Genomic DNA, 288,358 nt, shown 5'->3' on the forward strand with positions numbered 1-288,358 from the left:
TAAATGAAGGAAGCTTTGCTACCACACAAAAGTTTTCACTAAGGTTATCAAGAAACATCTTGACTCTAACCATATATTTTTTCCCTCAAAATTTGCCACCTGTATGAGTGATGTAGTTGTATTAATGGGGTTTTAGTTCAGGCAGTTTTCAAAGATTTTTCCAAAATACTTGTGCTGGTTTTAGCTGGGATAGAGTTAATTTTCTTCACAGTAGCTAGTATGGGGCTATGTTTTGGATTTGTGCGGGAAACAGTGTTGATAATAGAAAGATGTTTTCATTGTTGTTGAACAGTGCTTACAGATTCAAGGCATTTTCTGCTTCTCGCACCATCCTGCCAACAAGATGGCTGGGGGTGCACAAGAAGTTGGGAGGAGACACAGACAGGACAGCTGACCCCAATTGACCAAAGGGATATTCCATACTATATGACGTCATGTTCAGCATATAAGGGGCTTGGGGAAGAGGAAGATGGGGGCAGTGGCCTTTGGAGTGATGGCATTTGTCTTCCCAAGTAACTGTTACACATGATGGAGCCCTGCTTTCCTGGAGATGGCTGAACACCTGTCTGCCCATGGGAAGTGGTGAATGAATTCCTTGTTTTGCTTTGCTTGCACGTGCGGCTTTTGCTTTACCTGTTAAACTGTCTTACCTCAACCCATGAGTTTTCTCACATTTACCCTTCTGATTCTCTCCCCCATTCTGCCAGGGGGGAGTGAGCGAGCGGCTGTGTGGTGCTTAGTTGCCGGCTGGGGCTAAACCACGACAGTTGGTCCATCTGGACTGCCTTTTAAATTAGTGGAAAAAAACAGGTAACTCTAAAGGGTAATTTATCTTAAATGTCTAAAATAAGTTAGATGAATTACCCCATGGGGTATCTTTGATGTGACTTCAGATGCCTGAAATGAATCTTATCTAGGGTGTCCAAAACCATGTCCTATCCAAACAGCAAACTGTATTATCTCCTATATTTATGTGAATTTCACATATATTAAGGCTTAACATGGATGCAATTATTACAAAATGTACTGGAGTATAAGCATGCAAACACTGAAAAGTATTAGCCCCATTCCTCTCTTCTCGCTGACCTGCAGGATTGACTGCTAGGGGAGGGATGCAATATGCAGAGAAAGGGGATACACTATGATAAATCTCAGTTTAGGCACATTTTGGCTTTCATACATCATTGCACGTGTGTACGTATCTCTTTCCGCCACAGCGAAATGGCTTTCTGTAGCCTGTCTTCCACCTGACAGTACTTCATTATTCATAAATAAGTCATAGAATCATAGAATGGTTTGGGTTGGAAGGGACCTCAAAGATCATCTAGGTCCAACCCCCCCTGCCATGGGCAGGGACACCCTCCACTAGACAAGGTAGCCCAAAGCCTCATCCAACCTGGCCTTAAACACTTCCAGGAATGGGGCCTCCACAACCTCTCTGGGCAACCTGTTCCAGTACCTCACCACCCTCACAGTAAAGAATTTGTTTCTAACATCTAATCTAAATCGACCCTCCTTCAGCTTAAACCCATTACCCCTTGTCCTGTCACTACATGGCCTTGTAAACAGTCCCTCTCCATCTTTCCTGTAGGCTCCCTTCAGGTACTGGTAAGCTGCAATTAAGTCTCCCCGGAGCCTTCTTTCCTCCAGGCTGAACAATCCCAACTCTCTCAGCCTGTCCTCATAGGAGAGGTGCTCCAGCCCTCCGATCAGCTTCGTGGCCCTCCTCTGGACTCGGTCCAACAGCTCCATGTCTCTCCTGTACTGGGGCCCCCAGAGCTGGATGCAGTACTCCAGGTGGGGTCTCACAAGAGCAGAGTAGAGGGGCAGGATCACCTCCCTCGACCTGCTGGTCACGCCTCTTTTGATGCAGCCCAGCACACGGTTGGCTTTCTGGGCTGCAAGCACACGCTGCCGGCTCATGTTCAGCTTCTCATCAATCAATACCCCCAAGTCCTTCTCCTCAGGGCTGCTTTCAATCCATTCCTCGCCCAGCCTATAGTCGTGCTTGGGACTGCCCTGACCCACGTGCAGGACCTTGCACTTGGCCTTGTTGAACTTCATGCGGTTCGCACGGGCCCACCTCTCCAGCCTCTCAAGGTCCCTCTGGAGGGCATCCCTTCCCTCCAGGGTGTCGACCCCACCACACAGCTTGGTGTCGTCAGCAAACTTGCTGAGGGTGCACTCGATCCCACTGTCCATGTCGCCGACAAAGATGTTGAACAGTGCTGGTCCCAGGACCGACCCCTGAGGAACGCCACTCATCACTGTTCTCCACTTGGACATTGAGCCGTTGACCACAACTCTTTGAGTGCAACCATCCAGCCAATTCCTTATCCACCGCCTGGTCCATCCATTGAATCCATGTCTCTCCAATTTAGAGACAAGGATGTCGTGCAGGACAGTGTCAAATGCCTTGCACAAGTCCAGGTAGATGATGTCAGTTGCCCTTCCCTTGTCCACCAATGCTGTCACCCCATCATAGAAGGCCACCAAATCGTGTGAGGCACGATTTGTCCTTAGTGAAGCCATGTTGGCTGTCACCAGTCACCTCCTTATTTTCCATGTGCCTGAGCATAGTCTCCAGGAGGGTCTGCTCCATAATCTTGCCAGGCACGGAGGGGAGACTGACCGGCCTGTAGTTCCCTGGGTCTTCCTTTTTACCCTTCTTAAAAATGGAGGTTATGTTCCCCCTCTTCCAGTCAGGGGGAACTTCACCAGACTGCCACGACCTCTCAAATATGATGGAGAGCGGCCTGGCCACTTCATCCGCCAGTTCCCTCAAGACCCGCGGATGCATCTCATAAGGTCCCATGGACTTGTGCACCTTCAGGTTCCTTAGATATTCTCGAACCTGATCTTCTCCTACAGTGGGCGGTTCTGCATTCTCCCAGTCCCTGCCTTCTGTGACCTGGGCAGTGTGGCAGCTCAAGCACTAGCCAGTGAAGACTGAGGCAAAGAAGTCGTTGAGTACCTCAGCCTTCTCCATATCCTGGGTAACCAGGTCACCTGTTTCATTCCGGAGGGGACCCACATTTTCCCTCGTCCTCCTCTTATCACTGACATACCTATAGAAGCTTTTCTTGTTGTCCTTGACATCCCTGGCCAGGCTAATTTCTATCAGGGCTTTGGCTTTCCTAACCTGATCCCTGGCTACTCAGACAGTTTCTCTGTATTCCTCCCAGGCTACCTGCCCTTGCTTCCACCCTCTAAAGGCTTCCTTTTTTGTGTTTGACTTTGCCCAGGAGCTCCTTGTTCCTCCACAGGGGCCTCCAGGTTGTTTTGCCTGACTTCCTCTTTGTTGGGATGCATCGCTCCTGAGCTTGGAGGAGGTGACCCTTGAATATTAGCCAGCTGTCTTGGGCCCTCTGTCGTGGTTTTACCCCAGCCGGCAGCTGAGTACCACGCAGCCGCTCGTTCACTCCCCCCATCGGGATGGGAAAGAGAATTGGAAGAGTTAAAGTGAGAAAACTCGTGGGTTGAGATAAAGACAGTTTAATAGGGAAAGCAAAAGCCGCGTGCACAAGCAAAGCAAAGCAAAGCAAGGAATTCATTCACCACTTCCCATGGGCAGGCAGGTGTTCAGCCATCTCCAGGAAAGCAGGGCTCTATCACGCGTAACGGTTACTTGGCAAGACAAATGCCATTGCTCCGAACGCCGCCGCCCCCCCTCTCTCTTCCCCCAAGCTCCTTATAAACTGAGCATGACGTCATATAGTATGGAATATCCCTTTGGTCAGTTTGGGTCACCTGTCCTGTCTGTGTCTCCTCCCAACTTCTTGTGCACCCCCAGCCATCCCGCTGGCAGGGCAGTGCAAGAAGCAGAAAAGGCCTTGGCCCCGTGTAAACACTGCTCAACAATAAGTCCATAGAACAAAAACGTATCTATATTATCAATGCTGTCTCCAGCACAAATCCAAAACGTATCCCCACACTAGCTACTATGAAGAAAAATCAATCCTCTTAGCTGAAACTAGGATACCCTTCTTCCTTCCAGGGCTTTGTCCCATGGTATTCTACCAAGCAGGTCCCTGAAGAGGCCAAATTCTGCCCTCCTGAAGTCCAGGGTAGTGAGCTTGCTGAGTGCTCTCCTCGCTGCCCTGAGGATCTTGAACTCCACCATTTCACGGTCACTGCAGCCAAGGCCACCCTTGAGCTTCACAACCCCTACCAGCCCCTCCTTGTTGGTGAGAATAAAGTCCAGTATGGCACCTCTCCTCGTGGGCTCCAGTCAGGCAACCCTTCAGGGATTACTTATGTTTTGCTGTGTGGTGGGTTGATCCTGGCCAGCAACTAAACACCCACCAGCTACTCATTCCTGCAGCAGGATGGGGGTGTAAAAGTCAGTTCTTGGCTGGCCGAGGAAAGAGGCAAGGATGCTTAGCATAGAATTACCAAGGGCATTTATTCTTTTATATTTAAGCTATGTACATAGCATTGCCCTAGCCTAATGCATGGGGAACCATGATACAGAGGAAAGCAGTGTTTATACATGCTACAATACAGTTGTGTAGACCAATCAAATTACACATGGTAAGGGTTGGTCTAATCAGTTACTATTGTTTGCGTAATCAGTATGTACTTTTCCCATGTGGGATCAGTACATGCTTGTCCCATGCAGGTGGTACAGACCTATGGTCAGTGGTATGTTAATCCTCATTGTTCTAAACTGATGTCCCATGCAGGTGTGGGGGGGTTTATCCTGGATTCTGGTCAATATCAGTTCTGGCTGTGGTTGTATGCCTGGTTCCATTGAAAGGTTAATCTTCTATTGTTTTGTCATTGGTATGGGGTGTTCTCAGCTAGGAAGAGCTGGCTTAGGTTGCATCTTCTGGTCATATCAACCCTGAGGTAAAAGCTCATAATCCCAGGTGGTATTCATTCTTCTAAGCATGTTGTATTGCAGTTAGCATCTTGTCTTCTAATTCTCTCCCCTGGGAAAGACAATCACTCACAACCTCCCACAGGCAGGCTGATGCCCAGCCAATCTCTGACAGCTACCTTAGGATACACTACCATCACCTCCCTCCCTCCCTCCCTCCCTCCTCCCCCCCCCATTGTTTTGTTGCTGTTGTGGTTCACTTGTTTGATTGGGTTTTTTTAGTTGAGCTTGAGGTTATTGGCATGGAATATCCCTTTGGCCAATTCAGGTGAGCTGTCACAGTCATGCCCCCTCCTAACCTCTTGCCCACCCCCAGCCCACTCACTGGGGCAGGGGAGCAGGGTGAGTAAAGTGAGAAACAGAAAGCTTTGATGCTGTGCAAGAACTATTCGGTAACAGCCAAAACACTGTGTGTTATCAATGCTGTTTTAGCCACAAATCCAAAACACAGCACCATACAGACTGCTATTAAGAAAGTTAACTCCATCCCAGCCAGACTCAGTACATACTGTTCCTACCAGCACAGCCCATGTACCTTCAGGTCTGTCCCTGTGAGAAAAGGAGCTCGCCACACAGCGCCTGCTCCAGTCCAAAGCCACAGCCAGGAGTCGCGAAAACAACTAGTAGCGGGTGGCGGATAGCAGATAACAGCCACCCTACCATACCCTTCACCCCACCTCCGCTGCAACGTAGCTCTCGCAGCTGGTGTGTGCTAACAGAAAGGAGCAGTGTTAAGGCCCTCGCGCATGCGTGCCTCCGCTGCAGAAGCTGGGGTTCCCTCGGTTGCGCCTGCGTGCGCATCGTGGGCAAGATGGTGCTGGTGGGGACAGCGTTTCGAGGAAGTGAGTGAGGGATGTGTTTGGGGCGTTGGGCTTGCTGGTCGTGGTGTGCTTGAGGGGTGTTATTGTCGAGTAGGGGTTGAGTTCACGTGGAAGCTGGTGTAGTGGTCGGGGTTGCCTGGAGCCTGCTGGAGGGATGAGGAGCTGGGGAGGCGGGTCAGGGACCTGCCCTCGCCGATGAGGAAGTGGCTGTTGGGCTTCCGCTCCTCGTGCGCGCCCGGGCCCTCAAGCTGCTACTTTACGCTGTTCTGAGGGGCGCCGTCTTTGGCTTTGTGGGTTCGTGGCGGTGGGAGGAGTCGGGGAATCGTGGTGGCTGCGCTGCTGCTGGGTGGGGAGAGTGCCTGTCGGTGGAAGAGCTGACCCCTGATGGACACTGCTCGCTTCCCCGGGCAGCAGTTCTTTCCTTCTCCCGGGCAATGCCCGCCAGTGGCAGCTCCTCCTCCTCCTCCCCCCTCCCCCCCCCCGTTTCGGCCGGCTGTCGCTTTGGACTTATACTGTGACTGTTCTTCCTGGGTGCGCTGGCTGACAGCGCAGTATTTCTTCGCTAAATGGCCCCTTCAGAAAGTGGGTTAGTGAGCTAGTCTCCGCGGTAGCAGTCTTGGGGATGCTGAACTGCGAGGCAGGGCGGAGGAAGGATGGATGAACCAGGCATCAGTCTGGCAAAGACTTGTGTGTGCTATTTCTTGAAGCTACTTGCTTCTGTCCCTTGCCTTCTGTTTTTCTGCGGTCTGACTAGATTGTCACTCATTTGGGATAGGGCTGTCTCCTGTTGGCACTGCCCCTCATGCAATAGGAGTCTGATTTTTGTAGGTGTTAAATAATAAAGCTGTTGCTAGCTTTTTAGCTGTAAAATGTGAGTTGACTTTGCTTTTATACTTTAAAATTGGACCAAAAGTTTGCAGATATTTGATAGCTAAGATACTGCTGGAATAGAGGCAATATTAGTAAGGCACACAAGCTAGCTTCTTTCTTCTGTGAAAAGATATTTATATTTAAAGTCCTTGTCCTGCAAAACCTTTCTGTAACTGTTAGATTAGTCTTTGACTTAAAAGCTCTCTATTAGTAGGGGTTATTTCTTCTGTTATGTTTTCTCTCTAATCTCTGTGAATCTGTACAGGTGTGTCTGACTACACTCTCAGTTTCTGAAGTTGTTCTTGTCTCAAGTGCCATTTATAGCTTCAGAAGTGATTGAATGTAAAAAAAAATTCAGAATTTTATAAAAGTAATTTTCATTGTGGAGCTACAGGGGAAGGGAGGAGTGAAGATGCAAGTGTACTAAACTACATAACTGACTTGTTCTCCTGCCCCTAATAATAATTATGACCTCTATGATAGTAGTGGCTTGTAAAACTGGGAAGACAGGTCTATTGGTAGAACTGTGACAAAAACTTTTAACTTTCCTAAAAATTTCTGCAGAAATTTTGATTTCATGTATTGGCTCTACCAACTACTACTAATCAACAAGAGAAGACTTCTGTGTACTAGTGGAAAAGCATATATTTGAAAGCTTTGCTTCAGGAGGTTATGTCTGAATTGATATCACTACTAGAAATAATGCTTTGGTAAGTTAGAACTACTGAAAGGGTTGATTAAGATTGTCACTAATTGAAATTATAAAGAAACAGAACTTTTTCTCCTGTTGTCTTCAGATGCTGTAATCTTATTTTTAAACTGTTTGACAAGAATTGTACGTCAAATGGTTTAATCCGATCCTAAGCACTCAAGAAATATTAGTCTTGTTAAAGTGAATGTCATGAAGTTGTAATGCTTCAGCTTCAACTTCCTTGTTATGATGAAGGCTATTTATAGAATATTTCTGCTCAATGCAAAGGACTTTGCAATTACAAGTATTTACTCTCCTTGGATGTTTTAGGTTCCAAAATATAAATGGGTTACTTGGTAAAAAGTATTTATACTTAGTGGTACAGTGGGGGAGGGGGGGAAATGAACTAAACTCAGGAAATCCAAATGGTGGCATAGATGATGAATTTCTTTTTTTTTTTTTTTTTCCTAAACAGTGCAGTAGCAAACACTATGGAGCATAAGAATGTGTCTTAGCAAATGTAATGAAATATATGCTCGTGTATGTGAAGTTTTGATACCTAGATATGTTACACAATGCTTGTTAAGTAACTAAGATAAAGTTTCTTTAGAATATCGAACTAATGCCCTCAAGGATGTGCTGTGCTACCATGTGCACAAAACTTTAGATACTGTTTTGGTCAGTACTAGTACTAAACTAATAGCTGTTAGTCCAAGTGAACACCTGTATCTTACACTTGCAGTACCTTGTGGATACTTTCAAAAGATTTTTTTTTTTTTTACATACATATACACACATATGCGTGTATATACTTTTTTTTTTTACTGTTGTAAAAACTTTTCGATTACTTCTAGAGCCTTCTTATATCTACTTAATCTTTTGGGTGAGGGAGTTGTGTCCTTCCATGATCATATCAATACTAAATAAAACTTTTTTTTTTTTTTTTTAAAATCCTATAATGATCAAGAGGGGAAAAACTAGATCTGGCTAACTTTATTTTGGCTAGCCTCTGAAAATTCTTCGAGTAAAACCAAAATAGTTTGGATTGTTTTACTAGTTAACTTGTCCTGTTTGTTTCAGGCAGCTCAGTAACAATAGAATTATTCATGCAGGTTGTATACATGTCTTTTGAAATACTTTATGGTAGCAAGCTTTTATGAAGTATCATGATTGGCATGCAAGAGCATACAAATGGTTTAGTACAGTGTGCAAGTTACTATTTTTCACCATTATGCTATAGAATTTTTCATAGCATTATATGGTAGAAATTAATGAATTCCAGGAAACGCTTTCACCCCATCTGAAACTGAGGTCTCACCGTTCTCCTTTGAGCTGTCTCAATTTAATTTGGACAATAGAAAGCAATGTCTCTCTTCTGTTTCAAGCTAGAAATACACTGTGAAAACACGGTAGTAGCTTGTATGACAATGACTGAATGAGTAATGAATGAACAGACTGAAATTAGATAGCTAACCAACTTGGCAAGTAAAACACATCACTAATCTCATTTTAATGAGGATATCAGTATTTTGGTTGGTAAAATAAAATCCTGTGATGTACCTGAATTTAGCTTTTAATGAAGTCTCTATTGTAGGTTTAAAAAAAGCAATCTGACCTTACTAAATGAACGTAGGAGTTCTCAGCTTGGAAATGGCAATCCAGTAGTTGTAACTGATCTTTAAATGGATCTTCTAGTAGTTTGCTGTTTTAATTCATATTATCTTCATTTATTACCAATAATAGGAAAGCAAAAGCACTGTATAAACTTAGCTTTGACCCCTGATTCACATACTCAACTTCTAGTGTTTTGCTATTTAATACCCCACACTACTGTGTTGGTTGGTTTTTTTTTTTGTTTGTCCTAATTAATTTGGGTTGTGATTATAAATACCAGATTGCTAAAATAGTGTTAAAAACCTGTGAGAGTGACTTCAACAGCAACTGATGCTGTGCTCTTGTAGAATTCTATTTTAATTGTTGGATAATAATAATTCAGTTTTAGTTGAAAGCTTGCACCAGGTGTAGCTGGAGGATGAAGCTACTAGGCAATAAACATTCACTCAGTGTCAGAGACTTATAATGAGTGGGGGTGCTATTTTCTGTTAAAGCTTGTGGGAGAGGTAGGCAGTTGGAAAATCTTAAGAACAGTACTTGTTTTGTCTTATCTGCATGTGGTACTATAATAGTACCTCTGATACTATTTGCTGTACATAGTCACAAGGCTAGTCTATGCTAATTTGACTTTACAGTCAAAGATTAATAGGGTTCCATGAGTATGTTTGTCTTCATTAGAGGATGATTGTTTTAATTATTGCTAGTGGAAGTAAAAAATTTCAAAAGTATGAACACTTTGAGACTAGAGATAATTTATTTTTGCCTTTGTCATGTGAATTTTCAGAAGGTGAGGAGTATAATTCAGTATATAAGAACATCTTTTTGAACTGGTTAATGTAGTTGTATTAGAGCATGAATAGTTTGACTCTTATTGAAACGGTAAGCTTAAACGCTAAAGTTTGAAGCTAAATAGTATTTTGAAGTATTGTTCATAAGTGTAATGCTATTTTCTTAGGGATGCATTTTAATCTCAAACTGATAGAACTATTAATCTCTAATAGAAGAATAGACCTTACTTAGGTGGACTTGATAATTCAGCTTAAAAAATATTTAGGTTTATGTGAAATAGGACAACAGTGCTTTTGTTAATGCTGTGAGGTTGTTGGTTTTTTTTCTTAAGATATGATCTCTTTATTCTTATCCTGTAGTAGAATGCCAGCACAATAAAACATCACTCAAGGCTTAGTTCACAAGATTAAATTGTGTGAAAGTTGCACACTTTCTGGAAAACAGAGATCAATAAAATCTTTATTTGTGCAGTTAATGCTATGAGTGTTGTTTCCTTCAAATAGATTCTGAAAGGCACTGAGTTTCACAAAACTGAATTTGGCTGTTAGTAGATTGGCCTTTTTGTAGTAACTGGTGTGTGGGGCAAACTGGAAGGAAACTAGAAATTCTCATTGTTGTATGACAGGAATGCAAAGAAATCATGAAAGCATAAATTATGAGTTAACTATCCCTTTATTAATGGCAAAGATTCTCTGGGTCACAAAAGCTTTTTTTCTCTCCAAAATCTCTGCTGTGGTGATCACACATAGTTGATGCCCTTTAAGTGGAAGAACAGCAGTTCAGTCTGTTTAAACTAAGCAATGTTTTTCTTGGTCATTTATATAAATAAAATTATACATGAGAGCTTGGTGTGTTTGTATAGAAATTTAGTACCTTGCACGTGTTTTCATCACCTCTCCCCTTTAAGCCATGTTGGTCATATAAAGAGTTTTATGACTTCATCATGTTTGGCTTCTATTTCTTGAAGAGTTTTCAGCTATTTTTGTTATACTGTAAATTAAATTGATCAATAATAAGCATTTCCTTCAAGTGTGTTGTTGTGTTTGTCCCCGTCCCCCCGTCCATCCCCCCCCCCCCCCCCCCCCCCCGATTTGTTTTGTTACAGACTCTACTGGAGTTTGCATTTGTATTGCAAACTTACTGTTTAGGTAGTGGGATGACTTTTATCAAATAATTTTATTTGAATGCCTGAGTAAGTGTGTCAGGATGGGACTTCAATCTAATAGCTGTAAATGGATTCATCTTCCGTGTCTTGGTTTGTCTCTTCATTTATGAGTTTCTCTTTTTGTTAAACAGGAGTGTGTTTATCAACTGATTTTTGGGAATATGGGAAGATAAGTATTAGAGCAAATAACCAGAAAGCCTCAGTCCGCAACATATTTAAGTAAACAAGAACTGAGGTTCAAGCATGGTGGTGAAAATCAAAAGTACTGTAATATTAAACATATCCCTATAGTTTTAGTAGAAACCTGTTTGGTCACAGACTTCATATTCTGGTATATATACCTGAACAGGTCTCAACCCATATTGCTACTTCTGTTATCTTTGGAGAAATAGTAACCTTGAGTTATAGGAACAAATTGTTGCTATGTGACAACTATTACTAGGAGTCTGCATATCTTAGTAGTTTTATGTAAAATGGCTTTGTATTGTAATTATTTCCACAAAACTATAGGGTATTAATAAAAACAAGGAAATATGGCACATAGTGAGTAGAGATTTTTGTGTCAAAGAGGGTTTCTTGTTTGTGGTTTTTATGAGGCTTTTCATAACTAGTCCTCATAATAAATTTGCAGCCTCCTCTCTTTAGGAGAACTGATAGTTTTCTTCTCTATAATAATTATAATTATGGTTCTTTGTTAAAAGTAGCTGTTATTACACTGTGGGTATGAAGCTCTTGCTCACAATGTCTTATCTTGCAGTTGTTATCTGCTCTCAGAGAACAGATTGATTTATCAACCTTGTGCTGTTTGATATGAACGATGTTACCTTTCATGCTAGTTGTGCTTGGATTTGAAGGAGAATATAAGGAAAGCTGTTGATGGCTAAAGGAGTAGTTATATACTGTATGTAATTAACAGAAACAGAGGAGTGTGCTGCAGAACAAGATATATTGAAAAGTTGAGGGGAGTGAATATCTGTGACTTATATCAGTGATTTCTTGGTTTTGGGGGTTTTAGTTATTCCTTCTTCAAGGTAGACACACAGGCCAAACTTACTACTGCTCCTTTACAAACTGTATGAGTATATGCTATTATAAGAGGACTATATATTGAAATGACTGTTCACATATGCAAGTTCTGTGTTGCAGAATTGGATAATCTTTTTCTATGGATGTTCTGTACTTTTTATATATGTATAAACTACTTGCATATTAAATGCAAATTCTAGGAAGTCCTTATTGTGTAGTTAACGCTAATATACCTTTCTTTGTTTGGACATGTGAGAGCGTATGAATGGTGTCTTGGGAAATAAATTTACTGTGTTGATCCCCACTTAGTTGCCTTGGAACTCAGTAGTTCAGACAAGACTCATAGTTCTTAACTTTTAAAAGAAATTTTATTTGGACATAATAACAGTACTGTCCTGGACTGCAGTAACTTCCTTATTCTAGGGATGAAGCTTTCTGAGGGCTATGGTATAAGAATTTGAACAGGTTATGTTCACGTTGCACAAGAATCAATCACGTGACTTATCCTGATAAATACTTGAATGATTAAAGTTTCCTCAAATAATGTGGAATAACAGCTTTTATTTGAATGATAACTGCTGTTAGACTGCTTGAAATACAAAAATGGTTTTTGCATTTAAGAATGCATCTAGAATAAAAAAAGCCATATTTCTGATTTATTAAGTAATGCAGTTATTCCTTGCTGACTTGAACCATCTGAAAAGAGAATATTAGAAAGCATATTTTTTAACTGTAGCAGTGTTAATTGGCACTTCTATCAGCAACAGTTACCTCGATTGCTTTGTGTATGTATAACATCCCTTGGAATAGGGTAAGACTTAGTCAACTGTGAAACAAGACGTACCTTCTGAAAATGGAGCAAAATAGTTTGATCAAACAAGTTAAACATCTTATGTTTAGCATGTACAGTATCTGAATAAAAACAGAGTTAATCAGTGGCTCCTTCTTGGAGACTGGTCATAGCAGGGGTCTCTTAAAGGATTTAAATTCTGATATGAGTCTTGCACAGAATTTCCCCTTTGCCTCAAGTTGCTAACATCTCAATATAATACTGTAGATGTTTATTTGTCTTGGTTTATGCTAATAAGAATAAATATATCTTCTGTAGTTTTCAAAACCCCATATCAATATCAGATGTATTTTGAAAAAACAAGAAATGTTTAATTTGCAAAATTTTTTGGTCCTCACCTTGGTGTTGATGGCTGCAAAGGTGTAGTGGAAGTCACAAATTTGAATCACTAGCAGTTATAAACTATTCAGTAAAATTTCATAGAATCATTTAGGTTGGAAAAGACCTTAAGATCATAGTCCAACCGTTAACCTAACACTACCCAGTTCATCACTTAATCATGTCTCTAAGCGCCACGTCTGCACATCTAAATACCTCCAGGGATGGTGACTCAAACACTTCCCTGGGCAGCCTGTCCCAATGCTTGACCACTCTTTTGGTGAAGAATTTTTTCCTAATATCCAATCTAAACCTCCCCTGGTGCAACTTGAGGCCATTTCCTCTCATCCTATCACTTGTTACTTGGGAGAAGACTGACACCTCACTACAACCTCCTTTCAGGTAGTTGTAGAGAGCAATAAGGTCTCCCCTCAGCTGCCTCTTCTCTAGACTAAACAGCCCCAGTTCCTTCAGCTGCTCCTCATAAAACTTGTGCTCAAGACCCTTCACAGATGGCATGCGGTTAGCATGCAATTTTCCTGATAAAAGATGTATTAATCATTAAATGTAGCGAATAATGACATATTTTTGGATTAACTTTTGTTTTAGAAGTGTTCTTGCTTCCTTAAGCTTATTTCTTTACTGTGAAATGGTTCCTTGGATGATCTGGGTCTCATTCCATTGGACCCAGTATAGACCCCTGGGGTACACCACTAATTACTGGCCTCCAACTAGACTTTATGCCACTGACTGCCACTCTCTGGGCCCAGCCATTCAGTCAGTTTTGAACCCACCTGCTCATCCAGCCCATACATCAGCAACCTGTCTATAAGAATGTTATGGGAGACAGTGTCAAACACCTTACATGTGTCAAGGTAGATGATACTGCTCTCTCTTGATCTACCAAGTCAGTCATCTCATCATAGAAGCTTGTGAATCCTTGGAGACTATTCCCAATTACCTTCTTGTCCTTCATGTGCCTGGAAATGTTTCCCAGGATTAGCTGCTCGATTACCTTCCCAGGGATTGAGGTAAGGCTGACTGGACTGTAGTTTCCCAGGTCCTCCTTGAAGATAGGAGGGACACTTGTTTTCCTCCAGTCTTTGGGCGTTTCTCCCAATTGCCATGATTGAGCAAAGATTATCCAGAGTGGCCTTGCAATGACATCAGCCAGCTCCCCCAGCACTTGTGGGTGCATCCCATCAGGGCCCATGGACTGGACTATGGACTAATTGGACTACATCCAATTTTCTTAAGTATTCACTGACCTGATCCTCTTCCACCAAGGGTACATCTTCCTTGCTCCATACTTTCCCCTGGTCTCTGGGACCTGGGATTTCTGAAGGCCAGTCTTGCTAGTAAAGACTGAGGGAAAGAAGGCATTTAGTACCTCAGCCTTTTCCATGTCCTGTGTAACCAGGTGGCCCATCTCATTCAGCAGTGGGCCCACACTTTCCCTAGCCTTCCTTTTGTCACCTATGTACTTACAGGAGTCCTTCTTGTTGCTCTTGATGCCCCTCATCAGATTCAACTTCAAGTGGGCTTTGGCTTTCTTAGCTGTCTCTCTGCATGCTCAGAGGTGGCAAGGTTTTGGTAGTGTGGGGGGATGGCAGGTACGGCCTCTGCAAGAAGAAATCACGGGCTGCCCCTGTGCCAGACAGAGCTAGAACAGACCCACTGCTGGCCAAAACTCAGCCAATCAACGAAGCTGATGGCACCTCTGTGCTAACCTATTTAACAGAGGATAAAAAACATTGCACAGCAGTTGTGAGAAAAGTGTGTAAAACAAAAATAATCTTGCAGACACTAAGGTCAGTAAAAAATGCTGGGAGGAAGAGATATCAACAATGCAGCCCATGGAAGACTCCAGCCAGAGCATGTGGATATGCCCTGAAAGAAGCTACAGCCAATGGGAGGGATTCCATGCTGGAGCAGAGGAAAGGTGAGGAGGAAGGAGCAGCAGAGAGGAACTGTTATGAACTGACCACAATCCCCATTTCCCCCCTGTGCTGCTTGGGGTGGTGGGGACAGGGAGGAATTGGAGTCATCAGGAATGAAGCTGAGCCTGGGAAGGAGGAGGTAGGTGGGAGGAAGGTGTTCTTAGTTTTTGTCTTTGTTTCTCACTGTCCTACTCAAATGTAACTTATTGGCAATTAAAAATAATCTTCCCAAAGTCAAGTCTGTTTTGTCCGTGATGATAATTGGTAAGTGATCTTCCTGTCTTTATCTCGACCCACAAGCTCTTCCATCTTATTTTCTCCTTTCATCCTGTTGAGGGGGAATGAGAGTGCAGCTGGGTTGAGGGTATAGCAGCCAGCCAAGGTCAACTCATCACATCCTCCCACGTTCCCTGTTCCTGCTTCTATCTTCTGTATACTTCCTTTTCATGTTTGAGTTTTGCCAGAAGCTCCTTGTTCATCCATGCAGGCCTCCTGGCATTTTTGCCTAACTCTGTATTCATTGGGATGGAACACTCTTGAGCTTGGAGGAGGTGATCCTTGAATATTAACCAGCTTTCTTGGGCCCCCTATTCCCTTCAGGGCCTTATCCCACGGGACTCTTCCAAGCAAATCCTTGGAGAGACCAAAGTCTGCTCTCCTCAAGTCCAGGGTTGTGAGCTTGCTTTTCACCCTCCTCCCTGCCCTTAGGATCCTGAACTCCACCATCTCGTGGTCAGTGCACCCAAGGCTGCCTTTGACCTTCACATTCCCAACAAGCCCCTCATTGCTGGTGAGCGAGGTCCAGCATAGCAACTCTCCTCACTGGCTCCTCTATCACTTGGAGGAGGAAGCTGTCATCAATGCACTCCAGGAACCTCCTGGATTGCTTATGCCCTGCTGTGTTTTCCCTCCAGCAGATAGCAGGGTGGTTGAAGTCCCCCATGAGGACCAGGGCTTGTGAATGTGAGGCTGTTCCTATCTGTCTGTAGAGGGCTTCATCCATTTGTTCTTCCTGAGAAGGTAGCCCATAGCAGACACCCACTATAATGTCACCCATATTGGTCTGCTCTTTAATCCTTACCAATAAGCTCTCAAGTGGCTCCTCATCCATCCCTAGGCAAAGCTTGATGCATACCAGCTGTTGTCTCACAAAGGACAACTCCTCTTCCTCATCTTCCCATCCTGTCCTTCCTAAAAAGCTTGTATCCCTTCATTGCAGCACTCCAGTCATGGTAGTAGACCACTAAGCATCCGTGAGGGTGCTTTGTCTTACTGGGAGTACCAGTCCATTCTCCAGGAGTGCTGTCCTGTACTGGCTTATATCTACTAGCACAGAAGACAACTAATAATTAGAAAGCGTGTTTATAGGTTTACCAAAAGGATGAATAGGTCTTTACTTTGCTAGAGGTTTTGAATGAGTGGATAGACAAATGCATGAATCTGTGGAGTCAAATAAACAGAGAGCTGACTTTCAAGTTAAGTTTATCTTATCACTGGACTCTTTCAGTGTGTAGACAAATAACAGCTTTCTTGCTCATATCTTGTACAAAAATTTGGAAAACTTTTTTTTAAAAGTCCACCCTTTTTGTGGCCTTGTTTCTTACTTTGCCATAATATTATAGGGAGATGGAACAAAACATAAAGGAAGCTGGAAATGTAACATGCAGCTGGTTAGGAGGGAAAGAGAACAAGGTATGGCTGGATGTGGTGGGTTGACCCTGGCTGAGGGCCAGGTGCCCACCAGAGCCACTCTATCACTCCCCTCCTTCTCTAGACAGGGGAGAAAAGGTGCAATGAAAAGCTTATGGGTCGAGATAAGGACAGGGAGAGATCACTCACTAATTATCGTCACGAGCAAAACAGACTGAACTGAGAGAGGGAATTCATCTAATTTATTACCAAGCAAAACAGAGTAGAGGAATGAGAAATAAAATCAAATCTTAAAACACCTCCCCCCACCCCTCCCATCTTCCCAGGCTCAACTTCACTCCTGGCTTCAACCTCCTCCCCCCTCAGCGGCACAGGGGGACAGGGCATGGGGGTTATGGTCAGTTCATCATGCGGTGTTTCTGCCACTTCTTCATCCTCAGGGGGAGGACTCCTCTTAATTGTTCCCCTGCTCCAGCATAGAGTCCCTCTCACAGGAGACAGTCCTTCACAACCTTCTCCAACCTGAGTCTCTCCCATGGGCTACAGTCCTTCACGAACTGCTCCAGCGTGGGTCTCTCCCACGGGGTACAGACCTTCAGGAGCAAACTGCTCCAGCGTGGGGTCCCCCACGGGGTCACAAGTCCTGCCAGCAAACCTGCTCTGGCATGGGCTCCTCTCTCCACGGATCCACAGGTCCTGCCAGGAGCTTGCTCCAGCGCGGGCTTCCCACGGGGTCACAGCCTCCTTCAGGTGTCTCCACCTGCTCTGGCATGGGGTCCTCCACAGGCTGCAGGTGGAATCTCTACACCCCCTCATCCTTCCTCCATGGGCTGCAGGGGGACAGCCTGCTTCACCATGGTCTTCACCAGGGGCTGCAGGGGGATCTCTGCTCTGGCGCCTGGAGCACCTCCTCCCCCTCCTTCTGCACTGACCTTGGTGTCTGCAGATGTTCTTACATCTTCTCACTCCTCTCTCTGGCTGCAAAAGCTCTCTCTAACTGTTTTTCTCTTTCTTAAATATGTTATCACAGAGGCGCTGATTGGCTTGGCCTTGGCCAGTGGCAGGTCTGTCTTGGAGCCGGCTGGCATTGGCCCTGTCAGACACAGGGGAAGCTTCTAGCAGCTTCTCACAGAAGCCACCCCTGTAGCCCCCCGCTACCAAAACCTTGCCACGCAAACCCAACGCACTGGATTAAGAAGTGGTAATTGATACAACACATACAGTAAACTACTTCCGTGCCTGAAAAGAGCTGCAGTAGAGGAAACAAAGCAGTATAAGGCTACTGTGCTGCTCTTAATTAGAGGATGAGGAAGCTATGTAATGTAATACAAAGTTAGTGTCAGAGGGGGTTCATTATATAGTTGAGATAGATCTAGTACGGTGTTATGGACCAATTTGCAATTAGCTATATGATTTCTGAAAACAGTAAAAGAGCAATAGGAGTTTGTATAGCAATCCAGTAAACTTCACCATCCATTTACCCATTATTCTAACTGATGCGAGGAGGAAAGTAATCCTTTTTGAATATTCATTTAAGTGGCAGCAAGATAACTGCATGGTGAAAAAAATTAAAGTGAAGAAAGAGCGGGAGATGCCCCAGAGTATAGTACTTGCAGACAAAGCTGTAAACAGGGTGCATTACATAATAATGGATTTAAAGAGCAATGATAGCATTCTGTGAATCTGACTTGTATATGAAATAACTAAACACCATACATTTCTCTGCTTTTCTCATTCAGATCATTACAGGACTTTTCTGTAACTAATTGACCCTGTGAAAGACAAATCTTTTCATTGTTTATGGAAAGATCTGAAATTTAGAAACTTGTAGCGTTCTGAAAGAAAAAAAATATGGAAATTTAGTATATTAGTGTCCTGGTTCTGGCTAGGATAGAGTTAATTTCACAAGGAGCCAGGATGGGTGACCCAAGCTGGCCGGGGGCTATTCCATACCATGTGACATCATGCTCACCATAAAAGGGGGCTAGTGGGGCAGGGGCGGGCTCGGTGTGGCTTCGGGATGGGCTGAGCATCAGTCAGTCCTGGGATCGGTCAATTGTTCTCTGTTATCACCCATTGTGAATATCTGTTATCAGGACTGTTGTTGATTGTTTCCCTCTCCCTTGCTGTCCCAGTAAACTGCCCTTATCCCAACCCACAAGGTGTTGCCTTTGTTTTTCCCATTCTCTTCCCCATCCTGCCGGGGGAGGGGTGAGCAAGCAGCCGTGTGGTGCTCAGCTGCCAGCTGGGCCTAAACCATGTCATTAGTATAATGGAAAAATCTTAAAAGAAAAATTTCATTTCTGATTCTCGATTCCCAGTATGGAATTTTTTGATTTATTTCTGTAGGACTAGTATCTAAGACAAGTTGTATGCCTGTTTTCTGGATGATGCTTTCAAAAACAGTAGCAGTGTTCCCTTTCTCTATTCTCTCTCCATCTTCATGACAGAGGTGATGCTTTAGTTTCTTGATCCTCAGGAAACCTCTTTTTCTGACAGCCTTTTTAATGCTGGTAGTTAGAGATCATCCGTATGGAGAAATAATATGCAATGTTTTTTAGAGAATCCTGACTCACAAAGTAGGAATACAGCATTACATAGTCAAAACACTGACATGAATGCTGATGATAGGTTATGAGTATAACTGTGCGTATATGATCCTAGGCACAAGGATAAGGCTCAGAGGGAACAACAAGCAGTCTGTGTGTGGTGGTGAGAGATGAAAGAAACTTTACTTCACAACTTCCAAGGAAATGAGAAGCAAGAGAAGATGTTTAACAACTTATTTTTAAAATAAAGTTGAAGAAAGGAGAGGAGGTGATCTTTCAGTTGTAGCAACAGGTAAAATATGTTACCAAGTTTTGTAGGAAGATGAAATTTGCATCTAGGTAAAATAAATATGAAAATTTTTTTTTCTGTTAATAAAATTTGTTAATGCAGCTTTTTTCCAAGATGCAGCTTGATGTAAATAAATGTGTAAAACTTGCATTTTTGTATTAGTAAAAAAAGTTCTGAAGACAAATATCTTAAGTTGTCAATACTACACCTCACATTTGTGAATAATACCAAGCATAGTGCCTGGCAACAGAGACTTTAACACATTATCCAACCCACTAACTGTGCCTAGAGTCTGAGTGAGTTAGTACTGTGCATATGTGATGACTAGTTATGAAATCATAGAACCATAGAATATCCTGAGTTGGAAGGTCCCTATAAGTATCATTGAGTCCAACTCCTGGCTCCACACAGGACCAGCCAAATCAGAGCATGTGACTGAGAGCATTATCCAGATGCTTCTTGAACTCAGTCAAGCTCGGTGCTGTGACCACTTCCCTGGGGGAGCCTGTTCCAGTGCCCGACCACCCTCTCGGTGAAGAACCTTTTCCTGATATCCAACCTAAACCTCCCCCATCGCAGCTTTGTTCTGTTCCCTCAGGTTCTATCACTGGTCACCAGAGGGAGGAGATCAGCACCTGCCCCTTTGCTCCCCCTCGTGAGGAAGTTGTAGGCCACGATGAGGTCTCCCCTCAGTCTCCTCTTCTGTAGGCTGAACAATCCAAGGGACTTCAGCCTCTCCTCATACGTCTTCCCCTCTAGACCCTTCACCATCTTTGTTGCCCTCCTCTGGACACTCTCCAATAGTTTTATGTCCTTTTTGTACTGTGGCGCCCAAAACTGCACGCAGTACTCGAGGTGAGGCCGCACCAGCGCAGTGTAGAGTGGGACAATCACTTCCCTAGACCGGCTAGCAATGCCGTGCTTGATGCACCCCAGGATACGGTTGGCCTTCCTGGCAGCCTGGGCACACTGTTGACTCATGTTCAACTTGCTGTTGACCAAGACCCCCAAATATCAATTTCTTTAAGTATATAAAGTGGGGAAGGCCTCTGGGGAGAAGGGTAATACTGCAGAAGACACGTGAAACTGTCCCATTTACGATCAAGCTATCAAAAAACCACCATATCTTACATTTCCTGTTGTAAGACTTCTGATTTTTATGAAGTAAATGTTTGTGGGATGTCCTTTGTTCTTCTAAAACACGTGGACAATCTGCTGAGAGCTTCTGTTTAACAGTGTTTTGTAGATGAGGGAGACAAGTGTCCTGGTTTTGGCAGGGGATAGAGTTAATTTTCTTCCTAGTAGTGGGTATAGTGCTGTGTTTTGGTTTTAGGGTGAGAATAATGTTGACAACACACTGATGGTTTTAGTTGTTGCTAGGCAATGTTTACACTGTCAAGGACTTTTCAGCTGCTTATATTGCCCTGCCAGCAAGGAGGCTGGGGGTGCACAAGCAGCTGGGAGGGGACCTGGCCCGGACAGCTGATCCAAACTGGCCAAAGGGATATTCCATACCATGAGCAATTGTGCTGTGCATCACTTATTTTGTATATTCTATTATTATCTTCCTTTTCTGTCAAATTAAACTGTCTTTATCTCAACCCATGAGTTTTACCTCCCCCCCCCCCCCCCCCCCCCCCCCCCGTTCTCTCCCCCATCCCACTGGGTGGGGCAGAAGTGAGCAAAGCCTGTGTGGTTTTCAGCTGCTGGCCGGGTTAAACCATGACAAGAAATATGGGAGTAAAAAAACCCGACAACAAGCAGGGTTATGCCTTAATTTTATTTGATCTCAAACTGGATTTTTATAAATACAGTAAGAGGTTGGGAAATATTTAGTGCCTGAATTACACGAAGTATATGAAAAAATTGTAAATTCCTCTTCTGGAGCAGAATTCTCATTTAGCTGTTTGAGAACACTGCTGGGCAGACTTACAGGGATCTGGTCCAAAATAATGCAAATAATTGGATTGCGTATATTGAAACTGAGCTGATGATTTTTAGATCATGAAATTGTATCTCTGGGAATTGATAGCTTACATGCAAATATTTAGTTATTTTAATAGTCTTCAAAGCTTTTGAATAATACACAGTAGATATTCCTAGATCTGTCTTGGGTTTTGGTAATGGTATCTTTCAAAGAATGAAAAGCCAGCTCATTTCTGCCACATGGTTTTATTTTCAGTTAGTTATTTTCTAAGTCTAAAACAAGACTTTCTTCTCTGAAATTGCTTTCCCCCCCCCTCACTGGAGTCTGACCTTTTTTAATCTAATGTAGTTTCATTGATATCAGTATCATTAGCAGATGCCAATATTTTGCATAGAAAGGTTTTGAAAGAAGTAAATAGAATATATATCACAATACCATTGACCTGTTTGGCTACATGTCAGTGTGTTAACACCTCTGGAATATACAGTATAGGAAAGGTAATCTCTTAACATACTGTATGTTAAACTGAATTGCAATTAAAATTGGATTTTGCTTTAGAGGCAAGTGCATATGACAGACAAAACATAAGGTGTTGTTATGCAAACACAAAAAGGAAGCCTACAGAGGGTGGAAGCAAGGGCAGGTAGCCTGGGAGGAATACAGAGAAACTGTCTGAGCAGCCAGGGATCAGGTTAGGAAACCCAAAGCCCTGATAGAAATTAGCCTGGCCAGGGATGTCAAGGACAACAAGAAAAGCTTCTATAGGTATGTCAGTGATAAGAGGAGGACAAGGGAAAATGTGGGTCCCCTCCGGAATGAAACGGGTGACCTGGTTACCCAGGATATGGAGAAGGCTGAGGTACTCAACGACTTCTTTGCCTCAGTCTTCACTGGCTAGTGCTTGAGCTGCCACACTGCCCAGGTCACAGAAGGCAGGGACTGGGAGAATGCAGAACCGCCCACTGTAGGAGAAGATCAGGTTCGAGAATATCTAAGGAACCTGAAGGTGCACAAGTCCATGGGACCTTATGAGATGCATCCGCGGGTCTTGAGGGAACTGGCGGATGAAGTGGCCAGGCCGCTCTCCATCATATTTGAGAAGTCCTGGCAGTCTGTTGAAGTTCCCCCTGACTGGAAGAGGGGGAACATAACCTCCATTTTTAAGAAGGGGAAAAAGGAAGACCCAGGGAACTACAGGCCGGTCAGTCTCCCCTCCGTGCCTGGCAAGATTATGGAGCAGACCCTCCTGGAGACTATGCTCAGTCACATGGAAAATAAGGAGGTGACTGGTGACAGCCAACATGGCTTCACTAAGGACAAATCGTGCCTCACACGATTTGGTGGCCTTCTATGATGGGGTGACAGCATTGGTGGACAAGGGAAGGGCAACTGACATCATCTACCTGGACTTGTGCAAGGCATTTGACACTGTCCTGCACGACATCCTTGTCTCTAAATTGGAGAGACATGGATTCGATGGATGGACCACTCGGTGGATAAGGAATTGGCTGGATGGTCGCACTCAAAGAGTTGTGGTCAACGGCTCAATGTCCAAGTGGAGAACAGTGATGAGTGGTGTTCCTCAGGGGTCAGTACTGGGACCAGCACTGTTCAACATCTTTGTCGGCGACATGAACAGTGGGATCAAGTGCACCCTCAGCAAGTTTGCTGACGACACCAAGCTGTGTGGTGTGGTCGACACCCTGGAGGGAAGGGATGCCCTCCAGAGGGACCTTGAGAGGCTGGAGAGGTGGGCCCGTGCGAACCGCATGAAGTTCAACAAGGCCAAGTGCAAGGTCCTGCACGTGGGTTGGCACAATGGCAAGCACGACTATAGGCTGGGCGAGGAATGGATTGAAAGCAGCCCTGAGGAGAAGGACTTGGGGGTATTGATTGATGAGAAGCTGAACATGAGCCGGCAGCGTGTGCTTGCAGCCCAGAAAGCCAACCGTGTGCTGGGCTGCATCAAAAGAGGCGTGACCAGCAGGTCGAGGGAGGTGATCCTGCCCCTCTACTCCGCTCTCGTGAGACCCCACCTGGAGTACTGCATCCAGCTCTGGGGGCCCCAGTACAGGAGAGACATGGAGCTGTTGGAGCGAGTCCAGAGGAGGGCCACGAAGCTGATCAGAGGGCTGGAGCACCTCTCCTATGAGGACAGGCTGAGAGATTTAGGGTTGTTCAGCCTGGAGAAAAGGTGGCTCCGGGGAGATCTAATTGCGGCTTTCCAGTACCTGAAGGGGGCCTACAGGAAAGATGGTGAGGGACTGTTTATGAGGGAGTGTAGTGACAGGACAAGGGGTAATGGGTTTAAGCTGAAGGAGGGTCGATTTAGATTAGATGTTAGGAAGAAATTCTTTACTGTGAGGGTGGTGAGGCACTGGAACAGGTTGCCCAGAGAGGTTGTGGAGGCCCCCTCCCTGGAAGTGTTTAAGACCAGGTTGGATGAGGCTTTGGGCAACGTGGTCTAGTGGAGGGTGTCCCTGCCCATGGCAGGGGGGGTTGGACCTAGATGATCTTTGAGGTCCCTTCCAACCCAAACCATTCTATGATTCTGTGTTTTATAGACATAACAGAATGGGCATTACTATGAGCAAGGAAGAGAAACCTTTCTGCTTCCCACTCAGCTGTCGTATTATCAGAATATATGAGAGAATCTGTGTTGCTGCTTTTGCTCTGCTTGTTCTGTGAATAAATGCAGAACTTAAGGTTATAAAATTGTTAATCTACCATCTTCCATCAGCACTGAATTTACTTAAATCTGTGCTAGCTTTTGAGTAGCAGGTTCATAAAGCTATAGGTCAGGATTAACAGGAATCTTTTCACAGACTATGAACTATAGTTTATAGCTCTTCATAGTTTCAGGAAATACAGTATAACGTGTGTAAAATGAATGGAATATATTAGGAAACCTTTGATATTCCCATTTTGAATTCTAGAAGGGTATATGAGAAATACTTAAATGTGCACTTTAGTTTTAGAGGGTATCAGTTTCTCTGTCATTTAGTATGTCTTTGCACACTTAAAGTCATTCTAGACTCTCTTGCACTTCTAAGTTATGAACATGATTTAAAACCATCACTTGACTAACCTCATTGGGGTATAAGCCACAGTTCATATTATAGCAACTTGCCAACTAGTTAACATGAGTTATTTGAGGTATGTTAACTTGATTTTAAAATAGAGCTGTGCAGGAACAACTGGAAGTACTTTGTCTCTCTTTTTTGAGGGCAGGAATGGTAGCATACATCAAAGTGAGATGGCTTTAGGTCTAATGCAAAATTAGGTTCTAAACTATAACTGTTAGGAGTAATGTGATAGTTCGTTACAGCTGAAGGATTATTAACTCACTAATACAGTCTCTGTATATTTGAGTTTAAAATGAAACAGGGGATCAAAAATTAGGAGGCTGTCAAATATTCCTCTAATTAATGGAAGCTTTGTAAGAAAAAAAAATGTATCAGGAGACACTTTTCTTTTTCCTCATCCTAGAGAGCCACTCTGTGAATACTGGCCCAGTTAACTTTGTTTATGGTTTACCATAACAGCTTATGTGATGGGAGTTCTATAGTTAGCTATAGTGATGAAATCAAATAGGACTTAGTGTGATATCCTGTTGAAGGTAGCAGACAACGTAGTCTAACATTATCTTCTCATTCTTGAAGACCTTTGAAAGTTTAACTAGCAAAGAGCATCTTGAGAGTGAACTACTGTCTTCTGTAACTCTGGTAAAATGAGGCATGAAAAAACAGCTGAAATGGAAGTAGTAATATTTAAATTTCTGTGGTACAGTTGCTTACATTTCCTATACGAGCCTGTAGTGCCTTTCATTTCACTTGGTTCCAACCATGAGGTATTATGAGCCTACTAGTTTCATATGAATCAAATGATTATAGGAAGAATGAAATTTCCTCTAGCATCTTAATATATTTTTAATGAGTGTGGTGGGTTGACCCTAGCTGGAGGCCAGGTACCCATCAAAGCCACTCTATCACTCCTCCTCCTCAACTGGAAAGGAGAGAGAAAATATAATGAAAGGCTCATGGGTCAAGATAAGGACAGGGAGAGATTGTTCACCAATTACCATCATGGGCAAAACAGACTCAACTTAGAAAAAATTAATCTAATTTATTACCAAGCAAAACAGAGTAGAGGAATGAGAAATAAAACCAAGTCTTAAAACACCTTCCCCCCACCCCTCTCTTCTTCCCAGGCTCAATTTTACTTCTCAATTCTCTACCTACTCCCCCCAAGTGGCACAGGGGAATGGGAGTTGCAGTCAGCTCATCACATGTCTCTGCTGCTCCTTCCTCCTCAGAGGGAGGACTCCTCACACTCTTCTTCTTCTCCAGCATAGAGTCCCTCTCATGGGAGACGGTCCTCCATGAACTTCTCCAGCGTGAGTCCTTCCCATGGGCTACAGGCCTTCACAAACTGCTCCAGCATGGGTCACTTCCATGGGGTGCAGACCTTCAGGAACAGACTGCTCCAGCATGGGTCCCCCATGGGGTCACAAGTCCTGCCAGCAAACCTGCTCCAGTATGGGCTCCTCTCTCCACAGGTTGTGCCAGGAGCTTGTTCCAGCGCAGGCTTCCTACAGGGTCACAGCCTCCTTCAGGTGCCTCCACCTGCTTTGGTGTAGGCACAAGCTGCAGGTGGATATTTGCTCTACCATCAACCTCTCTGGGCTGCAGGGGGACAACCTGCCTCACCGTGGTCTTCTTGATGGGCTGCAGGGGAATCTCTGCTCTGGCGCCTAGAGCTCCTCCTCCTCCTCCTTCTTCACTGACCTTGGTATCTGCAAAGTTTCTCACATCTTCTCACTCCTCTCTCTGGCTGCAATAGCTGCTGCTCCTTTTTTTTTTTTCCATAAGTTTGTTATCACAGATGTGCTATCACAGAGGTGTTGATTGACTTGGCCTTGGTCAATGGCAGGTCTATCTTGGAGCTGGGTGGCATCGGCTCTGTCGGACATAGGGGAAGCTTCTAGCAACTTCTCACAGAAGCCACCTATATTGGGTTTGCTTGGCAAGGTTTTGGTAGCAGGGGGGGCTACAGGGGTGGCTTCTGTGAGGATGAACAGGAGTGAGAAAGCTTGTGGATCAAGATAAAGACAGGGAGATTGCTTACCAATTACTGCTAAAACAGACTCAAATTAAAGAAAAATAATTTATTGCCAATTAAAATAGGTATTCATTTGGGTAGTGAGAAACAAGGTGACAAACATTAAAACAAGACCTTTCTTCCCCCCCCAACTTCACTCTACTCCAGACTCCTCTAATCCCCCTCCCAGTGGTGCAGGGGTGTGGGGAATGGGTGTGGGTGTGTGTTTACAGTCAGTGCATAACAATTTCTCTCTGCTGCTCCTTCGTTCTCTCTTTTCCCCTGCTCTGGCATGGATTCTCCACAGGCAGCAGTTCCTTCAGGAATATCCATCTGCTTCAGCATAGGTTCTCCATGGGCTGCAGGGAATATCTGCTCTGCCCTGGAGCTCTTCCTCCTCCTTTCTCTGGCCTTGGTGTTCCCTCTGTTTCTAACTCTTTTTATTTCCTTTCTCCTCTCTGGTGTTTTCTACCCTTTTTAAAGTATGTTTTCACAGAGGTGCTACCAGCTTCACTGATTGGCTCAGCTTTGGCTGTTCTAGTACATGTAGAACCTTCTTTTTATATACCCAAATATTATCAGTGCTGTGTCCTTTTATTGAAAGGAGAAATAGAATGATAATCTTCACAACCTGAGTGATGCAGATACTTGTTAGATTTTCTACAAGGAGAATTTAAATGTCTTACCCATGACTATAGAGTAAGTATTAATGCTGAAATACAGAATTGGAGATACTTTTGCATTTATGATAACATCTGGCCTGCCCTCTCACTGTTTCAAAACCTATTCAAAAGTTGGAATATGAGCGTACGTTGTCACTTAACATAACAGGGACAGGCAGGTTCTTCTAGGGATTATTAGTTTATTGTTACACAAAATTTATAGCAATTAGCATAGCTTTCAGTTAAACAGAATTTCTAGTAATCAGTGTAGCTTTTTTACTATCTAGAGTTTTTAGTTACCTAGACTTTTAAGTCACCAGATTGGGTCAAATCCTTAATAATTACCATGTGATACAGTAATCATAATCTAGATTCAGACTTTACCTAAAAGAACATGAGTCACTCAATCCTTGGAGGAAGATGACAATAGTGGAGGCATCCCTGACCACTGGAGGATCATGGATTTTGCCATCCAGTAGCAGTTCTGGTCTGAGTCCCACTTAGGACTTGCAGCTGCTTGATTTTATAGTCAATATCTCATGTGCTGTTACGCTTCCCTGTTCCATATCGGGTGGTACCACATCCTGACAACAATGCTTGATGGGCAAATAGTCTTGTCCTAATGCTGACTGGGTTTATCTGTTTTATAACTGGGGTCATTGCATCCTGGTGACAACCACAGTGTTGAAAAGGAGAAGAGAGAAGGGGGTGATTTTCTAAGCCTTAGAAAATGGCATTGGTTATAGGAACCATGCTACCAGGGCTCAGGAGCAGGGGGTACCAGTCACATGTGCATTAACAGAAATCATATTCTATATTCTGTAATGTGTGCATAGTAGGTGTATTCAGACTGGCAACAGATTTTAGATGGCTTAAGTAGTTAGTGGTGTGTCCTTTCCATAGCATTGTAATATTGGCTGAGATTAACACAGCCTTGTTATTCTGGAATGAAAGTGTCTTTGCACAGTTATTCAGATGCAACCAGTGCTTTAACTTGTCTAGCCTCGTTTGCATTAACTTTCAGGTAGAGGTATATACCCTTGGGTCCTGCTTTTCACTGTTGGTGGCTGAGTGGTGTGGGTTTACTTTTTTTTTTTTTTTTTTTTTTTTTGCACCTTAACGCTGTGGATGAATCCACGTTAAAGAGGAATGCGGTAGCCACTCAGGGGAAGAAGCGCCCCCCTCCCCCGTGACAGTGCTGTCCAGTCTGCATGGCTGCTCGTTAGCCCCTCTGAAGCATTTAATGTCGGCGACGCGTGCTGTGTTTGGCAGGGCTGCTCCCGATGCCGAGAACAGTATCTCGCCATCATTTCAGCAAGTGCTAAATGCGGCGAAACGTACGTTTTCAGGAAGTGGCTCTCGCCGGAGCCCTCCCGCCTAGGGCGACAGCCCGAAGTACGCAACTGTTTTCCGGCGGGGGCGGGGGGGAAGAAGGACGGGACGGACGACAATCTCCGGGGCGCACCGCCCCATTGGCTGTGCGGCGGCGCCGGGCGCACGTGACTGGGGGTGGTGTGGTGTGTGTGTGTGTCGCGGCACTAGCGGAGCCTCTGGGCGCGGGTGGGGCCGTCGGTAGCGGGATTGAAGCACAAGCGGTTGCGGAGATGGGGTGAGTGCGCGAGGCGGCGCAGGGCCGACGGATCTTGGTGGCCTTGCTGCGGGGGGGAACCGAGGGCGGCTCCCTGCGGTGCTCAACCGCGCTGTGACGGAGGCAGCGACGCCGGAAAGGGAGAAAAAAACCCGCTGTTGTGGTTAAAATGGTGGTGGTGGGGGAAGCTTGTTGACATAAAAAGGGGAGGGAGGGAACCGTATCTAAGGAAAGGAGCATCAGATAACGAAGAATGGAAGGGATATATGGCGAGCATGGCTGAGGTCGTTTTGCCCCCTCCCGCTGCCACAGCGGCAGCTGCCGGTGAGGGTCACAAAGCCTCTACTTCTGTGTCCTGGCGTGGCTGTGCCGCTCTGCAGCGATGGGGACAAGGGGAGGCAGGTATTTCAGGATGCGCAACCCTTGCCTGTGGGGTTGGAACAGTTCTCTGACTTTAAAAAAAAATATTTAACATTGCAAAGATATGTTTAGATCTGTGATTTAACCTGAATGCTCTGGGAAATGTTAATGGGTGAATCCTTTCTCTTTGTCAGATATGCAGCTTTTATTCTAGTAGTTAGGTCATTGCCGTCAAAATACACCATGGTTTTGGAAAAACAAGATTTTTGGAAGACATAGTGCTGAATTATTTGATTGTATTTACTTTTTGAGTCAAAGCTTAAGATCTTTTCTGTTGACTTAGGTGTAGGACTTTGACTATGAACTGTAGGGAGCATTTTTCATTTGATAGTTTTCTTTAATGGATCAGCAACATTCAGTTTAGACTGGTTTAGATAGTCATGGAATCATAGAATCATAGAATGGTTTGGGCTGGAAGGGACCTTAAAGATCATCTAGTTCCAACCCCCCTGCCATGGGCAGGGACACCCTCCACTAGACAAGGTAGCCCAAAGCCTCATCCAACCTGGCCTTAAACACTTCCAGGAATGGGGCCTCCACAACCTCTCTGGGCAACCTGTTCCAGTGCCTCACCACCCTCACAGTAAAGAATTTCTTTCTAACATCTAATCTAAATCGACCCTCCTTCAGCTTAAACCCATTGCCCCTTGTCCTGTCACTACATGGCCTTGTAAACAGTCCCTCACCATCTTTCCTGTAGGCCCCCTTCAGGTACTGGAAAGCCGCAATTAGATCTCCCCGGAGCCTTCTTTTCTCCAGGCTGAACAATCCCAAATCTCTCAGCCTGTCCTCACAGGAGAGGTGCTCCAGCCCTCTGATCAGCTTCGTGGCCCTCCTCTGGACTCGGTCCAACAGCTCCATGTCTCTCCTGTACTGGGGCCCCCAGAGCTGGATGCAGTACTCCAGGTGGGGTCTCACAAGAGCGGAGTAGAGGGGCAGGATCAACTCCCTCAACCTGCTGGTCACACCTCTTTTGATGCAGCCCAGGACACGGTTGGCTTTCTGGGCTGCAAGCGCACACTGCCGGCTCATGTTGAGCTTCTCATCAATCAATACCCCCAAGTCCTTCTCCTCAGGGCTGCTTTCAAGCCATTCCTCGCCCAGCCTATAGTTATGCTTGAAATTGTGCCGACCCACATGCAGGACCTTGCACTTGGCATTGTTGAACTTCATGTGGTTTGCACGGGCCCACCTCTCCAGGGTGTCGACCACACCACACAGCTTGGTGTCGTTGGCAAACTTGCTGAGGGTGCACTCGATCCCACCGTCCATGTTGCCGACAAAGATGTTGAACAGTGCCAGTCCCAGTACCGACCCCTGAGGAACACCACTCATCACCGTTCTCCACTTGGACATTGAGCCATTGACCACAACTCTTTGAGTGTGACCATCCAAATAATTCCTTATCCACCGAGTGGTCCATCCATCGAATTCATGTCTCTCCAATTTAGAGACAAGGATGTCGTGCGGGACAGTGTCAAATGCCTTGCACAAGTCCAGGTAGATGATGTCAGTTGCCCTTCCCTTGTCCACCAATGCTGTCACCCCATCATAGAAGGTGTCATGGTTTTACCCCAGCTGGCAGCTGAGCACCACGCAGCCGCTCGTTCACTCCCCCCCATCGGGATGGGGGAGAGAATTGGAAAAGTAAAAGTGAGAAAACTCGTGGGTTGAGATAAAGACAATTTAATAGGTAAAGCAAAAGCCGCGCACAAGCAAAGCAAAACAAGGAATTCATTCACCACTTCCCATGGGCAGGCAGGTGTTCAGCCATCTCCAGGAAAGCAGGGCTCTGTCACGCGTAACGGTTACTTGGGAAGACAAACGCCATCACTCCGAACGCCGCTGCCCCCCCTCTCTCTTCCCCCAAGCTCCTTATAAACTGAGCATGACGTCATATAGTATGGAATATCCCTTTGGTCAGTTTGGGTCACCTGTCCTGTCTGTGTCTCCTCCCACCTTCTTGTGCACCCCCAGCCATCCCGCTGGCAGGGCAGTGCAAGAAGCAGAAAAGGCCTTGGTCGCGTGTAAACACTGCTCAACAATAAGTCCATAGAACAAAAACATCTCTATATTATCAATGCTGTCTCCACCACAAATCCAAAACATATCCCCACACTAGCTACTATGAAGAAAATTAACCCTCTCAGCTGAAACCAGGACAATATCCACCCCTTAGTCCATACTATTTACGTCATGCTCAGGTCCCACACTATTCAATACATCCTCATTAACCACTACCACCTTTCTCATCCCTTAACAGTATATTAATATCATTCCCTTAGTCTGTGGACTACCCTCTTAAAATGTCAATAAATGTCCACAAAATGTCCATTAGGTTCACTTGGTCCACAACCTTGGGCTCCATCCACCATGGTGGTCACTCGGGACAGGAGAGGTGGTTGACATGTGGAGTTACTGGGCACCAAAACCAGCTCAGGTCAGGTCCACTGCTGCACTTGCACTGCTTCCTGTAAGGTTTGTCCTCCATTGGTTCAGGTGTTTCCTGCTATAGTAATTCCTGTAACATGCAACTCAAATCATGGGTTACAACAATTTAAAGGTATTTCCATTACAATCTCCACCCCTGGTCCCTTCGAGTCAGACCATCAGATTTAACATTGCAATGAACTCCTCCCCTTGCCCCTGCTCCGGCTTGGAGTTATCCTCAGACTGCAGTCCCTTAGGGGAGTACCTGCTCCAAGTGGAGCCTTATCCATGAGCCACAGTCTCCTCAGGGGTACACCTGCTGTGGCATAGACTTATCCACAGCCACAGTCACTTCGAGGTGCACCTGTTCCAGCACGGCCTTCTCCATGGGCCACAATGCCTTCATAGATATACTTGCTCCAGTGTGGCCTTTACCCACAGTCACAGTTGCTTCAGTCCTCTCAGAAATAAACCTGCCCTATCGTGGGCTCGTCCATGGCCACACACTTTGAAATGTTCCAGCATGACCCCATGCACAGCCACTGATGCTTCAAGGTGTACCTGCTGCAGCATGGACTTATCCTTGCCACAGATGCTCCGAGGTGTACCTTCTCCAGCGTGGACTTATCCTTGGCCCACAATCCTTCCAGAGGTATACCTGCTGCGGCACAGACACAACCACAGCCCCAGACACTTCGAGATATACCTGCTGCGGCACAGATACAACCACGGCCACAGACACTTTGGGGTGTCCTGCTCCGACGTGGAATCATCCACAGGTCACAGTCCCTTCGACTCGCGTGCACACAGGAGTTCCAGCCTGTCCAGTACAGCAGCACAAAACCAGCAGTGATGCCCTGGCCATCTGCCAGGCCAGGCTCATCGCCACTGCTGTTATCAAAATGTTCCCAGGCACAGCACAGTAAGATGATAAGCAGTACGGCAGTACAGCAAGCAGCGAAAGCACAAAGCAGCCACTCACAAGCACTAGACTCTAATAGATAGTAAGGCAAGCAAGCCCCATGGCAAGCACAGGAGCCTGCCAATTAATAGCTCAACAGCTAATACTAAATAGCTAATAGCAGCTATAAATCCAATCTAGCACATTCCAATCAAATCTGGCATTATCTCGAACCCTTCGTGCCCCACACTGGGCGCCAAAAAGGATTGTCATGGTTTTACCCCAGCTGGCAGCTGAGCACCACGCAGCCGCTCGTTCACTCCCTCCCCATCGGGATGGGGGAGAGAATTAGAAAAGTTAAAGTGAGAAAACTCGTGGGTTGAGATAAAGACAGTTTAATAGGGAAAGCAAAAGCCACATGCACAAGCAAAGCAAAGCAAGGAATTCATTCACCACTTCCCATGGGCAGGCAGGTGTTCAGCCATCTCCAGGAAAGCAGGGCTCTATCACGCGTAACAGTTACTTGGGAAGACAAATGCCATCGCTCCGAACGCCGCTGCCCCCCCCCCGTCTCTTCCCCCAAGCTCCTTATAAACTGAGCATGATGTCATATGGTATGGAATATCCCTTTGGTCAGTTTGGGTCACCTGTCCTGTCTGTGTCTCCTCCCAACTTCTTGTGCACCCCCAGCCATCCCGCTGGCAGGGCAGTGCAAGAAGCAGAAAAGGCCTTGGCCCCATGTAAGCACTACTCAACAATAAGTCCATAGAACAAAAACATCTCTATATTATCAATGCTGTTTCCAGCACAAATCCAAAACATATCCCCACACTAGCTACTATGAAGAAAATCAATCCTCTCAGCTGAAACCAGGACAGAAGGCCACCAAATTTGTCAGGCACGATTTGCCCTTAGGGAAGCTGTGTTGGCTGTCACCAGTCACCTCCTTATTTTCCATGTGCCTGAGCATAGTCTCCAGGAGGGTCTGCTCCATAATCTTGCCAGGCACGGAGGGGAGACTGACCGGCCTGTAGTTCCCTGGGTCTTCCTTTTTACCCTTCTTAAAAATGGGGGTTATGTTCCCCCTCTTCCAGTCAGGGGGAACTTCAACAGACTGCCAGGACTTCTCGAATATGATGGCGAGTGGCCTGGCCACTTCATCCGCCAGTTCCCTCAAGACCCGCGGATGCATCTCATCAGGTCCCATGGACTTGTGCACCTTCAGGTTCCTTAGATATTCTCGAACCTGATCTTCTCCTACAGTGGGCGGTTCTGCATTCTCCCAGTCCCTGCCTTCTGTGACCTGGGCAGTGTGGCGGCTCAAGCACTAGCCAGTGAGGACTGAGGCAAAGAAGTCGTTGAGTACCTCAGCCTTCTCCATATCCTGGGTAACCAGGTCGCCCGTTTCATTCTGGAGGGGACCCACATTTTCCCTTGTCCTCCTCTTATCACTGACATACCTATAGAAGCTTTTCTTGTTGTCCTTGACATCCCTTGCCAGACTAATTTCTATCAGGGCTTTAGCTTTCCTAACCTGATCCCTGGCTGCTGTCATATGTTTAAAGATGACTTTTAAAGTTGTAGCAGGAAATGTACAACTTTTTAGTTTGTATGGAAGTTTTTTTATTAAATTGCTGTGAATATATGAATAATACAATATAGATTAATTCCAACTTAAAGCTTTTTCCTTCCTCTGTTGTTTGTTCTGTTGAAAGTGAACCTTAATATTTTTATACTTTATTTTTACTATTTAGTTCACTTTTTTGTTATTTCTCATGCACTTAATTTCTGGATATTTTATCAAAATTACAGTTCTTTGAAAATACACAAATATATGCACTGAAACTAGTTTCCTGGAACCAGACTTCTGCATTTTTAAGGAGACTCCAAGAAACTGGTAAAACATTTTTTTTCCTCCTCCTTTTCTGTTAAATGCAATGATGCCCAAAAAAGGTTTGACAAAGACAGCTCTAACTTACTGAGTTTGCAACGAAGTCCTTGTTACTAAAACAAGCTCGTGAACAACCAAAGAACAGTTTTCAGTGATGGCTGTTTTCTACTCCTTCCCACATCTCTCTGAGTGATGACCTGGGCACACTTAATACAAAATGAATGAGAATAGGAACTGAAGGTATGAGATTGGTAACATTGCTGTTCCATTCACGGACACTCTTATTCCATAGTGTTTTCTTAATTCTGTTTAACTATACTCAAAGCCTTAGAGCCCTTTTAGTGTCCTCATTATGTATGTGTATGTGCCCACATAGCCCAGATGAGGGAAACAAACAAACAAAATAACCTCCCTTCTACTGAGCAGGCATTTTTGTGTTTGGTCTTCGATGCATATAGGGATAGGAAGATTAAATAGGTTCACAACAAAAGCCATTTTAGTAAGGCTTAGGCATGCCACCAGGTGGAAATATTGTGATTTTTCAGTGTGATACTGGAAAAGGCATGAATATTTTTGTGCTCTATCTGGAAAGAGTCAGGATAACGGGCTTTTATGACCTGAGGAGGATGGAGTATTTTTCAGTGAGTATACAAGGAGAGTATTAAAACCTGTAGAAGGATAAGTATTTTTAAATTAGCAGGCTTGGAAAACTTGCCCCAAACTGAACTGGATAAGACAGTCTCTGTCCCACTGATACTTTGATAAATTCTTAAATGTCAAAAAAGATTTGGAAGACTGCTGATATTTTGCCAGATTTGAAAAAGGACAAGCAGAAGGATATCTATAAATCATTTAACCTGAAGTCAAGTTTCAGACAGAAGAGTGGAGAAGCTGATAAAAGATTCGGGCAACAGAGAAATTGAATTAATGCAAATCAGCATGGTTTGACATATTAAAAAATTATGGTGAAATAAACCTTAATTGATTTTCTTGATGTTTTAAGTGTATTGATAAAAGTAACTATATAAAAATTGTATATTTATGGCTGAAATTAATGGGTGGAGCTGGCTTACCTTAGAACAGCTGTGTAGGTTTTTGCCCCTCTCTGTCAGCCCTGCTTGTCTTTTGGAAATACTTGTATAATAGCTGTTGAACCATTGTGGTTAATGGCCCATCATATATATTAAGTTAAACACATGCTTATTTCAGATTACATTAGTAGTTGGGCAGTAATTTGCAGTGGTTCAGTAGCTGCTATGTGAGCAGCTGAGCCCTTCTCTCTTCCCTGAGTGGGAACCTTGCAGAGATGGGTAGGGCAGGCACTGTTCCAGCCATCCCAGCATTAGCAGTAATCTCTTGCAAGTCAGAATCCTTTGACTTAGTACTTCAAAAATGTTTTGAAAGGTGTTAAAAAGATTAATAAGAAACTAATTTGAAAATGTCAAAAATATGCTTTAATGACAGTATGTTCTACCACTGAATAAGTTTAGTTTTTTTCCTGAATGCAGTGTGATATGCCCTTGAAGAAACAATTCCCCATTAGTCACCTGGGAGTGAATTACAAAAAACTAACAGAATAGTAAAGAGTAATGAGGATGAGATATTTGGCTTAGTACAGGATAGTTGGGTAAAATTTGTGACTGTAGAAAGGAATCAGAGTTGATAGTCCTTTCTGACAGTACTAAATTATAATCTAGATGTTAATGAACTGTAGGCACAATGATCATAATTTGTTATCTTAAGAATAGTAACTACATTGTGAAAAAATCTTTGGTCATTAGCACAACTGCTTACCAATAGCAGTAGTGGTAGAATGTTAAATTCTGTTTCCTTATTAGTCAGACATCTGTTTTATTGTTCTTTCAACAAAGTTCATAATCAAAAATCAGTGTAATGAACTGGAGCCCCAGTTGACTTCAGTATTGTTTGGATTGGGCCTTACTGGAGAAAATAGTTTTGTTTTTTTCCACTGATTTTTTTGTTCTCTGAAGTAGCTATACAACTTATTCAGTAACAAAACAAAAAAATCAACCTCAGTTACCACGTGTGACTGAATAATTATTCAGTTGAAGATTTTTAAAGTTGAAACAAATAGGTTGTAGTGAAAATATTGTCTATATGTATAGACAGTGCTACTACTCTGTATTGTTGAGGAAAAAGACATGTTACGGTTTTATGTTATTCTTTAACCTCTGATCTGAAAAGGCTAATTTGTTCTACAAGAAGTTGTTTAGTAGTAGCATTTATGACTACAAACAAACACCTAGTAATGGAAGCTGAAATATTTCCATAAGAATATTTAATTAATATATCATAAATCGTTGAGCTTGGGGTTCTTAAGCAGAACCTTTTCAGGCTATGTTGAGTATACTGTTTATTGATTTCAAGTAAAAAAGAACACCGATCAATATAAAATTTTAAGTGTTCAGAGAATAGTGGTGGTTTTGCCTATCTCTATGGGGATTTCAGACTAAAAAGAGCACATCTAAATTCCTGTTTCCTGCGCGGTTATAACTAATAACATTTTCTTAAGATTTAGACATGCCTTTTTCTACATTAACAGTACATTTGCATAAATTTAGGCTGCTGATTAATTTTGGTTTTAGTGTCTGAGTTATATCTAACTTGAAATTCTGCTTTGATATATCTATGCAAACTGCTGATTCAGTACAGCATAGTGAAATTTCTTGTCATAATTTCATTTTACTTTGATAAGAGATGACTTCTCCATCTACTAAGAATGAGAAAATGGGTTAGGGAACTAGGAGACCTAGATTTTAAGTGTTTCTTTTATTGATGGAGTTAAAGCCTGAAGTTCCTACATCCTCAGATTTATTTCTCAGAGTAAATCTACCACTAGGGATATTTCCATTCTTCCATTTGAATCTGGACCACTCTGCAGAAAGAAACTCAGATTTAGAGTGCAAAAGGGAGTGTGTTGGTTTTGCGTGGCAAGGTTTTGGTAGCGGGGGGGCTACAGGGGTGGCTTCTGTGAGAAGCTGCTAGAAGCTTCCCCTGTGTCTGATAGAGCCAATGCCAGCCGGCTCCAAGACGGACCCGCCGCTGGCCAAGGCCAAGCCAATCAGCGCCTCTGTGATAACATATTTAAGAAAGACAAAAACAGTTAGAGAGCGCTTTTGCAGCCAGAGAGAGGAGTGAGAAGATGTAAGAACATCTGCAGACACCAAGGTCAGTGAAGAAGGAGGGGGAGGAGGTGCTCCAGGCGCCGGAGCAAGATTCCCCTGCAGCCCATGGTGAAGACCATGGTGAAGCAGGCTGTCCCCCTGCAGCCCATGGAGGGAGGATGAGGGGGTGTAGAGATTCCACCTGCAGCCCCTGGAGGACCCTACGCTGGAGCAGGTGGAGGCACCTGAAGGAGCCTGTGGCCCCGTGGGAAGCCCGCGCTGGAGCAAGCTCCTGGCAGGACCTGTGGATCCGTGGAGAGAGGACCCCACGCCAGAGCAGGTTTGCTGACAGGACTTGTGACCCCGTGGGGGACCCACGCTGGAGCAGTTTGCACCCGAAGGTCTGCACCCCGTGGAGGAGACTCACGTTGGAGAAGGCCGTGAAGGACTGTCTCCCGTGAGAGGGACCCCACGCTGGAGCGGGGGAACAATGAGTCCTCCCCCTGAGGATGAAGAAGCGGCAGGAACACCGCGTGATGAACTGACCGTAACCCCCACTCCCCGTCCCCCTGTGCCGCTGAGGGGGGCGCGGAGGTTGAAGCCGGGAGTGAAGTTGAGCCCGGGAAGATGGGAGGGGTGGGGGGAGGTGTTTTAAGATTTGGTTTTATTTCTCATTCCTCTACTCTGTTTTGCTTAGTAATAAATAAGATGAATTCCCTCTCTAAGTTCGGTCTGTTTTGCTCGTGATGATAATTAGAGAATGATCTCTCCCTGTCCTTATCTCGACCCGTAAGTTTTTTTTTCATTGTACCTTTTCTCCCCTGTCTAATGAAAGAGGGGAGTGATAGAGCAGCTCTGGTGGGCACCTGGCCCTCAGCCAGGGTCAACCCACCACAGGGAGCTTGACTCTCAATCGTAATAGTGAACTTAGTGAAGGTGGGTTGTGTTCTGTGTGTTGTGTATTTCCCTTTGGGTTGGATAAAGTATGAAATTGCTATTAGAACAAACAATTCTTCCTCTCTCCTTTCCCCTTGACTCCCCAGTATAGTGACTTCATACCTGGAGTGAAGAGTCGTATTTATTCTTGATTAAACTTATTTTGGCATCGTGGATCTTGAATATGTTTCTATTTATGTGTCTGTGGTGGGTTGACCCTGGCTGAGGGCCAGGTGCCCACCAGAGCCGCTCTATCACTCCCCTCTTTCATTAGACAGGGGAGAAAAGGTATAATGAAAAAAAAACTTACGGGTCGAGATAAGGACAGGGAGAGATCATTCTCTAATTATCATCACGAGCAAAACAGACCGAACTTAGAGAGGGAATTCATCTAATTTATTACTAAGCAAAACAGAGTAGAGGAATGAGAAATAAAACCAAATCTTAAAACACCTCCCCCCACCCCTCCCATCTTCCCGGGCTCAACTTCACTCCCGGCTTCAACCTCCGCCCCCCCTCAGCAGCACAGGGGGACGGGGAGTGGGGGTTACGGTCAGTTCATCACACGGTGTTTCTGCCGCTTCTTCATCCTCAGGGGGAGGACTCATTGTTCCCCTGCTCCAGCGTGGGGTCCCTCTCACGGGAGACAGTCCTTCACGGCCTTCTCCAACGTGAGTCTCCTCCACGGGGTGCAGACCTTCGGGTGCAAACTGCTCCAGCGTGGGTCCCCCACGGGGTCACAAGTCCTGTCAGCAAACCTGCTCTGGCGTGGGGTCCTCTCTCCACGGATCCACAGGTCCTGCCAGGAGCTTGCTCCAGCGCGGGCTTCCCACGGGGCCACAGCCTCCTTCAGGTGTCTCCACCTGCTCTGGTGTGGGGTCCTCCACGGGCTGCAGGTGGAATCGCTACACCCCCTCATCCTCCCTCCATGGGCTGCAGGGGGACAGCCTGCTTCACCATGGTCTTCACCATGGGCTGCAGGGGAATCTTGCTCCGGCACGTGGAGCACCTCCTCCCCCTCCTTCTTCACTGACCTTGGTGTCTGCAGATGTTCTTACATCTTCTCACTCCTCTCTCTGGCTGCAAAAGCGCTCTCTAACTGTTTTTGTCTTTCTTAAATATGTTATCACAGAGGCGCTGATTGGCTTGGCCTTGGCCAGCGGCGGGTCCGTCTTGGAGCCGGCTGGCATTGGCTCTATCAGACACAGGGGAAGCTTCTAGCAGCTTCTCACAGAAGCCACCCCTGTAGCCCCCCCGCTACCAAAACCTTGCCACGCAAAACCAACACAGTGTCCTAGTTTCAGCTGAGAGGGTTAATTTTCTTCATAGTAGCTAGTATGGGGCTATGTTTTGGATTTGTGCTGGAAACAGTGTTGATAATATAGACATTTGTGGTTCGTTGACCCTGGCTGGGGGCCAGGTGCCCACCAGAGCTGCTCTATCACTCCCTTCCTTCTCTAGACAGGGGAGAAAAAGTATAACGAAAAGCTTATGAGTCGAGATAAGGACAGGGAGAGATCACTCACTAATTATCGTCACGAGCAAAACAGACTGAACTTAGAGAAGAAATTCATCTAATTTATTACTAAGCAAAACAGAGTAGAGGAATGAGAAATAAAATAAAATTTTAAAACACCTCCCCCCACCCCTCCCTTCTTCCCAGGCTCAACTTCACTCCCGGCTTCAACCTCCTCCCCCCTCAGCAGCACAGGGGGATGGGGAATGGGGGTTACGGTCAGTTGATCACGCGGTGTTTCTGCTGCTCCTTCATCCTCAGGGGGAGGACTCCTCGCATTGTTCCCCTGCTCCAGCATGGAGTCCCTCTCACGGGAGACAGTCCTTCATGACCTTCTCCAACGTGAGTCCTTCCCACAGGGTGCAGACCTTCAGGAACAGACTGTTCCAGGATGGGTCCCCCACAAGGTCACAAGTCCTGCCAGCAAACCTGCTCTGGCATGGGCTCCTCTCTCCATGGGTCCTGCCAGGAGCTTGCTCCAGCACAGGCTTCCCACAGGGCCACAGCCTCCTTCAGGTGTCTCCACCTGCTCTGGTGTGGGGTCCTCCACAGGCTGCAGATGGAATCTCTACACCCCCTCATCCTCCCTCCATGGGCTGCAGGGGGACAGCCTGCTTCACCATGGTCTTCACCATGGGCTGCAGGGGGATCTCTGCTCCAGCACCTGGAGCCCCTCCTCCCCCTCCTTCTGCACTGACCTTGGTGTCTGCAGAGTTTCTTACATCTTCTCCCTCCTCTCTCTGGCTGCAAAAGCTCTCTCTAACTGTTTTTCTCTTTCTTAAATGTGTTATCACAGAGGTGCTGATTGGCTTGGCCTTGGCCAGTGGCGGGTCTGTCTTGGAGCCGGCTGGCATTGGCTCTATCAGACACAGGGGAAGCTTCTAGCAGCTTCTCACAGAAGCCACCCCTGTAGCCTCCCCCGCTACCAAAACCTTGTCATGCAAACCCAACACACCATTATATGTGATGGAGCCCTGCTTTCCTGTAGATGGCTGAACACCTGCCTACTGATGGGAAATGGTATTTGTTATTTGAAAGCATTTAATAGTGTTTCAGCTAAGAGAATTTTGGTGGATTTTATTTGGAACTCATTTCTTTAAAGGAAAAAGCCCCACTTTATTGTTGGGTATGTAGTAAGTAAAACTTTTTTCTTTGTCAAATAGCCTTAAAGTTGGTTTTGTAGGGAGTTGACAACCACTTCATTTAAGATGCATTACTTGCCCCCCTTCAGTAACTGGATCCTTAGTCATTTAATATAAGTATGTTTAAGCTTATTTTTCATATAAAAGAGTTATCCAATTGCTATTCTTCTACTGTAGCTCCTCCCTTCATTCATTTTTCTACATTTTCTTCTTTTGTGTTTATACATCTTGTTAATGTGGCTAATTATTTTAATTTTGAAATGCATGAGTGAGCATTTCTCAGTTGACGGAAGGATAAAAGTATCAGGTTCTTCATTTTATCTGACCTTTCATACTGTTGCGGTTTAACCCTGGTAGGCAGCTAAGCCCCACACAGTGGGATGGGGGAGAGAATTGTAAGTTGCAACAGTGTGAAAACTCGTGGGTTGAGATAAAGACAGTTTAATAGGTAAAGCAAAAGCTGCATGTGCAAGCAAAGCAAAACAAGGAATTCATTCACTACTTCATATTGGCAGGCAGATGTTTAGACATTTCCAGGAAAGCAGGGCTTCTTCATCTGAATGACCCCCCCCCTTACTCCTCCTTTCCCCCAGCTTTTATTGCTGAGCATGACATCATATGGTAGGGAATATCCCTTTGGTCAGTTGGGGTCAGCTGTCCTGGCTGTGTCCCCTTCCAACTTCTTGTGCACCCCCAGCCATCCTGCCGGTGGGGTGGTGTGAGAAGCAGAAAAGGCCTTGACTCTCTGTGTAAACACTGCTCGACAAGAACAAAAACATGTCTATATAATGAAAAAATCTCTATATTATCAACACTGTTTCCAGCACAAATCCAAAATATAGCCCCATACTAGCTACTATGAAGAAAATTAACTCTATCATCCCAGACAAAACCAGCACATTCTCCACCCCTTATTCCATACCATTTACGTCATGCTCAGGTCCCACACAATCCAATACATCCTCATTAAACACCACCACCCTTCTCATCCCTTGATATAATATAATATGCTGATATCATTCCCTTAGTCTGTGGGCCACCTTTTTAAAATGTCCACAAAATGCCCATTGAGTTCACTCAGCCTATAACCTTGGGCTCCATCTGCCATGATGGTCACTCGGGACAGGAGAGGTGGTGTGATGCATGGAGTTACTGGGCACCAAAACCAGCTCAGGTTGAGTCACTGCTGCACTTGCGCTGCTTCCTGTAAGGCTTGTCCTCCATTGGTTCAGGTGTTTCCTGCTATAGTAATTCCTATAACATGCAACTCAAATCATGGGTTACAACAATTTAAAGGTATTTCCATTACAGTCTCCACCCCTGGTCCCTTCGAGTCAGACCATCAGATTTAACATTGCAATGAACACCTCCCCTTGCCCCTGCTCCGGCTTGGACTTATCCACAGACTGCAGTCCCTTAGGGGAGTACCTGCTCCAAGTGGAGCCTTATCCACGAGCCACAGTCTCTCCAGGGGTACACCTGCTGCAGCATAGACTTATCCACAGCCACAGTCGCTTCGAGGTGTACCTGTTCCAGCATGGCCTTCTCCATGGGCCACAATGCCTTCATAGATATACTTGCTCCAGCGTGGCCTTGCCCACAGTCACTTCAGTCCTCTCAGAAGTAAACCTGCCCTATCGTGGGCTCATCCATGGCCACACACTTTGAAATGTTCCAGCATGACCCCATGCACAGCCACTGATGCTTCAAGGTGTATCTGCTGCAGCGTGGACTTATGCTTGGCTCACAATCCTTCCAGAGGTATACCTGCTGCAGCACAGACACAACCACGGCCACAGATGCTTCGAGATATACCTGCTGCAGCACAGATACAACCACGGCCACAGACGCTTTGAGGTGTCCCGCTCCCACATGGACTCATCCACAGGTCACAGCCCCTTCAACTTGAGTTCACACAGGAGTTCCAGCCTGTCCAGTACAGCAGCACAGAAACAGCAGTGATGCCCTGGCCATCTGCCAGCCCAGGCACATCACCATTGCTGTTATCAAAATGTTCCCAGGCACAGCACAGTAAGATGATAAGCAGTACGGCAGTACAGCAAGCAGCGAAAGCAAAAAGCAGCCACTCACGAGCACTAGACTCTAATAGATAGTAAGGCAAGCAAGCCCCATGGCAAGCACAGGAGCCTGCCAATTAATAGCTCAACAGCTAATACTAAATAGCTAATAGCAGCTATAAATCCAATCTAGCACATTCCAATCAAATCTGTCATTATCTAAAACCCTCCAAGCCCCATGTTGGGTGCCAAAAAAGGACTGTCGTGGTTTTACCCCAGCTGGCAGCTGAGCACCACGCAGCCGCTCGCTCACTTCCCACCATCAGGATGGGGGATAGAATTGGAAGAGCTGAACTCATGGGTTGAGATAAAGACAGTTTAATAGGGAAAGCAAAAGCCACGTGCACAAGTAAAGCAAAGCAAGGAATTCATTCACCACTTCCCATGGGCAGGCAGGTGTTCAGCCATCTCCAGGAAAGCAGGGCTCCATCACACATAATGGTTACTTGGGAAGACAAACGCCATCACTCCGAATGCCGCCGCCCCTCCTCTTCCCCAAGCCCCTTACATGTTGAGCATGACATCATATGGTATGGAATATCCCTTTGGTCAGTTGGGGTCACCTGTCCTGGCTGTGTCCCCTCCCAACTTCTTGTACACCCCCAGCCATCCCACTGGCAGGGCAGTGTGAGAAGCAGAAAAGGCCTTGACTCTGTGTAAGCACTGCTCAACAACAGCAGGTCTATATAACAAAAACATCTCTATATGATCAACACTGTTTCCAGCACAAATCCAAAACATAGCCCCATACTAGCTACTATGAAGAAAATTAACCTCAGCTGAAACCAGGACAGTTGACTTGCATGTAAATTATGGCACACAGCGGCTTCTGTCAATTAGATGTAAATGAACATGTGAGATACTCGAGTTAATTTCTAACACGTCAGGTGCAACAACTGAAAAATTAAGTTTATTATTTATGCAATGTAGTCATAGAGCCTCATATAAACTAACAGATTCTATCAGTATTACAATATAATGTCATTTTATAGCACTTAAAAGTGAAAAACTTTTGAAGTTATCCACCTTTGCTTGGGCAGGATTGGCCATGTAGTATATGTTCTGAAAAAAAATGTGAACTATAGTTGTTGGTTTTATTAATTAGAATGGCAAACTAGTACTTATCAAATGAATGCATGCATGAAATGGACCACATACAATTTGCATTTCTGGATATTTTTTTTTGTTACAGCTCTGACAGCTGTCTGCCTTTTAGATGGAACTGCCTGATTATACAAAGTACAGAATCCATGGAATAGAATATTTTGGATTGTCTTCATTTTTCTATAAGTAAGGTCTACTGCCTAGTATGACCACATTAGGAAAAAGAAATTTATTAAGGTGTGGTGTCATGTATGCCCCCCTCCCCCTTTTTTACTGTCATTGAAGTCACAATTCCACAAATGGCAGATTTCTTTATTGGCCCTTCTTTAATGATGAGATATGTTTAGGACATGAAGTTTTGTTGCTTGAAAATGAAATAAACTTTCCATATCAAATGCAGTGAAGCTTTTGTTAGTGTTCCTATCTTTAATAATATATATTCTTGTTTATATTTTCATTGAGTATAAATTTTGAAAGATAAAAAAATTTTCAAAATTTATCTTGGAGAACTAATTCCAACCTCTTTGGATAATTTTACCTATTTTTTAATTAGCTTGATCTATTGGGTTTGCATGGCTAGGTTTTAGCAGGGGGGCTACAGGGGTGGCTTCTGTGAGAAGCTGCTAGAAGCTTCCCTTATGCCCAGTAGGAGACAGCTAGCATTGGCTCAAGATGGACCTGCCACTGGTCAAGGCTGAGCCAATCAGCAATGGTGGTAGTGCCTTTGTGATAACATATTTAAGAAGGAGGGGGGAAACCTGCATACCTCTAGCTAGAGAGAGGAGTGAGAATATGTGAGAGAAACAACTTTGCAGACACCAAGGTCAGTGAAGAAGGAGGGGAAGGAGGTGCTCCAGGCACCAGAGCAGAGATTCCCCTGTAGTCTATGATGAAGACCATGGTGAAACAGGTTGTCCCCCTTGCAGCCCATGGAGGTTAATGGTGGAGCAGATATCTACCTGCAGCCCATGGAGGACCCCACACCAGAGCAGGTGGATGCACCTGAAAGAGGCTGTGACCCCGTGGTAAGTGTGTTTTGGAGTGTGCTCTTGGCAAGACCTGTGGAGAAAGAGGAGGCAACACTGGAGCAGGTTTGCTGGCAGGAGCTGTGATCCCATGGGGGACCTATGCTGGAGTCGTTTGTGAAGAACTGCAGCCTGTGGGAAGGACTCATGTTGGAGAAGTTTGTGGAGGACTGTCTCCTGTGAGAGGGACCTCACGCTGGAGCAGAGGAAGAGTGTGAGGAGTCTTCCTCTGTGGAAGAAGGAGCGGCAGAGACAATGTGTGATGAACTGACCGTAACCCCAGTGCCCTGTCCTACTGCCCTGCTTGGGGTGAGGAGGTAGAGAACTTGGGCGTGAAGTTGAGCCCAGGAAGAAGAGAGGATTGGGGGGGAGGTGTTTTTAAGATTTGGTTTTATTTCTCATTATCCTACTCTGATTTGATTGGTAATAAATTAAACTAATTTCCCCAAGTTGAGTCTGTTCTACCTGTGACAGTAATTGGTGAGTGATCTCTCCCTGTCTTTATCTCTACCCGTGAGCCTTTTGTTAAATTTTCTCTCCCTTGTCCAGCTGCGGAAGAGGAGTGATAGAGTAGCTTTTGTGGGCACCTGGTGTCTAGCCAGAGTCAACCCACCACATTTGATAATTCAGTTAAGAATTGTCTGGAAGAGCAAAGCTGATTACACAAGCATTTGCTTGACCTTGTAATTACAAAAGTTAAAGACTTAGTGAGGGGGTACACCAATTACTCTTCTGTTAGCATAATTTTCAAGATAGCTTGCAAACTGTATTTGCAGTATGTTCTATAATAAAATAAAGTATGAGCTTTTAGATGTTTGATATTTCCAAAGTACTACAGTAGCAATGGCAAAGGAATGTTGTCCTGTAAGCTTTTTATATTTTTCTCTTTTGTGTTACAGGTGCCATATTTACTTAGGAAATTATTGCTGTGAAATTGGCAGGGTAACTTGTACATGTAAGAAATGCTATGCTTCCTGTTACTCTGCTGAATGATTTATTTTCAAATAAGAAATTGATAGCTTCACATGTAAAGAGCTTCAAATGTGGTTACTCGGATGTTAATTATGTTATTTGTTTATTGAATAACTTTGGGTTTTGGATTTGGAAAACAGGAAACAATTTGAATTTTATCATTTAAGTTAGCGTGTGTGCTTCTTGTTTCTTTGTAATGGCTGAATAATTGTGGTAATGTTTTAGGACTGTGTGACAATATTACCCAAAATAAAGATTGCTGAAAATGCATGTATGACTTATTAACACATTTACTATAATATTTTATGATTTATATACTGTATCTTTCCTACTCTTCATCTTTGTATTTATAATATAGGGTATCTTGATATCAAGAATGTCCTTTCATCTGTTTCTTTAGCTGTGCAGTATTTCCACTTCTTGTGTTAGAAATATAGAGGTATTTATTTTAGTCTTTATGCCTTGGAGTTTTTTGCAAGAGACTTGTTTACTATTACATTTGATGCTTTGTTTCTGTTAATTTCTCAGTATTTACTGTTCTTTTACATATTTTCATTAGTTTGTGTTATTCTAAGGAATGCTGAGCATCTGTGTCTATATTTCACTTCCTAGAATATGTGGGCAGTCAACATCTTTTACATATGGTTGACAGTGCTTGTTGACTACTCAAAAATGTTTAAATATGATTTATTATCTCCTTAGTTTCTTATTGTTATAGTTAAAGTACTTAAAAGTAAGGATGCTTTTGTATAATGGTATGATTTCTCATTGTGTATTCTGGCTTCCCCTAATACCTAAAGGAATTGTTATCATCTTTCATTTGCTGGATCGTATATTAAATGGAAGCCTATTGAAGAAAAAAAAAAAGCACCATTGAACTGATGTTAGTTCTAGGCATTAATAGTTTGGTTTAATGGATTTAAATGAACTGCTTAGGAAGTTGAATGGTAAATGGGAAAGATTGAGATGTAATTTTATGTTTAGATATGTTTTTTTTCTAAAATGTTTAAATCTAGTATCTTCTCTTATTTTTCCAGGGCTGAGGGTAGCCCAGGATGGCTGCAGCTTCATATGACCAGTTGTTAAAGCAAGTTGAGGCATTAAAGATGGAGAACTCCAACCTTCGACAAGAGCTAGAGGACAACTCAAATCACCTAACAAAGCTGGAAACTGAGGCATCCAATATGAAGGTATTGTAACTTATATGTCTGTGTGTATCACCATTTCTGTTATTGCCTTTTGGTTTTAAATATATCTGAGTGCTTTAATGGACTGGTAGTTGCTCAGGAAACTTTATGCACTTTTAGATTCTTACAGAAATCCCTTTCCAGGCTGTGTAAGGGAAAACTATTAATCAAATCTACTTGACTATGAAAACTGTTTTTTGAAATTTGAAAACTAAACTGACATTTCAAAACAGTTTTTAGACATACCTTTCCATTTTCATATCTTCTTTTCTGGTCTGTCATGATAAGCCCTACCATTTTACCACTGTTGACTTCCTGCTGGGATGTACCAATCTGTTGACATAGTTCATTGCAAAGCAGGCATTGCTTAGCTTTTGAAAACAGCAGAGGGACTGGAGACTTTGTGTTTTAAGGTAAGTTTAAAAAAACATTAGTTTTATTACAATATTTACTTAACATCCCCAAAAGAAAAGCTCATTTTAAAATAATACTGCAAGTCTCCAGTCTTTCCCAAGGCCTAAATTTATACTTACTAATTTTACCCAAATGTGTCTGTTCAGTGTTTATTGGCTAGGTGTAGGCTTTCGGAGCCACCTATTCAAGAGGAAGCATTAAGCTCAGATGGAATTTATCTTCCTACTTTTTGGTATCTCTGCATATGCTACTGTACAGTGTAAGCATACTCTAAACATTAAACAACATTTGTATGCCTGTCTCCCTTGCTTTACTGTGTTCATATGGTAGATTTATTGTTACTGTCTTTATTTTGAGTAGATATTTCATATTTTCTTTTTCTGAAATGCTTTCCTGGCCCTGATGAATGTATCCTAAAAAACCTCCACCAAAATCAGTATGTTTTTCTTCATTTGCGGTGGAGGGGTGTTGCGTGAAAGGGTACAAGTCTGATGTGTGGCTGAGGGAGGCCCTCCCGTTGAGTCACAAGGTTCAGAAAGGACCCCCTTGCTTTCTAAACTCCTTCTCAGAGAGGAGCCTAGGTGCGGCTAGGTCCAGTCTTAGTCCCAGACTTGGTCAACGGTTTATGTCTAAAGGGTTATGTGTGTAGCCACTTATCAGAGTCAACGTTTGCCTGTCAGAGCCCCACTAAGGACTTTCACTGAAACAGTTTCGCAAAGTTGAAAAGAAAAATAGGTAATTTATTGAAGCGACAGATATAAAAGTTCGGAATTGCCGTTGATAAATGCACTAACTGCAACAATTTTGAGCTCAAGTTAATAGTTCAGCGCTTTTGTTAATGATAGTCTTCCTGGGGTAACATCCAAAATAATCGGAGGCGCAAGTCTTACCAAAGAGGCGTCCCTGCTTGGGGAGGAGAGAGGTCCAGGCCCATTGACCCGTCCGGATAGTTGGAGTTCTTGTCCTCAGAAAAAAGGATTCTAAATGCCAGATTTATACTTTTGGCGAGGTGGGACTAAGTCAGGTCTTGTGTGCTGATTGGCCCTCAACAAGGCTTGTTGTGCAGTTGATCGGGGCTGGCGGGGGGAAGTGGCAGAGAACAAAGGCGTTCAGTATAGAGGTGCGGTGGTCTGTTTAGTTTTACCAAAGTAACGTCAAGCTGTGAAGGCTCCCCCTCACCCCAGGCGTCACTTAGTTGATTAAGGAACAGACCCGTCAGGCGCCGCATCTTGTTAAGATGAACAAATTGCTCATCTCCTGCCCCTGTTCAGGTCCAGTGCTTATCAGTGCAAGATAAGCAAGTTGCTCAATCCCTGCTCTCGCCCAAGCTGGACTCCCCCAGGGCCCCTTCTGCTGGGTCATAATGGCCCTGTATTCGGCACCAACAAACCTGGACAAGTCCAGCATCCCACAAGGGGGGAGAGGATTGTTTAGATTAATTTGATTTCTCTTTTTTTAATCCCTATTCTAACAAAAAGGGAGTTGGTAGTGTGGGAGACGAGCTCTGGTTCTCTGATGTATTTATAGCAACATTGTCTTTCTTATACTTATATTCTTATATATATTTATTTTGTTTTGTGGGCTAGGGTAGAAACATCTCACAGTGATTCTTTGGACTGTTGATATGTTTACTTTTATCTCCTTTTCTGCCTTATTTCCATCCACAACTAATTAAATAATATACATGGGAAGGGCATTTTTGAAGACGATATTGAATATTTTTAAAGAAAGAGATTTTTGTGAGCAGTAGTGTTAAAAATGTTGTGCAAGTGTGCCTCATTTTAATAGTTTTTTCCATCTCAGAAATGTAAGATAATCATACTAGAATTAAAAGCTTAACATGAACTCTTCTTTTAGATTATAAACTACTACTGACCTATAGAAGAATAATGTCTGAACACTTCATGTTTAAAACTAAATCTCATATTTAAAAGTGAAAACTGTCCATTTGCAGACCAGAAAAAAATGTTGGGGTAAATGAAGATGGATGCAATATCAGGGGTGCCAAAATTATTAATAAAACAATGTCCATTTTGTTTTTTCACTTGTGTTTTCTTGGGGATTGACTGTTCAAACAAAAGAAATCCCTCAGAATAGTATGACAAACTTGGGAAATGCAGCTGTTATTATTAGCTTACTGTAAGATGAAATACTTTGGAAAAAATGTTCTCTTTAAATAAACAGATATGCTATTTTATAGTCAGTGCAACAATGATGCTGACCAATAAATATAGGAGAATTATTAAAGTCTCTAGATGTGTAGGTAATGAGAGTAACTTCATGAAACACAGACTATGGACAAATTTAGGAAAAAGATGGAGATAGCAATTTTATTTTTGTTCAAAACCTGTAAAATTCAAAGAAATGATAAACTGGTCCAGTGCTAGTTATATCTAATTTCTCTCTATAAATGTAGAACTCCTGTCAGAAAAAAACCCTCAGTTTTAATATATATATTGCAAATGAACACTCTTCTGCTTAGTTTGTATAATTGACAACTATTTTTTTCTGTCAGAGTGTATGTTTCTTTACGTAATATATTAATATGAATTAGCTTTTTTCACATGTAAGATCTTGGTGGGAATAAGTACATGTAATTTACCTTCAGGTATTCAAGAAGCAGCAAAAGAATAACTTATGTCATGCTTGATTTCCACATTCACTCTTGTCTCTGCTTGGATTTTACAGTAAAATGAGTAATGTGTTGTCTTGTAAGAAAACAATCTTTACTGTACACAGTGTTCTGTGATTAAAAAGCTTTCCCTTTCACCTTTTATATAATACATGTAAAATTATATTTTGTATAATATTTTCCAACTCATTTAATTGCCTCTATATTGTGTCCACATGTATCAATAATAAAATAGGAAGAATGTCACTTGAACTGATTCTGATTTCTTAAATTATTTGAGAAGCATTCTAACATATGTCCTATAGGGAATAAAATAATGCAAGTACAAGTTGCATTTTCTGCTTCCTACAGAAGAGGTTTATGCATTTAACTCTTTCTGTTCCTTCTTTTTTCTCTGCTATAAGAGCAAAGATAAACCTTATATTTAGCTCTTTTATGCTGAAGTATGCTTGAATAACTCTCAAAGTATTGACCAGTTTATTTCTATGATTATATTTTTTACAGTGTATCCTAAGCCTCACTAATTTATTTTTTTTAGTGTAGTTTTCAAGAAGACATGTTAAAAGTGCCTTATCACTATTGCTCTTTGGACAATTTTAAACTAATGTTTTGGAGAACACTCCTGGAGAAAATACTTTTTTATTTTTTCTTTTCTGCCAGCTACAAACCAACTTTTTCAATTTTTTCATTATTTTAAATATGAATCATTATCCAGTGATAAATAAAACCAGTTGAGATTAAGTACTTTTGTTATCCCATTGTGTTAGATAACAACAAAAATATTTTATGCAGCTATATAAATTCCTCCTGGAAATTTAGGAAAGTCAAACTTTACCAGGAAAAGGTTGTCAGGTTTTTCACCATCACTGATGAATACACTTTTTGAAGAAAAAAAATACATAAATTTATGACTAATAAAACAGTCATTGAATAAAAGTCAGTAGTTGAGATGAAAGAATCTGGGGAGGGACTGTTTATCAGGGAGTGTAGTGATAGGACAAGGGGTAATGGGTTTAAGCTGAAGGAGGGTCGATTTAGACTAGATGTTAGAAAGAAATTCTTTACTGTGAGGGTGGTGAGGCACTGGAACAGGTTGCCCAGAGAGGTTGTGGGGGCCCCCTCCCTGGAAGTGTTTAAGGCCAGGTTGGATGGGGCTTTGGGCAAGGTGGTCTAGTGGAGGGTGTCCCTGTCCATGGCAGGGGGGTTGGAACTAGATGGGCTTTAAGGTCCCTTCCAACCCAAATCATTCTATGACTCTATTATATCTCTGCAGTGATTCAGCTTTGCTGGTCATGTTAATTCAGTTAAAAAGCAAAAAAAAAAATTTCAGATACTTATCTGTGGTGGGTCTGGCTGCCAAACCCCCACCCAGCTGTGCTCTCACTCCCTCTCCTCAGCAAGATGGAGGGAGGAAATAAGATGGAAAAAAAGCTCATGGGTTGAGATACTGACAGGTAAAACAGACTAAACTTTGGGAAAATTACTTTTTTTGCCATTTAATAATAGAGTAGGCTGGTGAGAAACAAAGACTAAAAGGGTTTTGCCCCCACCCCTTTTTTCCCAGACTCAACTTCATTCCTTTATTCCCACCTCCTTTATCCCCACTTGCAGCATATGGCTGTGGTCAGTTCATAATAGTTCTTCTCTGCTGCTCCTTCCTCCTCATGCTTTCCCCTGCTCCAGCGTGGGCCCTATCGGCTGCAGCTTCTCTCAGGGCATATCCACCTACTCTGGCTGGGGTCCTCCACTAGCTGCAGGGGAATCTCTGCTCTGGTACCTGGAGTGCCTCCTCTCCCTCTTTTTTCACTGACCTTGGTCTCTGCAGGATTGTTTCTTACAGTTTTGTTTGGGTTTTTTTTCCTCCTTCTCCCCCCACCTTCCTCACTCCTCTCTTGCATGCTACCACACCAGTTTTTTACCCTTTCTTAAATATGTTTTCACAGAGGCACTACCAGCATTGCTGATTAGTCTAGTTTTGGGCAGTGATGGGTTTGTTGCAGAGCTGTCTGGAACTGGTTCTGTCCCTGGTGTCCTCTCACAGCAGCCCCCCTGCTACCAAACCCTTGCCATGTAAACCTAATACATTATCACAAAGTAGCATTTTAATTTCAAACTCAAAGAGGAAAGGAAGATAGATTTTAATATAACATACAGGTGTGGAGGTTTTTGTGGCAGCTTTTTAAAAGTAAATCTTATTTTGTGCAATTTTGAAGCTGATTTGCACTTTGCAATTTCTTCATTTGATAAGGTAAATTCAGCATGAACTGGCTAATTGTCTAGTTTATTTCTTCTTTAGAATACTTGAGATTGCAAAATTTAAATATGGATTTTTTTTAAAGACAAGATTGGTCATCTGTAGTCTTAAATACACAGTCTAAAACCTCCTATTTCAGTGTTTATTTAACTGATCATTGTATTAATGTTTTCAGTAGTGTTTTCAATTTGTCATATTAAAGGTTCATTTTAGTCCATAAAATATGTCAAAATATGTGAGTTGTCTCTTTCTAGTCAAAACACTTTGGGAACCAGTGAAGTAACTTGTGTATTTAGCTTTTTACTCTTTCAGATGCAATTTGTTATTGTCTTGTACAGGATGAATAGATGGAGAATATCAACAAAAAAGATGCAAAACCAGCAAATACTTTAAATACACACTGAAATGAAAGCAATGTTTAAACTTTTGTAGTAGGGAAATCACGAGCTGCTTGTTTGTATTTTTATAGTTATTTGGTTTTTAGAGTGGGTTTTTTTTTTTAGCAATTCATTGCCCTCATAGAGGTTTTAGTTTTCATAATTTTCTGTAGGATGTGGGGTTTTCTTGGTTTGTGGGGTTTTTTTGATGTTTGGGGTTTTTTTTTAATTTCCTTTATCCAGGAATGGTTTATTTTTGGTGTGGATAATGTTTGTGGGGTTTTTTCTGCTAATTAGATGGTAGAGTAATAAATCTTGTGATGCTTTGTTATCTTGGATTGGAATGGATTTTGACTAAATACAAAAACAAATGCTAAGTTTCTCTGAAGATTGTGAATACGTTTGTGCAATCTTAAGCAAAGATAAGATAATGTGGTTGGAAAAGAAATTAAGGTGGTAGAATATAATCTCCTAGATTTATTGCAGTGTTGCATATGTTTCCTGTGGTTGATTAATTAGTAATTAAATTAGTAGTATTAGAGGTAAAAAGTGTGTTAAAGATGATGTTATGGTGCCTTTCATCTTGTTTCTGTCATGCTGGATTTGTGAGAATGAGAAACCTTATTTCTTATTAGAACTGAGTCTGATTTTTATCATAAATTGTAATTAAATTTTATTTTCTATGCAAATATAACTTCCTATAATATCTTTTTATGACTGTTTAAGGGGATGAACATACAAATTATAACAGGAATAACAGGTTGACTAGCAATTTAGCAACTTAACAGAGTAGCTTCATTGTTTCATTAAAAAGAAAATCTTAAAAATTGTAATACTTCTAGTTTATGAATATTTTAGCATAAGTTTGTTTATGAAACCAAAAATTTATATTCAGAACGTTTCAGGAACAAACTGACTTGCAATGTTTATATACTCTGTCATACTTTTTGGACATGAGATCTTTCTTAGCCTTGTATGAAAGTAGGAGTTAATGGTCTATTTGCCTGTCGTGGTTTAACCCCAGCCGGTGACTAAGCACCACACAGCTGCTCACTCACTCCCCCTGCAGTCGGATGGGGGAGAGAAGGGTAAAAGTGAGAAAACTCGTGGGTTGAGGTACAGTTTAATAGGTAAAACAAAAGCCACGTGCACAAGCAAAGTAAAACAAGGAATTCATTCACCACTTCCATGGGCAGGCAGGTGTTCAGCCATCTCCAGGAAAGCAGGGCTCTATCACACATAATGGTTACTTGGGAAGACAAATGCCATCACTCCGAACGCCGCTGCCCCTCCTCTTCCCCAAGCCCCTTATATGCTGAGCATGACATCATATGGTATGGAATATCCCTTTGGTCAGTTGGGGTCAGCTGTCCCAGCTGTGTCCCCTCCCACCTTCTTGTGCACCCCCAGCCATCCCGCTGGCAGGGCAGTGCAAGAAGCAGAAAAGGCCTTGACTCTGTGTAAGCACTGCTCAACAAGAACAAAAACATCTCTATAATATCAACACTGTTTTAAGCACAAATCCAAAACATAGCCCCATACTAGCTACTATGAAGAAAATTAACTCTGTCCCAGCCAAAACCAGAATATTGCCTTAAGAGAACAGTTGAACACTGATCCTTTATACCAGGTTTTTGCAGTGGCTGAATTGCATTCTTTTTTTAGAATTTTACTGTTGTAGATACATAAGGTTTCAGATACTATTGGTACCCTTTATTCTTCTTGCCCAAACTTTAAAGTTTACTTTAACATGACTGCAGAGAAGAGTCTCTCTTTCAAAACTTGTGACTCCTTTTATCCAATATATCCTTGATTAGGTAGGCAGGTGATCAGATTTTTTTATCTCACATTCCCCATTTTATCGCCAATCTCCTGCTTAGCCTGTTCAGTGGTTAAAAAACCCTGCTTTATTCTGATCAGCTGTCTGTTTCTCTGATCGTCATGGTCCTCACAATGTACAGAAAAATGATGGGAGATATTTTTGTATCTGGTACAAAACTTAGTTCATTATGTCATGATAAAATACAGCATATAATAATCTATGTGCATGCAAATCAGAATTTGAAGCCTAACATTTTCAGAGAACCCTGATACATGACAAAATTCATAAGCTATATATATATGCGTATATATGCAGTGTATATTTATATATGAGATTCCTCAAGTAGATGATAGATGCGTGCATTTAAAGGAGACTTTAAGGTACCAGAAACTTGAATAGTTTGCTGGGGCTACTTACTGTGTCAAACAGGACTTTCCAATTTGTTTCCAAAGGAAGAGTGTTTTTAGCTTTGTCTTGCCTTTTCCCTTTTATCTTTGGAGATAAGATTTGTAGTTGACATTACACACAGTAGAATGTTTCAGCAAGGCATACAGAAATAATGTTGGGTTTTTTTTGAAGAATGATGTTAAGATGTTGTAATATGAAAATAAAGCATTCAAGACACAAAAGAAATATTTGTTAAATTAGATATTTTTGATCTGGAATTGCTATTATTGAATAGGCTACAGGTACTAAGCAAACTGTGGTGTAACTGAAATGTTTGTATTTGAATCTTGAATTTAGTATGCTAGGTATTTCTGTGTGCGTTCTGTTACACATTAGAATATTAGTGTTGTTTCAAAACTGTTACTGGAAATCTGATTTGCAGGTGATCCGAGGTATCTAATATAACTTTTGCTAAGAAATCAAGTCAGATATAGCACAGTGGATTATAGTTTCTTGATGGACCAAAAAACAATATTGTAAAATCTCTACAGTAATTGCAAACTCTGAGCTTAGGGATATTTCCGTACTATAGAGGGAATATGTCTGTGGCCCTGTCTCAAATTTAAGTGTTAACAATAGAAATTTTATAATAAAGGGATAAAATATAGTGAAATGTCAGAAATAATATTCATCAAAGTGTTCTAAAGTAACTAGAGTATGAAATTGCTGGTTTTTTTAATTGTAATGTATAACCTGTTCCACCATCTTCTCTTCAGCAATTGGGAAAATCTAGGTATGACCCCTGTGGCTTTAAGAAAAAGCAGATTACAGCCTAAGAAAGATAATTCCTTTACTGGAGTAATCATGAGATTTGGATAATGAAAATCATAGTCACCCAGATGATTTCCTTTATGTCAACAGTCTCCTCAATTTTTCAGCCAGTCACATCTTGTTTGTGGATCATTAAGTTCCTCTGAGATAGGCTCCCTCCTTGCAGCAATTCAAGCAAATATGACTTGTTAGCCAATGCTTCTTTTCTATATAATCCCTACTATTTCAATTTATTGCTTGAGAGATGAGAAATCTTCTAACTCTTTGGTACCCCCATTCCTGAACTTCTCTGACAAGTTTTCACTTGCTTCCTTATATATTTTCCTTTGTTACCTGTTAAGGATAATATACTGTCAAAATATATAATTTAAACTGAATAAAGTTTAGCATTCACTTTCTTATTTTTCCCATTTCACCAAACAGATGTCTACATTACCCAATTTATGCATATGTAATTTTTCTGCAGGAACTTTTACATATTTAAGTTCTTCTGGTTAAAACAACCACTTGTACTTGTCAGACAATGGTAAAGCTCTAAACCAGAACACATAGCCTAATAATGGCATTGTTATCTAAACAGTGTTTCTATGGAAAAGAAATAATGGAGAGTTTTAAGTATTGACTAAAAATAAAAAAGCATATGCAGTTGAAAAAAAAAAGTGGAAAATTTAAAAAATAAAAGTTAAAAACCTCAGTTAATGAATTGTAGCAGAGAAAACTGAGAAGTGTTATCTGGTATGCTGATGTTTAGTACTTTACATTTATCTGAGTTGACAGGTCTTTCAGAAGCTTGAAATACTCCAAAGACCACTCTATATATCAACATTGCCCTTTTAGGCTTTTAAGCTAAGACTGCTGTCTGCAAATGCTATCTGACCTTGTCAGATAATGTAGGAGCCCTTCAGGTTATTTGTTTGTCTGACAGGGCATATGTTACATATAGAGATGGTTGGGTCCTATGGCTAATGAGAATGCCCTTGAACGTACTTAAAGGCACATGCACAGCTGAGATTTTCTGAGTAGTGATTTTTATCATACTAGACTTGATCCTAAAGGCTGTCTGTTTCAACAGGTAGTGTGCAGTGTGGTGGGTTGACCATGGCTAGTTGCCAGATGCCCACCCAGCTGCTCTTTCACTCTCCTTCCTCAATAAGACAGGGGAATAAAATAGAATGAAAAAGCTTGTGAGTCAAGATCGCTTACCAGTTACTGTCATGGGTAAAACAAATTTGACTTGGGAAAATTAATTCATTGCCAATTAAGAATAGATAGAGTAGGCTGGTGAGTGTATTTGGTTTACATGGCAAGGTTTGGGGGGGGGGACTACAAGGGTGGCTTCTGTGAGAAGATGCCAGAAGCTTCTGCCATGTCTGACAGAGCCAGTTCCAGCCAGCTCCAAGATGGACCCACTGCTGGCCAAAGCCGAACTAGTCGGTGATGGTGGTAGTGCCTCTGTGATACCGTATTTAAGAAGGGGGAAAAAACTCCTCTGCAACAGCAGCTGGGAGAGGAGTGAGAATATGTGAGAGAAACAACTTTGCAGACACCAAGGTCAGTGAAGAAGGAGGGGGAGGAGGTGCTCCAGGTGCTGGAGCAGAGATTCCCTTGCAGCCTGTGGTGAAGACCATGGTGAAGCAGGTTGTTCCCATAGAGGTCCGCAGTGGAACAGATATCTACCCTGCAGCCTGTTGGAAGGACCCAAGTTGGAGAAGTTCATGAAGGACTATCCTGTGGGTAGTGGAACCCCATGCTGGAGCAGGGGAAAAGTGTGAGGAGGAAGGAGCAGCAGAGGCAATGCGTAATGGACTGACTGCAACCCCTGTCCCCCTGCACTACTTGGGGAGAGGAGGTAGAGAAATCGTGAGTGAAGTTGAGTCTGGAAAGAAGGGAGGGTAGGGAGAAGGTGTTTTAAGATTTGGTTTTTATTTCTCATCATCCTACTCTGATTTAGATTGGCAATAAATTAAATTAATTTCCCCAAGTCGAGTGTGTTTTGCCCATGACAGTAATTGCTGAGTGATCTCTCCCTGTCCTTGTCTCGACCCACAAGCTCTTTGTTCTATTTTTCTCCCCCTGTCTAGTTTAGGAGGGGGAGTGATAGAGTGGCTTGGTGGGCACCTGGCAGCCAGCCAAGGTGAATCCGCCACAGTGAGAAACTAAAACACCTTTCACCCACCCCAGCCTTTTTCGCAGGCTTAGGTTCATTCCCAACTCCTCTATTTCCCCCTCCCAATGGTGCAGGGGGAATGGGAAATGGGAGGTTGCAGTCAGTTCATAGCAGTTCTCTGCTGCTCCTTCCTCCTCATGCTTTTCCCTTGCTCCAGCATGGGTCTTCCCCATGGGCTGCAGTCCTTCAGGATAAACCTGCTCCAGTGTGGGCCCTCCATGGTCTGTAGTTCCTATCAGGAGAGCCTCCTCTAGTGTGGTTCCTTCTCATGGGCTGCAGTTTCCTTCAGGGAATATCCATCCACCTGTTCTGACATGGGGTTCTCCATGGGCTTTAGTGTGGATATCTGTTCTGGTGTGGTTCTCTCCACAGGCTGCAGGGACAATCTCTGCTCCAGTGCCTAGAGCACCTCCTTCACTGAATTTGGTGTTCTCAGGATTGTTTCTCACTTTATTTTTTTTCCCCACTTTTCATGCTCACACACTGCCTGTGCAGCATTTTACCCTTTATTAAATAGGTTTTTCACAGAGGTGCCACCAACTTCACTGGTTGGCTCAGCTTTGACCAGTGGAGCTGGCTGGAATCACCCTTGTCCAGCCCCTGATCTGTTCTCACAGAAGCTACCCCTGCAGCCTTCCTCTGCTACCAAAACCTTGCTATGTAAACCCGATATGTTCTGTTGTGCAGCTGGTTGTAGATGAACAGATCTGTAGTTGAGTTATGTTGAGGACCCAGTATCCATATTATGTGTTTTGGAGAGGTTTACTTTTGATCTAGCTCCAGCCTGGTCCCATGGAGTGAATGCCCATTAATGGTCTGAGCGTAATTGTTCACTTAGTTTGATCTGAAAGGAGTTTAGTTTACACTCTGAAATAATTCAGTAATCTGAACCAAAGTACAGTTAGTGGGGGCAGTTGAGACTGGCTTCAAACCAAACTGATCCAAACTAAGACACTAATGTAGGCATACCCTTGCAGTACTCTGAGTCAGGCAACATCTAAGTCAGGAAACTTGACCTCAGCTTAACCTTCAGAATTATTTCTGCAAAACAGTGTAGATGTAGTTAATGTATCTGTACTCCAGTTTTCTTCTTCCTGGAGTACTAGCATGAAATTAAATAATGGGTGATTACAGAGTGACTGTGCAACTAGCGTTTGATTCTAGTGCTTGGAGATCATATTTTCAGAACCCTCTGGACTTCTTTACTCAAAGTCCTTTTACCTCTGTTTTGTACTTTTTACCTCTGTTTTGTACTTTTTTGCGCTTTGAGTACAGAAAGGCGCAATATTATATCTGTTAAAAATGAAGAATATCTTGATTTTGTGTAGATGCTGGTCTTCTCTTCAAGCAGAGCAAAATGCATATAAAGTGTATCTTCTGTACAAGTTGCAAAAATTAATAACATTGATAATAAGGCATGCTAGTTTCCTAAAAGAGCAAAACAGTGTTGTGGAGGTTTTTATAATTATCTAAAACTTGTTAGATTTAAGGTCTGAACAGATGATGTGTAAATCTAGGTGTAGAGTCTGTGTATGACAAGTATGGAGTATCATTACTTAGAATTTTTTCTTGACTACTGCTAAAAATATTTTTTCTATAATATGAAAAATCATATTTTAGATTATAATAAGGTCTCTTTGCCTTGTGGCCAATCTTTTCAATTTATTCTTGCTATTGATGTATCTGTTGTTATGATATGGAAAAGACATTCACTATAACTTGCATTTAGTTTTCCACCTCAGTTTAGGCTACTGAGCATTAGGACCTGGGGGCTTACAGGCCTCTTTTAATCTAGTATTCATTATTTACTATGAATCTTTTTATGCGTTAGAAGTATTTTCCTTTAGCTGTATAATTTGATCATATGTAGTTTTGATAGCATGCAGGGATATTCTTAGCTTTGAAGCTTTGGCTGCATGGAGGAGTCCTAAATCTTTGCCTCATAGGCATTATGGTAGTAGTAGTAAACAGAATAATATGACTCCATGAAGGAGCCCTAAATCTTTTCCTCATAGGTATGATAGTAGCAGTGAGAAAAATATGACTCTCTGGTGGCTTACAGTGGTGATAAGGCCTCACAGGAAGAAAAAAAAACAACAAACAAAACAAACCCAAAAACCTACAACAAAAAAAACCCCTAGACAGTGTTTCTTCTGATATCTTTGAGGTTCAAAAAATGTACTATTCAAGACTTTAGTAACTTTTAGGTATGTATCCAAATTTTATATTTACAAGACTAACTTTAGAAACACAGATTGAAAAATGTGACTGTACTTTGTGCTTCCATTTTTCCATCTGTAAATTAGAGATAAGTGATATTCACTTTGAGAAGAACTAAATAAGCTGATAAATTGTATTATCAGAGAAGATGAATTATTCAGTATAGACTTTACATTGTGACAGTGTTTGGGGAAGTATTATAGAATATATTTGATGGAAATTAGTTATGACACGATCACTGCTCACATTAAATATAGTTTACATCAGTGTCACAGTAGCTGTTGCATAAATGTGTACTTGAGGGCAGGATAAGATGTATTTACCTTGGCTTATTATTGTAAAGATTTCTTAATTATGTTTAATTTCTTATAGGAGGTGCTGAAACAGCTACAAGGAAATATTGAAGATGAGACAATGGCATCTTCTGGACAAATTGACTTAATGGAACGACTTAAAGGTAAATTTAGAATTATGCTTTAAGTAGGTTCATTTGTTTCTTAGTTGTTGTTGCTTTAGGATAAAATTTTCCAATTCAGCTGCATCTTCTTTCCAGTACTAACTTTGGAAATTAGGCATAATCTCAGTGTCTGTTATTATTTGCCAATTATTTTAAGACACATTTTCAAAAAAGAATGTGTTCTTATGTTGCTTTTGTGCTTTTGATACTGTTACCCCAAGGCTTCATATGAATTGCATTTGATATATCTTACACTTTATTCACTTCTTCATGAAAAAACTGGTTTTAATTGTTTAAATTAGTGGTGGATTAGTTCCACCAATTTTCTGAACTCGTTTACATGCCCTGCCCTTTTCCTGTCACATTACTAGAACTGTATCTGTCATGCTGAAAATTGATGCTCCCTTCCCTAGAGCATGTGGTAGAACGTGTACCTATCCCGTTATGTGGGATGTGCAGAACAAGCCCAGATCAGTGACTCTCTGCATACATCTGTTATCCCTATCACAGAACCGGAAATATTGTAGAGGATGTCTACATTTAGGCCCCTATAGTGGAAACACTTATCATTTACATGATGGCAGAGCATCTGTGGGATCCCTGAGAAAGAGACTATTAGGAAGCGGGACACGAGCAATTCATATGACATTTATGTCACACTCTGCCTGTTTTTTTAAGACAGACAGACATACTGGTGTCATGATACTGTTCTGGTTGGCAGGATTGTAGTCTGTTTCCATCAAAAAAGTCATAGATTTGTTCATGAAGTATGAAATTAAGATAGAAATTATCTTTTAGATTTGTGCTGCTCAATTTCAGCTCTGAAAATGTTTGCTCTTTATTACCCAGAACTGAACTTGGAAAGTAGTGACTTCCATGGAGTGAAATTAAAGCCAAAGGTGTCTATGTGTTCATATGGGAGCTGGGAAGGGTCTGTGTCAAGCCCTCCAGGAGAGTGCAGTCCTGTTCCCATAGGATCATTTCCAAGAAGAGAATTTATGAATGGAAGCAGAGAAAGCACTGGTTATTTAGAAGAGCTAGAAAGAGAGAGGTAAAGTTCTTCATTTATTCATTCAGTATGCATTGACTTCTAATTTTAACATGAAAATTTACTAACATATATGATATTTAACTATCATGCATATGATTTTGATCAGTGGTGTACTTATCCTACCAGGGAAGGAAACCAGGAATATGCATTAGATTTAAATACACAAAACCATCAGAAATCCTAAACCACATAATATAGTTTCTGCATATATGTATTTAATTGTTACTGTTTGTTTGCTGAAGGTTATTTTATTTTGATTAGCAGATTTTCAGCACCTTAAATATATTTTTTGGAGGTGGGGGGTGGAGCATCCCAAACACCTCCATATCGCCTCGCCACTGTTGATAAGTGCTGAAACTGTAGCAATGTGATGGTGCAGTCTTTCTCTTTTTTGCAAATGGTTATAGTTACTGTAGGTGGTTGATTGGTTACTTAATATTAGGAGTAGTTTACCTAGTGATTCTTTTCTCTAATAAAAATGACTGCTAAACAAAAGTATCTTGAACATGTCATCCCCATATGATGTTTTGACTGTTGGCAAAACCATAGACAAGTTTTTTTTTTTTCTTGGAAGGTAATATGAAGAACATACATCTAGGGCATATTGCAAAGTTGTCCCACAGTATCAATCAATTGTGAAGGAAACGCAAAGTAAAAGACATGCAGCTGTTTCCATTGAAGGCTGCTTTATATCCTAAAATGAATCTGACTGAAATTCCAGATGTTTTCAGAGGCCTCTCTGTAAGACAAGGGTTTCTAAAGATTTGGGCATTGAAAGCTACTTGTTGGATGGGATGTGTGGTGGGTTGAACTTGGCTGGCCACCAGGTGCCCACCCAGCCACTCTCTCACTCCCCTTCCTCAACAGGACAGGGGGAGAAAATACGATGAAAAAGCTCATGGGTCAAGATCAGGACAGGGAGATCACTCACCCATTATAGTCATGGGCAAACAGGACTTGACTTGGGGAAAATCAATTTATTTTACTGCTAATTAATAACAGAGTAGGATAGTGACAAATAAAAACAAATCTAAAAACACCTTCCCCCCACCCCTCCCTTCTTCCCAGGCTCAACTTCACTCCCGACTTCTCTATCTCTTCCCCCCACTTGGAGTGGCGCAGGGGGATAGGGAATGAGAGTGGTGATCAGATCATAACACTTCATCTCTGCTGCTCCTTCTTCCTCATTCTGTTCCCCTCCTCCAGCATGGGGTCCCTCCCATGGGACACAGTCCTTCATGAACTTCTCCAATGTGGGTCCATTCCATGGGCTGCAGTTCTTCATGAACTGCTCCAGCATGGGTCCTTTTCCAAGGGATACAGTCCTTCAGGAACAGACTGCTCCAGCGTGGGTTCCCTGCAGGCTCACAGGTCCTGCCAGAAAACCTGCTTCTACATGGGTTCCTTTCCACAGGCTGCAGTTCACAGGCTGTGTGTGAATTTGGTAAATTCACTAGATGTTTAGCTTGGCCAAAATGATCTTCTGAAGGGGGGGGGAGAAGAAAAGAATTCAGTTACCAGAACAAATGATGAAATTGTCTGCATATTTCTCTGTTGCTCATCTCCCTTCTAGTGTTTAAAGGGGGGAGGAGGGTGTATGTGTTTAGGTTACCAGTTTAGAATAGAATTCCTATTAGATGCACCCTGCTTTCTCTCTGGCTAGTTCCAGATGTACTTGGTTTTATTGAATTACTAAAGCACGTACCTAAAAAATTTTAATAGTATCTTCTGTAAAAACAGCTACCATATCCTAAAAATTTGCTGTCTCAATAATTATTTTTTTATGCAGACAATTCTGTTTCATTTTCCTATTTTATGTATTGCTTGCTTGAAAGAGAATTGTACCTGTTTTGCCTCTGATGTTGAGCAAAAGCCACTGTTTGAAATATCAGTAGCTTTGAGAGTAATTTTCAGGAATTGTATCAATTAGTCTTTACAGTATGAAATTGTATGAACTTTCTTAAGATATATAGTTTACATTGTATACTGCATAGTCGTGGTTAAGTCAGCATGACTAAAGGACCCCAGCTCATTAAGGGCTGTTGTCATCTCCTTGCACCCCAAAGAATAAAGGATATCCCTGAACTACTGAGATAATGCCAGCATCCTAGCCCTTCTAACACCTCTGTAAAGCCCTCCCATTATCTGGCATCATAGATAAGTTACTGTAGCAAGACCAACTCCAGGGAAATCTAGATCAAGAAAGAAGCAGGTGGGTGATGACGGCATAGAATTATAGTTGCTTTGCAAAACAGTAGTATATGTGTGTTAAGTAGCGATTGGTCAAATCATGTTGTATCTGAATGCTTGAACGGTATAAGAACCCTGTGTAAAACTTCATTTGGTGTGCCCCAATTTGAATGGGACATCGCAGGCACATGAATAAAAGAATTACTCCTGTAATTCTATACTTTGCATCCTAGCCTCTCTCCTCAGTCGACACAGGCCAGTTGTGAAATTTTCATGACACTGTGCAGAATGCCTGTATGTACAGAAATCAGGCAACCGGGGTATGTGTTAGAGGTTTGGGAAGTTGAGGGCAAAACCAGGGACTCTCACAAACATTCCCTGAGGAGAATCTATTAGCATTTCATTCAGTCTGACTAATTTGTCCCAATAACAGGGTTACAGCCCTTGACTTAGGGAATTCCTGCCCAGACCCATCCTTGTGACTGAGGAACTCAAGTTACCCTGTAATTCTGCTATAGTACCTGCAACAGTAGGGTAATTGTTGTTTGTTTCTTTTCAGTGATTTTTGATTGTAAACCCATCTGGTATAATAGCTGTCCAAGTAAATTACTTAATGTGTGGTCTTCACATTCTTTATTTAAAAACCAAGCAAACAAAACAAAACAACTCCACAGTTCTGTTTCAACATAACTGTTGAATCAAATCTCAAAAGTTATGTTACTCTGTGTTTAAAAACATTCAACACTTAGGTTTGCATAGTTTTTCTTAGATGTGTATAGTTTTTCAGTCTTTTGCAACTAAAGTGAGGGAGAACCACTTGACAACTGAATTGGTAGTTGGAAAGGAACGATGGTTTTCCTTAACCTCTTTCATAGGTAATTTAGATGTCACTAAGAATGTGATTCAATAGAACAGACAATGCCAGTTACTTCTTTATATGTCTGAATTTTTACAAGTATTCTTTTTTTTTTTCCTTTCCAAGACATATCAAATCCTGTCAGTTTTATTCCCAGTTCTGTTCATGTGTCCTTGTCCACCCCTCAATCACGAGCCCATCTAGATGTCATATCTCTTCCTTGGTGACCTGAGGTGTCATGGGCTCACCGAGCTATAAATAATTCACCCTTATGTTGCCAGTCCAAATCCACCTGAGCCACTTCAATCTTGGCAGCCTGATCCACCTGCTGGGTGTTCTGATGTTCCTCAGTGGCCCTACTTGTAAGTAAATGGGCATCTACGTGACATACTTTTAAAACCAGCTTCTCTAACCGGGCAGCAATATCTTGCCAGAGTGGGGCAGCCCAGATGGGTTTGCCTCTGCCGTTACCAGTTGCTCCGCTTCCACTGCTGTAACCACCCCCACAGGGCATTGGCCACCATCCATGAGCCAGCGTAGAGGTACAGCATTGGCCACTTTTCTCTTTCAGCAATATCTAAAGCCAGCTGGATGGCTTTCACCTCTGCAAACTGGCTCGATTCACCTTCTCCTTCAGCAGCTTCTGCAACTCGTCACGTAGGACTCCATACAGCGGCCTTCTACCCTGGATGTTTTCCCACGATGCGACAGGACCCATCAGTGAAGAGGGCATATGGTTTCTCATCTTCTGTTAGTTTATTATATGGTGGGGCTTCTTCAGCAAGTGTCACCTCCTCCTCTGGTGACATTCCGAAATCTCTGTCTTCTGGCCAGTCTGTGATCACTTCCAGAATTCCTGGACGATTGGGGTTTCCTATTCGAGCCTGTTGTGTGATCAGTGCAACCCACTTACTCCATGTGGCATCAGTTGCATGGTGTGTAGAAGGGGCCCTCTCTTTGAACATCCAGCCCAGCACTGGCAGTCAGGGTGCCAAGAGGAGCTGTGCTTCAGTGCCAATCACCTCTGAAGCAGCTCGAACCCCTTCATAGGCTGCCAATATCTCCTTTTCCATTGGAGTGTAGCGGGCCTCAGATCCTCTGTATCCCCGACTCCAAAACCCCAGGGGTCGACCTCGAGGCTCCCCTGGTGCTTTCTGCCAGAGACTCCAGGTAGGGCCATTCTCCCTGGCTGCGGTGTACAGCACCTTTTTTACATCTGGTCCTGCCTGGACTGGCCCAAGAGCTACAGCATGAACTATTTCTTGTTTAATTTGTTCAAAACCTTGTCGTTGCTCAGGGCCTCATTTGAAATCATTCTTCTTCCGGGTTACGTGGTAGAGAGGGCTTACAATGAGACTGTAATTTGGAATATGCATTCTCCAGAAACCCACAACACCTAAGAAGGCCTGTGTCTCCTTTTTGTTGGTTGGTGGGGACATGGCTGCTATTTTGTTGATCTCATCCATTGGGATCTGATGACACCTGTCTTGCCATTTTATTCCTAAAAACTGGATCCTCTGTGCAGGTCCCTTGACCTTACTTTCTTTTATGGCAAAACCTGTTTTTAGAAGGATTTGGATTATTTTCTTCCCTTTCTCAGAGACGACTTCTGCTGTGTTTCCCCATTTGATGACATCATCAATGTATTGCAGGTGCTCCAGAGCTCCACCCTTTTCCAGTGCAGTCTGGATCAGTCCATGGCAGATGGTGGGGCTGTGTTTCCACCCCTGGGGCAGTCGATTCCAGGTGTACTGGATGCCCCTCCAAGTGAAGGCAAACTGTGGCCTGCACTCTGCTGTCAAATGGATTAAGAAAAATGCCCGAGGTACAGAAGTGACAGCAATGCTGATTACACAGACCAAATCATTCTCATGGCCAAAAATTATTATTAATAGAATATACAAAACAAGTGATAGACAGCATAGTTTCTCACTACCCAAAGCTGATGCTCAGCTAGTTCCCGAGCTGCCCTGCCTCCTGGCCCATTCCCTAGTTATATATGGGACATGACATCATGTGTTATGGAATATCCCTTTGGTCAGTTTGGGTCAGCTGTCCTGGCTGTGTCCCCTCCCAGCTTCTTGGGGGCCCCCTGCCTTCTTGTTGGCAGGCCAGGATGAGAAGCTGAAAAGTCCTTGACTGCTTGGCAACAACTAAAAACATCAGTGTGTTATCAACATGATTCTCATCCTAAATCCAAAACACAGGACTATGCCAGCTGCTAGGAAGAAAATTAACTCTATCCCTGCCAAACCAGGACAGTCCTTGAAAAAAAATTAGGGCTATTAGTTTAGCAGTAACTAATATAAATTATATCCTGGAAATTTTAATTTTCCATTTGAACAATGTTCAGGTTGCTTGCTTTGGGTATGGAATAGTAACCTTAAGTCATTACAACTAATTTGAAATATTTTAAAAACAGGAACTAATATATTTTAAAATATGCATTTTTAAATTCTTTATCCTACATAAAGTTCCTTCATATGAAAGCATGTTTTTTTCCAAATCATGATTGAGATGCATTAAGAAGTAGTCAAGGGTAATTTTTATATCTGTTGTATGTTGGTTTTGTTCTTTAATATATTTACAGTAATTATCCATGACTTGTTTGTGTGTTTTACAAAGGTTCTTATGGCTCATGCTCAGAAAGACTACAACCTGAGTTTAGAGGGAGAAGGATGTAGAAGTTAAGGGATGGGAAATAATACTGGGCAAACTTGTATGCAGCTTTCTGTCCTCTAGGTTAGTGATTGATTTCAGTCTTAAGCATTATCAGTCCAGCTTTGTTTATGAATGCTATGCTTATTTAAGTTTTTAAGTACCTCTATCTTTATAGTGGCTGTAAACTAATAGGATTTTAGCATTTGCTTTTATGTTAATGAGCAATATGAAAATATCAGAAGGAAGAAGAGTGCTTGCAGAAAGCACTTACAAGAAACTAAAACTTTTATTTAAAGAAAAAAAAAAGCTTGCCTGTATACCCCTACTAGCAGGATTTGGGCTTTAAAATTTTAAAATGTATTTTTAAAAAGTGTAATAACAATAAACAATATGTAACTATATTGATAAGTTATGCAACTATATAAATATTTTTTATAAAGGATCAATAAAATAGTATGTAAAACTTTTAATATTTTTTCATAGTTTGCATATAAATGTCTTCAATTCCTTATAGTGGTATTCTGATATCTTTATAATTCTAAATGGGTTAAGCAACTGTAAATGTATCCTGTATATAACATATGACAGAAAAATACTCTTTGAAAGTGTTTTTAATAATCATGGTTTTGTGTGCTTTAACACTGTTTTGTCATGGATGACAGAGTGAGGAGGCACTACAAAGGCAGAAAAGATAACTGAATTTAGTAATGGGATTCTGAGGTGTATACACTTTTGCAATATTCAAGCCTTTTCTTAAATAGCAGTTGTAGTTTGCTGCATTGTATAAAGCATATTGTCATAAAGAAGCAGGATGCAAGTTAGCATGTGACTAGTAACTGCTTAGATTTCACAAAACGCATCTCAGCTATAGATTTCAAACTGGTTTTCTAAAGTGACTTGCTTAGCACAGCATAATTTCAGAGTTTGATTAGCTAGGGACAGGGAACAGAACTGACCTTCTCAACTTATTGATAGAGTTGTCTTCATCAAACATCATTTCTTATTTCACCTTTTATATAGGTATCAATGCTTATTGCTGTAACTGTATTTGATAATGAAGACTTACTAGTGAGCCATTTTTGGCTTTTGTTTTTGATAGATCTCTGTTGCTTGCGGAGCTTGAGAAGGAAGAGAAAGAAAAGGACTGGTATTATGCTCAGCTTCAGGACCTTACTAAAAGGATTGATAGTATCCCCCTTACTGAAAATGTAAGTTACTACAGCATGCTCATTTATGTATCTGGTGCTATGATGTCTGTTTAGATGTTGTGTATATTTAATGAATTTAGGGACATTCTCTACTATTGTTTTCATTTAAAGCATTTTTTGTTCACTATGCAGAGTTAATTCAGACTAAATAATGTATTTTTTCCTTTGCAATTCCCTGGTTTTCAGATGTTATTTTATCTGTTAAAATTCATACTCATCAGTATCAATGTCAGTGTTAGAGAGGAGCAATGAAAAGTTATGACAAATAAGTTATATGTCAGTAGGTTTCTTTAACTGTATCTCCCAAAGGCCTTTTTTTCTGTCAGTTTTGTTATTTTATCATAGAATCATAGAATAGTTTGGGTTGACAGGGACCTCAAAGATCATCTAGGTCCAACACTCCTGCTGCAGACAGGGACACCTTCCACTAGACCACATTGCCTAAAACCTCATTCAACCTGGTCTTAAACGCTTCCAGGGATGGGGCCTCCACAACCTCTCTGGGCAACCTGTTCCAGTGCCTCACCACCCTCACAGTAAAGAATTTCTTCCTAATATCTAATCTAAATCGACCCTCCTTCAGCTTAAACCCATTACCCCTTGTCCTGTCACTACACTCCCTGATAAACAGTCCCTCACCATCTTTCCTGTAGGCCCCCTTCAGAAACTGGAAGGCCGCAATAAGGTCTCCCCGGAGCCGCCTTTTCTCCAGGCTGAACAATCCCAACTCTCTCAGCCTGTCCTCATAGGAGAGGTGCTCCAGCCCTCCGATCAGCTTTAGTGGCCCTCCTCTGGACTCGCTCCAACAGCTCCGTGTCTCTCTCCTGTACTGGGGCCCCCAGAGCTGGATGCAGTACTCCCCACTCCAGGTGGGGTCTCACAAGAGTGGAGTAGAGGGGCAGGATCAACTCCCTCGACCTGCTGGTCATACTTCTTTTGATGCAGCCCAGCACACGGTTGGCTTTCTGGGCTGCAAGCGCACACTGCCGGCTCATGTTGAGCTTCTCATCAATCAATACCCCCAAGTCCTTCTCCTCGGGGCTGCTTTCAATCCATGCCTCGCCCAGCCTATAGTCGTGCTTGGGACTGCCCTGACCCACGTGCAGGACCTTGCACTTGGCCTTGTTGAACTTCATATGTGGAATGGATTCCTTTATGTTTGAGAGAAATATTAGCCTAAGAGACCATTTACACAGGAGCTCTTAATTCAGAACAGTGAGTCAAGTGGTGCTATAGCCTTTGCAGATATTAATGCCCCTGCAAACTTCTGTCTTGGTATCTCCAAAGTGTCGTCAAGTCACTCTTTTCTGGGATAATGAAGATCTCTAATATCCCAGATAATACAGGTTTTCCTGCTGTCAGACCTCAGCAGCTTGGGTATATTTGCAGTGCATTCTTTAGTGCATACACTTATGGGAAGACTTGGTTGCCCATCTTTACAGAGCCATATCCGTTCAGGAATCAGTTTAAGCTGTATTTATGCAGTATGGTCAGAACTAGTCAGCTTCCTGGAAGTAGAAATAGAATATGGAAACACTTTAGTGACTGGGGTGAAACAACTAGACTTCAGCAAATCTAATATTAAGTCACAGCCAAGTTAATCAGAAAACCAGGGACAAGGGGAGAAAGAAGGAGAAAGGACCTTGAGAAAATGTAATCCATTTCCCAAAGGCATTGTCAGTTATATCTGTGTCACTCTAAATGTGTCATAGGTTTTAAGATGAATTTTCCTCAACTTCATAGGTAATCAATTGTTAACTTAACTCTTCATCTTATTAGAATGTTTTACTTAACATCTACACCAAATTGCTTTTGTGGCAATTTATGTCCATCACTACTTATTCCATTCACCATGGAAGGATAGATCCCATTCTTTCTTAGCAGTGTTTTACATATTTGTAGACTGTTATCTCTTGTTGGCTTTCTGAATTGACCTTGGTGAAGTCTTCTGGGAGACCTGCTGTTGGTGACTTGTTTATATGCAAACTGAAAAATTGTCAGAAAACAGTGAAGAGTTGACTTGTAGCAATAATGAAAAAATACATCAGCCATAATTGAATTTTCTAAGAATAAATAAAACTTTTAAACTTTATCATAGTTTCCTCAAAGTTTCACATTTCTGTCTCTCAGTTCATCTCATGTTTTATCTCATGCTTTGAAATGTACAACCTTCTCATTTCTGTGCATCTGCCAGAATACAGTTGGGCACTAGGATTGTGCTTCAAGCTTTACCTTTCTTTTCATATGTCTGTAGCTGAAGGCTTCCTTCTGACCTTCTTTTAAGACCCTTTTCCAGAAAAAAAAGGATAATGAATTCTGCCTTCATAAGATCTCTGCATATTATTGGTGGAACAGAATGACTAATGTATACTGGCTTTGATTTTTCCTTTTTCCATACCAGGAGAACCTCTAGAACAAAGAAGCAAAGGTGATTTCTGTCTTCTGTTAGTGACCATCAATAATGTGGTTTTATGGTAATGCCAAAAGGTCTGCCGTATCCCTGTAATACATAGCACTGTTTTAAGACAGATGGTGAAATACAGTAGTGTATTCAGTTTATATGTGGCAAGGTTTTTGGGAGGGGGACACTGAAGGGGTGGTTTCTGCGAGAAGACACCAGACGCTGCCCCCATGTCGGACAGAGCCAGTTCCAGCCAGCTCTAAGACAGACCCACCGCTGGCCAAAGCTGAACCAGTCAGCAAAACTGGTGGTGCCTCTGTGATAACATATTTAAGAAAGGGTAAAAACTGCTATGCAACAGCAACTGGGAGAGAGAGGAGTGAGAATATGTGAGAGAAACAACTATGCAGACACCAAGGTCAGCGACACTGGTTGAGAGAGTCCCTTGGGAGACAGTCCTGAAGGGCAAAGGAGTCCAGGAAGGCTGGGCATTCTTCAAGAAGGAAGCCTTAAAGGCACAGGAGCAGGCCATCCCCACGTGCCATAAGACGAACCGGCAGGGAAGACGACCGGCCTGACTGACCAGGGAGCTTTGGCTGGGACTCAGGGGAAAAAAGGAGAGTCTACCACTCTTGGAAGAAGGGGCAGGCAACTCAAGAAGAATACAGGGATCTTGTTGGGTCATGCAGAGATAAAATTAGAAAGGCAAAAGCCCAGCTAGAACTCAATCTGGCCACTGTTGTAAGGAATAACAAAAAATGTTTTTACAAATAAATTAACAATAAGAGGGCCAAGGGGAATCTCCATCCTTTATTGGATGCAGAGGGGAACATGGCCACCAAGGATGGGGAAAAGGCTGAGGTACTTAATGCCTTCTTTGCCTCAGTCTTTAATAGACAGACCAGCTGCCCCCAGGGCATTCAGCCCCCTGAGCTGGAAGACAGGGACAGAGAGCAGAATAAACCTCCCATAATCCAGGAGGAAGCAGTTAAGGACCTGCTATGCCACCTAGACACTCACAAGTCTATGGGGCCGGATAGGATCCACCTGAGAGTACTGAGGGAGCTGGCAGAGGAGCTTGCCAAGCCACTCTCCATCATTTATCAACAGTCCTGGTTAACAGGGGAGGTCCCAGATGACTGGAGGCTTGCCAATGTGACGCCCATCTACAAGAAGGGCTGGAAGGAGGATCCAGGGAACTACAGGCCTGTCAGCCTGACCTCAGTACTGGGGAAGATTATGGAGCCATTCATCTCGAGTGTGCTCACCAGGCATGTGCAGGACAACCAGGGGATCAGGCCCAGCCAGCACGGGTTCATGAAAGGCAGGTCCTGCTTGACCAACCCGATCTCCTTCTATGACCAGGTGACGCGCCTAGTGGATGAGGGAAAGGCTGTGGATGTTATCTACCTGGACTTCAGTAAAGCCTTTGACACAGTCTCCCACAGCATTCTCCTAGAGAAGCTGGCGGCTCATGGCTTAGACAGGTGCACTCTGCTGGGTAAAAAACTGGCTGGAAGGCCGAGCCCAGAGAGTAGCATTGAACGGAGTTAAATCCAGTTGGCGGCCAGTCACAAGCGGTGTTCCCCAGGGCTCAGTCTTGGGGCCAGTCTTGTTTAATATCTTTATCAATGATCTGGATGAGGGGATTGAGTGCGCCCTCAGCAAGTTTGCAGATGACACTAAGGTGGGAGGGAGTGTCGATCTGCTTGAGGGTAGGAAGGCTCTGGGACCTGGACAGGCTGGATCGATGGGCCAAGGCCAACTGTATGAGGTTTATCAAGGCCAAGTGCCAGGTCTTGCACTTGGGTCACAACAACCCCAGGCAATGCTACAGGCTTGGGGAAGAGTGGCTGGAAAGCTGCCTGGCAGAAAAGGACCTGGGGGTGTTGGTTGACAGCTTTCTGAATGTGAGCCAGCAGTGTGCCCAGGTGGCCAAGGTGGCCAACAGCATCCTGGCTTGTATTAGAAATAGTGTGGCCAGCAGGAGTAGGGATGTGATCATCCCCCTGTACTTGGCACTGGTGAGGCCGCACCTCGAGTACTGTGTTCAGATTTGGGCCCCTCACTACAAGAAGGACATTGAGGTGCTGCAGCGTGTCCAGAGAAGGGCAACGAAGCTGGTGAAGGGTCTAGAGAACAGGTCTTATGAGGAGCGGCTGAGGGAACTGGGGTTGTTTGGCCTGGAGAAAAGGAGGCTGGGGGGAGACCTTATTGCTCTCTACAACTACCTGAAAGGAGGATGTAGCGAGGTGGGTGTTGGTCTCTTCTCCCAAGTAACTAGCGAAAGGACAAGAGGAAATGGTCTCAAGTTGCATCAGGGGAGGTTTAGATTGCATATTAGGAGAAATTTCTTCACCAAAAGAGTGGTCAGGCATTGGAACAGGCTGCCCAGAGAGGTGGTGGAGTCACCATCCCTGGAGGTGTTCAAAAAACGTGTAGACATGGCACTTTGGGACATGGTTTAGTAGACATGGTAGTGTTGGGTCGACGGTTGGACTTGATGATCTTAGAGGTCTTAACCTTAAAGATTCTATGATTCTATGAAGAAGGAGGGGGAGGAGGTGCTCCAGGTGCTGGAACAGAGATTCCCCTGCAGCCTGTGGAGAAGACCATGGTGACACAGGTTGCCCACCTGCAGGAGCAGGTATACTGGCAGGAACTGTGGTCCATGGGAGACCCATGCTGGAGCAGTCCATTCCTGATGGACTGTACCCCATAGAAAGGACCCATGCTGGAGCAGTTCTTGAAGAACTGCAGCCCATGAGAAGGACCCATGTTGGAGAAGTTCCTGAAGGACTGTATCCTGTGGGTGGGACCCCACACTGGAGCAGGGGAAGAGTGTGAGGAGGAAGGAGCAGCAGAGACAAAGCATTATGAACTGACTGCAACCCCCATTCCCCCTACACTGCTTAGGGGGAGGAGGTAGAGAAGCCAGGAGTGAAGTTGAATCTGGGAAGAAGGGAGGGGTGGGGGAAGGTGTTTTTAGATCTGTTCTTATTTTCTCACTATCCTACTCTGTTATTAATTGGCAATAAATTAGATTTCCCCAAGTTGAGTCTGTTTTGCCTGTGATGGTAATTGGTAAGTAATCTCCCTGTCCTTATTTCAACCCATGAGCTTTTCATCATATTTTCTTCTCTTTTCCTGTTGAGAAGGGGGAGTGATAGAGCAGCTTGGTGGGCACCTGGCAACTAGTCAGGGTCAACCCACCACAAGTAGTTAGGTGCTTTGTAAAACTTCATGAAAGATTTAAAATTTTATCAGTCATCTTATACTTGTGTATAATTGTTCCTAATACTGAAGAATGACTATCCCTTCTAGTTTTGCTTTTCATACATTCATGCAGTCATTGGTTTTGGTTTGTGGTCTATTTTGTTACTAGTCTCTTTTTGCTGGAGAGTAGACTAGAGAAAAGTCTTCATGAAATTAATTACAGCTGCCATATTTGCTCATCACCTCCCTTTTTTCAAAGAGTTCATGTTGTTCTCTTCCAGAAAGACAGTTCTCTCTGATATTTAAATTATGTATCTTCTAATCTTCCATGGCATTAATTTCATTTTATGTTCCACTCCCACATAGCTATATATTTGAAACCACTGACCTGACAAGAAATTAAATAAATTCATATTGATCTAGCAAGAACAGTTAGAGTGAAAGATAATCATGTGTATCAAAAGATTGTATCAACTAATTCACTTTTTGAGCAAACATGTTTACTGGACCTGTTAATATTTTCTGCCTTGCTGGAAATTTTCAAAACTTGTCTTGACTTGGGCCTGGATAACCTAATCTAAGGCCCTGCTTTCAACACAAGGTGGGACCAGGTGATCTCCAGAAGTCCTGTCAGTCTAGACTGTTCTATGTTTCTACAGTCTTTTAAAATAAAGCTTGAGGGAGTTGAACATAAATCATTTTTCTTGCTAATTTTTAGTATTTTCCCTTAGTTGCAAAGACCTGGGTTTTTTTTTAAAAAAAAAATTGAAATTATAAACTGCCTTTACTGATGCCTTGAAAAATATATTGGTTGGAGTACCTTTCCTTAAGCAATGTTGTAGGTCATGAATTCAACAGCTATTGTAAAAAAACCAACAGGTTAGTTAAAAAATGTTAATGAATTATATTGTCCCAATGTTTATATATTGCTTTTAGTTATTTGACAAGACTTGCAGGTAGCCTATTGGTTTATCAATATTATGTCTTCTTGCTTTTAACAATGTAGTAATATTTTAAGGGTCTATTTTCATGTTTTGTTTATGAAGTTTGGTGTGGAAATGTAATTGTTTTGCTTTTGTTCAGAGAAATACATAGTTTATATCAACCTTATTTAAAATGCCTTCTTTGTACTTCAATTTCAGTTCTCCTTGCAAACAGATATGACCAGAAGGCAGTTAGAGTATGAGGCAAGGCAAATCAGAGCTGCAATGGAAGAACAACTAGGTACTTGTCAGGACATGGAGAAGAGAGCACAGGTATAGTTTTTCTTTCATTAGTAGAAGGAATTGGAAAAGATTTTCCTGTGTTTTCATTAAGTTATTGGTGGTTTATATCTTTAAACTGTGTGTAAACCCAGTGAATACCTTAGAACATTTGCCTAGCCTTTTAAATACAAAAATAAGAATTGAAAGTTGGAGAGGGACTTTGAAAACTGGAGAGGGACTTTTTACAAGGGCATAGATAGAACAAGGGGTAATGGCTTTAAGCTGAAGGAGAGTAGATTTAGTTTAGATATTAGGAAGAAATTCTTTACTGTGAGGGTGGTGAGGAACAGGTTGCCCAGAGAGGTTGTGGAGGCCCCATCCCTGGAAGTGTTTAAGGCCAGGTTGGATGGGGCTTTGAGCAACTTGGTCTAGTGGAGGGTGTCCCTGCCCGCAGCAGGGGGGTTGGAACTAGATGGGCTTTAAGGTCCCTTCCAACCCAAACCATTCTATGATTCTATGAAACATAGAAAATGCCTACTCAGCAAAAAGGACCTTTCTCTGCCTCTTTAAAGAAAGCTTGTGAGTAGGTGGGAGCAGTAGACAATGTCTTGAAAATAAAGTAATTTTTGATCATTTGGTTGTAATTTATTTCAATTTTAGCTTTGAACAAATGTGTAATTGCAACTGCTTTATTTTGTTTGTCATGTTGGTATTGAAGTTTGTGCTTTTAAGTGTAGAGTAAATTCCAGTTGCTGTTGTTAAGTTTCCTTGACCAGAAAGCATGTATCAAGGAATAATCTTTGAAAATGAGATATGCATCCTCTAATTGTAGAGCTCACTCTATGAGGTATGTACATTAAGGCCATGTAAGGATCTATATTGACATATTCAGACAGACCAAAGTTCACTCTTCCTTTTTTAAGCTGCTTGGATAACTGGCTCTGATCTGGAAGCCGTATGGCTATGTTCTAGAGGTTTATCAGCTATGGTGCTGCCCTGTACTAATACAGCTGTGCTACTTGTGTGCAACCAGCTCCAAATGAAGGCAGAACAGACTCAGAATTGTCTGTGTATGTCTGGTTAGCACTGTTGTAAAAGAAAATAATACTGAATCAACATTAGAACTTCTTAGGAAGATATCCTCTCATTAAAAGCTGGCCAAACTTTAAGTGCACTCAGAGAATAACTCAAGTATTTCTAAGATTTAACTGTAGTTATATCACTATGAAAATAATTAAGTTGTCCCTAAATGTGTACTTCCCTACACATTCTGTTTTAATTCTGAGGGGGACACTGCCAAGAGGATGTTGATTTTTTTTTATGGTTTTCTGAATTAATGTTTGCACATGGGTTTATCACAACTATTTTATTCCCTATACATATGTATAAAACCTATATACTTATGGAAATTAGTGTCTATTAGGATTATATAAAGGTTATAAAATAGGAAATAACTAATCTGCATTGGTTTTATTATACTAAGGACAGGTGTTAAAACTGTGTAGAAGTTAATTGTTGTATAAATACATAAAAGCAAATTCCAGATTATTCCACTGTAATGTTCAAATGTGAAAACTGAACTTTTCATATTTGGCAAGTATAGTGAACTTGCTAGCTTTTCAACTTTCATTTTGCTCTATATTTTTGTTCCTCCATGATTGTGATACAGAATACAATGCCAAATGTAAGTTGGAGGAAGAGAAAAGTTGAGCTTTATAAAGACTGGCATTTCAGACTATTCTGTATTAATAGTCCCCAAATACTTATTCTGTGAGAGAGCTGATAACCTGCTGCTGGCCAAGAAATTCATGTACTAACTGCCCTTTCTCCTGGACCGTAAATTAATAGTAAAATAATAGCCTTCTCCCTCTCTCATCTGTCATCATTGGGACTTGCTTCCTTTAACCTCCTTTTTCTGAAACACTGTGTACATTAGTTAGCTCACAGCAACTTATTATTTATGCATTATCCTTTATGAAGTTTGTATACAAACTAATGCCCAACAGTTATTAAAAAAGATGCATTAGTAGTGTTAGCAATTTATTTTAGCTTATCCCTTTAAACTTCACATGGTAGTTCTTGTTTGAAAAAAGAAAAAGACGTAGTTAATCACATTTTATTTTGACTATTAAAATGTTGTGGTCCAGTACTTATAAGCAGAAATAAAATTTCATTTCTGCAAATGTGGTGAGTTGACCTCAGCCAGCTGCCAAATGCCCACCCAGCCTCTCATTAACTTCCCTCTCCCACAGGATGGGAACAAAATAGAAGGAAGTTGAAAAGAACAAAATAATGACAGTTTAACAGGGGAAGCAAAAGCTGCATGTGCAAGCAAAGCAAAAAGAAGAATTCATTCACTATTTCCCATCAGTAGGCAGATATCCAGCCACTTCCTGAAAAGCAGAGCCTTAGCACACATAATGGTTGCTTGGGAAAACAAATGCCATAAGCATGAATGTCTCCCCCTTTCTTCTCTTTTCCCTGAACTTTTATTGCTGAGCACAATGTCTCATGGTATGGAATATCCCTTTGGTCGGTTTTGAGTCAGCTGTCCTGGCTGTGTTCCCTCCCAATCTCTTGTCCACCCTCAGCCTACTCTGTTGGGGGACGGAAGAGAGAGAAAGCCTTGATGCTGTGCAAGCACTGTTCAGTAGTAGTCAAAACATTGGTGTGTTAACACTGCTTTAGCCACAAATACAAAGCACAGCACCATAGGGGCTGCTATGAAGAAAGTTAACTCCATCCCAGCCAGATCCAGTACAGTAAAATCTAAAAAAAAATAAAAGACAAATTCTAATTCCAAGACTTGAAATCATGTTCACATAGAATGTATTTTTCCTTCATGCCAGAACAAAAGTTATGTCATTAGGTTTAGAGTTTCTTAAAATATCTCTCTCAAAAAAAAGATCATTCTTTTATGAATTTATTCCAAGAGCTTTTAAAATTGGTGTCCCATCCCACTCAGTGGGTAAATGCTCTGCATAGGCGGGGGTCTGTCATCACTGAGCAGGCGCAGTATATGCTCAGGAATGTTCCAGAAATGAGTCAGTGGGTTGTGGGGGTCTTGGGGGTCTCACTGTCGTCCCCCCCTTCAGGGTTGACTGAGTGATGGCCTTTCACAGGCACGCATGCACAGGACACAGATGGTCTTTTGTCTACGTGTTTCAGGAATAGGGGAAGGGGCTCGCAGGACAGTATCCTGCCTCTGCAGGTTCTGTTCTTGGCTGAGATGGATGTCTGCGACATTCCCTTAACATTCCCTCAACATTCCCTCGTTATCAGTTTATCCCTGCTTGGGTCAAGATGGATGTTTGCAACATTCACTTGTTATCAGGGCCTTACAATTGGCTAAAACAGCAGACCACTAAAGGTTTCAGAAAACTTGCATTGTGGTGTGGGTTGACACCGACTAGCAACTGAGCACCTACCAGCTGCTTGCTGATTCCCCACACACAGTGAGATGGAGAAGAGAATTGGAAGAGCAGAAGCAAGAAAAACTTGTGGGTCAAGATAAAGACAGTTTAAGTGAAGGGAAAAAAAAAAGAAAAAGGGAAAAAAGCAAATGATGCAAAGGCAATCACTCACGACCTCCCACAAGCAGACTGATGCCCAGCCATTCTCCCAGCAACAGCTACTGTGAAAAGACTACCCCCTACCCACCCCCAAGCTTTATTGCTGAGTATGATGTTATATGGCATGGAATATCTCTTTGGTAATTGAGGTCAGCTGTTCAGGCTGTGTCCCTTCTCAATCTCTTGCCTACCCCCCAGCTACTCACTGGGGAGGGGTAGAGTGAAAAAGAGAAGGCCTTGATGCTGCGCAAGCACTGTTCAGGAATAGCTTAAACACTGGTGTGTTATCAACACTGTTTTGGTCACAAATCTAAAACACAGCACCATATGGGCTGCTGGGAAAAAAAGTAACTCCATCCCAGGCACACTTGGTACAGTTCAGATGGGATCACTGCTGCACTTGATCCTGATGAGGATCATTCTCCATTGATTTGGGTGGCTCCTGCTGGAGCATCGTACAGCAATGGCATATCATTCAACTCACATCATGGCTAATTTCCCCCGAGGTTAAATCTCCTTGAAGGTACATACCAGATTTCCCCATCTTGATGTATTACCCACCAAGTACACCCAGGTCCTTGTGTGAAAGCAACTCTATGAATGGGTTTGCCTTTCCCCAAGGAAGGAATAACCCACACTGTCTTTACAAACCAGTTCCCTATGCACACTACGGAGACCTTATCTCTTTCCACAGTATGCAGGGTTTGTTTTTGGGTGGGCCCAGGATGGTGAGCAGATCTTCTAGTGTTAACTAGCCAAGTGGCTTCTGCTAGTGTTACCGCTCAAATGGCAATAAAAACTTTCCAAACAGAAATGCAGTTTAGAGAGCCAACGTTGGTTTATTCAGTGCTGGGTGCATGGGGGATCTCTCCTCCTAACATGCACACTTAGCCTTCAATCTCTTATACATTTATACCCTTAGGTTACAAAATTACACTTACATCACTACAAAATTACATTTACATCACATAGTTACCTTATTGTGATTGGTAAAAAGTTTTCTCGCTTTGATTTAAAGCTATATACTTAGAGAAATTCAAAGAGCATGCCCAGTGAGGGGTGGTTGTAAAAGAAATCTACCAGACGTGAGTTACCCTAGGTTTGCTTTATTGCAGCGCTGGATGCACGGGGGAAACAGCTCCACCAGATGTGCATGCCAGGTGATCACCAACACACAGGTTATACAGAATCAAAATATACATATTCATTATTTTTCTAAGAAGAGGCAGTCCTATGATAATAATTTCTTGGAATCCATTTCCATATTCTCCTCCCCATCACGCATGCTCAGTGATTTGAGTCGGTGGTCTTTAAGGGGTCTCTGGTGGTCGTCAGTGGTTGCACACCCATGTCCGCTGGATGACCCTCTTCTTGCAGGCATGCGCAGTATCCTCGCTGTGGATGCACCTGTCCATAACAACTTCATAAGATTAATATTCCCGGGCCTATTGTCCGGTTGGGTAGGGACTGTACATGGAACATAGCAGCATTGTACATCGCCATGGTCAGTTAGCTTCATTACCTATTACCTTGGTTAGAAACCCCTTTCCCACGATTATAGGCTTTGAAACAGTTCTAGGCCTTAAGCAGCTTTCTAGTTAACATAAGTTTTCTTATAGCTAAGCTTCTATATTTTCTACAGTGGTCATACCTCAAAGGTGGATAGCTTTTAGAACGGAGGTGTGTTTTGGTATTATAATTAGATTATAATGAACAAAGTTCAGTCAAAGGACATGATTTGGACAGAAAATAAAATATTACTTGCATCCACTGCCAACTATATGCTTTATCTATTCTGTCGTTCACATCAGGTTAGGACTATACAATGGACATAATTAGCAGCCACAAATTGGTTAGCAACATCAAACAAAACACAATCACCCAACCATCGCCATACTGTTCTGCTCAGAATGTTCCCTTCCCATCACCATGATTAATCATTCAGTTACACTAGGGTTGGCATGGCATCACCTGAGGGTGGCAATGCTAATGGGAACACTTACACAGCACGGAGGGCTCAGGAGCGTATCTGAAATGCTTGTACACCAATGCACACAGTATATGAAACAAACAAGATGATCTGGAAGCATTGGCCAGTTCCCAGATCTATGATATCACTGAGACTTGGTGGAATGAGTCCCAGTCTCCAATTCTGGCAATCTGGTCTACCTGCTCATTCTTTTGATATTCTTAGGTGGCGCAGCTATTGGGCATGTGAGTATCTTCATGACATACCTTTAGAGCAATGTTTTCTACCTGGGCAGCAATGTCTTGCCACAATGCAGCAGCCCAGATAGATTTATCTCTGTGCTGCCTGTTGGTCGTCTTCCACTTCTGTAGCCAAACCCATAGGGCATTTCCCACCATCCATGAGTCAGTATAGAGATAGAGTGCTGGCCACTTTTCCTGTTTGGGAAATATCTAGGGCCAGCTGGATGGCTTTCACTTCTGCAAACTGACTTGACTTCCCTTCTCCTTCGACAATTTCTGAGGCTTGTTGCATGAGACTCCACAGAGCAGCATTCCACCTGCGATTCTTTAGGGAGATCTCCTAATTAGCACGCTCATTATTCACAAAGGGGTGTACATTTTAGTATTAAAATCAATACAGGTGAGTTGAGGATACACTATATCTTGATACTCTCTCAAGGCTAGATATATTTTATATACACGTACAATAGGGAAAGAATACTTTGAAGGGTCCTGTTCTAAATCCTTGGTCCATTGAGAGATCCTATCCTGGTTACTGTAGTTTCAGAACATACTGTTAAGGATACTCGAGGTGGCGTATACTTTGCACAGTCTTAACCCTTATTTTTCCTACATCAGATCCCCCCTTTGAGACTTATGGACATATTTTACATGTCCCATATGTCTCACCCTATATCTTTCCAAAAAGTTTGTTGTCCAATTCTTTTTGATCAATTTGCTTGGAGAATGAGTTGTCTTCCAATTTTGTCATCACAATTTGTTGGAGTTTTCTAGTTCTTAATATAGTCTTACCTAAATCCGTACATATTGGCAGGCAGTGGATCATACAACAACTTAACAGTAATATAATCAGTATGAGTATAGCCATCAAGAATAGTTGTTTTAGCCAATTCAGATTAGGTAACCAAGACGTTAACCACGAAAAATCCAGTCCTTCTCGTTCCTTAAAATTTGAGGCCAAATCTTTTCATTTTTGTATATCTTTTTCTATTATTTGTGAATTATCTGTGAAATTGAAACAACACATTCCTTTAAACTCCTCACATCCATGATTGTGTCTTAAGAGCAGATAATCGATGGCAGCTCTGTTTTCTAATGTAGCTTCTCTATTCTGTGCTATATCTTTGCCCAAAACTGCTAGAGCCTGGGAAGTATAGTTTGGTTTTGATCAATGCACAGGCAATTTTCTTTATTGTATGATAGTTCATGGCTACTCCTATTCCCAGTGTTGAGACTGCTGCAGCTATCGTTTCACTTGGGCTCCAAAGAGTTACTTGTGAGTCACAATTTGAGGGCAAAGTTTGAGCTTGTCTTTTCTGTCTTTTCTCTATATTTTCTTACTAGGAAGCCAGGCTTATCAGTCTTCCTATAGAACATTGTCCTCCAGTCACGTTAGCAGGGATATATGTGTAAGCTCTCTTCCCACAAAGGAGGAACCATCCTAAGGGGAGTATAGTATGGATCAAAGTGTAGCTTGCTAGCTCAGTTCTACTACACTTCAAAGGAGGTTCAAAGCAAGATAAATTTTCACATTTTGTAGGCACAATTTATGAACCATATGCAGCTTTCTGCAGAGAGCATACCTCTCACTTCTACTCTAAGCATTCCCTTATCATGTATTTTTGTAAGTTTCCTTCAACTATACATGCTGCTATAGGTTACATTAATGTCAAAGGATTTCAGCATTGTATAGCTTTTCAAAAGACAGGGAGGTGTTGGTATTCCTAGCAAACAGGAGGTAAAGACCTCTTCAACAGAAACCCCACCCGCTAAGCAAAAGGAAGTGGTATTTATAATGTTCTTAGCTAAATTTTCCCAAATATTCTCTGATTGATCCCATTTCTGGAAAAACATAGTTGATCCTGCAACTTGGAAAGAGAACAAGAATATGTATCCTCTCATTTTACAAAACAATTGCACGACAGTACAGTTTTTAATGGTCCCTCCGGGATGACACTCCACTCATCTTCAGATTCTGGCAGAGGGGCTGGTTTGACTCGTGTGTAGTGGGCCCAAGAACTGATTCCTTCCACTTTTATGCTGGTATAGGTGGTCAACAGGAATATGTAAGGTCCTTTCCACTTCTCCCTCAGCGGCTCATCTTTCCAGATTCGAATAGAAACCAAGTCTCCAGGTTGAAAGTTGTGTACTGGCGTATCCAGGGGCAAAGGAGATTGAGATACCTGTGTAAAGATGATAAAACACGCGAAAGAGACAGCAAATAATTCCTTAACATTCCTTCTCCTTTGACATGCATTTGGTCACTTTGAGTTTCTATACTTTTAACTGGACATGGTTTCCCATATAATATTTCAAAAGGACTCACTCCTTCCCTTACTCGCAGGGTGATTCTAACTCTCATCAAGGCAATTGGTAAAACATCTATTCACTTGAGCTGGGTTTCCTGACACAACTTTGAGATCTGCCTCTTAAGGGTCTGGTTCATTTTTTCCACCTTTCCACTAGACTGTGGTCTCCAGGGAGTGTGTAAATCCCATTTAAATTGAAGAAACTGTGACACTCCCTGGACTACTTCTGAAATAAAATGAGGCCCATTATCTGAAGATAGCCCCTCAGGAATTCCAAAATCTAGGGATTATTTCCTTTAATAGTGCTTTAACAACCTCTCTGGCCTGATTGGTGTGGCAAGGGAAAGCTTCTGGCCATCCTGAAAAGGTATCTACCAAAGTAGATATTTATATTGTCTATACTTTGGCAACTGAGAGAAATCTATTTGCCAGTGCTTCCTGGGGGTTATTCGCACAACAAGTTCAGCATCTTCTTACTATTGCATCTGCATTTTTCTGCATTTTTGGTCCTATGGCATGTCTTTTAACACTGCTTATCATAGCATCAGCTCCTATGTGAGTTTTCTTCATGTAGCTTCTTAAGGAGGGTTTCCATCATTTTGGGTGCAGTCAGAACCTGCTGATTTGGAGTTATCCACCATCCTTCTGCATTCTTTGAACAGTTTAACATTTCTGCCAACCAGTCTTCCTTCTCGGAGTACTGGGGAGGTTTTAAGTCGATTTCTCTACCAGGTATCAGGGCTCTGATTACATGGTCATGTAAAGCAGCAGCAGCAGCTACAGCTCGAAGGCATGCAGGCCATCCTTTTCTTACTTCATTGAGTTGTTTTGAAAAGTAAGCCACTGGTCTCTTCCAGCTTCCACGTCTTTGGGTCATTACTCCTAAGGCCACATGCTGTCTTTCGTGGACATATAATTGGAAAGCATTTGTCATGTCGGGTAGGCCTAAAACCAGAGCTTCCATTAGTTTCTTTTTTATCTCCTCAAAGCTCCTTTGGCACTCTGGAGTCCATTCCAATAGTTCTCCTGGTCCTTTAATAGCATTGTATAGCGATTTAGCTATCAGTCCAAAATTTGGGATCCAAATGCAACAAAACCCAGCCATTCCCAGGAACCCTCTTAGTTGTCTTTTAGTTTTTGGCACTGCAATTCGGCATATAGCCTCTTTTCTTTCTATTCCCAGCTCCCTTTGTCCTTTTGATATCTCAAAGCCCAGATATCAAACTTTTTCTTTTGCTATCTGAGCCTTTTTCTGGGAGACTCTGTATCCTGCCAATCCCAGATAATTTAGCAGACTAACTGTTGCCTCCAGACAGTTTTTTTCAGTGTTGGCTCCTATTAATATGTCATCTATGTATTGCAACAGAGTCACATTATTATTATCACTTTGCCATTGTTCCAGCTCTCTCGCCAATACGTTACCAAACAGGGTAGGGCTGTTTTTGAATCCTTGGGGGAGTACAGTCCAACACAGCTGCTCTTTTCTTCCCATTGTGGGATTCTCCCATTCAAAGGCAAAGATTGTTTGGCTTTGTTCATCCACTGGGATACAAAAGAAAGCATCTTTTAAGTCCAAAACAGTACAATAAGCATTTTTTTCAGGTACCGAGGCTAGCAGAGTGTAAGGGTTTGGTACAGTAGGATGTATGTCCATGGTTATTTATCACTCTTAAATCTTGTACCAATCTATATCCTAGAGAGCGAGGCGTCCTTACTGGTAAAATTGGAGTATTAAATTCAGACTGACATTCTCTAAGAAATCCATATTGCATGAAAGTATTTATCAAGGGTTCTAATCCTTTGTGTGCTTCCAATCGAATAGGGTATTGATTTACCCTCACCGGGCTTACCCCAGGTTTGAGTTGTATTTTAATTGGGATCACGTTTTTTGCTTTACCTAGTTTCATCGAGGCCCACACCAAAGGAATTATCATGTTTAATACCATGTTTGGGATGCTGTCTTCAGGTTCTTCCAAGGTCTTATCCATTAGTAAGCAGATTCGAGCCTTCCATGCTGTTTCTTGAGGGATGTGCAACTGTACAGAGTTCTCAGAGAAGGTTACTCAAGCATTTAATTTACATAGTAAATCTCATCCTAACAGCAGAAGGGGGACATTCTGGCATGTATAGAAACTCATGAGTCAATTTAGTATCTCCAATCGTATGTTCCGTAGGTTGTAAGAATGGCTGCAAAGTTCTCTTTCCCCTTGTCCCAACAACTGGTATTGTGGTTTTACTTAAAGATCCCTTACAGCTAGTCACTACTGAGTGGGTAGCTCAGATTTATTTATCAAAAAATCTATAATCTCATTCCCCAGCTTTACTGGAACCAGAGGATCTGCTGGGGATGCCTTAATGTCTTCCCCCCGTCCCCTTCATTTGGTTTCTGAATCTTCCAGCATCATAACATTAATTTCCTCTGACCTATTCTTTCCTTCCCTGTCGGGACATTCATTTCTCCAATGTCCTTCCTGTCTGCAAATGGCACATTGATTTAGGCCCAGAGGAGGGCCCCTTCGAGCTCCTGCACCTCTACCTCATTCTCCACGACCACCCCTTTCTCCACAATCTCCTCTTCCCTTTCTTCTCGGCCCACCTTTTCTATCTACTATTGCTGTTCCTCTTTTTTTCCCTTCTCTTCTTCTCTGTTGTTATATACTTTATAAGCAATCTCAATTAACTGAGAAATAGACATTCCCCCTGCTCCATCTACTTTCTGCAACTTTTTCCTTATATCCTGCGATGACTGACCTATGAACAACATATTGAATATTTTCTGATTTACCTCTTCCTAATCCACATTTCTTCTGAGTATTAGGATCCCTATACAAAGTCATAAAGGCATCAACATAAGGCATTTCATCCCATTTCCCCAGTCAGTGACAAAACAACATCAATTGTAATAGTGTATTAAACTGTAAAGAGCCATTTTCTGGCCACTATTTACCGTCATCTAGCTTGTAATTTGGCCCCTGTTGATTACAATAGCTTTTCATTTTATCTTTAGTCATTGGATCACCCCCAAATTTATTCTAATTTTTCAGGATGCATCCTAGAGATACAGGGAGGGATCGTGGATTGGCTTGTTCCCATAACTCGTACCTCTGGTGCACGCTTGGCTCTGACTTTATTTCCTCACTTTGTCAGCAAAGGTAACTTTTACCCCTGTTAACAAGCATCTACGTGTGACTTTATTCCGCAGAAAATAATTAAATACTCTCCAAACCAGGAGTTGGCCCCCCTTTCACCCTTGCACAAATATCTTTCTTGGACATTGCACCTTTGAGTTGCTCACTGTCCCAGCACCTGAGGGGACCCGGAGGAGTCCCCGATCAAATTGGTTGGTGCACACTTGCAGTCCTGTCTGATCCTTTCTCTGCCAGCAGGGTAGGCAAGATGATCCGGGCAAGGCCTTATGGCTGTCCCATCTGGGTTTCCAAAAATGTTGTCCCAAACCTGGGTTCTTCACTCGGTGTGCAAAAAGCCAATCACACACAGAGTCAAGATATTTGTTTATTTGAATTCTGGCCAGAATAGGGTGCCAGGCATCTAACACCAGCTGGCACACCGAGTACATCAAGTGTGCCTTTTTTATAATAACAAGATGTAGCTGATTGGTGTTCTTACACTTCCTTAACCACCTTTCACCCGCCTTCACCATACATATGCATTTTACTTCATGTTTCAAACATTTGGGAAGGTCTTCTAATTAGCATGCTCATTATTCACAAAGGGGTGTACATTTTGGTATTAAAATCAATACAGGTGAGTTGAGGATACACTATTTCTTGATACTCTTCCAAGACTAGATATATTTTATATACACGTACAATAGGGAAAGAATACTTTGAAGGGTCCTATTGTTCTAAATCCTTGGTCCATTGAGAGATCCTATCCTGGTTACTGTAGTTTCAGAACATACTGTTAAGGATACTTGAGGTGGCGTATACTTTGCACAGTCTTAACCCTTATTTTTCCTACATCACAATAGCTTCCCACAATACGACAGGATTTGTCAGTAAACAGAACATATTGCCTTTCATTTTCTGGTAATGTATTACACAGTGGGGCCTCTTGGGCACAAGTCATCTCCTCAGGTGATGCTCTGAAATCTCTGCCTTCTGGCCAGTTGTCGTGAACGAGATTTTGTTACATGTCTTTGGTTTAGCAGCAATTTAGGATTTATTAATATTTTGAGATAGAACACAATATTAGCTTGTATAATTATTAACATTTACATTATTAAAATTTCCCTTTTCGTGAGTTTCATGATCACACCAGTTCATGATCTCTTCCAGGATTCCTGGGTGTTTAGGATTACCCATTCAAGCCCATAGGGTGATCAATGCCACCAGCTTACTCCAGGTAGTTTCGGTCACATGCTGTGTAGAGGGGACTCTTCCTTTGAACATCCAGTGTAGCATAGGCAGTCATGGTGCCAAGAGGATCTGTACTTCTGTACTGACTACTAATGAAGTGGCCTGATAAAGAGCTTGTACCCTTCCATCCCAACACTCCAGTCATAGGAGCCATCCCACCATGTCTCCATCATGCCAATAAGATCATAGCCCTGCAGGCGTGCACACATCTCCAACTCCTCTTGTTTATTCCCCATGCTACGTGCATTTGCATAGAGGTATTTCAGTTGGGCCCCTGATGAGGCTGACTGACTGCCTGGAGTGGTTGGAATTCCTTTGATGTACTTTACCAGTGTTTCCCTGTTGTTTACTATTACCTCAGGAGCCCCTGGCTCATTTCTGCTAGACAAGTGTGCTGCAGTGTGTCCAGCACATCTCCGAGCAACAGGCTGAGGGCTCTCGCTAGCACCCTGTCCCTCCAACCTTGGCATGTTATCCCACAGCTTGTTGCAGGTAAGCCTGATATTATCCCCCTCCTCCTTCGAGCCTAGTTTAAAGCTCTGTCAATGAGTCTTGCTAGCTCCTGGGCAAAGACTCTTTTTCCCCTTTGAGAAAGGTGAGTCCCATCTAACTTCAGCAAGCCTGGTGCTGTGTAGGCCATCCCATTGTCAAAAACCCCAAAATTGTGGCAGTGACACCAGGCACAGAGCCATATATTAATGGACTGTGTCCATCTGTTCCTCCCAGTGTTGCTGTCCGCAACTGGAAGGAGGGAGAAAAAAGTAACTTGTGCTCCAGATTCCCTCAGTAACTGTCCCAAGACCCTGAAGTCTCTTTTGATGGCTTTTGCACTATGCATTGCAGCTTCGTCCCCACCCACATGGAAGAGCAGTAATGGGTAATAGTCTGAGGGCTGTACCGGACTAGGAAGTTTCCTAGTGATGTCCTTAACCCAGGCCCCAGGGAGGCAACAGACTTCCCTCAGAGGAGGGTCTTTCCAGCATATCAGACCTCTGTACGCCTCAGAAGGGAGTCCCCTACAACTATAACATGCCTTTTCTTCCTCATGGAGGTGGTCACGATACAGGGTGTGGGCCTCTCTGGCCTTGGCGATACCTCTGGCGTAGATGGACTGTCATCCATGTCATCCATTGACTGGCCTTCCACATCCAGAGCCTCATATCTGTTGTACAGAGGCACCTGGGAGGGTGAGGTGGGCAAGGAGGAGGATCGCCTGCCCCCCCGAGTGTGGACTTTCTTCCATTCACTCCTTCTTTTTAAGCTACTGCCTTCATCCTGTCAGGGGGCAGATACAGGGTCCCCTTCATCTTGGGTTTTGTCTAGTGTCTGTTTCTGTCTCAGGGAAGGCAGAGCATGGCTCCACCAGTCTATCTCCTTCTCAGCCTCCCTGATGCTCCTTAACCTTTCCACTTCCTCTCGTAGCTCTGCCACCAGGCTGAGCAGATCGTCCACCTGGTCACACTTCACACAGCCATTCTCACTACTGCCATCCATTCCCAGTGACAGGCTCTGGCACTCCCTGCAGCCTGAGACCTGGGTGGCTGCATGTTTTTATGGGAGCTCTGTCTGGGTTGCCACATCCATTCTGGTGAGTGCAGAGGTCAGAGCTTTCCGCCAGGTGGATAACATGGCTAAGCTCCTTCCGAGGGGGTGATGACCACCCATGGAACTCACCTCTTGAGCTGGTAGGGTGACTAGACCCTCCCTGAGCGCACTCCCGCGTGAACTGCCATGCAAACTGCTGTGCCACGCCCTGGCTGATGTGCCACACTCTGTTCCCCTGCTCTGTTTGCAGCTATCTGGGTTGCTAGCACTCCCTAGGCTGCTTTTTATAGGCGTGGGGGTGGGTGCCGTTGCTCTGGCAACGCCCAGGCCTCATCAGCGGGTCCTGTGAGAATTGTCTAGAGGTCGACATCAAGACTTTCTGGGTGCTTTCTGCCAGAGTCTCCAGGTGAGGCCATGCTCCCCGGCTGCAGTGTAGAGCACATTTCTCACATCTGGTCCTGTCCAGACTGTCCCAAGGGCTACTGCACAAGCCATCTCCTGCTTGATCTATTTGAAGGCCTGTTGCTGCTTGGGGCCCCAGTCAAAAGTTATTCTTTTGGGTCACTCAGAGAGGGCTCACAAGCTGACTGCATTCTCCAGAATTCCACGAGGCCTAGGAAAGCATGAGTTTCTTTTTTATTAGCTGGTGGAGATATGGCTGTTATCTTATTGATCACATCCACTAGGATGTGATGATGCCCATCTTACTGTTTTATTCCCAAGAAGTGGATCTCTTGTGCAGGTCCTTTGACCTTACTTTTTTATATGGAAAAAACAGCTTTCAAAAGGATCGGGATTATTCTTTTTTTCCTTCTCAGACACTTCTTCTTTGTTGCCCCCCACAATGATATTATCGATATATTGCAGATGTGCAGGACCATCACTCTGTTCCAGTGCACCTTGGATTAGTCCATGACAAAGGGTAGGACTATGCTTCCACCCCTGGGAAAGTCAATTCCAGGTGTATTGGACACCACATGAAAGCAAACTGTGGCCTGCACTCTACTGACAAAGGAACTGAGAAAAATGCATTGGCATTATCATCTGTAGCATACCACTTGGCTTCCTTTGACTCCAGTTCGTATTGGAGCTCTACCATGTCCGGTACAGCAGCACTCGGTGGTGGCATGACTTCATCCAGGCCACAATACTCCACCCTCCATCAGACTTTCCTACTGGCCATATGGGACTATTAAAGAGTGAGCAAGTCTTGCTGATCACTCCTTGGCTCTCCAACTGATGAATAAACTTATGGATGGGAGCCAGAGGGTCTTGGTTTGTGCTATATTGCTGCCAGTGCACCATCATGGTAGCAATCAGCACCTGCTTTTCTTCAATCCCCAGCAACCCCACAATGGAGGGATCTTCCAAGATGCCAGGTAAGGTAGAAAGCTGTTTAATCTTTGTATCCATGGTGGCTACACCAAAGGTCCACTGGTACCCCTTTAGGTGCTTGAAGTACCTTCTCCTGAGGTAGCCTATGCCAAGGATACACGGGGCTCCTGGGCCAGTCACAATAGGGTGCTTTTGCCACTTGTCCCCTGTTAAGCTCACCTCGGCCTCCACACAGATGTGGTGGGTTGACCTTGGCTGGCCACTAGGTGCCTACCAAGTCGCTCTGTCACTCCCCCTCCTCATCTAGACAGGGAGAAAATACGACAAAAGGCTCATGGGTCGAGATGAGGACAGGGAGATCACTCAGCAATTACTGTCATGGACAAAACAGACTCATCTTGGGGAAATTAATTTAATTTATTGCCAATCAAAATCAGTGTAGGATAATGAAAAATAAGAACAGATCTAAAAACACCTTCCCCTCACACTTCTCTTCTTCCTGCACTCAACTTCATACCTGACTTCTCTACCTCCTCCCTCCGAGAGGCACAGGGGGATGGGGAATAGGGGTTGCAGTTAGTTCATCACACATCATCTCTGTCGCTCCTTCCTCCTCACACTCTTCCCCTGCTTCAGTGTGGGGTCCCATCCATGGGAGACAGTCCTTCATGAACTGCTCCAACACAGGTCCTTTCCACAGGGTCTAGTCATTCACGAATAGACTGTTCCAACATTGGTCCCCCGAGAGGCCACAGTTCCTGCCAGAAAAACTGCTCCAGTGTGGGCTCCTCTCCACAGAGGCCACAGTTCCTGCCAGGAACCTGCTCCAGCACAGGCTCTCCATGGGGTCATAGCTTCCCTCAGGGTACATCCACCTGCTCCAGTGTGGAGTCCTTCATGAGTTGCAGGGTGGATATCTGCTCCACCATGGACCTCCGTGGGCTGCAGGGGGACAACCTTTGTCGCTATGGTCTTCTACATGGGCTGCAGGGGAATCTTTGCTCTGCGCCTCGAGCACCTCCTCCCCCTCCTTCTTCACTGACCTTGGTGTATGTAGAATTGTTTCTCTCTCACACATTCTCACTCCTCTCTCCCAACTGCTGTTGCGCAGCATGTTTTACCCTACCTTAAATGATATCACAAAGGCACCAACAGCTTCACTGACTGGTTCAGCTTTGGCCAGTGGCAGGTCCGTCTTGGAGCTGTTATGGAATTGGCTCCATCCAACATGGGCGAAGCTTCTGGCATCTTCTCACAGAAGCCACCCCTGTAGCCTCCCCCGACTACCAAAACCTTGCCACACAAAACCAATACAAGACAACTGTTGGGATCATCCTGTCACTCCAGAAATCCAGATGAGTTCCGTACCCTTATACCCTGGTGGCATTAGGATATACTGTGCACCAGTGTCCACCAAAGACTTGTACTCATTTGGGTCTGATGTGCCAGGCCATTGAATCCATATAGTGGAGTAAACCCAGTTCTCCCTTTCCGCTTCCTGGCCAGAGTCAGGGCCTCTCTATTCCTGGTCAGAGCATTCCTTACCACACTCTAACTGCAAAGCAGAAGTCCATTCATCAGGAGCAGAAGTAGGATCAGCCTTTCTACTCTGTCTGTGGAATTGCTCAATATCAACCTGAACAATCATCTTCCTGGATGGACTTTTTTTGGATGCTGTTTTTTCTCACAATTCACGTGCACAAGCTTCTAGGTTTGAGGTAGGTGCACCGTCCCAATTCCTCATGTCCTCCCTGTGGTCACGCAGATAGAACCACAGGGTGGCCCACAGTTCCCTTTCCCTTGAGCAGAAAAAGGCTGGTTCCATATGGCTGAGACACCACCCTGTAGGGACAAGGAGGAAGACATTCACTTTGAATTGCTGGACCTGTCGGGACAGTTGTTACATAGCTGAGATGCAAGCCCATAGTGTCGGGGAGGATGAGACTTTATCTTTAAATTGCCAGAGCTAGCAGGCCAGTTTATCCACAGTCAGTGCCTCATCAATGTCTGTCCACTTCCTGGGAAACAGGGCTTCAGTAAGCATAGCGGTTGCTGTGGAAGACAAATGTCGTCAATAACGAATGCCCCCACTTCCTCCTCCTTTCTCTTAGCTTCTTATTGCTGAGCAGACATCATATGGTATGGAATATCCCTTTGGTCAGTTTGGGTCAGCTGTCCTGGCTGTGTCCCCTCCCAAGACCTTGCCCACCCCAAACCTACTAGTGAAGGGGGAGAAATGTCGGAGAGACAGCCTTGATGTGTGCTGGCACTGCTCAGTAGTAGCCAAAACCCTGGTGTGTTATCAACACCTTGCTAGCTACCACTACACAGCACAGCACTATGAGGGCTGCTGTGGGGAAAATTAACTCTGTCTCAGCCAGACCCAATATAGCTGTCAATATCTCTTTTTCAGTGGGAGTTTACTGGGCCTCGAATCTTCTGTATCCCCGACTCCAAAACCCCAGGAATTGACCTCAAGTCTCCCCTGGTGCTTTCTGCCAGAGACTCCATGTCGGGCCATTCTCCCTGGCTGCGGTGTAGAGCACAATTTTTACATCTGGTCCTTCCTGGACTGGCCCAAGGGCTACTGCATTAACTATTTCCTGTTTAATTTGTTCAAAGGCCTGTCGTTGCTCAGGGCCCCATTTGAAATAATTTTTCTTCTGGGTCACCTGATAGAGAGGCCTTTCAATGAGACTGTAATTTGGAATATGCATCCTCCAGAAACCCACAACACCTAAGAAAGCTTGTGTTTCCTTTTTTTTGGTCAGTGGAGACATAGCTGTTATTTTGTTGATCACATCCATTGGGATCTGACGCCGCCCATCATGCCACCTTATACCTAAAAGTTGGATTTCCTGCGCAGGCCCCTTCGCCTTACTTCGTTTTATGGCAAAGCCAGCCTGCAGCAGGATTTGGATTATTTTCTTCCCTTTCTCAGAAACTTCCTCTGCTGCTGTGCTGCCCCATACAATGATGTCAACAATGTATTGCAGGTGCTCCAGAGCTCCACCCTTTTCCAGTGCAGTCTGGATCAGTCCATGGCAAATGGTGGGGCTGTGTTTCCACCCCTGGGGCAGTCGATTCCAGGTGTACTGGACACCCCTCCAAGTGAAGGCAAACTGTGGCCTGCACTCTGCTGTCAAATGGATTGAAACACATTCGCGATATGAATTGTGGCATACCACTTGGCTGCCTTTGACTCCAGTTCATATTGAAGTTCTAGCATGTCGAATACAGCAGCACTCAGTGGCAGTGTGACTGGCATATGGCACTGGCCATATGGGATTGTTAAAGGGTGAGCAAGTTCTGCTGATCACTCCCTGACCCTCCAGTTGACGAATCAGCTTATGGATGGGAATCAGGGAGTCTCTGTTGGTGCGGTATTGCCGCCGGTGCACAGTTGTAGTAGCAATCGGCACCTGTTGTTCTACGACCCTCAGCAACCCCACAACAGAAGGGTCCTCTGAGAGACAGGGCAAGGTAAACAGTAGTTCAATTTCCTCCGTCTCCAAGGCAGCTATTCCAAAATCCCACTTGTACCCTTTTGGGTCTTTGAAATACCCTCTCCTGAGGTAGTCTATGCCCAGGATGTACGGAGCCTTTGGGCCAGTCACAATGGGGTGCTTTTGCCACTCATTCCCAGTTAGGCTCACTTCAGCCTCCAACGCAGTTAGCTGTTGGGATCCCGCTGTCACACCAGAAATAGAGATGGATTCTTCCCCTTCATAGTTCGATGGCATTAGGGTACACTGTGCACCAGTGTCCAGTAGAGCCTTATACTCTTGTGGATCTGACATGCCAGGCCATCGGATCCACACAGTCCAATACACCCAATTGTCCCTTTCCTCCACCTGGCTGGAGGCAGGGCCCCTCTAATCCTGCTCATCATATTCGCTACTCACGTCTTGCAAAAAGGACTTAGTGGTCCCTTCAAGAGGATCATACATACAAGTAGGCCTTTCACTCCATCTGGGGAACTGCCTGCTGGAAACTGGAGTGGCATTTTTCCTGGAAGAATCCCCTTTTGTGATTGTTTTTCCTTGCAACTCACGTACTCGTGCCTCTATTGTCGAGGTAGGTGTTCCATCCCACTTCCTCATGTCCTCTCCGTGGTCACGCAGGTAAAACCACAGGGTGCCTCATGGTGTGTACCCTCTATATCCTCTCTCTGGAGTAGAGGAACCCTTACTCCTAATAGCTGAGATACTGGTCCCTATAGGTTGGGAATAGGACATAATCTCTTCGAGTTGCTGAACCAGTTTCTCCACAGCAGAGACGAGGGAGGGAGAGAGATTTTCTTCATATTGCCAGAGTCGGCCAGCCAATTTATCCACTTTTGGCCCCTCTTTGTCTTCTCAAGCCATCACTGCCAATGAATTGGCATACGACAATGGTGCGTCCCATACAAACTTCCACCACATGGGTCATGTGCATTGTACTTCATCGGGGTCTGTGGGTAACTGTGTGTTGTCTGGGTCATAATAAACCATCTCCCACACAACTAATTCCCTCAGGTACTGGATACCTCACTCCATGGTGGTCCACTTGCCTGGGTGACATATAATATATTCCTTTCCTTCACACCTGACAGAAGTTGCCTCCAGAGGCTGAGGGCTTGTGGTTTTTTCCATTTGCCTCATCAATGCCCCCTTCCCTAGACAGGGATCCCAGCTGCTTGTCTTCCCTACCTTCTAATTCCAGGCTACTATCTCTGTTATCCCAGCATCGGAGCAGCTAGGTAACAATGTGCTCACCTTGACAACAGCTGAAATCTTTTTGCATATATGGCAGCTCACTCAGGGATAGGGATTGGGTGTTACTTCTGGTTCTGCGTCTTCCTCCTGTTCTCATTATAACCATGGTTTATCTTCATCCCTTACTAAGCGAACTGATTTTTTTGTGTATTTCTTCTTCTGTATAGGGGCAACTGATATTGACACAGGTTGGTTTTTTTGGTTCAGCTGCAGTGCCTGTCACCGGGGTTTGAGTGGCTACGGTGCCTGTCGTGGGGGTTGGAGTAGCTGCAGTGCCTGTCATTTTATCTTCAGTTCCAGAGACCTTCTTTTCTTTTTGAGCTTTCTGAATAGTGTTGAACAGAGCTCAGTAGGCATGGGCCAAGCCCCAGTACATTGCAGTGATTTATGGCTCTCTGGAATTGCCAGGGTGACAGCATACTTTTTGCAAATATTTTAGTAGTTTTTCAGGATTCTGCACTTGTTCAGGGGTGATGTTGCAAAACACTGGAGGTGCCCACCGTCCTAGGCATTTGCCCATGCTATCCCACATACCCTGCCACTCATAACTGTCAGGCCTCGGGGCAGATCTCTGGGTGATATTTTTAAATAGTTGTTTAACCCTGAACAGGACTTGAAACACATTCAGAAGACATAGTAATAGGAACATGCTGGTCTGAACATCCCAAGGATATTAAAATTTCTCAAGAGCTGTTGTAACTAGCCTGAAGGAGAAAGGGAAGGTGAAGGTGAAGGTGAAAGTATTCCTCCCTGTCTCCCCCATAGATTGGTTCTCCACAGAAAAAAGGTTGAGAGTTTTATTTTTAATAATTCCCGGGAGATAGCACCCAAGGTATGGAAATGAAAGTGATGCTGAATACACAGACCAAATCCTTCTCATGGCCAATAATGTTATCTTATTATAAGTGAGTAGTACACAATGCAACAAAAGGAACATTCTCATCCAGCTCTCAGAGGTGATAAACAACAGCCCTGTAGGGAAGACGTAATAGAAGTAAGGACTTACATGACACAGCCATGCGAACAAATAATACAACATAGCGACTATTAAACTAATATAATGAATGTTTACAACAAATTTGTTTTAAGACGCTCTGGTCAGATCTGTCATTATCTCAAACCTTCATGCCCTACATTGGGTGCCAAAAGGACTGCTGTGGTTTAAGCCAGCCTGCATCTAAAACAACCACACAACCGTTCGCTCACTCCTCCCCCACAGTGGATGGGAGAGAGAATCAAAAAGGGAAATAAAGTAAAACTCATGGGTTGAGATAAAGACAGTTTAATAGGACAGAAAAGGATAATAATAATAATGATAATAAATATAATAATAATGATAAAAGAATATACAAAACAAGTGATGAACAGTACAATTTCTCACCAACCAAAGCCGATACTCAGCTAGTTTCTGAGCTGCCCTGCCTCCTAGCCCACTCCCTAGTTATATACAGAGCATGACATCATATGGTATGGAATATCCCTTTGGTTAGTTTGTGTCAGCTATCCTGGCTGTGTCCCCTCCCAGCTTCTTGGGCACCCCCGCCTTCTCGTTGACTGAAGGAGACTGGTTAGCCATCCAGCAAGAGAAAATCCAAACATGTCAAAAACTTTCCCCAGTGAGTTCATTCCTAGTCCAGCAACGATTGCTTCTGAATCTTTGGCTACTTTCTTCATCTTGTTGATTTGGTCTTGAAGTGGTATTGATACATTTGGGATGTGGACACAACAGTCATCCATTGACAGGTTCAGAACTCCACATATGCCTTTCTCCTTTAACAGCATCAGGTCTAAACCAGCTCGGTTTTGAATGGTCATTTTACTGGTATGTTGTAATTGATCATTTAAAAGCTTCAGACTATCAAATGGGGCATTGGCTAAAGCTCATAGTTGTAGGCCTAGACCCAAAATAGCTTGTCGGTTTCGTACTGGGGCAATTCCTACTTGAAATAATGATTCCATCCACCACCCAATTCGTGTTGGGGCTTCTTGCCATCCTTTCCGTAAATCCCTTGGTCTACGGTCCCACCACTGGTGTGGGATTGGCCCTTCCCGATAAATGGGACAGAGGGAGAGCAGAGCCACTGTACAGGCTAGCCCAGGAATAGTTGAATGTAGTCGTGAATATAGGTGACCGTCAGAGCATGCCCATACTAAGTTAGGGGGTGCAAGGATGGTGGATGTTTGGCATGAACCTGGTATGGTAGTAATAGGGGGACAACAGTCTTTCTTACTACAATCTAAGACAGAGGGTCGTGAGTAACTGGTATTACTGCACAAGCAGCCCTGTATTATAGCTCTCTTAATGGGAGGGTATAGCCATAGTAATGGCATCTTGTCGATGTCTTTGCATCCAATTTCTACTTGGCAGTTCCAGAGAGGAGATTTCATCGCTGGGGGTATCTTATCCTTGTTCCCATCCCAACTAGGCATGTAGGTATGTCTAGCCCACATGCAGCTGAGAGGACAGTCAAATGAGTTTTGATTACATGTGCTGGGGCACTCATTACTATCCCTCTCAGGGTGTTTAATACACCATGAGGCATTTAATGGTTTTGCATATTGTAGAAACTGATTGTCAGCACTCCATCGAGTGTTATATTCAGTAGCTCCCCATGAAATATAGGAACATGGTACAGTGCCATTCACACTTCACCACGTGGCGTCAGTAAGGGGTTGGAGAATATAATTGCATCTTGCATCCCATACCGAGCTCGCATTTAACGCACCCGATGACCAACTATAGACAACATAAGTGTAACCTTTGCCTTCAGGCCTTTTGAAATACCAGCTATAATTGTTATATTGCTTCCATGTGAGCTCAAGAGCAAGTGATATGTTAATGTCTTGCACAAAAATCATTCGGGCAAACTCTATCATCATTTTTGCTATCATGTTGTCATCCAGGTCTTCTCTGTCCGCATCAGCCAGTATTACTATTGCTAGTAGGAGCAGCAGCAGGATAGTCCTCTTCTTCATTGTCCTGTAAGAAAGCACAAAAAAATTGAGCCTCGGTCCTTTGAACTGGGTTTCAGGGTTAAAAATCAGGGATTATCCACCGAGTACTAATATGGTGGGTCTTTCCGCTCCTGTCTAGGGCTTTCCAGGCATATAAGCCTCTTGGTTTTGCCAGGGTCATGGGTACAATGCCAATAGAAGGTAGTTTCACCATGACAGGTTGGTCTATGCATGTCCTCAGTGGGAACTGGTCCTTTTGATCATCAGGTATGGGGGCGTTGCCCGTCAATGGTCCCGTGGGACAAAATGCTTGAATCTTTGGGCTTCCATAATTTCCCCATCAGTTATTAACAGTGAAGATTGCTTGTGGCAATCGTATGTCCCAGTTATGGTGTGAGACATCGGCATGTCTTTTAACCAAACCATTGGTTTGCTCAACTATCCCATTGGCCTGGGGATAATAGGGTGTGTGAAACACCCATTTGATACCTTCTCTCCGTGCCCAGTCTTGTACCACTGTGGCTGTGAAATGTGACCCATTGTCGCTCTGAATACATTCAGGAATGGGCAAAATAATACCAAACCATTCTTGCAGCACTTGAACTGTCTGATCTCCCGTGTCTGTGCCAACAGCTGTGGCCATGGTTAATCCCGATACCACCTCTACTCCTATCAAAATATCTGTCTTTCCATGGGATGATCTCAAGGGCCCAACACAATCAATTTGCCAGGTGCTCCAAAGAGCTTTGCCTCATTTGATATGCTGGGCAGGGGCTTGATTTGGGTGGCTGGCCTTGAGCCTTGTTTGGCATTGTGGGCAATGGTAGGAGAGTACTTATATCCTTGAGGCAGTCAGTTAAAGGTATACTGCGCTCCTTCCCAAGTGAAAGCAAATTGGGGTTTATCCTCTTCTCTCAGGGGTATCATAAAGAACATGTCTTTAACATCTAAAGTGGCCATCCATGTGTGAGCGGCTGCCTGGATTGCCATCACCACTGATGTTATGCTCGAGACAGCAGCAGTTAAGGGTGAAGTATTACTATTCAATTTCCTATAATCAATTGTTAGATGCCCCCGTCCGTCAGGCTTACGGACTGGCCAGACTGGAGAATTGTATGGTGAGTGGGTGCGACTTATGATTTGCCTTTTTTCGAGATCATTAATTACATCTCTAGTGCCCTGTTTTGCTGCAGTTGGCAAAGGGTATTGAGAAACACAGGTTACTTTAGACTGTGGTAGTGCAGGTGCAAGCTGCAGGGTTCTAACATGGGCGGCTTTTGCCCATCGACTTCCAAAACTCCATATCTTGCCATTAGGTAGGCACCACCGCCTGCCTGCTAGTACATCAAATCCCAATATATTTTCCTAATGAGGGCTTAGGGCCACTTCCACAGCTGTCATTCTTTTCTCCCCAGGTAGCCAAAGTTGAATCCGAGCTAAAGGACATTTTGCTGCTATACCCGTTATGCCTATTTGTCGTGGTTTTACCCCAGCCGGCAGCTGAGTACCACGCAGCCGCTCGTTCACTCCCCCCCATCGGGATGGGGGAGAGAATTGGAAGAGTTAAAGTGAGAAAACTCGTGGGTTGAGATAAAGACAGTTTAATAGGTAAAGCAAAAGCCGCGCGCACAAGCAAAGCAAAGCAAGGAATTCATTCACCACTTCCCATGGGCAGGCAGGTGTTCAGCCATCTCCAGGAAAGCAGGGCTCTATCACGCGTAACGGTTACTTGGGAAGACAAATGCCATTTCTCCGAATGCCGCCGCCCCCCCTCCTCTTCCTCCAAGCTCCTTATAAACTGAGCATGACGTCATATAGTATAGAATACCCCTTTGGTCAGTTTGGGTCACCTGTCCTGTCTGTGTCTCCTCCCAACTTCTTGTGCACCCCCAGCCATCCCGCTGGCAGGGCAGTGCAAGAAGCAGAAAAGGCCTTGGCCTCGTGTAAACACTGCTCAACAATAGGTCCATAGAACAAAAACGTATCTATATTATCAATGCTGTCTCCAGCACAAATCCAAAACGTATCCCCACACTAGCTACTATGAAGAAAAATCAATCCTCTCAGCTGAAACCAGGACACTATTATATTCATAGCTTTTCTTGAGGGTTTAATTCCCAATTTCTCAGCCTGTTGCTTATTCAAAACGCTAATTTGGGCTCCTGTATCAATTAAAAATTCTAAACTTAGCTGTCTTGGACCCACAGGAATATGGATGTAAGGTTCCCTGTCACTGGCAGGAATTCACCATGCGGAGTGGGCGGCCCGAACCCCAAACCGCGGCTTCTAGTTCTTTAACTCTTGCAGTTCCTCTCACAGAGGCGCGAAAGGGTTCAGGTTCCTTTCCCGGGCGGGCGTGGTTGCCGGCACCTCCTGTTGTTCCTTAATCTTCCCCTCTAGCAATTCCAGTTTCCGGATCTGAGCCGTGGATTGCCCACGCAGCATTGTTCTAGGTACTCCTAGTGCTAATGCCTTTCGCCAAAGGCTATTTCTTTCTAAATCGTAAGTCCGGTCCGACCTGCCCCGAAAAGGCTCCGGTTCCCGACGAGGAGGTCGGTCGGGGTGGGGTTTGCGATCGACTTGTCGGGCCCTCCTGTTCCCCTCGGCGCCACCCCCGGGATCAGTCAGTCCATCCCATCTCGCACCCATGAATCACTATATTGTGTAACGTCTCCGCCCAAGTCAAAACGTGCTCGAGGGGGTTCTGAGGGTTTTGCCGATTTTGCTCAATGGCTGTCTGAATCCTTTCTCTCAGGGACTGAACATGTATTTTCAAAGCATCTGGCAATCCCCTAATAAGAGGTCTCAGGTGGCTACTGGTGCAGCCGTCGGTATCCCTTGCTGCCCTCTTTCATACATTGCCTGAATACAAGGGGCTTTTTGTACTCCTTCGGCTAGCTCTGACAATCCCTTTATTTTAATGGTAATAGGTGTGTGTGTCGCCCCCCCCCCCCCCCCCCCCCCCCCGCTCTTTGGGGTCCACACCCCCAGCCCCTCGGGATGTTAATGGCTGGTTGCCCTGCAGTCCATCAGTCAGAAACACTCCTGGACCCCAAAACCCTCTCGCTTCGTCATCGCTCAATAGTATGCGATGACCCCCCGTTAGAGAGACTCTCCACAAATACTCCATTTCTGTCTCTCCAGGTTTTTGCGAGAACTTTGCTTGCAATTCGCTGAGCTCGGGTCCTGACCAGGGAATGGTGCGGACTGTGGTTCGGGGGTTCCTGCCTTGCGGACCCGTGTGCCTCTCTATTTTAATAAGAGGTCACATGTCCCTTTCCTCCAATTCCTCCGTTTCCTCAGAGCTATTTTCATCAGGGTCTCGCCAGATATCCCCATCCCAATCCTTGGGGTCTGCACTCGCAATTAATTTTCAGATTTGGAAAATACTGGGGGTGGGTTTTTTCACTTGTGCTAGCATTAGTGCAATAGATGTGTCTGCTCTCTTTCTCTTTGTAATCCTCCTTTCAAACAATTTCTAGCTGTTTCTTCAGATTGTCTGTGGCTAATCTTTTGCAATCATTATTTTGTTTCTGTGCTTGAATCAAGCAGGCGCCTAGGATGGCACACATAGTTCCTTTACTTTTGCCATTTTGACTATTTCTGTGGCATTGTTCTATCTTCTCCACAACCGCTACTGGGTTGGACCACTTCTCCTTTGCCCAATCTATACCTGGAGGAGAAGGACTACAGCTGTGCTTCCGTAATAACTCCTCTATAGACATCCTGCCGACTACACCAATTTAAAATGTCATGGAACCACACAAACTAGGCCAGTCCAGTTAACAAACAATCAAAGATAGATATTTATTTTACAAGATGGAAGGGGAAAAACTAAGTTTTGTTCTAATTGAAACCACTCTGGCTCCAACAGACACTAGCAATCCACAGGTTCAGGATGTCGGTTGGGATATTAGTACTACACCGCTGACTTAAGAGCTCCTAAGGTTTATGGTTGATGACCCAAAATGCACAAAATCACTCACCCTTGTAAGATGAGGTCGCTCAATTTGTACAGAAGATGAGCTGTAGGTGGCGTCCCAACCCACAGGGAGAGCCTCCAACCGCAGACCTGCTGCTCTGAGGGAGACGAACTCAAAATTACTCTCTCGTGGGACTATGTTTATACCCAATTCGAATCTGACCTGTGGTCATACATGGTCATGTAGGTCTCCCATTGGCTGAAGACCTCAGCTTTATCTCCCATCAACTGAAACTGCCACTGCCCTGTGGGCATAATTGAAACTGTGTCGGGAAGGTTTTCCCGCAGGCTTTGTCAGGGCAGGTGCATCTGCCACAGGATCCCAGCTGCTGGACTTCCCTACCCTCTAATTCCTGACTATGGGCCCTGGTATCCCAGCATCGGAACAACCAGCTGATAATTCACTCACCTGGCTGGTGGCCCTAATCTTTTTGCATATCTCGCAGCTCACTCAGGGATAGAGACCAGGTGGTCTTATGATTTCTGTCTCTTCCCCCTTCTGTTCTTGTGACTGCTCTGCTGCAGAACAGGCTGCCTCTTCTGATTCTTCCTCATGCTCCCACTCAGGAGGAGCTTCTTCCTCCCTTACTAACTGGGTCAACATCTGCTTCCATTGTTTCCTCTAGACTACAGAAGTGACTGTTACATTTGATGGTTGAGTCTGTGGCTTAGCCACAGCATCTGTTTGTATGTCCGCAGATCCAGAGACCCTCTCGACCCCTTAAGGGTGCTGGACAGAAGCTCAGTAGGTGTAGGCCAGACCCCAACACAGTGTGAGAAGTTATGCCTCTTTGGTATAGACAAGGCATCCTTTCTTCAAGTGGTCTGCCACTTCAACAGGATTCTGCGTTTGTTTGGGTTTGAAGTCTCAAACCATCAGAGGTGAAAACCTTTCTAGGCACTTACCCAAATTCTTCCCTACATTTTGCAGCCCATGAGTCGACTGCCTCAGGGCACATCCCCCTGTGGCATTCCCAACCTCAGGGCACATCCCTTTGTGGTGTTGGCTAACCTCAGGAAAAGCCAGAATCAGATTCATGCTGCACACCAGTACGAGCATTTTGGGATATTCAAGAAAGTGAAGGGCCATTGCAACAAGGGAGGAAACATATACCCTGGAGGAGAAGAGGGGGGAGGTGCCATTCTTCGTTTGCCCTACAAAGTGGCTCCCAGAGGAGAAAAGGAAAAAGGAGTAATTGTTAATTGTCTCCACAAAATGCTTCCTGGAGTACTGGGATAGCAGCAGTGCAGGTCCCAAATACCAGATTAGGCTGAAGGCTAGTGCTTTTATCATAGCTCTCCCAGGAAAAGCAATAAAAAACAAGTGATGAACCACACAGCAAACAGCAAAAGGTGAAAGCAGCCATTAACAGGCACTGGAGTTTGATGTACAGCAAGAGAGGGAGCACACCACAGAGCAGGTGAGGGAACAAATAAATCAGTACTGAGAGCAAACAAGTCAATATTGTGACCAGCAACAGCAAGTAACAGCCTTCCAAGTAACACCTAAACAGCTATAACAGCTATGAATTCAGTCTAACACACTCCAATCAAATCTGTTGTTATCTAGAACCCCTCAAGCCCCACATTGGGTGCTGAAAAGGACTGTTGTGGGTTGACCCTGGACAGCAACTAAGCACCCACACAGCTGCTTGCTCACTCACTCCCCACCACAGCAGGATGGGGGAGAAAATCACAAGAGCAGAAGCGAGAAAAACTTGTTGGTTGAAATAAAGACAGCTGAGTAAGTGAAGAGGGGGAAAATGTGAGGGAAGCAAGTGATGCAAAGTCAATCGCCAGTCTCCAAGCAATGGCAACTTTGGAAAGACTCTTCCCCTTCCCCTCCAATTTTATTGCTGAGCATAACATTATATGGCGTGGAATATCCCTTTGGTCATTGGGATCAACTGTCCTGGCTGCTTCCCCTCCCAATTTCTTGCCTACCTCCAGCCTACTTGCTTTGTGGGGGCAGAGTGAGAAACAGAGAAGGCCTTGACACTGTGTAAGCACTGTTCAGCAATAACTAAAACACTGGTGTGTTATCTACACTGTTTTGGTCACAGATCTAAAACACAGCACCATAAGGGCTGCTACGAACAAAATTAACTCCATCCCAGCCATATCCAGTGCACCTGGAGTCTTGCATAGATCAGGATTTCAGCACTGTTAGATTTGTACATTTTTCTTGATTGTAAATGTAATGCAGACCAACCCATTAATAATTTTCTCTACTTTTTATATTATATTTTTGTTTGAAGAAAAGATTATCCATGTCTTTAAAACAAAGTATTTTAAAGCAAAATTTTGTTCCTTATTTTTATTTATTAGTAAGTGATTATTTTTCTATCACTGTGAAGAGAGGATTTTTTTTGTTAGAATTCTTACTAGGGCAGTGAAATCCAAATAATTTCTACTTTTAAATGTTAAGATACTTTATCCATAGATCTTATGGTGATGATTAAATTTAATAAAATGAATAGGAATACATAACAAATAGGAATAAAAAGTGATGTCTCTTGTATAGATTTTAAAGTTAAAACTATTCCTAAATGCATTCAGGTACTTGAAAGTCCATTCCTTCCTAGTCATGCAAAAGCACAAGTAATCAAATGACATTGTTAATTAATCACAGAATCAGAATCACAGAACAGGCTGGGTTGGAAGGGACCTCAAAGATCACCTAGTTCCAACCCCCCCTGCCATGGGCAGGGACATCATTCACTAGATGAGGTTGCTCAAAGCCCCATCCAACCAGGCCTTGAACACTTCCAGGGATAAGGCATTCACAAGTTCTCTGGGCAACCTCTTCCAGTGCCTCACCACCCTCATAGAGAAGAATTTTTTCCTTATATCTAACCTAAATCTACCCTCCTTCAGCGTAAAGCCATTACCCCTTGTCCTATCATTACATGCCCTTATAAAGAGTCCCTCTCCAGCTTTTTTATAAGCCCCCTTTAGGTACTGGAAGACTACAATAAGGTCTCCCCGGAGCCTTCTCTTTTCCAGGCTGAACAACCCTAATAATGTAAAAATAGACATAGCATTCACATAATGCAGAGCACTGAGATAATGTTTTCTTATTTAATAAGAAAATATTACATAAAATATTTTTATAAAATTATTATAATTAACATTATTATACAATTATTGTTTATTTAATATTTTTCTTATGTAGTTTAGAACCATTTGTCTTCTATATTATAGAGACTGTAAACCCTTTGGGGCAGGTGTGGTGGGTTGACCCTGGCTGGGGGCCAGGTGCCCACCAGAGCTGCTCTATCACTCCCCTCTTCAGTAAGGCAGGGAGGAGAGAAAGGAAGATGGAAAAACAACCCCAAACTCGTGGGTCGAGATAAAGGCAGTTTAATGTAGCTAAAGCAAAAAGCCGTACGCGGAAGCAAAGCAAAAAGCAAAGATTATTCTCTACTTCCCATCAGCAGGCGATGTCCGGCCACTTCCTGGGAAGCAGGGCTTCAGTAAGCGTGCCCCTTACTCTGGAAGACAAACATTGTAAAAAACAACAACGAATGCCCCCGCCCTGTTCCTCCCCCTATTCTCAGTTTCTTATTGCTGAGCATGACGTCATATGGTATGGAATATCCCTTTGGTCAGTTTGGGTCAGCTGTCCTAGCTGTGTCCCCTCCCAAGATCTTGCCCACCCCCAGCCTGCTGCTGGGCAGGGGGGAAAAGAAATGTTGGAGAGACAGCCTTGATGTGTGCTGGCACTGCTCAGTAGTAGCCAAAACACTGGTGTGTTATCAACACCTTGCTAGCTACCAATACACAGCACAGCACCATGAGGGCTGCTGTGGGGAGAATTAACTCCATCTCAGTCAGACCCAATACAGCAGGAAATACATTCTTTTTTTTTGCTTGTACAGTGTTGGATGCAAAATGGTTGATGGATCTCCTCAAGTCCCCTGTTATACAAATAATGAATAAGCTGAGAGAAGAATGTTCTGATTTTTAAATCTCTGGACTAAAATTTGGGAGATATGGACTGAATTGTTGTCCTTTTGAGAACTTCATCATTGATACTGGAGAAATCATGTAATCTTTACTTGTTTTTCTTCTACAAACAAACCACATCCCTGCTATTAGTTGTATATATACATATAGTCAGTTTCTCTCAGTGCCCTTTATGAAATAAATTACTGGTTGAACAGAAATAAACTCAGTTTGGGGAAAATTTAATTCATTCTTAAAGACAAAAAGAAGAGATGTGTTATGTCAGTCGTGCATCACCTCACCTATAGTTATTCCCAGTAATATATTTTTATTATTTTTCTAATACTTAAGAATTTCCTGATCCAGGAGAGAAGCGGAATGAAATATCTGTCTGCTTCATGTTGTGCTGAGGCTTCTGTGTGTGTAGCTTTCAAATTTTATTGGCCTTTTTTTCTGATACTTTGCTTTGCAAATAAATATCTAATTTATAGTTTACTATTTGTAACTCCACTAAGTGCTGGTGTTTAGGATGCTTTGCCCACAGGTTATTATCCTGCATGTTTAAAAAATTCATTCTGTTCTTTGTGATTATATTTTTTTCTGTGTTTCTAAAATGTCTAGATTATATTGTATTTATATTAGAATTTACAGGTGTATTCTCTGGCATTTGCAGCTTTTTAAAAAGTTGTCATTTCCATTTTCAGATTATAAAAATGTTAAATAAGGCTGCTTATAGTGCTGATCCTTGCAGTGTCCACTAGATTCACAAAGCCTTTCCTCTTTTAGTATAGCACTGTAAATGTTATTCAGGTAAAATGATCAGGATTTTTTTTCTAAACTGTGCATTAATTTTTTAAGCTATCCATCATAAAAAAAATCCCATTTAATCAGTTCAGTGTTTTGTTTCTGTCCTGATATTATTGGGCTAATTATTTTCTGCCCACTTTTAAAGTCAAATAATGTCAATTTATTAGCAGGCTGATAGAGGGATATATCACTTATTGTTTCACAGATTCATAATGCATCCCATGCTCCACAGTATAACTTACATGGAGTATATGTATCCTGTAAAGTTTGGTTTTTCAACATTCCATTTACTAAACACAGAATGATTGCAGTGGGAAGTGTCGATATAGCTATAAAAGACTTACATCAGAAATATCTATAAAATCCCGGACAAACCAAAGAAGCAGTATGTAGTTATCTTTTTACTAACCCTGTAAATTCTTTAGAATTTGTAGGAAGAGAAAATATTCAGAGGCTGTGCATAGGCAAATTTCTCAAGTCATCATAGTAACTGAAAATAATCAGAGACATTCAGGATTTTACACCTTCAAAATACTCTGCAAATATAAATCTCTCTCAAATCTCTGTAAGGCAAAAAGAACTCTAACATTTGAGATGAAAACAAAATAATTTGCTAAAAACCTGCACAGAATGTCAGTTTCAGAAATAGGAAAATTGTGCAAGTTTGCTGAAATGTTTATCTATACCTGGGCTTGTACTGTGTGACAATCTAATATTATATCCAAATTAGTGTCAGTTTTATTAAAAATCTAACTACCCATTATATTTTGAATGTTTGCAATCATGCCTGGTTTTTTTATTGTCAAGAACATTTGTGGAATTACCACATGAACTAAGTAGTTCTGTTTTGCAGTCAGCTATATTTGCAATGAACTCTTCTCATTGTCATTCTGTACAGTAAGTATAAGGAGTTGGGTTTTTTTAAAATCAAACATGAAAATACATTCATTTCAGGTAAGGGTGATGAGGATTCAACAAATAGAGAAGGACATTCTTTGTATACGACAGCTCCTGCAATCACAAGCAGCTGAAGCAGAGGTTAGTGAGCAATTTCTTGCCTTCTTTTGATTAGAATATGTATCTTTTTAAAAAAGCAAATCTACTTAAATGAGTATACTGGTGAGCACCATTATTTGTATCAGCAAGTGATGTCATGGTTCATAAATTAGTCATTATTCATAGGCTGTAGCTACCTTGGGAATAAAATTTGGTAGCATGTTACTTGCTCTGTTAGCAATGAGGGTAGAAAACGGAATATTCTTTATGCTGCTGTTGAATTTTAATCAATAATTATATATCAGTTAAAAGTTTAACTAGCAATTTCAAACTAGAAAAATCACTAAACATTTTGGAGAATTAAATTATCAGTCTATTTTCCTAACTTTTTCATTTAATTCTGTCAGCACACTTACTTGTAGTAAAACATGGATTTGATTTTTTGGTGGAAGTGACTTTTACTTTCATAGTAAAACGTTTCCTAGTTTGGTTTGTATAAGTCTCCTAAAATCAGACTAGCAGACTTGCACAGTTGCATTAAGCAATTGAATTAAATTGACAATAGCATTGGACTTTGTGGTCTGAATAGTAATGGAGTCTGAGAAGATGTTATAAAAGAAATTTTATTGAGGCAGTAGGAAAGATGAGCAATAATGCACCCATATGGTGACTCACCCAATCACTGACAGCAAACGCAGGATTGTAAGCGATGCCCTGGCTCTGGTGGACTGCCATGGACTCTTGGTGTCCAGGCCATCTGGCAGCAACAGCTAATTGTGGAAATGCCTTTTGAACATGGGTAAGTGTCGCACTGCCTCTTGGCTCCACCAATGGCAGTGTGATTTGAGAGAATCATACCTTCCTTCAATAACATGGGTGGCATCCTGCCTATGCTGCCAATGTCAGTCAGGGGGCAGGGTGTCAGGCTTCCAGTTTCCTAATAAAACTTTTATGTTATACGGATAAAAATTGTTGCAGACTGTCCTGGTTTCAGCTGAGATAGTTATTTTTCTTCCTAGCAGCTGGTATAGTGCTGTGTTTTGGATTTAGGATGAGAATAATGTTGATAACACACTGATGTTTTTAGTTATTGCTAAGCAGTGAAGGACTTTTCAGCTTCTCATAGTGGCCTGCCAACAAGAAAGCAGGGGGCCCCCAAGAAGCTGGGAGGGGACACAGCCAGGACAGCTGACCCAAACTGGCCAAAGGGATATTCCATACCATATGATATCATGCTCCATATATAACTGGGGGGTGGGCCGGGGACAGTTTAGCTTGAGAACTAGCTGAGTATCTGCTTCGGTTGGTGAGCAATTGTGTTGTTCATCACTTGTTTTGTATATTCTTCTATTAGTATTCACATTCGTATTGTCTTCCTTTTATGTCTTATTAAATTGTCTTTATCTCCACCCACAAATTTTACCTTTTTTTTTTCTTCTCAATTCTCTCCCCCATCCCACTGGGGGCGTGGGTAGTGAGCGAACAGCTTAGTTGTTTTAGCTGCCTGCTGGGTTAAAACACAACAGAGGTGCAACCACAAGGAAGGTGCAATCTGGTAGATATCAAAAATAGGCAATTATAAGATTTAATCTCTAGTTTTGTTATGAAATTAAACTGTGCATTTCATAAGTATTTTTTAGCAAAATTACATATCTTTCCTCCCTTTCTCAAGTAACTTTGAGTGGATACAGTAGATCGCATCTATTAAATATTGTTTCTAAAGTAACGAGCTCCTCTATTAGCTATAAACCTTTTTTGAATTAATATATTCAAATGTCAAGTATGTAATCTGGACTCAAATTTATTCTTCAACCAGAAAAATAAACTAGGATTCTTGTTCTCCAGCAGTCATTTGTCAATCGTTTACAAACAGTTTTAACATCCTTTTTATTAAGCTGTTTTCTCTGTATCTCCAATAATAGCCTCTTCCTATTAGCAGACATTCTTTTAATGCAAATCATGCTGATTAATGCTTTGGATTTTAAAGCTATTTGTTACTGACCTGGCCAGTGACCAGTGCGGATTGATAAGGTTACCTATGATGGTATTTCTGTTTTCCCAGGTGGTGTAAGACATACTTATTTTTAAATAAAGCAAAAATATGTTAAAAATAATAAAATTACTTAGTATTGAAAAGTTAGCAATGTAAAACAAAACAACCTCCTTTAGTGTAAATATGATACACTTGTTAAATACACTTAGTCTTTACTACACAGTATGTAGGACTTGCCTAAATTCAGGGCATTGACTAGAAGGCGAATGGGACAGTGATAAGAAAAGAGAGGATACTCTTCTGTCTTTAAAGCCTAATACTATAGTCTGGGAAGGTCAGGAGTCATGGTTTAGCCCCAGCCGGCAGCTAAGCACCACGCGGCTGCTCATTCACTCTTCCCCCACCACCACCCCAGTGGGATGGGGAGGAGAATTGGAAGAAAAAGGTAAAACTTGTGGATTGGGATAAGGACAGTTTTACTAGGACAACAAAGGAAGAGGACAATATCAACAACAGTACTTATAAAAGAATATATAAAGCCAGTGATACACAATGTAATTTTCTCACCACCCAGAAACCTGATGCACAGCCTGTCCCAGATCATCAACCCTTCCTCCTCCTGCCAGTTCCCCCCTTATATCTGGAGCATTATGTCATGGTATCAAATACCCCTTTGGCTAGTTTGGGTCAGCTATCCTGGCTGTGTCCCCTCCCAGCTTCTTGTGAAAATTAACTCTATCCTAGCCAAAAACCAAGACTGTTTCCATTAGATAGTGTTGCTGCAGATAATTTATTCTGTTCAGAGATTATGCTCAGCAAACTTTAAACTATTTTGATAAAGCACTGTGATGGATAGGAATTCTCTTAATGATTTGACTTACAAGATTTTTTTTCTCCTTTATGACTTAACAGTAACAAAATGTTTTCAATCTTATGGTTTCTTGGGTTTATTCATTGCATTATTCTCTTGATCTTACTACATTATTTTTTACACCTGTATGTATATAGTTTTTATATGCACTATGAAGTTATCGTGAAATAAACATTTTTTTGTATCTAAGAAAATAATGGTTTATCTGCAGTTTTCAACACACAGAAAATAATAAGGCACAAGAATATTGTGAAGAAAAAAAAGTCTTTTGCCTAAAAAAGCCATTATTCCTAATAAATACACAAGGGACTACCTACTTTTGCAATTCATTTTTACAAAGTACTAAGTAAAATTATTTGTAATTGGTTAGCTTAGCAAAAAGAAACAAGGTCTACTATTCTTGCAAATCTCACACCAAGAGATTTGTCCTTTTTTCTACTGGTAAATACAGGGAAATTAACAATTGAGAAGTGATAGTTCCTTTTTACTTTAAAAGCATTTAGAGCATAGTGACAAGATGGGGGGAGCCTATCTTCCTGTAATAGGTACTTGCAGTCTTTCACCATTTTACTAGAAAAGCAAACAAGCATACTCAGTAACTCCAAAATTTTGTTCCTTTTGTAGTGTGATGCTAGAATTCAGGAATGACAGAGGGGGTCTAAACCCAGCTAATGTCTCCTGAGAATGAACACTTTTATAATTTAAATGAACAACTACAGAGAAAGAGGTTTCTTCAGAAAGCAGAGAGAAAGGGAGATTATGATAAGATTTACAGTATTTTCAGTTTCACCAAGCCCTTGCAGATAAATAATGAGAAATAGTTTTCCTCCCTGCATGTAGCAATTTCACTTTGGCTTGAAAGATTCTGTCACCGAAACCCGGGAATAAACCTCGTAACACCAATGTAGTGTTAAAAGGCAGGCATTCTTTATTGCAGCGCTGCATGCACAGGGGATAGCTCCACCCAACATGCATGCCAGGTGATTACCAACACACAGGTTATGTAGGATCAAAACAAACATATTCATTATTTTCCAAGAAAAGGCAGTCCTATGATAATCATTTCTTGGAATCCATTTCCATATTCTCCTCCCTGTCACGCATGCTCAGTGATTTGAGTCGGTGGTCCGCAAGGGGTCTCTGGTGGTCGTCAGTGGTCTTGCACCCGTGTTCGCTGGATGACCCTCTTCTTGCAGGCATGCGCGGTACCCTTGCTGTGGATGCACCTGTCCATAACAACTTACTTCATAAGATTAATATTCCCCAACCTATTGTTCAGTTGGGTAGGGACTGTACATGGAACATAGCAGCATTGTACCTTGCCATGGTCACTTAGCTTCATTACCTATTACCTTGGTTACAAACTAATTATCTCAACCTGATTCTATAGTTTCTGTTTCACGGCCCCTATCCTACAGTTACAATTCCACTTTGGAGCTTTCAAGAGGCAAAGTTAGAAAGAAAAAGCGCATTCATAGAATGACCTTTCTTAGGAGAAAAAAAAGTACACTAAGGTATGAACATGGCCCATAGACTAAGCTCAACACAAGGCTTTTCAGAAACCACTTGCATTAGGTCTGGCTGGGCTTGTCTCGTAACAGGGTATGAGTCTGATGCGTGGCTGAGGGAGACCTTCCTGTTGAGTCAATAGGTTCAGAAAGGACCCCCTTGCTTTCTAAACTCCTTCTCTGAGAGGAGCCCAGGTGCAGCTAGGTCACAGTCTTAGTCCCAGACTTGGTCAATGGTTTATGTCTAAAGGATTATATATATAGCCACATATCAGAGTCAATGTTTGCCTGTCAGAGCCCCCTAAAGGACTTTCACTGAGACAGTTTCACAAAGTTGAAAAGATGGGTAATTTATTGAGGCGACAGATATAAAAAGTTCAGACTTGCTGGTGATAAATACACTTACTGCAGTAGTGCTAATATATGATGATAGTGCTAGCAAAATGCTATCCTGGGCGCAATGCTTACAGAGAAGACGTCCCTATCTTGGGTGGTGGAGGAGCACAGCCTGTCGACTGCCTCTTCTAGGTGTTCAATCTCTTCTCTCCCCCCAGGGGTATTTTCCTCAATATCCTTTATATCCTAACCTCGGTTGTTCTCCTCCCTGGGGTGACGTTTAACATGATTTGGGTGGAGAGTCGAGTACTATAGTCATATATGTTTAGCATGTACTCCTTTTAGCTCATTATCATATTCAAGGGTGTTAACTTTAATATTCATTTCATGGATAATTAAGCAAAAGGTCTCACTCTGGGCACCATGGCATTCAAGATTCTGTGTTGAAACCATTTATCTACTTATTCCGCATTCTTTAGCCAAAACAGGACCGTCCTGCTGCCGTAAGACTCCCTCCTTCAGCTTCTTCTTGTGCCAACCTTGCAGATCTCCGTCCACAATGTTTGCACAAAAGATAAGCGGACACCAGCGTTTTTAACCTCTTATGTTAACTTTCTTCATAGCAGCCCTCATAGTGCTGTGCTTTGTATTTGTAGCTAGAAAGGTGTTGATAACACATCCATGTTTTGGCTACTGCTGAACAGTACTTGCACATCATCAAGGCTATCTCTCCAACCACCACCCTCCCCTCCTCCAAAGGCCAGTAGGTTGGGGATGGGCAAGAGGTTGACAGCGAACATAGCTGGAACAGCTGACCCAAACTGACCAAAAGGATATTCCATACCATATGACATCATGCTCAGCAATAAAAGCTAAGAGAAAGGAGGAGGAGTGGGAGGCATTCATAATGAAGGTGTTTGTCTTCTGAAGCAACTGCTACGTGTACTGATGCTCTACTTCCCAGGAAGTGGCTGGACATCACCTGCAGATGGGAAGTAGAGAATAAATCTTTTTGCTTTGCTTTGCTTCCACACATGGCCTTTGCTTTTCTTATTAAACTGCTTTTATCTCGACCCACAAGTTTTTCATCTTACCTTCTCCCCCAGTCCTGCTGAGGAGGGGGAGTGAGAGAGCAGCATAGTGGGCACCTGGCGGCCATCCAAGGTCAACCCACGACACCAACGTTAATATTTCTTGTGCACTTCACAGTCATCACATTGCATGTATGAGATTTTGTTATTCATCAATTTCAGGGATGATTAAATGAGAACTTCTGTAAGGCCTCTTCACACAAGAGTACACAGCCGGCTTCTGAGATAACAGAATCATAGTTCACTCATTCTGCTTCACAGTTCTTCAAAAATCATGTCCCAGAATTGTTCATTCTGTTTAATGCACTGGACTTGTGTGTGCCATTCTCTATATACTGTACCACATGTAGAGATTACAGTCTGTTATTGTTCACATTCTATGGTTCTTTAAGCTGATGTGGTTGGTAGCCTATTTATTTTCATCCACAACTCCTACCTTCAGTGTTAAAAGATAATGCAAAGAAGGGGCATACTTGCAGTGGTTATAGAATCATAGAATCTTAGAATCATAGAAGGGTTTGGGTTGAAGGGACCTCAAAGATCATCTAGTTCCAACACCCCTGCTACGCACAGGGATACCCTCCACTAGACAAGGTAGCCCAAAGCCTCATCCAACCTGGTCTTAAACACTTCCAGGGATGGGGCCTCCACAACCTCTCTGGGCAACCTGTTCCAGTGCCTACCACCCTCACAGTACAGAATTTCTTCCCAACATCTCATCTAAATCGACCCTCCTTCAGCTTAAACCCATTACCCCTTGTCCTGTCACTACACTCCCTGATAAACAGTCCCTCACCATTTTTCCTGTAGGCCCCCTTCAGGTACTGGTAAGCTGCAATTAGATCTCCCCGGAGCCTTCTTTTCTCCAGGCTGAACAATCCCAACTCTCTCAGCCTGTCCTCACAGGAGAGGTGCTCCAGCCCTCCAATCATCTTCGTGGCCCTCCTCTGGACTCGCTCCAACAGCTCCATGTCTCTCTCCTGTGCTGGGGCCCCCAGAGCTGGACACAGTACTCCAGGTGGGGTCTCACAAGAGCAGAGTAGAGGGGCAGGATCACCTCCCTCAACCTGCTGGTCACGCCTCTTTTGATGCAGCCCAGGACATGGTTGGCTTTCTGGGCTGCAAGCACACACTGCCGGCTTGTGTTGAGCTTCTCATCAATCAATACCCCCAAGTCCTTCTCCTCAGGGCTGCTTTCAATCCATTCCTCGCCCAGCCTATAGTCATGCTTGCCATTGCGCCGACCCATGTGCAGGACCTTGCACTTGGCCTTGTTGAACTTCATGCGGTTCGCACGGGCCCACCTCTCCAGCCTCTCAAGGTCCCTCTGGAGGGCATCCCTTCCCTCCAGCGTGTCGACCACACCACACAGCTTGGTGTCGTCGGCAAACTTGCTGAGGGTGCACTCGATCCCACTGTCCATGTCGCCGACAAAGATGTTGAACAGTGCCGGTCCCAGTACTGACCCCTGAGGAACACCACTCGTCACCATTCTCCACTTGGACATTGAGCCGTTGACCACAACTCTTTGAGTGCGACCATCCAGCCAATTCCTTATCCACCGCCTGGTCCATCCATCGAATCCATGTCTCTCCAATTTAGACACAAGGATGTCGTGCAGGACAGTGTCAAATGCTTTGCAGAAGGCCAGATAGATGACGTCTGTCACTCTTCCCTTGTCCACCAATGCTGTAACCCCATCATAGAAGGCCACCAAATCGTGTGAGGCACGATTTGCCCTTAGTGAAGCCATGTTGGCTGTCACCAGTCACCTCCTTATTTTCCATGTGCCTGAGCATAGTCTCCAGGAGGGTCTGCTCCATGATCTTGCCAGGCACGGAGGTGAGACTGACTGGCCTGTAGTTCCCTGGGTCTTCCTTTTTACCCTTCTTAAAAATGGGGGTTATGTTCCCCCTCTTCCAGTCCGCGGGAACTTCACCAGACTACCAGGACTTCTCAAATATGATGGAGAGTGACCTGGCCACTTCATCCACCAGGTCCCTCAAGACCCGTGGATGCATCTCATCAGGTCCCATGGACTTGTGCACCTTCAGGTTCCTTAGATATTCTCGAACCTGATCTTCTCCTACAGTGGGCGGTTCTGCATTCTCCCAGTCCCTGCCTTCTGTGACCTGGGCAGTGTGGCGGCTCAAGCACTAGCCAGTGAGGACTGAGGCAAAGAAGTCGTTGAGTACCTCAGCCTTCTCCATATCCTGGGTAACCAGGTCACCCGTTTCATTCTGGAGGGGACCCACATTTTCCCTTGTCCTCCTCTTATCACTGACATACCTATAGAAGCTTTTCTTGTTGTCCTTGACATCCCTGGCCAGGCTAATTTCTATCAGGGCTTTGGCTTTCCTAACCTGATCCCTGGCAGCCAGTCTCACTACTGCCTTCCCCTGCCAGTGCCAAGCTCAGACACTCCCTGCAGCCTGAGAGCTGGGTGGCTGCATGCTTCTGTGGCAGCTCTGTGTTTATAACCACTAACTCACAGTCTGACACAGTTGAATATTAATTTATTTACTGTAATGTTATATATATTTTTAAAAAGATATAAAATATATTTGAGTCATCCTTAAGTGTGTGCGTGTGTGTGCATATATATGTGTGTGTGTATATATATATGTAAAAATAGAATAGAATACAATAGTTCCAGTTGGAAGGTACCTACAACTATCATCTAGTCCAACTGCCTGACCACTTCAGGGCTGACCAAATGTTAAAGCATGTTATTAAGGGCATTGTCCAAATGCGTTTTAAACACTGACAGGCTTGGGGCATTGACCACCTCTCTAGGAAGCCTGTTCCAGTGTTTGACCACCCTCTCGGTAAAGAAGTGCTTCCTAATATCTTGTCTAAACCTCCCCAGAAGCAGCTTTGAACTATTCCCACTCGTCCTGTCACTGGATATCAGGGAGAAGAGATCTGCGCCTCCCTCTCCACTTCCTCTCCTCAGGAAGCTGTAGAGAGCAATGAGGTCGCCCCTCAGCCTCCTTTTCTCCAAACTAGAAAACCACCAAGTCCTTAGCTGCTCCTTATAGAAGGTGCCTTCCAGCTCTTTCAGCAGCTTTGTTGCCCTCCTCTGGATGCATTCAAGGACCTTCACAGCCTTCTTAAAATGTGGGGCCCAGAACTGCACACAGTACTAAAGATGAGGCTGCACCAACACTAAATACAGCGGGATAATTGCCTCTTTTGACCAGCTAGTTATGCTGTGTTTAAATGCACCCCAGGATGCGGTTTGCCCTCTTGGATGCCAGGACACACTGCTCACTCATATTGAGCCTACCAGCAACCAGCACTCCCAGATCCCTTTCTGCAGGGCTGCTCTCCAGCCACTCCTCTCCCAATCTGTACTTCTTTCCAGCGTTACTCTGTTCCAGGTGCATTTGTTTTTGTTAAATTTCATGCCACTGGTGATTGCCCAATGCTCCAATCTATCTAGATCCCTCTGCAAGGCCTTTTGTCCCTCGAGAGAGTCAACAGCTTCTCCCAGTTTAGTATCAATGTGTTGGGTTTGCGTGGCAAGGTTTTGGTAGCGGGGGGGCTACAGGGGTGGCTTCTGTGGGAAGCTGCTAGAAGCTTCCCCTCTGTCTGATAGAGCCAATGCCAGCCGGCTCCAAGACAGACCCGCTGCTGGCCAAGGCCAAGCCAATCAGCGCCTCTGTGATAACATATTTAAGAAAGAGAAAAACAGTTAGAGAGAGCTTTTGCAGCCAGAGAGAGGAGTGAGAAGATGTAAGAACATCTGCAGACACCAAGGTCAGTGCAGAAGGAGGGGGAGGAGGTTCTCCAGGCGCTGGAGCAGAGATCCCCCTGCAGCCCGTGGTGAAGACCATGGTGAAGCAGGCTGTCCCCCTGCAGCCCATGGAGGAAGGATGAGGGGGTGTAGAGATTCCACCTGCAGCCTGTGGAGGACCCCATGCCAGAGCAGGTGGAGGCACCTGAAGGAGGCTGTGGCCCTGTGGGAAGCCCGCGCTGGAGCAAGCTCCTGGCAGGACCTGTGGACCTGTGGAGAGAGGAGCCCACGCCAGAGCAGGTTTGCTGGCAGGACTTGTGACCCCATGGGGGACCCACGCTGGAGCAGTTTGCTCCTGAAGGTCTGCACCTGACGTGGTTTAGCCCCAGCCGGTAGCTAAGTGCCACGCGCCGCTCGCTCACCCCTCCCCCGGCGGGATGTGGAGGAGAACAGCAAAACAACGGCAAAGCCTCGAGGGTTGGGATAAGGGCAGTTTACTGGGACAGCAAGGGAGAGGGAAACAATCAACAACAGCGCTGATAACAGATAGTAACAATGGGTGATAACAGAGAACAATTTACCAACCTGGATGCTCGACCCATCCCGGAGCCACACGACATGCCGAACCCACCCCTGCCCGACTAGCCCCCTTTTATGGTGAGCATGATGTCACATGGTATGGAATAGCCCCCAGCCAGCTTGGCTCACCTGTCCTGGCTCCTTGGGAAATTAACTCTATCCTTGCCAGAACCAGGACATTATCCACCCCTTATTCCATACCATCTACGTCATGCCCAGATTATTTTACAGATCTCATTGCCTTACGCTATGGGCTATCGCTCTAAAATGTCTGTCGAGTTCATTTAGTCCATGGTTTTGGGTTCCATCTGCCATTACAGTCTCTCAGAGCAGGAGCAATGGTGCATGCTGCTGGATTGTTGCACGCTGCATCCGGAGTTTTCACAGCCGGTGTATCTGGTATGGTCCATGCTCGCAGTCTGGATGCCAAAGATGTGATTTTTTTGATAAAGTTTCTGGGCACCAGTTGAAGTCAGTTCTAGTTCCATCATCGTGGCACTTTTTGTTCAGTTTCAAAGTCCATCCTTCATTAGTTTTGGGTGATTCTTATGGTCGTACCATTGATACAGTATATCGCTATTAATATCATGCAATTTAATTTATTGGCTATTTTCACCCAAAATCAAATCCCCTTGGGGTACACACCAGACTTCCCCATCCTTTCTCATCACCCACCAAGTGCACCCTGGTCCCTGAGCAAAAGCAATCCCGCAGATGGGCTTGCCTTTGCCTGAAGCAGGGATAACCCAAACTGTTTTACCCAATGTATTTTTCATCCACACTACAGGAACTTTATCCCCTTCTACTTGGGGTGGGAATTTTGATTGGGCAGGGCCAGCTCGATTGGCAGATCCCCTAGTGTTAACTAACCAGGTGGCCTTTGCTAAATGCGTATCCCAGTGTTTGAGGGTCCCACCACCCATTGCCCTCAGGGTGGTTTTTAGCAGTTCATTGCACCTTTCAACTTTCCCAGAGGCTGGTGCATGATAGGGGATGTGATACACCCACTCAATGCCATGCTCTTTGGCCCAGGTGTCTATGAGGTTGTTCAGAAAATGAGTCCCGTTGTCTGACTCAGTTCTCTCTGGGATGCCAAGAGGAGCTGTGCTTCAGTGCCAATCACCTCTGAAGCAGCTCGAACCCCTTCATAGGCTGTCAATATCTCCTTTTCCGTTGGAGTGTAGCGGGCCTCGGATCCTCTATATCCCCGGCTCCAAAACCCCAGGGGTCGACCTCGAGTGTCCCCTGGTGCTTTCTGCCAGAGACTCCAGGTAGGGCCATTCTCCCCGGCTGCGGTGTACAGCACATTTTTTACATCTGGTCCTGCCCGGACTGGCCCAAGAGCTACGGCATGAACTATTTCTTGTTTAATTTGTTCGAAAGCTTGTCGTTGCTCAGGGCCCCATTTGAAATCATTCTTCTTCCGGGTTACGTGGTAGAGAGGGCTTACTATCAAACTGTAATTCGGAATGTGCATTCGCCAGAAACCCACAATGCCTAAGAAAGCCTGTGTCTCCTTTTTGTTGTTTGGTGGGGACATGGCTGCTATTTTGTTGATAATATCCATAGGGATTTGACGCCGCCCATCATGCCACCTTATACCTAAAAGTTGGATTTCCTGCGCAGGCCCCTTCGCCTTACTTCGTTTTATGGCAAAGCCAGCCTGCAGCAGGATTTGGATTATTTTCTTCCCTTTCTCAGAAAATTCCTCTGCTGCTGAGTTGCCCCATACAATGATGTCAGCAATGTATTGCAGGTGCCCTGGGGCTTCACCCTTTTCCAGTGCAGTCTGGATCAGTCCATGGCAGATGGTGGGGCTGTGTTTCCACCCCTGGGGCAGTCGATTCCAGGTGTACCGGACGCCCCTCCAAGTGAAGGCAAACTGTGGCCTGCACTCTGCTGCCAAAGGGATCGAGAAAAATGCATTAGCAATATCAATTGTGGCATACCATTTGGCTGCCTTTGACTCCAGTTCATATTGAAGTTCCAGCATATCTGGCACGGCAGCACTCATGGGCGGTGTGACTTCATTCAGGCCACGATAGTCTACCGTCAGCCTCCACTCTCTATTGGACTTCCGCACTAGCCATATGGGACTGTTAAAGGGTGAGTGGGTTCTGCTGATCACTCCCTGACCCTCCAGTTGATGAATTAGCTTGTGGATGGGAACCAGGGAGTCTCTGTTGGTGCGGTATTGCCGCCGGTGCACAGTTGTAGTAGCAATCGGCACCTGTTGCTCTTCAACCTTCAGCAACCCTACAACAGAAGGGTCCTCCGAGAGACCAGGCAAACTAGACAATGGTTCAATTTCCTCCGCTTCTAAGGCAGCTATTCCAAAAGCCCACCTGTAACCTTTTGGGTCTTTGAAATACCCTTTCCGGAGGTAGTCTATGCCTAGGATGCACGGAGCCTCCGGCCCAGTCACAATGGGGTGCTTTTGCCACTCATTCCCAGTTAGACTTACTTCAGCCTCCAACAGAGTCAACTCTTGGGATCCCCCCGTCACACCAGAAATAGATATTGGTTCCATCCCATTTCCTCATGTCTTCTCCGTGGTCACGCAGGAAAAACCACAGGATACCTCGTGGTGTGTATGCTCTATATCCCCTCTCTGGAGCAGAAAAACGCTTACTCCTAACAGCTGAAATGTGAGTCTGTACAGGTGGGGAGTAAGATATATCCTCTTTGAGTTGCTGGACATCCTGAGACAGTTTCTCCACAGCCGAGACTAGGGAGGAAGAAAGGCTCTCTTCATACTGCCAGAGTCGGCCAGCCACTTCGTCCACCGTGGGTGCCTCTTCACTTTTCCAGTCAATTACTGCCAGTGAGTTGGCGTACAATGATGGTGCACTTCGCACAAATTTTCGCCACATGGGTCAGGTACAGTGGACTTCATCAGGATCTGTGGGTAACTGTGCATTGTCCGGATCATAATAAACCATCTCCCGCACAGCTAATTCCCTCAGATATTGGATACCTCTCTCCATGGTGGTCCACTTGCCTGGCCGACATACGACATCTTCGCTGAAAGGATACCTTTCCCTCACACTTGACAGGAGGCGCCTCCAGAGGCTGAGGGCCTGTGCCTTCTTCCCAGTTGCCGACAAGGCCCCCTTCCCTAGACAGGGATCCCAGCTGCTTGGCCTCCCTGCCCTCCAGTTCCAGGCTACTGGCCCCATTATCCCAGCAGCGAAGCAGCCAGGTAATAATATGCTCCCCTGGAAGGCGGCTGAAATCTTTCCGCATATCTCGCAGCTCACTCAGGGACAGGGATCGAGTAATCACTTCTGGTTCTGGCTCTTCTTCTTGTTCTCGTGATGGCCCCGGTTCATCATCATCTTTCACTAAGCGAACCGATTTCCTTGTGTATTTCTTTTTGTGTATAGGGGCAACTGATACTGGTGTGGGTTGATCTTTTAGCTCGACTACAGTGCCTGTTGCAGGGGCCTGGGCAGCTGCAGTGCCTGTGGGTCCACTCTCTCCCTCTGGATGGTGCTGTCTACTATCAAGCAGTGTTTGATAGATTGTGGCCAGGGCCCAGCACAGCGCAGTAAGTTGTGTCTCCTTAGAATCCCCACAGCATTTTCCTTTCAAATATTCTACCATTTTATCAGGGTCTTGCAGTTGTTCAGGAGTGAAGCTCCAAACCACTGGGGGTGAGAAGTTCTCTAGATACCCACCCATACTCTACCACATGCCATGCCAGCCCTGACCATTCAGCCTTGGGGAAGATCCCTGGGTGGTACTCTTGAAAAGATTTTTGCTAACCCTGAACAGGAGTGGGAAAGCATTCAGGAGACCTAGCAATAGGAATATACTGGCATGAACGTTCCAAGGGTATTCAAAATACTCCAAAATTGTTGTAACCAACCAAAAGGGAAAAGAGGAGGTGAAAGAGTGGGAGAAGGTATCCCCCCCTGTCTTCCCCATAGATTGGGTCCAATTATTAATCAATTCTGAAAGATATTGACCGAGGTACGGGCCTGACCGAAATGCTACATACACATACCAGCTCAGACCCATGACTGTCAATGATATCTTATCATAAGTCATTATCACACAATACAACAACATGAGAACACAAACCCCTCTCCCAGAGGTGATAAACAGCACCACAGGGATTACATGGAGTAAACACGGGTTTACAAACCAGAGCCATGTGACCAAACAGATCATCATTATGACCAGTGACTGTTTCAGTAACATTATAAATGCTTATAACAACTTTGTTTTAACACACTTGGGTCAGACTTGTCGTTATCACAACTCCTCGAGCCCCACGTTGGGCGCCAAAAAGGACTGACGTGGTTTAGCCCCAGCCGGTAGCTAAGTGCCACACGCCGCTCGCTCACCCCTCCCCTGGCGGGATGTGGGGAGAAGAACGGAAAAACAACGGCAAAGCCTCGAGGGTTGGGATAAGGGCAGTTTACTGGGACAGCAAGGGAGAGGGAAAACAATCAACAACAGCGCTGATAACAGATAGTAACAATGGGTGATAACAGAGAACGATTTTACCGATCCGACGACCGACCGACCGGACGCTCGACCCGTCCCGGAGCCACGCTGACACGCCAAACCCGCCCCTGCCCAACTAGCCCCCTTTTATGGTGAGCATGATGTCACATGGTATGGAATAGCCCCCGGCCAGCTTGGCTCACCTGTCCTGGCTCCTTGGGAAATTAACTCTATCCTTGCCAGAACCAGGACATTCAGGAGACCTGTAAGGCCTTTTGTCCCTCGAGAGAGTCAACAGCTTCTCCCAGTTTAGTATCAATGTGTTGGGTTTGCGTGGCAAGGTTTTGGTAGTGGGGGGGCTACAGGGGTGGCTTCTGTGAGAAGCTGCTAGAAGCTTCCCCTGTGTCTGATAGAGCCAATGCCAGCCGGCTCCAAGACAGACCCGCTGCTGGCCAAGGCCCAGCCAATCAGCGCCTCTGTGATAACATATTTAAGAAAGAGAAAAACAGTTAGAGAGCGCTTTTGCAGCCAGAGAGAGGAGTGAGAAGATGTAAGAAACTCTGCAGACACCAAGGTCAGTGCAGAAGGAGGGGGAGGAGGTGCTCCAGGCGCCGGAGCAGAGATTCCCCTGCAGCCCGTGGTGAAGACCATGGTGAGGCAGGCTGTCCCCCTGCAGCCCATGGAAGGAGGATGAGGGGGTGTAGAGATTCCACCTGCAGCCCATGGAGGACCCCACACCAGAGCAGGTGGAGGCACCTGAAGGAGGCTGTGGCCCTGTGGGAAGCCCACGCTGGAGCAAGCTCCTGGCAGGACCTGTGGACCTGTGGAGAGAGGACCCCATGCCAGGGCAGGTTTGCTGACAGGACTTGTGACCTCATGGGGGACCCACGATGGAGCAGTTTGATCCTGAAGGTCTGCACCCCATGGAAGAGACCCACACTGGAGCAGTTCATGAAGGACTGTAGCCTGTGGGAGAGACTCATGTTGGAGAAGGTCGTGAAGGACTTTCTCCCGTGAGAGGGACCCCACGCTGGAGCAGGGGAACGATGAGAGGAGTCCTCCCCCTGAGGACAAAGAAGCGGCAGAAACAATGTGTGATGAACTGACCGTAACCCCCATTCCCCGTCCCCCTGTGCCGCTGAGCGGGGAGGAGGTTTGAAGCCAGGAGTGAAGTTGAGCCTGGGAAGATGGGAGGGGTGGGGGGAGGTGTTTTAAGATTCGATTTTATTTCTCATTCCTCTGCTCTGTTTTGCTTAGTAATAAATTAGATGAATTTCCTCTCTAAGTTCGGTCTGTTTTGCTCGTGACGATAATTAGTGAATGATCTCTCCCTGTCCTTATCTCGACCCACAAGCTTTTCTTTATACTTTTTCTCCCCTGTCTAGTGAAGGAGGGGAGTGATGGAGCGGCTCTGGTGGGCACCTAGCCCAGCAAACTTGCTAATGATGCATTCAACTCCCACATCCAGATCATTGATAAAAATATTGAACAGAACTGGCCCTAGATTTGAACCCTGAGGAACACCGCTGGTGATCAGTCACCAGCCAGATGTCGCCTCATTCTCTACAACACTTTGAGCCCTGCCATCCAGCCAGTTCTTCACCTAGTGCACTGGGAACCTTCTCATCCCACAGTTGGACAACTTGTCCGGAAGGATGCTGTGAGGGACAGTATCAAAAGCTTTACTAAAATGCAGAAAAACTACATCCACTGCCTTCCCTTCATCCACTAGGTGGGTGACCTTATCATCGAAAGATATCAAATTATTTAGGCAGGACTTTCCCTTTGTGAACCCGTGTTGACTGTGCCTAATGAATGCATTGTCTTTTAAATGCCTTTCAGTAGCATCCAGTATGATCTTCTCCATAATTTTTCCAGGAACTGAGGTTAGACTAACAGGTCTGTAATTCCCTGGGTCTTCCTTCATGCCCTTTTTGTAAACTGGAAGACTCCCAAGGGGAATAGAAGTAGAAGAATCAATATTCAATAAATACCAGTTATTTGCTGGCTGTGTGTTATTGTTAACTCCTTTGGGTTGATATGCATAAAGTGAACAGCTTCTCACTTTAAATTACTCCAGTAATGAAAGTGATAAAAAGTCTTTTCTGTGAACTTGAAGGTTTCACAGTCAAGTCCTGCTGATGACTCATGTGAGAGTAAAGTATGTGCTTGTTTATGCATGTTGTGACTGGAAACATGCACTTAAGGTGAGGTGAACCCTGGTAGTAACTGTAAATAATTTCTTTATAAATTAATTTGGGTGTTATGTTGACTACTTTCTGTCATGGCGTACTTTTGAGAGTTTTTTCTGGAAATGGGAAGCCACCTCTTTCATAAATAGCATGTAGTAAAGAAAAAAATTATGTGACTGGAAGACAGGGACAGAGAACGTGGGAGAGAGTTCTGCTTATGTTGTCAGGGAATGAAATAGATCCCTGTTTGTTCTCTCAATGCATCAAAACTATTTAATAAATTACTCCCCCCACACTCCTCAGGCCCCAAACCTGGAACTGTTCTTGGAAGAATAACATATAAATAGCATCACCTGGGCAACACAGTGATTCAGAGCCTTGCTAATGAACAGTTCAACTTTTCACCTCTACTTTGAATGCTACTTTCTTCATGCTATGAAATTATTGTTATCAAATGACTGTTTAAAAAGTTCTGTCCTGTGTTATATTGGATGCTTAGATCTAGATTTTATGTCAAACTCTTCACTTTACTACGCTCAATATTGAAAGTACTTTGGGACAGGGAGAGTCCTTATACTGTATTCAGCCCATAGTACAACAGGACTTATCTTGACTGTGTCCTGCTGTTGTATTGGTGTCTTGGTTTAGCCCCAGCTGGCAGATAAGCACCACTCGGCCGCTCGCTCACTCCTCTCCCCTCGATGGGATGGGGAGGAGAATCAGAAGACAAAGATAAAATTCGTGGGCTGGGATAAGGACAGTTTACTGGGACAACAAAGAGGGAAATAACGACAGTACTTATAACAATATACAAAGCAGGTGATAACACAATGCAATTTCTCACCCGGTGACCTGACCCGATGAGACCGAACACTCAGACCCATCCCAGATCCACACTGCCCCTCCCTGACTAGCCCCCTGGAACTAACTAACTAACTGGGAACCAAAATTTCTTTAGTCATTGTATTAGTAGCAATAATAATATAATTTCATACACACTGATAGAGATGGCAAGTTTTAAAAATACAGATAAAATTTAAAAGAATAACAACACTATATCTCTTAAAATATTTTGAGAGTTTTGGCTTGTAGTTATTCATCTTCCATACGTAAACATATAATATTAATGAAAACTTTACTAATTATAAGTTTCAATTTTTCATGTTATTACTGTGTTTAATGTTCCTGTGTTCTTTGAAGTATCTTCTTCCATTATTTAAACTGTATAGATTTTTTTTAAATGTTTATTTCTAAATTATTATTTCACGTGTATTTAATCAGTTAGTTACTGGCTTCTGAAATCCTGTTGGATGTTAAATATTTTCTGGATTTGAGATTAATGTTTTTATATGAATAAAATAAATTAAGAGTGCATGCCAGTGGTACTGTATGGGTGTGCTCACCATTTTTTCAGGTAATGAAAGAAGTTTTAGTATATGTGCATTGAAGAGAAGTATGTTTCTGCTAGATGTTACAAAGAAATTTGCATAAAGCAAGATGAAGCAGACTATGCTGTCATAGGCTGGACTGCTCATAAAAATTGTAAAGCCCCATAGAAATGGAATTTGATAAACCAATATAGTTATGCAAATGAAATGAGAGGGATAAAAAAGAGTATTGTCTGTTATGGTAGTAGCCTCTGAGCCAGAAAAATGAGGCTTGGCATCAAAACTAATAAGAATAATCCTGCTTTGGAGATAAGGTAATACCTTTTGAATTTCAGACTTCAAGCCAATTCCAAGGACAGAATGGTTTATGTCATTCTGAAAAACTGGAACATTTTAAACAAATTAGTGGATGATGTCGGACACTTTACACAGTGTTCTGCTCAGTTATTCTATTTGCTTTATTAAGGAAATATATAAAGCCCTATTTTTGGTGTTGATCTCGTGATCTCTCTGAGTGGATGTGACAACAGTTTAATTTTCATGTGGTTGTATCAAAAATTGGATTGCCTTAAGAAACTGGAACATGTGTCTATACTAGGTTGCTGTATCATTTGCATTCATTTTGATAAAATATGATTAGGTTGATCAGTAGCAAATTATTTAAATTTTATTTGCATCAAGGTGGTTACTCCTGCATTGTTTGTCATTAAAATGTAGAAAGATTCATACTATATGTGTACCCTTCTGTTCACCCAGAAAGTGTTTGTGTTTTAATGGGAATCTTAATTTAACTGTGCTAGCCTTGTCTCCAAGTAAATACACAGATCACATGACATTGCAGAGAAGACAGTTTTTTGCTCCAGTTCTGTTACATTTCTGATGATAGTGATGTGAGCACAGCTGGTAGAGAATAGTGTTTCTGTGTCTCACAGCAAATCCTTTGTCTTGCAGGACTATAATCCTGAGAGGACATGCTTTACTTTCATCTTGCAATTTTTCTAAGACATTGTCTCAGCTGTTAATTATTGAGGCTAAGAGTTATGAAATACAAAGCACTACTCAATGGCTTTGTGAAGATACAGCATTGATGCATTTATTTTTTAGAGAGCTTTGAATGTTAAAGTGTACTTAATTTCTGTATATAATTTCATACACTCTTGTATTAACAGAGGGCACCTCAAAGCAAGCATGATGCAGGTTCCCATGATACAGAGAGGCACAATGAAGGTCAAGGAACAGCAGAAATCAGCATAGCAACTACTGGTACTGGTCAGGTAAATTGATTATTTTCTATGTTGAGAGTATAATTAAATACTTGAAATGTACAATGCTTATATTGTCTTTGTTCATTTATAAAAGATTTACACTTTTCTTCATTCCATCTGGAAGTGAGAAAATTTCTTATATTTATTAGAAATAAATGTTTTAATAGGATGAAGTGTAAACATTCCATAATGCAAGGAGCCATTTTCTTTTATTTAAATTATTAATGATCCTAATACTAAGAAGCAAATAAAAAGAATGACTATAGAAAATGTATTTTATTCCAGGTGAACTGTAATATTAGAAGTTTAATTATGGAAAATTGCTCAAAATTTCACATGAGAAATTATCACTGAAATATCAGTGATTTTAAAAATGAAAATAATCAAATGGTAGGTTTATTATTAATATTTTCTTAATACTATTTTAGATAAAGCTTTGAAACAGTATTATCAATGAGATAATCTCCTGGAAGTGTGCTGAAGGATTATATAAATGCTTTTAAATAATATTTCATTGTAATTCCTTGTATTAGTGAAATACATTAGCACTGTAGAGGGCTACATTAAATTCTTATATACTTGTCTTTTTATATTAATATTTTTGCAAGTTTGGGATTGCTTTCTTTGGCTAAAAATACTTTAATTATTTATCATGCACTAATTAATGTTCATTCACTTCATAATCTCCAACTGTAGCTGAGACATTCACATTAGTAATTTGGGCTCTTAAAACTTCACGTTCTAAATTTGATCATTGAATTCATGTGTAAAATATTTGTGCTACTTTAAGGAAGTAGAATTATTTAAATCCTTCTGAAAGTATCCTGTACAAGAAGATTTATCAGAAAGAATATAAATTGTTGTTTGGCTTGTGTGTTTAATTTGATTTAACATTAAGCATAGCCCATACTTTTGCTTTTGAAAGATATTTGATCACTATTTTGAATTAAGTTCTCTCTGCTATATCTGAACAGTTGCTTGAGGCTCTCACTCTAATTCTTAAGACAGCTTTATTGCTCAGGAAAAAAAAATAATTCAGCTGTGCTTTGGGACTGAAAGCATAATGTATTTAAATAATTGATGCATTGTGGCTGTATTTTCTTTCTTGATTGTATGAATCAGGAGTTATTTTAGACAACAGATATTTTACAAGGAAGGAAGAAGGGATTCTCATATTCCTTGGTAGACATTATGCAAGTAGACAATTCATTCATTCTTCATTTGAGGCTTTATGTTTAGGATTTGAGCAATTTTGAACTTTGCCTCATTAAAGTATTTAAAACATTTGTATTTTTTTCTCCTGGAGGTTGATAGATCCAGGGCTCTGAATCTGTGTTCTAAGAGACATCTGGGGATTGTTTACTTTTAGGGTAACTCCAGAGACAGAAGGCTTAATAGATTGGGCATAGCATTTATTTCTGATAAACAAGCTCATTATACTTTGTTTCTTTGAGCAATCACTATTAAGTGGAGTGCAAAAAGTTTTAACTGAATAATTTGGGGCTAATTGGTTTTGTAGTCATATGAGCAATGATAATTGAAAAAATTCTGTTTGAAGAAAGGATTTTTCAGGATTCAGGCATGTCCTTTTCTGTACCATCTTACAGCTTTCTTCTCTTCTGTTCCATTATGCTCGCTATTCTGCCACTGTAGTGATATTTATTCAAACATTTAGTTTGCAAATTTTATAAAGGAATTCAATGAGGTATTCTATTTTATTAATAAAACATGCCACAAAATAGGGAACACAATATAGTACAACAAACAGCAAGTAAAAGACAGGAAAGTATAAAAAGAGAAAACAAGATGAAGTAGAAGGATAGGAAAAGATTTGGAAATAATAGAGGGTTCTACACAAGAAGGGTCCTTGTACATCTCTGTCATTTTCCAGTTTCTCAGATGAATGGCTACACATTTCTTATACTACTTCTTTCAGATCAGTCTTTAGGAGCCAGTAAGAAAGGTAATTGCATTTAATTTGGTCCTTCTGGCATCCTCAAAGTAGTAAGGCCAAAAATAATGGCTTTGAAGGAAATAGTTATTTGGATCAAAGTTGATACCGTTTTTTAGAAACAATAGGAAAAGTATGCTATTTCTGTCTACACTACACTGGACTTCAATAGGTAGTGCTCCAAACTTGCATCTTTTTGCTTCTTGGATAAAATGAGCGTATTGAACTTAAGAGTGGAGAATTTTGGCATGTACACATATGAAACCTGTAGTTCTCTGAATGTAGTCTGTGGTCAAGATGATATTAATGGATCAGTCAGTGTAAAAATCTCAGAGTTCTTTCCCATATTCATAGCACTGCAGATTATTAAAGTGAAATAATTTAGGAAGTCTAATATAGTTTTCATTTTAAGCTTTACATTTTTCAAATTTTCCCATCCATAACAGCAAAATGAAGTGCTTGTTTACATAGGAAATATATATTGGAATAAAATAATGTGTGAATTTAAATCATTCTAGTTGTACTTATTTAGTATCCTATGCTAATGGTTATTCTGGAATATGCATGAAATGTTCTGGATACAAATGGAGAATTAAATGAGTCTGTTTAAATATTCCAGTATAACTAGATTTTTTTTTCTGTTGTGTTTTATAATTTCTACCAGAAATTAAAAGTCAGTCGATTAAAAGACCTATGTCTTTAAAATAGTATACATTATTTTGTACATGACTTTTTAAATGTCACTGATATGGTCCAGTAATATTTATGATTTTTGTAGGAGTTTGCTTCTGTGATTCCTTCACAGTTAGTGTTTAACAGTTAGCATATGAAGCAATTTTTCAACTTCCGGAGTTTATTTTTTATTTGGGTTGTTTTGTTAAGAGGACAAACGTATGATTCCAGATAAATATTTATCATATTACCACCTATTTTGATCACATTGGGTAACATATTCACCTAGGTATATATAAAAGGATTAAGAATTCTTAGGAAATTGTGTCTTCCTTCTATTAGAGCTGATACAGGAAAAAGACACGTAATACAGTGATGTAGGCTCAGGACAATGGAATGTCGGGCAAACTTTAATATAAGGCGGCACTCAGCTCAATTCTGAGACAAAATAAAGCTCAGCCAGTACAGCAATGAAACAAACAGAACAATTTTCCCTTAAATTGTATACTATTCAAATGTATTTTTAAGTGCCCCAAACTGAATGTAATCTTGTGAGAGAAGGACATAGTAAAGGAAGCTTCACAGACAGGAAGTAGAGAAAAAGAATGAACTAAACACACACACCCCCCCACAAAAACACCACTCCAAAGAGCGTGAGAAGATAAAAGGGAGGGTGATTAAGTACACAAAATAGATTTTAAAAGGGCAAAGATGTTAATAACTGGGTATTGTTAAAATAGATAGAAACATGCTATCTACCATAGTTTCTAGAGAAATTACAGCAAATAATGTCAGCATTATTTTAGTTTTTCATTAAAACATAAAACAGATTCATCCACCTGTGATTTGCTTTTGATAAAGACAAGTTCAAGTAGGTTACTCCTTGTCAAGATGAATCTCTTTCCTTGTCAATTCCTGCATATCTGATGGTGTTCTGAAGGTAGTACAGGCTTATTCCTACTCACTATATAATCTGACCTAAAAGTAAAGGCTACTTTTTTTCCCATCTGTAAAAATCATAATTCAGTTTGTTGCCAAGTCCAGTTCTACTTTTTCTTGGTGAAAATAATTGGTGAAAAGAGTTTTTGGTGAAAATTGGTGAAAAGAGTTTTGGTGAAAATTGGTGAAAAGAGTTTTTTTCACTACTTTTTTTATTTAACTATTTTTTTCACTACTTTTTCTTGGTGAAAAGAGTTCCACTGAAAATATAACTTCCTTGAGGTTGAATTTAGGGAAAAAATGGATAATAAAACCCAATTTAACAGTGACATCTAAGTTATGTCAGGGTGGGGGGACCTAATTTAAACAAAATACATGCTGACAGTTCATTATTATAAATATGATTTCATCATCCAAGGCTGAAGCTGATTTAGGCAATAGTTGGTATTGCAGTTAGACTTTGTGTTATACTGAGTTGTTGTTTAAATTTTTAGGGTTCTGCTGCTCGAATGGACCATGAGACAGCCAGTGTTATGAACCCTAGTAATAACTATTCTGTTCCTCGCAGACTGACAAATCATCTGGGTACCAAGGTAACCAAAGATTACAAACCACAGGTTGCTAATGCTACATTTTTACTAATACAATAACCTCATTGTTTCTGCCAATAGTGCCAATATTAGCTGAATGATCAATAAGGAAAATTTTATTGCAAGAAATTGAGTACCTAAAAAACTTGTGATGTTGATGCATAATCCATTATGAAAACTAACCCTTTTAAAAGCTGTTCTTGGAATACTTTACTGGAGTCTGAGTCCTCAAAACAGATGGCATTGCTAAGAAATTTAAATAAAAAATTTTAAAAAATTATGTAAGCCTTTGATGCTAATAAACGTCTGTTCATTGTTTCTATAGTAATTCAGATAATATGACGTAGAATAATGGAGAATGGAAAATGCTCATCATGACCAAAATATTTGAAATGAACAATCATTGAAAATAGGAAATGTGAAGGGACTTTGAGGAGACCATTTAATATATCTTCCAGTCATGCATGAATTTTATCAAGACCATTCTTGACAGCAAATGAAAGCTGTCTAACCTATTGGTAAAAGCTTTAATGATAAGCAATCTCTATAATTTTTTCAGCTTTTACTATTAAAATTTTTAATATCTAAACTAAATGTCCTTAGCTGCAATTTCCTTTTTCTCAATGGAAATAGGAGGTACTCCTTCCATCTTTTGAAGCAACCTTTTATATATCTGCAGTGTATTCTAAAAAGTTACTGAAAAATAGAAATGAAGCTTGATATACAATTGAGAGTGTACTCAAGATATACAAGCAGCATGAAGAGAGGAAAAAAGGGCAAATCTGTAACACACAATTGAGTTCCTGAACCACTGAAGTTTATACTATCTCTGGCATCAGCAGCAATATAGATATTATCAATGTGATCCCAGTTTTCTGGGAAGCAGGACCTTGACATAGTATTGAGTTATGTTGGGCCTTAAAACAGTGTTATGTTGTAATTTCTGCCCTTCATTGTATGTGTGCACCAAATGGAGGTGACATTAGTTAGTGTCTGTTTGCTACTTCCCATTATGAAAGTGCAGAATTCCCAAAAGTTGCAGGCAAGGGGAGAGCCCTGAATGCAGAGAAAGGGACTGAGTGTAGAAGGAAAAAGACAAATAAATAGGTCTATCTTAGTGTGCTGTGGGGTAAGAAAAGCTTGAAATTAATGCATGAGAAGAAGGGAAAGCAGTAGAGATTTTAAGCATCTAGAGATACAAAAAAAGATGCCTCTGTGTGTAGTGTATATATAAAGAATATATGTATATATTTTAGAGTTTTTCATGTAATATATGTGTCACAAATCTGGAGGCCAGATTTTGATGGCTTCTATAGCTTTATTCTCTGACAAAAAACTTTATCTTCCAAATCTAAATAACTGTGGAGTAAAGCTGCTGCTTAAAATGTCTGTCAAGAGTCATGCATAAAGCAGACTGAATTCACTCTCATTTAAGAATCCAAGTGGATTGTCTTAATACTGCATTCGATTTTTTTCCCAGACTAGAAAGGATCTACAAACTGGGATGCTAGACTGTCATAAAATTATCTCCAGGAGTACTTCAGCAGATTTTGCATGTGATCATACAATTTTATAAATTTTAAGATTTCTATTGCTTCGGCAATTCTAGTATTTGGAAAATTAATGTTAACATACTTATTGCTTAGTCTACTGTATTGGGTTTGCGTGGCAAGATTTTGGTAGTGGGGGGGGCTACAGGGGTGGCTGCTGCGAGAAGCTGCTAGAAGCTTCCCCTGTGTCTGATAGAGCCAATGCCAGGCGGGTCCGAGACGGACCTGCCGCTGGCCAAGGCCAAGCCAATCAGCGCCTCTGTGATAACATATGTAAGAAAGAGAAAAACAGTTAGAGGGAGCTTTTGCAGCCAGAGAGAGGAGTGAGAAGATGTAAGAAACTCTGCAGACACCAAGGTCAGTGCAGAAGGAGGGGGAGGAGGTGTTTCAGGTACTGGAGCAGAGATTCCCCTGCAGCTCATCGAGAAGACCATGGTGAGGCAGGCTGTCCCCCTGCAGCCCATGGAGGAAGGATGAGGGGGTGTAGAGATTCCACCTATGGTTCATGGAGGACCCCACACTGGAGCAGGTGGAGGCACCTGAAGGAGGCTGTGACCCCGTGGGAAGCCTGTGCTGGAGCAAGCTCCTGGCAGGACCTGTGGACCCGTGGAGAGAGGATCCCATGCCAGGGCAGGTTTGCTGGCAGGACTTGTGACCCTGTGGGGGACCCCACGCTGGAGCAGTCTGTTCCTGAAGGTCTGCACCCCGTGGGAGAGACCCACGCTGGAGCAGTTCGTGAAGGACTGTAGCCCGTGGGAAGGACTCACATTGGAGAAGTTCGTGAAGGACTGTCTCCCGTGGGAGGGACCTCACTCTGGAACAGGGAAAGAATGTGAGGTGTCGTCCTCCTGAGGAGGAAGAAGCGGCAGAAACACCACGTGATGAACTGACCATAACCCCCATTCCCCCTCCCCCTGTGCTGCTGAGGGAGGAGTAGGTAGAAACCAGGACTGAAGTTAAGCCCTGGAAGAAGGGAGGGGTGGGGGGAGGTGTTTTAAGATTTGGTTTTATTTCTCATTCCTCTTCTCTGTTTTGCTTGGTAATAAATTAGATTAATTTTCTCTCTAAGTTCGGTCCGTTTTGCTCGTGACAATAATTAGTGAGTGATCTCTCCCTGTCCTTATCTTGACCCACGAGCCTTTTGTTATATTTTCTCTCCCCTGTCCAGTTGAGGAGAGGGAGTGATCAGTTGAGGAGAGGGAGTGATAGAGTGGCTTTGGTGGACACCTGGCATCCTGCCAGGGTTAACCCACTACATCTACCCACTGCTGTCCATTTTTTTATAACTTGGTATTTGTACTCATCTTCAGATTCAGTCTCTGAAGAAACCAAATAAAATAATTCATTGGTTTCATAACCAGTGCAAAAATGTAGTTATTATTAGAAAACTTTGTATAAAAATCTGCAAGTCTCATTTCTTTCTTAGATGGTATATTTTAAAGAAACACACCCACTGCTACTTTGCAATTCCCTTTGACAGTTGCTTTATGTTGTGCCATGATTTTGAATTTTGCTGTATTCTTGGCTTTAGGAGTTTGGGGTTTCTAGACAGTGTCTAATATTACTTGTACATCATATTGTTCTACTAAAAGAACTAAACACATTTCTCAATCTAAAGATATTACTGAAGAAAACAGAATGCAAAAGACAAAACAAATACTGCATTGACTACTATATTATATGGCAGCCAAAGGAACCTCTCAAAAATTGCTATTTTTTAATTTGAAATTTGGTTGCTCTGAGTTGTCCTGATTTGAGCTGGGATAGAGTTAATTTTCTTCCTAGTAGCTGGTGCTGTGTTTTGGATTTAGTATGAGAATAATGTTCATAATGTACTGATGTTTTTAGTTGTTGCTAAGTAATGCTTATACTAAGTCAAGGACTTTTCAGCTTCCCATGCTCTGCCAGTGAGGAGATGCATAAGAAGCCAGGAGGGAGCATAGCCAGGACAGCTGACCCAAACTGGCCAAAGGGATATTCCAGACCATATGACATCATGCTTAGTATATAAACTGGGGGAGCTGGCCAGGGGGCAGTGATCGCTGCTCGGAAATGGGCTGGGCATATTGGTGAGCGGGTGGTGAGCAATTGCATTGTGCATCACTTGTTTTGTATATTTTTTTATCATCATCATCATTATTATTATTATTTTCTCTTCCTTTTCTGTCCTATTAAACTGTTTTTATCTCAACCCATGGATTTTACCTTTTTTTTCCTGATTCTCTCCCCCATCCCACTGAGGAGGGGAGTGAGCAAGCAGCTGCTTGGTGTTTGGCTGCCTGCTGAGTTAAACCACGACAATGTGTAATGCTGGTTTTTCATGACTTGATTTAGTTGGAGAAATGCTTAGTACTTTATAGTGTATATATTAAATGAGCATGTTTGCTCCATTGATTTTATCCCTGTAAACTTGAAGAAAGTGTTAAATTAGCTCTTCAATTTTGCATTAGCAGTAAATATATGCCATATGCAAATCATTCATCATAACAAAAATTCATTGGTTAATTTGAAATAGTTTTAATGGAAAACATTAAAATATGTGTAAGTTTTTTTAGCACAATGTATATTAAAAATTAATGTAATCAATCTTATCTTGTCTGGAGTAACTATTTAACTATTTTCATGAAAGTATGATTCATACAGAACATACTCTTCTGAGATAAAATTAATTTTAAATATATTCCTGCATTCCCAAAATAAAGCACTTTCATTAGTATGTTTCTTTAATCCTTGTGTGCAATGGAAAGTTACAAGTCTTTGTCATTAGTCTTGTAGATTAATACAGTTAGATATAATTACCACCCAGTTATTCTAGCCATTTAACTACTGACATTTATTAAGATTATAAATGGTGAAGAACTAATAGTGCTTATTTAATTATTTTGAAGTAGTACAAAACTGGTTGATGGATGGATTGAGAGCAGCCCTGCAGAGAAGGACTTGGGGATATGAGATAGATAGATGAAAAATTTGACATCCAATTTTGTGTTTGCATCAATGTGTGTTTGCATCCCAGAAAGCCAATCGTATCCCAGGCTGTGTAAAAAGAAGCATGTTCAGTAGGTTGAGGGAGGTGATTCTCCCCCTCTACTCCACTCTTGTGAGACCCCACCTGGAGTATGGCATCCAGTTCTGGGGCCCCTAGCACAAAAAAGACATGGACCTGTTGGAGTGAGTCCAGAGGAGGGCCACAAAAATGGTCAGAGGACTGGAACACCTCTCCTATGAAGAAAGGCTGAGAGAGTTGGGGTTGTTCAGCCTGGAGAAGGCTCCGGGGTGACCTTATTGCAGCCTTTCAATATATAATAGGGGCTTATGAGAAAGACAAAGAGAGGGGTTTTTTTCTAGGGCCTGTGGTGACAGGACAAAGGGCAAAGGTTTTAAACTGAAAGAGGGCAGATTTAGATTGGATAAAAGGAAGAAATTTTTTATGATGAGAGTGGTGATACACTAGAACAGGTTGCCCAGAGAAGTTGTGGGTACCCCATCGTTGTAAGTGTTCAAGGTCAGGTTGGATGGGGCTTTGAGCAACCTGATCTAGTGAAAGATGTCCCTGCCCATGGCAGGGAGGTTGGAACTAGATGGTCTCTTCCAACTCAAATCATTCTATGGTTCTATGATTCTATGAAATTCTTGCACCATTATATAAATACATTTTCTTTTTTGCTCATGCATGCTATTGAGAACTTTAATTTTATATGTATTTTTTACATGTAATTGTATTTTTTAAATCATTTGACCTGCAGGTGGAAATGGTGTATTCATTACTGTCGATGCTTGGTACTCACGATAAAGATGACATGTCACGAACATTGCTAGCGATGTCTAGCTCCCAAGACAGCTGCATAGCTATGCGTCAGTCTGGATGTCTTCCTCTCCTCATCCAGCTTTTACATGGCAATGATAAAGACTCTGTGTTGTTAGGAAATTCCCGTGGTAGTAAAGAGGCCCGTGTCAGAGCCAGTGCAGCACTGCATAACATCATTCACTCCCAGCCCGATGATAAGCGAGGCAGACGGGAAATCCGTGTGCTTCATCTCTTGGAGCAAATACGTGCTTACTGTGAAACGTGTTGGAAATGGCAGGAGGCACATGAAGAAGGCATGGACCAAGACAAAAACCCAAGTAGGTTCTGTAAACTGTATAAAGATGTTTAAAAGATATTTTGAAAACAGTGAATTTACAAAAAAAAATCAGCTTTAATCTGACTTCTTGTTGAATGTATGTAAGGTTTCTTTTATTTTTATATTTATTCATTTATTTATGTATATTCAAGTTGAGGTAGTATCAGGAAATAGTATCTATTATAGCTATGATATCTCATTTATAAACTTGTTCTTTACATCATAGGCTTTGGTATGTTTTCCAGATATAATTCTAGTGTTTTATATTTATAATCTACAAATTAAACATACATTTCTTCTCATTGCTATTTTACATTTGAATGGATAATTAAATATATCTAATTAAATAATCCCAAACTGCTCTTCATTCAGATGTGTTCAGAAGATAAAAATTTCATCTAGGAATGGGATAGAGGGCACAAATTAAATAATCTCAATCTATTCCGTATAATGTGGACTATTATTTAGAATGTGATACATAAGAAATAGTTCAGTGTTAAAATACCAGAGAAGTGACAATTTAAGTGAATTGGAGTTTTCTCACATAACAGTTGGGGTTTTTTAAAAAAAAAAATGTAACCTTCTGGATTACTCAATAACTGCTTTTCTGAATAAGGGAGGATTAAAGTTGCCATTTTGCAAATATATGCTGTAGACATCTATATCGGAAATACTACTGAAATCAGTAGGCTCTGTTTTGGATGCTGGATTTTTTTGTAGAAATCATTTTGTAGAAGTGGGTCTCTGAATAAGATATACCAATACAATTTGTGCTTTAGGGAAAGTCTAGCTCACAAAATTATGAACTTAAAAAGTTCTGTTATGAAACAAAGGGCTTAATTAACCATTCATAAGGACATAACACCCAAAGAAACAGTTTCACCTTGGGTGGTGTATTATTTAATGCTGCCAGAAAATTTAAACTTACTGATTTGTTTCACTAAGATTATTATTTTCCCAAATTAATTAGATAATTTTTTTGTACTTGGTCATATATTTTACTTAATACATACATTCAGAATTTTCTCTAAATTATTTTCCATAAATAGTCTTTTCAGCTTCAAGTATACTTCTAGTACATATATGTAATCTTAGTTGTATGTGCACGTTCAAGCCTCTGTGTACTCACATTTATTAGTAATGTTCTTAATTAACTGTCTGTTCTTGAGTTACTGCGAAGATACAAACCCTGAAAAGAACCTGTACTTTATTTATTTTAAGATTAGATTCACTTTGGAAAGCTTATGATCTAGACAAAATTATACACCTAAGAAATACTAACAGTTGCCTATTTCCTGATCAGTGCCAGCTCCAGTTGATCATCAAATCTGTCCTGCAGTGTGTGTTTTGATGAAACTTTCATTTGATGAAGAACACAGGCATGCCATGAATGAGCTTGGTAAGACTAAATGTGTTTCTCTAACTTTCTTTGAGATGCTTCCTGAAAATACAGACATTCCTTTCTTGTATACCTCACTGAATATGTGGCTATTTTTTTATTAATGACTATTTAAACTCTGATCGATAAAGTTTAAATGAACTTATAGGTAGACTATTTCCTAGTGGACAGGTTGTTATGCAAGTTATTCTTATATCTGGCATGAGCTGTGATTTTTGGAAGGATACTTGTATCCTGGAAATATTTGCAATTTTAGAAGTATTGGACTTATAATGGAGACTACTTTCTGAGGTTTTTTTGTGTCATGAGTTAAACATATTGATTGGTTCCTGTATAATAGCCTGAATGCTTTAGTCCATCTTCAGTGAATTCTGTGCATGCAAATTTCCTTAATTTGCCAATTTTATTATAAATGAAGAAAATATATGCATTTTTCTGGGATAATAAGATTCAGTAATAATAATTATTAAATTAATAATTATCAGATTTACTGAATAACCTTTTATGTAATTAAAATTAAAATGTGAGTTCATCAGTCAAATGTGATTTTGACTGGGTGGAATTAAAAGATGGGTGTGCTTCTTATGTCTTCATAAATGCTTCTGTTCTCATTTTCCCCCAAAATCTCAACATCATGCTACCATACCTTTCAGCTTGTACTAAGCATGCAGTTCAAGATCCAGAGTCAATATTTAACAGTGTATTTAAGAAATTATCATTCACCTTTCTGAGCCTTTTGGTTTTCAGATGTTTGAGATATATTCTGTACATATGAATGCAATTTACTCCTTGATGTGTGTATACTGTATTCTTGATATTAGGATTGAATTTTAGTAGTCATAGTATTGTTTATTGTTATTCATTTTATTATTTATTTCTTTTTAAAGGAGGTTTGCAGGCCATTGCAGAACTGTTGCAAGTGGATTGTGAAATGTATGGACTTACAAATGACCGCTATAGTGTTACATTAAGGAGGTATGCTGGAATGGCTCTGACAAACTTGACTTTTGGAGATGTGGCAAACAAGGTAAAAATAGAATTTCAAACATAAAATAATTTCAATTCATAGCTGTGGTTTACTTGTAGTTATCAGAAAGGTGATGAAAATCTCTGGGATAGGATATTGCATTTCTGGGATAGAATATTGTATTTCGTCTTGACACAGAAATTCCCCCAAACTTTGCCATTCCATCCTGTTCCTAACACAGAGCACAAACTGAATGTTTTATCATAAAAGTATAGTATCAGCTTTCAAATTAAATTACATTGCTTCTATTTTGTCACTGAAAATAAAGATTTATTTATTGGCTTTATTTTTGTGTAAACAATACACTAGATCTTTCCATAATGTGCCAATGATTATGGACAATAGATTTTTCTGAGGATTTTGAACTAAATCTGTTAATTTAGTCAAATTTTATAAAGTTATCACTTATTTATTAATATTGTTACTGTCTGACAAATTTTTGCAAATCTCTTCAGCCTGGATCCTTTTTTAAATGTTTGGAGCACGTCTGGCTCATAACAGGTGTTATTTCAAATGACTGGAACAAATAGATTCCCTAATTTCTGCCAAGGACTTTACTTTCAAAAGATACAAAGTTTTAATAATTTCTTGCCCCGGAGTTTTCCAAGACATGGATCTTCAAATAACTTCATTCTGACAAGACTTTTATCTTTCTACTCTAATGCAAGACACTTCAAGAGTGAATGAAAATTTCATCCCAACAAGCAGGAAGTCAAGCAAAAATGCCAGGAGGCCTGCATGGATGAACAGAAGACCTCCTGACAAAACTCAGATATGAAAAGGAAGTTTACAGAAGGTGGAAGCAGAGACAGTTAACCTGAGAGAAATATAGACACTGTCTGAGCTTGCAGAGATGTGGTTAGAAAAGCCAAAGCCCACCCGGAGTTGAATCTGGTGAGGGATGTCAAAGGCAACAAGAAGGACTTCTATAAGTACATAGCTGACAAAAAGATGACTAGGGAAAATGTGAGCCTGCTGCTGAAAGAGACAAGGACCTTGTGACACAGATCATCATAGAGAAGATGATGAAGTATGGGCTAGATGAGCAAACAGTGAGGTGGACTGAGAACTGGCTGAACAGTCAGGCCCAGAGGGTGCTGATCAGTGGCACAAAATCTAGTCGCAGGCCAATAACTAGCGGTGTACTCCTGCACCGGGCAGGGGGCTGGGACTGTTTAGCCTGGAGAAGAGAAGGCTCAGGGGGATCTCATCAATATATATAAATACCTGAAGGGAGGGTGCAAAGAAGACAGAGCCAGGCTCTTTTCAGTGGTGCCCAGGGACAGGACAAGAGGCAACAGGCACAAAGTAAAATACAGGAGGTTCTGTCCGAACGTCAGGAAACACTTTTTCACTGTGAGGGTGACCAAGCACTGGAACTTGAACTTCAGAGATGAATAGCTTAAAATATCAATTAATTATGCCCAATCAAGCCACCTAATGTGTCATTTAATACTCTATTTATTTTCTTTTTTCTCCTGACTCCTAACAGGCTACATTATGTTCTATGAAGGACTGCATGAGAGCTCTTGTAGCCCAATTGAAGTCTGAAAGTGAAGACTTGCAGCAGGTACTTCCTTTTGAGATGAAATATTTCCTTGGCTTGCATATTTCCATCATCTTGCATCCCTTCAATTTCATTGAGTTGTATTAAAATGTTGTATTTCTGCTCCTCTTTCTTTCCATTCATTTGGCCTCTCCATGAGTTATTTTTATGCTTAAATTTATATCTTCTTTCATGACACTGGCTGAACATGAGCGCCAACAGTGTGCCCAGGTGGCCAAGAAGGCCAATAGCATCCTGGCTTGTATCAGAAATAGTGTGGCCAGCAGGACTAGGGAAGTGATTGTCCCTTTGTACGTGGCACTGGTGAGACTGCACCTCGAATACTGTGTTCAGTTTTGGGCCCCTCACTACAAGAAAGTTATTGAGGTGTTGGAGCGTGTCCAGAGAAGGGCAACGAAGCTGGTGAAGGGTCCAGAGAACAGGTCTTATGAGGAGCAGCTGAGGGAACTGGGGTTGTTTAGCCTGGAGAAGAGGAGGCTGAGGGGAGACCTTATTGCTCTCTACAACTACCTGAAAGGAGATTGTAGCCAGGTGGGTGTTGGTCTCTTCTCCCAAGTAACAAGTGATAGGATGAGAGGAAACAGCCTCAAGTTGTGCCAGGGGAGGTTTAGAGTGGATATTAGGAAAAATTTCTTCACTGAAAGGGTTGTCAAACATTGGAACAGGCTGCCCAGGGAAGTGGTTGAGTCATCATCCCTGGAGGTATTTAAAAGATGCGTAGATGTGGTGCTTAGGGACATGCTTTAGTGGTTGGACTTGGCAGTGTTAGGTTAATGGTTGGACTCGATGATCTTAGGGTCTTTTCCAACCAAAATGATTCTATGATGCTGTGATTCTATGATTTCTAGTGCTCCGTTTGTAGAGTGCTTTCTCTTTTTTAACTAGGCTATCTCTTTGAAATGTTCCATCCTTCCCAGTCTGATTTTCTTTTTTTCATACTCATTCTTATGTTGTCTTGTCAGCATTAACTTTGATGCAAAGTTTGTACCTGTATTTGTTGTATAAATTATGAAGTACAACTTTGTAGTTATAAAAATGCTTAACTCTGGGTCAAATTCTGTTTTCTCACCAAAGTATATATATAATCAGCTATAAAACTCACTTTTATGACCCTGATCTGTTAGTGGAAGTCCAGTTTTCAAAATAAGTTTGAGCAATCTGAGATTTGCTGATTTAGTTTACTACTGATAGTGCTAATGGACTAGGATTACCCTGAAGGTTAATGCAGTATTGTGACATCTGAGGCTCCTCCTATACTAGCAACCAATAAATAATAGACTAATAACAGTAGAGGAAACTACTTCAAAGGAGAATCTGTATGACACTTGATAAGGTTGTTCTCTTAGTACATATATACCCACTTTTTACACCAGCACCTCCTAGAGAAACTTTGTTCAAGTGTCAGCAAAGTGTTTGGTGTTAAGCCAGCAGTGTCTCATGCTGTGTAAAGAAAAATATCCTGTAAATAAACATTCTTTTCTTAAATCTTATAAAGTGCTTAGGGTGATCCTGAGAGTTGAGAGCACAGAACTGTTCTTCAGTGGTGTGGAAGTTAAATTCATTAAATATGAAATGGTAATCCACTTTGATAAATAGATAATGTAAACAAATCAGAACAGCTTTTGGAAAGGAAAACCCTGTTTTCCTTGCAATTTGCATGAATCATCAGAAAATAAATAAAAGAAAAAAATTAAGTAAAATTTACTTTCTATCTTAAGATACTGTTGACAAAAAGAATTTCCCCACTAGTTGAGAAGCTAAGTAATTATGGCTGAGAAAAAAAAGTTAAAATTACAATAGAGGATACTGGGTACAGTCTCTGATTTGTTATTAAGATAGATATTAAGTATATTTAGTACTCTTGAAAAGGAAGTCAACTGCAGGGTGCCAGTGTTGTATAATTATTTAGATTTATCAAGATTAAAGAGGACAGTGAGGAAGTCCAGAAGTGTATAAAACTTTTTAAAACAAGCAGCACAGGCAATTCATTATTTAAATGGAAAGTACTGTATGTGGGAAGAAGTAATTGCAACTGTTCATATGCATTACTGCTTTGCTGAATGGTTGCAGTTCATTTAAAGCAAGAGCTTGAAATCACTGTAGTGACAAGTCAACAAAAGCATCTGCTCAATATGCAGCATTTAAAAAGCAAAGAATAATTTGCAATAGATGGAATTATTTTTTTTTTTAGTTCTGATCAACTAATGATCAAAACAAATGCAGAAAAAAATTGAGATAAGTAAAATATGTTATTTTAAACATTGAAAGATGTTTATATTGAAAGACTATTATAAGTATTGAAAGACAGACTGTTTTGGTTGTAAACAAATAAGGACGAGAGAGGTAAAATAAATAACATAAGGAATGATGTAACACAAGGAAATTGTGCCACTCATTTTTTACCATTGAAATGAAAACCAACAAATTTAAATTAACCATTAAATGTCAAGACCAATAGTTCAGTAATATTTTTTAAAACTTTGTTAGGGAGGGCTGAATCCGGTATCCCAACAGAGGCGATGCTGTTGCAGCTCCATTGTCCCCAGATCCAACCAGTAGTGAGGCTGAAAATGTATTCCCAGTAGGCACACACACAGAGAGGACACGTATACACTACATATATATGTAGGTACACGGCTGGCCACAAAGATCACAGATGGACACACAAAGCACTCCCACAAGCACAGCAACAGCCTTATTCTGCTCCCCTCTCTGATTGAGCAGGATGGACATCCAGTAGTGAGAATATATATATGTATATGTGCAAGGTGGATCCCTCACACCCAGAGCTGGCTGGGACTCATCTGTTCCCATAGCTGATTCCCTGTGTGCTTGCCCTTAGAGACCCACAGGCGCTCTCACACACAGAACTGGCCCTTAGAGACCCACTCGTCCCCTTGCTCCCAGGCCACTTCAACTATTCACCAGCTAGTCCAGCTTGATATTTGCTAGTGCTCACACACTCACTTGCACACCTGCACTTGCTCCTGTTACTGTCACCACAAACACATGGGCCCCTATGACCCTCACCCAGAGAGTTAAAAAGTTAAAGGAATTTAATAAGAATACAGGACAGATGCAGGAAGAAGATGCATAAGATAGATCAAGTGCAGGGTCTAGCCAGACAAGCATACCGACCAGCAAACTATTTATATGCGACCAGCCCCTCTTATCCCATCATTTCTCTATTTTCCTACACTTGTTTCTCCCTAAATCACCTAGATCGCTCCTTTTCCCCTCCTTTAGTTCCTCCTCTAAACATCCCATAATAAGTCCTGTGCAATCCTGAAATGCTCTTCCCTTGCATCCCTGTGTTGGTTTTGCGTGGCAAGGTTTTGGTAGCGGGGGGGCTACAGGGGTGGCTTCTGTGAGAAGCTGCTAGAAGCTTCCCCTGTGTCTGATAGAACCAATGCCAGCCGGCTCCAAGACGGACCCGCCGCTGGCCAAGGCCAAGCCAATCAGCGCCTCTGTGATAACATATTTAAGAAAGAGAAAAAACAGTTAGAGAGAGCTTTTGCAGCCGGACAGAGGAGTGAGAAGATGTAAGAAACTCTGCAGACACCAAGGTCAGTGCAGAAGGAGGGGGAGGAGGTGCTCCAGGCGCCGGAGCAGAGATCCCCCTGCAGCCCGTGGTGAAGACCATGGTGAAGCAGGCTGTCCCCCTGCAGCCCATGGAGGAAGGATGAGGGGGTGTAGCGATTCCACCTGCAGCCAGTGGAGGACCCCACGCCGGAGCAGGTGGAGACACCTGAAGGAGGCTGTGACCCCATGGGAAGCCCACGCTGGAGCAAGCTCCTGGCAGGACCTGTGGATCCATGGAGAGAGGACCCCATGCCAGAGCAGGTTTGCTGACAGGACTTGTGACCCCGTGGGGGACCCACGCTGGAGCAGTTTGCTCCTGAAGGTCTGCACCCCGTGGAGGAGACTCACGTTGGAGAAGGCCGTGAAGGACTGTCTCCCGTGAGAGGGACCCCACGCTGGAGCAGGGGAACGATGAGAGGAGTCCTCCCCCTGAGGATGAAGAAGCGGCAGAAACATCGCGTGATGAACTGACCGTAACCCCCGTTCCCCGTCCCCCTGTGCCGCTGAGGGGGGGCGGAGGTTGAAGCCGGGAGTGAAGTTGAGCCTGGGAAGATGGGAGGGGTGGGGGGAGGTGTTTTAAGATTTGGTTTTATTTCTCATTCCTCTACTCTCTTTTGCTTAGTAATAAATAAGATGAATTCCCTCTCTAAGTTCGGTCTGTTTTGCTCGTGATGATAATTAGAGAATGATCTCTCCCTGTCCTTATCTCAACCCGTAAGTTTTTTTTTTTTGTTGTTGTACTTTTCTCCCCTGTCTAATGAAAGAGGGGAGTGATAGAGCGGCTCTGGTGGGCACCTGGCCCTCAGCCAGGGTCAACCCACCACAATCCTATAATGTGTCCTTTACCCCAGGGCAGTAACTCCTCTCAGTCTGAAAGGTGCTTTGGAGAGTGCTCACCTTGACGGGTTTCACACCTGGATAACAGAGCTGATGACTCTCCTGTGACAGCCTTGGGAGTGTCCTGGACAGGGGATCCCTTCCTCTGAGTCCTTAATTTGGGTTTCCACCTGCCATTGTGCATCCATGTGCTCCTCTGGGTTTCTGCAGATGGGCCTGTTATGGGATGCTGGCTCCTTTGATGGGCCTGGGAGGAGCTGGGGCAGGGTATTATTTGGGTCCCCCACCTGCCATTGCCTCTCTGAGCTCTTTTGTGGGGGTGCAGATGAGCTTTTATCACATAACCTAACAAGGTTATACACTTTTGTGACAATGGGAACATCCATAGATATGTATGGATTTGATAGTATTCTATCAAATATATTTTTGAGGGATATACATGCTTACAGCTGCCCATAAATGGATGGAGTTAAATATTTAATGACTGTCCACCGTCTTGACAGTTGCACTTTACTTTGAAACATCTGTCTAGCTGCTGCCAAGGACAGGAACCTAGGCTGAATGGCTACCCATCTTCCATGGATAACTATTCTGATTATAAAAGACACAGTGTATTCAAAGATCTTGATAAACATTAATAAAGGTAATCATACAATACCTCTGAGGGACAGGTTAGTATGATTGTCCTATTTTACAAGTGGAAAAGCTGAGGAAAAAGATTATATAAATCTCTCTCCTGAGACTGCATAATAAGTCTACAGCAGACATCAGAGTAGAGCACAAATCTGAGGTTTTGGTCCAATTTTTCAGCCAGTGTGGAAAGTAGGGAACCTGCTTTCAAATCTTTATTTATTTTATACACAAAAGTCAGTACCTTTGATCAAACTTCATACTGAAATCTTAGGACAGTCTAGCTGACAATAGAACAAAAAGTGAATTTCAGCAAAAAAGCTAGTTCAGCAGCTGAACATTGCCACTGTTAATGAATTCTACAGTGTTCCAGAAATCCAGGAGGAAATGCTGATAACCTACTAAAGGAGTAGCTATTTTGAGATATGTTCTTTTTCTTTCATGTTTTTCAGGTCATTGCAAGTGTTTTGAGGAACTTATCCTGGCGAGCAGATGTAAACAGTAAAAAGACTCTACGTGAAGTTGGAAGTGTGAAAGCATTGATGGAATGTGCTTTAGAAGTTAAGAAGGTATCATGTATAAATGATTATGAGATAAATTTTGGAGAGATTGCATTAATTTTACACAAAATACAAATATTATCTTTTTTTGACATCAGCAGTTAGTCAAATATTTGCAGTGTTTCAGGTACTTTCCTTCGAAGAAGAGAATTGCTTTGAGTTAACTGGGCAGCAGATCACAACACAGCAACGACATCTGAGAACTATTAGTGTTTCTGTAATTTTATTTACAAGGGTTGATAGCTTTCACTCTTCAGTTTCATGAGCTGTGCTGTTCCAATAGCCTTTTTTATAATTTTTCAGTTTTAATAAAACCATCTTCTGATTTTATGAATTTGTCATTCTAGAGATGTCTACTTGATATCCCAACAGGATTATATTTCATCCCAGTGTCCCCTGCCAGCTAATCTACAAACTTTTTACTATTATGGCAGCTGACAAGTATTGTGGCACATACTTCTGAAACTTTCTGGGAAGCAATAGCAAATCCATAGCTGAGGGAAGGAGAGCGAAGCAAACTAAAGTAGTTATGTGTGCACTGTGGCTTGCCTCTAGTTTATCAGCACAGAAAGCAGAGCCTGAAATGCAGTTAATTCTCATTTGCAAAGAAAAGCTAGAGAAATAGTGGTATATGCAGTAAAACAGAAAGCAAAACATTTGGTCATCAACATACAACACAGGAGAGATTTCATGCCAATCAAAACTCAAATTCAGCAGTGAACTGGAAAGAAGCTAAATTCCGTGGTCAATGAATTGTTATTTGCAGATCTGGATTAGAATAAGTGAGGCAGTTTATGTCTCTGAGCTGTATTTTTAAACTGTGTGCAGGTTCAGCAGGAATTATTTCTTTAGGTTATTCTTGGTTCACATTTTCAAAGCTATCTTTGCATCCATGAGAGCTAGAAAAACAAGTTTCTCACTACCTCCTTGAAGCTAACTTAGGTACTTCTGAGGGCTTAGGACCAATAGTTGAAAACTCTCTAATCCTGTCATTTTATTATTCTCCTAGGAATCCACCCTAAAAAGCATTTTGAGTGCCTTATGGAATTTGTCAGCACACTGTACTGAGAACAAAGGTGATATATGTGCTGTTGATGGTGCTCTTGCATTTCTAGTTGGTACACTGACATATCGGAGCCAAACAAACACTTTAGCCATCATAGAAAGTGGAGGAGGAATATTAAGAAATGTTTCTAGCTTAATTGCTACTAATGAGGACCACAGGTGAATATACTTTCTATTTTTCTGAGAATCAGTAGTGGTACCAAAAGTATATTTAATAGTTTGTATAACCAAGTCTTAATATGAATGCATGTTTTAAGTATTGTAATTATGCATTCATTTTTTAATGGATTTGATAAGGCAAGTATTTAATTTAGATAACAGGAATATACAAAAGGATTAATATATCTGCTGCTTGTTAAATGATGAATTGTACCAAAAGATTTTCCTGGAAAGAGAAAATTCATAAGTTATTATCAGCCATAGGAAACCACCTGGAATGGTTTATATGGAGAGGATAGTGTGGGAGCAAACTGTTCATATTTGTATAAGATTTGATTAACATTCAGATGAAAACTTGAGGAAAAAATAAGGTAAATTTGCACTGAAGCATTCATAATTATCCTTACTATGGATTAAACTTACCTATAGCATAATAGGTTTTTGTTTCACTTTGCCTCTTATCCTTTTGAAATGCCACTTACTGATTTTTGTTTTCACTCAACACTAGGCAAATCTTGCGAGAGAACAGCTGCTTACAAACCTTATTACAGCATTTGAAGTCACACAGTTTGACAATAGTCAGTAATGCATGTGGGACTCTGTGGAATCTTTCTGCACGAAATGCAAAAGATCAGGAGGTGCTGTGGGACATGGGAGCAATGAGCATGCTCAAAAATCTCATTCACTCAAAACACAAAATGATAGCAATGGGCAGTGCTGCAGCTCTAAGAAACCTGATGGCAAATAGGCCAGCAAAATATAAGGATGCCAACATCATGTCTCCAGGATCAAGCTTACCATCTCTTCATGTTAGAAAGCAAAAAGCACTGGAAGCAGAATTAGATGCTCAGCATTTATCAGAGACTTTTGACAACATAGATAATTTAAGCCCAAAAGCATCTCACCATAAGAAGCAGAGACATAAGCAAAATATATATGAGTATGTTTTGGATTCCAGTCGACATGATGATGGGATTTGCAGATCAGAGAGTTTTAATACTGGTCATATGACTGTACTTTCACCATATTTAAATGCTACAGTATTGCCTGGCTCCTCTTCCTCTAGTAGAGGAAACATAGAAAACTCTCGATCTGAGAAAGACAGAAGTCTTGATAGGGATGTAGCAGTAGGTTTACATAGCTGTCATCCAGCTACAGAGAATACTGGGAACTCCTCTAAGAGAACAGGAATGCAGATTACTGCTACAGCTCAGATTGCCAAAGTTATGGAAGAAGTAACAAGCATGCATATTCCACAAGAAGATAGAAATTCTTGTTCCACTTCTGAAATGCACTGTTTGACAGAAGACAGAAATGGCCCAAGAAAAACAGCTGCTGCACATACTCACTCAAATACATACTTTCCTAAATCTGAGAATTCAAACAGGACATGTCCTATGCTTTATACAAAAATGGAATACAAGAGAGCTTCAAATGATAGTTTAAATAGTGTCAGCAGCAGTGATGGCTATGGTAAAAGAGGCCAAATGAAACCTTCCATTGAATCTTACTCGGAAGATGATGAAAGTAAATTTTGTAGTTATGGTCAATACCCAGCTGACTTGGCACATAAGATACATAGTGCAAATCATATGGATGACAATGATGAAGAGCTAGACACTCCTATTAATTATAGTCTTAAATATTCGGATGAACAGTTAAATTCTGGAAGGCAAAGTCCTTCTCAGAATGAAAGATGGGCAAGGCCTAAGCATATAATAGATGATGAAATAAAACAAAATGAACAAAGGCAGTTAAGGAACCAAAATGCAACTTATTACATGTACACTGAAAGTGAAGATGATAAGCCCATGAAATATCAGTCACCTTTTGGACAGCAAGAGTGTGCTGCTTCTTTTAGATCAAGAGGATCCAATGGTTCAGAGCAGAGCAGAGTAGGCTCAACTCTTGGAATGAATCAGAAAGTAAACCAGTCCTTGTGTCAGGTTGATGATTATGACAATGATAAGCCAACCAACTATAGTGAACGCTACTCTGAGGAGGAACAACACAAAGAGGAAGAAGACAGACCAACCAATTATAGCATAAAGTACAATGAAGAGGAACATCATGTTGATCAGCCTATTGATTATAGTCTAAAATATTCAACAGAAGTTCCTCCCTCTTCTCAGAAGCCATCTTTTACTTTTTCAAACAGTTCATCAGTGCAAAGCACTAAAACTGACCATATTTCCTCAAGCTGTGGGAACATATCAACCCCTTCACGTAGTTCAGAGAGACAGAATCAGCTTCACCCAAGTTCTGGACAGAGTAGAAGCAGTCATGCTCAAAAGACTGCCTCCTGTAAGACTCCCTCTATTAATCAGGAAACTATACAAACTTACTGTGTGGAAGATACACCAATATGTTTTTCAAGGTGTAGCTCTTTGTCATCTTTGTCATCAGCTGAAGATGAAATAGGGCATGATCAATCCACGCATGTGACAGATGCTAATAACACACTACAGATAGCAGAACTAAAGGAAAACAATGGGATTCTGTCTACAGAAGGTGCAGTAAGTGAAGTTGCATCAGCATCTCAGCACATCAGAACAAAATTTAGTAGACTTCAGACTCCTAGTTTATCTCCTTCTGACTCTTCTAGACATAAAGTTGTTGAATTTTCTTCAGGTGCCAAATCTCCCTCAAAGAGTGGTGCACACACTCCTAAAAGTCCACCAGAACATTATGTGCAGGAGACTCCACTCATGTTTAGCAGATGTACTTCTGTAAGTTCCCTGGATAGTTTCGAAAGCCGATCAATTGCTAGTTCAGTTCAAAGTGAGCCTTGCAGTGGAATGGTAAGTGGTATTATAAGTCCCAGTGATCTTCCAGACAGCCCTGGACAAACAATGCCTCCAAGCAGAAGTAAAACTCCACCCCCTGCTCAAGGAACTCAAGTAAAGAGGGAAGTAGCTAAAGGGAAAGTACCTAATGCAGAAAAGAGAGAGTCTGGTCCTAGACAGATAGCTATAAATGAAGCTGTTCAAAGAGTTCAGGTACTGCCAGATGCTGATACATTATTACATTTTGCCACAGAAAGTACACCGGATGGATTTTCTTGCTCTTCTAGCCTAAGTGGTCTGAGTCTTGATGAACCATTTATACAGAAAGATGTAGAGTTAAGAATAATGCCTCCTGTACATGAAAATGAACATGGAAATGAAGCAGAATCTGAACAGCCAGATGATACAGAGAATAACCAAGAGAAGAAAGCAGAGAAGCCTACTGAAGCAGAAAAAGACATTATGGATGATTCTGATGATGAGGATATTGAAATATTGGAAGAATGTATTATTTCTGCAATGCCAACAAAATCTTCACATAAAGCCAAAAAGCCTTCTCAAGCATCTGCTTCAAAAATACCTCCTCTTGTAACCAGAAGGCCAAGTCAACTGCCAGTTTACAAACTTTCACCTTCACAAACTGGATTGCAATCCCAAAAGCATGTGAGTTTTACACCTGGAGATGATATGCCACGGGTATATTTTGTTGAGGATACACCAATAAATTTTTCAACAGCTACATCTTTGAGTGACCTCACAATAGAATCACTACTGAATGAGTTGGCTAATGTAGAGAATGTGGGTACAAGGGCAGAGTCAGGGGAGTTTGAAAAGAGAGACACCATTCCTACAGAAAGTATAAGTACAGATGACTCTTGGAGAGCAAAAAGCTTAACTAGGACTGCCCCAGGACTGGATGATGACAAAACAGAAGATGGTGATATTCTGGCTGAATGTATTAACTCAGCTATGCCAAAAGGAAAAAGTCACAAACCTTTCAGAGTGAAGAAGATAATGGATCAAATTCAACAAGCATCTTTATCTGTAAGTAACAAAAATCAGTCAGAACGTGATAAAAAGAAGCCAACATCACCAGTAAAGCCTATTCCCCAAAATAATGAATACAGAGCATGTATAAGAAAAAATACAGAGCCTAAAAGCTATATTAATAATAAAAAAAGCTATTCAGAGAACAGAGACACAAAGAAACAAAATCTTAAAAATTATTCAAGATATTTTAATGACAAACTTCCAAATAATGAAGAGCGTGTAAAAGGAAGCTTTGCATTTGATTCCCCTCATCATTACACGCCTATTGAGGGAACTCCTTATTGTTTTTCACGGAATGATTCCCTAAGTTCTTTAGATTTTGATGATGATGATGTTGACCTTTCAAGGGAGAAGGCAGAATTGCGAAAAGGAAAAGCAAAGGAAACAGAAACTGAAAACCACACTAATACAGAACAATCTTCAAATCAGCATCCAAGTAATAGGACACAAGTTTGTCAAAAATACCCAACAAGCAGAAGCCAACCTAAAACTTTCTCTCAATCAACTAAAGATATTCCAGACAGAGGAACAGCTACAGATAAGAAAATGCAGAATTTTGCTATCGAAAACACACCTGTATGTTTTACTCGCAATTCATCTCTTAGTTCCCTCAGTGATATTGATCAAGAAAACAACAACAAGGAAAGTGAACCTGCAAAACAAACTGAGGCTCCTGATTCACAGATAGAATCAAATAAACCACAGACTTCTGGTTATGCACCTAAATCATTTCATGTTGAAGATACTCCTGTATGTTTCTCTAGAAACAGCTCTCTCAGTTCTCTTAGTATTGACTCAGAAGATGATCTGTTGCAGGAATGCATTAGTTCTGCTATGCCTAAAAAGAAAAAACCCTCAAAAGTAAAGAGTGAAAGTGAAAAAAATAATTCCAGAAATATGGGTAATATATTGGCAGAAGATTTAACACTGGATTTGAGAGAGATACAGAGGCTGGATTCAGAACATGGTTTCTCACCTGATTCAGAGAACTTTGATTGGAAAGCTATACAGGAAGGTGCAAATTCTATAGTTAGTAGCTTGAATCAAGCTGCAGCTGCTGCATCACTGACTAGACAAGCTTCATCAGACTCTGACTCTATCCTTTCATTAAAATCTGGTATTTCTCTAGGGTCACCATTTCATCTTACCCCAGACCAAGAAGAAAAGCCTTTTACTAGTAATAAAGGTCCAAGAATTCTTAAGCCAGGGGAGATGAGTACCTTGGAGTCTAAAAAAGTAGAATCTGAAAATAAGGGAATCAAAGGAGGAAAAAAAGTATATAAAAGTATAGTTACAGGAAAAGCTTGCTCCAATTCAGAAGTTTTAAGCCAGTTAAAGCAACCACAGCAAACAAGTATGACTTCAATTTCACGTGGTAGGACAATGATTCATGTTCCAGGAGTTCGAAATAGTTCCTTAAGTACTAGTCCTGTTTCCAAAAAAGGTCCCCCACTAAAAAATACAAACTCCAAAAGTCCCAGTGAAGGCCAAAGTTCTGTTAGTTCTCCAAGAGGAGTCAAATCATCTGTGAAACCTGAGTCAGCTCCTGTAACTAGGCAAACATCTCAACAGAGTGGATCAAGTAAAGGACCTTCTAGATCACGATCTAGAGACTCCACTCCTTCTAGACCTCAACAGCAGCCATTAAGTAGGCCTCTGCAATCTCCAGGCCGAAACTTAATTTCCCCAGGAAGAAATGGTATAAGTCCTCCCAACAAACTGTCTCAGTTGCCAAGGACATCATCTAGTACAGCTTCAACTAAATCTTCAAGTTCGGGAAGAATGTTATATACAGCACCAGGCAGGCAGATGAGCCAGCAAAACCTTACAAAGCAAACTGTCTTACCTAAGAATACCAGTGGCATTCCCAGAAGTGAGTCTGCTTCAAAAGGATTAAACCAAATTCTCAATAGTGGTGGATCAAACAAAAAGGCTGAACTATGCAGAATGTCATCCACAAAATCTAGCGGAAGTGAATCTGACAGATCTGAAAGACCTGTTCTGGTTCGTCAGTCAACTTTTATTAAAGAAGCTTCGAGTCCAACTCTAAGACAGAAATTAGAAGAGTCTTCTTCATTTGAATCTTTGTCTCCTTACAGGCCAGGCTCTCCTACTAGGTCCCAAATTCAGACTCCAGTTTTAAGTCCATCTCTTCCTGATATGTCTTTATCTACTCATTTAACTGCCCAGACTAGTGGTTGGCAAAATTTACCCCCTAATTTGAGTCCTTCTGGAGAATATGATGGGAGATCAGCAAAACATCATGACATAGCTCGTTCTCATTCTGAGAGTCCATCTAGATTGCCAATCAATAGATCAGGAACATGGAAGCGTGAACATAGTAAGCATTTCTCATCACTTCCTCGTGTAAGCACTTGGCGAAGAACTGGAAGTTCTTCCTCAATTCTGTCAGCTTCTTCAGAATCCAGTGAAAAGGCAAAAAGTGAAGATGAAAAGCAACATGGAAGTTCTGTTTCTAGACACAAACAAAGTAAAGAAAGTCAAGCACCAGCAAAAGGTACTTGGAGAAAAATAAAAGAAAATGAAATTCCTCAAATAATGAATGATCCTCAGCATTATTCCTCAGGTGCAACAGATGACTCTGATTCCAAAACTCGAATTTATGAGATGGCACCAGCTGTCTCTAAGACAGAGGATGTGTGGGTGAGGATAGAGGACTGCCCTATTAATAATCCTCGATCCAGAAGATCCCCAACTGGAAATACTCTCACTGTTATTGACAGTGTTTCAGAGAAAGGGAGTGTGAGTGATAAAGATTCTAAAGAAATTAATGGAAAACGAAATCCAGGAAATGGAAATGTTCCTGTCCATACCATTGGTTTAGAAAATTGTCCAAACTCTTTCTTTCAGATAGACAGTCCAGACAAGAAAGGAACGGAAGCAAAACCTGTACAGAATAATCCTGTTCCTGCACCAGAAAATAATGAAAGTACTGTTAGTGAGCGTACGCCATTCAGTTCCAGTAGCTCAAGCAAACATAACTCCCCCAGTGGTACTGTTGCAGCAAGAGTGACTCCTTTCAACTACAGTCCAAGTCCCAGGAAGAGTAGTGTGGACAACAGTTCTGCTCGGCCATCACAAATACCAACACCAATAAATAACAGCACAAAGAAACGTGACTCAAAGACTGAAAATACAGACTCCAGTGGAACTCAGAGTCCTAAACGTCATTCTGTCTCGTACCTGGTGACTTCTGTTTAAGTACATCAAAAAATAAATGCAATTGATGTATTATATACAGCAGCTATTTAGAAATTTTGTTTCAAATAGAACTTTAAAAGATTGAGTGTTGGGTTTATTTGTTGTTTTTATCTTTTGTAAATAGGTTTGAATCTTGTTAGAGGGCCCCTGTTCTGGAAGCCATATTTGATAGTATACTTTGTCTTCTCTGGTAATATTTTTGAGGAATGCCTAATTGACAGCTTGGAATAAAATTGCTAATGCAATTATATTTGTACAGTATGTTTATCATATTTAATTAGCATCCCATCCCATAATCCTTTAAACATTGCTTGTCTTGAAATCACAAGCATTACAGATAGAGATGATACAGTAATATTGCTTTATCAATTGTTCATGGATTATAGACTGACTAAACTAAGAATTGGTATTATATATGCAAAAAAATAACTCAGTTTTTGTGAGTCATTCTAACACAATAATCATAGAATCATCGAATCATAGCATGGTTTGGGTTGGAAGGGACCTCAAAGATCATCTAGTTCCAACCCCCCTGCTGTGGGCAGGGACACCCTCCACTAGACCACGTTGCCCAAAGCCTCATCCAACCTGGTCTTAAACACTTCCAGGGAGGGGGCCTCCACAACCTCTCTGGGCAACCTGTTCCAGTGCCTCACCACCCTCACAGTAAAGAATTTCTTTCTAACATCTAATCTAAATCGACCCTCCTTCAGCTTGAACCCATTACCCCTTGTCCTGTCACTACACTCCCTGATAAACAGTCCCTCACCATCTTTCCTGTAGGCCCCCTTCAGGTACTGGTAAGCCGCAATTAGATCTCCCCGGAGCCGCCTTTTCTCCAGGCTGAACAATCCCAACTCTCTCAGCCTGTCCTCATAGGAGAGGTGCTCCAGCCCTCTGATCAGCTTCATGGCCCTCCTCTGGACTCGCTCCAACATGTGGCTGTGAAATTCACAGTACTGTGGTTTCTGCTGAACAAGCTTTCCCAGCCTGCTTTTCTGCATGAATAGAATTGATGGTTCATTTTCTGAAGTAATGATTAACATTTCTCTGGTCACATAATGTGCATAGATAGTTATGGTGTAACAATTTACACTTTCTTTGTGTGCCACAAAAAAATAGACAACTGTGTAACTGTAAAACCTTGAACAAAATTATTTTACCTGAATTAGATTTTATCTTAAAGTAATTAGAATTTTTTTTACTATGCTGTAACTTCTTATATATTCTGGTACTTGAGGTGAGGTGGCTGTTCTTCTGTTAATGACACATGGGTGATGTCTCAACAGAGACTAAAATGATCATTTCAGAATAAATTATTACTATATGTAAATTGTATGTGTTATTTCTGCATTACATAAAACCATAGTATTTTATTTTGAGATGTCACCTTATAATGTGTTGTATAATGCACTTACACTTAAGGCCTGATCAAGCACCTTCAATATTCACTCTTCTTTATCACTGACAAATTGTTGTTGTAGGATGCTTATAAGTATTGCAGGATCAGGTCCTAGATCTTCTGTACTATATTTGTAATTGAGACACTTGCACACATCTCAGGTGTATAACAAGGCTAAAAGCAGGGTATTTCCAGAAGCCAAGCAGTATAATTGTTTTCACAACTGAAACAATATGTAGAATGTGAAATAGTGACTATAAGATGAAACTTTAATTCTATTTGAAATCTTAATGATTTACTTATTTATTTTTAAAATATGATCAAGGGAAAATATTTCAAAAATCCTATTACAAGAAATTTGTTATAGTAGAAAAATTTTTATATGGAAACCAGGACATTTGCTGCCTCAAGCTTTTTTGATGTGAATATGGTTTGTGCTAAAACCTTTAAAAATATAGCCTGAATTTAGGAAGATTTGGTTCAAGGTAGAAACTCTCAGGAGACAACATTTGCCATTTTGTGCATGACAATGAACTATGAAATGGTATCTCAATTTTGTTGTATCTTAACTTCACTATTCTAAAGTTAGCATTCTAAATAATTGGTAATCAGGATTCAAAATGCCCTGATTTCAGGAAGCACTGAAATAGAGCAATTTAACTTCATGGTATCTTTAACACAGTTGCAGACTGTATCACATCTGTGGCTTTTGTACTTCATCTGATATCAAAATGAATCTACTTTTATCTTAAATTTGGCATATGTCATGCACTGTTTATGAACAGAAATGAGATACTATCAGCAGACAGAAATCAATTTAGATTAGTTTAAAAGCCAATACCAAAATATCATTTTGGAAGAAGTGGTATCTTATTTGCTCTTTTGTTCGTTGTGTCCTGTCAAATTTGCTTATAGATGTGCCATGCTTCTGTATCATCTAGTGAATTCGTAAACAAACAGCACTCCTCATGTTAGCATTTAAAATATTTTCTATATAGTAGTCCTCACAAAACCTTTGATATCAATGTTATTGTCCTTTTAAAGATGAAATAGAGACAGAGAGAGATCATGCGATTTGTTCAAAGTCAAGACTTTGCATTGGAGTAGAATACAGAACACCATCCCTGTGTTTAAAATGCAAGAAAATCTTTCTTATAAATTATGTGATTTTTTTTGTGTGCTGTGTTTTTAACTATTAATTTGAAGGTATACCATGTAATCCAGGATTGTCAGTTGACATCAGCTTTACATCTACATCCTGTTAATTTAAGAGTTTAAAGTTAAATTGAATCCATATAAAGAAATTCTGATTTCAGTTTTATAACTAAATAATTGTATGTTTATCAAACACCAGAATGTCTTTGAAAATTATAATGGCTTCTCTAGGTAGTCTTGGAGGTACTTCATGATCATTATAATTGGGAAGTTTCTCTTAATATCCTCATAACTAGCCTATATTTGTAGCAAAGATAGGTAAGAGAAACTTTCCAACTATAAGGGTATTGAAACACTAAAATATGCTTCCCACGGGAGTTGTTAAATTTTCATTATAGAAGTTTTAAGAGAGGTTTAGCAAACACCTCTCAGGGATAGACTTTAGTATATTTCATATTGCCTATATGCAGAGAAATGGGCTTAGGTGACCTTTTGAAATCCCTTCCAGACCTTCACTTCTCTGATTCTATATCTAAAATTCTTAGCACCCATTAAGAGCCCTTTTGAATATTTAAGGACATCCATGATGTTTGATTTATGTTAGTGATTAGGATACAAAGTTATGTTCTAAGCTTAACTATAAAAATGAATGCTGGAAATACAAAATCAGAAAAATGGAAAATGGCTGTAATATATTCTTGGATTTTGTTAATGATGCCTAAGATTAATAAGAGCCATATTTGGTTTATGCTGCTAAAGATTTACTCTTCTTCCTTGTTTTTATTTCTATGAAGTCACTACAGCAGGTAACAGAACATTATTTCTGTCAAGGCAAAAGGAGGAAAAGCAAGGAGCTAAGGAAACCAAGACTCATATTGCTGTTCTTTTGAGATACACTGCCTTTATTTCTCTAGATTTTGGCAGAACTTTTCTGATTTGTATGTAGATCTTTAGTTGTCCTTACCATTTCTAGTACATATCAAACTTGTACTTGAAAATCAGTTTACACTGAAAATATATTCATAAAGCTGATTTCAGACTGACTTACAGATTTGTCCTCTTGTGAAAAATGGAAACCTGACCTCCCCACAAATTCTAATTAGTTCATCATTTTAAATGTACATTTATTTTAGTTTCTCTCTGGAAGTTACATAAGTGTTCCATAGTAAGGTTATTGCTCAATTTCTGTGAAAGTTCTTCTGACTAAATATTGCAAACTTGAAAAGGGAACTAAACTATTTATATTTTTCATGTGCAATTCTTTATCAGATTATTTCCCCCTCTGAAAGCTTAAAGATAATTCTGAAAACTGTTTGTCAGAGATGCCAGCTTAGATGCCAGGATTTCCTGACATGAATGGAATATTGTTTCAAGCAAGACTTGGCTTCAGAATACAAATATAGTTTATACTGTATTCTTCAATGATGTGGACTATTTCTGATGGCTTTTGGGAAATTAATTTTTGTCTCTTGGGCAAAGGGGAGAAAAGGAAATTGATAATTTCAGAGACTGTCAGCCATACTTCCCGAGGGATATACTTTCATATCTCCCCCAATAAACTGCATAAGCTGCAGAGGAAAGAGAACATTTGTCTGCAAATTAAGGAGATTTTATTTTGAAAGCATACCAGTAGGTCATGAAACTGAAAAAACTTCTGTACGTTAATCTGACAGCTGAATTCTTTGATCTTCACTTCAGAATATTTCCTAGCTGTCCCCTCTCAGTCAGAGGTAAGAGAAACAGGGATTACCAAGAAGATAATAAGCAGTTTATTAATAGATGTCTTCATTCTTTTTTAAGGGTAAAGACTGTATGTTATTTCTGAACTGAAGTAACAGCTTGCACTGTTTAAAGGACAAGTTTCCTTTGCCCTTCCTATGCTCCTGGCTGCTCCTGCAGTTTGGCACTCATCCAACCCATTAGTGGGCCAATTCAACTCTTACCTAGCAGAACTGGCAGGGGAATAAGATCCGTTGAATCAGATCAGTGCAGGGTCAAGCAAGTGCCGCCTGAGCCAGCAGAAAGGAGAAGATTCAAACAGCTAGGACTGGTGGGAGAAGAGGGTGGGATAGCTTCCTTTATGGGTGGTGAGTGTTATATTGGATCAAACTATTACATAAAATTTTAAACTGGTATGCCAAGTTTCAGAACTGTTCTTCACCCTTTTTGAGACAGCAAAAACAAATTAAAGTTTTGGACTCTTTAACTTGTTCACTCTGAACTGCCTAATAGCCCCAAGTACTTTGCATTTAAACATATTATGTTCCAGACAAGTCTTTATTCTGGAAACTCTGACAAGTTTCTGCTGAAGTATTATATTAGTCTATAGTTTTTGTTCACAGAAAATAAATTTTTCTTCATCAAAACTTTCCAAAGAACTAATTTTTCTACCATATATAAACTTCCAGATGACAAATTCTAAATTTGGAATATTGCATCCAATAAAAAGGTTTACTGCAACTAATTGTTTTCTCAAAGAGGCTTGAAGGGGGAAAAACATATCCCTTCCCTAATGAAGACAGTACTACTTGTAGGGATGATTTGGAAAATGTTTAGGTGAACTCTTAGAAGCTCTTGTATTCTCTTTTTACTAGATGCCTCCCAAACTTTTTTCTCACCTAGCTCTCATTAAATAATATGAACAGCCATAAGAGTGGCTCTAAAATCCCATGTAGACTTCCACCTAAACATAACCTCATATACCTACTGTAATGTCTTGCAGTCTCATCCACCTGACAGCTCTGTTCTTGATGAGATGTGTGATCTAGATAAAACTGTGAATTAGAAGTGAATTGTCAGTCAATAAGCAGCCTGACTTCCTCCACATGCTTACAACTGTGAGGACTTTCTTGATACCAAATCACCCAAATGTGTTCACTCTTTGCTTCCACAGCCATCTCCTCTGCACTTTTAAGTATAACCAGAAAAAATGCTTATGCCTTTTTATTTTTTTTCATTTCAAATCACATTAGAAACTCATCCCTGCTTCATAGTTCCCTGTATGCAGAATAACAGATTGTATCTGTAAATGTGTTTATAGAAAATGTTAATGTAGTTAAGGTTGAGTTTTTGGTCAAAGTGGTAAGTTGGTTGGTTACGTGTTTTGTTTGGTTACATATTGGAATGCAAGGTAATTTGGTGTGGAGTTGAAGAGCTTAAGAGTTTACAATTGTAGGTGTCTGAATGAATTGGTAATGTCCAGATGAATATAAGGTATGTTTTTAATACCTAGGCTTTCCGCTGTCAACTTTCAGTCTACCAGATGTGCTGTTTACTTATTGGAAGACTGATTAATGCTTCCCTAGCAAAGTTTTGCAAGTGATCTATTTCTCATTAAATTTCCAAACAGTTCTGGGTTTATATATTTATGAATTTCTGTCACTTCAAGATTTGAGGAAACTCTTCTAATTCTACTGTTTGTGCAAGCATCCTTTGCCTGAGTGGCTGTGGAATTGCAATTAGGATATTATGAACATTCAGAGGGAGCTTGTTCACTCAGTGAAATGCACTTCTGTCCAGAGTACAAGCCCAAGATCTACGTACAAACTGAATATCTGTTATGTCCTACTTTTTGGCAGGATTTAAGATGCATAAAGCTTGTGCTGGTTCTCTGCAAAGAATTAAATCATCCTCTGAGTTTGGATGCATTTTCCCACCTGTAAATATTGTTTCTCTTTAACAACTCGGCCCACAATTCTTTCATTTTGTTGTTTGCTTCTGCCTGAGATGCATTACTGTTTATATCCTAACTGTAATTAATTCTTTTTTCAACTATTATATTTTGTTTCACAGTATACTAATTCTGAATTTATTCTTGCTATGCATAACATTTATTACTTGCAGTGTTATATAAAATTTCCTTTTGATTGTACCTTTTCATTCTTTTCCTGGCTACTACTAGAAGTTACGTGTCATTTTGCTGTATTAAAATACAATTTAATTAAAAAGGAAATTGTTAAGGTACTTAGGAAATGATAGAACATATAAGAATTAATGTCTTAAAAACCCATTCCATTTCATTTTGTTGGTAGTCACATATTTAATGTAAACAAAAAGTAGAAAAAAGACATAGAATTCACCAGTAGAGCTCTCTGTTCTCTTGCATGTTTCATTTTAAAATGAACTAACAGAATAAAATCTAGTTCCAACATGATGTAAATCCATAATCTCTCTCCGTTATTTACAAGAGCTTCACAAGACATCTTTTTTCATTATGACTTTTAAGCACAGTAGACACGGTTAACTCCTAAGTCCTTCTTTTACATAATGAATGCAATTTTTTAGTCCCTAATTAGAGACTATTAAAGGACCTAGATTAGTTGAATTCCCAACACACACACATGCAAGCATATTTATATACACACACATATTTTGCGCTATTTTGTTTACTTCAGGCTTTGACTTATAGTTAGAAGCATTTAAATGAATAAAAGTGTCCTGGCTCTGGCAAGGATAGAGTTAATTTTACAAGGAGCCAGGACAGGTGATCCAAGCTGTCCGGGGGCTATTCCATGCCATGTGACGTCATGCTCACCATAAAAGGGGGGGGGGGCTAGTCGGGTAGGGGAGGGGCGGCACAGTTTTGGCACGGTTCCGGGACGGGCTGAGTGTCTGGTCGGTCGGTCGGTCGGTCGGTCGGTCGGTCGGTCGGTCGGTCGGTCGGTCGGTCGGTCAACGGATCGGTAAAATCGTTCTCTGTTATCACCCATTGTTACTATCTGTTATCAGCACTGTTGTTGATTGTTTCCCTCTCCCTTGCTGTCCCAGTAAACTGCCCTTATCCCAACCCTCGAGGCTTTTGCCGTTTTTTCCCATTCTCCTCCCCATCCCGCTGGGGGAGGGGTGAGCGAGCGGCCGCGTGGCACTCAGCTGCCGGCTGGGCTTAAACCACGTCAAAAAGACACAGTTAGTAAGGTCCTATGTTTTCTAACACATGTAACTGTTCATTGTTTAGAAGATGAGTTCTGATTTCAGGATTAATAAGCTTGCTTGACTGATTAGTTGGTACTTTATTTTTTTAAGTGTTCTAGAGAAAAATGAACTTTTTAATATTGATATATATAATAAAGGAAATTCCCTTACTACAAATTTTTGAAAAGGCATTATTGCTATCACCTGCTGTTTAAAGTCAATAAAGATTAAAAAACCTAGGAGATTTTGACTGATTATGTTTAATACAAATTACCTTATGGCTAATTCTGTCCCTTCTCCTAACAATCCTCTGTATAAAATAGCATATGGGGAGGGGGGCAGGGGCGCAGTTTGGATATACAGTAAACAGAATTCAGATTTGTTTGTTCATCTCATCTTGATTGTTACTAAGGTCTGTGTTGGCAGATACTTTATATGGAAGTAGCTAGGGAAGAGCAAGAAGGTAGATTAAGCCATAATATGAATGGCTACAAACTTCCCATTTTTATCTGATTTTTGTTTGGTTTTATTTAATTGGGAGATGAGAGTTGTCATCTCTTTTCTTAGAATAATTGTGATAGATTATTTGATGCTTTTAAGTGTTTAAAGTAATTTGGAAGTTTTTCAGAGTAAAATCCCCTAGCATAAGTGAACGCTATGAGTTCAGTGCAAATACTGTATTATTGTGTCACATATACATGTGGATGATTGATGGTTCCTTTTGGTCTTGCAAACTGACTTTACACAGTTATGATTTTATACAGCTGTAAACTATTCTACAAGGCAAAATTGGAAGGCCAAAGGATGATTGTGCGTAAAACTGAAGTTCATACTTTTTTCCCAGTCACATATTCTTTCAAATAGCAAGGAATTAGAGATGGGTAGAAATCCCCTTTTTTTTTTGTATTTGCATTGTGCCAATTCTGTTGCCAGCTAAACAGGGATTTGGATAGAGTTCATTGGCAGTGTGGTCCATGCTATTCTCCTCCATATGTCAGTGAAATAGTGTATACAATGTCTGCTGTATTTTCTAAATCGCTCCATGTAAGTCAAGGCTTGGGTCTAGGTAACATATTACAAAAAGCTTTTAGTTCTGAACAGAATACAAGTCGGGAGGACTGTTACAAGGTAACTGTGTGATTGTCTGCTGCTGTTACAGTGCAGCACTTCATTGTGGTTTAACCCAGCAGGCAGCTAAAACAACCGGACAGCCGTTTACTCACTCCCCCCCTGCCCAGTGGGATGGGGAAGAGAATCGAAAAGAAAAAGGTAAACCTTGTGGGTTGAGATAGACAGTTTAATATGACAGAAAAGGAAAAAGGATATATTATTAATAATAATAATATACAAAACGAGTGATGCACAGCACAATTGCTCACCACCTGCAGACAATCGATGCCCAGCTAGTTCCCAAGCCGCAGTCTAAAACACAGTCCAGCTCCCCACAAGTTATACACTGAACATGACGTCATATGGTATGGAATATCCCTTTGGCCAGTTTGGGTCAGCTGTCCTGGCTGTGTCCCCTCCCAGCTTCTTGTGCACTGCCAGCCTTCTCGCTGGTGCGACAGTATAAGAAGCTGAAAAGTCCGTGACTCAGTGTAAACATTGCCTAGCAACAACCAAAATATCAGTGTATCAACATTATTCTCATCCTAAAACCAAAACTATACCAGCTACTAGGAAGAAAATTAACTCTATCCCAGCTTAAACAAGGACAATATCCACTCCTTATTCTATGCCACCTACGTCATGTCCAGGTACCGCACTTCCCAATTCCAATTAATCATCCCCAGTTTTCCTGTCTGTTGATATATACACACAGATACTGTTCCCTTAGTCTATGGGACATACTTCTAAAATGTCCGCTGAGTTCATTTAGTCCATGACTTTGGGTTCCATCTGTCATGACAGTCTTTCAGGGCAGGAGAGATGGTGTGTTGGACTGTTGCATGCTGAAGCCAGTTCTGGTTCCATCACTGCTGCACTTTGCTCGATTTCATCAAAGTTCATTCTTCGTTAGTCTCGGTGATTCTTACTGTAATACCATTGATACAGCATATAGCAATTGTAACAACGATAACATACAATAGCAGGGTTATTTAGCACTTAATATCGTACAATTTAATTCATTGGCTATTCTCACCCAAAATCAAAATCCCTTGAGGTACACATTGGACTTGCCCATGCATCTGCATCGCCCACCAAGTGCACTCAGGTCCTTGAGCAAAAGGAATCCCACGGATGGGTTTGCCTTTGCCCAAGTCAGGAATAACCTAGACTGTCTTCCCCAACGTATTCTTTATGTGCACTACAGGAACTTTATCCCTTTCAACATTACGTGGAAGTTTTGATTGGGCAGGACAAGCTTGATTCGTAGACCCTATAGTGTTAACTAACCAGGTGGCCTTTGCTAAATGTGTATCCCAATGTTTGAAGGTCCCACCACTCATTGCTCTCAGTGTAGTCTTTAGCAGTCAACTGTATCAGTCAATTTTCTCAGAGGCTCATGCACGATAGGGCGTATGATGTACTCACTCAATGCCATGCTCTTTGGCCCAGGTGTCTGTGAGGTTGTTTTGGAAATGAGTCCTGTTGTCTGACTCAATTCTCTCTGGGGTGCCATGTCACCACAGGACTTGCTTTTCAAGGCCCAGGATAGTGTTCTGGGCGGTGGCATGGGGCGCAGGATATGTTTCCAGCCATCTGGTGGTTGCTTCCACCATTGTAAGTACATAGCACTTGCCTTGGTGGGTTTGTGGGAGTGTGATATAATCAATCTGCTAGGCCTCCCCATATTTATATTTCAGCCATCGTCCTCCATACCACAGAGACTTTAACCGCTTGGCTTTCTTGATTGCAGCACATGATTCACATTGATGGATGACCTGTGAGATGGTGTCCATGCTCAAGTACACCCATCGATCATGAGCCATCTATATGTTCCATCTCTTCCTCGATGGCCTGAGGTGTCATGGGTCCACCGAGCTAGAAATAATTCACCCTTATGCTGCCAGTCCAGATCCACCTGAGCCACTTGAATCTTGGCAGCCTGATCCACCTGCTGGTTGTTCTGATGTTCCTCAGTGGCCCAACTCTTGGGTACGTGGGCATCATGTGACGTACTTTTACAACCAGCTTCTCTAGCTGGGCAGCAATCTCTTGCCATAGTTAAGCAGCCCAGATGGGTTTGCCTCTGCGTTGCCAGTTGCTCTGCTTCCATTGCTGTAGCCACCCCTACAGAGTATTTGCCACCATCCATGAATCAGTATCAAGATAAAGTACTGGCCACTTTTCTCTTTCAGCAATATCTAAAGCTAGTTGGATGGCTTTCGCTTCTGCAAACTGGCTTGATTCATCTTCTCCTTCAGCAGCTTCTGCAACTCATCGTGTAGGGCTCCATACAGCAGCTTTCTACCCTGGATGTTTTCCTGCAATGCGACAGGACCCATCAGTGAAGAGGGCATATGGTTTCTCATCTTCTGTCAGTTTATTATACGGTGGGGCTTCTTCAGCACGTGTCACCTCCTCCTCTGGCGACATTCCGAAATCTTTCTCTTCTGGCCAGTCTGTGATCACTTCCAGAATTCCTGGGCAACTAGGGTTTCCTATTTGAGCCCGCTGTGTGATCAGTGCAACCCACATACCATCAGTTGCATGGTGTTTAGAGGGGACCCTCCTTTTGAACATCCAACCCAGCACCTGTGCTCAGGGTGCCAGGAGCAGCTGTGCTTCAGTACCAACTACTTCTGAAGCAAGTCGAAAGCCTTCATATGCTACCAATATCTCTTTTTCAGCTGGAGTGTAGCATGCTTCACATCCTCTGTATCCCCGGCTCCAAAACCCCAGGGGTCAACCTAGAGTCTCCCCTGGTGCTTTCTGCCAGAGACTCCAGGTAGGGCCATTCTCCCCCGCTGCAGTGTACAGCACCTTTTTCACATCTGGTCCTGCCTGGACTGTCCCAAGGGCTACCGCATGCACAATTTCTTGTTCAATTTCTTCAAAAGCTTGTCGTTGCTCAGGGCCCCATTTGAAATAATTCTTCTTCCAGATCACTTGATAAAGAGGGCTTATACTCAGAATGTAATTTGGGCTATGCATCCTCCAAAAACACACAATGCGTAAGAAAGCTTGTGTTTCCTTTTTGATAGTCGGTATAGACATGGCTGCTATTTTTTTGATCATATCATTGGGATCTGATGGCATCCATCTTGCATTTTATGCATAAAAACTGAATCTCCTGTGCAGGCCCCTTCACCTTCCATCGTTTTATGGCAAAACCAGCCTTCAGAAGGATTTGGACTATGTTCTTCCCTTTCTCAGAAACTTCCTCTGCTGTATTCCCCCATTTGATGACATCATCAATGTATTGCAGGTGTTCTGGAGCTTCACCCTATTCCAGTGCAGTCTGGAACAGTCCATAGCAAATGGTGGGGCTGTGTTTCCACCCCTGGGGCAGTTGGTTCCATGTGTACTGGATGCCCCTCCAACTGAAAGCAAACTGTGGCCTGCACTCTGCTGCCAAAGGGATCAAGAAAAATGCATTCATGATATCAGTTATGCAATACCACTTGGCTGCCTTTGACTCTAGTTCATATTGAAGTTCTAGCATGTCCAACACGGCAGCACTCAGTGGCAGTGTTGTTGCATAAAAGGTATGAGTCTGATGCGTGGGTGAGGGAGGCCCTCCTGTTGAGTCACAAGGTTCAGAAAGGATCCCCTTGCTTTCTAAACTCCTTCTCTGAGAGGAGCCTAGGTGTGGCTATGTCCAGTCTTAGTCCCAGATTTGGTCAACGGTTTATGTCTAAAGGATTATATATATAGCCACATATCAGAGTCAATGTTTGCCTGTCAGAGCCTCCTAAAGGACTTTCACTGAGACAGTTTCGCAAAGCTGAAACTAATAGAAAGCTTATTAAAGCGACAGATATAAAGAGTTCAGAATTGCCCTTGATAAATGCACTTACTGCAATAGCGCTAATATATGATTATAATGCCAGCAAAATGCTGTCCTGGGTATTCTTCACCAAAAGGTGAAGGCACAATGCTTCCCTGTCTTGGATGGAGGAGAAGGAGCACAGCCTGTCGACTATCTCTTCTGGGTCTTCAATCTCTTCTCTCCCCTCTGGGGTAACTTCCTCAATATTCCTTATAGTCTAACCTTAACTGTTCCCCTCCCAGGGGTGACGTTTAACATGATTTGGGTGGAGAGTCGAATACTATAGTCATATATGTTTAGCATGTACTCCTTTTAGCTCATTCTCATATTTAGAGGTGTCAACTTTAATATTCATTTCACAGATAATGAAGCAAAAGGTCTCACTCTGGGCACTGTGGCCTTCAAGATTCTGTGTAGAAACCGTTTATCTGCTTATTCCATTTTCTCTAGCCAAAACAGGGCCATCTTGCTGCCATAAGACTCCCTCCTTTGGCTGCTTCTCATACCAACCTTGCGGATCTCCGTCCACAATGTTTTTATAAGAGATAAGCAGACATCAGTGTTTTACGTGCAGTTCTCATAGGTGTGACTTCATTCAGGCCATGATAGTCTACTGTCAGCCTCCACTCTCCATTAGACCTTCGTGCTGGCCATATGGGACTATTAAAGGTTCAGCAAGTATTGCTGATCACCCCTGGCTCTCCAGTTGACAAATCAGCTTATGGATGGGAATCAGGGAGTCTCAGTTGGTGTGACATGGCCACCGGTGCACCATTGTGGTAGGGATTAATACCTGTTTTTCTTCAACCCTGAGCAACCCCACAACAGAAGGGTCCTCTGAGAGACTGGGCAAAGTAGACAACTGTTTGATTTCCTCTATCTCCAAGGCAGCTATTCAAAAAACCCACCAGTACCCTTTTGGGTCTTTGAAATGCCCTCTCCGGAGGTAGTCTATGCCCAGGATTGAAGAGGCCTCTGGCCCAGTCACAATGGTGTGCTTTTCCCAGTCATTCCCAGTTGGACTCACTTCAGCCTCCAGCAGAGTCAACTGCTGGGATCCCCCTGTCACACCAGAAATAGAGATGGGTTCTTCCCCTTTATAGCTTGATGGCATTAGGGTACACTGTGCACTAGTGTCCACTAGGGCCTTATACTCTAGTGGATCTGATGTGCCAGGCCATCAAATCCACATAGTCCAATAAATCTGTTTGTCCCTTTCCTCCACCTGGCTGGAGGCAGGGCCCGTCTAATCCCGGTTATGGTATTCGATACTGTATTGGCTTTGTGTGGCAAGGTTTTTGTAGCAGGGGGTTACAGGGGTGGCTTCTGCGAGAAGCCTTCGACATGGTCTCCCACAGCATTCTCTTAGAGAAAATGGTGGCTCATGACTTAGACAGGTGCACTCTTTGCTGGGTAAAAACTGGCTGGAAGGCTGAGCCCAGAGAGTAGCGTTGAACGGAGTTAAATCCAGTTGGTGGCCAGTCACAAGCGGTGTTCCCCAGGGCTCAGTCTTGGGGCCAGTCTTTTTTAATATCTTTATCAATGATCTGGATGAGGGGATTGAGTGCGCCCTCAGCAAGTTTGTGGATGACGCTAAGGTGGGAGGGAGTGTCAATCTGCTTGAGGGTAGGAAGGCTCTGCAGAGGGATCTGGACAGGCTGGATCGATGGGCCAAGGCCAACTGTATGAGGTTTATCAAGGCTAAGTGTCAAGTCCTGCACTTGGGTCACAACAACCCCAGGCAATGCTACAGGCTTGGGGAAGAGTGGCTGGAAAGCTGCCTGGAGGAAAAGGACCTAGGGATGCTGGTCAACAGCCGGCTGAACATGAGCCAGCAGTGTGCCCAGGTGGCCAAGAAGGCCAACAGCATCCTGGCTTGTATTAGAAATAGTGTGGCCAGCAGGAGCAGGGATGTGATCATCCCCCTGTACTCGCCTCTGGTGAGGCTGCACCTCGAGTACTGTGTTCAGATTTTGGGCCCCTCACTACAAGAAGGACATTGAGGTGCTGCAGCGTGTCCAGAGAAGGGCAACGAAGCTGGTGAAGGGTCTAGAGAACAGGTCTTATGAGGAGCGGCTGAGGGAACTGGGGTTGTTTGGCCTGGAGAAAAGGAGGCTGGGGGGAGACCTTATTGCTCTCTACAACTACCTGAAAGGAGGATGTAGCGAGGTGGGTGTTGGTCTCTTCTCCCAAGTAACTAGCGATAGGACAAGAGGAAATGGTCTCAAGTTGCATCAGGGGAGGTTTAGATTGGATATTAGGAAAAATTTCTTCACCAAAAGAGTGGTCAGGCATTGGAACAGGCTGCCCAGAGAGGTGGTGGAGTCACCATCCCTGGAGGTTGAAAAAGTGTGTAGACGTGGCACTTTGGGACATGGTTTAGTAGACATGGTGGTGTTGGGTTGACGGTTGGACTTGATGATCCTAGAGGTCTTTTCCAACCTTAAGTATTGTATGATTCTATGATTCTATAAGCTGCTAGAAGCTTCCCCTATGTTGGATAGAACCAATTCCATCCAGCTCCAAGATGGACTCACGGCTGGCCAAGGCCTAGCTAATCAGTGACAGTGATAGCGCCTCTGTGATACCATATTTAAGAAGGAGAAAAAAAATCCCAAAAAAACAATGAACATTTTGCAGCCAGAGAGAGAAGTGAGAAGATGTGAGAAACAACTTTGCAGACACCAAGGTCATTGAAGAAGGAGGGGGAGGAGGTGCTCCAGGTGCCAGAGCAGAGATTCCCCTGCAACCCGTGGAGAAGACCATGGTGAGGCAGGCTGTTCCCCTGAAGCCCAGGGAGGTTGATGGTGGAGCAGATATCTACCTGCAGCCCATGGAGGACCCCACGGCAGAGCAGGTAGAGAAACTTGAAGGAGGCTGTGACCCCATGGGAAGCCCACGCTGGAGCAAGCTCCTGGCAGGACCTGTTGGACCCAGGGAGAGAGGAGCCCTTGCTGGAGCAGGTTTGCTGGCAGGACTTGTGACCCCGTGGGGGCTCCACGCTGGAACAATCTGTTCCTGAAGCATTGCACCCCATGGAAGAGACCCACGCTGGAGCAGTTTGTGAAGAACTGCAGCCTGTGTGAAGGACCCACGTTGGAGAAGTTCGTGGAGGACTGTCTCCCGTGAGAGGAACCCCACTCTGGAGCAGGGGAAGAGTGGGAGGACTCCTCCCTCTGAGGAGAAAGGAGCAACAGAGACAACATGTGATGAACTGACTGCAACCCCCATTCCCCACCCTCCTGTGCCACCTGAGTGGAGGACGTAGAGAAAACCGGGAGTAAAGTTAAGCCTTGGAAGAAGGGAGGAGTGGAGGGAAGGTGTTCGTAAGGTTTGGTTTTATTTCTCATTATTGTACTCTGATTTGATTGGTAATAAATTAAATTAATTTTTCCAAGTCGAGTCTGTTTCTTCCATGATGGTAATTGGTGAACAATCTCTCCCTGTCCTTATCTCAACCTACAAGGCTTTTGTTATATTTTCTCTCCCCTGTCCAGTTGAGGAGGGGGAGTGATAGAGCCCCTTTGGTGGGCATCTGACATCCAGCCAGGGTCAACCCACCACAGTTACTCACTCCTTGTAAAAATGGATTAGAAATCACTTCAGGAGGATCAGAAGATCAGCCCTTCTACTCTGAGGAATTGCCTGCTGAAAACTGGAGCAGCATTTTTCCTGGAAGAATCCCCTTTTATGACTGTTTTTCCTTGCAACTCATGCACCCGTGCCTCTAGTGTCGAGGTAGGTTTTCCATCCCGCTTCCTCATGTCTTCTCCGTGGTCACGCAGGTAAAACCACAGGATACTTCGTGGTGTGTATGCTCTATATCCCCTCTCTGGAGCAGAAAAACGCTTACTCCTAACAGCTGAAATACGGGTCTGTGCAGGTGGGGAGTAAGATACATCCTCTTTGAGTTGCTGGACATCCTGAGACAGTTTCTCCACAGCCGAGACAAGGGAGGGCTCTCTTCATGTTGCCGGAGTCGGCCAGCCACTTCATCCACTGTGGGTGCCTCTTCACTTTTCCAGTCGATTACTGCCAGTGAGTTGGCATACGATGATGGTGCACTTCGCACAAATTTTCACCACATGGATCGGGTACAGTGGACTGATCGGGGTCTGTGGGCAACTGTGCGTTGTCCAGATCATAATAAACCATCTCCCGCACAGCTAATTCCCTCAGATATTGGATACCTCTCTCCATGGTGGTCCACTTGCCTGGCCGACATACGACATCTTCGCTGAAAGGATACCTTTCCCTCACACTTGACAGGAGGCGCCTCCAGAGGCTAAGGGCCTGTGCCTTCTTCCCAATTGCTTTGTCAATGCCCCCTTCCCTAGACAAGGATCCCAGCTGCCTGGCCTCCCTGCCCTCCAGTTCCAGGCTACTGGCCCCATTATCCCAGCAGCAGAGCAGCCAGGTAATAATGTGCTCCCCTGGAAGGCGGCTGAAATCTTTCCGCATATCTCGCAGCTCACTCAGGGACAGGGATCGGGTGACCACTTCTGGTTCTGGCTCTTCCTCCTGTTCTCGTGATGGCCCCGGTTCATCATCATCTTTCACTAAGCGAACCGATTTCCTTGTGTATTTCTTTTTGTGTATAGGGGCAACTGATACTGGTGTGGGTTGATCTTTTAGCTCGACTACAGTGCCTGTTGCGGGGGTTTGGGTAGCTGCAGTGCCTGTTGCAGGGGCTTGGGCAGCTGCAGTGCCTGAGGGTCTGCTCTCTCTCCCTCTGGATGGTGCTGTCTACTATCAAGCAGTGTTTGGTAGATTGTGGCCAGGGCCCAGCACAGCGCAGTAAGTTATGTCTCCTTAGAATCCCCACAGCATTTTCTTTTCAAATATTCTACCATTTTATCAGGGTCTTGCAGTTGTTCGGGAGTGAAGCTCCAAACCATTGGGGGTGAAAAGGTCTCTGGATACCCGCCCATCTTCTCCCACATGCCATGCCAGCCCTGACCATTCAGCCTTGGGGAAGATCCCTGGGTGGTACTCTTGGAAAAATTTTTGCTAACCCTGAACAGGACTTGGAAAGCATGCAGGAGACCTAGCAATAGGAATATACTGGCCTGAACATTCCAAGGGTCTTCAAAATTCTCAAAAATTGTTGTAACCAACCAAAAGGGAAAAGGGGAGGTGAAAGAGTGGGAGAAGGTATCCCCCCCTGTCTTCCCCATAGATTGGGTGCAATTATTAATCAATTCTGAAAGATATTGACCGAGGTACGGGCCTGACCGAAATGCTACATACACGTACTAGCTCAGACTCATGACTGTCAATGATATTGTCACCGAAATCCGGGAATAAACCTCATAACACCAATGTAGTGTTAAAAGGCAGGCATTCTTTATTGCAGCGCTGGATGCACAGGGGATAGCTCCACCCAACGTGCATGACAGGTGATCACCAACACACAGGTTATGTAGGATCAAAACATACATATTCATCATCTTTCTCAGAAAAGGCAGTCCTATGATAATCATTTCTTGGAATCCATTTCCATATTCTCCTCCCCGTCACGCATGCTCAGTGATTTGAGTCCGTGGTCCTCAAGGTCTCTGGTGGTCGTCAGTGGTCTTGCACCCGTGTCCGCTGGATGACCCCCTTCATGCAGGCATGCGCAGTATCCTCGTTGTAGGTGCACCTGTCCATAGCAACTTACTTCATAAGATTAATATCTCCAAACCTATTGTTCAGTTTGGTAGGGACTGTACATGGAACATAGCAGCATTGTACCTTGCCATGGTCACTTAGCTTCATTACCTATTACCTTGGTTACAAACTAATTATCTCAACCTGATTCTATAGTTTCTGTTTCACGGCCCCTATCCTACGGTTACATTTCCCCCCTTTGGAAGTTTTGAAATAATAACTTTTCAATACTTCCACTCATATTTTCCTATCCTATACACATTACAGATGTTCTTAAACTTGTAACCATAGCATCTATACCTCAGTGTGTCTGCTCATGTTTCTCTTTTGCAAGTTCTAACATAACTTGTGGAGTTACTATTACCTGATTTTCTGGTGTTACCCACCATCCTTCCATATTCTGAGATGCTTTTAAGTGCTCTGCCAATTGTTCATCTAGTTTACTGTACCTTGCTGTTAAATTTGGAATTTTCATCTGTTTTACTGGCACTAGTGCAAGGATACCTTGTTCTGCAGCCTCCTTTGCAGCTTTATCCGCCAACCGATTACCTATGTTTACAGCTGTCTGACCAAATTGATGAGCCTTGCAATGCATTACGGCCACTTCCTTTGGTTTCTGCACATCTTGCAGGAGTTGAAGAACTTCCTCCTTATGCCTTATCAGTGATCCTTGGGCTGATAACAGTCCTCTTTCTTTCCAGAGAGCTCCATGAGCGTGGATCACACCAAATGCATATTTGGAATCAGTCCATATGTTTACCCTTTTCCCTTCTGCCATCTGTAAAGCCTGCTTTAGCGCCACCAATTCTGTTTTCTGTGCTGATGTATTTGCAGGTAGTGTCCCTGACTCCAATATCTTGTCGGTGGTGACAACAGCATACCCGGCCATTTGCCTTCCTTCTTGCACGAAACTGCTTCCATCCGCAAACAGCTCCAGATCAGGATCCTTCAAAGGTTCGTCCTTCAGGTCCGATCTGCTGGAATAAACTTGTTCAATGGTTAGCAGACAATCATGTTCCAATTTCTCAGTAGGATTTTCTGTTGACAGGAACATTGCTGGATTTACAATTGCTGTGGTTTTTAATTCCACATCATCTTGTTCCAATAGGACAACCTGGTATTTCAACATCCTGCTAGGGGATAACCAGTGACCCCCCTTTTGTTCTAAGACAGTTATTACCATATGCGGTACATATACCACTATCTTTTGGCCCATAGTCAATTTTCGAGCTTCCTGAATCATCAGCACCGTTGCTGCCACGGCACACAAACATCCCGACCATCCTTTACTCACGTTGTCAAGTTGCTTGGAGAAGTACCCCACCGGCCGCTTCCAGGATCCCAGCCGTTGCGCCAGCACTCCAAGGGCCAGATGTTGCCTTTCGTGTACAAACAGCTCAAAAGGTTTGGTTAGATCAGGCAAACCCAATGCAGGGGCCATCATTAATGCCTTTTTGAGTTCTTTAAATGATTTATGGCATTCAGGTGTCCAAGTCAAGTATTGGTCTTTAGATTCCTTCAGGGCTTCATATAGGGGTTTCACATACAGTCCATAATTTAGAATCCAGAGTCGACACCACCCAGTTATTCCCAGAAAGGCTCTCAGTTCCTTTGGACTGTTAGGTTCGGGGATCTGACAAACGGCTTCTTTTCTTTCGTTTCCCAATTGTCTCTGTCCTTGAGATATCTCAAATCCCAAATAAATCACTGCTGCTTTCCCTATCTGGGCCTTGTTTCTGGAGACTCTGTATCCCCCTTGGCCCAGGAAATTCAATAAACTGATGGTCATTTCAGAACATGTTTCTTTACTTTCTGCTGCCATCAGGATGTAATAATATACCTTCTCTTTGATTCTGTTTCTTCCACATTTCTAACTCTTCTGCCAATTGATTTCCAAATAGTGTGGGGCTATTCTTAAATGCTTGTGGAAGTACAGTCCATGTTAGTTGCGTTTTTCGTCCTGTAGCAGGACTTTCCCATTCAAAAGCAAATATGCTTTGACTTTTGGTATCCAGAGGTATGCAAAAGAAGGCATCCTTTAAATCCAGTACAGTAAACCATTTATGTTCCTCTTTCAAAGAGGGCAGTAAAGTGTATGGATTGGCCACTACTGGGTGTATATCTTGAACTATTTGATTTACGGCCCTCAGATCCTGAACCAATCGGTATTCCTTGCCTCCTGATTTCCTTACTGGCAATATAGGGGTACTGTATTCTGATTCACATTCTACTAACAGCCCATATTCTAAAAATTTTGTAATTAATCCCTCTAGTCCCTTTCGAGCCTCCCACTTAATAGGATACTGTTTTTGTCTTACTGGCTTGGCCCCAGGTTTTAAAGTCACCTTTACCGGTTCTGCCAGTTTGGATCGTCCTGGAACTCCACTTGTCCATACCAAAGGGGTTACTGCATTGTCCACTGCTTCTGAAATCTGTTCCTCCTTGGAGGAATCCTGTAACATAAACACTCTCGCCCCTATGGCTTTGATTCTGGTATTAATCAGTAATCTGATTTCTCCATCTTTAAAAATTATTTGTGCATCTAATTCGCTTAATAAATCTCATCCCAATAAAGGTAACGGACATTCAGGCATGTACAAAAATTGACGTGTTACCCACTGTTTTCCCAGCTTAAATTTTAATGGTTTCAGAAAGGGCCGGTTCTCTTTCTGCCCCGTCGCACCAACAACCTCTGCTGATTTATAGCTGAGTTTTGCTTTACATGTTTATTATTCTAGTCAAGATTGCCAGAATTTTTCCATCCCTTTGCATTTGTCTGACTTTTTCTTTTTCTCTGTTGTTATACACAGTCCAGGCTATATCATCCCAAAAAAGAAAAGTAAAGGCTGCCTCATCACATATTGCTCTTCAGCCCTCCAGTTCCCAAAGTCTCAGCTGAAGAACTCCTCACTCTGCAACACCAGCCCAGGAAGGCTTCACCACGGCCCAGGCCATGTGCACTGAAGAGAGCCCTTCTTCCACAAATTGCCCTCCCTTCTCTTCCCATTCTCATTAGGCAGACAATCTGCTGGCCCTTGGCCCCTTCACCAGGAACTGAAGAGAGGACCACTCTTTTTGACAGCTTAATGATAGGAGTTTAACAGGTTAGTAATGTTTTGTGTGAAGGACAACTTCCTTTAGTTCATTTTGCATTTGCCACTACTTCATTTATTTGTTCACCTTGAGTTATTCTATTGGAAGAGATAATGAATAGTTGATTTTTAACCATTTCTTTCATGCCACTCAGGATTTTAAGGACCTTTTATTTCCCCTTAAGTCATCACTTTCCATATATCTTCTACAATTTACCAATAATAACCGCAAGGATTATGTCTGGGCCTTGAGTGCACTAATAGCCCTTAATAGCCCTGATCAGCCTCACCTGGGGCTTCCACCCAGAACCTATCTTTGCCTGTGGGCCCAGGGGCTTCATTTAAGTTCAGGCCTGGGCACACATGTGGTGCCTCAGCTATGTTGTAGGGGTGCTGATCTCTAGCTCAGCCACAGCTATACCTGTGTCTGGCTATTGGTCCTGCTGATCTGGACTGACCCACAGACTGACTTAATGGCTTGACCATGGACTTGTCTGATCACCATAGTTTTGCCTAATGATACGGACTCTTGATTGAACCTGGCTACCATCTCCAGGTCTGCCCTGATGGCTGTATTATGCTCCCTACCCCTTAGAGAGCAGCCTGCCCTTGCTATTCTCTGACAGATTATAACCAGAAAACGCTTAAGTTAAGAGGACTTTTGTATACAGTCACATGTAGTAGCATCTCTAATGTTAGACATCTATCATAGGGGAAACTTAAATAGATTCATCAGAAAACTTAATTCCCTTGTGGTTTTTTTCTTACTATGTAAAATCAGTGTTTGATTGTGAATATTTACATGAATGTCCTCAAAAGATAGAAGTGTACATAATGATGCAAGGTATTCATTGTCTACAAATGTGCCAGAACTGAGCTCTTAGATATTTAAATGGTGATTAAATTTTACGAGACAGTAATACATTGTATGAAGGATGTGTAGAACACTTTGCACATTGTAAAGAATTAGCATCATCATTAGCGTGTGCCAAGACTACAAGAGAGGTATAATATGCTTCACTGACTTAAGATTGGCTGATAAACTGGAAAAACCCAGAGAGCTTCTCCAAGTTAGAATTAAGGTTTGTAGCTAACATTGTATATGATAGTTCTTTTTCTGATATTTCTAAGTTGTGCTGGAAAGTTGAAGCATATAGCATTGTACTGCAAGAAAAATATTTTACTGTACTATAGACCCAAACAAAAGAAAACAAAATGATAGAATCATTTTTTATCAATTTGAAAAAAAAAACCAACAACAAGTTCTTTTTGGTGTAACCTTAAGTTACTTGATACTGAAGAAGGATAAATGATAGCCTGGACTGCATAAAAAGTGTGGCCAGCAGGTTGAGGGAGGTGATCCTGCCCCTCTACTCCACTCTCGTGAGACTCCACCTGGAGTACTGCGTCCAGCTCTGGGGCCCCCAGCACAATAAAGACATGGACCTGTTGGAACAGGTCCAGAGACTGCAGTAGTAAAGTGACCCATGACATATCTGCAAAATGATAAACATTATTTTCTTTACTGAAGTGAAATCCTGCCCTACCCTTTCACTATCTTTATCAAATTGAAACACTCCAGTCAATATAAAATAAGAGAAAATGCAAATGAAAGGCTAGATTCATAAAAGTAATGGCAAAGAAGTAATTTACTTCCCCCTTGTAGTAGGTAGCTCTGGGTACCAGAGGAGAAAGTTCTAATTGTTTTTCTCAGGAGATATGAATTTAAATCATTTAACCGTAGTGACTTAGCTACCATAAAGTAAGTATTCCAAGGCCTCTCCTTTGATGCTGTTTTATCTTGTATAATAAATAAATTCAGTGAGTCGGTGAACCTCAGCACTAGCATTATTCTCTTTTGCTGTCTCAAGGACTATTTTAGTGTTTTATACAAATTAAAACAGTCTCACAGGAGGGAATATGGAAGACTCAAGTCAATGTTATGTAGTATTACAGTGATTAGGAAACTTACTTGTCAGGTGAGAAACACCTGCTGGAATTCACTATTTAATTTGAGAACGGGGATTAGAATTCCAGTTTCCAGGACAAATTAAACTTGAATTCTTAGAGGTTTTGTTGAATGCTTAACATTTCCTCTTCATCAATAAAGATTTTGGGAATTCTGTTTCGTCTTATGCAATAAAGCAAATATTGCTGAACTGAATTGTTGCATTAAGTAGGTTCACAAGGGTAATCATATGAAAATTCATCATTTCGTGACCCTCATATACTCTGGGACCTAAGATATTAATGATCAGTTCCCTAGGTGGTGGAATCTAGTGTGATTCCAAGGACACCAGTGAAGTTAAACCCATTTGTTGCAGCAGAGAACCAAAGCCTGTATCAATAATGAAGTACAACTACAAAAGATTCAGTTATAAAATTTTGCAATTCTTTAAACTCTTATTTACATGATAAATGGAACAATTATTCAAAATTCTGTTTTGTTTATGTATTGAGTTTACATGACAAGGTTTGAGGGGTGTGTGCAGGGGTGGTTTCTGTGAGAAGAGGCAAGAGGCTGCTCTGTGCCACACTGTCACATTAAGAGTATGAGTCTAACACGTGCCTGAGGAAGGCCCTCTTGTTGAGTCACGAGGTTCAGAAAGGACCCCTTTGCTTTCTAAACTCCTTCTCAGAGAGGAGCCTAGGTGTGGCTAGGTCCAGTCTTAGTCCCAGACTTGGTCAACGGTTTATGTCTAAAGGATTATGTGTGTATCAGAGTCAACGTTTGCCTGTCAGAGCCCTATCAAGGATTTTCACTGAGACAATTTCACAAAGTTGAAAAAAAATAGATCATTTATTAGGGCAACAGATATAACAAGTTCAGAACTGCTGCTTACTGCAAAAAAATCAAGCTTGAGTTAATAGTTCAGAGCTTTTGTTAATGATACTTTCCCGGAGTAACATCCAATGTAGTTGGAGGTGCGAATCTTACCAAAGAGGCATCCCTGCTTGGGGAGGAGAGAGGTCCAGGCCCGTTGACCCATCTGGATAGTTGGAGTTCTCGTTCTCAAAATGGAGGATTCTAAATGCCAGATTTATACTCTTGGTGAGGTGGGACTAAGTCACTTATCGTGTTGTGTGCCAATTGGCTCTTCTTGTTGCATTATTGATCAAGCGGGGAGTAGTGTTGAGAACAAAGGCGTTCAGTACAGAGGCATGGGGATCTTATTTTGTTTTACTGAAGCAACATCAGACTGTGAGGCCTCCTTCTCAGGCGTCAGTTGATTTGAGTGAGCATTAGACTGCAAGCCCTCACGCCTGTCTGGTTCTTTGCGATAAGCAAGTTGCTCAACTCTTGCTTTTGCTCTGGTCCAGTGCTTGTCAGTGCAAGATAAGCACATTGCTCAATCTATGCTCTCGCTCAAGTCAGACCCCATTACTTTCTGCTGACTCACAGTGGCTCTGTATTTGGCACTAACAAGCCTGGTTCTCCACACACACACAACTGGTTCTATCTGGCTCAGCAACAGACCCACAGCAGGCCAAAGCTGAGCCAATCAGTGAAGTGGGTGGCACCTCTGTGAAAACATATTTAAGGAAGGGCAAAACCCTGTACAGGCAGTGAGGAAAAACAAAATGTGAGGAGAAATCATCATGGAGCAGGTATTCCCCTGCAACCCATAAAGAGGACAATGGTGGAGCAGATATCCACACTGCAGCTTGGGGAGGACCCTATGATGGAGCAGGTGGATATTTCTTGAAGGATCTGTGCCCCTGAAGAGAGTCCATGCTGGAGCAGGTTATCCTGACAGGAACAACCGCCTGTAGAGGACCTGTGCTGGAGCAGGGGAACAGTGTGAGGAGAAAGGAGTAGCAGAGAGGAACTGTTTTGTACTGACGGTAACTCCTCATTCCCCATCCAACCTGCACCACTTGTGACAGTGTAATAGTGGTGGTTTCCCAAATTAAACAGACCTTTTATCAACTAGCTCACTTTATTCAGGAACTAGATTTTTTGTTTGGGTTTTTTTTTTTGTTGTTGTAGCATACTGACAAGCCCATAAAGATGATATATTTGATCATGAACAACTTGAGAAGCTACAGGATAAAGAGTTGTTCCTTACAGCAATCTACAGATTATAGTAATGAACAATCAATATTATCTGAAGAGGATATGCAGATTTTAACTGCTCAGCCGTGGTAACTTGTGACAGAGAAACAATCTGGCATGGAGGGCAAGAAGGCCTAACTACAGAACCAGTTAAACTGGCTGGAAGCAGGAATGCCAGAGATGAAACAAGTCCTTGTAAAGGAACAAAGATTCCCTTGCTGACGAGATAAGAAATTTCACAGTACTGTCTTGTAACGGTTGTGGAATGCGAGTGCTCAGGGGCACTTTGGTCAGCTGAACGGGGGCTGGGGGATGAACCAAACACCTGGTTAGGGAATCTGATTCCAATGCTCCTATGACTAGTGGTGGTGCAAGTGTATATAAATAATCAGCCCATGCTGCATCTTTGCAGATTCCTTGTAGAACCACTTATGGCAGTAGGACTCTGTGCAATGCATTTTTCATTAAATCTTTTTATATTTAAGCACAAATGTGTTTTTAATTCACCTCAAGGGGTACAATAAAAATTCTCCAACATATCAATCTACTGCAGTGTTTTGTTATTGAGTCATTGAATATTTCAATGCTAGAGCGAGCTATTTTGAATGAAAATATATATTTTTCCTTTTTTCTTAGTCCATTAGCCTGTGTGTAATTTTAAGAGAAAACTAAAATATGTGATTCCCAGTTCACTTAAAGCATTTATCTTAAATCAAGTCATGTGTGACTGATTTAGAAAGCTGAACAGGTTTTTCTTTATTTTTGTTTCTCTACGGAACCTACTAAGTGCTCACTAACAGAAAACTTTTTTCAACAATAAAAAATGGAAAATCCAAGCCTCTCTTCATCTATGGGTTAGCCTTATAACGGGGAGATATTTTAATCATGCATTGCTCTGCTCTAATATATCAACAAGTGTGTGTGTACATGCATGCCACTACCTGCTGATGAATGAAATGACAGCTCTGCTAAAGTAAGTGCCCTAAGTCCTGTTACTGCAAGAGCTGGTCATGTTACTGTACTTTTTGGTGAAAGACCTCAGCTCTGTCTTTGCTTGTATCTCTGAAGCCATATATAGCTGCCTACCCTGGTAGGCAGCTAAGCCCCACACAGCCACTTCCTCACTCCCCCTCCAGTGGGATGGGGTAGAGAATCAGAAGGGTAAAAGTGAGAAAACTCATGGGTTGAGATGAAGACAGTTTAATAGGGAAAGAAAAAGCTGCACACGCAAACAAAGCTAAATAAGGAATTCTTTCACTACTTCCCATCGGCAGGCAGGCAGGTGTTTAGAGCCATCTCCAGGAAAGGAGAGCTTCATCACATGTAATGGCTACTTGGGAAGACAAATGCCATGACTCCAAACATCCCCCCTTCCTCCTTCTTTCCCCTAGCTTTTATTGCTGAGCACGATGTCATATGGTATGTAATACCCCTTTGGTCTGTTTGGGTCAGCTGTCCCAGTCCTGTCCCCTCCCAACTTTTTGGGCACCCCCAGCCTACTTGCTGGCAGGGCACTGTACAGCAATAGCTAAAGCATCAGCATGTTATCAATACCATTTTGGTCATAAATCCAAAACATATCACCATATGAGCTGCTATGAAGAAAATTAACTCTATCCCAGCCAAAGCCAGTACAATAGCTTATACAATTTGTCAAGAAATCACCAAAAGAAATAATTAAATGAATGTTAGCCTCCCCCATTTGGCAAAACCTTTTTTTTACTTTTTAAAAAAATCTAGTGCTCAATTTCCATTGTTATAATGGATAAATGAAACCTTTGTATATATTAAGGGATGATGGCTGCAGTTTATTCCCACACATTTTAGCTTATGGCTGAAGTACAGTCTTGTCACTATGACTTCTCATTTCTATTTCATTAGAATCTCATGTCACACAACTGGCATGGTTTTACTTCTCCTTCTTTGTATAACTTATGATTTAAAATTTGGGAGTTTACTCTTTCAGACTAATATTATGAGATGTTTAATGAAGGGACAACATTACAGAAACAATAAGAAAATGTCACAATGATAGTTTGAGCACTTCCAATATTATCTATATAATAATATTTGGAAAAACTCTTATTTTTGTGAACAGAATGTATTAATCTATATTTGAATAAAACTCTAGCGAAATGATTCATTACTACTTGAAAATACATTTCTGCTATGCTAACCCAGTTCTAGATCAGCTTCTGTGTGAAATTTTTATTGTACTAAACCCACTTGAAACTCAACACAAAAATTTCTTCAGAAAAATGCAGCAGGTATGATCAATAATGGCCTGGTTTCAGGAGAGGTTTTACATTATGTATATGATTAAAAAATAATGTAGGTCTAACTTAAAAGACATAAATATAGTTGCAAGAGTGGGTTGATGCTGGCTGGATGCCAAGTGCCCACCAAGCCACTCTATCATTCCCCCTCCTCAGCTGGACAGGGGGAGGAAAATATGACAAAAGGCTTGTGGGTCGAGATAAGGACAGGGAGATCACTCAGAAATTACCATCACGGGCAAAACAGACTTGAGTCAGGGAAATTAATCTAATATATTACCAAGCAAAACAGAGTAGAGTAATGAGAAATAAACCCAAATCTTAAAACACCTTCCTCCCACCTCTCCCTTCTTCCCAAGCTCAACTTCACTCCCAAATTTTCTTCCTCCTGCCCCCAAGAGGTGCAGGGGGACAGGGAATGGGGGTTGTGGTCAGTTCATCACACGTTGTCTCTGCTTCTCCATCCTCCTCACAGTCTTTCCCCTGCTCCACTATGGGGTCCCTCCCATGGGAGACAGTCCTCCACGAACTTCTCCAATGTGGCTCCTTCACACGGGCTGCAGTTCTTCATGAACTGCTCCAGCATGGGTCCTTTCCGTGGGTCCTTTCCATGTGTCCTTTCCACAGAGTGAAGTCCCTCAGGAACAGACTGCTCCAGTGTGAATCCCCCATGGGGTCACAAATCCTGCCAGAAAACCTGCTCCAGAGTGGGCTCCTCTCTCCACCGGGTCACAGATCCTGCCAGGAGCATGCTCCAGCCCAAGCTTTCCACAGGGTCACAACCTCCTTGGGGCACATCCACATTCTCCAGCGTGGGGTCCTCCACAGGCTGCAGGTGGATATCTGCTCCACCATCACCCTCCATGGGCTGCAGGGGGACAACCTGCTTCACCATGGTCTTCTTCACAGGCTGCAGGGGAATCTCTGCTCACGGGCTGCAGACTCCAGTGTCTGGAGTGCCTCCACCCCTTCCTTCTTCACCGACTTTGGTGTCTGCAGAGTTGTTTCTCTCACATATACTCACTCCTCTCTTCCAGCTCCTTTGAGGTAGTTATAGAGAGCGATAAGGTCTCCCCTCAGCCTCCTTTTCTCCAGACTAAACAACCCCAGGTCCTTCAGCTTCTCCTCATAAGATCTGTTCTCTAGACCCTTCACCAGCTTCATTGCTCTTCTTTGGACATGCTCCAGCACCTCAATGTCTGTCTTGTAGTGAGGGGCCCAAAAGTGAACACAGTGTTCGAGGTGTGGCCTCACCAGTGCTAAGCAGAGGGAGACAATCACTTCCCTAGTCCTGCTGGCCACACTATTTCTGATACAAGTCAGGATGCTGTTGGCCTTCTTGGCCACTTGGGCACAGTGCTGGCTCATATTCAGCTGACTATCCACCAATACCCCAGGGTCCTTTTCTGCTGGACAGCTTTCCAGCCATTCTTTCCCAAGCCTGTAGCGTTGCATGGGGTTGTTGTGACCCAAGTGCAGGACTCGGCACTTAGCTTTGTTGACTCTCATACAGTTGGCCTTGGCCCATCAATCCAGCCTGTCCAGATCCCTCTGCAGAGCCTTCCTACCCTCAAGCAGATCAACACTCCCACACAACTTGGTGTCGTCTACAAACTTACTGAGGGTGCACTTGATCCCCTCATCCAGATCATTGATAAAGATATTAAACAGAACTGGCTCCAATACTGCGCCCTGGGGAACACCCCTTGTGACTGGCTGCCAACTGGATTTAACTCCATTCACCACAACTCTTTGGGACTGGCCAGCCAGCCGGTTTTTTTACTCAGACAAGCGTACATCCATCCAAGCCATGAGCAGCCACTTTCTCCAGGAGAATGCTGTAGGAAATGGTGTCAAAGGCTTTACTGAAGTCCAGGTAGATAACATCCACAGCCTTTCCCTCATCCACTAAGCAGGTCATCTTGTCATAGAAGGAGATCAGGTTAGTCAAGCAGGACCTGCCTTTCACAAACCCATGCTGACTGGACCTGATCACCTGGTGGTCCTGTACGTGCCATGTGATGGCACTCAAGATGAGCTGCTCCATAACCTTCCCTGGCACCGAGGTCAGACTGACAGGCCTGTTGTTCCCTGGATCCTTCCGGCCCTTCTTGTGGATGGGCATCACATTGGCTAACCTTCAGTCAACTGGGACCTCCCTGGTTAGCCAGGGCTGCTGATAAACGATGGAAAGTGGCTTGGTGAGCACTTCCACCAGCTCCCTCAGTACTCTTGGGTGGATCCCATCCAGCCCCATTGACTTGTGTGTATAGGTTGCATACACAGGACTTCATCTGGATCTGTGGGTAACTGCATGTTGTCCGGGTCATAATAAACCATCTCCCACACGGCTAAGTCCCTAAAGTACTGGATACCTCTCTCCATGGTGGTCCACTTGCCTGGCCGACATTCAACATCTTTACTGAAGGGATACCTTTCCCTCCCACTTGACAGGAGTTGCCTCCAGAGGCTGAGGCTTGTGTCCCTTTTCTAATCACCTTGTCAACGACCCCTCCCCTGCACAGGGATCTCAGCTGCTTGGCTTCCCTACCCTCTAATTCCAGGCTACTGGCCCCATTATCCCAGCATTGGAGCAGCCAGGTGACAAGTTGCTCGCCTAATCGAAGACTTAAATCATTTCGTATATCTCACAGCTCCCTCAGGGATAGAGATCAGGTGGTTATCTCTGGTTCTATATCTTCCTCCCATTCTTGTGATGGCCCTGTTTCATTATCCTTTACTAAAAAGTTTACTTTCGTGTCCATTTCTTCTCGTGTATAGGGGCAACTGATACTGGTATGCCTTGTTTCTCTGCTTCAGCTGCAGATGTTATCACCGGGGTTTGAGTAGCCACAGTGCTTATCGCAGGGGATGTCTCTGGGTGTTATTCTGAAATAGATGTTTAAACCTAAACAAGACCTGAACCACATTCAGGAGATGTAGCAATAAAAGCATGCTGGTCTGAATATCCCAAGAATATTCAACATTCTCAAGAGCTGTTGTAATTATCCTGGAGAAGAAGGGGAAGGTGAAGGAACATGTCTTCCTCACATATTTGCTCTCTGAGGAGAAAAAGTAAAAAGTGTAATTATGAATACCTTCCGACAAATGGCTCCCGAAGTACAGAGATGAAACCATCACTGTCGCTCTGCCAAAACTGAATACAGATTCAGCCGACACTAAATACAAATATCAAACTGGTCTGACTATAATGATTTTAGAATCATAGAATCATAGAATGATAGAATGGTTTGGGTTGGAAGGGACCTTAAAGATCATCTAGTTCCAACCCCCCCTGCCATGGGCAGGGACACCCTCCACTAGACCACATTGCCCAAAGCCCCATCCAACCTGGCCTTGAACACTTCCAGGGAGGGGGCCCCCACAACCTCTCTGGGCAACCTGTTCCAGTGCCTCACCACCCTCACAGTAAAGAATTTCTTTCTAACATCTAATCTAAATCAACCCTCCTTCAGCTTAAACCCATTACCCCTTGTCCTGTCACTACACTCCCTGATAAACAGTCCTTCACCATCTTTCCTGTAGGCCCCCTTCAGGTACTGGTAAGCCGCAATTAGATCCCCCCGGAGCTGCCTTTTCTCCAGGCTGAACAATCCCAACTCTCTCAGCCTGTCCTCATAGGAGAGGTGCTCCAGCCCTCCGATCAGCTTTGTGGCCCTCCTCTGGACTCTCTCCAACAGCTCCATGTCTCTCCTGTACTGGGGCCCCCAGAGCTGGATGCAGTACTCCAGGTGGGGGTCTCACAAGAGCGGAGTAGAGGGGCAGGATCACCTCCCTTGACCTGCTGGTCATGCATCTTTTGATGCAGCCCAGGATATGACTGGCTTTCTGGGCTGCAAGCGTGCATTGCCAGCTCATGTTGAGCTTCTCATCAACCAACACCCCCAAGTCCTTCTCCTCAGGGCTGCTTTCAATCCATTCTCTGCCCAGATGGTAGCTGTGCTTGGGATTGCGCTGATCCATGTGCAGGACCTTGCACTTGGCCTTGTTGAACTTCATGAGGTTCGCACGGGCCCACCTCTCCAGCCTGTCAAGGTCCCTCTGGATGGCATCCCTTCCCTCCAGCGTGTCGACCACACCACACAGCTTGGTGTCATCAGAAAACTTGCTGAGGGTGCACTCAATTTCACTGTCCATGTCACCGACAAAGATATTAAACAGTGCTGTTCCTGATATCCGGCATCAAAGTTAAAAGTTAGTCATGATTCTGTAGCTAAGAAGTTACAGATAGGTCTTCATAGTTCCATAGTTAGGAATGTCACAGATAATTTTGCAAATAGTTGCTAGGTACTGCTAAGGATGGCTATTGTACAGTCCTACCATTATGTCAGTTAATATTCATCCAAACAATGTATCAATTAAGACATGACTGTCAAGAGGTAGAAGAAATCATTAGTCTCATCAACAGACCCTGAAGAACCATTTGGAAGTGCCAGAAGTATTGAGAAACTAGGGGAAAGGTAATTTGGGCCAGGGTCTCCACGACCACCGACCCATGAGCCCCCTACCCAAATTATACCCCCTACCCAAAAGATAAAGGTGGAGAAAAGAACTGAGCATGCGTTCTAGTTTGCATACTAAGCTAAGAAATATGAACCAGTCATTGTAACTGGGAGTGTACTACCTTGTAACTTTTGTGTATAAATATGACAAGAAAACTGGTGTTAGGTGTGCTTGATTTGTGGAAATCCACTGAGCACCCAGGCCTGAATAAAAAGCAATATCTCTCCTGTGTGTGTAAGAACTGACTTATTGCACACCGGGCAACGAATCTGCTTTTCAGACAACATTCCCAGTATCGACCCCTGAGGAACTCCACTCATCACTGATCTCGACTTGGACTTCGAGACATTGACTGCAACTCTTTGAGTGCGACCATCCAGCCAATTCCTTATCCATGGACTGATCCATCCGTCAAGTCCATGTCTCTCCAATTTAGAGATAAGGATGTCAGGTTGACCCTGGCTGGAGGCCAAGTACCCACCAAAGCTGCTCTATCACTCCCCTTCCTCAACTGGACAGGGGAGAGAAAATACAACAAAAGGCTCATGGGTCGAGATAAGGACAGGGAGAGATTGTTCACCACTTACCATCACAGGCAAAACAGACTCAACTTAGAAAAAATTAATCCAATTTATTACCAAACAGAACAGAGTAGAGTAATGAGAAATAAAACCAAATCTTAAAACACCTTCCCTGCACCCCTCCCTTCTTCTGAGGCTTAACTTTACTCCCGGTTTTCTCTACCTCCTCCCCCCCAGCAGCACAGAGGGACAGGGAATGGGGGTTGCGGTCAGTTCATTACACATTGTTTCTGCTGCTCCTTCCACCTCAGGAGGAAGACTGCTCACACTCTTCCCCTGCTCCAGTGTGGGGTCTCTCCCATGGGAGACAGTCCTCCACGAACTTCTCCAACGTGAGTCCTTCCCACGGGCTACAGTTCTTCACGAACTGCTCCAGCATGAGTCCCTTCCACGAGGTGCAGACCTTCAGGACCAGACTGCTCCAACGTGGGTCCTCCACGGGGTCACAAGTCCTGCCAGCAAACCTGCCCTGGCGTGGGCTCCTCTCCTCATGGGTCCACAGGTCCTGCCAGGAGCCTGCTCCAGCATGGGCTTCCCACGGGGTCACAGCCTCCTTCAGGTGTCTCCACCTGCTCCGGCGTGGGGTCCTCCACGGGCTGCAGGTGGAATCTCTACACCCCCTCATCCTTCCTCCATGGGCTGCAGGGGGACAGCCTGCTTCACCACGGTCTTCATCATGGGCTTCAGGGGCATCTCTGCTCCGGCGCCTGGAGCACCTCCTCCCCCTCCTTCTTCACTGACCTTGGTGTCTGCAGAGTTTCTTACATCTTCTCACTCCTCTCTCTGGCTGAAAAAGCTGCCACTTCTTTTTTTTTTTCTTTTTTTTTTTTCCCTTCTTAAATATATTATCACAGAGGTGCTACCACTGTTGCTGATTGGCTTGGCCTTGGCCAGCAGTGGGTCCATCTTAGAGCCAGCTGGTATTGGCTCTGTCGGACCTGGGGGAAGCTTCTAGTAACTTCTCACAGAAGCCATCCCTGTAGCCCCCCCTGCTACCAAAACCCTGCCACGCAAACCCAAAACACTACCAAAACTAAGTCTGACTGAAAATACTTTGATCAATGTTATTGAACTAACTTGGCATCTGAAATGAACATTTTGTATCTTTCAGAGATCTCTGAGAAAATAAAATTGTGTGGCATGAAATAGAAGTGCCAGAAGAAACGTATACATTGTAATGTGTCACTTCCAGCAGTACAAGTACTACAATATAAATACAGAAGTGCATTTCTTCAGTGTTAAACAGTGAGTTTGGGCTCTCAAAATGCAGCTGAGCTTCAACTTACGAAGTACTGCCAGTCCCTTACAGTCACAACAGGGAACGTAGTTGCCTTAAGAGGCTGTTTTTCAAGTCAGCCATACATTCTGTTACATGCATTGTTTACATCTTTCTGTCATGACTTACATATGTATCAGTTTCCCTCTGTAAGAATGGTAGCCTTGCCAATCGAAAAGTTGTCTCTGGCTTCTTAAAAGATGAGGGCTTTTGCTCATACTACCATAAATATGGATCACTTTCATCAGCAGGAAGGCATGATGATGACAGCCATAGGGAAATCATAATGAGAGAAAATGCTCGAAAATTCCCTGTTAATACTAATCTATCTGACACAAAAGAACCCCTTGAGAAACAGGAGGGAGATTTAGAATGGAGATGTTTATGGGGTTAGGGTTTATAACAGGCAAGTTACAGAAACTATGGGATAATTATGAGAGAGATTATACCGACAGCCTGGATGCTGGGAGGGTGCTGAGTGGTATTGTTCTGTCTGCCCCCCGCCCCTCCCCGATCCCATTATTGGAAAATGAATACAGGAATTTCCAGCCCACAGAGTTCTGACTATTCATTCCAAAGTGGCTGAAATTTTTTGAATTAATATTAGCAAAAGCCCTTGTATACTGTTAATAGTGAATAAGTATTTGGTCTCTTTTCTCATTACATGCTTCTGTCCCTTCTATTACAAATCTTATTTTGAATTACTATCCCCAAAGCTAGAACCTAGTCAAATAGTTTGATTTTTAGGCATAACTTGGCAAGGTGGCAGATGGTATATTCCCTGATACCTTACAGCAAATATTCAAATTAGATTTACACTCTAATAAGAAGGAGCTCCAACAAGCCTTAGGAACTTTAGGATTCTGGCGAGCACATATTCCAGGGTTTAGTATAATTGTTTGACCCTTATATAAGCTGTTAAAGAAGCATGCTACCTGGGAATAGACAGTTATTCATGAAGAAGCTTTTTGTTTATAATATGCAATGTTTCAGAATATCAGGCTATGGGACCAATAATAGCAGGAGCCCCCTTTTAGCCTACATACTGAACTTAAAGAAAAAGAATATCAATGGGGATTGTGGCAATGAGTTCCCAACAAAGCCCAATTAACTCCTATATGATTTGGATCAAAGAGGTGGCAAGGTTCCCAAGCATGATATTCACCTTGGGAAAAATCATTACTGGCTACTTATATAGCCCTATTAAATACAGAATCCATCACATTAGACAGACCCTGTTCCCTATTCTTAGAAGAATTAGAGAATCTACTTTTGTTCCACAAGGAACTGCACACTCCAGTACAATTCAGAAGATGGTAAGGTACGTAGCACATCATTGTGATTAGATTAAGGGGAAACCCGGGCTTACAGGGAAATTAAAATAGAATAATATTCAATAGCAAGGGGTGCTGAATCACCCCTTGATATGCTGCTCTCACCAGTTCAAGATGCATCACCTCCATCTGATTTACAAAAGGATACCAAGGCTTGATCTAATGTCTGGCTTACAGACAGATCAGCTCAAAGGGTGAAGGGCAGAGCTGCCTTCTTGTGACCTTCAGACAGAACATTGAAACACAAGAGAGCTGTATCAGCTCACTTGGCTGAGCTCCAAATGGTAGTGTCAGCTGCTGAACAGAGTGCCAATGCAATATATACTGATTGGAAAACTAAAAGATGGAAAATTAAAAGAAGGTGCTTGATCTTCAGGGTAACGAGAATCTAATTTCTGAGCGATGGATATCCAAATTACCTAATACCCAAAAGGAATGAAATGGTTTTGAGTTTTTTTCTTTCAGGTTGCCCTGACTGCAACATCTGCAAACAGAAATTCAGATTATTCTCCCTGGATTGTGGTTTTAGCTTTTTCATCATACTGATTGGAAATTTGACCTGAAACGAAACAACACTGTGAGCAATTTTCCTCAATTCTCCTTCTTTCTTGTAATTGCTATTTGATATACACAATGATTTGGTCATATCTTGTAATTACAATAATGCTTGCTCCCTTATCCCAGAGATGGAATAGCAATCACATTGTTCAATTTATGAACACAATCTCTCAAGTAGGCAACAAATTGGATTGTTGGTATTTGCACCACTCTCAAACATTTGATGCCAAATTTTGCCGATTAGTGCCTTAGTATCAATTTAATTTGGTATACTTCCCAATACTCCAAATTATCGACAACAATCTTTTGAAGCACGTTCATATGATAAAGCCTCATGATTCATTACAATGCCCCAGATTATGAATTCAACTTGGGCAGGGGAAACGAGCAATGGTAATTACAGCTTATATTACAATCACTTCCAAGTGCAATTTCAATTTCAATGTGGCAGTATCTGAGCTTGTCTTAATACCGACCTGAAAACTTCATGTATCTGTGACAACACATCAGCAATTGCAAAACAAAGTTCTTTTAATGGTTTAAAATTTTGGAATCTTACATGGAATGTTAATAATACAAATTGTGACAGATGCTATAATTTCACTGGTCCTAATTCTACATGCTATAGTCTATGAAGTAACAGTTGGTTGAGTATTAATTATAGTTGAGATACATGTGGCCCAAACAACGTGTCTGGCTGTATAGATCATAACCCCTTTTGGACAATCCAATTAAGGCAAACATGCTGTCCTGGTTTCAGCTGGGATGATAGAGTTAATTTTCTTCATAGTAGCTAGTATGGGGCTATGTTTTGGATTTGTGCTGGAAACAGCATTGATAATATAGAGATGTTTTTGTTATATAGAGGTGTTTTTTGTTATTGTTAAGCAGTGCTTACACAGAGTCAAGGCCTTTTCTGCTTCTCACACCGCCCTGCCAGCGGGATGGCTGGGGGTGCACAAGAAGTTGGGAAGGGACACAGATAGGACAGCTGACCCAAATTGACCAAAGGGATATTCCATACCATATGAAGTCATGTTCAGTTTATAAGGGGCTTGGGGAAGAGGAAGGATGGGAGGAGGGGGCGACGGCATTCGGAGTGATGGCGTTTGTCTTCCCAAGTAACCATTATGTGTGATGGAGCCCTGCTTTCCTGGAGATGGCTGAACACCTGCCTGCCCATGGGAAGTAGTGAATGAATTCCTTGTCTTGCTTTGCTTGCACACATGGCTTTTGCTTTACTTATCAAACTGTCTTTATCTCAACCCATGAGTTTTCTCACTTTCACTCTTCTGATTCTCTCCCTCATCCCGATGGGGGGTAGTGACCGAGTGGCTGCATGGTGCTCAGCTGCTGGCTGGGGTAAAACCATGCCACATGCTTAATAGAATTAAACTGTTTTTCAAATCCATGGTGTTCATTCTGCAAACATCGCAATGACTCCAGACAAGGCTAGTGACCTACCATTTTAACACCTGGATGGTTCTGGCTTTGTGGCACTAATGCCTGTAAGGGTCTACCCCTACAGTGGGCAGGTACTTGTACTATAGCATGTCTTGGTCCTTATGCATTTTGATCTAAAAAATTAATGTTTAACTCTCAATACAACCATTACCCTGTACATCATAAGAGAACCAACCAAAGTTCATCAATTTGTACATGTGCTACTTCCAAACTTGAGTGTTGCTGAACTAGAAAAAGCTATTAATAACATTTCTGCTACACTTGAAATTACTCAAAATGCTACTGTAGATGCTTTAACAAATCTGCAGACTGAGATTGATTCGTTCTCACAATTGGCTATCCAAAATCATCAGGCCCTGGATGCCTTACAAGGAGGTGTTTGTGTATTAATAAATATTATCTGTTGTTTCTACCCTAACAAATGCAAACAAATCAAATACAATGTGAATATTATTCAGCAACATGTCCGTACCTTTCACCAAATAGCCCAAGAACAATCCCTGCTTGGAGGACTGTCAGCTGACTGATCATGGCTATGGTCTTGGCTACTAGATCTCGGAGCATGGGCATGGCGCATTTTAATTATATTAGCTCTCATTTTAGTTGTAGGATCTGTGTTTTTCTGTATTATATCAAAACACTGTGTGTATCACTTTTATCCAAACTGGTACTGTATACTCGTGTCCCAAGAGACAAACCCTCCCAGAATTCAGAACAACATTGGACCTAAACAGACATGAGTCTCCTCTGCCTCACACATTAGGAGACAAGAGAGACTCGCCAGATATGATCACACCTAGTGATCCATAAGTGGTTGCAGGTCAATGGGTGGAGTGATGTGAGCAGTCAGAAAGGTGACCTGGTTAGAAGGGGAAATTACCAAACAGAAAAAAATGTGTGCTGAAATACTGACAGAGAAAATAACTGCCAGCCAGGGAACTGTGAGCCTGGCAACTAGGCCTGGGAAGCAGAAGCATCCTTGAGAAGTGCAGCTAGCATCTTTGAAGTGCAACTGGGGTACCTAGAAACCAGAGACATCCTGAGATACCATTGATAAGCGCAAAAACAAGGAACTGCAGTGGTAACTTATCCTCTGAAAAGGTGAAAAATAGTCTGGAAAAAGGGGGAAACATCATGAGAAAGTAAGAAGCAGTAACTGCCATTGACAGGAATACAGTCTGCAAAATAATAAAAATTGGTCTGAGAAAACAGAAAACATGGCTGTTCCAGGTGAAAAATAAAAATTAACAGCTACTCAAAATGGTGGTGTCCTATGCCCTCCTATGTCTCTATGATATAAAAATGACTTAATTTTATCCAAAATGGAGCTTCTCTCTCTGACAACTTCCAGTGTTTCACATACTTTTCCCTTTCCTAAACAGGTCTGCACAATCTTTCTACGAGATCTTGGACCCTCGCTGGTAATGCCTGGCTGACTCCAAACTTCATAATGTGGATCATCTTTGAAGTAACACTGTTATTTTGCCCCCCTTTGGATCCACTTCTGGGGTCAGTTTGGTTTGTTCTCCCCTCTGGGATGGTTGGGCCCACTTCTAGAATCTGTTTATTGCGCTTGGTACCATATCTCTATATATATGTGTGTGTGTGTATCTATCTGTCTGTCTATCTATCTATGTGTTTGTGTGTACATATATATATGTGGTGGGTTGACCTTGGCTGACTGCCAGGTACCCACCAAGCTGCTCTATCACTCCCCCCCTTCAACAGAACAGAGGGAGAAAATAAGATGAAAAAGCTCATGTGTCGAGATAATGACAGGGAGATCACTGACCAATTACTGTCATGGGCAAAACAGACTTGACTTGGGGAAGATTAATTTAATTTATTGCCAATTAATAACAGAGTAGGATAGTGAGAAACAAAGATGAAACTAAAAACACTTTCCCTCCTCCACCCTCTCCTTCTTCTCAGGCTCAAATTTCCTCCTGACTCTTCTACCTCCTCCCCCCCCAAGCAGCACATCGGGATGGGAAATGGGGGTTGCAGTCAGTTCATAAAAGTTCATCTCTGTTGCTCCTTCCTCCTGACACTTGTCCCCTGCTCCAGCAGGATACAGTCCTTCACGAACTTCTCCAGTGTGGGTCCTTCCCATGGAGTACTGTGCATCAGGAGTGGACTGCTCCAGTGTGGGTCCCCCCTCGCCAGAAAACCTGCCCCTGCGTGGGGTCTCCACAGGGTCACAGCTTCCTTCAGGGCATATCCACCTGCTGCGGCATGGGGGGTCTTTCACAGGCTGCAGCGTGGATATGTTCAACAAGGCTAAGTGTCAGGTCCTGCACTTGGGTCACAACAACCCCAGGCAACGCTACAGCCTTGGGGAAGAGTGGCTGGAAAGCTGTCCAGCAGAAAAGGACCTGGGGGTATTGGTTGGGCCCCTAACTACAAGAAAAACATTGGGGTGCTGGAGCATGTCCAAAGAAAGGCAACAAAGCTGGTGAAGGGTCTAGAGCACAAGTCTTATGAGGAGCGGCTGAGGGAACTGGGGTTGTTTAGCCTAGAGAAGAGGAGGCTGAGGGGAGACCTTATTGCTCTCTACAACTACCTGAAAGGAGGTTGTAGTGAGGGGGTGTTGGTCTCCTTTCCCAAGTAACAAGTGATAGGACAAGAGGAAATGGCCTCAAGTTGCTCCAGGGGAGGTTTAGATTGGATACTATGAAGAATTTCTTCACTGAAAGGGTTGTCAAGCACTGGAACAGGCTGCCCAGAGAAGTGTTTGAGTCACCATCCCTGGAGGTATTTGAAACATGCATAGATGTGGTGCTTAGGGACATGGTTTAGTGGTGGACTTGGCAGTGCTAGGTTTACACTTGGACTCTATGATCTTAAGGGTCTTTTCCAACTTAAATAATTCTATTCTATGTCAGTAGCAGACCTTTCATAACGTCCATCAATAGGCTTAAAGGCTTGGCTCACAACAAACTTCAAAGGATGTGAACTGCTTGTGGGTTTTTTTTAATTCAATATCAGCATTTGCAATTCTGAAACCTTTGCCAGTGCAGATGATTGGCTTGGTGACTGAAGCTGACTGACCATGCCTGCTTCAACACACGTATCCATGCTCATCTGGCTTTGGAGTGATTTGCTTAACAAAAAAGATACTCTAGCCAATAAAAGAAGTTCAACATTCAAATACATCCTCATTAAGCTCTACTGCTAATTGTATTCAGATTAAGGTTACTAACAATATGTGCAGTCCAGTGCTTTGCATATTAAACATAAGCCACAAATACAGTGTTTGGCCAATAAAATGCCACAAACGTTTTTGCAAGCAATTTTGTGAGCTGTTCACCAAAGTGGTTAGTAATTTTGATGGACTGCCTTGAAGTTGAAAACAAGAATAAAACCTCTGGATCGATCTATCAATCAAAGTGGATTAGTCATATATATAAGAAAGGCTTACATGCTTTCATGCACATACAAAACAGTACATGCTCTGGGCTATGTGAATTGGAGTTATGTTTGAAGTATTAAATTTACTGCGTGCCCACTGAATCGGATAAAGTCCTCTCTAGTGTTGTTTTCCAAGCTATAGTTCAAATTAACAGAGTTTGCAGCTCTTCAAAGTCACAGATGGTCCTTTGCACATCTGAAACATCTCTTCAAGCATTTCCTCCTCTGCACAGGAGAAAGGCCAGATTTACTGATTCTTTTTCCCAAGTAGGACAGACTTTCTGTCATGATATACAGCAATGACACTTGGCTTTATTTTCTGTATCAATGCTTTCAGAAATAGTTTGCTCTTGCTGAGCTAATCAAAATTATTAGAAGAATGTACTTAATGATGACCAAATCTTATACAGTCAATTGATACAGTTAAAGCCATATGCTCAAGTTTCAGGTTTCTTGCATTTACCCTATTTTGCATACTATTATTCTTTACTTTGCATTGTGAAGTGATTTCTTCTTAGTCATTGGAAATCACTGTTTTGATGCTTCTGCAAATGCTCTGAGAAGTGTCAGTGTGTCCCCAGTGACTTCCAGTGTCCCTCCTTCCTTTCCATGGAATGAACAGGGTAAGAGTGAGCAGCAATACAAGAAATAAAATTGAAAAGACATGAGGAAACTCCTAGAAGCTCCGTGGACCATCTCTATCAGAGCCTGGAAGACAGAGAGGAAAAGGGCAATAAACTGCCACTTACCTATCAGAAAGAAAAGAGTGGGAGGAAATCTTATTATCTTTGATTTCTCATAATTATGGTCTTTTCCTGTGTTTTTTCTTTCCTTTCAATACTAAAATTAAAAAAAAAAAAAAGCACAAGTATTAGATTAGACAGAACAATAGTGCCCATCTAAGGAACTGATCTTGTATCACCAGTCTAAAAGACACTTTTACTCAAGGTGGGGCAGCTTTCAGAATGTGGTGGGTTGATCTTGGCTGGATGCCAGATGTCCACCAAGCAGCTCTATCACTCCCCTCCTCAGAGGACAGGCTGAGAGAGTTGGGGTTGTTCAGCCTGGAGAAAAGGCGGCTCCAGGGAGATCTAATTGCGGCTTACCAGTACCTGAAGGGAGCCTACAGGAAAGATGGAGAGGGACTGTTTATCAGGGAGTGTAGTGACAGGACAAGGGGTAATGGGTTTAAGCTGAAGGAGGGTCGATTTAGATTAGATGTTAGAAAGAAATTCTTTACTGTGAGGGTGGTGAGGCACTGGAACAGGTTGCCCAGAGAGGTTGTGGAGGCCCCCTCCCTGGAAGTGTTTAAGGCCAGGTTGGATGAGGCTTTGGGCAATGTGGTCTAGTGGAGGGTGTCCCTGCCCACAGCAGGGGGGTTGGAACTAGATGATCTTTAAGGTCCCTTCCAACCCAAACCATTCTATGATTCTATGAAACAACCTCATGGGTCAAGATAAAGGCAGTTTAATAAAGCAAAAGCTAAAGACTGCGCACAGAAGCAAAGGAAAAAACCAAAAGATTTATTCTCTACTTCCCATCAGCAGGCAATATCCGGCCACTTCCCAGGAAGCACAACTTCAGTACGTGTAGTGGTTGCTCCATAAGACAAACATTGTAAATAATGAATGCCTCCACTTCCTCCTCTTTTCTCTTAGCTTTTATTGCTGAGCAGACGTCATATGGTATGGAATATCCCTTTGGTCACTTTGGGTCAGCTGTCCTGGCTGTGTCCCCTCCCAAGATCTTGCCCATCCCCTGCCTAGTGGTAAGGTGGGGAGAATGTTGGAGAGACAGCCTTGATGCTGTGCCAGCACTGCTCAGCAGTAGCCAAAACCCTGGTGTGTTATCAACACCTTGCTACCTACCAATGCAAAGCACAGCACTATGAGGGCTGCTATGGGGAAAATTAACTCCATATCAGCCAGACCCAATACAGGTGGGTGACCTTGGCTGGCTTCCAGACCCCCACCCAGCTGCTCTCTCACTCCCCCTCCTGAACAGAACAGGGGGAGAAAATAAGATCAAAAAGCTTGTGGGTGGAGATAAGACAGGGAGATTGCTTACCAAATATTGTCACGGGCAAACCAGACTTGGGGAAGATTAATTTTATTTATTGCCAATTAAAAATAGAGTAGGATAGTGAGAAATAAAGTAAAACTATGAACACCTTCCCCCCACCCCTTCTTCCCAGGTTCGACTTCAGTCCTTTGTTCCTAACTCTTCTACCTCCTCCCCCTTTGCTGAATGGCACAGGGGGGATGAGGATTGGGATGTTGCAGTCAGTTCATAACAGCTCACGTCTGCCACTCCTTATTCCTCGCACTTTGTACTGCTCCTTCACGAGCTGCTCTGACATGGGTCCTTCCCATGAACTACTCCAGCTATGGGTCCCCCATAGGCCACAGGTCCTGCCAGAAGAACCTGTATGTGCATGGGCTCCACTCCACTGGACACAGTTCCTGCCAGGAGCCTGCTCCTGCATAGGCGATCCATGGGCTGCAGCTTCCTTCACAGCATATTCATCTGCTCCGACATGGAATCTTCTATGAGCTGCAGTGTGGATATCTGCTCCAACATGGTCCTCCATGGGCTGCAGGGGGACAACCTGCTTCACCATGGTTCTACACGTATGTTGGCCAGAAAGGAAAGATTAAAGAAAATGTACAGGCCCCCCCCCCCCCCAATAAATAGGACAGGAGAGCCAGTGACAACCGACATGGAGAAGGCTGAGGTACTCATCAATTTCTTTGCCTCAGTTTTCAATGGTAATATCTTTTCCCACATCTTTCAAGGCCCTGAACCTCAAGGCAGGGACTGGGGGAATGAAGTCCCTCCCATCATTGGAGAAGATCAGGTTCGAGACCACCTGAGGAACCTGAACATACATAAGTCCATGGGACGCGACGAGATGTGTCCCATGGTCCTGAGGGAATTGGCAGATGTAGTTGTTAAGCTGTTCTTCGTCATATTTGAGAAATCATGGCAGTCAGGCCAAGTCCCCAGTGACCAGAGAAAGGGAAACATCACAGATATTTTTTAAAAGGGTAAAAAAGAGGACCCTGGGAATTACCAACCAGTCAGCCTCACCTCTGTGCCCAGTAAGATCATGGAACAGATCTTCCTTGAAGATATGTCAAGGCATATTGATGACAGGGAGGTGATTAGAGATAACCAACATGGCTAATCTGGTAGCCTTCTATGATGGAGTGACTGTGTTGATGGACAAGGGAAGAGCAGCTGATGTCATCTATGTTGACTTAAGGCCTTTGACACAGTCCCATACAACATCCTTGTTGTTAAATTGGAGAGATATGTATTTGATGGATGTACTGTTAGATGAAAAAGGAATTGGCTGGATGGCCACATCCAAGGAGTTACAGTCAATGTCTCAATGTCCAAATGGAGATCAATATCAACTGGTGTCCCTCAGGTGTCTGTATTGGGACCGGCACTGTTCAATATCTTTATTAAAGACATAGACAGTAAGATTGAATGTGCCCTCAGTACATTGTAATATACATATATTTGCTTTACTATTGTAATATATATACGCTTGTTTTCTTAGTGTTAGTTTTGTAGTGACTTGTGTGTGTGTGTACTTGTTGGAGTTCAACAAGGCCAAGTGCAAGGTCCTGACCTGGGTCAGAGCAATCCCCAATATCAGCACAGACTGGGGGATGAATGGATTGAGAGCAGCCCTGCAGAGAAGGACTTGGGGATACTAGTAGATGAAAAATTTGATATGAGGTAGATGAAAAATTTGATATGAGGTAGATGAAAAACTGGATATGAGCCAGCAATGTGCACTTGCAGCCCAGAAAGCCAACTGTATCCTGGGCTGCTGTCCTGGTTTTGGGAGGAATAGAGTTAATTTTCTTCCTAGCAGCTGGTATAGTCCTGTGTTTTGGATTTAGGATGAGAATAATGTTGATAACACTGATGGTTTTAGTTGTTGCAAGCAGTCAAGGACTTTTCAGCTTCTCATCCTGGCCTGCCAATGAGAAGGTGGGAGGTGCTCCAAGAAGCTGGGAGGGGACACAGCCAGGACTGCTGACCCAAACTGGCCAAAGGGATATTCCGTACCATATGATGTCATGCTCTGTATATAACTGGGGGGTTGGCTGGGAGGCGGGGCAGCTCGAGAACTAGCTGAGCATCACCCTTGAGCGGTGAGAAATTGTGCTGTTCATCACTTGTTTTGTATATTCTATTATCATCATCATCATCATCATCATCATCACCATCATCTTCCTTTTCTGTCCTATTAAACTGTCTTTATCTCAACCCTTGAGTTTTACTTTTTTTTTTTTCCTTTTCGATTCTCTCCCCCATCCCACTGGGAGAGGGGAGTGAGTGAATGGCTGTGTGGTGGTTTTAGCTGCTGGCCGAGTTAAACAATGACAGCTGCATAAAAAGAAGCGTTGCCAGCAAGTTAATGGAGGTGATTCTGCCCCTCTGCTCTGCTCTCATGAGACCCCACCTGGAGTACTGCATCCAGCTCTGGGGTCTCAGAAGACAAAAAGGACATAGACCTGTTGGAGCGAGTCCAGAGGAGGGCCACGAAGATGATCAGAGGGATGGAACACCTCTTCTATGAGGACAGGCTGAGAGAGTTGGGGTTGTTCAGCCTGGAGAAGAGAAGGCTCCAGGGAGACATTACTGCAATCTTTCAATACCTGGAGGGGGCTTATAAGAAAGATGGGGAGAGACTTTTTAATAGGGCCTGTAGTGATAGGGCAGTGGGTAAGGGTTTTAAACTAAAAGAAGGTTGATTTAGATTAGACATAAGGAAGAATTTTTTTATGATGAGGGTGGTGAGACAATGGAAAAGGTTGCCTAAAGAGGTGGTAGATGCCACATCCCTGGAAACATTCAAGGTCAGGTTGGAGGTGTCTCTGAGCAAACTCATCTAGTTGAAGATGTCCCTGCTCATTGCAGGAGGGTTGGACTAGATAACCTTTAAAGATCCCTTCCAACCCAAACCATTCTATGATTCTCCATGGGCTTCAGGGGTATCTCTGCTCCTGTGCCTGGAACATCTCCCTGCCTCCTTCTTCTCTGACCTTGGTGTCTGCAGGGATGTTTCTCTCACATTTTTTGTCTCAGTCCTCTCTCTCACAGCTGCTGTGCAGTCTTTTTTTTTAACCCTTTCTTAAATACTTTTTCTCAGAGACACTACCATCAGCATCACTGATTGTGATTTTGGCCAACGGTGATGAGTTGGCCATCTTGTTGTCCCAAAAGTGGGATCGTTTACCCGGTGTGCAGTATGCCAATATATACACAGAGCAGAGGTATTTTATTTATTTCATGTCTGCACAGAGATGGGTGCTAGGTGGTAATTCCACAATTCGCCTAAATTTACACTAATTGGTTATTAATTACCGCATCATCTACTATTGGTCAAGCATCTTTAAATTAGCAGGCATGCTCCTTGAGGGTGGGGGGGGTGTAATTTGCATAGTCCTTTCATTGGGTAGGTGGTCGCGAACCCCCTCCAGCCACCTTTCCCTTCCCCTAGTTACTGCTGATTCTTGTTGACTTCAGGCCTCTCTGGCAATCGCCCAGCTCTTGGTGCCTTCTGGGGCAGGATGTTTCCTTTTTATCAGTTTTTCAGCTCTTCTTCAAGGACACTCTTTAGCAAAGCATGCTTTTTATCAGTCTTTTGTCTCTTCTTCAAAGATATAGTCATCAGCAAAGCAAGGTAGTGCATTTAACCCTAAATTAAAGTGTCTAAGCACTAACCCAAACACATTTCTGTCCCTGTAAAGTGGAAAATTCTACTTTATGGATATCAATCTTGGAGCTGGCTGGAACTGGCTCTGTCTGATATGGGGACAAGGCTACCAAAACCTTGCCATGTAAATCCAATAGAGGATATAACTGCAATTACACATCACACATATTTCATAAAATGGCAGATACTGATGATGACACTTTTTGGGTCCATTAAAGCTGTCTTTCTGACAGTGCAAAAATTTTCTCAAAAATACAGAGTAGAGAATACAGAGTAGAGAGTCCAATGGAGGGCTACTGTGGTGGGTTGACCCTGCCTGGGGGCCAGGTGCCCACCAGAGCCACTCTATCACTCCCCTCCTTCATTAGACAGGGGAGAGAAAGTACAACAAAAAGCTTATGAGTCGAGATAAGGACAGGGAGAGATCACTCACTAATTATCGTCACGAGCAAAACAGGCTGAACTTAGAGAGGAAATTCATCTAATTTATTACTAAGCAAAACAGAGTAGAGGAATGAGAAATAAAATCAAATCTTAAAACACCTCCCCCCACCCCTCCCATCTTCCTGGGCTCAACTTCACTCCCAGTTTCAACCTACTCCCCCCGCAGCGGCACAGAGGGACGGGGAATGGAGGTTACGGTCAGTTGATCACACGTTGTCTCTGCCGCTTCTTCATCCTCAGGGGGAGGACTCCTCTCATCATTCCCCTGCTCCAGCGTGGGGTCCCTCTCACGGGAGACAGTCCTTCACAATCTGCTCCAGCATGGGTCTCTCCCATGGGGTGCGGACCTTCAGGAACAGACTGCTCCAGCATGGGTCCCCCACGGGGTCACAAGTCCTGCCAGCAAACCTGCTCCAGCATGGGGTCCTCTCTCCACGGGCCCACAGGTCCTGCCAGGAGCTTGCTCCAGTGCGGGCTTCCCACGGGGTCACAGCCTCCTTCAGGTGCCTCCACCTGCTCTGGCATCGGGTCCTCCCATGGGCTGCAGGTGGAGTCTCTACACCCCCTCATCCTTCCTCCAGGGGCTGCAGGGGGACAGCCTGCTTCACCATGGTCTTCACCATGGGCTGCAGGGGAATCTTGCTCCGGCGCCTGGAGCACCTCCTCCCCCTCCTTCTGCACTGACCTTGGTGTCTGCAGATGTTCTTACATCTTCTCACTCCTCTCTCTGGCTGCAAAAGCTCTCCCTAACTGTTTTTTTCTCTTTCTTAAATATGTTATCACAGAGGCGCTGATTGGCTTGGCCTTGGCCAGCGGCGGGTCCGTCTTGGAGCCGGCTGGCATTGGCTCTATCAGACACAGGGGAAGCTTCTAGCAGCTTCTCACAGAAGCCACCCCTGTAGCCCCCCCGCCCTGCCACCAAAACCTTGCCACGCAAACCCAACACAGCTACAAAGATGATCAAGAGGACTGGAGCATCTCTTGTATGAGGAAAAGCTGAGAGAGCTGGGTCTGTTTAGCCTGGAGAAGAGAAGTCTGAGAGGGGATCTCATCAATGCTTGTAAATATCTAAAGGGTGGATGTCTAGAGGATGGGGCCGGACTCTTTTCAGTTGTGCCCAGTGAGAGGACAAGGGGCAATGGGCACAAACTGGAACACAGGAAGTTCCATTGGAATGTGAGGAAAAACTTCTTTACTCTGAGGGTGACCGAGCACTGGAACAGGCTGCCCAGAGAGGTTGTGGAGTCTCCTTCTCTGGAGATATTCAAAACCCATCTGGACGTGATCCTGTGCAACCTGCTCTAGGTGAACCTGCTTTAGCAGAGGGGGTTGGACTAGATGATCTCCAGAGGTCCCTTCCAACCCCTACCATTCTGTGATTCTGTGATTCTGTAATAGCAGGAAAGTCTGGCCTGAAGATTACTAGAGAGTGTCTTGCCCTGTCACCTGTGCATTTGTAAAACATAAACCCAACAAGACAGGGCTTATCTGTCCAGATTCATTGCCACAAGTTCTCATTCTGTTTACTGTTATTTTCTTTTTTTTTTCCCTAGAAGGAATACTTCAAACAGGATAAAAAAGTAACAAAGATTAAGTGACTAATGCAGTAACATTGACATAGTTAAAAAAATGCAAGTTGAAAAACAAAGTCTGCTTTTCATAACATATTTCCTATGAGAGTTAGAGATAGAATATTAAAAAAAACAGTTCTAGCAGAATCTGTCTTTTTTTTTTTTTTTTTTCAGTTTTGCAATAAACCAGGACCTGATTCACATGAACAAGTACAGAGGAAACATCCCTTTATACCCTAAGGAAATCCTAAGCCATTAACTGGATTTGAGTTGGGCAGAGAAGCCTACTTTCTCTCCCACTAGCAATGCCTTGAGGCTTCAAGCTCTGTAGGAGCAATATAACACTGCTGAATGAACAGCTACATCATCAACTCATTCCTACTCCCCTTTCTGTGAGGCTGGAGTTGGATTACTTTAACCGAATCCAAAAAGTGAATCAACATCTGTGTTAATACATGCATGGAAATCTAAATTCTTCAACAAGTCAAATCAAGGCCAGTGATTTTTTTTTTCTTTTTGACAGCTGAGTATCTTCGCTACACAATGAGCAGAAAAATGAGTTGTTTGGGTAAAGCAAATTTAATGTAGCTATTATGTTTATCATTCACCTCTAGTTTATTGATTGACAATTATTTTGCATTTCCTTGTCCTTTTAAATTTTTATGTAGACACTCAAGCTCTTTTTTCCTGTAATGCTCAGATTAGGAGGAAGATCAACAACAATAGCAGCACTGGTAAAATGAGTGCATAAGAATTTGTAACCACCGTCTAGAACTTCCAATCAATTGACTAGAATTAATTCTCATCTCTACCTAAACTCAAACAGCAAAGGTACATTTAAAATCCAGCACCATCTAGCACCAATTAGCAAACACAGAAAATTCTAAATGAACAAAAGTAGAATTAGGTAAAATGATTTATAATTTTTTTGCAGTAGATTTGGAAAAATATGTTAATTATGAACATTCCCTTTAAGAAATAGTTAGGTGCCCAAATGCACCTAAATCTGTTAAACCAGAGGGGTACACTAACTCATCTTGCAAGCCACTTCTTGTTGAATATCTGATCAAATGAACAGTTCTAAGAAAAAATTAACCTTGCATGACTATAAGATCATTGCTAGAGCAAATTAATATCAGTGCTTTTGAGTTCTTGTTTGTCAATGCACTTCAATATTTTTAAGTAAAATAGCATAGCATAGCATAGCATAGAATAGGTTTAGTTTAGTTGGAAGGGACCTACAATGATCATCTAGTCCAACTGCCTGACCAATTCAGGGCTGATGTTAAGGAAGTTTCTTCAACCTAGGTTTCCCACAGCAGAGTTTCAGGCTCTAAATCCCATGAGAGAATTTATTCAAGTGGTACAGCAGTTGTAACAGCTCGAGCTGGGTGCCTCCGCAGAGGGACCTTGAATAAAGAAGTCCCTGGGCAATTATACCCTTACAATCTAAGATCTTCTCCCCTCACACAACAGTTCAGACAAATAGTAATATTAGGGTCTGGGGTCTTCACGTTCTCCATTGGGTCCTTTCTTTGTTCTCTTATCTCTAAGGTTGCTGCCTTGGCTGATGTTTGTATCCTCCTTATCTTTCATCTTAAACTGGCTCTGGGGCCTTCTTTTATGTAACTAGGAAAGGGTTCAGCAAAAGTTCAATATATCTAGGTGAAAGTTCATTGCTTGTGGCCTACAGTTTTGGCAAATTTAGCCACTTATGCTAAGTTAGTTATGCCAACACTTATGCTAAACTAATATTTCCCAACAGCTGAACAAATGTTAAAGCATATTATTAAGGGCACTGTCCAAATGCCTCTTAAACACTGACAGGCATGGGGCATTGACCACCTCACTAGGAAGCCTATTCAAGTGTTTGACCACCCACTTGGTAAAGAAATGCTTCCTAATGTCTAGTCTAAACCTCCTCTGGAGCAGCTTTGAACTATTCCCACACAGCCTGTCTCTGGATATCAGGGAGAAGAGATCTGCACCTCCTCAGGAAGCTGTTTGCTCCAAACTAGACAAATCCAGAGTCCCCATAGGACATGCCTTCCAGCCCTTTCAGCAGCTTTGTTGCCTTCCTCTGGAGGCAATCAAGAACCTTCATATCCTTTTTAAATTGCAGGGCCCAGAACTGTACACAGTACTCAAGGTGAGGCCACACCAATGCTAAATACAGTGGGATAACCACTTCTTTTGACCAGATGGTTATGCTGTGTTTATTTCAGCTCAGAATGCAGTTTGCTCTCTTGGCTGCCAGGGCATATCGCTGACTCATATTGAGCTTACTGGCAACCAGCAGCCCCAGATCCCTTTCTGCAGGGCTGCTCTCCAGCCACTCCTCTCCCAATCTATACTTGTGTCTGGTGTTGCTCCGTCCCAGGTGCAGAATCCGGCATGTGTTCTTGTTAAATTTTATGCCACTGATGATTGCCCAATGCTCCAATCTATCCAGATCCCTCCGCAAGGCCTCTTGTCCCTCGAGATAGTCAACAGCTCCTCCCAGTTTAGTATTGTCAGCAAACTTGCTAATGGTGCATTCAACTCCCACATCCAGATCATTGATAAATATGTTGAACAGAACTGGCCCTAGGATTGAGCCCTGAGGAGCACTGCTCCTGACCAGTCACCAGCCAGATGTCATCCCATTCTCTACAACACTTTGAGCCCTGTCTTCCAGCCAGTTCTTCACTCAGCACACCGTGTATCTGCTCATCTCACAGTTGGACAACTTGTCTGGAAGGATGTTGTGAGGGACAGTATCAAAAGCTTTACTAAAATCCAGAAAAACTAAATCCACCGCCTTCCCTTCATCCACTAGGCAGGTGACCTTATTGTAGAAGGATATTAAATTAATTAAACATGACTTTCCCTTTGTGAACCCGTGTTGACTGTGCCCAATGATTGCATTGTCCTTTAAATGCCTTTCAATAGCACCCAGTATGATATTCTCCATCATTTTTCCAGGAACTGAGGTTAGACTAACAGGTCTGTAGTTTCCTGGGTCTTCCGTCATGCCATTCTTGTAGATTGGAATAATGTTGGCTAGCTTCCAGTCAGCAGGGCCCTCCCCAGACCTTTGGAAGGTGATTGAGAGGGGTCCTGCTTTAACATCTGTTAGCTCCCTCAGTAATTTGAGACGAATCCCATCAAGCCCCATGGACTTGTGAACATTCAGCTGATACAGCTGGTCCCTTACAATTTCAGTGTCCACAAATGGAAATTCACTGTTTCTGCAGTCATGGTCCTCCAACTCAGAGGACTAGGTAGCCCAATGTCTATCAGTATTATTAAAGACTGAGGCAAAAAAAGCTTTGAATGTCTCCACTTTTTCTTCATCCCTATTTGTCAGGTAACCATCTTCAACAAGTATCAGTCCAATGTTTTCCTTAGACCTCCTCTTGCTATTAACGTACTTTAAAAAAGCCTTGTTGTCTGACACAGCACTGGCCAGTTTCAACTCTAGCTGAGCTTTGACCTTACGTGTTTTCTCCCTGCATATATGAACCACAGTGCTCTCATCTTCCTGCAAAACTGGACCTTGCTTCCAGAGATTGTACAATTTCTTTTTCCTCTTGAGCTCCACAAGGACTTCCCTGTTCAGCCAAGCTGGTTTTTTGCCCTGCTTGCTTGATTTTCAAAACAATGGGATTGCCTGCTCCTGTGCTTTTAAAAGGTGATTCTTAAAAACTGACCAGCACTCATGGACCTCCTAATCCCTCAAAAGCAGATTCCAAGGGAACACTTCTAAGTAGCTCCCTGAGTAGCTTAAAGTTTGCTCTCTTGAAATCCAGGGTAGAAATTCCACTGACTTTTATTCTCATTACACTGAAAATTTTCAACTCAGCCATTTTGTGATCACTGTGGCCAAGACAGCCATGAAAAAATGTGCTTCTCTTGAATGTCTGATACCTACAAACACTGAAATATGTGGAATAATTAAATAGAGAAAATTGTACAGTGATTACAGCTGTCTGAAGTAATGATACTATACAAATCAGCCAGTTACCAATATATTCATATAATTTCTTTCTTGGTTTCCCTAGTACATTTCTAACAAGATGATAGAGGGAAGACTTTGAACAGCAGAACTTCTACAAAACTTAAATATAACTTGAACAAAAACTCTCATGAGGATTTTAGGAATCCATTACTGTTAATTATGGAAAAACTGTTCACTGCCTAAATGTAAAGTGGCTGTGAAACATACTGTGCACCCCTCATAGACCAAAATCTGTACTTTATCTCATTCACCACATCTGTAACAACACTACATACATCGGCCAGACACCAGGATGGAGACCCATGCAATAGCCATGCCAAGCACTGTCCCCGCACTGACAACAGCCTAACTTCAGAGACTGAGTTTCTGAGCAGTTGCATGCTACAAAGTTTTGCTTCCCTAACTGCATTACCTAGACTGCAAGGAAACTTTCCCTTCCTGACTGGTTCTGCTGGCAAAGCCATGGGGCAGGCAGTGCTGTCAGTGAATGGAAGCTCTCTTTGGCTTGTGGCCTCTGCTGCACAGAGTGCATAGTTATACCAGAAAAGTCCCCTCTGTCGGCACTAGAAGAGCCTTTGCTGCCACTGAAACACCTGGCATAAACAAGGCTGGAGATTTTACCTTTGGAGTGATTCTAGTTATTGAAAAGTTATTCTCAGGAACTGACATGGAAGTAGGCAAAATTTCCAATGTTTAGGGTTCATGCTGGATTGGTGAGTGCAATGCAATGCTTGAAATAGCTTCATTTTTGCCCAGGATCCTGAAATCCTCAGCTTTGTCCACAATCCTTTACTTTCCATCAGTTCTTCTTAGATACCCAAGAAGCTGAAGTGATTTCCTGTACTAACTGATACCCTACTGAGGAACATCATTGCAGCTTCTTTTGCATAGTAGGTCTATCAAGTTTGAGAACAGAATAGGGAATAAGAAGCTATTTTGTCTCTTATAAGAGAGATTGAGCCCAGAATTTGCTCCAAGGGAAGATTCTGTGAACACAGCTTTTACTAAAATTTGAATCTTAGAAAAGACTTCAGCTACCTTGAATAGGAGAACTGTCTATTTAAGGGGGAAAAAAGGCAACAATATAGTCAGTACTGAAGTATAATAATCAGGTCTTCTAATTTGACTTTCTAGAAGCAAAAAATTACATTGTGTCAAAAAAGAAAAATATAGAGATATATACACCTATTTACTAATGGAAGTTTAAGAAAAGAAAGTCCAATGGGTTTGTCTTTAGAAATACTAAGAATATCTGTACAAAATTTCCCCATAAACACTCACAACTTGCAAATGCAGAATACAATTTACTTCTTACTCAGAATCAACCATATATTAGTGCCCACCATGAGAGAGACAACTAACCTCTTATTTACTCTTGGCTTTGTTATTACCCCTTTCTGGCTAGAACAATAGATTGCAATACCACTATGTTTCTACCAGGCCACAATTTCAGCAATATTTAACTAGAAAATAGCTAATTTTTACATTAAGACATATCTCCATACAAAACTACTTAGAGTGGTATGGCAGGTTCCCCATGCTAGCTACTATGAAGAAAATTAACTCACTCAGCTGAAACTAGGACATTATCCACCCCTTATTCCATACTATTTACGTCATTCTCAGGTCCCACACAATCCAATACATCCTCATTAACCACCATCACCCTTCTCATCCCTTGATATAATATGCTTATATCAGTCCCTTAGTCTGTGGACCACCCTTTTAAAATGTCCATACATGTCCACAAAATGTCCATTGGGTTCACTCAGCCTATAACCTTGGGCTCCATCCGCCATGGTGGTCACTCAGGACAGGAGAGGTGGTGTGATGCATGGAGTTACTGGGCACCAAAACCAGCTCAGGTCAAATCACTGCTGCACTTGCGCTGCTTCCTGTAAGGCCTGTTTTCCATTGGTTCAGGTGATTTCTGCTACAGTAATTCCTATAACAAGCAACTCAAATCATGGGTTACAACAATTTAAAGGTATTTCCATTACAATCTCCACCCCTGGTCCCTTCGAGTCAGACCATCAGATTTAACATTGCAATGAACACCTCCCCTTGCCCCTGCTCCGGCTTGGAGTTATCCTCAGACTGCAGTCCCTTAGGGGAGTACCTGCTCCAAGTGGAGCCTTATCCATGAGCCACAGTCTCTCCAGGGGTATATCTGCTGCGGCATAGACTTGTCCACAGCCACAGTCACTTTGAGGTGCACCTGTTCCAGCATGGCCTTCTCCATGGGCCACAATGCCTTCATAGATATACTTGCTCCAGCGTGGCCTTGCCCACAGTCACTTCAGTCCTTTCAGAAGTAAACCTGCCCTGTCATGGGCTCATCCATGGCCACACACTTTGAGATGTTCCAGCATGACCCCATGCACAGCCACTGATGCTTCAAGGTGTATCTGCTGCAGCATGGACTTATCCTTGCCACAGATGCTTTGAGGTGTACCTTCTCCATCGTGGACTTATCCTTGGCTCACAATCCTTCCAGAGGTATACCTGCTGCAGCACAGACATAACCACGGCCCCAGACGCTTCGAGATATACCTGCTGTGGCACAGATACAACCACGGCTGCAGATGCTTTGAGGTGTCCCACTCCCACGTGGACTCACTTGGGGAATGCCACTCGTCACTGATCTCCACTTGGACATTGAGCCGTTGACAACTCTTTGAGTGCAACCATCAGCCAGTTCATCTGGACTTCTTGTGTCCAGCTTTGGGTGCCCCAGTATGAGAAAGACATTAACAGACTGAAGAGAGCTCAGAGGACATCCAGATGATGATGGGGCTGCAGCAAATGGGGTGTGAGGAGAGGCTGAGGGAAATGCATTTCTTTATTCTGCAGAGGAGAAGGCTAAGGGGGGCACTAATGGCTGTCTTCTACTACCTAATGAGAGAACTTTGGTTAAATATCTTGGTTCTTGGTTTTCTGTCTTGCACTGAAATGTCAAAGATAGAGAAAGCTGCTAAATTTTAGTCATTTTCTTTTGTCGTGGTTTAACCCCAGCCAGTAGCTAAGCACCACACAGCCACTTGCTTACTCCCCCTCCAGTGGGATGGAGGAGAGAATCAGAAGGGTAAAAGTGAGAAAACTCATGGGTTAAGATAAAGACAGTTTAATAGGGAAAACAAAAGCTGCACATGCAAGCAAAGCAAAATAAATTCATTCACTACTTCCCATCGGCAGGCAGGCAGGTGTTTAGCCATTTCCAGGAAAGCAGGGCTCCATCACATGTAATGGTTACTTGGGAAGACAAATGCCATGACTCCAAACATCCCCCCTTCCTCCTTTTTTCGCCCTGTTTTTATTGATGAGCATGACATCACATGGTATGGAATATCCCTTTGGTCAGTCGGGGTCAGCTCTCCCAGCTGTGTCCCCTCCCAACTTCTTGTGCACTCCCAGCCTACTTGTTGGCAGGGCAGTGTGAGAAGCAGAAATAGCTTTGACATTGTGTAAGCTCTGTTCAGCAATAACTAGAACATCAGTGTGTTATCAACACTCTTTTCAGAACAAATCCTACACATAGGTCCATACATGCTACTATGAAGAAATCTAACTTTATCCCAGCCAAAACTAGTACAGTGCAGAATCTGGCATTTGTCCTTGTTAAATTGGTGATTGCCCAGTGCTCTAATTTGTCAAGATCTCTCTGTAAGGCCTCTCTACCCTTGAGGGAATCCACAGCTCCTCCTAAATTAGTGTCATTGGCAAACTTACTTAGTGTGCACTCAACTCCTGTGTCCAGATGACAAAAACACTGAGGAGAACTGCCCCTAAAATTGAGCCCTGAGGAGCATCACTTGTGACTGGCTTGCAGCCTGAGATAACCCCATTTACTAAAACTCTTTGAACCTGACCTTTCAGCCAATTGTTCACCCATTGTATTGTGTACATCTCTAGCTGTATGCTGCACATTTTGTCCAGAAGGATACTGTGAGAGACAGTATCAAAAGCTTTTCTAAAATCCAAAAAAGCCACATCCACTGCCTTCCCTTCATCCATTAGGTGAGTAACCTTGTCATAAAAGGATAATAAGTTAGTAAGGCATGATTTTCCCTTCATGAACCCATGTTGGCTTTGACCAATGACTGCACTGTCTTTCAAGTGTTTTTCAGTAACTCCCAGTATAATCTTCTCCATAATTTTACCAGGCACCAAAGTGAGACTGACAGGCCTGTAATTAGCAGGGTCTTTTTTCTTGCCCTACCTGAAAATGGGAATAACATTTGCTAGCTTCCAGTCGACTGGGACCTCTCCAGATTCCCAAGACCGTTGATAAATAACTGAGAGAGATCTCGCAATAACATTGGCCAACTCTTTCAGTCCCCTGGGATGAATCCCATCAGGCCCCATAGAATTATGTGCATTCAGTTGCAGCAGCAAATCCTGTACAAGTTCAAAGTCAACTGGGAGCTTATCACCCCCCAAGCTGTGGTCCTCAAACCCAGGGCTCCAGGGGTCTCAGGACCCATCATCGGTGTTAAAGACAGAGGCGAAGAAGGCATTAAATGTCTCTGCTTTATCTTCATCCCTATTGATGATGTGACTAACCTCATCAAATAATGGACCAATGTTTTCTTTAGTCCTACTTTTACTGTTAACTTACTTAAAAAAGCCTTTTTTGTTATCCACCACAGTACTGGCCAGCTTCAACTCCAATTGGCCATATGAATTTTCTCCCTACAGTGGTGAAGAGCATCTCTGTAGTCCTCCTGTGTAGCCTGACCTTGCTTCCAAAAGTCCATACACTTTATTTTTCCACCTAAATCCCTGTTCATCCCAGCCAGCCTTCTGCCCCACTTGACTTCTGACACATTGGAGTTCCTGCTCCTGTGCTCTTAAGGGATGGCTCTTAAAAAGTGACCAGCATTTATGGACCCCAATACCCTTGAAAGCAGATTCCCAGGGGACCTTACTAACTCATTCCTTGAGCAGCCTAAAGTCTGCTCTCCCAAAATCCAGTGTAGTAGATCTGCTGACAGTTTTTCTCATATCACCAAAGTTTTCAAGTCAACCATTTCATGATCACTGTGGCCAAGACAGCCACCAATCATCACTTCACCCATGAGACTATTTACAAACAACAGATCTAGGAAGGCACCTTTCTTAGTTGGTTCCCTTAGTACCTGTATCAACAAGTTATCTTCAATGTGCTTCAGGAATTTCCTGGACCTGTGTGTGTCTGCTGCATGATAGTCCCAGTTAATATCTGGGAAGTTGAAGTCACCAATAAGGACAACTGATTTGTTCAAAAGAATTTTTACATGTAAAACACAAACAAATAGTTCTATATAAAATTAATGCTGGGTAGGATGCAAAAAAATGAGTTTTCACCTGAGATATACTTCTCAAAACTTTCTACTGGAAACATGCTCTAGCCTTTTGTTCTTCAGTCAGACCCTCTCTTAAAAGCTCTGGCTCTCCCATGCCAATGTCATTCTCAGATTCACTCTCTTGAAAAGCATGTGCTTCACTTTCAGTTGATATGAGCTGAAATGTGCAATGCAGATTCTTCAAGGATCTTAATTAGGCTTCCAAACCTCATTGAACTTTCATGGCAACTGGAATATTATTCCATTTTAGTCTTTGGAAGTCTCTTGAAAGATGCTGATTTCTGGGTAGAAACTTCATGACTCTTAGCATCTTCATGTGTTGGCACCTCTGATTTAATATTTTCTATATTAATATAGAAATTTACTGATATTGAGGCTTTCAAGGAAGAAGACTTATGTCATGATCATATAAAACCTGTATCATGAATGACAGACCTTTGAAAAATTATTTCAGCGATATTGAATGATCTGTTTTTTCCATTTAACTCTCTTTGACCTTTAACCAAGCAATTCCTATTTTGGAGAACTCTCATGGTTAAACCTACCACCCATAACCATAAGTATACAAATTTATCTAAGTTTAAATCAATTATATTTACAGATCTGTAAGAAAAGTGTTACACATATTCTGAGATCATATAGCATTTAAACAGCAAGCTTTTTATTTAATACCCGGTTTCATAGAATCATAGAATCATAGAATCATAGAATGGTTTGGGTTGGAAGGGACCTTAAAGATCATCTAGTTCCAACACCCCTGCCATGGGCAGGAACACCCTCCACTAGAACAGGTTGCCCAAAGCCCCATCCAACCTGGCCTTAAACACTTGCAGGGATGGGGCCTCCACAACCTCTCTGGGCAACCTGTTCCAGTGCCTCACCAACCTCACAGTGAAGAATTTCTTCCTAACATCTAGTCTAAATCTACCCTCTTTCAGTTTAAAGCCATTACCCCTTGTCCTGTCACTACATGCCCTTGCAAATATGCATTGCCGACTCATGTTGAGCTTTTCATCAATCAACACCCCCAAGTCCTTCTCCTCAGGGCTGCTCTCAATCCATTCTCCACCCAGCCTGTAGTTGTGCTTGGGATTGCCCCAACCCATGTGCAGGACCTTGAACTTGGCCTTGAACTTCATAAGGTTCTCATGGCCCCACCCCTCAAGTCTGTCAAGGTCCCTCTGGATGGCATCCCTTCCCTCCAGTGTGTCGACTGCACCGCACAGGCATGATTTGCCCTTAGTGAAGCCATGTTGGCTGTCACTAATCACCTCCTTGTTTTCCATGTGCCTTAACACAGTTTCCAGGAGGATCTGCTCCATGATCTTGCCAGGCACAGGCACAGAGGTGAGGCTGACCAGTCTGTAGTTCCCTGGGTCTTCCTTTTTTCCTTCTTAAAAATGGGGGTTATGTTCCCCCTTTTCCAGTCAGTGGGAACTTCACCGGACTGCCAGGACTTCTCGAATATGATGGAGAGTGGCTTAGCAACTTCATCCACCAGTTCCCTCAGGACACATGGATGCATCTCATCAAGTCCCATGGACTTGTGCACCTTCAGCTTCCTTAGATATTCTTGAACCTGATCTTCTCCTACAGTGTGTAGTTCTACATTCTCCCAGTCCCTGCCTTTGCCTTCTTTGACCTGGGCAGTGTGGCTTGAGCACTTGCTAGTGAAGACTGAGGCAAAGAAGTCATTGAGTACCTCAGCCTTCTCCATATCCTGGGTAACCAAGGTTCCAAAGCTTTATAAATATGTTTTGACACATTTATCTTAAACTTTTGAGAATTGACAATGTCAAAAAAAGGATGACTGAGAGAATACACAGTAATTCTCAAGGAAGGTTCAAAGATACCAATCTTTAACTTCAGAGCCAATAATTAGTCTTCTAGCAAGACTAGCAAGGGTTTTTATGACCTGAAATTAGACAAGAAATCATTAAATGTTATTGCTGTCTCACTTCCCTGAAAAAAAAAAAAAATTATAGCTAGTGTCTCAGAAACATAGAAATTATTTACCTAATCTGAAAATGTTGGCTTTAGCTTTTTCCTCATTCTGTTGTTTTGGGGTTTTTTTAAATTGCCAACAATAACCATGTATTAATATTTTAAGAATGTGTTTAAAAAACCCCAATTTTTTTAAAATAAATATGCTGTGTTCTGATTCTGTTTCCTGTTTTAATTGAAGAAATTCTTTAGTTACAGTAGCAAAATCTTTACCACTGTTGTTTCAAAGGTACTGAGACATCAGAACAAAGGAGTTCAGTCTGTAGAGACCCGTGAAATATTACCTGCAAGAGTTTTACATACCATCTCATTGGTACAGGAAGGGGTCAAGAGACTTCAGGCTTCCCTCTACCACTCAAGTATGATATTGTTGTCTACAGAGCAGGAGATTGGGTTTTGCTTTCTAAAGCAACAGATTTTGTGGTTTTTTGATGCTAATTACAAACTCTCAGGATGTTTTTTCTACCTATCCTTCATAAAGAGGATTTCTACACATGTGGTGAAGCTAGGATTTAATTCCACCATCCTCACTATATGGGAGTTTTGAATTCTTTTTTTCCCACTGTCTCTCTAACTTCCTCTTGTTTGGTTCCCTTCCCTTTTTTCATTCATTTTCCTTTTCAAATGAATACAGACATTTAAAGATAGTGTCCAAAAGCAAATAAGGCATATTATAAAATTTTCATTCTTTCAAAGCCTTTCAAGTGAAGTCATGTTTTCAGTAAAAAAGGGCATATCTGACTTGGGAGGAGCTCCATTATAATATTATAACTTTGTGCCCAAGAGTACATTAAAACTGTATTTGCAGTGTAACAAAGGATAAACTAATAGATATTATGATAAAGGGCTTATATTCATGGGGTAGGGGAAAAAAGGATAGGGAGCTATGTATTTCTTCTTTAACTACAAACTATAATCAGCTAACTAAGCAGATCTAAGTGTCACATTTTAGCCCAATTGAAATGGAGAAGACTTGGTTATACAAGTGAGGTGGGTTAACTTTGGCCACCAGGTGCCCACCAAGCTGCTTTCTCACTCCCCCTCCTTAGCAGGACAAGGGGAGAAAATAAGATGAAAAAGCTCATGCGTCAAGATAAGGACAGGGAGATCGCTTGCCAATTACCATCACAGGGAAAATACACTCGACTTGGGAAAATTCATTTAATTTAATGTCAATTAAAATTAGAGTAGGATAGTGAGACACAAAAACAAAGTTAAAAAACCTTCCTCCCATCCCACCCTTCTTCCCAGATTCAACTTCACTCATAATGCTTCTGTCTCCTCCCCCTATCCCAGCAGTGCAGGGGGGAAGGGGAATGGGGGTTGCAGTCAGTTTATAATGTTTCATCTCTGACACTTTCCTCCTCACGCTCTTCCCCTGCTCCAGCACGGGGTTCCTCCCATAGGATGCAGTCATTCATGAATGACTCCAGCATGGGTTCTTCCAAAGGGCTGCAGTTGTTCAAGAACTGCTCCAGCATGGATCCTTTTCCATGGGGTACAGTCCATCAGGAACGGACTGCTCCAGTCTGGGTGCCCCATAGGTTGCAGTTCCTGTCAGAAAACCTGCTCCTGCATGAGCGTACTGGTTTAACTAGAGTTAATTTTCTTCATAGTAGCTTATATGATACTATTATTTTGATTTGTTCTGAAAACAGTGATGACAACACACCAATGTTTAGGTATTGCTGAACAGTGCTTACACAGCATCAAGGCCTTTTCTGCTTCTCTCACTGCCCTGCCAGCAAGTAGGCTGGGGGTGCATAAGAAGTTGAGAGGACAAAGCTGGGACAACTGACCCCAACTGACCAAAAGGATATTCCATACCATATAACATCATGCTCAGCAATAAAAGTTGAGGGAAGAAGAAGGAAGGGGAGGATGTTCAGAGTTATGGCAGTTTTTATTCCCAAGTAACCATTATGCAGGACAGAGCCCTGCTTTCCTGGGGATAGCTAAACACCTGCCTGCAGATGGGAAGTAGTGAATTATACTGGGTTTGCATGGCAAGATTTTGGTAGCAGGGGAGCTACAGAGGTGGCTTCTGTGAGAAGCTGCTAGAAGCTTCCCATATGTCTGATAAAGCCAATGCCAGCCAGCTCCAAGACAGACCTGCCGCTGGCCAAGGCTGAGCCAATCAGCGACAGTGGTAGTGCCTCTGTGATAACGTAAAGAAGGGGAAAAAGTTGTTATGCAAAAACAACAGCAGTCAAGAGAGGAGTGAGAATATGTGAAAGAAACAACTCTGCAGACACCAAGGTCAGTGAAGAAGGAGGGGGAGGAGGTGCTCCAGGCGACAGAGCAGAGATTCCCCTGCAGCCCGTGGTGAAGACCACGGTGAAGCAGGCTGTCCCTCTGCAGCCCATGGAGATTGACAGTGGAGCAGAGATTCCACCTGCAGCCTGTGGAGGACCCCACACTGGAGCAGGTGGAGGCACCTGAAGGAGGTTGTGTCCTCGTGGGAAGCCCATGCTGGAGCAAGCTCCTGGCAGGACCTGTGGACCCATGGAGAGAGAGGAGCCCACACCGGAGCAGGTTTGCTGGCAGGACTCGTGACCCCATGGGGAACCCACGTGGGAGTAGTCTGCTCCTGAAGGACTGCACCCTGTGGAAGGGACTCACGCTGGAACAGTTCATGAAGAACTGTAGTCTATGGGAAGGACTCATGTTGGAGAAGTTGGTGGAGGACTGTCTCCCATGAGAGGGACCCCACACTGGAGCAGGGGAAGAGTGTGAGGAGTCCTCCCCCTGAGGAGGAAGGAGCGGCAGAAACAATTTGTGATGAACTGACCGCAACCCCCATTCCCTGTCCCCCTGTGCTGCTGAGGGGGGAGTAGGTAGAGAATTCAGGACTAAAGTTAAGCCTCAGAAGAAGGGAGGGGTGGGGGGAAGGTGTTTTAAGATTTAATTTTTATTTCTGATTACTCTACTCTGATTTGATGGGCAATAAATTAAATTAATTTCCCCAAGTTGAGTCTGTTTTGCCCATGACCATAATTGCTGAGTGATCTCCCTGTCCTTATCTCGACCCATGAGACTTTTGTTATATTTTCTCTCCCCTGTGCAGCTGAGGAGGGGAAGTGATAGAGCAGCTTTGGTGGTGTAAGGCTCTGATAACAAGTGAATGTCGCAAACACCCATCTTGAATGAGGGAATGTCGACCAAGAACCAAACCTGCGGAGGCAGGGTGCTGTCTTGCGAGTCCATCCCCCTATTCCAGAAACATGCGGACAAAGACCATCTGCTGCGCATGCGTGCCCACGAGGGGTCATCGCTCGGTTAGCCAAGAAGGGAAGGGAACAGTGAGACCCCCAAGACCCCCACAACCCACCAACTCATTTCTAGAACATTCCTGAACATTCCTGAATGCATACTGCGCCTGCTCAGTGGTGACAAAACCCCACCTATGGCGGGGGCGGGGAGAACACTGGGTTATAAAAAGGGGAAACACAAGTTTTTGGCATGTGCCCGCCACCTACAGGATTACAACTATGAGCAGAGAACTAACTTTCTTTCTTTCTTTCTTTCTTCCTCTCTTTCTCTTTCTCTCCGCCACTCTCTTTGTCTCCAACTTAATTTTTAGCACATTAGGGTAATATTGTTATAAGTTTTGCTAAGCTGTTATCTTTTGTAGTTCTGCTGAGTTTTAAGTAAATTTGTGATTTGTTTGAACCTCTAAAGTAATTGTTGTTACTCTTGACTACCGCGCAGAGAATTAAAAAGTTAACCTCACCCTCCCCCACCAAGTGGGATGGGACATTAAATTGGCGTCACGGACAGGAATCTCTGTAAGAAGCGGTTAAGAGGTTCCATAAAAGGGATATCAGCCAGAGTGCTGAAGAAAGGAGAACTGATATTTGGTTGAAACCAAAATCTCTAGCAGTAGGTCATGGCAACCTGGGATAAGCCTGATCTTGACTGCTCCCTGCTGCTGGATGTGTTGAAGAGCTATAAAGCTTGCCTGACCCCGAAAGGGCATAGCTGGGCTGAGGGACACTGGCAGTCCCCAACAACTGTAGTGGAACAGATAAGAGACTTGGCAAAAGAAAAAAAGTTTAGGCCTGGAAAGGGAAAGGCTGTGGTTTGTGGTGTCTTGGGAGCCACACTGATAGCTGCCCAGAAGGACAAATGTGTTGTCAAACAAGCTGAGCAGGAGGCAAATGAATCCCTTCAGGAACTGGTTAGAAAACTACAGGCAGAACTGGAAATGGAACGGGTGAAATGGCAGCTAGCTGAAAAAGCATTAGCGGATGAGAAAAGAATCACGGAAAACTTGAAGGGTAGCCTACGAGATGCTTTTGTGAGGGAAAGAGAGCTGAAGTTGCAGCTCCCTGGGGACCTTGACAGCGAACCAGGATTTTCTAGCTTATCAAAAGAAGCCGACCTCACTGCGAGGGAGGTTGCCCCTCACTATCCATGGGAGGAGCTGAGGGCGGTGACAGAACCTGACCCTACTCCCAAGCTCCGGCCACTTATTAAAACTGAAGTCATGTTTGACGGTGAAGATGCGGAACCCACCGTTACCACTAAAGAGATACCTTATACCATTACTGAACTGGCAAAACTACAGGAAAAATATAGTAGGCAGGCTAAGGAAACTGAGACCTAATATGTGTGGAGGGTGTCCCTGACAGGCGGAGACAGAATAAGGCTTTCGGAGGAAGAGGCTCAGGGATATTGGGGTCCCGGTGTATTTTTGACCATAGATGACGAGCGGGAACCTTGGTCCCTGACCCAAAGGGTGACATATTGGGCCAGAGGGTTAGACCCCTTGGAGAGAGGAGACACTATTGCCATCCCCACCCCTGGAGTAAGCCAGCTTACAGAAAGTATACAGAAGGCAGCTTGCCTCCAATTGATGCAACCTTCCCCAATGTTGTTGTTTGCCAATCCGGATCAGATGACTCCCTTGATTAGAGGGTTACCTGATTCACTGAAGATTTATGCTGTGCAAATTCAAGACTGACTAAGAACCACTGTAGCCATGGGACCTCAGGGCGGACCGGGTCTTACCTGGGGGGGAATTGCACGGAAACTGATCAACTATGGCCGGCGTGTGGGGTATGTTGGAAAGGAGGGGAAGGCACAAGGGCAGTCCATAGGACTGAGACAGAGGACAAAATGCTCCGCCCCCGAGATAGAAGCTCTGTGTGGGGGGGAGGGCCTCAAGAAATCAGTTGTGGAAGGATGGTCTAGATAAGGGTATTCCCCGAGAATTAATGGATGGCCTACCCCTCCCCAATTTGCAGCTGCTGGTAAAAATGTGGAAACCGATAGATAAAGGCCAGCTGGGAAAGGAAAGCGTCCCCACGGTCCCTGTACCTCTGAGATTGGCTGCTCCCACAGCTCCCGCCGGGGGGCCCACCAGCTCTCCAGGGTCAGGAAACTTCTTGTGCCATCCCCAGTGAGTGAGTCGGGGGACGGCCAGTGGGTATATTTTAGAAGGCTCACTGAAAACGAGCAGAGGGACCTACTGACAACTTTTCCCCTTGGTCCCTTTAAGACTCCGGTCACTTTTCTGGTAGACACAGGGGCCCAAATGTCTGCTTTAAATGCTGATACCACAGGCAGGAGTGGGATTGTCCCTGATAAAAAACAGATATGGGTTACCTATGTGTTCGGATATTCCAAACCCCAACCTACAGCCCGAGTAAAGTGCTGGCTGCCGGGACACACCACCCCCACCGAGACCACTATGGTATTGGGAGTGCTCCTCACGAATATTTTGGGATTGGATTTATTGAAAGGGAAGTCCTGGACAGACTCGGCAGGGAGGGAATGGAAGTTCGGGTCTCCGGCAACCCTGATAAGGCTTTTGCAGGTGGCCCCTACTGATACCTGTGAATACTGAAATATTAAGATCAATTCAAGCAATTAGAGCCATTGCTCAACAGATGTAACCAAACAAAAGGGAAGCCATCATAACTTAGAAAATAATTAGTTGTAAGATAAGAAGCTCTGGAACAATCTCATTTTAAACAGTTCGGCCTTGGAAGAACAGATGCGCAAAGATAAGAAAGTTACAAGGTGATCACAAAACCAGCCTTGAGGGATAAGGTATATGTGATACCAGGAGCGAGTCTGAAGACCCCCAACGACCACCCGGAGGTGCCAACAAACATGTGCGAAAGACATTAGCATATGCTAACGAGTTCCTGGAAAATCCATGAATGTGATAAGCACTACTCGGAAATATACTGAATATGTATATTAACATAGTAGAAATACTTGCTAGTTTTGTCTTTTGGGTGTGCACGTGAGGTGGAGTTATCCCCCGTGCACCCAGCGCTGCAATAAAGAATGCCTGCTTTCTAAAACTTCAAAATAAGCCTTAGAGAGTGAATTATTTTGCCACTTTCCGGTAACACTACCCTTCCCCCATCTAAAATATGAAACCCTATTCCTTACCACTGGGGGTGAGGGAGGGAATCACTCTGTGATAAGAGAGCTGCAGGAATGGGGGTAATTATTATGGCAGAAAAAGGACAACTCCCCTCCCCTGAGGTGAAGTTCTTGGGTATATGGTGGAAAGGAGGAACGGTGTGTATCCCCCTCAAAACCTTGGCTACCTTAGAACAGATAAAAATCCCAGAGAACAAAAAGGAGCTGCAACATACCCTAGGCCTGCTGGTATTCTGGAGGAAACATATTCTGGATTTTTCTATCACAGCTCGTCCCCTACACGATTTAACACACAGAAGGGCTACCTGGGATTGGACCCCTATTCATGAGGAAGCCCTAAAATTACTAGTGTTTGAAGCAGGAGCATATCAAGCTTTGGGCCCAATACACCAAACAGATCTGCTCCAAATTGAATGGGGTTTTGCAATTCATGGGGCATCTATACACATATGGCAGCATGGACCAGAGGGTCCAACCCACCCCATTGGGTTTTATTCATGCAGCTTTAAAGATGCAGAAAAGCGATACTCGGTCTGGCAGAAAGGTCTTTTTGTGGTCAGTCTAGCCTTGCAGGAGGCTGAAAGAATTATACGGTGACAATCCATAATCCTATGAGGGCCCTTTAAGGTCCTGAAGCCTGTACTGGCAGGCACCCCACCCCCTGTGGGAGTCCCAACGAGAAACAGTTAGAAAGTGGTATGCCCAGCTAGAGCATTACAGTCACACATATCAAGTGGAGGAGGGAGCACCCAAGATGCTCCAAATCCAGGAAAAATCATCCACTCCCTCAGATGAGGAAACCTCTTCTTCCTACATAAAGGAAGCCCCCTCATTTGAATCCCACCTGAAAAATGTGTGGTTCACTGACGTCTCTTTGAGGAGGGAGGGGAAAATATCGAGCAGTGGCTCTACATGTTGATTCCAGGGAGCAAATTATAACAGAAGGAAAAGGGAGTGCTCAGGTGGGGGAACTGATAGCAGTTTGGAGTGTGATAATTAGAGAGACAGGCAGTATTGTCACCGAAATCGGGAATAAAACTCCTTAACACCAATGTAGTATTAAAGAGCAGGCATTCTTTATTACGGTGCTGGATGCACAGGGCATAGCTCTGCCTATCATGCATGCCGCCAACTACAACCAGTGAGGGTTATATTGCCCCAAATCATACATATTCATTATGTTTCCCAGAACTAATTATAATATTTGCATCTTAATTACGCGTGCACTTTAAGTCTCTGGTGGTCCCTAATGGTTTGTTGAAGAGGCGCTTTTGGTGTCCTTTTTCATGAACTTCATAAGATCTCAATACTTTATATATTTTGACTCACCCAGGCTCCTAATTATAGGACTACATTGTATTAATATACAAGTTACCAAGATGATTATAATAATAAGAATGACAGCTATGAAGATTTGTTTAACCCAGGCTAAGTTTGGTAACCAATTTCTCAGCCATGACCAATCCAGCCCTTGTCTTTCTTTAATATCATGGGATAAGTGTTTCAGGTTCTATATTTTACTCTCTATCAGCTCTGAGTTGTCTGTTAGGTTGAAACAGCACATGCCTTTGAATTCTTCACATCCGTGATTGTGACGGAGTAATAAATAGTCTATGGCTGCCCTATTTTCTAAAGCGGCTTGCCTTATCTGGCTCAGTTCTTCCTGTATAGCAAATAGCACTTGAGAGGTGTAATTGATATTTTTCACTAAGGCACAAGCCAGTCGTTTCATTATATTATAATTCATAGCAACCCCTACTCCTGGGGCCAGAAATGCAGCTGCTGATATCTCTTTGGGACTAAAGAGCGTTACTTCTGCATCACATTCTTCACCCAATGAGTGGACTGACCTTCTGGGCCTAGTTTCCTGCCTTGTGATATCGGCTGGCCTATATAATCAGGGAACTAATCTTCCCAGAGAACAGGGACCTCCAGTACAGTTGGCCGGGATATATGTGTAAGCCATTCTACCACACAGTAAAAACCACCCTTGAGGTAACATGACATGGTTGTGATTGGTTGACATGTCATATGTCTGATTACAACATAGTGTAGGCTTGGATCTAGATAAATTTATGCAGTTTTGGGAGCAATTAACAAGCCTCATGCAACTCTTGGCTGGAAATGAGTTTCCTAGTCTAACCTTGAGCATTTTCCTACTAAATTCTTGACTAACTTTTCCCAAAGCCTCCACTGTGGTTTCACTATATTGTAAGTCATCTCCTGCTATGGCCCAACACAGTATTTCCCCAGTTGGAAGCCCCGTCTGATGTTGCAGATAAATTTTATTACCGACTTCCCATTATATGGTTTCTCCGGTTGGGCTTGTGCTGTTGTATTGGAAGTGATAATGTTTCAAGGTTCTCAGAGGGGTGGGCACTCCAACAAGGCAGGAAGTGAACACTTTACTAACCAAACTACCAGAATGTAAACAAAAGTTAGAAGTATTAACTACTTTAGTGGCTAATTGTTCCCATAAATTTTCCTCTGGATCCCAGATGGGAAGTTCATATGCATGCCCTTCTGACTCTGAGCTTCTTTTTGATCTCTGTTTCATGTTATTGTGCCCTTGAAGGGAGTTTGCCAAATTAATTAAGATCCCTATGGTCAAGAGGAACCTATTGTAAGTTTTAAAATAGCTCTGGGTTAGACAAAGATAATTTGTATGACACATGTCCGTCAGATAGTATAGGTCCTGTAATCCCAATCGAAGTAAACAGCAAATACACTGATTCACGTGACTCGATTGATTTTTATCTTCAAGGGTCCTTCAGAAGTAATTTTCCATTGATCTGGTGGTGCTTTCTTTACCCGTGTATAATGAATCCAAGGTTCAATCTCTCCTACCTTGACTGCTGTATAAGTCATTAGGAGTACCTGAAAGGGTCCTTTCCACTTTTCTCGTAGAGGTTCAGAGTTCCGCGTTTTTATGTATACAAAGTCTCTGGGTTGATACTGATGGACAGGAGTGTCCAATGTGAGTGGTCCTGTCAGGACAATGTGTCGTCGGAGAGGTGTAAGGACTTTTCCTAGAGAAATCAGATAAAGTTTTAAATCCATTTCCCCCCCTACATTTACTTCCCCTGGGATCAGTGGCGCTTGGTATGGTTTCCCATACAATACCTCGTAAGGACTAATTTTGTCCTTAGTCCTTGGCTGTATTCTGATTCTTAGAAGAGCTAATGGAAGGGCCTGTGGCCATTTTAAAGAGGTTTCTTGACATATCTTACTAATTTGTCATTTCAGGGTTTGAGTCATTCTTTCTACTTTTCCACTTGATTGAGGCCTCCATGGGGTATGTAAATCCCACTTGATACCAAGGATTTTACTTAACTGTTGGACCACATCTGCTACAAAATGTGGGCCCCGATCAGAGGACATTCCTATCGGTACCCCAAACCTTGGTATTATTTCTCTGAGTAACAGTTTAGTTACTTCCCTAGCTTTGTTGGTGCAACAGGGGAAGGCTTCCAGCCATCCTGAGAAGGTATCAACCAATACCAGGAGATATCTATAGCTGTTTTGTTTTGGTAATTCAGAAAAATCAATCTGCCAATAATGTCCAGGGGAATTTCCTTTCCTAGTGGGCCCTGGGAGTGGTCTTTCCCTGTTAATGGGATTATTTTTTTAAACAAATGGGGCATTTTGCTATTACAGACTTTACTGTCCCAGTCATCCCTACACATATAATTGAATTTTGTAGATTAGAAATCGTAGCCTCACTCACTCACACAACCCCAGTGTGTTTCCTCGTGTCTATTTTCTACAATCTCAGTCATTATCTGTGGTGGAACAATGACTTGTTTTGTGGGAGTTATTAACCAACCCTCTCCATTTGTGGTTGCCTTTAATAGTGATGCCAATTATTGATCTGCCTCATTATAATTAGGTTTCAGAATTGGAAGTTTTACCTGTTTTGCTGGTACTAATGCAAGGATGCTTTGTTCAGCTGCTTCTTTAGCTGTTTTATCAGCCAATCAGTTGCCCACGTTTACTGCGGTTTGCCTGAATTGATATGCTTTGCAATGCATTATTGCCATCTCTTTAGGTTTCTGAATTTCCTGTAGTAGTTGGAGAATTTCTTCCTTGTATTTAATAGGTGATCCTTGAGCTGACAACAAGCCTCTTTCCTTCCAGTTAGCCCCATGTACATGGACTATTCCAAATGCATATTTTGAATCAGTCCATATATTTACCTTTTTCCCTTTAGCTATCTTTAGGGCTTGCTTCAATGCCACCAATTGCGCCTTCTGGGCTGACGTGTTAGCGGGTAGGGTCCCAGCCTCTATTACCTGTGTGGTTGTAACTACTGCATATCCGGCCATCTGTTTTCCATCTCAGACAAAGCTCCTACCATCTGTAAACAGCTTCAAATCAGGATTAATTAATGGTTCATCCCTCAGATCCTGTCTGCTTGAATATACGTGCTCGATGGTTTGCAGACAATCATGGTGCAAGGGTTCAGAGTCCCTCAATTCAGAATTCAAAAACATCGCTGGGTTGATTGCTGTGGTGGTTTTAAGTTCCACGTCGTCCTGTTCTAACAAGATAACTTGATATTTGAGCATACAGCTTGGAGACAGCCAATGCCCCCCTTTTTGCTCTAAGACAGAAATCACCATGTGTGGAACATACACAGTGATTTTTTTGTCCTATAGTTAATTTTCTGCCCTCTTGGATTAGAAGGATGGTTGCGGCTACAGCATGCAGACACCCTGGCTGTCCTCTACTTACATTGTCCAATTGTTTGGAAAAATATCCCACAGCTCTTCTCCATGTTCCCAGTCTCTGATTCAGCATGCCCAGGGCAAGATGTTGTCGTTCATGTACAAATAGCTCAAAAGGTTTAGACAGATCTGGCAATCCCAATGCAGGTGCTGACATCAAAGCCTTTTTCAAGTCCTTAAAAGCTACTTAGTATTCAGGGGTCCATAGTAGGTGGTTCTCTTTTGACCCCTTCAAAGTTTCATAAAGGGGTTTTACCAACAGTCCATAATTGAGGATCCACAGTCTGCACCATCCGACCATACCCAGAAACGCCCTCAGCTCTCGTACAGTTCTTGGTTCTGGAGTTTGGCAGCTTGCCTCTTTTCTGTCGGCTCCCAGTCTCCTTTGTCCTTGTGAAATCTCAAAACCTGGGATTCCACCAGCCCATACCAAGGGTGTTACTGCATCCTCTACTTCTGCAGAAATTTCTTCCTCTGGTCTTTGTGCATCCTGTAACATAAAAATTCTCACTTCCACAGCTTTTGATTCAGGTATTAACAGTTGCACTTCTCCATTCTTAAGTTATCTGCGTGTCTAATTTGCTCAGTAAGTCTCTTCCCATCAAGGGCATCGGGCATTCAGGCATATATAAAAATTGGTGAGTTACCCATTGTTTTCCTAATTTAAATTTTAGGGGCTGTAAAAAAAGGGCCAGTTTTCTTGTTTCCCTGTAGCACCAACAACGTTCACAATTTCATGGCTGAAATTCCCCTTACACGTGTTAAGTACAGAATAAGTTGAGTGTTTCTTTTCCTTCTCCCTATTATTAAAAACCATCCATGCTACCTCTAACATCTTTCCCAAATCTCTTGAATCTGCTCCCTCCAGTTTTTGGAGTTTCTTTCTTATATCTGGGGCCGATTGTCCCATAAAGATAGAAGCCAATTGGACAGCCTCTTCTGGTTTCTCAGGGTCCAGATTAGTATATTTCCTGGTAGTGACTTTTAACCGTTCCATGAAGGCGGACGGGGATTCATTTGGTTCCTGTTTAACTTCATGTAATTTAGACCAATTGATCGCTTTTGGCATGGCGCGCCTTATGCCAAATAGTATCCATCTTTGGTATCTTGTTAAAAGCCCCCGGGGGTCCCAGTCGCTTGGGATCCCACCCTGGATCTGTGGCAGGAAAATTCTGATCTATTGTCCCCTGCAAATCCCCATTAGCATGTGCCCCTTCTGCCTGTTTTCAGGCAGTGTTTAATACCATTCTTTTCTCAGTATCATCTGCTAATGTATCTAATATCACCTGTAAATCACTCCAATCAGGATCAGGACCCTCCCCCAGCCTCTGCCAAGGAGCAACTATCAGTTCCAAATCCTCTTCCTTCTCCCATCCGCATTTTAAACACCTCTTCCCAATACTACAAGCAGAGCAACACCACTTTAAATTCCTTCCTCTCCCCTCCTTTTCCAAAGTCAGGACCATAGGGTCCTGCGGAATTATTCCACAGTTCCTTTGCCATTCCGTATGGTCTCTCAGGGTAAAGAATAAATCCACATATGGTACTTCATCCCATTTACCCTCCTGTCTACAAAATAACATCAATTGCAATATAGTATTATATCTCAGGGTTCCATCCCTTGGCCATTTCTCCTGATCTTCAAGAGTATACTTCGGCCACCAATTATTGCAATATTCTACTAGCTGTTTCTGAGTGAGGGGGTCCCCCCCAATCTTTCCCCAATGCTTTAACACACATCCTAGGGGGGATCTTTTCAAAATCCCCCCTTCTGCCGAGGGCTTATTGCCCATCATAAAACAACACAAAACACGAAGGCAATACAAAAACAATACAAAATAACAGAACAACAGGACGTCCAAACCAAATACAAATTCCAAACCTGGGTGTCCTACAGACTTTTGTCTGATAGGATCAAATCCTTCCCTTAGGTACCTTTATAGCCCAACCCTGTGAGGCTTTTGCTGTGCCTTACAGGCAGGCAACCTTAACCCATGCTCTTGGTGCGGGCCTGTCCCGCCATGGTGGTGAGAGCAAATATCCATATCAAATAAGAAGGCCTTTACCTTTCCCAGGGGTCTTGCTCAGAGCTCTTCAGTCTGGGGGTCGGAGGTTCTCCCCGAGAATTCCCCGGTGCCAGCTGGAGGTCCTGCGATCCCATGGATCCGTTGAGGTTCAGAAGCAGGGTCCCACCTGGGTCGCCAAAAACTGTCACCAAAATCGGGAATAAAACTCCTTAACACCAATGTAGTATTAAAGAGCAGGCATTCTTTATTACAGCGCCGGATGCACGGGGCATAGCTCCACTTATCATGCATGCCACCAACTACAACCAGTGAGGGTTATATTGCCCCAAATCATACATATTCATTATGTTTCCCAGAACTCATTATAATATTTGCATCTTAATTACACGTGCGCTTTAAGTCTCTGGTGGTCCCTAGTGGTTTTATTGAAGAGGTGCTTTTGGTGTCCTTTTTCATGAACTTCCAAGTCTTTCTTCCATATATGGTCATGAGTTGGCTCATTGAGAATCTTGTCACAGTGTGTTGCAAGAGGTGTTTCCTGACTCTTATCTGGTGGTCTTATCTGGCATCTGTTGTTGGGTCATTTGTAAGTAATCCTCCAGGTTAGACGTTCTTGCAACAGTATTGAACCCGTACACATCTACACTGATTCTTATGCTATATTCAAGTGGCTCTCCTTTTGGGAACAAAATCAGTGGGAAGTAAACCGGGTGCCTGTATGGCAAAGAGAAAAGTGGGAGGAAATATTAAATGTGGCCAAGCGAAAACCCATATTGGTGGGGTGGGTAGCTGCCCACCAAGGGGGAGATCACCCAGTGCACATTCTGAATAATCAGGTAGACTCACTCACCCGCTTGGCTATGCTGGCAGAAGAGAGAGAAGAGAAATGGCAACACTTATTGGAGCGGCTACACGTGAAACGTGGTCACTTGGGAGTCAAAGATCTCAAAGTTAACCTCACCCTCCCCCATCAAGTGGAACAGGACAGGTAGGCACCTGGCATCCAGTCAGGGTCAATCCACCACATCAATGAATTCCTTGTTTTGCTTTGCTTGCGCACACAGCTTTTGCTTTCCCTATTAAACTGTCTTTATCTCAACCCATAGTGAGTTTTCTCACTTCTGCCCTTCCAATTCTCTCCCCCATCCCACTTAGCTGCTGGCTGGGGTTAACCCACAACAGTGGGGTCTCCACATGCTGCAGATTCCTTCAGGGCATATCCACCTGCTCCGGCGTGGGGTCCTCCATGGGCTGTAGTGTGGATATCTTCCACTGTGGTTCTCTATGGGCTGCAGTGGGACAACCTGCTTCACCATGGTCTCCTCCACAGGCTGCAGGGGAATCTCTGCTCCTGCGCCTGGAACATCTCCTCCTCCTCCTTCTTCATTGACCTTGGTGTCTGCATAATTGTTTTTCTCTCATTTTTCTCATTCATGTCTCTCTCAGCTGCTGCACAATGTTTTTTGCTCTTTCTTAAATATGTTTTCACAGAGGCGCCACCAGCATTGCTCATTGGCTCAACTTTGGTCAGTGGCATGTCCATTTTGGACTTTTTCAAATATGGGAGGGGTGTGAGTTTCACTTTTAACTGTCATGTTGTATTGGATTTACGTGGCAAGGTTTTGATAGCAGGAGGTGGAGGTGGGCTGCAGAGGTGGCTTCTGTGAGAAAAGATCAGGAGCTGTCCCTATGTGAGACAAATCCATTTCCAGCTGGCTCCAAAATGGACCTGCTGGGAGAGAGAATCAGAAGGGCTAAAATGCAAAAAACACATGGGTCAAGATAAACACAGTTTAATAAGTGAAGTAAAGCAAAATAAGGAATTCATTCACTACTTCCCATTGGCAGGCCAATGTTTAGCCATTTCCAGGAAAGCAGGGCTTCATCATGCGTAATGGTTACTTGGGAAGACAAATGCCATTACCCCAAATGTCTCCCCTTCCTCCTCCTTTCCCTGAGCTTTTATTGCTGAGCACGACAGCGTATGGTATGGAACATCCCTTTGGTCAGTTTGGGTCAGCTGTTCCAGCTGTGTCCCCTCCCAATTTCTTGTGCACCCCCAGCCTACTTGCTTGGTCTGAGAAGCCCAACACTTTCCTGCCACTATTGAAATTCCACTCACAGGGCAATTTTTTATTTTCTTCTACATTTCCATGTTTTTCTACTACCTTCTCCCAAGTGTCTGCATCCATTACATTCTGTGTATTTTACAGAATCCCTCTTCTGACACCAATTAATGTCATGACCTAAAGGGTTACCTGGCTTGCAGGTGTGCAATGAGGGTCAAGATCTTGTAGAAAGCTTGTGGAGAATTCAGCCTGTTTGGGAAAGGAAAAGTATGTATGTGCAGCATGGGAAGTTCTCAGATAGAGAGGCTTCATCTTTGAATAAAATTTAAGTCATTTTTATATCATAGAGACATAAGAGGGCATAGGACACCACCACTTTGAGCAGCCAATAGATGCTGTTAATTTCTATTTTTTCACCGAGAACAGCCAATAGATGATGATGTTTTCTGTTCTTTCAGACCCATTTTATTTTCCCAGACTGTTTTCCACTTTTTCAGAAAATGAGTTGTTGTTACAGTCCCTTGTTTTTGTGCTAATTGATGGTATTTCAGGATGCCTCTTGTTTCTAGGTACCCCTGCTGTACTTCAAAGAGGTCAGCTGCACTTTTCAAGGATGTTTCTGGTTCACAGGTTTAGTTTGCAGGCTTGCAGTTCCAGGTTGGCAGGCCTCTCTGTCAGCGGTTTCAGAAGTAGGGCAGAAATGGAAAAAGCTGTGCAAATACTGTTGAGCAATAACTAAAACACTGCTGTGTTGTCAACACTGTTTTAGTCACAAATTCAAACCATAGCACCATATGGGCTGCTATGAAGAAAATTAACTCCATCCCAGCTAGACCCAGTACATGGCATTAGGGTACACTGTGCATCTGTGTCCACCAAAGTGATATATTCCTGTAGATCTGATGTGCCACACTGTCCAGTCAACACAGTAAACCCAATTGTCCCTTTCCTCTGCTTGGCTGGAGGCAGGGACCCTCTACTCCTGGTCGGAGTATTCACTATCTGACCCCTGCAGTGTCATTCCTGAAATCCCTTCACCAAAATCAGGAGAGGAATTCTCAGCCCTTCTATATCTGGGTTATTTCTGGTTGCCTTCTACTGTCTCAACAGCAAATGCAGCAATGGCCTTCTTGTATGGTCCCTTCTTAGCAGCTGTCTTGCCCCGAAGTTCATGTATGTGGGCTTCTAGCTTCAAGGTAGGCTCTTCACTCCATTTCCTCATGTCCTCCCCCTGGTCATGAACGAAGAATGAGTGCCATGCAGCCTGCGCTTGGGGCTTCCTTTCCCTACAGCAGGGTAAACTGGCTCCATGGGGCACCCCTGACAACTAAGACACTGGCCCACGGGGACAAGAAGGAAGAAAGATTCTCTTAAAAATAATCTCATGAAGTTCAACAACAGGAAGTACAAAGTCCTGCACCTGGGGAGGAACAACCCCATGCACCAGTACATGCAGGGGAATGACTGGCTGGAAAGCAGCTTTGCAGAAAAGGACCTGGGGGGGGGTCCTGGAGAACACCAAGTTGAACATGAGTCAGCAATGTGCCCTTGCTGCAAAGAAGGCTAAGGGTATCCTGGGCTGTATTAGACAAAGTATTACCAGCAGGTCAAGGGAGGTGATCCTTCCTCTCTGTTCAGCACTGGTGAGGGAGTCCTGTGTCCAGTTCTGGGCTCCCCAGTACAAGAGAGAGATGGAGCTACTGGAGAGAGTTCAGTGAAGGGTCACAAAGATGATGATGGGACTGGAGCATCTCTCCTATGAGGAAAGGCTGAGAGAGCTGGGACTGTTCAGCTTAAAGTCACAGGGGGAGATATTATCAATGTATATAAATATGTGAAGGGAGGGTGTAAAGAAGAGGAGGGAAGGGATGCCATCCAGAGGGACCTTGACAGGCTGGAGAGGTGGGCCCGTGCGAACCGCATGAAGTTCAACAAGGCCAAGTGCAAGGTCCTGCACATGGATCAGCGCAATCCCAAGCACGCCTATAGGCTGGGCGAGGAATGGATTGAGAGCAGCCCCGAGGAGAAGGACTTGGGGGTATTGATTGATGAGAAGCTCAACACGAGCCGGCAGTGTGCACTTGCAGCCCAGAAAGCCAACCGTGTCCTGGGCTGCATCAAAAGAGGCGTGACCAGCAGGTCGAGGGAGGTGATCCTGCCCCTCTACTCCGCTCTTGTGAGACCCCACCTGGAGTACTGCGTCCAGCTCTGGGGGCCCCAGTACAGGAGAGACATGGAGCTGTTGGAGCGAGTCCAGAGGAGGGCCACAAAGCTGATCAGAGGGCTGGAGCACCTCTCCTATGAGGACAGGCTGAGAGAGTTGGGATTGTTCAGCCTGGAGAAAAGGCAGCTCCAGGGAGATCTAATTGCAGCTTACCAGTACCTGAAGGGGGCCTCCAGGCAAGATGGTGAGGGACTGTTTATCAGGGAGTGTAGTGACAGGACAAGGGGTAATGGGTTTAAGCTGAAGGAAGGTCGATTTGGATTAGATGTTAGGAAGAAATTCTTTACTGTGAGGGTGGTGAGGCACTGGAACAGGTTGCCCAGAGAGGTTGTGGAGGCCTTATCCCTGGAAATGTTTAAGGCCAGGTTGGATGAGGCTTTGGGCAACGTGGTCTAGTGGAGGGTGTCCCTGCCCGCAGCAGGGGGGTTGGAACTAGATGATCTTTGAGGTCCCTTCCAACCCAAATCATTCTATGATTCTATGAACCGACAGCTTTCTTGGGTCATCCTTTCTTAGCAGCTGTTTTCTCCCTCAGTTTGATTACATGGGCTTCCAGCTTAAAGATGGACTCACCATCCCACTTCCTCATGTCCTCCCCCTGGTCACGCAGGAAGAACCATTGTGCACGACATGGCATGTGCCTGGGATTCCCATTCCCTCTGGCTTGGGGGAGCTGGGTCTGTGGGGCGCCCCTGACAGCTGAGGCACTGGTTCGTGGGGATGAAGATGGAGAGAGATGTTCTTCAAAATGTTGGAGTCAGGAAGATGCTTTCTCCAGAATTGGTGTATTCGAATCAGGGCAATATATTGCTGCCATGCTGTTGGAATATGACGCTGGAACATTTTGGACCACCTTCCTCTACATGGCTCGTATACACAGGATTTCATCCAGATCTTTGGAGACCTGTTTGTCCAGGTCACTGTAGATGACTTCCAGCACCACTAATTCTCTCAGGAACTGGACACCTTCCTCTGTGGTAGTCCACTTGCCTTGGTAATTCATAAGATCTTCCTTGTAGGAATATCTTGCCTTCAGGCTTGACAGGAGCTGCCTCCAGAGACTGCGGAATGTTGCCTCTTTTCTGATTCCTCTGTCAATTCCCCAGTCCCTAGCAAGGGATCCCAGCTGTTGGGCTTCCTTACCTTCTAATTCCTGACTGTTGGCCCTTCTATCCCAGCATCAGAGCAGCCAGGCAGCAATCTGCTCCCCTGGCTGGCAGCTGTAATCTTTCCACATGTCTTGAAGTTCTCTTGTGGTCAGGGACTGGGTAGTTTCTGCCTCTTGTCTGATTTCTCTCACTTCTTCCTCCCATTTCTTTGCCAAAGGACCATCTTCCTGATCAGGCCCTTCCACCTCCTCCTCCCTTACTAATCAATGATATGGACTCATGAACCTCCTTGTCCACTGTTTCTTTTTCATTACTGGGGCAATTACTGTAGTTGGTGTTTGGGTCGCTATCATCTCAACCATTGTGTCCTCAGATGTGATTTGGGTCTCTGTCTCAACTATCATGTTCTTAGATGTGTTTTGGGTCCCTGTCTCAATCATGGCATCCTCAGAGACGTTTTGGGTCCCTGTCTTAACCATACTCTTCTGATAGTACTGAACTGTGGCTCAATAGGCACAGGTCAGGTTCCAGTTCAGTGCTAGAGGCTGTTGGTTTTCATTGGGGTAGGCAAGGCACCCTTCTATCAGGTAGCACATGAATTTACCAGGATTACTTGACTGTTCAGGTGTAAAATCCCAGGTTATGGGAGGAGATAACTGCCCTCGGCACCTGCCCAAATCCTTCCACAAACCCTGCCACCCAGGGACTGGCCTCCTCAGGCCACATTTCAGTATTGCCTCACGCAAAAGTTGTCTTCTCTTACACTAGGATGAGACCAAATTCCACAAAACCCATAATATGCCAACAGTATTAATTAGTAATATTAAACAGCTCACATAAGGGTGAACAAGGACCATGGGAGCCTGCATAATAAAACCATCTACATTAATCTCATCCTCTCCACAAGACAGCTCCCCCAGCACAGCAAGACCTTCAATGCCAGGGCCAAGCACATAGCCATTGTTTGAACTGAAATGTTCCCAAGCTCAGCAAAATAAAGAGATAAGCAGTGCAGCCACCAAACTCCGTGACCCACACAGAAGCCTGCCAATTAATAAATACTATAGCTACAGCACACTCAATTCAAAACTGCCCTTGTCTCAGGTTGCATGTTGGGTGCCAAAAAGGACTGTGGTCGGTTGACCTTGCCTGGCTGCCAGGTGCCTACCAAGCAACTCTCTCACTCTCCCTCCTCAACAGGACAGAGGGAGAAAATAAGATGAAAAAGCTCATGGGTCAAGATAAAGGCAGTTTAAAGAAAAAAAAACAGCATGTGGAAGCAAAGCAAAAAAACCAGATTTATTCTCTACTTTCTGTCAGCAGGTGATGTCCAGCCACTTCCTGGGAAGTAGGGCCTCAGTACACGTAGCAGTTACTTCGGAAAACAAATGCCTTAATAACAAATGCCCCGCCCCCCTCCTCTGTTCTCTTAGCTTTTATTTCTGAGCATGATGTCATATGGTATGAAATATTCCTTTGGTCAGTTTGGGTCAGGTGTCCCAGTTATGTACCCTCCCAATCTCTTGCCCATCCCCAGCCTACTGGCCTTTGGGGGGATGGGGGTTTGGAGAAAGAGACAGACTTAATGCTGTGCCAGCACTGCTCATCAATAGCCAAAACACTGGTGCGTTATCAACATCATTCTAGCTAGAAATATAAAGCACAGCACTATGAGGGCTGCTATGGGGAAAGTTAACTCCATCCCAGCCAGACTCAAAACAAGGTTTTGGTAATGGGAATGCTGCAGGGTTAGCCTCTTTGAGAAGAGGCATGGGGCTGCCCCTGTGCCAGACATAGCCACTTTGGCAACAGAACCAGCAGCTGCCCCTGTGTCACACAGAGCGAGTTCCATCTGGCTCCAAAATGGACCCACTGCTGGCCAAAGGTGAGCTAGTCAGTGAAGCTGGTGGCACATCTGACATAACATTTAGGAAAGGACAAAATGCTGCACAGCAGTGCGAGAGGAATGAGGGAAAAAAAAGTATGATACAAGCCTACAAACACCAAGATCAAAGGAAGTGCTCCAGGCGCCACAGCAGAGATTGCCTTGCAGTCATTGCAGAGACCATGGTGGAGAAGGTTGTCCACCTGCAGCCTGTGGAGGACTATGCCAGAGCAGATATCCACACTGAAACCCATGGAGGACCCCAAGACGAAGCAGGTGGTTATGCCCTGAAGGAATCATAGAATCATAGAATCACAGAATGGTTGGGGTTGGAAGGGACCTCAAAGATCATCTAGGTCCAACACCCCTGCCATGGGCAGGGACAACCTCCACTAGACAAGGTAGCCCAAAGCCTCATCCAACCTGGCCTTAAACACTTCCAGGAATGGGGCCTCCACAACCTCTCTGGGCAACCTGTTCCAGTGCCTCACCACCCTCACAGTAAAGAATTTCTTCCTAAAATCTAATCTAAATCAACCCTCCTTCAGCTTAAACCCATTACCCCTTGTCCTGTCAATACATGGCCTTGTAAACAGTCCTTCACCATCTTTCCTGTAGGCCCCCTTCAGGTACTGGTAAGCCGCAATTAGATCCCCCTGGAGCCTTCTCTTTTCTCCAGGCTGAACAATCCCAACTCTCTCAGCCTGTCCTCATAGGAGAGGTGCTCCAGCCCTCTGATCAGCTTTGTGGCCCTCCTCTGGACTCGCTCCAAAAGCTCCATGTCTCTCCTGTACTGGGGCCCCCAGAGCTGGACGCAGTACTCCAGGTGGGGTCTCACAAGAGCGGAGTAGAGGGGCAGGATCACCTCCCTCGACCTGCTGGTCACACTTCTTTTGATGCAGCCCAGGACACGGTTGGCTTTCTGGGCTGCAAGTGCACGCTGCCGGCTCATGTTGAGCTTCTCATCAATCAATACTCCCAAGTCCTTCTCCTCGGGGCTGCTTTCAATCCATTCCTCGCCCAGCCTATAGTTGTGCTTGGGATTGCGCCGACCCACGTGCAGGACCTTGCACTTGGCCTTGTTGAACTTCATGCGGTTCGCACGGGCCCACCTCTCCAGCCTGTCAAGGTCCCTCTGGAGGGCATCCCTTCCCTCCAGCGTGTCGACCACACCACACAGCTTGGTGTTGTCGGCAAACTTGCTGAGGGTGTACTCGATCCCACTGTCCATGTTGCCGACAAAGATGTTAAACAGTGCTGGTCCCAGTACTGACCCCTGAGGAACACCATTCGTCATTGTTCTCCACTTGAACATTGAGCCATTGACCACAACTCTTTGAGTGCGACCATCCAGCCAATTCTTTATCCACCGAGTGGTCCATCCATCGAATCCATGTCTCTCCAATTTAGAGACAAGGATGGCATGCGGGACAGTGTCAAATGACTTGCACAAGTCCAGGGAGATGATGTCAGCTGCCCTTCCCTTATCCACCAATGCTGTCACCCCATCATAGAAGGCCACCAAGTTTGTCAGGCACAATTTGCCCTTAGTGAAGCCATGTTGGCTGTCACCAATCACCTCCTTATTTTCCATGTGCCTGAGCATAGTCTCCAGGAGGGTCTGCTCCATGATCTTGCCAGGCACGGAGGTGAGACTGACCGGCCTGTAGTTCCCTGGGTCTTCCGTTTTACCCTTCTTAAAAATGGGGGTTATGTTCCCCCTTTTCCAGTCAGTGGGAACTTCGCTAGTGTGGTGGGTTGACCCTGGCTGAGGGCCAGGTGCCCACCAGAGCCGCTCTATCACTCCCCTCTTTCATTAGACAGGGGAGAAAATGTACAATGAAAAAAAACTTACGGGTCGAGATAAGGACAGGGAGAGATCATTCTCTAATTATCATCATGAGCAAAACAGACCGAACTTAGAGAGGGAATTCATCTTATTTATTACTAAGCAAAACAGAGTAGAGGAATGAGAAATAAAACCAAATCTTAAAACACCTCCCCCCACCCCTCCCATCTTCCCGGGCTCAACTTCACTCCCGGCTTCAACCTCCGCCCCCCCTCAGCAGCACAGGGGGACGGGGAGTGGGGGTTACGGTCAGTTCATCATGCGGTGTTTCTGCCGCTTCTTCATCCTCAGGGGGAGGACTCCTCTCATCATTCCCCTGCTCCAGCATGGAGTCCCTCTCACGGGAGACAGTCCTTCACGGCCTTCTCCAACGTGAGTCTCCTCCACGGGTGCAGACCTTCAGGAGCAAACTGCTCCAGCGTGGGTCCCCCACGGGGTCACAAGTCCTGTCAGCAAACCTGCCCTGGCGTGGGCTCCTCTCTCCACGGCTCCACAGGTCCTGCCAGGAGCTTGCTCCAGCGCGGGCTTCCCACGGGGTCACAGCCTCCTTCAGGTGTCTCCACCTGCTCCGGCGTGGGGTCCTCCACGGGCTGCAGGTGGAATCTCTACACCCCCTCATCCTTCCTCCAGGGGCTGCAGGGGAACAGCCTGCTTCACCATGGTCTTCACCACGGGCTGCAGGGGGATCTTGCTCCGGCGCCTGGAGCACCTCCTCCCCCTCCTTCTTCACTGACCTTGGTGTCTGCAGATGTTCTTACATCTTCTCACTCCTCTCTCTCTCTGGCTGCAAAAGCGCTCTCTAACTGTTTTTGTCTTTCTTAAATATGTTATCACAGAGGCGCTGATTGGCTTGGCCTTGGCCAGCGGCGGGTCCGTCTAGGAGCCGGCTGGCATTGGCTCTATCAGACACAGGGGAAGCTTCTAGCAGCTTCTCACAGAAGCCACCCCTGTAGCCCCCCCGCTACCAAAACCTTGCCACGCAAAACCACCACAGCTAGACTGCCAGGACTTCTCAAATATGATGGAGAGTGGCCTGGCCACTTCATCCACCAGTTCCCTCAAGACCCGCGGATGCATCTCATAAGGTCCCATGGACTTGTGCACCTTCAGGTTCCTTAGATATTCTCGAACCTGATCTTCTCCTACAGTGGGTGGTTCTGCATTCTCCCAGTCCCTGCCTTCTGTGACCTGGGCAGTGTGGTGGCTCAAGCATTTGCCAGTGAAGACTGAGGCAAAGCAGTCGTTGAGTACCTCAGCCTTTTCCATATCCTGGGTAACCAGGTCTCCCATTTCATTCCGGAGGGGACCCACATTTTCCCTCGTCCTCCTTTTATCACTGACATACCTTGTGTTGGGTTTGCGTGGCAAGGTTTTGGTAGCGGGGGGGCTACAGGGGTGGCTTCTGTGAGAAGCTGCTAGAAGCTTCCCCTGTGTCTGTTAGAGCCAATGCCAGCTGGCTCCAAGACGGACCTGCCGCTGGCCAAGGCCATACCAATCAGTGCCTTTGTGATAACATATTTAAGAAAGAGAAAAAAACAGTTAGGGAGCACTTTTGCAGCCAGAGAGAGGAGTGAGAAGATGTAAGAACATCTGCAGACACCAAGGTCAGTGCAGAAGGAGGGGGAGGAGGTGCTCCAGGTGTTGGAGCAGAGATTCCCCTGCAGCCCATGGTGAAGACCATGGTGAAGCAGGCTGTCCCCCTGCAGCAGCCCATGGAGGAAGGATGAGGGGGTGTAGAGATTCCACCTGCAGCCCCTGGAGGACCCCACACCGGAGCAGGTGGAGGCACCTGAAGGAGGCTGTGACCCCGTGGGAAGCCCATGCTGGAGCAAGCTCCTGGCAGGACCTGTGGACCCGTGGAGAGAGGAGCCCACACCAGAGCAGGATTGCTGGCAGGACTTGTGACCCCGTGGGGGGACCCCACGATGGAGCAGTTTGCTCCTGAAGGTCTGCCCCCCATGGGAGAGACCCACGCTGGAGCAGTTCGTGAAGGACTGTAGCCCATGGGAGAGACTCACGTTGGAGAAGGTCGTGAAGGACTGTCTCCCGTGAGAGGGACTCCATGCTGGAGCAGGGGAACAATGCGAGGAGTCCTCCCCCTGAGGATGAAGAAGCAGCAGAAACAACATGTGATGAACTGACCGTAACCCCCATTCCCCATCCCCCTGTGCCGCTGTGGGGGGAGGAGGTAGAGAATTCAGGAGTGAAGTTGATACCGGGAAGATGGAGGGGTGGGGGGAGGTGTTTTAAGATTTGATTTTATTTCTCATTCCTCTACTCTGTTTTGCTTGGTAATAAATTAGATGAATTTCCTCTCTAAGTTCAATCTGTTTTGCTCGTAACGATAATTAGTGAATGATCTCTCCCTGTCCTTATTGCAACCCTCAAGCTCTTCATTATACTTTTTCTCCCCCGTCTAGAGAAGGAGGGGAGTAATAGAGTGGCTCTGGTGGGCACCTGGCCCTTAGCCAGGGTCAACCCACCACATACCTATAGAAGCTTTTCTTGTTGTCCTTGACATCCCTGGCCAGATTTAATTCTATGAGGGCTTTGGCTTTCCTAACCTGATCCCTGGCTGCTCAGACAGTTTCTCTGTATTCCTCCCAGGCTACCTGCCCTTGCTTCCACCCTCTAAAGGCTTCCTTTTTGTGTTTGACTTTGCCCAGGAGCATCCTTGTTCATCCTCGGGGGCCTCTTGGTGTTTTTGCTTGACTTCCTCTTTGTTGGGATGCATCGCTCCTGAGCTTGGAGGAGGTGACCCTTGAATATTAGCCAGCTGTCTTGGGCCCCTCTTCCTTCCAGGGCTTTGTCCCATGGTATTCTACCAAGCAGATCCCTGAAGAGGCCAAAGTCTGCTCTCCTGAAGTCCAGGGTAGTGAGCTTGCTGTGCATCCTCCTCACTGCCCTGAGGATCCTGAATTCCACCATTTCGTGGTCACTGCATCCAAGGCTGCCCTTGAGCTTGACATCCCCTACCAGGCCCTCCTTATTGGTGAGAATAAGGTCCAGCATGGCACCTCTCCTCGTGGGCTCCTCTATCACTTGGAGGAGAAAGTTGTCATCGACACATTCCAGGAACTTCCTGGATTGCTTGCGCTCAGCTGCCTTGTCCCTCCAACAGATGTCGGGGTGGTTGAAGTCCCCCATAAGGACCAGGGCTTGTGAGCGTGAGGCTGCTCCTGTCTGCCTATAGAGGGCTTCACCTGCTCTGTCCCCCTGGTCAGATGGCCTGTAGCAGACCCCCACTATGATGTCCCCTGCCCCAGCCCTCCCTTTAATCCTGACCCATAGGCTCTCAGTCAGCTCCTCATCCATCCCCAGGTGGAGCTCCATGCACTCCAGCTGGTCATTGACATAGAGGGTGACGCCCCCTCCTCATCTGCCCTGCCTGTCCTTCCTAAAGAGCCTGTACCTTTCCATCCCAACACTCCAGTCATAGGAGCTATCCCACCACATCTCTGTAATGCCAATAAGGTCATAGCCTTGCAGGCGCACACACGTCTCCAGCTCCTGTTGTTTGTTCCCCATGCTCCGTGCGTTCGCATAGAGGCATTTCAGTTGTGCCCCCGATGAGGCTGACTTATTGGCTGGGGTGGCTGGGATTCTTTTGATGTATCTTCCCAGTGTTACCCCGTTGGTTCCTGTTGCATCCGGAGCCCCTGGCTCGTCTCCTCTAGGCTTCAAGAGTGCTGTAGTGCATCCAGCACGTCTCTGAGCAGTAGGCCGAGGGCCCTCGCTAGCGCCCCATCCCTCCAACCTGGGCACATCATCCCACAACATGTCGCTGGCAAGCCTGATGTTATCCCCCTCCCCCCTTTGAGCCTAGTTTAAAGCTCTGTCGATTAGCCCGGCTAGTTCCTGGGCAAAGATCCTCTTCCCCCCTTTGAGAGAGGTGAATCCCATCAGGGTTCATCAGGCCTGGTGCCGCGTAGGCCGCCCCATTGTCAAAGAACCCAAAGTTGTGGCGCTGACACCAGCCACGGAGCCATGCATTTATGGACTGCGTCCGCCTCTTCCACCCAACATTGCTGCCCTCAACTGGAAGGAGGGAGAAGAATATTATCTGTGCTCCTGAATCCTTCAGTGACTGTCCCAAGAGCCTGAAGTCCCTTTTGATCGCTTTTGTGGTGCGTGCCTCTGCTTCATCCCCACCCACATGGAGGAGCAGCAGTGGGCAATAGTCAGAGGGCTGTACCAGGCTGGGGAGTTTCCTAGCGATGTCCTTGACACGGGCCCCGGGGAGGCAGCAGACTTCTCTGAAAGGAGGGTCTGCCCTGCATATCGGGCCCTCTGTACCCTTCAGATGGGAGTCCCATGGCATCCCGTGGAGAGCCCATGCTGGAGCACGCTCTCCTGCCAAGAACTGTGGCCTATGGAGAGGAGGAGCCCATGGAGAAGCAAGTTCTCCTGAGAGGAATGGTGGCCAATGGAGGACCACTGCTGGAGCAGGTGAAAAGCGTGAGGAGGAAGGAACAACAGAAATGAACTGTTATGAACTGACCACATGCCCCATTCCCCCTCTCCCCTATGCTGCTTGGCAGGGGGCAGAGGGGAGAAGGTGTTTTAGTTTTTTGCCTGTTTCTCACCATATAACTTGATTTTAATTGGCAATGAATTAAATAAGTATTCCTCAAGTCAAGTCTGTTTTGCCTATGACTAACTGGTAAGTGATCTCCCTTTCTTTATCTCTATCCATGAGCTTTTTCATCTTATTTTCTCCTCCTGTCATGTTGAGGAGGGAGAGCATGAGTTTGGCTGGATTGGGGTCTGGTAGCTGGCCAAGGTCAAAACACCATAGACACCTTGAAATCCATTTTGCACTTTATGAGCCCCTTGGCCCATTCTTCTGGTTTGCGTGGTCTTTATTGGGATTCCTTTTGAGTATTTTAATTATTGTTGCACATATTCTTCTCAAGTTGGCATTTTATCCTGGTTTTCCATTTTCGCAGACAGTGTTGCCTGTATCTTGCAGCACCGTGTAAAGCTCAAAGTCTGCCCCAGTAATACTGCATGGTCATCTTGTTGGGCTGGGCCCAGATACAGGGGCCTCTTAGCGCAGCTCAGAGGATTAGTCTCTTCTTTGCATGTGAGAGGGTTTGCACCAGGGGGCTTGTGGTTTTGCCCCAGCTGGCAGCTAAGCACCACACAGCCACTCGCTCACTCCCTCCTGGCAGAATGGGTGAGAGAATCTGAAGACTAAAAGTGAGAAAACTCGTGGGTTGAGACAAAGACAGTTTAATAGGTAAAGCAAAAGCCACACATGCAAGCAAAGCAAGACAAGGATTTCATTCACTACTTCCCATCGGCAGGCAGGTGTTCAGCCATCTCCAGGAAAGCAGGGCTCCATCACATGTAACGGTTACTTGGGAAGATAAATGGCATCACTCCGAACGTCCCCCCTTTCCTTCCTCTTCCCCGAGTCCCTTACATGCTGAGCATGATGTCATATGGTATGGAATATCCCTTTGGTCAGTTGGGGTCAGCTGTCCCAGCTGTGTCCCCTCCCAACTTCTTGTACACCCCCAGCCTACTTGCTGGTAGGGTGGTGTAAGAAGCAGAAAAGCCCTTGACTCTGTGTAAGCACTGCTCAAAAATAACAAAAACATCTCTATATTATCAACACTGTTTCCAGCACAAATCCAAAACATAGCCCCATACTATCTAATGTGAAGAAAATTAACTCTATCCCAGCTAAAACCAGCACATTCTCCACCCCTTATTCCATACCATTCACGTCATGCTCAGGTCTCATACTATCCAATATGACCTCATTAACCACCACCCACTTTCCTATCCTTTGATATAATAGACAGATACCATTCCCTTAGTCTACGGACCATCCCTGTGAAAGCACAGGGCCCTTGGTGGGCCCCCTAGGAGGGGTCTGTTCCCCCCATACTTTTTATTCCCTCCTCTACCATCCAACGTTCCCCCCATCCCAGACATATCAGGGCTTTTTCTGCATCCTTGTAAAGTGGGGGACCCTGAACCTGCCTTTTAATTACTTACCATTCATATTTAAACTGTAACTATTCATTCCATTAGCTCTTATTAAAGAATGTTTTATCCATTTTATATCTAATTTCTATATCTTCAAAAATGTATATATAAAAATATATACCCATACATTTACACCTATATGTGTATATATAAAAAAGTATATGTATAAAGAAAAATACATTTATGCATATTTGTACACTTCATGTATATATTTCTATATGTATACATATATTGTATGTAAATGTATATATTTGTATATCTGAGCACTTCCTGGTCCAAAGGAAGTGGGTAGCCAACCACAGGGCTACCTGAGAACACGTGGGTAACATGTTGTAAAGAAATGGCTGTCAGCTAATCACAGAGTAGCGTGAAAACACTTGGGTTATGACATTTAACAAAATGGTAGCTCCCTGCCAAAATGGTGACTGAAACTTCTGCCAGAAGCTGGAGGTGGGGCACCTGTCACTTCTTGTATATCAGTTGTCCCTATTCTACTCTAGGGCCATATGCTAGCCTAGTGCTTAGCCAATGCTTTTATCAAAATGTTCCTAGGTACAGCATAGAGAGGTAAGCAGCACAGCAAACAGCAAGAACTGATAGCAGCCACTAACAAATCCATGACTCTATTATACAGTAAAGCAAGTAAGCTCCATGACCCACACAGAAGCCTGCCAATTAACAACTACAACAGCTGTAGCATGCTCAGATCAAAACTGTAATTATCTCAGGCCTCAAGCTGGGCACCAAAAAGGACTGTAGTGGGTTGACCCTGGCCAGCAGCCAAACACCCATCCTGATTCTCCCTTACTCACCTCTCCCATGGGATCAGGAGAAAAGACTTGTGGATAGAGATAACAACATTTAACAAGGAAAGTAAAAGCTGCATGCACAAGCAAAAGAAGAATTAATTTACTACTTCCCATCAGCAGGCAGATGTCCAAAAACTTCCTGGAAAGCAGGGTCTCAGTACAAGCGGTTGCTTGGGAAGACAAACATTATTACCACAAACATCCTCCCTTCCTCCTCCTTTCCCTGTGCTTTTATTGCTGAGCATGACATCATATGGTATGGAATATCCCCCTGGTCAATTTGGGTCAGCTGTCTTGGCTATGTTCCCTCCCAACCTCTTGCCCATCCCCAGCTTACTCACTCTGAGGGAGTGTGGTGGGTTGACCCTGGAGCTGCTCTATCACTCCCCCTCCTTAACTAGACAGGGGAGAAAAGGTATAACAAAAAGCTTGTGGGTCGAGATAAGGACAGGGAAAGATCACTCACTAATTATCATCACGAGCAAAACAGACCGAACTTAGAGAGGGAATTCATCTAATTTATTACCAAGCAAAACAGAGTAGAGGAATGAGAAATAAAATCAAATCTTAAAACACCTTCCCCCACCCCTCCCATCTTCCTGGGCTCAACTTCACTCCCAGTTTCAACCTACTCCCCCCGCAGCGGCACAGGGGGATGGGGAATGGGGGTTACGGTCAGTTCATCACATGTTGTTTCTGCCGCTTCTTCATCCTCAGGGGGAGGACTCCTCTCATCGTTCCCCTGCTCCAGCATGAGGTCCTTCCCATGGGCTACAGTCCTTCACGAACTGCTCCAATGTGGGTCTCTCCCATGGGGTGCAGACCTTCAGGAGCAGACTGCTCCAGCGTGGGTCCCCCACGGGGTCACAAGTCCTGCCAGCAAACCTGCTCTGGCGTGGGGTCCTCTCTCTCCATGGGTCCACAGGTCCTGCCAGGAGCTTGCTCCAGCATGGGCTTCCCACAGGGCCACAGCCTCCTTCAGGTGCCTCCACCTGCTCTGGCATGGGGTCCTCCAGGGGCTGCAGGTGGAAACTCTACATCCCCTCATCCTTTCTCCATGGGCTGCAGGGGGACAGCCTGCCTCACCATGGGCTGCAGGGGAATGTCTGCTCTGGTGCCTGGAGCACCTCCTCCCCCTCCTTCTGCACTGACCTTGGTGTCTGCAGAGTTTCTTACATCTTCATAGTTTCAGAGAAAGCTCCTCCCCAATTTGGATCTACTTTGGAGGTGGCTTTTCATACGCTACGCTAAAGTACAAGAACATGTCAAGTACTGTCCTCAAGTACTCTCCCAGGCTACAACCATCTGAGGCCCAGGGCTTCCCTGAGGCCCATGCTTCATTCTATACATTTAGCTGGCTCTTTGAAGTTCACTAATCCATATAACAGCACAAACAAGGCCCTCTGTGTACGAGGTGATCACTGCATGGCTATCAGCTGCCAGTCTGATACCAAATTAGAAATGCAGTTTCAGGATGTACCAGAAGAGCTAGTTCCAGTAAAGAAGAATCATTGTACAAAGCCCTGGTTAGATCTACCATATTGTATAAATTTGTGAAACTCAGTCAAAAGAAGAGATATTGTATCAAATTACTGAAGTGAGTTAGACTGCTCTTTAATAATTTACCAAAGTATAGATTGCAGGTTGTGGTGGTTTAACCTTGGCTGGATGCCAGGTGTCCACCAAGCTGCTCTATCACTCCCCTCTTCAGCAGGGAAGAAAAATAAGATGAAAAAACCAAACAACCAAACTCATTGGTCAATATAAAGGAAGTTTAATACAGCAAAAGCTAAAGGCTGCGTGTGGAAGCAAAGGAAAAGCAAAATATTATTCTCTACTTCCCATCAGGAGGTGATGTCTGGCCACTTCCTGGGAAGCAGGGCTTCAGTACGCGTAACGGTTGCTCAAATGACAAACATCGTAAATAACGAATGCCCCAACTTCCTCCCCCTTTCTCTCAGCTTCTTATTGCTGAGCAGACATCATACGGTATGGAATATCCCTTTGGTCACTTTGGGTCAGCTGTCCTGGCTGTGTCCCCTCCCAAGATCTTGCCCACCCCCAGCCTACTGCTGAGAGGTGGTGAAATGTTGGAGAGACAGCCTTGATGCTGTGCCAGCACTGCTCAGTAATAGCCAAAACACTGGTGTGTTATCAACACCTTGCTAGCTACCAATACACAGCACAGCACTATGAGGGCTGCTATGGGGAAAATTAACTCCATCTCAGCCAGACCCAATACATCTTGCTCCAGTAAAACAGCTTGATATTTAACTAGTCTGCGAGGAGAAATCCAATGGCATCCCCTGTTTTCTAGGGGAGAGATAACAGCATGGGGTACAAACACAGTTATAGGTTGTCCCAAGGTCAGTTTTCTGGCTTCTTCAATTAAAATCACCACTGCAGCAACAGCTCTCAAGCAAGCAGGCCATCCTTTACTGACATCATCTAACTGTTCAGAGAAATACCCCACAGGTCTCTTCCAAGTTCCCAACAATGGAGTTAGGACTCCTAAGGCCACTTGTTGCCTCTCATGCACATCTAACTGGAAGGGTTTTTCTAAATTTGGAAGTCCTAATGCAGGAGCTTCCATAAGCCTTTTCTTGATTTCATCAAATCCTTCTTGGCATTCAGCAGTCCATTCCAACAGCCCTTCTGGACCCTTGGTGGCAGCATATAGTGGCTTAGCAATCAATCCAAAATTAGGGATCCATAACCGACACCATCCAGCCATACCCAGGAATCCTCTCAGTTGTTTCTTTGATGTTGGTACAACAATTCTGCAAACTGCTTCCTTTCACTCTGCACTCAGGCTCCTCTGTCCCTGCATAATTTCAAATCCCAGATATCAGACTCTATCTTTTGCTATTTGTGTTTTTTTCTTAGAAACATGATATCCTGCAAGTCCCACAAAATTCAGTAGACTAATTGTAGCTTCTAGACATTCACTGTAATTACTTGAGCTGATTAATAAATCATCAATGTACTGCAACAAAGTTATGTGCCTGTTATTATGTTGCCAGTGTTCTAATTCTTTTGCCAATACGTTACCAAATAACGTCGGGCTATTTTTGAATCCCTGTGGTAATACAGTCCAACATAGTTGAGTCTCTCATCCAGTAGTCGGGATTTCCCACTCAAAAACAAAGATGAGCTGACTCTATTCATCCAATGGAATGCAAAAGAAAGAGTCCTTTAAATCTAAAACTGTAAAATACATGTTATTTTCAGGGATGGTAGCAAGTAATGTATATGGGTTTGGCACCACAGGGTGGACATTGACTGTCCGAGTATTTATTTCCTGCAAGTCTTGTACCAATCTATATTCTTGAGAATTAGGCTTTCTTACCAGCAAAATGAGGGTATTAAATTCTGATTGGCACTCCCATAATAGCCCATATTCTAAAAAAGAATTTATGAGTGGTTCTAATCCCTTCCATGCCTCTAATTTGATAGGGCATTTTTTTTCCTTCTTACCAGCTGGGCTCCAGATTTCAGTTCAGTTCTGATTGGGGTAACGTTTTTCACTTGTCCCAGTTTCCCTGATGCCCATACCAGTGGTATTACAGCATCCAATACTTCTTCTGGAATATCTGCATTATCATCCTTTTCACCTTGAGTCAGCAGGCACATCTGTGCTTTCCAGGTGTTTTCAGGGGGAATGTGTAACAGTACCAAATTTTCAGAAAAGGTTATTTGTGCATTTAACTTGCATAACAAATCTCATCCCAACAGTGGCAAGGGGCACTCAGGCATATAGAGAAAGGAATGAGTTACCGTAGTGTTCCCAATAGTACACTCCGTTGGGTGTAAAAATGACCTTTGAGTTCTTTTCCCGGTGGCACCAATTACACTAGTTTTAATTTTACTTAAAGGTCCCCTGCAATCACTGAGTGAGTTGCTCCACTATCTATTAAAAAAATCTACTGTTTCATTCCCCAACTTTACTGGAACCAGAGGATCGGCTGGGAAGACTTTAATAGATTCCTCCAGTCCCCTTCAATCTAACCCTATTTTTGCCAATACCCCAGTAGCTGCTCCCATTCCTTTTTTCTGTGGACAATCTTTTTTCCAGTGCCCTTCTTGTCTACAATAGGCACACTGTATCACTCCTACAGGAATATCACAATGGCTTTCTCCAATATTTCCACAACCTCCTCCTCTACCTCTAAATATCCCTCTAAAATTTCCTCTACCTCTCCCTTGTCCTTCTGACAATGCGGCCAACAATTTTAATTTCTTTTGGTTTTCCTTCTCTTCCACCTCATCTTGATTATTATAGACTTTATAAGCAATCAATAACAATTGAGATATTGTCATGCCATCAGCACCATCTACTTTCTGTAATTTCTTTCTAATGTCAGGTGCTGCTTGACCAATAAACAACACATCTAAAAAGTTTAGAAATATTTCTGCCCTCGTGGTCCAGGTCAGTTTGCTTCCAAGCCACTTCACGTAATCTTTCACAAAAGACAGGTGGAGATTCCTTATCTCCCTGTCATATTTCATACAATTTTGCCCAATTCTGCAGTTTCTGGATTCCATGCTGGATACCATACAGGATAAGTTTTTGGTACTCTTCCAAATTTTGTAACCCTCCACCAGTATTTGGATCCCACCCGGAATCCCCCCTTGGGAAATAGATATCCATATTAAGCACTCCCCCATATTCCTGGGTTACTCCTTCTTTAGCTTTTTCTACAACTGTTCTCTTTTCCTCTGTACTAAACAAATATTACAAAAGAGCTTGAATGTCACCCCAATTAGGATTCTGAGTCATCATTACAGTTTTAATAGTGCTATACATCCCTTCCGGGTTGTCTTGATATGAGCCTACTGCTTGTTTCCAATTATAACAAATGCGAAGTGGTAAACGGAAAATGCACGTACACCGGACCTCCCTCTGGACCAACAGCTTGTCTAAGAGGGGCTTATATGCTTGGGTTTTTGACCCCTCGTCCTCCCAGCTATTGGACTACCAATTTCATCTTCATCTGAACTTTCAGCTTTGGTTTTAGGAGGCACAACTAACAACTGAACCTCTTCATCATTTTCCTCTGTACCATTCCTTTTTGTTTTACAGCTTGTACAACAAGAATTACTATCCTTCTTCTTAATTAAATAAATGCCATTTTGATATTTAGAATCCACAAGTTCACAATTTTTTTCTAACTTCCCAATCATTTCATAGAGCAAAGAACAAATCCACATAAGGTATCTCATATTCTTAACAGATCCATTTTCAGGCCATTTTTCACCATCATATCAATTATACTGTGGCCACCATTGATTACAATATCGTTTTAATTTATCTTTTGTCATGAAGTCCCCTCCAAACTTATTCCAGTTTTTCAGGATGCATCCTAAGGGAAAACAAAGGGGAGTCTCCTGAGAAGTAGCATTGCCCATATTGGTAAAGAATAACCCAACGTTCCTTACACAATTCACTGATTCAGAACAGAACGAGGGACGTCTCCCACCATTAAAAACAGTGTGTAGAAACAGTATAATTATGCATCTTACGCAAAGCTCAGATGGGACAAAACGTCCCCAGATGTGTGCTTGTGGTGGGTTGACCCTGGCTGAGGGCCAGGTGCCCACCAGAGCCGCTCTATCACTCCCCTCTTTCATTAGACAGGGGAGAAAAGGTACAATGGAAAAAAAACCTTACGGGTCGAGATAAGGACAGGGAGAGATCATTCTCTAATTATCATCACGAGCAAAACAGACCGAACTTAGAGAGGGAATTCATCTTATTTATTACTAAGCAAAACAGAGTAGAGGAATGAGAAATAAAACCAAATCTTAAAACACCTCCCCCCACCCCTCCCTTCTTCCCGGGCTCAACTTCACTCCCGGCTTCAACCTCCGCCCCCCCTCAGAGGCACAGGGGGACGGGGAGTGAGGGTTACGGTCAGTTCATCACGCGGTGTTTGTGCCGCTTCTTCATCCTCAGGGGGAGGACTCCTTTCATGATTCCCCCGCTCCAGCGTGGGGTCCCTCTCACGGGAGACAGTCCTTCACGACCTTCTCCAACGTGAGTCTCCTCCACGGGGTGCAGACCTTCAGGAGCAAACTGCTCCAGCGTGGGGTCCCCCACGGGGTCACAAGTCCTGTCAGCAAACCTGCTCTGGCGTGGGCTCCTCTCTCCACGGATCCACAGGTCCTGCCAGGAGCTTGCTCCAGCGCGGGCTTCCCACGGGGTCACAGCCTCCTTCAGGTGCCTCCACCTGCTCCGGTGTGGGGTCCTCCAGGGGCTGCAGGTGGAGTCTCTACACCCCCTCATCCTTCCTCCATGGGATGCAGGGGGACAGCCTGCTTCACCATGGTCTTCACCATGGGCTGCAGGGGAATCTCTGCTCCAACACCTGGAGCACCTCCTCCCCCTCCTTCTGCACTGACCTTGGTGTCTGCAGATGTTCTTACATCTTCTCACTCCTCTCTCTGGCTGCAAAAGTGTTCCCTAACTGTTTTTTTCTCTTTCTTAAATATGTTATCACAAAGGCACTGATTGGTATGGCCTTGGCCAGCGGCAGGTCCGTCTTGGAGCCAGCTGGCATTGGCTCTAACAGACACAGGGGAAGCTTCTAGCAGCTTCTCACAGAAGCCACCCCTGTAGCCCCCCCGCTACCAAAACCTTGCCACGCAAAACCAACACAGTGCTACTTCCCCAAAAGACGTTTCCCTTTTCCCTTACTTTATCTAGTAGAAAATACCTCTTTTTCCAATAGCGTTGCACTGTTGTGTCGCTTACCACCTGACTGCAGGAGACGAGCCAATGGAGTCGCCAATCAACAGGTTGGTGCAAGCTGGAGTCCAGTCTGGCCACTTGTCCCCGTCGGGTACGGCAAGATGATCTGGACAAGGCTGTCAGCACAGTCCCATCTGGGTCGCCAAAACTGTTGCCCCAAAACTGGGGGTTCGTTTACCCAGTGTGCAACATGCCAATATACACACAGAGCAGAGGTATTTTATTGCATATTTGCACAGATATGGGTGTCTGTCCCAAGACAGCATACCCCAAAGCTCCAAATCAGTGGTTATTTATACATACAACATTAACATATTCATCTTTCTAATACATATGCATTGTTATTCTATTAAATGATTGGTTTAGATTTGTTCATCTAGCATGCAAACTAGAACGCACGCTCAGTTCTTTTCTCTGCTGCCTTTATCTTTTGAGTAGGTGGTCCAATTGGGGTAAGTGGTTGCAATTCCCCCTGCTGGAATTAGCTTTCCCCTAGTTTCCTGGTACTTTTGGCAAGTCCAAATGGTTCTTTGTGGTTTACTGACTGAACTAGCAATATATCAGTTAAACTTTAGCTTTTAATAATCACAACCTACTTATCAAACAAAGGTGCGTTATTTAGATATTTCTTGTCTGGCAGACCAGCAGGGGTAGGGCTACACAATGGACTTTTGCAGCAGCATAACTCGATTCATATCACATTTTACATTTGATTTTACTGTAACATCCCCGCTTCCGATTCAGGTCACCCACTCTGCTCGGAGGGCCACGGGGGGAGCGGGATACGGCTGCACCAACCCCTCCCGACGGCGCTGTGCCCAGCTCAGTCCCGCGCAGGCCCCACCCCCCAACTCAGCGCTGCGACACCACCGCGGCGCCCCCCCACCCCGCTCCTCTCCTCTTGCCCATCCGTACCGAGGCTCGCACCCCCGGTACCCTGAACCGAGCCGAGCCGCTCCCTCACCCCAGGCGGAGCCCTCGGCTCAGCAACCAATCCTCCTCGCGTAGCACCACCGTCCTCCATCCTCACTGCCGTCAGTCTCCATATGAAAGCCCAGATCTTCATACAGAAAGCAGCAACCACACCCGACTCCTTCCATGTTAGGGCAACCGGAACCGCCGCCAAAATCACCCCCGCCCAGGAAGTGGGCGCAAAGTATTGCGAGTATAGCCTATCTATGGGGAGGGAAAGAGGGAGGAAGGAAAAAATAAGGAAGAAAGTAAGGAAGAAGGGGGGAGAGGGGTGCGAGCAGTTAAATGTAATTCCCTAGAGGCTTTGCAGCGGGTGCAAGTCGGCTCAGCGAACCGCGTGCGCGGTAGGACGGTGTGGTGCTCTTACCAATGCATTCCCCGAGCCGCGATGAGCAGGTACGGAGGAGGAGGAGAAGGGAGGAAGTATTTGCCGCCCAAAATGCTGTCCCCACTGGTGGCTTGGGAGAGAGAGGCGTGATGCCTGGGGTGTGCGTGAGCCCTCGTGGGGGACGTGCGCCTCCCGCCTGTGCCGAGGATGAAGAAGAGGGCGTGGGAACTCCCCGGGGAAGCGGCGTCTATGGTGTCGTGGTTTAACGCCATCCGGTAACTAAGCACCACGCAGCCGCTCGCGAACCTCTCCCCCCGCAAAGGAGATGAGGAGGAGAATGTAAAAAAAAATCCAAACTCGTGGGTTGAGATAAAGACAGTTTAATAGGATAACAAAGGAAGAGAATAATAATAATAAAAAAATTAGTGCTGCACAAATGCAATTGCTCCACACATGCAGAAAGGAAAAAAAAAACACCAGCTCCGATGCCCAGTCTGTTTCCGAGCAATGATTCTATCTCTCAGCTAGCTTCCCCAGTTATACATGGAGCATGACGTTATATGGTAGGGAATATCCCTTTGGCCACTCTGGGTCAGCTGTCCTGGCTGTGCTCTCCCAGCTTCTCGTGCACTTGGCAGGGCGTGAGAAGCTGAAAAGTCCTTGACTTAGTGTAAGCAACAACTAAAAACACCAGGAGAGTATCCATCCCTTATTCCATACCATCTACGTCATACCCAGGTCCTGTACTTCCCAATACATTCCAATTAATCACCATCACTTTTCCTGTCTTTTGATATTGTCCTGGTTTTGGCTGAGATGATAGAGTTAATTTTCTTTCTAGTAGCTGGTATAGTGCTGTGTTTTTTATTTAGTATGAGAATAATATTGATAACACACTGATGTTTTCAGTTGTTGCTAGGTAGTTGTAGTACTTACACTAAGTCAAGGACTTTTCAGCTTCTCATACTCTTATCAGGGAGTGTAGTGATAGGACAAGGGGTAATGGGTTTAAACTGAAAGAGGGTAGATTTAGACTAGGTGTTAGGAAGAAATTCTTTACTCTGAGGGTGATGAGGCACTGGAACAGGTTGCCCAGAGAGGTTGTGGATGCCCCATCCCTGGAAGTGTTTAAGGCCAGGTTGGATGAGGCTTTGGGCAACCTGGTCTAGTGCAGGGTGTCCCTGCCCATGGCAGGGAACATTGGAACTAGATGATCTTTGAGGTCCCTTCCAACCCAAACCATTCTATGATTCTATGATTATTATTATTATTAATAATATCTTCCATTGTTATCCTATTAAACTGTCTTTATCTCAACCCGTGATTTTCTTTTTATTCTTCTCCCCATCCTCTTGGGGGGGAGGAGGGAGTGAGCGACTGGCTGGTGCTTAGTTACAGGCTGGGGTTAAACCACGACACTGATGTATCTGGCGTGGTCCATGCTCATGGTCTGCAGGTTGAAGATGTCAATCTTGAGGAAGTTGCTGGTCTCTTATTACTGAAGCCAGTTCTGGTTTCATCACTTCTGTATCTTGCTTAGTTTCATCAAAGTTCATTCTTCGTTAGTCTCGGTGATTCTTACTGTAATACCACTGTTATAGCATATAGCAATCATAGTAGTGATGACATGCAATATTATGTAGTAATTAACATCATACAATTTAAATCATTGGCTATTCTTACCCAAAATCAAATCCCCTTGAGGTACACATCAGACTTCCCTATCTTTCCACATTACCCACAACGTTCACCCAGGTCCTTGAGGAAAAGCAATCCCACGGATGGGTTTACCTTTGCCCAAAGCAGGAATAACCCAGACTGTCCTCCCTATCATATTCTTTATGTGCACTACAGGGGCTTTATCCCCTTCTACAGTACATCGAAGTTTTGATTGGGAGGGCCAGCTGAATTGGTAGATCTCCCTAGTGCTGACTAACCAGGTGGCCTTTGCTAAATGTGTATCCCAATGTTTGAAGATCCCACCACTCATTGCTCTCAGTGTATGTCCATTGAATTATTTGATTTTCATAGAGGCTGCTACATGATTTGGGATGTGATACACCCACTCAATGCCATGCTCTTTGGCCCAGGTGTCTATGAGGTTGTTTCGGAAATGAGTCCCGTTGTCTGACTCAATTCTCTCTGGGGTGCCATGTCACCACAGGACTTGCTTTTCAAGACCCAGGATAGTGTTCCGGGCAGCGGCATGGGGCGCAGGATATGTTTCCAGCCATCTGGTTGTTGCTTCCACCACTGTAAGTACATAGCGCTTGCCTTGCTGGGTTTGTGGGAGTGTGATGTAGTCAATCTGCCAGGCCTCCCCATATTTATAGTTCAGCCATCTTCCTCCATACCGGACAGGCTTTAACTGCTTGGCTTGCTTGATTGCGGCACATGTTTCACATTCATGGACAACTTGTGAGATAGCATCCATGGTCAAGTCCACCCCTTGATCATGGGCCCATCTATATGTCGCATCTCTTCCTTGATGGCCTGAGGTGTCATGGGCCCACCGAGCTATAAATAATTCACCCTTACGCTGCCAGTCCAGATCCACCTGAGCCACTTGAATCTTAGCAGCCTGATCCACCTGCTGGTTGTTTTGATGTTCCTCAGTGGCCCGACTCTTGGGTACGTGGGCATCTACATGACGTACCTTTACAACTAGCTTCTCTAGCCGGGCAACAATATCTTGCCACAGTGGGGCAGCCCAGATGGGTTTGCCTCTGCACTGCCAGTTGCTCCGCTTCCACTGCTGTAACCACCCCCACAGGGCATTGGCCACCATCCATGAAGCCAGTACAGAGGTAGAGCATTGGCCACTTTTCTTGTTCAGCAATATCTAAAGCCAGCTGGAATGCTTTCACCTCTGCAAACTGGCTCGATTCACCTTCTCCTTCAGCAGCTTCTGTGAGTTGTTGTGTAGGTCTCCATACAGCAGCCTTCCACCCACAATGCTTTCCCACAATGCGACAGGACCCATCAGTGAGGAGGGCATATGGTTTCTCATCTTCTGTTAGTTTATTATATGGTTGGGCTTCTTCAGCATGTGTCACCTCGTCCTCTGGTGACATTCCAAAATCTTTGCCTTCTGGCCAGTCCTTGATTACTTCCAGAATTCCTGGACGATTGGGGTTTCCTATTCGAGCCCACTGTGTGATCAGTGCAACCCACTTACTCCATGTAGCATCAGTTACATGATGTGTAGAAGGGGCCCCTCTCTTTGAACATCCAGCCCAGCACTGGCAGTCAGGGTGCCAGGAGGAGCTGTGCTTCAGTACCAGTCCCTTTCGAAGCAGCTCGAACCCTTTGTTCAAAGGCTTGTCGTTGCTCAGGGCCCCATTTGAAATCATTCTTATTCCAGGTCACTTCATAAGTAGGGCTTATAATCAGACTGTAATTTGGAATATGCATTCTCCAGAAACCCACAAGTACAAAGAAACCTTGTGTTTCCTTTTTCCTAGTTGGTGGAGACATAGCTGCTATTTTGTTGATCATATCCATTGGGATCTGACAACGTCCATCTTGCCATTTTATTCCTAAAAACTGGATCTTCTGTGCAGGTCCCTTGACCTTACTTCACTCCCTGACCCTCCAGTTGACAAATCAGCTTATGGATGGTGTGTTGGTTTTGCGTGGCAAGGTTTTGGTAGCGGGGGGGGCTACAGGGGTGGCTTCTGTGAGAAGCTGCCAGAAGCTTCCCCTGTGTCTGATAGAGCCAATGCCAGCCGGCTCCAAGACGGACCTGCCGCTGGCCAAGGCCAAGCCAATCAGCGCCTCTGTGATAACATATTTAAGAAAGAGAAAAAACAAGTTAGAGAGCGCTTTTGCAGCCAGAGAGAGGAGTGAGAAGATGTAAGAACATCTGCAGACACCAAGGTCAGTGCAAAAGGAGGGGGAGGAGGTGCTCCAGGCGACAGAGCAGAGATCCCCCTGCAGCCCGTGGTGAAGACCATGGTGAAGCAGGCTGTCCCTCTGCAGCCCATGGAGGAAGGATGAGGGGGTGTAGAGATGCCACCTGCAGCCCATGGAGGACCCCACGCCGGAGCAGGTGGAGACACCTGAAGGAGGCTGTGGCCCCGTGGGAAGCCCATGCTGGAGCAAGCTCCTGGCAGGACCTGTGGCCCCATGGAGAGAGGAGCCCACGCCAGAGCAGGTTTGCTGACAGGACTTGTGACCCCATGGGGGACCCCACGCTGGAGCAGTTTGCTCCTGAAGGTCTGCACCCCGTGGAGGAGACTCACGTTGGAGAAGGTCGTGAAGGACTGTCTCCCGTGAGAGGGACCCCACGCTGGAGCAGGGGAACAATGAGAGGAGTCCTCCCCCTGAGGATGAAGAAGCGGCACAAACACCGCGTGATGAACTGACCGTAACCCCCATTCCCTGTCCCCCTGTGCCGCTGAGGGGGGCGGAGGTTGAAGCCGGGAGTGAAGTTGAGCCCGGGAAGATGGGAGGGGTGGGGGGAGGTGTTTTAAGATTTGGTTTTATTTCTCATTCCTCTACTCTGTTTTGCTTAGTAATAAATTAGATGAATTCCCTCTCTAAGTTCGGTCTGTTTTGCTCGTGATGATAATTAGAGAATGATCTCTCCCTGTCCTTATCTTGACCCGTAAGTGGTTTTTTTTTTTGTTGTTGTACTTTTCTCCCCTGTCTAATGAAAGAGGGGAGTGATAGAGCGGCTCTGGTGGGCACCTGGCCCCCAGCCAGGGTCGACCCACCACAGATGGGAACCAGGGAGTCTCGGTTGGTGCAATATTGCCACCGGTGCACTGCTGTGGTAGCAATTGGCACCTGTTCTTCTTTGAGCAGCCCCACAACAGAAGGGTCCTCTGAGAAATCGGGCAACGTAGACATCTGTTCTATTTCCTCCACTTCCAAGGCAGCTATACCAAAAGCCCACCGGTACCCTTTTGGGTCCTTGAAATACCCTCTCCTGAGGTAGTCTATGCCCAGGATGCACAGAGCCTCTGGGCCAGTCACAATGGGGTGTTTTTCCCAGTCATTCCCAGTTAGGCTCACTTCAGCCTCCAGCAGAGTCAACTGTTGGGATCTTCTTGTCACTCCAGAAATACAGATGGCTTCTACGCCTTCATGGCTTGATGGCATTAGGGTACACTGTGCACCAGTGTCCACTAGAGCCTTATACTCCTGTGGGTCCGATGTGCCAGGCCATCAGATCCACACAGTCTAGTAAACCCGGTTGTCCCTATTGTCCACCTGGTTGGAAGCAGGGCCCCTCTAGTCCTGGTCATGGTATTCGTTAACGATGAAAGGATTCATGTGACACACGTGAGTTCGAATCTCATCCTTGTTACTCACTTCTTGTAAATACAAATCAGAAGCTCCTTCCAGAAGATGAGAAATAAGATCAGTTCTCCTACTCTGTCTGGGGAACTGCTGACTGGAGCAGCAATTTTCCTGGAAGAATCCCCATTTGAGATTGTTTTTCCTTGCAATTCACGTATCCGTGCTTCTAGGGTCAAGGTACGTTTTCCATCCCTCTTCCTCATGTCCTCTCTGTGGTCACGCAGGTAAAACCACAGAATGCCTCATGGTGTGTACCCTCTATATCCTCTCTCTTGAGCAGAGGAATGCTTACTCCTAATAGCTGAGATACTGGTCCATACAGGTGGGGAATTGGATATATCCTCTCTGAGTTGCCAGACCTCCCAGGACAGTTTCTTGAGCAGGTTTTCAGATTTTTCAGACAGTCTTTCCATGGCTGACACACAGTCCCATAGGGAGGAAGAGAGATTTTCTTCATATTGCCAGAGGTGGCCAGCCACTTCATTCACCGTTGGTGCTTCTTCGTCTTTCCAGGTCAGTACTGCCAATGATTTGGCATACGCTGGTGGTGTGCTCTGTACATACCTCCGCCACATGGGTCAGATACATTGGACTTCATCTGGATTTGTGGGTAACTGTACATTGTCCAGGTCATAATAAACCATCTCCCGCACAGCTAATTCCCTCAAGTACTGGATACCTCTCTCCGTGGTGGTCCACTTGCCTGGGTGACATACATCATCTTCTTTGAAGGCATACCTTTCCCTCATGTCTGACGAGTTGTCTCCAGAGGCTGAGGGCTTGTCATTTTTTCCCAATTGCCTTGTCAATGCCCCCTTCCCTAGGCAGGGATCCTAGCTGCTTGGCTTCCCTACCCTCTAATTCCAGGCTACTGGCCCTGATATCTCAGCATTGGAGCAGCCAGGTGACAAGTTGCTCACCTAATCGACGACTGAAATCTTTTTGCATCTCTCGTAGCTCGCTCAGGGATGGGGATCGGGTGGTTATCTCTGGTTCTGCCTCTTCCTCCTGTTCTTGTGATGGCTCTGTTTCGTCATCCTTTACTGAACAAGTTGACCAGTAGTAGTGTTTGTGCTGTCTCTGTGGATGAGCTTATCAGTGGTTAAGCATGTGTTGAAATAAGATGATCTGCATTCAACTGTCAGTTATTTAAAATCAAGTTAATGTGATTTTTGAAAGTATACTTCAAGCATTGTCATCCACTTGCAATTTATTTCTTGTAGAACCAAGAATTGTCAGCCTCTCCAGCATTTTTATATGCGAAGCTCGAAAAAATTGTTTAACTCCAGCCAGATAGACTTGCAGCTGCTGTGATGGATCCTATAAATGCCTTGATGATAAGAGTTCTGTAGTTTTGGCTGGTAGCTTAGCAGTAGGCCAAATGAGCTTAGTAGTATGTCCAGTGTGCAGCTGAAGTACAACAGTATAATTACTTTCTGCAAGCTTTGTACACTTTTAGTGTATTGGGTATATTTATGGTATGGGGAATTTGTGGAGCAGGTTTTTAATGCAGTTTTAGTAACCTGCTGTGTTGGGTTTGCATGGCAAGGTTTTGGTAGCAGCGGGGGGGCTACAGGGATGGCTTCTGTGAGAAGCTGCCAGAAGCTTCCCCTGTGTCTGATAGAGCCAATGCCAGCCAGCTCCAAGACGGACCCGCTGCTGGCCAAGGCCAAGCCAATCAGCGCCTCTGTGATAACATATTTAAGAAGGGGAAAAAACAAGTTAGGGAGAGCTTTTGCAGCTGGAGAGAGGAGTGAGAAGATGTAAGAACATCTGCAGACACCAAGGTCAGTGCAGAAGGAGGGGGAGGAGGTGCTCCAGGCGCTGGAGCAGAGATCCTCCTGCAGCCCGTGGTGAAGACCATGGTGAGGCAGGCTGTCCCCCTGCAGCCCATGGAGGGAGGATGAGGGGGTGTAGAGATTCCACGTGCAGCCCGTGGAGGACCCCACTCTGGAGCAGGTGGAGGCACCTGAAGGAGGCTGTGACCCCGTGGGAAGCCCATGCTGGAGCAAGCTCCTGGCAGGACCTGTGGCCCCATGGAGAGAGAGGAGCCCATGCCAGAGCAGGTTTGCTGGCAGGACTTGTGACCCTGTGGGGGACCCCACGCTGGAGCAGTTTGCTCCTGAAGGTCCGTACCCCGTGGGAAGGACTCACGTTGGAGCAGTTCGTGAAGGACTGTCTCCCGTGAGAGGGACTCCATGTTGGAGCAGGGGAACGATGAGAGGAGTCCTCCCCCTGAGGATGAAGGAGCAGCAGAAACAATGTGTGATGAACTGATCGTAACCCCCATTCCCCATCCCCCTGTGCTGCTGAGGGGGGAGTAGGTTGAAACTGGGAGTGAAGTTGAGCCTGGGAAGATGGGAGGGGTGGGGGGAGGTGTTTTAAGATTTGATTTTATTTCTCATTCCTCTACTCTGTTTTGCTTAGTAATAAATAAGATGAATTCCCTCTCTAAGTTCGGTCTGTTTTGCTCGTGATGATAATTAGTGAGTGATCTCTCCCTGTCCTTATCTCGACCCATAAGCTTTTCATTGCACCTTTTCTCCCCTGTCTAATGAAAGAGGGGAGTGATAGAGTGGCTCTGGTGGGCACCTGGCCTCTGGCCAGGGTCAACCCACTTCACCTGCCTTTCTCTATTTTTGGACCTCTCAGAGTTCAACATCTGGATTTGTCAAACTGTACAGTGTCTGTTGCAGATCTCCAGAGTATTCTTTGTTGATGTGAAAGGCTACAGAACTTCAGCTTGGAGGGACTAGTGCTTTCTGACAATATCATCAAGTGTGTAACATGTTTGGGAATGTTCGGTAAATACCGTCTGTTTAGTGCTGTCATTTTGTGCAGGCTAGTGAAAGAATGCCGTTGAGAGTTGTCCATTGTGGGAATTTTTTGAAACAGACAGTTTTAGGTACCTAAGAAAGCTAGCTGGTAGGCTAGATGAGCTGCCTCTTTCCTCTCTATCCTCCAAGAGATGAGGTGAGGAGTAAACAGCCCTCCAGAAGAGTGTTCATTAGGTTGTTTGGGTTTTTTTCATTCCTCAGAGTAAGGGGAGCCTAGAGAAACTGCTCATCTATGTAGGGTTTATGTGTCCATTGGCTGTTCCCGCAGCCAAGCTGCACAGCAGAGTTACTTCTATTTTCCCATTTCTGTGCTCCCAAGAGAGCTTTGTATTTGGCATACATGTTCTTTTCTGTTTTAAGGGGTCCCAGCAGCTCTCCTACCAGATGCCCTATGTGCTTCTGCACCATTTCTCACTTCTTTGTTGACCTTCACTCTGAGTATCTGGAAAATTACAGATTCTGTCAAGCAGATGAACTGTTGTTTGGTTAAACACTAATGGATGTGCAGTCAGTAAAGTAAAGTACACTAATGGATGTCAGTAAAGACACTAATGGATGTGCAGTCAGGCTCCTGTTCAATTACATCAGGTGATTGTGGAGGTGCCAGGGAACATAGGTCAGATGTCAGAGGCTCTGGGTGTCCTGCTTTCTACTTTTGAGCTGTCTGATGTCTTCCTCACACTGGGCAGGGGGGAGAAGAAAAAAACACCAAATACCAAACAAACCCAAAGTGCAAATAAACCAATATAGTTTGGCTTTTGATGCCAGATAAAAAGTATCTGAAAATTGGGTACTAATTAGTCACCAATTATGGAAGTTTATTGCCCTGTGTACAAATGTAGATACTGGGTGTAAGGTTTTTTCCAGGTTTTGCCAACTGCATGTCTGCTCTAGTCTGGCAAACAAGTGCATTTAGGGGGGTGCTATCTGGACATGTGTTTTTTTCTGGAATAAACCTCCATCTTGCAGAAGGGTGACTTCAGAAATGGGATGATTGCTTTGTCTTTTGTAGAGGTACAGTCATCTCTAATAAGCCATGGTGCATGTTTAATGGCATACAACAGGAGGTGAAAAGAAATTGTTTCCTTTTAAACTTAGTAGTTTATAAATATGCAGACTTGTTAGGAATGTCAGGTAAATAGGCAAGTATCCCTTTCCAAGTTGTGCTGTGATGCAGCAAGTACAGAGTCAAGATCCTTAGTGACACTTAGGTTGGTTTCTTTACTAAAGATGCAGTGCTACATGTTTAACAAAAAATTCTGTGCCTGGAATCTTAGTTCTTAAACATAATCACACAGCCTAGCAATGCAAGCAATGTTCCAACAAAAGTTTTATCAGACTTTTCTTTTTTCTTCTCTACAGGAGCATTTTTAAGAATCCTAGTTTGATAGTAGTAATATCAAAGGAAGATAGTAGTAATAGTAATAATAATAGAATATACAAAACAAGTGATGCACAGTACAATTTCTCACCACCTGAAGCCGATGCTCAGCTAATTCCTGAGCCACAATCCCGCCTCCTGACGAGCTTCCCCAGTTATATGCTGATCATGGTGTTATATGGCAGGGAATATCCCTTTGGCCAGTCTGGGTCAGCTGTCCTGGCTGCGTCCCCTCCCAACTTCTTATGCACCCCCAGCCTACTCATAGGCTGTGACCTCCCTTTGATCTGTTTAAATGTCACGCAGACCTTGGCGTGCATTCCCTTGTGGGGAAATACACCAGTCTACTTTTTATCTCAGCCCCAAAACCATAAACAAACACGCTGCATAATCTCCTCCAAATCAAAATTTTGAACCTTCTGTTGGTCTGACCATTAGAGACAATGTGCAGAGCTCTTCTGTTTGCAAAACACTTTCTATGAGTAATTTTACTCTGTTTCAATGAAACTTATAAGGCATACGATTTGAAGAGTTTACTAATCATCATAATTTAAGTATTGTTTTCTTTAGTTTTTGCATGTGAATTCTGAAATACCAAAAATCTTCTTGTATGTTGATATTGACCTTGCCAATAGTGGCCTTTTAGATGATATCAGAGTCATAGGTGATTCTATGCTATTTGCAGACAATGAAAAGATGATCTCAAGAATTTACAGTTTAAATCAGGAAAACCATAATTTTCTGTCATGAGGGAAGAACTTTCTGTGGGTAAAAATGGAGGCCACCTAAAGAACTTGATGCTCTAAAAGGGTATTTGAAGTGTGGAAAAATTTTGGTATTTTTTCATAATGTAAAAATTTCAGGCATCTCAACATTACTGTGTCTCAGATTTCTACAGCAATATCATTTGAATTACTCACTTGCTAAGTTTCTGGTGCAACTGACTTTTAAGGATACTTCTTTGGACTAAATGGATCTGTTTTGCTGAGGATTTATAAAAGTACCTGTAAGGTGTCTTGATAGGCAGGCTATATACTGTAAGTCTAAATGTATATCTTTTTAACAAAAAGTTGTGTTTCAAATGTGGAGTTCCAGTAGAGAAGATGTAAATGAACGTATATGGAAGTGAGTAGGCTGTATAAAGCATCTCCATCTTGTTACTGAAAGATGGGCTGACTGTGTGTGACCTCGTCAGATGTTAAAACATTGGTGGAAAGATGTCCTTCTCTTGTCCATTTAGATCCAAGGTAAGAAGACCTGTGCAGCTAGTCCTTAAATCCTTATGGTTCAGAGGATTGCCAACTCTATTGCTGTGCAGTAATTATATAGCAATAATGCATAATTGTGTAGGATTGCACAACCAGAAAATGCTTTCTATGCTAGACCTACAAAAGATTTGCTGTTTGGCGTGACCTAATCTGGAACAGGTAACTAACTTTAAGATTTCTTTGTTACCTCAGCTTAAACGTTACATACATATAGGATTTGTTAAGTAACAAGTGATTGTAGTTGATAGATAGAATGGAAGGAAACATTTAGACACATACAGTTTATGAGCCTAGTATCCTAGAGAGGGTTTAGTTCAGCTCTGATATAAATTTGTTACTTTGCCATAGAACTGTAAAAAAAAAAAAAAAGTATTTTGGTTTTGACCTAGTCAATTAAAATATTTTGAAATCTCATATAATTGCCTTTTCATGGCATGTGTTCTGCTGCAGAATATCTGCCTGCAGAGGAGCTTATGCTTCGCTTGCTCTTCAGTGAAAATCAAAATTCCTCCCTCCACCACACACACTAGAAATGGGATACTTCCATATTGAGAAAAAAATACTTCAGTGGTAGAAAAATAAGTTAATATTCATTAAACTTCTCAGCTTGAATTTTGGAAATATCAAATTTACTGCTGCTTTATACTTAAACCTCTATTTCATGTTGTCCTAATTTCAGCTGAGAGGGTTAATTTTCTTCATAGTAGCTAGTATGGGGCTATGTTTTGGATTTGTGCTGGAAACAGCATTGATAATATAGAGATGTTTTTGTTATATAGAGATGTTGTTGTTGTTGTTGAGCAGTGCTTACACAGAGAGTCAAGGCCTTTTCTGCTTCTTGCACTGCCCAGCCAGCAGGATGGCTGGGGGTGGACAAGAAGTTGGGAGGGGACACAGCCAGGACAACTGACTCCAGCTGACCAAAGGGATATTCCATACCATATGAAGTCATGCTCAGAATATAAGGAGCTTGGGGGAAGAGGAAGGAGGGGGGGGGGCAACGGCAGCATTCGGAGTGATGGCATTTGTTTTCCCAAGTAACCGTTACATGTGATGGAGCACTGCTTTCCTGGAGATGGCTGAATACTTGCCTGCTGATGGGAAGTGGTGAAAGAATTCCTTGGTTTACTTTGCTTGTGTGCGCGGCTTTTGCTTTACCTATTAAACTGTCTTTATCTCAACCCACGAGTTTTCTCACTTTCACTCTTCCAATTCTCTCCCCCATCCCAATGAAGGGGAGTGAGCAAGCAGCTGCATGGTGCTCAGCTGCCAGCTGGGGCAAAACCACAACACGTGCTCTCGTGTACAGTGACAGTGTGATGTTGAAGCCTGAGTGCTTCCAGTATTTTCATCAAGTCATCTTTCTACAACATCTGTGTCAGCCAATGTTATCGGATATCACCCACTGCCTTAGTGTAAGTAATTTCTAAATGGTTTTGGTTTGCTATTCATAAAAAGGATAAATGAATTTAAGCTTACTTTATTTTAGGCTTAAAATTGTAAGTACTGTTTTGAAAAACTTACTGGTATGAGGAATTAAGAATAAGGAACTGAGATAAAATAACCTGACTACTAGAGCACGTACCTTTGAGAATCCAGACTGGAACCAAAGGTATCTGAGATAATCTTTCCATTATGTCAGTCTGTGCTCATGGAACTTGCTGCTCAGTGTGTGCATCATGTCTTCCCTTAATGGCATTATACTACTTGTCCTCATTACTGGTACAGCTGGAGGTTCCAGTCCTGCCAATGACCGGTATCAGTGTCAATATTAGGCTTTCAATTATGCAGCAAGGAAGGTATAGTCTTTTGGAAAAGTTAACAGTGCGGATAGTACTTGCTGACTAGCTAATCTGTGTATATTCCTTTGCTTTTGTGTGCACCTGTTATTGGTTGCCACTGAAACAGCTTAGTTGTTTGCTTATGGGGGGTTTTTTTGCCTTTTATTATTATAGCAGCTATCCATCTTCATCCTCTTGGGAAGGATGTCAATCTTAAGGAAATGATTAACACTAAGAAAAAGAGGTTGTGAAAGGAACAGGACTATCAAAACGGGAAGCTGAAGAACCTTTTCTGTAGCAGCATGTGCTGTCATGATGATAGCTTGTGTATCTCTGCCTTCCAATTTTGTCCAATACTTGCTTATAGATACACAGTTTACATGATGACTGGGCAAATGTGAAGCAATCAAGAAGCCAGGGCTGGCTACTTACCAAAACATCATAACAAATTGGAGATCGATAATACCTAGGGGCTTGTGTCCTCTGAGCCACATCCTGAAACTTCATCTAGAGCAATTCCTTCCACTTGTTCTAAATTTTGAAGTCCAGGGAAATGAAAGAGGAGGAACCAGTTTATTTTCACTCTGTGTGTGAGAGAAAACAGCAAGAAGCAATTTATTCAACTGGTTTCTTGAATTATCAATACAGAGAACTAGTTTCAATTAAATAGGTGCTTTTAAAAAGTAGGAAGGGGAATTTAGCTTAAGTAGTTACTCACTTCTAAAAATTTAGTAGAAATGCACTTATCTAGTTAGGGTACAGACTGAAAAAAAATATGTTTCAGGTTAATGATTAATTTCTTATTGCTCTCTATCTAGAGAACTTGGTGAAATTCCAACATTAAAGACTCTTCAAGTATTTGGAATAGTGACTGATAGCTCCTTACAGCTCCTCAAGGAAACGTGAAGATCCTCCTGACATGAAGATCAATTGTTCACATTTTACAACTATTGCAAGGCCAACTGTTGGCAGTAAAAAGAACCATGAGATTTGGGGCATCAAATGCAGATTGACACTTAGAAATCCTAGTGGCTTATGATCATTTACAATGCACTGGATGCAATAGACACACTACGTGTAGTGAAGCTCCTTAAGAAGCAGAGTGCTGCAACACCTTTAATTGTAGTAATGTTTTTATAAGCATTGTAACTTGGTTTTATGCCTTAATGCAGTTTCATAAATATTTTTACAGTACTTTTTTACTTAAAGCCTTTAGAAATCTGATGATCTATGAGCAATTGTAGAAATTTCTTTTAAGTCCTTTTTTTTTTTTTTAGGATAACTTTTTAAAAAATTATGAAACAATCACTATAATTAAACAGTATCAGCCTCTGGCAACTGTTGCAGGTTCTGATGCAGCTTTTGTTGCTCTAAGGTGTTCTAAAGGTGCTTTTTTGTTAACTCTTCCAGCTCTACAACTGAAACAGCTTGCAGAGGTGCTAGATGTCTTAATAAGGCTTATTAAGGAATTGTCTTGGTCTGAGTTTGCAGAACTCAAAAATGAATAATAGTATTAAACCTATTCAAATCCTTAATTGAACGAGATGTATAGTAAGATGAGAAGCTACCCACTGTTTGTGAGAGGGGCAGAGGACTGAGTCAGAATTCACCAAACCTCAAAACAGTGAACAGGAGAAGGGAGGTCTACACAAAAGCAGCTAAGAGACAGCTCAATACTGTACAAGTAAGAAGCAGTATAAAGGAGCTACAGTGAAGTTTTTCTTTATCAGGCCACAAAGGTAACATCTATTTTTAGCATTCTTTATTGTTAGCAAAATACAGGCTGAAAAGCCCATTCAGAATAAGCATATGTAAAAGCAGACGCTGGTAATCAATTGTTTCATGTTATGCTTTTTTACAAACTGTCCAAGCAGCCAGGGATCAGGTTAGGAAAGCCAAAGCCCTGATGATAGAAATGAGTCTGGCTAGGGATGTTAAGGACAACAAGAAAAGCTTCTATAGGTATGTTAGTGATAAAAGCAAGACTAGAGAAAATGTGGGTCTCCTCCGGAATGTAATGGGAGACCTGGTTACCCAGGATATGGAGAAGGCTGAGGTACTCAACGACTTCTTTGCCTCAGTCTTCACTGGCTAGTGCTTGAGCTGCCACACTGCCCAGGTCACAGAAGGCAGGGACTGGGAGAATGCAGAACCACCCACTGTAGGAGAAGATCAGGTTCAAGAATATCTAAGGAACCTGAAGGTGCACAAGCACATGGGACCTGATGAGATGCATCCGCGGGTCTTGAGGGAACTGGTGGATGAAGTGGCTAAGCCACTCTCCATCATATTTGAGAAGTCCTGGCAGTCCGGTGAAGTTCCCGCCGACTGGAAGAGGGGGAACATAGCCCTCATTTTTAAGAAGGGTAAAAAGGAAGACCCAGGGAACTACAGGCCGGTCAGTCTCACCTCTGTGCCTGGCAAGATTATGGAGCAGACCCTCCTGGAGACTATGCTCAGGCACATGGAAAATAAGGAGGTGACTGGTGACAGCCAACATGGCTTCACTAAGGGCAAATCGTGCCTGACAAACTTGGTGGCCTTCTATAATGGGGTTACAGCGTTGGTGGATAAGGGAAGAGTGACAGACGTCATCTACGTGGGTTGTGCAAGGCATTTGACCCTGTCCTGCATGACATCCTTGTCTCTAAATTGGAGAGACATGGATTCGATGGATGGACCAGGCGGTGGATAAGGAATTGGCTGGATGGTCACTGCACTCGAAGAGTTGTGGTCAACAGCTCAATGTCCAAGTGGAGAACGGTGACGAGTGGTGTTCCTCAGGGGTCGGTATTGGGACCGGCACTGTTCAACATCTTTGTCAGCGACATGGACAGTGGGATCGAGTGCACCCTCAGCAAGTTTGCCGACAACACCAAGCTGTGTGGTGGGGTCGACACCCTGGAGGGAAGGGATGCCATCCAGAGGGACCTTGACAGGCTGGAGAGGTGGGCCCATGTGAACCTCATGAAGTTCAACAAGGCCAAGTGCAAGGTCCTGCACGTGGGTCGGCGCAATCCCAAGCACAAGTATAGGCTGGGCGAGGAATGGCTTGAAAGCAGCCCCGAGGAGAAGGACTTGGGGGTATTGATTGATGAAAAGCTCAACATGAGCCGGCAGTGTGCACTTGCAGCCCAGAAAGCCAACCGTGTCCTGGGCTGCATCAAAAGAAGTGTGACCAGCAGGTCGAGGGAGGTGATCCTGCCCCTCTACTCTGCTCTCCTGAGACCCCACCTGGAGTACTGCGTCCAGCTCTGGCGGCCCCAGTACAGGAGAGACATGGAGCTGTTGGAGCGAGTCCAGAGGAGGGCCACGAAGCTGATCAGAGGGCTGGAGCACCTCTCCTATGAGGACAGGCTGAGAGAGTTGGGGTTGTTCAGCCTGGAGAAAAGGCAGCTCCGGGGGGATCTAATTGCGGCTTACCAGTACCTGAAGGGGGCCTACAGGCAAGATGGGGAGGGACTGTTTATCAGGGAGTGTAGTGACAGGACAAGGGGTAATGGGTTTAAGCTGAAGGAGGGTTGATTTAGATTAGATGTTAGAAAGAAATTCTTTACTGTGAGGGTGGTGAGGCACTGGAACAGGTTGCCCAGAGAGGTTGTGGAGGCCTTATCCCTGGAAGTGTTTAAGGCCAGGTTGGATGAGGCTTTGGGCAACATGGTCTAGTGGAGGGTGTCCCTGCCCGCAGCAGGGGTGTTGGAACTAGATGATCTTTAAGGTCCCTTGCAACCCAAACCATTCTATGATTCTATTAATGCGATCTCAGATAAAACTTCTTACAAAAGTTCTCTTTCTTTAAAGAATAATATCTTTCAACTGCAACGAGTAAATTAGCAGGTCTTGCAGGAGGAGGGCTCAAATGGTTCTAGATCTTGGACCAACAACAAAACCTAGGACTGCAGCATAAGAGCAATGAAAGGAATAGATCCTTTGGTGCTGTTTTATAATAGCTTATGTATTGTATCGTTTCAGTATAATTTTACTACTTTAATCTGTAACACTAGACTGTGGTGGTTAGTGGTGTTTGGTTGGTTGTTTTTTAAAGTCACCATCAGTGTCTTCCTGCATGAGCCTGTAATGTTCCAGCAGGTATAAACATTAATTGAGAAGTCCTAGGGCAAAACTTGTACCCTGTAAGCACAGGTAGGGCATGAATGTGCTTGTAGTAAGGAAGTGGTGAATTTATTCATGGATGTTTAATGTTACGCTACAGCATTACTGTAGGGCTGTTGCATAGGTGTAGTGTTTTTCCATCTCAATTTGAAGAAAAGAGCTCAGGAATAAATATTTGGTAGTATAGAACAGATTAGTTACTATGGAAAGATTGTATGAGTATTAGAAGTTGATATTTAACTTGGTTTTCTATAGTAGAGCAAATACAGCATTATGTTGTCAATCTCTTCTAAGCTTTTGTTTTGTTTTGTTTTGTTTTGTTTTGTTTTAGAATAGAATAGAATAGAATAGAATATTACGGTTGGAAGGAACCTACAACAATCATCTAGTCCAACTGCCTGACCACTTCAGGGCTGACCAAATGTTAAAGCATGTTATTAAGGGCATTGTCCAAATGCCTCTTAAACACTGACAGGTATGGGGTATAGCTTATTCAAAAAGCTCCATCAGTATCACATTTTCTTAAAATTGAATGGTCTCGTCAAATCCATGTCCTCCAAATTCTGTTTCAGAGTGAATACAAAAACTAAAGTAGTAAGTATTAATAAAGTAGTAGTAGTAGAAGCAAAGAAAACCCCCTTTATACGCTTCTTCCACCTATAAAGATCAGTTTACGTTTTGTGATTGGCAATAAATACAGATTGGCCACACTGGAGAACATTCCCATTAGACCTGAGAACATTTGTTACAGAAGTTTCTTCACTCAAAGTAGTATGAAGAAAACTCACTTTTGGAAATAGATCTGTAGTAGACAGGAGAAAACCCATGTTTCAAATCATGCAGCAGAAGAGTTCCTGGTGTAGTAGTCTTCATTTTGTCAAATTCTGCCCTCTCATCTATGCATTAATCAGCACAAACTTTCAAAGGCAGTCAAAGTTCACAGTTTCCCTAAAACGTTATCTAAAAAGTCACTTCCTCTTCTCTAATCAGAGCTTTTTTTCTATTATCAACTTGCAACACATAATCAGAGACATATAAAATTAAAATTAATTTGTTGCAAATTAAATATCAGTAGAATTCAGCATAGGATTGGAAAATTAAACTTTCTGGAGAAGTTAAACTCATACTTGGAAAACTGGGAGACATATAGGTATTAACTTGAGCTCCAGCTACTAACTAGCACCCGGTACATCCCATTATTCTTCAGTTATAAAGGAACTCAGAAGCTAAAATTCCAAACCATTCAACTTAAGGCCAAATATCTTTCTTAATGATAGCCACCTGCATACACTACTGTGACTGAACACCTGCTAGCCAGCCAATCCATTCAGTGAAGGAGTATATCTTTCTTCAACATGGTTTCTATAGTTTGTATATTCCTATTAAAGGGCTCAAGAAAACCCTTGGATTTCAAGTCCCTCTCTATCCAAAGAGAAAAGGTAAGAGCTACCTCATTGAAGATGTGAAAAGAGCTTCTAGAAATTAAACCAGACTTTACTTTTGATGTAAATCTACAAAGTAGAAAAAAAATACTGGAAGAGAAAAAAAAAAGCACCATGTCACAAGTTGTATGAAACTACAGTTGTAAAATTTTTGAAAAGCATACAAAAGGTTTGTATTTCTATTTCTATTACATCAACATCAGGATTTACCAAAATCTATATATTCTTGCATCACATTGCTAGACTGACAGTCATCTTTTCTACAAAAGTATATGTACGAAGGTGTTTAGTTTCATCAGTCCCAGACTATTACTAGAAAACTGTACATCTGAATATTTAATGCTACTGACTTAACACTTGAACTCATCTACCTGTGTTTAAAAAGATGTTCTTTCATGTTTGCCTTACAGGTTAAAAATGTCGAGGTAAGACATCAGCTGTATTTCCTTTACACCAGATGCAAAAAGAGCTTAAATATCAGGCTAAGATTTCCACAACCAAAGGAATGAAAAGCATCTCAAGCTTCCTCCAAATGCTCTTATATCCAAAAAAGCCAACTTCCAACTTAATGCGGCATTGTGATGTGCTGTCTATCTCCAGGAGTTCCCTCTCTGGATCCAGAATTGTTTCAACAGAATACACTAGTGCATCCTCTGTATCAATCATTATTGAAGCCATCACCCCATCATTGAACTCAAAAGATATTTCTCCATCTACAATCATACATGCATCCCAACAACAGGAATGGACACAGACTCTGCAAAACCCCCCAAAAAATAAGTTTTCACAAAATAGCTTAAAAAAAATTAGGTATTTCACACAAGCACTTATATGAACAATGAGACTGGTTCTTGGACATTACTTTGTGTGGGTGAGTAAATGCTTAATCACACAGGAGCATGCTTAGAGAAGAATTTAGCATAGTGCTAAGCACTAGAATTCACCAACCTATCAGTACTTTGTATAGACATAGCAAAGAGTCCAGAGAGAAATGAAGGACCTGTTCAAATGGAGACCATTTCTCCAAGAGTCTGAGAACAGCCTGTAACATAACACTCGATAATGAAAGCTGCAGTTTTGGTGGTGGGGGGTTTTTTGTGCACTTAGTACTTAGCAAAATGCCTGATATAACCTCATGGCATAAGCAGTCTGTGAAAGAAAACTGAGAGAAGACCCTACAGGGGGGAAAATGCAATACACAACTTTAAGGGGCGAGGAGGAAGATGGAACAAATTAAATTTTCAGTTACTGGAAAAATCCCACTGACAAATAAACAACTTGCAAACACATTGTCAAGAATAAATCATGTCAATTATTTTATTATAAAGTAACAGGATTTATAACTGAGGATGCAACACATAATGCCATGTTTCCAGACACTAGTAAGGCTTCTGACAACTGTCCCATATGACATCCTCATGAACAACTTAGGGAAACTTTTTCTTGACTTTACTACCATAGAGTGGTTGCATAATTTGTTGGAAAATCATACCCAGAGTGTACTTATTTATGTTTAGCTGTCAAAATGGAAGGATATATTGAGTGGTGCCATGACTTGAATGAAGCTCAGCAGGCATGCATAGAAGTGCTATATGTAAGCAGGAGTAATCAAGCAACTGTACAAATACTGTACATGGCTAAGGAGGAACTAGAGGTAAATCACAAGCTCAGCATGACCCAGGACTGGCTTGCTGTTACAGAAGAAGTAAAGCTCAGGCTAGGTTATATAAACAGAAAACAGACAAAAAAACAAGTGAAGCAGTCTGTCTAGTCTAATCAGCCCTTATAAAACTACAAGGTAGGCAGAATAGGGTATCCAGTTTGGGGCACTGCTCCAAAGAAAGACTTAGACCCACTGAGCAGACTCTAACAGAGAGCAACAGGATTTTCAGATGTCTAGGAAATATGACCTTGACGTGGCCCCCGGCCAGCCTGGCTCACCTGTCCTGGCTCCTTGTGAAAATTAACTCTATCCTTGACAGAACCAGGACATTATCCACCCCATATTCTATACCATCTACGTCATGCCCAGATTATTTCACAGATATCATTCCCTTAGTCTATGGGCCATTGCTCTAAAATGTCCACCGAGGTCATTTAGTCCATGGCTTGGGGCTCCATCTGTCATTACAGTCTCTCAGGGCAGGACCAATGGTGCGTGCTACTGGATTGTCGCATGCTGCATCCGGAGTTTTCACGGCTGGTGTATCTGGCGTGGTCCATGCTCGCAGTCTGGACGTCAAAGATGTGATTTTCAATGAAGTTCCTGGGCACCAGAAGCTGAAGTCAGTTCTAGTTCCATCATCGTGGCACTTTGTTCAGTTTCAAAGTCCAGCCTTCATTAGTTTTGGGTGATTCTTATGGTCATACCATTGATACAGTATATCGCTATTAACATCATGCAATTTAATTTATTGGCTATTTTCACCCAAAATCAAATCCCCTTGGGGTACACACCAGACTTCCCCATCCTTTCTCATCACCCACCAAGTGCACCCTGGTCCCTGAGCAAAAGCAATCCCACAGATGGGCTTGCCTTTGCCTGAAGCAGGGATAACCCAAACTGTCTTCCCCAACGTATTTTTCATGTGCACTACAGGAACTTTACCTCCTTCTACTGGGCGTGGAAATATTGATTGGGCAGGGCCAGCTCGATTGGCAGATCCCCTAGTGTTAACTAACCAGGTGGCCTTTGCCAAATGCGTATCCCAGTGTTTGAGAGTCCCACCACCCATTGCTCTCAGGGTAGTCTTTAGCAGTCCATTGTACCTTTCAATTTTCCCAGAGGCTGGTGCATGATAGGGGATGTGATACACCCACTCAATGCCATGCTCTTTGGCCCAGGTGTCTATGAGGTTGTTCAGAAAATGAGTCCTGTTGTCTGACTCAATTCTCTCTGGGGTGCCATGTCACCACAGGACTTGCTTTTCAAGACCCAGAATAGTGTTCCAGGCAGTGGCATGGGGCACAGGATATGTTTCCAGCCATCCGGTGGTTGCTTCCACCATTGTAAGAACATAGCGCTTGCCTTGGCGGCTTTGTGGGGGTGTGATGTAGTCAACCTGCAATGCTTCCCCATATTTATATTTCAACCATCATCCTCCATACCACAGAGGCTTTACCCGCTTGGCTTGCTTGATTGCAGTGCATGTTTCACATTGATGGATGACCTGTGAGACAGCATCCATGCTCAAGTCCACCCCTCGATCACGGGCCCATCTAGATGTCGCATCTCTTCCTTGATGGCCTGAGGTGCCATGGGCCCACTGAGCTATAAATAATTCACCCTTACGTTGCCAGTCCAGATCCACCTGAGCCACTTGAATCTTGGCAGCCTGATCCACCTGCTGGGTGTTCTGATGTTCCTCAGTGGCCCGACTCTTGGGTACGTGGGCATCTACATGACGTACCTTTACAACCAGCTTCTCTAGCCGGGCAGCAATATCTTGCCACAGTGGGGCAGCCCAGATGGGTTTACCTCTGCGCTGCCGGTTGCTCCGCTTCCACTGCTGTAACCACCCCCACAGGGCATTGGCCACCATCCATGAAGCCAGTACAGAGGTAGAGCATTGGCCACTTTTCTTGTTCAGCAATATCTAAAGCCACCTGGATGGCTTTCACTTCCGCAAACTGGCTCGATTCACCTTCTCCTTCAGCAGCTTGTGCGACTCGCCGTGTAGGACTCCATACAGCAGCCTTCCACCTCCGATGCTTTCCCACGATGCGACGGGACCCATCAGTGAACAGGGCATATTGCTTCTCAGTTTCTTCACAGCCGAGACGAGGGAGGAGGAAAGGCCCTCTTCATGTTGCTGGAGTCGGCCAGCCACTTCGTCCACCGTGGGTGCCTCTTCACTTTTCCAGTCAATTACTGCCAGTGAGTTGGCATACGATGATGGTGCACTTCGCACAAATTTTCGCCACATGGGTCGGGTACAGTGGACTTCATCGGGGTCTGTGGGCAACTGTGCATTGTCCGGATCATAATAAACCATCTCCCGCACAGCTAATTCCCTCAGATATTGGATACCTCTCTCCATGGTGGTCCACTTGCCTGGCCGACATACGACATCTTTGCTGAAAGGATACCTTTCCCTCACACTTGACAGGCGTCTCCTCCAGAGGCTGAGGGCCTGTGCCTTCTTCCCAATTGCCTTGTCAATGCCCCCTTCCCTAGACAAGGATCCTAGCTGCTTGGCCTCCCTGCCCTCTAATTCCAGGCTACTGGCCCTGTTATCCCAGCAGCGGAGCAGCCAGGTAGTAATGTGCTCCCCGGAAGGCAGCTGAAATCTTTCCACATATCTCGCAGCTCACTCAGGGACAGGAATCAGGTGATCACTTCTGGTTCTGGCTCTTCTTCTTGTTCTCATGATGGCCCCAGTTCATCATCATCTTTCACTAAGCGAACCGATTTCCTTGTGTATTTCTTTTTGTGTATAGGGGCGACTGAGGCCAGTACGGATTGTGTTTTTTTGCTCACCTGCAGTGCCTGTCACTTGAGTAGCCACAGTACCTTTCGCAAGTGACGTGGTTTAGCCCGAGCCGGTAGCTAAGTGCCACTCGCTGCTTGCTCACTCCTCCCCCGGCGGGATGTGGAGGAGAATGGGAAAACAACAGCAAAGCCTCGAGGGTTGGGATAAGGGCAGTTTACTGGGACAGCAAGGGAGAGGGAAACAATCAACAACAGTGCTGATAACAGATAGTAACAATGGGTGATAACAGAGAATGATTTACCGATCTGAGGACCGACCGACCGGACGCTTGACCCGTCCCGGAGCCACGACATCGACACGCCGAACCCGCCCCTGCCCGACTAGCCCCCTTTTATGGTGAGCATGATGTCACATGGTATGGAATAGCCCCCGGCCAGCTTGGCTCACCTGTCCTGGCTCCTTGTGAAATTAACTCTATCCTTGCCAGAACCAGGACAGCAAGGGTTTGAGTAGCCACAGTGCCTGTTGCCAAGGTTGGGGTAGCTGCAGTGCCTGTTGCGAGACTTGAAGTAGATGCATTGCCTGTCGGTCTGTTTTCCTTCTCTTCCTCCTGATGGTGCTGCTTACTATCGAGCAGTGTTTGGTAGATAGTGGCCAGGGCCCAGCACAGCGCAGTAAGTTGTGCCTCCTTGGAATAGCCACAGCATTTTCCTTTCAAATATTCTATCACTTCATCAGGGTCCTGTAGTTGTTTGGGAGTGAAGTTCCAAACCATTAGGGGTGAGAAGTTCTCTAGATACCTGCCCATACTCTCCCACATGCCATGCTGATATCCTACATCAAAGTTAAAAGTTAATCATGATTCTGTAGCTAAGAAGTTACAGATAGTTTTTTGTAGTTAAGGATGTCACAGATGATAGCTTTGTAGTTAATTGCTAGGTACTATTAATAATGGCTATTGTACAGTTCTACCATTATGTTAGTTAATATTCACCCAAACAATGTATCAATTAAGACATGACTGTCAAGAGGTAGAAGCATAACCGATAAATCATTAGCCTGATCAACAGACCCTGAAGAACCATTTGGAAGTGCCAGAAGTATTGATAAACTAGGGGAAAGGTAATTTGGGCCAGGGTCTCTGTGACCACCGACCCCTGAGCCCCCTACCCAAATTATACCACCTACCCAAAAGATAAAGGCAGAGAAAAGAACTGAGCATGCGTTCTAGTTTGCATACTAAGCTAAGAAATATGAACCAATCATTGTAACTGGGAGTGTACTAATCTTTGACTTTTGTGTATAAATATGACAAGAGAACCAGCGTTAGGTGTGCTTGATTTGTGGAAATCCACAAGGGAAAAGGGAAAAGAGGAGGTGAAAGAGTGGGAGAAATTATCCCCCCCTTCTTCCCCATAGATTGGGTGTGATTATTAATCAATTCTGAGAGAAGTTGTCCAAGGTACGGGCATGACAGCAATGCCACATACAAATACCAGCTTAACCTCATGACCAGTGATGTTATCATATCATAAGTCGATATCACACAGTACAACAAAACGAGAATCTGAACCCCTTTCCCAGAGGTGATAAACAGCTCCACAGGGTGCTTACATAAACTATGGGTTTACATACCACAGCCATGTGACCAGACAAAACATCATTGTGACCAGCGACTGTTTAAATAATATTATAAATACTTATAACAACTTTGTTTTAACATGCTCCTGTCAGATCTGTTGTTATCTCAACCCTTTGTGCCCATGTTGGGCGCCAAAAAGGACTGTCGTGATTTTACCCCAGCCAACAGCTGAGCACCACGCAGCTGCTCACTCACTCCTCCTTTTGAACCACTCAGTTCAGAGTGTAATTGAATCAGTCACTGGAATTTTCTGTAGTTTGTCACGTTATGCTTTATTAATACTACAAGACAGTAAGATACCTGTTTAGAGGAATTTATGACCTGAATTAAATCATAGAATCATTGAATAGGTGAGGTAGGAAGGGACATCTAGAGATTGTCTAGTCCAACCTCCTTGCTCAGAGCAGGGTCAGCTAGGGCAGGCTGCCCAGGACTGTGTCCATTCGGGTTTTGAATATCGCCAAGGATGGAAACTCCACAACCTCTCTGGGCAACCTGTTTTGGTGTTCAATCACCCTCACAGTAAAAAAGTTTTTTCTTCTGTTTAAACAATATTTCCTGTACTTCAATTTATTCCTGTTGTGTCTTGTTCAACTCCATCTTCTTTAGTCTGTCCCGCCTCCCCTCAGGTATTTATTACACATTGATAAGATCCCCCTGAGCTTTCTCTTCTCCAGGCTGAACAGTCCCAGCTATCTCAGCCTCTTCTTGTATTCAGACACTCCAATCCCTTAACTGTTGTTGTGGCCCTTCAGTGGACTCACTCCAATATTGATCCCAGTAGTGATGCCTAGGGTCAAGTGACTTGCTTCCAGCTGGACTTTGTGCCACTGATGGCATCTCTTTGAGCCTGGCAGTTTAGACAGTTTTCAGTCCATCTCTCTGTCCACTTATCTCATCTGTACTTCATCCATTTGTCTATAAGGATCATAGAATCATAGAATCGTTTTGATTGGAAAAGACCATTAAGATCATCAAGTTCAATCGTTAACCTAGCACTGCCAAGTCCATCACTAAACCATGTCCCTAAGCACCACATCCACGCGTCTTTTAAATACCTCTAGGGATGACGACTCAACCACTTCCCTGGGCAGCCTGTTCCAGTGCTTGACAACCCTTTCAGTGAAGAAATTCTTCATAATATCCAATCTAAACCTCCCCTGGAGCAACTTGAGGCCATTTCCTCTCATCCTATCACTTGTTACTTGGGAGAAGAGACCAATTCCCACCTCACTACAACCTCCTTTGAGGTAGTTGTAGAGAGCGATAAGGTCTCCCCTCAGCCTCCTTTTCTCCAAGCTAAACAATCCCAGTTCCCTCAGCCATTCCTCATAAGACTTGTGCCATAGACCCTTTACCAGCTTCGTTACCCTTATTTGGGCATGCTCTAGCACCTCAATGCAGTGAGGGGCCCAAAACTGAACACAGTACTCGAGGTGCGGCCTCATCAGTGCCAAGTACAAAGGGACAATCACTTCCCTAGTCCTACTGGCCACACTATTCCTGATACAAGTCAGGATGCTATTGGCCTTCTTGGCCACCTGGGCACACTGCTGGATCATATTCAGCTGGCTATCAACCAATACCCCCAGGTCCTTTTCTGCCAGGCAGCTTTGAAGCCACTCTTCCCCAAGCCTGTAGCGTTGCATGGGGTTGTTGTGACCCAAGTGCAGGACCCGGCACTCACCCTTGTTGAGCCTCATACAGTGGGCCTCGGCCCATCGATCCAGCCTGTCCAGACCTCTCTGCAGAGCCTTCCTACCCTCAAGCAGATCAACACTCCCACCCAACTTGGTGTCGTCTACAAACTTACTGAGGGCGCACTTGATCCCCTCGTCCAGACCATTGATAAAGATATTAAACAGAACTGGCCCCAATACTGAGCCCTGGGGAACACCCCTTGTGACTGGCTGCCAACTGGATTTAACTCCATTCACCACAACTCTTTGGGACTGGCCAGCCAGCCAGTTTTTACCCAGCAGAGAGTATGCCCATCCAAGTCATGAGCAGCCACTTTCTCCAGGAGAATACTGTGGGAAATGCTGTCAAAGGCTTTACTGAAGTCCAAGGAGACCACATCCACAGCCTTTCCCTCATCCACTAAGCAGGTCATCTTGTCATAGAAGGAGATCAGGTTAGTCAAGCAGGACCTGCCTTTCACAAACCCATGCTGACTGGACCTGATCACCTGGTGGTCCTGTACGTGCCACGTGATGGCACTCAAGATGAGCTGCTCCATAACCTTCCCTGGCACCGAGGTCAGACTGACAGGCCTGTAGTTCCCCGGATGCTCCATCTGGCCCTTCTTGTAGATGGGCGTCACATTGGCTAACCTTCAGTCAACTGGGACCTCCCTGGTTAGCCAGGACTGCTGATAAACGATGGAAAGTGGCTTGGTGAGCACTTCCACCAGCTCCCGCGGTACCCTTGGGGGGATCCCATCCAGCCCCATAGACCTGTGTGTGTGTGTCTCAGTGGTGTAGCAGGTCGCTAACCATTTCCCCTTGGATTATGGGGGCTTCATTCTGCTCCCCATCCCTGTCTTCCAGCTCAGGGGCTGGGTACCCAGAGAACAACTGGTCTTACTGCTAAAGACTGAGGCAAAGAAGGCATTAAGTACCTCATCCTTTACCTCATCCTTTGACACTATATTCCCCCCCCTCCCCCCACATCCAATAAAGGATGGAGATTCTCCTTTAGCTCTCCTTTTGTTGTGAATGTATTTATAGAAACATTTTTTATTGTCTTTAATGGCAGGAGACAGATTAAGTTCTGATTAGACTTTGGCCCTTCTAATTTTCTCCCTGCATAGCCTAACAACATTTTTGTAGTCCTCCTGAGTTGCCTGCCCCTTCTTCCAAAGGCCATAAACTCTCCTTTTTTATTTTTTTTCCCCCTGAGTTCCAGCCAAATCTCTCTGTTCAGCCAGGCCAGTCGTCTTCCCCACCAGCCCGTCTTTCGACACATGGGGACAGCCTGCTCCTGCACCTTTAAGATTTTGTTCTTGAAGAATGCCCAGCCTTCCTGGACTCCTTTGCCCTTCAGGACTGCCTCCCAAGGGACTCTGTCAACAAAGCCCCTAAACAGGCCAAAGTCTGACCTCCAGAAGTCCAAGGTAGCAGTTCTGCTGACCTCCCTCCTTATTTCTCTGAGAATCGAAAAATCTGTCATTTCATGATCATTATGCCCAAGATGGCCTCCAACCATCGCATCACCACAAGTCCTTCTCTGTTCATGAACAACAGGTCCAGCAGGGCACCTTCCCTAGTTGGCTCACTCACCAGCTGTGTCAGGAAGTTATCTTCCACACACTCCAGGAACCTTCTAGACTGTTTCATCTCTGCTGTATTGCATTTCCAGCAGACATCTGGTAAGTTGAAATCCCCCATGAGAACAAAGGCTAGCGATTGTGAGACTTCTCCCAGCTGCTTATAAAATATTTTGTCAGCCTTGGCTGCAGTGACCATGAAATGGTGGAATTCAGGATCCTCAGGGCAGTGAGGAGACCACTCAGCAAGCTCACTACCCTGGACTTCAGGAGAGCAGACTTTGGCCTCTTCAGGGACCTGCTTGGTAGAATACCATGGGACAAAGCCCTGGAAGGAAGAGGGGCCCAAGACAGCTGGCTAATATTCAAGGGTCACCTCCTCCAAGCTCAGGAGCGATGCATCCCAGCAAAGAGGAAGTCAAGCAAAAACACCTGGAGGCCTGCATGGATGAACAAGGATGCTCCTGGGCAAAGTCAAACAAAAAAAGGAAGCCTTTAGAGGGTGGAAGCAAGGGCAGGTAGCCTGGGAGGAATACAGAGAAACTGTCTGAGCAGCCAGGGATCAGGTTAGGAAAGCCAAAGCCCTGATAGAAATTAGTCTGGCCAGGGATGTCAAGGACAACAAGAAAAGTTTCTATAGGTATGTTAGTGATAAAAGCAAGACTAGAGAAAATGTGGGTCTCCTCCGGAATGTAATGGGAGACCTGGTTACCTGGGACAGGGAGAAGGCTGAAGTACTCAATGACTTTTTTGCCTCGGTCTTCAGCAGCAAGTGCTTGAGCCACACTGCCCAGGTCACAGAAGGCAAAGGCAGGGACTGGGAGAATGCAGAACCGCCCACTGTAGGAGAAGATCAGGTTCGAGAATATCTAAGGAACCTGAAGGTGCACAAGTCCATGGGACCTGATGAGATGCATCCGCGGGTCTTGAGGGAACTGGTGGATGAAGTGGCCAGGCCACTCTCCATCATATTTGAGAAGTCCTGGCAGTCTGGCGAAGTTCCTACTGACTGGAAAAGGGGAAACATAACCCCCATTTTTAAGAAGGGTAAAAAGGAAGACCCAGGGAACTACAGGCTGGTCAGTCTCACCTCCGTGCCTGGCAAGATCATGGAGCAGACCCTCCTGGAGACTATGCTCAGGCACATGGAAAATAAGGAGGTGATTGGTGACAGCCAACATGGCTTCACTAAGGGCAAATCGTGCCTGACAAACTTGGTGGCCTTCTATGATGGGGTGACAGCATTGGTGGATAAGGGAAGAGTGACAGACGTCATCTCCCTGGCCTTGTGCAAGGCATTTGACACTGTCCCACACGACATCCTTGTCTCTAAATTGGAGACATGGATTCGATGGATGGACCACGTGGTAGATATAAGGAATTGGCTGGATGGTCGCTGCACTCGAAGAGTTGTGGTCAACGGCTCAATGTTCAAGTGGAGAACAGTGACGAGTGGTGTTCCTCAGGGGTCGGTCCTGGGACTGGCACTGTTCAACATCTTTGTCAGTGACATGGACAGTGGGATCGAGTGCACCCTCAGCAAGTTTGCCGACAACACCAAGCTGTGTGGTGTGGTCGACACGCTGGAGGGAAGGGATGCCATCCAGAGGGACCTTGACAGGCTGGAGAGGTGGGCCTGTGCGAACTGCATGAAGTTCAACAAGGCCAAGTGCAAGGTCCTGCACGTGGCTTAGGGCAATCCCAAGCACGACTATAGGCTGGGTGGAGAATGGATTGAGAGCAGCCCCGAGGAGAAGGACTTGGGGGTATTGATTGATGAGAAGCTCAACATGAGCCGGCAGTGCTAAGTACATTTTGATAGTGGGTTAAACTGATATGAAAATTATTTTAAGTTGCTTTCATTTATAACATATATAAAATTGTCGAGCTTGTTGTTTCCTTATTTTAGCTTAAGTCATATATTTTCTCACTTAATTTGATTAATATCCTGTCATGGATTTACTCCAGCGGGCAGTTGAACATCTCGTGGCCGCTCACTCACCCCTCCTCCCGGCAGGATGGGGAGGAGAATCGGAAGACAAAGGTGAAACTTGTAGGTTGGGATAAGGACAGTTTACTGGGACAGCAAAGGGAGAGGAAAACAGCAAAAACAGTACTTAGAATATACACAACAAGTGATAACACATGGCAATTTACCGACACTCATCTCACACTCAGACCATTGACCAAGAGCCTTGCCAAGCCACCCCTCCCTGACTAGCCCCCTTTTATGGTGAGCATGATGTCACATGGTATGGAATACCCCCTTGGCCAGTTTGGGTCATCTGTCCTGGTTCCTTGTGAAAATTAACTCTATACTAGCCAAAACCAGGACATTATTCATCCCTTATTCTATACCACCTATGTCATGCCCAGATCCTACACTTCCAAATAATCACTACCATTTTCCCCATCTTTGATATATAAATATATAGGCATACACAGATATCATTCCCTTAGTCTATGGGCCATCCCTCTAAAATGTCTGTTGAGTTCATTTAGTCCATGGCTTTGGGCTCCATCTGTCATACCAGTCTTTCAGGGCAGGAGAGATGGTGTGTGGTGTTGGATTGTTGCATGCTGCATCCGGAGCTCGTGGTTGATGTATCTGGCGTGGTCTGTACTCACAGGCTGTGGGTTGAAGATGTTGATTTTTAAGGAAGTTGCTGGGTGCCGGTTGTTGAAGTCAGTTCTGGTTCCATCACTGCTGCACTTTGCTCAGTTTCATCAAAGTTCATCCTTCATTAATTTGGGTGATTCTTACTGTAATATCATTGATACAGTATATAGCAATTGTAACAATGATTACATTAAATGGCAGAGTTATTTAGCAATTAACATCATACAATTTAAATCATTGGCTATTCTCACCCAAAATCAAATCCCGTTGAGGTACACATCAGACAGGCCCATCCTTCCGTATCACCCACCAAGTCCACCCAGGTCCTTGTGCAAAAGCAATCCCATGGATGAGTTTGTCTTTGCCTGAAGCAAGGCTAACCCAAACTGTCTTCCTCACCATATTCTTCATGTGCACTGTGAGGACTTTATCCCCTTCTACAGGGCATGGAAGTTTTGATTGGGCAGGACCAGCTCGATTGGTAGACCCCTGAGTGTTAACTAACCAGGTAGCCTTTGCTAAATATGTATCCCAATGTTTGAAGGTCCCACCACCCATTGCTCTCAGGGTATTTTTTAGCAATCCATTGCACCTTTCAATTTTCCCAGAGGCTAGTGCATGATAGGGGATGTGATGCACCCACTCAATGCCATGCTCTTTGGCCCAGGTGTCTATGAGGTTGTTCTGAAAATGAGTCCCATTGTCTGACTCAATTCCCTCTGGGGTGCCATGTCGTCACAGGACTTGCTTTTCAAGACCCAGAATAGTGTTCCGGGCAGTGGCATGGGGCACAGGATATGTTTCCAGCCATCCAGTGGTTGCTTCCACCATTGTAAGAACATAATGCTTGCCTTGGCAGGTTTGTGGGGGTGTGATGTAATTAATCTGCAAGGCCTCCCCATATTTATATTTCAGCCATCATCCTCCACATCACAGAAGCTTTAACCACTTGGCTTGCTTGATTGCAGCACATGTTTCACATTCATGGATGACCTGTGAGATGGCATCCATGCTCAAGTCCACCCCTCGATCACGGGCCCATCTATATGTCGCATCTCTTCATCGATGGCCTGAGGTGTCATGGGCCCAATGAGCTATAAATAATTCACCCTTACGTTGCCAGTCCAGATCCACCTAAGCCACTTGAATCTTGGCAGCCTGATCCACCTCCTGACTGTTGTTCTGATGTTCCTCATGGCCTGACTTTGGGTACGTGGGCATCTACATGACGTACCTTTACAACCAGCTTCTCTACCCAGGCAGCAATATCTTGCCACAATGGGGCAGCCCAGATGGGTTTGCCTCTGCACTGCCAGTTGCTCCAATTCCACTGCTGTAACCATCCCCCCCACAGGGCATTGGCCACCATCCATGAAGCCAGTACAGAGGTACAGCATTGGCCACTTTTCTTGTTCAGCAATATCCGAAGCCACCTGGATGGCTTTCATCTCTGCAAACTGGCTCAATTCACCTTCTCCTTCAGCAGCTTGTGCGACTCGCCGTGTAGGACTCCATACAGCAGCCTTCCACCCACAATGCTTTCCCACCATGCGACAGGACCCATCAGTGAACAGGGCATATTGCTTCTCATTTTCTTGTAGTTTACTGTATGACAAGGTTTCTTCAGCATGCGTCACCTTCTCCTCTAGTGATATTCTGAAATCTCTGTCTTCTGGCCAGTCTGTGATCACTTCCAGAAATCCTGGGCAATTGCGGTTTCCTATTCGAGCCTGCTGTGTGGTCAGTGCAACCCACTTACTCCATGTAGCATCAGTTGCATGATGTGTAGAGGGGGCCGTCTCTGAACATCCAGCCCAGCACCGGCAGTCAGGGTGCCAGGAGGAGCTGTGCTTCAGTGCCAATCACCTCTGAAGCAAATGGAACCCCTTCGTAGGCTGCCAATATCTCCTTTTCCGTTGGAGTGTAGCGCGTCTCAGATCCTCTGTATCGCCGACTCCAAAACCCCAGGGGTCGACCTCGAGTCTCCCCTGGTGCTTTCTGCCAGAGACTCCAGGTAGGGCCATTCTCCCCGGCTGCAGGGTAGAGCACATTTCTTACATCTGGTCCTGCCCGGACTGGCCCAAGAGCTACTGCATGAACTATGTCTTGTTTAATTTGTTCAAAAGCTTGTCGTTGCTCAGGGCCCCATTTGAAATTGTTCTTTTTCCAGGTCACCTGATACAGACGGCTTAAAATCAGACAGTAATTCGGAATGTGCATTCTCCAGAAACCCACAACACCTAAGAAGGCCTGTGTTTCCTTTATGTTGGTCAGTGGAGACATGGCTGCTATTTTGTTGATAATATCCATTGGGATATGATGATGCCCACCATGCCATTTTATTCCTAAAACCTGGATCTCCTGTGCAGGTCCCTTGACCTTACTTTGCTTTATGGCAAAACCTGTTTTCAGAAGGATTTGGACTATGTTCTTCCCTTTCTTGGAAACTTATTCTGCTGAGTTGCCCCATGCAATGATGTCATCAATATATTCATAGAATCATAGAATCATAGCATGGTTTGGGTTGGAAGGGACCTCAAAGATCATCTAGTTCCAACCCCCCCTGCCATGGGCAGGGACACCCTCCACTAGACCACGTTGCCCAAAGCCTCATCCAACCTGGCCTTAAACACTTCCAGGGATGGGGCCTCCACAACCTCTCTGGGCAACCTGTTCCAGTGCCTCACCACCCTCACAGTAAAGAATTTCTTCCTAAAATCTAATCTAAATCGACCCTCCTTCAGCTTAAACCCATTACCCCTTGTCCTGTCACCACACTCCCTGATAAACAATCCCTCACCATCTTTCCTGCAGGCCCCCTTCAGGTACTGGTAAGCCGCAATTAGATCTCCCCAGAGCCGCCTTTTCTCCAGGCTGAACAACCCCAACTCTCTCAGCCTGTCCTCATAGGAGAGGTGCTCCAGCCATCCGATCAGCTTTGTGGCCCTCCTCTGGACTCTCTCCAACAGCTCCATGTCTCTCCTGTACTGGGGCCCCCAGAGCTGGATGCAGTACTCCAGGTGGGGGTCTCACAAGAGCAGAGTAGAGGGGCAGGATCACCTCCCTCGACCTGCTGGTCACATGTCTTTTGATGCAGCCCAGGACACGGTTGGCTTTCTGGGCTGCAAGCGCACACTGCTGGCTCATGTTGAGCTTCTCATCAATGAATACCCCCAATATATATCACATATAATATGATATAATCTGTGGGTTTTTTCCAATTTAGACTAGTGGTACTTTTATCATGCAGTGATCTGCATAATGCAGTGTTCAGACTTTTTGTGAGGGATTGTACTGTCTTCTCTTCATTTTGATTTGTTTCCTTTCTCACACAGAATGCTATTCTGTCTTTCATTGTGAATCACTTGCAAGACACCTAGAAATTATACATCTTGCAACTAATGCTCTATCCCTTGTTTCGGGGGTCTGTAATTTGCATTTGGTGCAAAAGAGATGACAGTTACTGTATGCTCAACTAATTTTTTTAAGAACCATATTTACTGGTTACCTAAGAAAAGGGTAAAATCACATACCTGCTACTAAGCAGGTCCTGATAAAATAACATTTCCGTTACATTTCTGTGCTACATGGTTCAAAAGGTCTTAGAAAACACCAGATGATAAGGCTGGCAATGAAAGGAGGTAATTCAAATAATTTATCTAAAAAGGGAAGAAAATTATTTTTTTGAGGTCAAATCACAGTTCCTGTGAAATCAATTGCTTCAGCGAGACCAGCTATTCACTCTGGTAAGGTAACTTTAATTGTTTGTAAAGGTAGCTCTAGTATGCATTTACAGATTGAAGAAGTACAATTGAAGTTCATATTCTATTATTTACAATTTCCCCCCTGTTTTGGTGAATGAATACACACACTATTCCTTTAGACCACAAGTTTTATTTTATTCTCTAAGCACATTTTTGAGGAAAAGAAACACTTCATTTTATCAACAGAATTCTTATATACTAATATTTCTCTCATAATTATACTCATAACACCCTAACAGGCACAGAAATTACCTGAGCTCCTCTTTCTCTTTGTCTGCTCTTTCCATTCTCCTGGCTTTTGCATACTTGAATGTGTACATTTGTGAAAAATGTATCAGTAACTGATTACAAACCAAATATCTCATTATTTCTGCATTTTCCTGTACAATATACTCATCTCATTACTTTCTAATGCATATCTTTATTAGTGTTTTTACTGAGCAATGGCAATGTGGCAATTTCTGTCCAAGGTTAGAACAGAAAGCAATCCCTGCACTATAAAACTAATATTTTGAAGCTTAAATGCCCCATCCAGTCTCATGTAAAGAAGGGAGCACAGTGCCCCTCACCAAAGGCTACTCTACAGAGGAAGAGAACCAACTGGGATACTGTATTTTGGGAGAAATCCAAATATCAAAGAAGGCAAGGAAACAAAGGACAGGGACACTGACAACACAGAAGTATGAACACAAAATAACAAAACGAGTTCTATTTGGGGAAAATAAAAGTTAATGCACTGTGGAAGTGATTCAGCACCTCACACACATATTATTATCTACCTTGTATGCACACACAGAGAAACACATGTAAATGCAGTCCCATACACACAAAGTATAAATGCAGCATATACTTAGGAAAGCGAGGAATGAGAAAAAGTGGCAACACAGACAAATCAGATAACAGGCCACTGAGTCTATGTGAGTTAACTACAGTGCCATATAGCAAGTCTGTAAGTAAGCCAAGACATGATCCCAGATAACTAGGGTGTCAGGCCAAGGCCTAAACTGCAAGACAGTGCTTTGTGGGTGGGAGTAATGTTAAGCCAACTAGTCCCTAACATCATCACTGACACAACAAACTTGGTATTTTTTTCTTCCTCTTAATCATATCAATGGTAACAATTTTATTTGCAATATACATTTGTCACACATAAGCATTATCTTGCATTGTTTATATATCACAAATATTTTTTCTGCTCATTCAAAGAATAATGGGAATGTTGCTCATTTAGTAGTAGTTCTAGAACTTATTTAACACATACTATTAAAATTCTGTATGACAACAAGAGTTATTACTTTCCTTGTGTGCTTTTCTCTGGCATTTATGAATATAATATCTAAGTTGTTCATTCATGTTAATTAACACTCATGTGAAATGAATGGGGGAGGTATCACTTTATGGATACAATAAAGTGGCTGAGTAGAAAGATATTTACTACTTCTAGGTAATTACTCTGAGATATGCATTTTAGTCTAGGCTTTCCCTGAAAGCAAACGAGAAAAACGAACCAAACAACAAAAAGCCCCCAAACTTCGTCATGAGGTTTCCTTTCTTTTTTTTTTTCCTTTTTATTTTTGTTTGGTTGGTTTTGGGTTTTATGTTTTTAAACCAAGAGAACAATAATTTTAGACTTATGTCCTGGTTCTGGCAAGGATAGAGTTAATTTCCCAAGGAGCCAGGACAGGTGAGCCAAGCTGGCTGGGGGCTATTCCATACCATGTGACGTCATGCTCACCATAAAAGGGGGCTAGTCGGGCAGGGGTGGGTTCGGCGTGTCGGCGTGGCTCCGGGACAGGTCGAGCGTCCGGTCGGTCATCGGATCGGTAAAATTGTTCTCTGTTAACAGAGAACGATTAATTGTCTCTTAACAATCACCATTGTTAC

At 43.5% G+C, this 288,358-nt stretch overlaps 2 protein-coding genes across 17 annotated transcripts; both read left to right on the plus strand.

Moving 5' to 3' along the window:
- The first annotated feature begins 5,660 nt into the window (after positions 1–5,660).
- On the plus strand, positions 5,661–162,437 carry LOC142599141 (adenomatous polyposis coli protein-like). Of its 16 annotated transcripts, XM_075738811.1 has the most exons (17): positions 28,560–28,752; positions 45,201–45,299; positions 47,309–47,461; positions 60,935–61,019; positions 61,869–62,070; positions 68,877–68,985; positions 75,745–75,858; positions 108,562–108,645; positions 127,925–128,029; positions 132,077–132,175; positions 137,469–137,847; positions 139,150–139,245; positions 140,133–140,272; positions 141,765–141,842; positions 147,341–147,457; positions 148,458–148,672; positions 149,181–162,437. In XM_075738811.1, the coding sequence occupies exons 3-17, from the start codon at positions 47,327–47,329 to the stop codon at positions 155,728–155,730; spliced, it is 8,508 nt and encodes a 2,835-aa protein (XP_075594926.1). In that variant the 5' UTR covers positions 28,560–28,752; positions 45,201–45,299; positions 47,309–47,326; the 3' UTR covers positions 155,731–162,437. The 16 variants fall into 16 exon arrangements, with proteins under 16 accessions (XP_075594929.1, XP_075594930.1, XP_075594926.1 ...); XM_075738814.1 differs by lacking the exons at positions 28,560–28,752; positions 45,201–45,299 and adding an exon at positions 5,661–5,724; XM_075738815.1 differs by lacking the exons at positions 28,560–28,752; positions 45,201–45,299 and adding an exon at positions 6,169–6,289.
- A 99,452-nt stretch (positions 162,438–261,889) lies between these two features.
- Positions 261,890–266,231, plus strand: LOC142599308 (S-phase kinase-associated protein 2-like). Its single transcript, XM_075739179.1, is given in 6 exon segments — positions 261,890–261,896; positions 263,339–263,390; positions 264,721–264,786; positions 264,788–264,826; positions 266,011–266,095; positions 266,097–266,231. Coding segments are annotated over 6 exon segments (384 nt in total).
- Positions 266,232–288,358: the final 22,127 nt, after the last annotated feature.

Source organism: Balearica regulorum, chromosome W (assembly GCF_011004875.1).
Source record: "Balearica regulorum gibbericeps isolate bBalReg1 chromosome W, bBalReg1.pri, whole genome shotgun sequence".
NCBI lineage: Eukaryota > Metazoa > Chordata > Aves > Gruiformes > Gruidae > Balearica > Balearica regulorum.

Bases quoted from the DNA above. Each gene is read 5' to 3' on its own strand.
- LOC142599141 (XM_075738814.1), top strand. From the start codon at position 47,327: ATGGCTGCAGCTTCATATGACCAGTTGTTAAAGCAAGTTGAGGCATTA. The intron at 62,071-68,876 runs GTAAAGTTCTTC...TGTTTTTGATAG, and splicing joins GAAGAGCTAGAAAGAGAGAG to ATCTCTGTTGCTTGCGGAGC. The intron at 148,673-149,180 runs GTGAATATACTT...ACTCAACACTAG, and splicing joins GCTACTAATGAGGACCACAG to GCAAATCTTGCGAGAGAACA.